The 254,805-nt window shown below is 47.7% G+C and overlaps 4 protein-coding genes and 1 pseudogene across 8 annotated transcripts; 4 read left to right on the top strand and 1 right to left on the bottom strand.

Annotated features, from left to right (window-relative positions):
• Window positions 1–7,190: 7,190 nt before the first annotated feature.
• Window positions 7,191–10,842, top strand: LOC115319119 (THAP domain-containing protein 1). 3 transcript variants are annotated; one of them, XM_040208338.3, is made up of 8 exons: window positions 7,191–7,339; window positions 8,076–8,259; window positions 9,892–9,942; window positions 10,025–10,072; window positions 10,130–10,186; window positions 10,256–10,303; window positions 10,361–10,421; window positions 10,703–10,842. In XM_040208338.3, exons 1-8 carry the CDS (start codon window positions 7,272–7,274, stop codon window positions 10,759–10,761), a joined length of 576 nt encoding a protein of 191 aa, XP_040064272.1. In that variant the 5' UTR covers window positions 7,191–7,271; the 3' UTR covers window positions 10,762–10,842. The 3 variants fall into 3 exon arrangements, with proteins under 3 accessions (XP_040064272.1, XP_040064273.1, XP_040064274.1); XM_040208339.3 differs by lacking the exon at window positions 10,361–10,421 and having other exon boundaries at window positions 7,198–7,339; window positions 10,705–10,842; XM_040208340.3 differs by lacking the exon at window positions 10,361–10,421 and having other exon boundaries at window positions 7,204–7,339; window positions 10,256–10,360; window positions 10,705–10,842.
• A 7,418-nt stretch (window positions 10,843–18,260) lies between these two features.
• Window positions 18,261–22,623, bottom strand: LOC8036798 (heterogeneous nuclear ribonucleoprotein A1, A2/B1 homolog). The gene is made up of 6 exons (XM_029978911.4): window positions 22,516–22,623; window positions 20,511–20,729; window positions 19,904–20,159; window positions 19,186–19,590; window positions 18,675–18,734; window positions 18,261–18,611 (listed from the first exon to the last, which is right to left on the bottom strand). Exons 1-5 carry the CDS (start codon window positions 22,528–22,530, stop codon window positions 18,700–18,702), a joined length of 930 nt encoding a protein of 309 aa, XP_029834771.1. The 5' UTR covers window positions 22,531–22,623; the 3' UTR covers window positions 18,261–18,611; window positions 18,675–18,699.
• On the top strand, window positions 22,548–54,748 carry LOC115319117 (chromobox protein homolog 1). Of its 2 annotated transcripts, none has more exons than XM_040208334.3 (5): window positions 22,548–22,823; window positions 34,821–34,957; window positions 39,794–39,968; window positions 50,316–50,413; window positions 53,856–54,748. In XM_040208334.3, exons 2-5 carry the CDS (start codon window positions 34,824–34,826, stop codon window positions 54,010–54,012), a joined length of 564 nt encoding a protein of 187 aa, XP_040064268.1. In that variant the 5' UTR covers window positions 22,548–22,823; window positions 34,821–34,823; the 3' UTR covers window positions 54,013–54,748. The 2 variants fall into 2 exon arrangements, with proteins under 2 accessions (XP_040064268.1, XP_040064269.1); XM_040208335.2 differs by having other exon boundaries at window positions 22,801–22,907.
• Window positions 54,749–58,877: 4,129 nt separating this feature from the next.
• On the top strand, window positions 58,878–60,762 carry LOC121046242 (annotated as a pseudogene).
• A 14,096-nt stretch (window positions 60,763–74,858) lies between these two features.
• LOC8028621 lies at window positions 74,859–190,640 on the top strand. 2 transcript variants are annotated; one of them, XM_040208336.2, is made up of 11 exons: window positions 74,859–75,230; window positions 139,165–139,317; window positions 149,345–149,427; window positions 158,223–158,334; window positions 161,089–161,208; window positions 166,626–166,737; window positions 168,011–168,126; window positions 173,942–174,085; window positions 178,677–178,802; window positions 184,335–184,629; window positions 185,674–190,640. In XM_040208336.2, exons 1-11 carry the CDS (start codon window positions 75,209–75,211, stop codon window positions 186,197–186,199), a joined length of 1,809 nt encoding a protein of 602 aa, XP_040064270.1. In that variant the 5' UTR covers window positions 74,859–75,208; the 3' UTR covers window positions 186,200–190,640. The 2 variants fall into 2 exon arrangements, with proteins under 2 accessions (XP_040064270.1, XP_040064271.1); XM_040208337.3 differs by lacking the exons at window positions 74,859–75,230; window positions 139,165–139,317; window positions 149,345–149,427; window positions 158,223–158,334; window positions 161,089–161,208 and adding an exon at window positions 162,125–162,528.
• The last annotated feature ends 64,165 nt before the right edge of the window (window positions 190,641–254,805 follow it).

Below are 254,805 nucleotides of genomic sequence, written 5' to 3'. Positions count from 1 at the left end.
TCTGATCTTGCTTTTAGGCCCGAGACTGCTGCGGGCTGTCTTGGCCGCACACCATGGGGCGCTTTCACGCGACGTACTTCCGGTTTAAAATCTTGCCAGACTCCACGTTGATGAACTTTTACCCCACGTTATTCAACGTGCGGAGAGTGTGTTTTCCAGCCCGCTAGAGTTCTTTTGCTTCGTGGTCAACTGCACCATAAATTGGGGCGAGGAAGAAAAATAACTATAAAATAATATACCTCTGTAGGTACTGCCCGAAAAGGCACAACAGATTTAAAGCTGATTATAAAGAAAAGAATTGGGTGGCAAGTTAACCAAATTTTATTTTTGAGAAATAAAAACTAATTCAAGGGGAGAAGAAAACTAGATGGTTAAAGCAGTACCCTGGCTAAGGGAGGGGGCCTGATCAGCAACCTTTATTCATGTTTGTGCTTTTTCTTTTTAAAACATAGAGGGTAATTTTTTTTTTGTTAATGTATTTTTTTTTTTAGTGCTATTACCTGGAGTTGTCGAACAGGAGAGTTTCAAGATGAGAACAGGATGTTAAGCCTTGTTCTTGACTTTGTTTCTGTAAAATTTAAATGTTTTCCTTCATTTTTTTCATTAATTTACCAAATGGGTGTCCTCTCTATATTGAAATCATTTAAGTGACGGATAGCCCTTTCTTTTTTTCAAAGGTGGAAATATCATAGGAATACAATTATAATGGAAATATCATAGCTATATACAATTATACCGGGTTTTGTTTCCCCTTCATCTTATTTTTTTGTTATTTTTTCTTCAGAATGAGAATAAGGTAGAACTATAACAAGAGAAAATCAAAACAAAAATAATTGTACAGGTGTGCACGAATAATACACACCTGTACAACAGTCGGAGGAGTCGGCAGCATAAAAGAGCGTTGGCTGGTATTCTATGTATAGCAGTCTTCATTAGTACTTAATAAGGGAAGCCGGCGATCGAGAGGTCGGTCCTTTGGCCGCCGGAATGATTCGGAAAAGAAAAAAGTGGGTTTACGTGGCCCAAACACAACCCCGGCCGTATCTAACGAATACCGTTGTCAATGGAGCCGCTCGCCACGTTCATACGTTTCACAGACACCAAAAACTGCCCCAGTAACTAAGCATTTCCACACAAAGTAGCAGGGAAAGTGGCAGACGCCATTCATCAGCGTGGCGGAACAAGGCTTGCCGGAAGTGAAAAGGTGTTTCGTTAAACCACCCTGCAATCGCAGACGGCTGCACATTTTCGAGACTGATATTTTTCTTTTTTGGCATTTGTTTTTTCTCTAAAGATATGTAGCTGCGAGTCGATTCATCCAAACACACAGTCTAAAACGTTTGCAAAGCTTATTATTTAAAAAGAAAGAAATATATCAAGTTCCTGAATTTTATGTCTGGTCGAGAAAGACTTTGTAGTACTACTTACGAGTGCCACCTTTTCTAACTTTGCTCACGAGTTTGTATAATCGCCGATGGTAATACGGGACATTGTCAGTCAAAACTAGGGGTGTCGCGAACTTTTGTCGAACCAGATTTTTAGCATAGTTGTAAACCCGAGACTGGGGATATAAACAAGGGACAAAACACAGAACGACACGAACGAAGTCCGTGTAATTCTGTGTTTTGTCCCTTGTCCGTATCCCCAGTCTCGGGTTTACAACTATGCTAAAATTTACACCAGCTAGCCTGCACCCTCACCATTGCTTCAGATTTTTAGGTCGAACCTTCGGGGTTCGACTGGGTCGAACCGGTTTGACGAACCTTCGAAACTTTTCGCGAGATTCGACGGTTCGACTTGACGGACAGTGTGGCCAGACCTTGATACAAGCTTGTCTAGTTTTGGAGAATTTATTTTTATGCCAAGGGTTATTTTATTTTATGAACAGTTGCAATTAAAAGAAACCAATTCTAATCACTGAAGAAGTTAATAACTTAATTTTTTTTGTACCGTATTAACTGAAATAACCAATCAGCGGTGCCCTTAATTCGTCCCTTAGCCATTACCGTCCAATCCGAAGCCAACAAGCCAGCCTGTCGCGCATGCGCACACGAGTCGAACCTCAATACAAGGTTCGTCGAAACTTCCACAAAAAGGTCGAAAATGTCGAACCTGGTTGAACTCGAACCTCGGGCCGGTTCGCGACACCCCTAGTCAAAACGCTGTAAATTTTTGGGGGGCACGCTCTAAATATACAGGGTGTCACAAAAAAAAAAAAAAAAAATTAGTATTTTTTTTTATTCCAAAAATAAACTATGCACTGTTGAACGCTCATTCTCCGCACCAAGGTAGTGCTAAAGGTCCAAACCAGATGCCAAAGTTTCAGCGCAAAACCAAAATTTTACTTGACAGTGATTTTCTAAAAATGTCAATGGGAACATGGCGGCCGACAGAGCTCTCGAATACATGGCGCTCTACGGCGCCAGAAACCGGAAACGAGAAAAAATGGACCCCATTTTCTTATTGAAATTTTCAGAAAATCAATTACAACTTTTGAATAACATGTCGGTTTGTGCGGAAACCTTGGCACCTAGTTAAGACCTCTAGCGCTACCTTTTGGCGGAGACTGAGCGCTCGGTCATGCCTGTTTAAATTTTGCAGTGAAGAAAACCTTGTAAACTTTTTCTTTGGAACACCCTGTAAATGTAAGAAAAGCATTACAATTGATGAGGGGCAATATTTACATCCTGATGTTTGCCCTTGCGCCCATCGGGGGTAGAGCCTGAAAATAACTCATCTATTTGTATATTTTAATGGGAGATGCCATTTGTGCCATTTTATTTTTGTACTACGGCATAACCATTTTCCTATCTGGTTAATTAGTACCTGCGGCATTAGCCCAATAGTGCCAAAGCTTTGCGCTGTCCACTCTTGCTTCGATGACCTCGCAAGTACTGTCCTTACCACCAGCACCGTATTAATTTCTGGTCATCTAGTACCCTTGACACCAGCCCATGTTGCAAAAGCTTTGCGCCATCATCGTCATTGTCTCGACTTGGCAATGCTGTCAAATCTCGCTTGTAATTGCATGTTAGTAGTGTATTTTCTGGGCTATAGTCCGCACGCCGTGTATACCCTGCACCTGGTGCGTAACCGACAAGACAACCTTCTCGTATGGCACACTTTGACAAATGTCCGCTTTCTTAGCTCACAAAGAAGCTCGTATTATACATAAATCACTGTTAACATAGTCTTTCATTCAGGAAATCTGTCATGTTTCGTCATAATGAACAATCATGAAAAACAAAATACCTGTATTTTGTTTTTCACGCACAGCCTAAAATTTTAACTTTTAAACATATATAGCTTGCAGTCGATTTAAAGAGCCTGGCCTCTCCTTGAATCACCCTGTACATAGAATCACTCGAGGTCAATTGCCGTTAAAAGAGAAAGAAGCCCAGAACTTCATTTTGTCGTGGAAACTTGTTGCTGTGGCGGTAACGAGGCCCCGGCAACCTTGACCATGGAGTGTTATCACATGCCTTGCTCCAGTGCCCTTGTCGGGTCGCGGGGGGGGGGCGGGGGGGGGGGGCCGGGCCGGGTTGCAGCCTCCACAGTTTGCCAAGTATTCATGAAACAGTGTATAGAATGAAGCGATACTACCACTAATTGGGCTGATAAACCTGGCGATCTTCCAGAGCCTTCCATACTCTCGAGCTCCTCTCCCCCAGTGTGCACAGGTGGTTGAGCTCCTCCTTGCCTACCCCTCTGGTCTCACGACCCCCCCTGTTAACCAATCGGCATCGAGCCTCGCAGCCATGCTTACCCAGGCACAGGGTTGTAAAGCACCTAGATACAAGTAACTGGAAATAGGTATCTAGGCACTTATGTTGTACCTCAGGTACAAACCTAGGTGTTTTCATTTCTTGGTATCTGTATCTGTATCTTAAGTGCATTTTCCAGTAACTTGTAACTAAGTGAAGTTACTTTTTACAGGTACTTTTCTATCCACTTGGTCAAAATGGTAGAAACTATATATCTTGAAGCATTAACACACTACCATGTGCCGTGATAAACGTTGAGTTGGATACGACCTGGGACGTAGACCTGATCGAACGACGTTTTAGCGAACGATTTTTCATAGAAGGACACTTTAGCGAGCTCAGTGTTCATTTGAGCGGACAGTGGATGAGCGATGCCCTTCTAGCGACGCCAATTTGTCGAATCGCTTCGGAATTCCGTTTAGGGAAACTAGAGATCTGCTTCGTTCATCTCAAACTGAAATCGACTTTATTGCATGTTTGAAGTTCCTCTGACAGCTTTGCAAGTGAAGAGATAACTTGAAAGATGTGCGCAGTGTCTGTTGCCTGTATGTCCTCGTGGTGGCTCTCTTTTGCCATGAGTACAACATAAAATACAATTGAAAATAAAATATAATTACAATCGTAAAGCAATGTAACGTCGCATATATAATGCAATTTCCACTCTATCAATCGGACTCAAATTTTGCAGCTATCAAGACTGAAAACGTTCCGAAGGAAAAAAAAAAAAGAAACTTGCCTCCAACTGACGACAGAAAAAAAAAAAAAAAGAAGTTTGAAGCTTATTGCTTGTCGTCGGGAAGGTTAGGCGCATATGCACTTGACTCATGTGTTTCGTCATGCGGCCGACGTCTTCTGGGCCCGTTGACGTCAGCACCGGTTCTCGAGGAAAGAACGTCAACAAGCGAGTTTCGTCGGTTTCGGGGTGACATGGTAAACAGTGGAAGCTGTGGCCTTGGCGAACCAATTGGAGCGGGTGGATAAGGCACGTGAGGACTGAACTCCGATGTGGACATTGCATTGACACCTATCAAGTTCATTTATCAAACTCGCTTTTGTTTGTATTCTTATATAAAAAGCTTCACTTCCAGTATATTCTGACATATTAGGGGAAAGTAAATAAAGTATCTTTGAAGTAACTGTACCTGTACCTGGGTACATTTTTAAGCGAGTACCTAGGTACCGACTTAGGTACCTTTTCATATGAGAAACTGTAACTGTATCTTAGATACATTTTTGAAGTAACTTTTACAAAAACCCTGCCCAGGCGTCGCGAAATGACAAACAACCAGCCAAAGGACTTTCATAAATGAGTTGAACGTAGTCCCCAACAAGGTGAGGACAACAGAGGGGAGCTTCAGTTTGCCCCAGTGCGAGCGTCCTACCTTCCACGACAGCGTCTCGTGCACCTTGAGCACACGCTCGCAGCCAAGGCGTGGCGGAGGGCGCAGAGTGTGCGCTAAAGGCCGAGTGTTTGAAAGGCACCCCCTGCCCTTCTCGCCCTGTCAGTGACTACCGAGTGCCCACGAATCCGGGGAAAGCATTCACAGTGACCGCCTAAATCAGCGCGTTAACGTATATCGCACTACAATTTATTCGATACTTCAAAGAACAAACTGACCCGAATAAAAAGTAAAGAAGCGATGACTGATATTTCCTGCCTATGGCACCCGTCTGCTATCCACGCACCCTCCGACTGGTGCAAAGATCGACGGGTGGCGGCAGTGGCCCCCTTGTCGTCTTACCGCCCAATCGTGACAAAAGCAAACTGTTCTATAATCATAAACGGCACACGCCTTTTCGCTGCTATAACGGTCAGTGTACAATTTCCTTTTTCATTCCCAATAAAGCGAATTAACTGGACACAAAATAAAAGCGATGGTTCGTCGAGTAATGTCAGCTAACATGTCGTCTGCTTTTGGCGTGATCGGGCGGTATGTGAACGCCGCGGCCGCTGCCGTCATCTGTCTGTTGTCGCACCAGTCGGAGGATATGTGGATAGAAAATGGGTGCAAGGTAGAAAAAATCGGTTGTGCTTTTTTTTTACTTACATTCGTGCAAGCTTGTGCTTTGAAGTTTTGATGAGATTCTTTCACCGCCTTTGGGCACCACTGTGGTAAATCATAGCGCGATACACTACCAAGACAATTTACGCGGTCACTTTAAAGGCATTCCACCAGATTCGTGGGCATGCGGTATAGACACATATGACTTCCATCCCGACAGATTTATTCCAATTTTAAATATTGATTACTATGACCATTATTTCTGGTTGAGTAGCATTTTGTGAAGGCATAAAAAGAATAACTCAAAGTGAAAGACTGTTTGTTTCGGTTTTTCTTCGTCATCAAAATAGAAACGGGGGGACTGAGCTCAATCTGGAAAATCAAGAATCTTCATTCCAAAAAAGAAAGACTTGTTTTGGTGCCTTAGTTATATTTTAGGATATCAATAAAGCACAAATGAACAGACAAGTAAAAATAAATATTCAGAACTTCTAGTCACTTGTAACTAAACTTTGCTATTCGATTCGCTTTGCAACACACTTGTACTGTTTTAAGGTATTGGAGTTCCTTGTATATTAGGTATTTAGGTATATTAGATCTCACTGCTTCGAACCAATGGGTCAGGAGAAGCTGCTGTGCAAAAAGAGCATCTCAGATGGCTCGAAGGTTTTGGAAAGCTTGATCACTATTGTAGCTCAGACTTCTTTGGTTACGGCTGTAGATTGAACACTAAATTTAAAGGACAGAGCTAAAGAAAAGAAACCTCGAGCCATATTCAAATAAATAAGGTAGTCGTTGCTTCGCTTATTGCCATGTTACATTGTGCTTAACCCAACTTATCTTCTTATAGGGCTTTTTCTTGTGAAACGTTTCACTACTAAGAAAACTTTTCAACAAAAATTTTCAGCTGGGATTTATTAAAATATTCATGCAAAAACATTCATATGCGATTCACAATACAAATCTGATATCCCACAGCTCTATGCTTGCAGCCTCTTAAAAAATTATGAAATGTCAGCATGAGGCAGACATGCTGGAAAACAAACATCAACCATGTAGTCTTCATCCACGTTCGTGACTCAAATAATGTTGCGATTACTGGTTGCCAGTATTATATGTACAGGGTGCCCCACAAAAGAAAGAAAGAAATAGAGAGAGAGAGACAGAGACACACACACAAAAAAAAAATGACGTCTCCTGGTTTTATTATGTTGGATTTTTTTTTTTTTTAATGGCGTCAAAAGAACAAAAAAAATATATAAAAAATCTTTTACCACACACACACACACACACCACAGTACAGAGAGCCGCAGTTGTTATGTAGTATGAAGAAAGGGGGGGGGGGGGGGGGGGGGGGGGGGTGGAGGGTGGAGTATGGGGGGGAGGTCTCCGGTGGAGTTTCGGGTATCGTAGCGGGTTCGGCGGGTTGGTGGAGGAGCGCTGCTCCAGCTGAGCTCCGCTGCACGGCCAGCACGGCTGTGAACTTGCTGTTAGAGCGCTTGCTATGCCGAGCTGCTGTGTGACATGCTGTTCTTCACGTTCGTTGTCAACGGAAAAGGTCTCGTACCACAGGTAAGCTGTCATTCTCCTATTTCGCGCTGTAGTGAGCGATAGACCGAACGTGCGGTTTCTGGTTTCCCGCGCGGTAAAGCCAGTAAAGCGCTCACCGTTGTATTTATTTATCGGCAAGGCGCGCGTACCCTCGCCGATAAATGCTGTGTATTGAATTTAAAAGTTTCTAGTTGGTTTTGTCCAATCAAAAACTGCAAATTTCCTCAAGTAGACTATATTCGTCTGAACATAGGCTACATGCAATAATTATTTCCGCTCGGCGATCTTCCGGATACATATACTACAAATATTCCCATGTGTCTGCCAGTTTTTATGGCTGTGAAAACAATTGGGTTCAATATTTATTGTCATAGTGAATAGCATTTCATTTTGGTAACCACATCCACGTGGGATATGATACCCAGATTAATTTGATTTAGAAAGGAGTGAGGTCTGAGCTAGCTCGAAGAATACCAGGCCGTAACTGTGAAAAATGATAATGCCATCGAAGTTATATATTTTTTTCTCTTTTCAAGGTAGTATATATGTGACGTCATTGAGCAGTGCTGGTGGTTATTCCTACTTATTGCCTGGATCGAAGTACCACTTCTACGGTGTAAAACAGGCACAATGAAGGGGAACGTTTGCGGAAGTTAAGCCTCCATCATAGCTGACCTAATGAGCAAAATATTAAGAATGCATAGAGGAAATGAAATCTCACAAAGTTGGTTTAGCATAAGTAATAATCTATTTACAGCTTTCCAAGAGATCCCCGAGTTCGAGCAGAATGGGTCAAGGCTCTAGGGAAAGAGGATGGCTGGGAGCCTTCAAAGGATGGCAGAGTGTGCTCCAAGCATTTCCACCCTGAAAACTTAGAGCAAACCTTGAAAGGACGCACTCATTTATGTAAACACGCAATTCCATCATTTCATTTGCACAAGGTATGTATTCAGTGCGTAAAGGAACCAAAATAATACGCCTCGCAAGTGGGCTCATTTTCGTCTTCTGCGCATGAGAAAGGAAGTAGCGGTGACGTCAGAACGCCGAGCCTTGATTGGCTGATCGCGACCCCCTATCTGAGCGTCGTCTGCTCCTTTGCAACGTCGTCTGCGTCTGTCTTACTTTTTCTGCTACTTTCGAATGTCGAGCGAGCTCGACTTCGCCTTTCAGAGAGGGCAAACGAAATAACTCGAGCGGTACGTTATTTTTGTCTAACAACTAGCAGACGCGCATCAAGGAGGGAAGTCAAAGGACTCACTGGTGAATTGTCCCGAGGCGCCGAGCTTTGTTTGCTAAGACCGAGAGTGAGCGCGTCAGCGTCCGCAAGTTCCCTCCCAAATACTTTTTCCCTCCTTTCATGTGCGGCGAGACTCCTCACTCTTTTACGGCGTCGGCAGGTTGGCGCAGTTAACGTCGTCTGCTTTACGTCTGCTAGTCAAAGCGATGGCTGCTTTACCTTTCCTGCATCTGTCGGAGATTCACCGCTTTTTCGCCGACGAGAGTCACCGTTGCCTCGAAAAACAAGGAGATGACAAGAGGAAGAGATTGACCTCTTAATCTAAAATTGAGGTCAGCGATCAAAGTATAAGATGGGAAGGATTCACAAGGGTCGAGCGGGCATATTCCATTCAGCACACCAGCCGGTCATGGGCAGACGGTCGCCGAGTCGGAGTGCCTGCTAGGCCTATCTGCCGAACTCGCTTGGTCGTTGTCAGTGGAATCGTGGCCGTTGGAGCTTTTCCCGGGTATTTGTGGATCCAGCGTTCTTGTTCGTCGTGATCCGTTTCAAGTACTTTTCACTTTTTTCTTGCTGCTTGAAGTCGGGACGTGTGAGAAGCGCACGTAGAAAAATAAACGTCCGTTGGTCGTCGCGACCGCGACGCTGTCGGCCATGCTGATTTGATTATAAGAAGTGCGTAAGACAGCTTCGGAGCTGTCGTAGGATTTCGTCGTAACCTGCGCAAAAGCAAAACTTACGAAAATTTACTTTCATGAATACAAATTTGTTCTCAAGTTTTGTCTTATGCATATTTTTGGCGTAAGATCGTTTTGTGAACCTGGCGTCTGGCCTCTGCACTTTCGAAAGTCGCAGGAAAGGTAAGGCAGACGCAGACGACGCTCAGATAGGGGTCGCGATCAGCCAAGCAGGGCTCGGCGTTCTGACGTCACCGCTACCCCCTGCGCAAGAAGCAGACGAACTTGCCCTCCGCATAGTCAACTATGGATATTTTACTAAAAAAGTAACTTCGAAAACCGATACATGTGGTGTTTTTATGTAAAAGAGTTTATGCAGACTGCTAGGAATTTTCGTAGTCGCACGAAAGCAAACAAAATAGTTATACATATACACCCAACAACACCCTTAACAGACCTCACAATTGTTGGGTGTAATACTCCTCAGAATTTCCTGTGCAAAGTACACAGAGTTATAAACCCAAACGCCCACCCCCTCCCCGAAATTTTTGATAACCCCAAAAATGAGAATTCCAGATAATCCCCTAAAAGCAATCATTTCAGCACTCGAGTATTGACACAGATGGTTACTTATCATAGGTGCAATTGAATTCTTGCAGGAACCCCCCCAACCCCTGGCCGTGCAGGGCCCAATGGAGCAAGGCTTCAAGGTGACTAGCTTATTTAGTTCAGCCCTCAATGTACAGTTATGTCCCTAAGTCAGGCTGTACACAATATGTATGTTTGTTGTAGGGGAGAACCACAGAAAACCTGGTCACCACTGTGGAGGTGGGACACCAGGTAACTGCTTTGGCATACGCTGAACTAGGGTAGCTCGACTGACAGACAGCCTTATAGGAGACCACCCTCCTGCTGGCTGTGCAGTTGCAGGCCCCAGTGGAGCAAGGCTTCGAGGTGACTAGCTAGCTTCATCCCTCAATGCGCATTTCTGTCTGTAATACACATTATGTATGTTTGTTGTAGGGGAGAACCACACAAAACCTGGTCACCCCTGTGGAGGCGGGACCCCAGGTAACTGCTTTGGCATGCGCTGATCTAGGGCAGCTCGACTGACAGGCAGCCTTACAGGTACCCACCCACCCGCTGGCTGTGCAGTTCCTTCTCCAGGCCACAATGGAGCAAAGCTTTGTGCTATACAAGTGACAAGCAATGTATCCATACAATAGGCTAATATATACAAAGTATTATGATAAAGTAATACAATCTGCTCACTATCCAGATCTGAGCTAGGTCATTAATGTTTCCAAGGTATAGATATACTGTACTGCATTTTTATATTTCAAAGTATAGATATACTATACTGCATTTCTACATACTGAGCAAAATAACAATGTTCTAATCATCTGCATACCATGCTATCAGCATCTGGAGTAATTTGCAATTAACCTTCCATTGCTTCTTTCATATTTTAGGCACCCGAGGTATGCCGTGTCTTTGTGCCTCAACAAGTCAAGGAATCCCAGTGGTAAGCAGCTATTGATGTGCAAAGATGTTCCAGAGGCCAAGACTGAGATGTAAGAAATAAATTACATCGACTTCACCGAACCAAAGTAATAATTTATTCAAACAGTTTATATCCAATGTTTTCACTCATTTCCTTGCTTATGTGCAATGATGAAGCAGCATTGAGAGGCATTATTGCAAGGGGGAATGAGGATACAGTTCCTTAACACTCATTCATGTTCATACATTCACAAAAAAAAAAAGGCAAGTTCACCAGACAAAGGCAAAACAGTCACTTCTGTACGCCCTTTAATGAGCACTTCTGTGTGCCTCATCGAAAATAATAAAAAATATCCACAATAGACTAGGGGTGTCGCGAACCGGCCGCGGTTCGAGTTCGACCAGGTTCGACTTTTTCGAACTTTTAGTGGAAAGTTCGTCGAACCTTGTATTGAGGTTCGACTCGTGTGCGCATGCGCGACAGGCTGGCCAGTTGGCTTCGGATTGGATGGTAATGGCTAAAAGATGAATTAAGTGCAGCGCTGATCGGCTATTTCAGTCAATACAGTACTAAAATTTAAGTCATTAACTTCTTCAGTGAATAGATTTAGTTTCTTTTAATTGCAGCTGTTCACAGAATAAAATAACCCTTTACATAAAAAAAGAAATTCTCCAAACCTAGACGTGCTTGTATCAAGGTCTGGCCACTCTGTCCACAAAGTCGAACCGGACGAATCTGGTGAAAAGTTCGAAGGTTCGTCGAACCGGTTCGACCCAGTCGAACCCCGAAAGTTCGACCAAAAAATCTGGTTCGACAAAAGTTTGCGACACCCTACAATAGACCCCTTGCAGAAAACCCGGCAACAGTGTGTCTCAGCATGGTAACCATGGCAACAGCGAGGCGGTCAGCAGCTGCGTGACACTGTGACTAACGGATGTTGCCATTGCTCCAAAAGGATCAGCAACTCTTTCAAGCGACTGTTTTGCCTGTTACAGGACCTGCTGCAAAATGTCAAATGCCACTCCATCACAAAGTTGGCAACTTTGCACAATTAAAGAAGGGAAAACCAACATTGGGGAAATAGTGAGGCAGAAATTGCCAGGCATAAAGTATGCAGATGACATTGTACACTCTTAACAGGTAATTGGGTCGAGTTGCAGAAATTGATTGGAATCTGTGCGGGAAGAGGACGGATAAGGTTGACAAGCACACACATCTGGGAGTGTGAATCAACAAAGGAAAGAAATACCTAGAAGAATATGAGAAACCAAATTGCTAAAGGTAAAGGGAATTCGGCCATTACGAACAAGGTGCTATGGTGCTTCAAGAGATATAAGGTAGTGCAGGGAGTATGGAGGAATGGTATCAGGATTGACCTTTTGCAAAGCAGTCTTGTGCATGAGGTTTGAAGTTCAGGCGAGACTGGGAGATAGGGCAAAGGAGTCTCTGCAAGATGGCTCTAGGAGCACATGGGAACATTTCCAACGAGGGAGTGCAGGGTAATATGGACTGGCCGTTTGGGAGAAGGGCAAAATTAATTTTGACCAAAGACCAAGACATGAAGGACTTGTGGTGGGTGCATAAAATCTATAAATAGCTGTACACCAGGAGTCTCAACACAAAATGAACCAAATGGATGTGAAAGCTTACGATAAAATTCCTGCAGACGGACATTGGGGGGTAGCAAACATTCAGTGAAAGACAGTTAAGGAGGCAGAGATGGGAGGAGAAAATGCAAGGAAAGTCAGCTTTAGCAATATATAGGTCACAAAACCAAGAAATAAAGAAGGAAGGATCACTCAATAATTCAAAAGCATTCCACGAGAAAAAACCGATTCTTCTATTTGGGGCAGGGACGGGATTAAGAACACAGTAACTTATAGGGCCAAATTTGACGACCCAAATACTATGTGCGCAAAAATTACATGAGTACTCTTACGAGTGCTTATGGTGCAGGAAGGCGAAAGCCAGTCTAGGACGGCTTGCAGGACGATCTTGAGGACGCCTAGAAGAGGACTCGGGAGGCAATGCATCTTTCTTTGAAAGGGAAGCAGTTTGTTATTCTATGGATCTAACAGTACTGCTGCCATAATTGTGTACTTAAGTTTCATGTACACCTCCATGTTTCTACTCTTGTCAGAGCGACCTAATGACTGCAATGATCAAGAGTGCAACTGCTAGATCTCGACGTCCCTCTCAGCTCCCCACTGTTCATGTGAATGCTCGAGTGGGGAGGGAGCCCCGTTCATCAGACATTACGCACATCCCTCCCCAAAAAGCATCCCATGTGAATACACCTTGAAGGGGCCCTGCAATCATACTTAAGCGTCTACCTTTTCTGCGGTTTCCATGTCCCTTGGGGTTTGGGCAAGCCAGCGGGCATGGAGAGAGTAACTAAATATCAGTGCGTCAAAAACAAACAAATTAGTAGTTAGTTGTTTATACAGTCATATTTACCCGGACGACGCAGAAACCTCCTCCACCTACAGGAGCGTCCCACGGTGCCGAAAGCACGCGATTTGCGATGTCTTTTGTCCTGAACTTGCTACTGGTCAGAGCTGCTAAAAGCTTCTTTTTAGTCGAAATACAAAATATTAGTGGCATGAATCATTTCAGTTATTTATAAAAGCAGGTTTTGTTCACCATTTTGGATCAGAAAAAAAAAAACATGCAGTTTAGAAAGTATGGAAACAAGAAATGACCTGCTGACATATCCGCCACCAAGCAGTGGAAAAGGCGTTGCATACTAGAAAGGTGTAGTGGTATCAGGCATAGAGGTATTATAATGTACGCTAGAGGTTCAAGTGGCGCTAGTGTGCTGACGCAAATTGAAGCAGACAGCAACCAGTCGAAAACTGACTTCCGGTAATGCATTTCTATGGGAAAAAGTGAGTGCATTTTCTCCCTGCGCTCGGTGATAAGAGCAAATATCCCAAAGAATTTGTACGTGCTAGGTAGCTTGAAACATTTCTCAGTCAGGCCGACGGAATAATTGGTCAGTTACGGCATTTTTCTTTCGAATTCATCGCATTAAAAACTGCGCTAAAGCGGCTTCGTACGTGTATTTATGTGCACCGTCGGACACTGTTAGCGCGAACACGGCGTCGGCGATTTACAGCATGGGGGATATACATGTCAAACGAACAAAGGACATGTGGAAAATCAAGAGCGGCGGCAAGAACTGCGCAGTAACACTGGATCAGTAACTCGCAGTGCATGTACGATCAAAATAAATTGAAGGCCACGTAATCTACTCCGATTTTAAATAAGTAAGTACCGCTTTATTCTTTCTGCCCTGAGCGAAGCTGCTTGTTCTACGTTCAAAATATCACCCGCGCGCTCGATATCTTTTAGAACAAGTGCGCGATAAAAGCTGCCCGGCAGAGAAAACAATACGAAGAGACACCTTTCATAGCCCACGGACTTTATTATCTACGTTTTGAAGGTTTTTATCCGCTCATGCACGACGGGATCATTTTCATATAGTGACAGGACTGGCATATTATCAATATACAATCGTCACCGGAATGCTGGCGAGCCTTGAACCCACTCTATATTCGTTTCGATTGTAATTTTGCTTTGAATCGTCGCTTGTTTTTACACACCTGCTGCGGAACACACGTTTGGGACTGAAATGTAGCAAAGTTAAACATCGTTCACTGATGAAGAAAAATGCGCTAACTAAAGCAATTACACTTTCAGTGTTAATCAAGGTTCATACAATTCGGTACGACCTAAATAACCAAAGTGGTCCGTGTTATTTTCCGGCGAAGAGGAAAAATGCATGCGCGTTTTCCCATAGGAATGCACAGGAGCACCGCAAAAGTAGACTGGTTGCTGTCTGCTTCAATTTGCGTCACGGAAGTCGCATAGACACTAGCGCCAGTTGAACCTCTAGCGTACATTATAACTCTATGGTATCAGGCACCGACGAGCGGCGAGCACAGAAAGGTCCCAGATGTATGTGGCGGCGCTGCGGTCGTATGGACTGGAGGATCCTCGCGGATCCCAGCGGCCTTCGGCGAGGAGCTTTGGCTTGCGGCTTGGCCTTTTGATGGTATGGCAGTGTGAAGTGGCTCTCGTTCCAAACTATCTATACCCTGTGTCGGCTGTTGTTTGTGGCCAGTAAAGTGTCATGCCGAATTAGTGTTTAATCGCGCAGCAAATGCAAAGCGAGCTGCCCTGACCAACGTTACTGGAGCAAGCTGTTTCGCCACTCCTTATTCTCGTCTGCAGAGGCGAGTAGCTCAGGTGGCAATCATGAGAACTAGCGGCGCTACAGTCGGATCATGCTTTCCTGTCTTGCGCGTTGTCTGCTACCGCTGCCTTGAGAGCTTCCATGTGTATAATAGCAAAAAGCAAAAAAGGTGAAGAATGAAGTGCAATACACCACAGAGGTCAGTCAGTGCATTGCGAGCGTTCTCTCTTCCGAGTGTTTGAAATTTATTTTTGTTAAATCTGTTTCCTTGTGCCGTGAAGTGCTGGTATGAATTGCCAACTCACCAGAGCTCAAGCTTGGCCGGCTAGACAATCCGGAAGCAAGACTCGACCGCAGCGCTGCTAGTTCTCATAACCGCCACCGAGCCCACGTTTGCAGTGAAACTGAGCTTGCTCCAGTAACGTTGGCTCAGACTGCCCGCTTCATACAGCCTTGCCGGAGCATGCTTTAGTGGCGCCCTCTCGAGCCGTGACATAAGTGCAGCAGCTGCGGCCGCTCGCCAAGCTCACTACCCCTCTTCAGTAGTTCACGGCCACTCAGGCAACCAAGGACACCATGAAGGTTATTTTTTTGCTTGTTTTTGCAATTCTAATTTGCCTACAACTTTTCAAATAAAGTGAAATTCGAGAAAAAAAAAGTTTCATTACAATATTACGTTCAGGTTCGGTGCAAATTAAAAATTGGTAAAAAGTGTCCTTGCTGGGCCCCTACTAGCACAGCTGGGGGACATGAGGGACAAGGAGAAATTGGGAGTTTTAACCCCAGCCCCGAATGAATCATTAGGATAGACCAGAGGAAACTTGGCGGCTCCCTCACAGGGGAGAAGAGGTGGGAGCAATGGAATATTGGGTTTAAATATTCACTTCACAGAAGCTTTTCGCTATGAAATTGTGAGCATAAAAGGGGGCCATTTGAGCAGCGTAAACCCAAAACCGGGGATAGGGACAAGGGACGAAAAGAACCGCACGGACAGTGGGGAGCCTCGCCCTTGCAAAGTTTGCCGCCGCAAATTTGTAGGATCAAAACCACCCATCAGACGAGTAGAGTGCACCTCACAGATTGAATGCAAGAACTCGGCGAGCAGTAGACTTGCGCTCTCAACAATAAATGCCTCGGTAGACATTCAGGTAGGGGCACGTGCCCAATGACTGCGCTGATCAAGTGTGTTCTGCATGTTTTCTACTTTGCCAATCTCGGCGCGTGTCTATGATTAACGTTAGCCATGTATTGTCAGACTTGAGGAAATGAACCGTTCATTATTTATCTGCAGACTTCCATTGGGAAGCAATTCTTAGTGGCCCCTTTAAGAGGGTACGGAAACAATTCCAGCCCTCGTTTGCCAACCTAGATGTGGACTATGTTGCAGCATCACCTCATAAACCAATCTTTCATAGGAGGCACAAGAAATCTAAATTTAAAGCTAACGTCTGCCTGTTAATCACCTTCAGGGCACAGCGAAAGTTAAGAAAAATGCACATTCAAAAAATACTCCCCCCCAGACGCGCTGCAACACCTTTCAACCACAGCCACTTCCCAAAACACAGTAGCTCAATGCCAAGCAGGACAAACCACCCACACGTGAGCCAAAAGCCTTTACTGCATGTCAGAACTCTCCAGAGGCTCCTGAATCTGGAGGAGAAGACAACCAAAGAGATGACCAAGGTTCGGATGCCGCACTTGGCAGGGGGTTCCAGCCCCTGCCTGGGCCCGAGGCTGCACAAAGGGCACATATTCAGCAGAGCAAACATCACAGCCCTCACCAGACATTTCCTTCCCCAACAGCAAAGTCCACCTTTGCAGAAGGTGGCATGCTACGCAGAGTTTGTATATTACAAAAACAGGGTTTTTAAAGCAGCTTACGACAGTTCCATAATTTCTCCACGAAAGTTCTTTTTTGCTCATTGTTTCTCTTCAATAAGAGTCTATAGAGCCCAAAATACCGCTGCTTCTTTGAAGCCAGGGACCTGTGCAACCCTGGTACATGCCTTCCCAACTAGTGAACAAGGGATACAAAGATGACCAAAACACTCGAAAGTGGTTGGTAACTCATGACAACTCCATCTTTCCATGGCACAAAATGGCGACTGTACATGAACCTTAGAGCTACTTTTGCTGGATGCAGTGCACGGGCCAGCCTACATACCTAGTGGTGATCTTGGTGGGCACCTCGACAGTCACCACAGAAGTCTAATGCTGGCAGCGGATTCTGCAAAGCCAAAGTAAATGGTGGATCCGAAGTCCCCACACAACTGGGCACTTGCACAACTACAGACACCAAAAGCTTTATTTAGGATGTCTCGTTGGCTAGGGGACGGCAGAGTAGTCTAGTTTACTTAAACTGCTGCAGCCCAAATATGTTCGTGGTCCATGGAGCCAACTTTACAGGGGTTCCTGCAGCATGCAGGTTAATGATGCGTATCAAAATACTCCGAAATTACCACAGTAGCGACAAGTGGACGAGCCCTGGGCCTAGTCCACACTACAACAAACTCCAAAACGGTTAAACGCGAGGATGTCTTTGCTCCGGTATGTATTGGAGGGAGCCATCATCCAACGAAATCTATATTCTGCAAGGTGAGCCATATTGAATACAGGAAGCCACCGAGATTATGCTCGGGCAGACCTCTGCACAATCCCACCTTGTGCAGCAACAATCAATTTGAAGATGGGTCAGACCTTGCAGTAGTGCCACCCCAGCAATGGCTGCAGCAAACTAAAACAGAATTTTATCACTGTGCATGTCGCCCAAGCTGACATGAGGAGCCACCAGTTCTAGGGTACAGCAATGCAACAAAAAAATCGGATACAGGTGGCCAATGAGACTGCAATTGAATATTGCCACAGACCTTGGGAATTCAAATGGGGGAGCACCAGACACAGGGCCACTCCACCGTCCCCCAGCCTCCAAAGGAAACCCAAGAGCCAGGCCCAAAGACGAGCATGCACCCCCCTCATCTCTGCCCACACGAGACAAGAGTAGCTGAGTGACCTGTTGCTTACCTACAGTGGGGCCATCTGCCTGCCCACACGAAGCTACACAAGCCTGCTCTCCTGTGCGGCCCCCATCAGCCTGACACTGCCCTAAGAGAAGGGGGGCCGGCCAGACTGGGGTCCCAACCTGGGGTCCCAGGCACTTGGATCTGCAGACCCGACATTACCTGGCATAGAGATGCGCCTGCCCGAGGCCTTCCTCTGGCCTAGCATACGTCCTCGATACGTCTTGACTGCTGCCGCCGCCGACGCGGGGAGCCCGCAAGGCTGCCCCGGCACTGCCGACAGTAACTGACAACGCCTTTGCCACGGAGGACATCCTGAACGCACTTTATTTACCCAGACGATCACTCGCGGTACATCTAAGAGGTGCCTCGACATAGCGACTGGCCACGAGGAGATGGGGGAGGCGCTTCCATAGTGAGAGGACAAAGGTGTATACATGACAATGAGGCGTTTGTTAAGAAATGCTGTGGCGTATGAGGGGCTGGGGGCAGCCTTCGTGGGAAGCAGCCGGCACGGCTAGTCTGTCCTTCCTTCCTGGCCGATGCGCCCGAGCAGTGCGGGGAAACCAGTGCCTAGCTAGCTCCAACGGCCTAGCCAAGCCTCAGCTGCCTAGCCCTGGCGTCCCTGCCCTGTTCTGCACCTCAACCTGTCTGGCTGCCCTGCAGGCGGAAAAATGGCACTCAACACACTGGCCCAGGCAAGGCCTCCCACCAGGCACTCACCCCCAATGTGCTGCTGCATGGCCGCTTATCTCCGGTAGCCGCCGCCTGAGCTCCCGTTGCCTGCGAGAGAAGTCCATTTCGCTCAGGCACTGCTCCTGCCAGAATGCAAAACTGCTCGTCGCAATATAGTGTGCACAATAGCGGCACTGGCAATCTTTTAATTAATGCACAATCTGGGTTTTAGTTCCAAAAGCTCTAAGCTAACAAACCTAATTAACCCCCCTCCCCCATACCAGTAGCCCTGCCAATGGTGCCAAAGCTACTGGCAGGAAGCCCAAAGGGTATGGCTATCCAAAAACAAACTAAGATTTAATTTTACCTCTCCTCCACTAACAATTGGAACAGTAACCAAGCCAAACGAGGGTATAATTTTACCTCACTTTCACTGCCAATTGGAAGAGTAACCATCCGCATAGCTTGGCAAATATTAAATGAGGCAAGCCGTAAGCAAACCCAGTCCTAGCTCATCTCCAACAGGCAGTGGAGTGGCAACCTTAACCCACAGACTCACCGTAAGGCCCAGAGCCACGCTGGTTGTATCCACCAGGGCCTCCGCGCATGGGTCCGCCCCCGTAGCTGTTTCCATAACCGGAGCCAAAGTCTCCTCCGCCTCCTCCCCAGCCACCTTGGTTAAAACCGGAGCCGTAGCCATCTCCGCCGTAACCACCGCCACCTTGGTTCCAGTTTCCTCCTCCGCCATAGCCCCCTCCCCCGGATCCGTAGCCACCGCCTCCGTAGCCGCCGCCACCGGATCCGTAGCCGCCACCACCGTAGCCTCCTTCCCAGTCTCTGCCGCCTCGGCCTCCGCCACCGCGGAACGACGGCCGCTTGTCTTTCTTCAGGTTCTCCATCTCCTGCTTCGAGAGGGCCTTCTTCACCTCTGTCCGCTTGCCCTTCAGCATGTGATGACGCTTCACTGCAAGTACCACCAGGCAGCCTCGGTAAGGGAACACTCCAGGTCCACACAATGCCCCCCCCAGCAATTAGGTTGTCCTACGCAGAAGACTGGTTCCTTATCACACAGCCCCAAAAGATGATATTTAGAGAAATTGGCCGCAACACGTTAGGAATTAGGCGCAATTCGAAAACTACCTTCGCTCTCAAAATATTAACTAGAAGTTATCCTACACTGCTTCAAAGCAAAAACTCGAGAAAAACACCATTAATTTCCTATAGAGGCCCTTCGTACGAACGAGATACAAAACCATGTTCCACTCCAGGACACTCACGGACAATCTTGTCCACGGGGTCGTAGTCGTCGTACTCAACAAAGGCAAAGCCCCTCTTGCGGCCGGTCTCCTTCTCGGTGACCAGGTTGACCGACAGGATGTTGCCAAATTGGGCGAAGTAGTCGCGCAGGTCCGACTCGTCCACGTCGTCCTTCAGGCCCCCAACAAACACTTTCTTGACCGTGGCCTGAGCCTCCGGACGCCCGGCCTCCTCACGGGGCACTGCCCGCTTGGGCTCCACCTCCCGTCCGTCCACCTGCACACACAGCCCCCATCGGCCCTCTTATTTAAGATCCCCCAATCGAAAACAAAGGTGCTGCTCCAAGCACCAGCAGACGTGACAAGTACTGGTCACGAACCATGTGGCGTCCAAAACACCCCTAGCATCCACCCATACCCTAAGGTTTTTTTGTCAATATGTGGTGGCCATATTAATAGAAGAGGGTATCGAGGTAGAAATGGTGAGAATTGGGTTCATGCAACATTCTTTGTCATTTGTACGGAACGGTCACATAAAGACTGGTGTCAACGAGCCACGGGATGCTCCGATCTCTCAGCCTTCCTGAAACCATCTACACCCTTTCCTGGAAAGAGGTACCCCACTTGCCTTGTGGGGTCTGGCCGCCTGTGCGTCATCCACCATCTGTGCCCGGCGAAATGTGATGAAACCGAAGCCCCGAGACTTCTTGGTGGAGGGGTCCCGCATCACCACGCAGTCGACCACCTCCCCCCACTGCTCAAAGTGGCCCTTGAGGCTATCCTCAGTCGTCTTGTAGTCCAGGCCGCCAATGAACAGCTTGCGGAACTGCTCCGGCTCACTCTCTCCCTGCAGAGACCACACACACCGTCGGAACCCTCACAGGAACCCACCGGCTTGCACGCAGTCTCGACTGGCTGCACCATTTCACTAGCACAGCTCGCATCCAATTACCAATAACCTTTGGCACGGCAATGAGTCTCACTCATACGATCCCTACAACCCTTCTTATAGCTCAAACGACAATAGACTCCTCTACTTGACAACCTGCAACATGCTCTAAATACAGCTAACGTGGCAGGACTGGACGAGAAACTAGGCAGTAACACCTTGAAAACTTGAGACCTATAGCAGTTTTCACATTAAGAAAAAAAGTTTTCCACGTTGTTCATACAAAACTCCAAGTAGACTAGATTCAAGCGGTGCTTCATGCCTGAGAAATGTTTGCGCCTCGACGAAATAACACACATCTAATTTTCGCCAGTTGGCATTGCACAACACTTGACTCTGGCACGTTGACATTCACACTCCGGTCTGGTTGCTCTGCCGCGCAGAACCACCCATCTTGGTAGCTGCGCAGATGGCTATCGGCGACGTGCATGATTAAAAGTCGCTGTGGTCGGCCTTCCACGATTGGCCGAATACTGACTATGACGTCAGCAAAGGTTGTAATTTTGAAGGTGTTGGTTTCAGAGCGCAATGATTTTAAGCTTCCACCATGCTAATTACACACACCATCGAACTTATTGTTTGCAAGGTAAGGACGTCACGAGAGGAAACCATAGGAGGGCGCTACCAAAACATCTTGCCGCTAATATCGCCGTGGCTTAGCCAGAAAGAATTCCCCCCGCCCCCCTCCTGAAATACAGCAGACTATAATATACGCGTACATAAAAAAAAAAAAAAAATCCCCCCCCCCAGGGAAAGACCTGCCACCTCAGCCACCCGTCCCACGAAAAAAATGCATGGTTACCCCTCTAGTGCAATCTTCTATCACGGCATTGCTCAAAGCGAGTTCACTCGGACAAGAGCCGGTCGTAGAGAGCGGTTCGCAGAGTGCGGCAGCACATCACATGGGCACGCGCCGCCGCAACGGATATTCCCATAAAAGGGCAAACATGGACGACGCCACGTCGCTAGACCTTAATGGCTCTTCACCCGGCGAGGTTAGTGCTACAGAGGTAATTCGAATAACGTCCTGGGCCATGAAGCCCAATCTTGGTCAGCCACGTAATGCGTAAACGGCGTGCTTATTCTAGGAAAACGAGAGCAAAAAGTAGTAGGGTAAAAAAAAGTTGTCTTTCTATCATCTAACAAATACGCCGATTGCGCAAGCAACTTTAAGCCTAATGGCGAGGCACAAAAATTGCACATTCTAGGAACCTAAAAAAAAAAAATGTAGAGGCAAAGAATGCTTGTCCTAATTCATACTGTAGAAGCCGGAAAAGCGAACATGTTTGGTAAGAAACTACGCCCTTTTAACAGCATGACGCACATCACACCAAACGATGGCCGGTACACGCGCAAGCGTCTGGCGCCATTTTGACGATTCGAACACTGCGCACTAGGACTAGGGAAGCGAGATGCGCAGTTTGTGCAGATTTTAATTACATTCGGTGCGCGTTAACTCAGTCGTATTCGGCAGCTCTTACGCATTTAGTTACATATTAGGAAAAGACTCCGGCGACTACAATGCCATCGAGACATTGGGGTAAAGCGTGCCGGCCAGGGGACCGGCAAAAATAAACTCTTCTAGCTCGTTGAATCCAAAAAAAAAGGGAGGGCGAGATTTTCTGGGCTTAGCACTACGCACTAATCCCTAAATACCGGAAAGTTTCGCCGACAAACAACTTACATCTTGTGCTCCCATGTTTCCTTGCAGACAAGCGCGTCTACAACCACCGACCGTTCAAGTAACAAAGGGACTGAAGTGAAGCAAGCGGGTGACTGCGAGAAGAATCAAGCGCAGCAGTCGTGATCACGTGACATACCTTTAGCTATTTCAATTAATTAAATTATTAATTTATTAGTAATAATAAATAAATTAAGTTTTTTTTAGCACAACTGTTATTTTTTTGTTTTAGTTAAATATTCATGTTTTTGTAGTTTCTGCGAAGCAGTACTGTATAGCATTTTTCCCGCCGAAGGAAGCACGACTGAATTGTAAGTGGGTTTATCGTTCTGTGTCTCTAATTAAAGCTCTTACTACTCAATTTACTCGTACCCCAGCTTCCAATTTAAGACGTGGTAAGACCCCGGTCAAATCCAGCGCTCCTTCATAACGTAATGCCGAGCTCTCCGATGTTAACTTCCCAACTTTTTGTATTTTGCTTTTTAACCGTCCTGGCGGGTGCTGTTAATCTTATGAAACATGTCGATTACGGCCACCATAAAACCAGTGAAGCGGAGTTCGTGCTTATTTTACTGCTCGACTTCGCTATGTTCGACGCGAACTCTCGAGGTTGCAAGTGAACGCTTGCTGAGCGGCGACCTCTTCCGTAGAAGCGCGTCAAACGCTAGGCCTAATGCAAAAAATTGCGTTAAAACCGATTGAAACTCGAACCTTCTGAAAGCTATATTTTTGGGATCCACTTCCATTATTCATTCAGAAAGAATTTACTGGCCATGAAATCGGGGAGGGCGTTGGTTACTTCCAAGGTCTGGGCTCTGCTACTAACAAAGAAGGGAGGGATTTTATGGATATCTCGAACTTTGCCTCAAAATTATTTTAGGCAGTTTTTCTTCTTTTTTAATTTGCTTACGTTTGATCGGAACTCGTCCCATGGGCTTGGCTGGTACTGCGTGTGGCAGCGTGACAGATGCCATTGCAAGCCCCTTCCAAGAGCCGAAAACAACAACGTGGGGGAACACGGGCAGCCACATCTACGTGCTGGGAATTGAGCTTTATGTGAAATGCGTATCTTGTGTGATTTTTTTTTTGTCGCGCGCCACTGTGCACCATTGTCAACTGTACCAGTGGAGAACTTAATTTTGAGTGCTTAGGAGGTTGCGGCGTGGTTCTCACCACTCAATGACTCGTCGAGCTTTCTAGGCATTCTACAGGGTGCCTCAAAGGGAATGATGTCTTTTTGACGAGCCTGCATAAGTCAATTTCTGGACTTATAGAGCTAAGATTTTTCATAGGGATGACCGGAGAACGTGCATAAAGGGTATAAGAATTTCACTGAACAAACCTGACCAAAAAATTTGAAATGAACTTGAAATCCCTATACATACCGTGCAAGTGACGTCACACTAGGGAAGTACGGGGCCCCGCACTATACTGGTGGTTGACTTCACACCGCGCGGATGCGCTTACCAAGGCGTAGGATGCCGCTAACGGCCCGGGCATGCGCTAACATGCACCATATTTTCAACAAAGGTATCGTGAACTTAGAAAGATGTGCTGAGCTTACAATGATGACGTTTATCCAGTATGTGCGGAAGTTTTCGGCATTGGGGGGGTGCGATTGCGCTACGAGCAGAAAGTTTCGAAATGCCGCCAATGAAGTTTTGACGGGAAGGGCTGCCGTGTCGCCAAAAAAAGAAAAAAGCTTATTTGAGCGCTTCAAAATTTGACGAGCGGCTCTAGGAGTCGCTTATGGAAAAATTGTTACGATTTTGTGAAATACTGGTAAACAACGCAATGTTACCGTCATAATCTTAACCCTGAGACAAGGATAAATCAAATAACAAACGAGGCAACCCTCATTGTCTCAGGTTTTATACTATGATGTTTCCCAACCGGCTCGCCTGCATACTTTCGTCCTTGGAAAGGTTACCGGCTCGCGGACAGCACAGCCCGATGACCCGGCGGCATGGCGAGCTTGCACACGGGGGCTGCCGCCGACCGATCGCCGTCTGGCCGAGCTCGCGGCACGACGCTCACCCAGATGCGGCCGGGAGGCCCGAAGGTGCGCTTGAAGCATGGAAACGGCATTATGTAACGAAGGCCATATACATCACGAACAAGCAAAAGCCAATGTAAAGGTGTGCGCGAACGTAAACAACGGTAGAAAAGTGCCGTCGTTCGCCGCTATGAAATGCGTCCCGCAAACTGGATAATCTGCGGCCGCGTCCCTTTTCTGCCACTCATACTTTCCACTTGACGGCGACTCTGTCTCGCGGGGCATGCCGGCGAAACGATCGGACAATCTTCGGGATACAGGGTAATTGGTACAGCCGAGTGCGGTGCAGTTTACCATTGCTCTCGCTGCGGAGGGCTGTCAAGTCAACCGCCAGCATGCTAGATACCGGTGTTCGACGTCATCATGTGACGTAGGTGCAAGGCATGTATTGACTGCGGCCGTGTGCTAACCAAAGACGTTTGATTGGCGCAACAGCAGATAGATGTCGGCAGGGCTTTCTGCGTCAACAGGTAAGGGTCGGCAGGGAAGGCACCGAATACTGGATTATTTAGCGTCTGCTTCGAAGATGACACCGCTCTTGTCGAAGGCTTGTTCTGGAGGCTCCCCTCCTCGATTAGGCGTGCCTTGCCCGGCTTAGAATTGTAGGGGAGCCTGGAGGTCGCCACCGAATCTCCACTCGAAAACGTTGGCAGATCCCATTCGTTTTTTGGCACTCCCCGTAATGAAGCAAGCTTCACTCGTTGTTAGGAGCTATGTGCATCATGAAAATGACATCCCAAAACAGCACAGGTGAAGGTTGGGAGACAAGAAAAGAGACGCAGTAACAACCACACAGTGCAAAGCAGACGACAGCATGTAGCGTGCATTGACAATTATGCAAAAAGAAAAAAAAAAGTTCTTTGCTTCTGGTTCAGAAATGTCGTTTGCTACTGCCAAGGTCGAAGGAAATCCTTGTCGCGGCTGCCTGCAATCTTTCGTGCCGCCATCTATCAGCCGTTGCAGCAAACAAATTCTTTTCATTAGATGATGCTGTTTAGTGAAATTTTTACACTCTTAAAGGGGTACTCGACCGATTTTTCGAGCTACCTCAACTAACTATATTTTCTGGCTCCCCGGCCTTAGCCTTTCCGGTATGCTATTTAGTATCGCGAAATTCATAATAGGTATTGTGAAATCGGCAAATGAATATGGTGCAAAAACCAACATTCAAATATTTGCGCACTTTTCAGTGCTGTGACGTCACTGGCAGGCAGGCTTGCCAGTCAAGCAAGTAGTCTAAAAATAGAACATGCCAATCATTTGTTCCGTGCTGGAGCGCGGATACGGGAGCGAGCTTCCAAAGCACTCATTTGACACCATGAAACTGCTTCAAATCCGTCGGGAACAACTTCTGTAGTCCAAAAATTTAACCCATGCCTTCCACTGACGTCACTTTGTTGTTGTTGCCAGTAGAGACTTTCAGTTTGAAAAACATGGTGAAGACCAAAACTGTAAATTCAATAACTTCGCGAAAAAAACACTATTTTGACCTAATATTTGGGATACTATTTTAGCAATGTTTGTTGGTTAGTTTAGCAAAATTTCAAGCAAATCGGAGACAATGAAAAAAACCTGTGGAGAACCTCCTGAGAGGACTTTTTTACTGGTTTTTAATTAGCACTGAACCTGAGCGCACTGAACGTAGTAACTTAGTGAAACTTTTCTTTTCTCAAAATTCGCTTTATTTTAAAAGTTATAGGCAAATTAAAATTACAAAATTTACAATTACAAAATAACCTCCCTCATGACGTCCTTGGTTGCTTGAGTGGCCGTAAACTAGAGGAGGGATAGTGAGCTCAGCGAGCGCTCACGGCTGCTGCACTGCTTGTCGACGGTGCGAGAGGGCGCCACTAAAGCATGTTCTGGATAGGCTGTATGCAGCGGGCTGCCAAAGCGTCTCTCCTTGCATTTGTTGCGCGATTAAACACTAATTCGGCATGACACTTCATTGGCCACAAACGACAGCAAACACGGGGTAAAGATCAGTTCAGATTAAGAGCCGCTTCGCGCTGCTATACCGTGAAACTGCCAAACCGCAAGACAAAGCTTCTCGGAGCCGGTCGGATCCTCCTGTCCATACGACCACAGCGCTGCCGCATACATCCGGGACCTTTCCGTGTCGGCGCCTGATCCCACTACTCCTTTCTATAATGCGCCGCCTTTTCCACCGCTTGGTGGCGGGTATGTCGGCGAGTCATTTCTTGTTTCCGCACTTTATAAACTGCATTCGTTTCTTTTCCGATCTAATATACTGAACAAAAACTACTTTTATAAGTAATTGAAACGATTCGCGCCACTTATATTTTGCATTTCGACTACAAAGAGGCTTTTAGCGGCTCTGACCAGTAGTAAGCCCAGGACCAAAGACGTCACATTTTGCGCGCTTTCAGTACCGCGGGTCGCCCTCGTCGGTGGAGGAGGTTTCCGCGTCGTCCTGTTAAAATATGACGCATTGATATTTAGTTACTCTCTCCGTGCCCGCTGGCTTGCCCGAACCCTAAGAGACGTGGAAACCACAGAAAAGGTATACACGAACTCAACTCTCCTACGTCACGCCGCGGTGGTGGCGCGCCGGACGCACTTCCGGTCTGGGGCGGTGGGCAGAAGTCGCCGTGCCAGACATGCGTTCCTGTGTTCTTTTGGAAGAAACGAGACAAAAACCTGCCTTCTCGTCAAAATGCTGCGACGGGGGCTGTACGAAGAGAGTCTGGAAAGGTTTGAAGATCAGTTTTCATGTGTTTTTGCCCCCTCCGTTCGTCCGAGAACGTGAATAGTAGCCGTGAAAAGGGCAAACCGGACGCTGTAAAACCACGATTGCGTGTGCGGGCAACACTTTGTGGTCGCAAGATGTATTTGCTTTGTTCCAACATGAACGAGAGAAAACCGCCAAGTTGTCCGGACCACCCACAGGTTCAGTGCGTCTTCAAATTCACACGGCCGCCTGATCGTTCGAACTTTCGTCTGCTCTTTCATACTTGTCTGTTTTTTGTCGTCTGCTCGTTGAAACAAAAGCGGCCCGTAGACCAAACTTTGTGGCCCTCACCGACTTGTAATGCCCGATTCTACTTGCGGTTTTCAGTATCGACGTTTACCACCTCAGCTACTGTCCACGCTTTTGCATCCCGAGCGACGTCGCGACTGAAAATAGCGAGCAGAATTTCATCGTGGGAGTCAGGCTTTAGCGCCCCTTCTGCGGCGTCCACGTGAAATGAATCGCCGCACGTCACATTATTCACGCAAAGTTTGGCCTCGTTAGTTTTGCTGAAGCCGCTCAAGTAGTCGCACATTGTTAGGAGGACGTAGAATCAACAATTCCAACGCGAAAAAGAGCACGGGGACTCCCGCCGACGCCGACAACAACGCAATTCAATGGTTTGTTTATGGGCGACGGCGGGCTTCTTGCCCACCATCCACCGCGCATGCGCGGCGCCGCCGGTGGCGTCCGCTAGGGGCGCTCCGGTTTGTTTGTAAACATGAGTTGGTGTATACGCTTAAATATGATTGCAGGGCCCCTTTAATGCACATTCTTAGACCACCTCAATTAATAAAAAAACTTAGCTCAATATGTTCGCACATCGATTTATGCAATCCCTTCAAACAGCCATCGATCCATTTGGTTAATGTTGTAAAACATTCTCAGATCACAGGTTATGTAACAAACATTTTCCTTTAAAAACTGACAATTTAAAGGCAGAAGGAAATCTTTATATTCAGGATATAGCACTCCAATCCTGGGGTGCTCTGGTGAAGTGGCAACGAATCACGGGTGAGGTTTTAGCGGGTGCATTTCTCGCTGCTGCATTTCTGAAGTGAAAATTGCAGTCGGTTCAAGCTTGATTTGATTATAAATGTCGGGCCATTTTTTTTTTTATAACATTTTGAATTGTTACAGGGTTCGCACGGGTCCTTGTAAACCCTTGATTTTGAAAACGGCATTTTCCAGACCTTGAAAAGTCATGGAATTTTTAGCAGTGCTTGAAAGCTCTTGAATTTCTGAATGACAGTCAGTTTTTTGTTTTGTTTTGTTTTTTGCAAGAATTAAGTTTTTTATAATAGTAAAATATAATTTTTCTTTTTACATGTATGTTAAAATAAATTTAGAAATTTCGTTAGGGAAGTTTTTTTATGTTGCAAATTTAGGCACATTTAGCGGATGCATGTTAAGCGCCTGGGCACAATGGTTGCAGTCACAGTGGTTCTGCAAGCGGTCTCGCTCTTGCAATCTTGCCCTTCGTTCGCCTTGTTCTCTCTATACTGTTTGCTTGTTCGTCTGTTTTGCGCTACACATATTGCATACCTGCCAACTCTCCGGAATTTTCCGGGAGCCTCCCGAATTTCGATCACATCTCCCGATTGTTCGGACGCGACCTCAGATCTCCCGAAAAATGTCCGCCATATTTCTTTTTTATGACGCCTTATTGCTGTAATCATCACGCGTATGTCATTGCAAGTTACTCGAGAGTAGGTTTAGGTTACTCCGGCGGGTTACCAAGTGACAACTCGGAGCAGTAGCGTAAAACGAGGGTAGATTTTCAAACGCCAAGGTATGAAACCTCTACTCCTGAAGTTAGAGCGCATTTTGGAACACGGTTTATATGACCATGGGTGCGCTATGCTTCAGTTGGCTTTGTCAGGTCGTCGAGTGAGGTGCTGAACGCCGAACTACTCTTCGTGTTTCCCCGAGTTTAGTTGGAACCACTGATCTGTTGGAATGATCGATGGCACTTTCAAAAGCCAAGAAGTACTTGCAAGTATTGCTAAGACCATACGCGACTGAGTTTCCGTGCTTTGTCGCTTCATGGAAAGCTGACAAGTATGAATTCTGTACCATGTGCGCCTGTGATGTGTGATCGCTTCGCACGGCGGCAAGCTTGACATCTAGATACACATGCTTCACGAAAGCATCAGAACCATGCTCGTGCCGTAGAAGGGCAGGGCACCACTGGCAGTTTATTTCAAAACAACTGCGAAGGCAGTGTGATTCGCGCAGAGTGCCTCTTCACAGGGTTTCTTGTCAAACTAAAAAAAAAATTTTTCAACCCCCTTCTTGTTTCCCCCCCCCCCCCCCCCCCCCCCCGCGTGGCGGTCTCCCGAATTTTTATGTTGCTAGGTTGGCAGGTATGATGGTGGACGTAGTTGCGCGCGATGCTGTTTTAGTGCAGCTTTTAGCGGTCGTGGCCGAGTTACAGACACTGAGTTGCGCTGGACTCAGCAAGCTTGGATCAGACAATATGCAGACCTTGAGGGAAGACATTTGACATCTCGTCAGTGGGCAAGTTCGTACTAAAAAGCAAAATTAAGAGTGCAGAGCAGGTGGGAACATAAAGACGGCAGCAGCAGCTAGGTCCATGAGGAACTACATGACGCCGTGCTTGAGTGGCCGATCACTCCCCGCGGTCCCAACACAATTGTCGGACTGACGGATGCAGACATTTTGTGGATGTTGAAGGGGATTATGTCTCACTACTCATACAACTCGCCCTCGGAAACAAACAACCTGTTCAAGAGGATGTTCTTGGAGTGTGAAGTTGTGAAGGCTTTCGGCTGGTGAGAGGCGTATGTGGTGTGCCATGGGCCTTGGGCCATTTTTTTTTTATCATTCATGCAACGGGACATTTAGAACTGCAATTATTACGTCATCCTGTTTGACATGTCCGTAAATGATTACTTGTGTCAGAAGCAAATGGACGTTCATGTCAGACACTGGGACTCATCACAACGGGTGGCCACAAGGTACTACACGTCCGTATACATGGGTCACGCAACAGCAGATGACATCCCAGAGAAACTCCTGAGTGCACTGGAGCAATTACCTTTGGCAAAGATTGTTCCAAGTGTCCATGGACGGACCGAATGTGAACTTGAAGCTCTTCGGGGGCCTGCAGTAGCACAGAACTATCGGGTGCAGTGTCTGGATTGTACACAGTACACGTTGTACACAGTGCTTAGAGGGTGGATGCAAGAGCCAGCGAATCGGAAGTGGACACTCTCTTGTCAATTGTGAAGCACTATTTCAAGATTCCCCAGCAAGGCGAGAAGACTTCTCTGCAGTGACTGGCCAAACAATATTTCCCCTGAAGTTTGTTGCCCATTGCTGGATTGAAAACATCCCCGCAATCGAGCGAGCCCTTCTTCTTTGGACGGATGGGAAAAAGTACATTGATTCAGCAAGGATGAAGCAGGTGAACCTGCCAAAGTGTGCCTCATTTTAGAACTTGTGCAAAACCTCACTTTGTGGTGTAACGAGCCTCAGTAATTTCGCTGAGCCCGCTTAAGTAATCAGACATTGCCATAAGGATGTAGAATCTACAATTCGAACGCGAAAAAGGGCAGGGGGACTTACACCGACGCCGACAACATTGCATTTCAATGGTTTGTTTATGGGCGATGGCGAGCTTCTTGCCCACACTTGCGCTTGCGCGGCAACGGTGGCGTCTGCTAGGGGCGCTCCGGTGGCGTCCGCTAGGGGCGTTCCGGTGGCGTCCGCTAGGGGCGCTCCGGTTTGTTTGTAAACATGAGTTGGTGTATAGAAATATAGAACTCCTAATAAAAAATGCATGCATTTTATGCATGCTGCAGTGCAAACGTCTAAAACTTTTATTGCCTTGCGTTATTATCTTTCAATAAGCAGTATACCAGGGTAATGGACCTATTGCTAAATTAACCAAGCATCGGTGAGAATGCTGGGATTGTGTGTAGGAGTGTGCTTGCCTTTCCCAGATAAAAATTTGGTAAATGAACAAAATAGTGCATTTATGAAAGTGCATGCAAGGTGCCATCTGTTTCAGACTTTTGCTTTAGAACAGTTACTGCTGCGGATGCCAGAACATGCAGTATCTAGACCTACATCCCCAGCATTCTTCTTGATGCTTGGGTAATTTAGCAGTAGTTCTCTTGAAGTATGCAGTTTGTGCAAACATTGTTATTTTATCGTATATGTACCTTAATTACTCGATTGCCAGGAATTTTTTCCTAAAGCCGGACCTACAAGAAGCTTTTCCACAGGGGAGAAAATCCTCCTTGCCACCTTTCCTGTTTCCCCCTCTCCCACTACTATATGGTGGGGGACTCTTCGTTGATGCATCTTGGGCTAAAAAAGCCAGGATCTTATCCAGGTGTATCCACCCCCTAAATGCAGCAACAGAAGTGTCCCCCCTACCCTGTCAAGGTAGCAGTGGGAGAGGGGGAAATGGCAAGGAGGATTTTCCCTTTTGTATGTGGGACTCTAAAACACGCACCTTGCGTAATTTTTTTTTTTTTTTTTCACTTCCCAAACGTGAATTTCGGTTTTAGTATATTCATGTGCACGCACGTCTGGTGTTAGTTGATGCCTTGAACGTGCGTGCCTCCAACCTGGACATTATTTCTTGTATGGCACTACGCAAAGTGCCACCTCGCATGCTGAGGCTGCTCTTTTTAAACATTCTTTTCTTGCAGCAACGACTAGCCATCATTTTGATCCGGAACTCTAATTTGCTTGAGCGTGAACATTTGACTGAGATCAGTCTGGTTGGGCGGAATAATAAAAAAATGGGAGACATCCAACCAAGCCTTACTTTGAAACCCTATGTTTCGATGCCTACTCGGCTCCTTCTTTCGAGGGTGACTGTGGCGATGGCCGTTGAGGCAGTGTTTTAGTTTTCGTTGTCCTTTACAGTCATAAAAAAAGATGAAAACAGAAGCACTGCTCCTCAACTGCCATCGGCAGTTGAGGAGCAGTGCCCAGAAGAGCCCAGTAGGCATCGAAGCATAGTCCCAATTAGGGCTTGGTTGGACGTCTTCCTTTTTTTTTTTTTTTTTCATCTGACCTGCTTGTTTTCATAATCGTTGGAGCATAAATATTTCTTCATCTCTGCCATGAGGTGTGAGGTCACACCGCATAGGTACGCCATTTTGGAATGGAGACAGACAGAGACAGCTGTCACCTCAACAGATATTTCCTATGTCCCGCCAAAGGGTAGTACCATAAAACAAAACGCTGCATTCGTCGCTGGGACCTGCCGAACGAGGTTTGCGCTGACACGTGCCGCATTGCCGCCTTCATTCGTTATTTGCTAATGAGCTGCGGTGGCCACCCTCCCCTGCCTGAGGAACGCCCACAAGTAGGCTTGCTTTGTGTCTGCTTGATTTTGCTTTAACTGCACTAGCTCCACACCTTCGTATCCGATTTATGAGTGCGGCCTGTCTTTGAACACATGCTGGAAGGAGACTGTCCCACACTTTTCTGCATCGGTGTAGGCTGATGCTGGTAAATCGAAAGAGTTAATGGTAGCTGTTGCGGCACAGAGTAAAAAAAATTATGCGAGCCCAAGTTGAGCCGGGAGTGGCAGAGAGAAAACAAAAATCGTGTAACGAGTATACCCTAGCATGGAAGTGGAAAGGTTAAATGTCTGGTGGCATTGCAGAGGCTTATCTCTGCAGGGAGTTTGCTTTTTACATTGGTTAGGCTTTTGCACCTTTTGGCCTAAATGCTCACATGTTGCGTCTTTGTTCCAAAGGGTAACTCAGGCCGACGACCCTAAACCTCTGAACGCTAGGAAGTTATTGCTTTGTCGCCAAAACATCGGGGTTGAGTTTTCAATCTGCTTTATCATTACCATCCTGACTGGGTCAGTTTCGCGTCTAGAAGCCCACGTTTCGATCTCAGAACGGGAGTGCTAGCCCCTCGCCCAGGACCCATTGGAGTCGGATGTCGTCCAATCCGGTTAATGCGCCGTCGCGGTCTAGTTGTCAGTTTCACGAGGTGCCTCGATCCAGTCTCCGTTTGGTGTATTTAGTGTGTCCTCGAACGTGGTCTCTCGATTTCCGCCTCGCGACGTTGAAAAGGTGTAATGCTGTTGCCTGTTACGATCCTGATGGCAATGGTGCAACAGAGGTGGATAAGGCATGCAACTGTCGTGCTGTGGCTCGTGCTCACTCGTGGTTTTCGCCGAAAGTTCTGCAACCAGCCACTATAACGACGTCCGACAACATAACATGCTGGCTCCCGTGACGTCAGCTCTTGCCAATTCGTGACCACTTTCGATGCACAGGCAGTAGGAGGTGGTTTCGCGTTACACGTTCCTGGTTTAAAATTTCGCCGGACACCATGTTGACCAACTTTCACCCTCTCCCCACGCACGGGAATAGTGTTTCCCAGCTCGCTCCAATTCTTCTGCGTCGTGATTGACTGCCCAAGTCAGAGTAGTTAACACAAAAGAGAGTGGCGCCCAGTTTTTAAACTTTTCGCCTTTTATTTGGACTCGAGACGAGCCGGCGGTAGAGAAGTTGACCCCTCAGCGACCAAAATGACCCGGGTGGTCGCAGCCGGTGCGACCCCGAAATGAAAAAAGGCGGAGGATGCATGGGATTGCGTGGCCCAAATACGTCCCCGGTCATACTTACCGAGATCTGTCGTAAATGGAGCGACTCGCCGTGCTTGAGCGTTTCACCAACAATGGAAACGACGCCAAAAGCTAAGCATCTACGTGCAAATTAATGTGGTCGCCGTTCGTCAACGTGGCTGGTTGCGCGCACCGGAAGTGAAAAGGCATTTGGTGCAGTGGTGGGCAGTATTATGACGCAAATGTATCGCTATAATATTTTACAAATACTTCTCGTATTTATATTTATATATACGCGCCCCAGTGATACACGCGAGGAGCAGGGAAGCCTTTTTAAACAGCGTTCATTTTTGATACACAGCTTCTCTAAATTGAAGCTCCGCCTTCTCTAAACCGAGCTTCAATAAAACGTGCTTGATGAAATGGCGTTCGATCAGCCGTAGTAAACCTGTCTTTGCCACATATATAGTATTTGTATTTCCAAGCATACCCTAGAGCAGGGGTCGCCAAGCTTGCGGCTCGGGGCTCCCTGCCCCCCGCACCCCCCCCCCCCCCCCCCCCCCCCCCCATCAAAAAAAGAAAGAGAAATGAAACACAGTTTAAATCGAAAGAATTGTGGTTTGGTAGCCTTGTGGCCACTGGTTCCTTACGTGCATTTGGACTGCTTTTGAATCGGATAGATTGAAAGTAGTTTGAGTTGCGTTCATTGCTCGAAACAAAAGTTTGTCCATCCCCCCCCCCCCCCCTCCCTTCCCCCCTCCCCGCAGCTCTTGGAAGTTTTGGGGTTTTGTTTGCGGCTCTTAGGCCGGGTCAGCTTGGCCACCCCTGCTCTAGAGTATCTCTCTGGTCCAAGACATGCCCGGGCACCATACCATTGCGGTGCTCATTATTGAGCGTGGCACGACGCTCCAACGGCCCCTTTGTTTCAGGACATGTCCGGCAAGTCCAAGTCTCCCGGCGGCGGGGACTCCTCTGGCTCGGAGGAGTACATGGTGGAGAAGATCCTGGACAAGCGGATGCGCCACGGCCGCGTTGAGTACTTCCTCAAGTGGAAGGGCTATCCAGAGTGAGTCCCACCGGAAGCTTCTGGACCTATACATACCTTTGCCGCTTTTTTCTCTTCTTGTTATTATTGGTGAGCGCTGTATTGTACCGCTAAGGTCCCGGGATGGTCTTTTTCCTCCGTGCTAATGGTTCTAATAACAGCCTTTCACATCTACGGAAAGAAAAGTGGCAATTGTTTGTTTGCGCTAATTGTGTTGCGTCCTAGTCGCACAGTGACAGCTTTGTCTGCAAATAAACTTTGCTCTGATGTGTTATTCGTGACTCCAACTGTCTATAGGTGGTGCCAGTCATTTTCCAGAATGGCGGTTTTTTGTGAGGGTCAGAGATGTGTGCCAGTATACCAGTTGCTGAGCCTGTCTACTTGGCTGGCTTCATTGAGCGACACAAATTGTTCCTGCTTATACGAGGAAGCTGGGGTGTTGTGACCGCAGGTCACCTTCTTATTCTGAAAAATAAAACGGTGTTTAGGTTAATGTTTACTCCAGGAGGAACGTCTTAATTCTGGAACGAAACCAAAACTAATTTCTTTATTTAATTTCTCGGTATAGGTGTTAATTTTATCTTCTTTCATAATTCAAGATGTGTCTCGGAGTGTAATTATTCCGCTAAAGAAGCTATTCGTGGAAAATTTGTTTTGTGACATACGTCTCCGATCCAGGCAGTTCAAGATATTTTGGAGAGTGCAGTGTCTCTTAAATACAGAACTTTTTATACCCTTTAGAGGTAACATAGAATATTGCATTTGATGAAAAATCAGTGCTGATATTTGTGTGTTCTTGCTACCTTTTCTTGCTCGGATAATTGTCTTGTAAAATAATGAACTGCATGCCTTTTAATGGGTTTGGAGGTATTTAGATGATTAATTGCTTTAACATTATTCCCAAGCACAAGAATAACAGAATCAATCTGAATTTTCCAAAATATTGCCACGAATCATGAGTTAAGAGTATGTTCACAAAACATATAAATTAAAATACGCTGTTTCCATTGCAAAACCTAAAGCCGGAATTCGAGTCACGGAGAAGTATGTGTGTGTGTTTTTTAAAGCAATGCGTGATGCATAGGAATTTATAGTACATCCAGCTTTGACCGTTTTTTCATCTTGATGACAATTTCAGTTTTTATATGCTATAAAGAAAACAAAATGAGACCCCTCTGGAAAGACTAATATGGTTAAATAGTGAAGGCTCGTTGGTACAGAAACGGCTGTTGGATCCAATGTAGGTGAGCGACTTTCTCTAGTGTTGCGTGGTAGATGCTGCTGGAGCAAGGAGGAGCGTACTGTTTGTTTTCCACAGTTCATTGCACGCTTCACGTGCAGCCCTTCGGGATTTTGGCAGATAGCCCATGGATGCGAGCGCCGTAGTATCCGTGTGTTGACTGATCAAAGTGCATGTGCCACATAGAGTAGTCGAAATTTGTGCATATGTGCCGTTAGTATTTGTGCAATGGGCAATCATTTTAACTTCGTACCTTGAAGAAATAAAAATGTCAATTTTGGGTTGCATTTTTTTACTTTACATAATGCGATGGCAACGTAAAATATGCGGTCGCTTTGCACTTGGCAGTTTCAATTGTTGGGGCAGGGTCTGCGGGACGACCTGACAGACACAGCGGTGACCTTGTCGTCTGCTCTCAATCTAAAACCTAAAGCATGCATGTTCCGTGGCACAATTTTTTTGGCCCATAGTTTCACTCCCTCTAGTTTGTCACAAGTTAAAGGGCAACTCCAGTTCAGGGCTGGGCGGAGATACTCCAAAAAGTTTTTGGGAATACAAATACTGAGATACTTGTATTTTAAGGCCCAAAATACAAATACAGGTTCCCGATATTACCAAAATCTGCTAATCCTAGCGGTGCGTAGCCAACAGCGCAGTCAATACCACCATGTCAGCACAGCCTGCACTACCTCTGTCATGCTTAGGGTGCTCAGCAAGATTTGTTTGTTTGTTTTTACATTTTCAAGCAACCACATTCATTGCAGGGCCATATATATAGAGAGAGAGGTTTGGTCAGTGGGAGGAGCCGGGTTGGAGCGGCAAAGGCAGCGCCGCCGCCAGCGCTGCGTCTTTCCCCAGGATGATCTTGCAAAGTAAAAGTATCTGAGATGACCTTGAAAGAGCCGCATGGTGCGGTGCCAGTTATTTTTTGTTTCTGGATGGGGCTGAAAGTACATGAATGGATAATTGTAATAGGTTGATGGAAATGGGGAGTTTGAACAAGCTAAGTCTGTTTAATGAGCCAGAAAGGGTGGCACTGATGAGAAATGTTTCCTAAAACAAGAGGTGAAACTGCAAACACGGGGTTCATGGTTAGGGCCGAAATTCCGGCAGAGCAGTGTCCACTGTTTTCATTGGCCGCTCGGTCGTGGCTGCGACTGCAATCAAAAGAAGAATGTCGCCGGGACGACAGTGTCACATGCGTTGCCGTTGCAGTTACGTAGAGTCGCAAACTTAAACTCTAGCGTGCTGAAATGAAATAGTTGAAAACATCCTTAGCTACAAATTGTGATTGGAAGATATAAGTTGAGCTCATTACCTCCACTAGGGGAATATTCATGACTAGTGGTTGGTCACAAGAGCTGTCGATTGAAACAATTTCGGCCAATGATATGCCCTTATTTTTGCGAAATCCTTGCCAGTAAATGACCACTCTCTTCACATATAGCTCTGGCTCATCATTGGTCGCATGATTTGCGGAACGCTTGTGTGCTCTAGCGCGAGCATACATCATCGCCGGCAGCGTCCATTGCTTGCGAAAGGAGCCAAATGGCAACGTTGCCCTCAGCATACTTCTAAAAGTCCGTCGCAACATGTCTATGTGTGGTTTACTGAACTTCACTTTCTACTAATGTTTTCAAAACAATGACTGGGGAAAAGTTGTCCCTTTTCACACTAAAACAAGCTGCGGACACGGTAGCACAGGCGGCATTGGGTGTAGCAGTGTACCGATCGTAGCAGACGACACTTGCACCCGGCCGTCTGGTATGTGACGTCACGATTTGTACCACGTGGTTAGAGGACGCAGCTGACGACACAGAAGCAATGTTGTCTTCCACAGGCGAGGTTTCAGTTTGTGGTGAACATTAAATGAAGGTGGCACGAAAAATGCACTTTTTTTTTTATGAAATGGTATAGACCGGTTCATTACTATAGGGTGTTGCAACTCAAAAAGGTTGGGCGAGGGAAAGGAAGGGGGAGGAGGAAGCAGATGGAATGTTGGAGAGGACCCTCCTCCTCTCTTCAGCATTCTGTCTGCTTCCTCCTCCCCAGCCTTCCTTTCCCTCGCCCTACCTTCTTGAGTTGCAACACCCTATACCTCAACACGTATAATCAACCATTAAACCAATTTTTTTGTGTAATTGACCGAAGTCTCCCTTTAAAGGGATAGTGAACCGAAATTTGGATTTCAAAAAAACAATGCTGGAGATGTGGGCGGGACGCTACAATCCCTACAACACTACTCGTAAGGCGACATCTCAAATGGACGGCCGTATTTTTGAAAAAAGAAGTCGAGATTGAACCAGGCCGACGAGGCGCGTGACGTCAAGATACCTAGTTTCCTCCTCTCTTCGCTTTGCTCCCTCAAGGCCGCGAGGTGGAGAAGACGCGAGGCCGTTCCCTCTCTTCCTCGGAGAAACACGACGTCAACATTCCTGCCAAATGCGCCTCTTTTTTTTCTTTTTTTTTAATACGGTCATCTGTTTGAGATATCGCTGTATGAGTGATGTTTTGGTGTTTGTAGCATCCCGTTGCACGCTTTTGCCGCATGTTTTGGGGAATGCAGATTTCGGTTCAGCATCTCTTTTAGAACCTAGGACGTGCTTCGCCGACAGACGTAATGCATCCTTGGCTTTCGAGAAAATTGTGCGTCGCTGCTGCTCGACGTGGCAACATCGGCAACGTTATTTCCAGGCGCAAGGCTCGCTGCTGATTGGGCGGGACGGCATCGTTGCGAGCTGGTGCCATCCTGCTCTAGCTTGTGTCGTCTTGGGTTACAGCAGAACACGATAGTAACTTTCACAGAAGGTGCCTTCGTACGAGACTGTAGTAAGACGAGACAATCGTCGCTTTCCTGATTTACCGAGCAACCGATCGCAACGATAATATTTGGCAAGGGCACCACGTTTTACCGTTGAATTAATACTACTTGAAGACGTCATTTTGAAGCATCCTTTAGTTACTAAAAAGCAGAAGAGAAGCAGGTGGAGTCCGGCGAGGCAGCACGTCGGTGACCGAAGCATTCATGTTAACTCATAAAAACCACTGCAAAAAAAAAAGTTTGTACCGCTGCGGTTTGGCGACCTAACACGAGTCGAGACGAGTAGCAAATTCATGAATAGACGCCATCAGTACCGACAAAGACCATGCTCTTGGTGTTGCTAGGCCCAATGGCGACCTGACCGTCGGACCCTCGCACTGTCACGCACTAACCACCACGGACAAAAGCAGACACGACTATGTCGTAATCCCGAGCAGGTAAAAAGCTCGAACCGCACTTGTTACCAACTTGAAATGGATCCTTTCTCGAGCCGTGGCGTCGCGAAAATGAGAAGCGATTGGCTGGCGGAGTGATACGTATCCCTTTGAGGGGCATTTGCCGTCGGCTTCTTTGCCCTTCACCCGCCCTAGTCTGCTCGAGATCCCGGCAACCAAAACGGAAACTAGTAATGTGGTAATAAACTATTACGTCATGTGTTTCGTGACTGGCGATGCCGGACACATTATCGAGAGTTTGAAGAGGTTGAAAGTTTGACGTCTCTGCCCTTGTACGATTGTTGGAGAGGGGTTGGCTTAGTGAGCGGTGGCCCGGCGAGCTGACCGCCCCTCCCTTCCAGCGCCGAGAACACGTGGGAGCCCCAGGAGAACCTGGACTGCCCTGAGCTGATTGCCGAGTTTGAGGAGAAACGCAAGAAGGAGGGCAAGAAAGAGGACAAGAAGCGGAGCCTCTCCAAAGTGAACGGTGGCGCCGAGGACTCCGCCCCCAAGAAGAAGGCCAAGGCCTCCTCCGAGGTGGGTGCACCCCTTGCCTCGTCGTCCGGCCGTTTTTCCCACGCCTGGACCGAACGAACCTCTGCGCGGGACTAGAGCCACTAAGGAAGCTACGCTGAGAGTGCCAACGCTCCGATTCTTTGTTGTTTTGTGGGCACCGCCATTCTGTTGCCCGATGCCGAGCGGGCACAGTTGGTTACGGTTCAAGGCTATTTCTTGAGCTTTCGATGCGGTGTCAGGAATCTTGGAGGATATTGTTTTGCTCTGTCGATGGGTCTCTGCATTTCTGGAGTGCACAAAGCGTTTACAGTCAAACGCCTTTGTAACGGAATCCGTGGTACCCGCAAAATTCTTCGTAGTACAGGTAACTTAATTGTTGTATTTGAGCTCGAAAAATCTATAACATGCAACCGAATTTGTGCTATTGCATATTCACATACCCGCGTGACATTTGAGGTGTTTTAGGAAACGGTATAGCGCCAAATATACTATATATACTCGTGTATAAGCCACACTTCTTTCTTTTTTAGTTCCACTTGGGTGCAGGTCATACACCGGTCAGACTTAAGAAACAATAATAATAAAAAAAAAAAATTCTTGTTTACTCATCCACTACTGTATCCCATGAAACTCCACAAGCAGTGCATCTGCTTCCAAACCGCACACCAGATAACAAAGACAAAATTATGCTGGCGAGTCGTCGTGAAAAACGGAAGACAGAAGCAGCGGAAGTGTTGTGTCGCACAACGATGGGGACGATAATGTGCGGGGAATGGCAAGAACTAGCGAGCGCCCTCTTGTAGCACTTTGTGGGACTAGGCCCTCGGTGACTTGTGAAGCTTTTATTTTAAGCACCTTCATAATTTTTTTTTCAGACTTGCATTTCAAAGTGGGGTGTGCGGGTTATATACGAGGGCGGCTTACAGTAGTATGGTCGACATGAGAAACGAGGTTTTGTACGTCGACAATTGACTTATCAAAAGGGGGGACGGTGGCTGAGTCCACTGATGCCGCGCAACACTTAGCATGGGGGGCGAAAGCTCGCACTGAAAAATCCAGGCATATCAACTCAATTGCCGCTTATCTGTTTTTTTTCTAAGTGATAATTGTACTTTTGCACATCTGTGTACTCACCACTGCTTGACGCAATTTAAAGTGGTCGTACAGCCAGTAGAGTAAAACCACTAATTTGGATCTCGTGGGACCGGCAAAACTGTCCCAATCATCTGAAAGTCGAAATATCGAAAGGACAAGGAAAACTGCATGAAAACGTTTCCCTGTGACCAGGGTTCTGCCCACCGTGAGCGGCAGTGACTTTGCCGCCCACCGCTTCGACTGAGTGCCCACCGCTCCAACAGACTGCCCACCACTACATCTTTTTTTATGCCGCGGGATGACGATGCCATTTTGCCTGCGCACATGGCTGCAGACCGTCGTAGGCAGTAGGTCCGCGCACCCCCACGTTATCGTTCGCTATTGCATCGCTGACTGCCGCCACTGCCACACTGCTTTAAACAAAGAGTGCGGGCACTCGGCGTGTCAGATGTAACGACGCCACCCCCCTTCCCCCCCCTCCCCTGGGTAACGTCCACCCCTCAGAAATTTCTGGGGAAAACCCTGCCTGTGACATACCTTTATTTTGAGAAGAAATCGGTTATTGCCTTCTGCTTTCTGGACGACAACTTTCCTTAGCGTGGTCAGGTGCTCCACCACGATTCACATTCCAGGCGCTGACGATCCACCGCAGCGAATCCTCTTCTAGTTTCAAGTGCGCTGCTTTCCGCAACCGCTTCCATTTCTCTTTGAACTTCTCGCTCTCGAAAGGCTGTAGGATCTCGGCCTCATTTTTCACGTATGTGGCTAAAGGGCTTATCTTGTCGTCATATCTTTCCATCGCTTGGTTGACGAGAGACACCGTCCTTCAAGGCCCTCAGTACTTCTACTTTCATCGCTAAATTCTTGGCCTGGTACTTCTGCCCTTTCGCGGGCGGCACCGCCATGGAGGTTGCTGCAGTTGCTGCATGTGACGACGACATGCCAGGAGACTAGCGCGCTGACGCACGGCATTCTAGAGCAAAACTGGTGCGAGACACAGAGAACCGGAAGAGCAAAGGATCATGGGAAAAACCGAAAAAACCATGTGTGCACCTTGGATGGATAGCAGTCATGCCCTTTGCAACGGGCGGTAGCTTGCGCCACCTGCCGAATTTGTCCGAATTAACGATAGCGCTCCATACCGCTTTCGAATTAAGGAGCATTTGGTGCCATTGACTAATACACACATTTGGAGGGATTGGGTCGGCAGTTCAAATTATCCGAATTTCCAAATTAGCGGGGGTTGAATTAACGAGGTTTTACTACTGCCACTGGCAAAGATTGTCATCTACAGCCGAAACATCAGGCACTTCTTGCTGCAGATTAATTTCCCACTGTCCGATGTTCCACAAAACAAACTTAACTGACTTATCAAAATATGAATAGCAACAATCACAGGGTGTCTAGTGACCGGGAATTGTCAGGGAAGTCTTAATTAACGGGAAAAATCAGGGAATTGTCAGGGATATTCTCAAAAAGCGAGCCCAGTGAGGGAAAATGAGCCCAAAACGCCATCGAGTGCCCTGAGCAAAGGCTTGAAAACTGGGGGGCAGAAAAATAGGCAACAAATTCTGCTTAGAGCAGAGCGCGAGCTCTGCTCACCCGATGTAGAGTGTGCTACCCAATGCAAAGGGAACAGCCGACAAATCCAGTCCAAGCCTAGGATTGGATTGTATTGAGGATCAACACTAAGCTAAATCCAGTTAGAGCTACTAGATTTAGTAACAAATGTCAAAGTTGCAAACTCCAATCCAATCCAAGTCGAAAGTATCCAAAAGTGTGCATCCGGCGGCCATGTTGCCATGCTGTCATTCGGTTATTGACATGTGTGGTTGAGCGCCATGGTTTCATCATGTTTCCCGGAGTGGCCTCTTCACTGACGATGTCAGCGGCAAGAAAGTGCTCGTTTAATCAGGATTGGAGGAACCCGAATATTTTGGAATGTCTAAGTTGGATTAAGCCCGTGCAAAATGATCCTCTTAATGGTCAGGGAATTTCACCTGAAATTATCAGGGAAAACCTGAAAAAGTCAGGAAATTTCAAAATAATAATTTGCTAGACACCCTGAATCACTAAACCAATGGTTTTCAGCCATTGATGTTTTGCGGACCCCTTGTTGATCAGCGGAGATGATGGAGGACCCCGTTTGTGGTGAGGGGAAGGGGAAGTATAGGTTAATTATGATAGTGATTTAATAAATGGATATAACTAAGGGCTAGTGTGAAGTAAACTTTTCTTGTTGACATATACACGAGGAAATGCTCCCGAAAATTCGAACGTTTCTTCTCAATCTGAGAAAAGACGACTTTTATTTCCAGGCTTTACTGATGAGGCTTGGCTTCGCGGACCCCAAAGGGTCCGTGGACCTTCATTTGAGAACCACTGCATTAAACCATTGACATCGACCCCCGTTCACGCATCAAATGAGAGGCGTTCGCCGACTGTCGACTGTATAAATCTGGCCCCTTCAAAATCGGACGGCAGCTTTTGCCGCCACGTGTCATTCGGAAGAGGCTATCGAAGCGGCTAAGCTGCTTTCGTAAGTGTAGGTGCAGCAGCTGTGTCAGCACTACCGTAGCAGCATGGAAAAATCGGCGGTGCATTCGGCACAGACAGCTGCACCACGTGGTGCAGCGAGGACGGCGAAAGATTCCCCCTCGAGCTGACTGAGCCCTTCACATCTGTCCAGCACAAAGAGGGGTACACGTTTTTCTGTGCGGTTCTACCGATTTCACTTAGATTTTGGCGTTGCGGGTAGAGTCGCAGGTCACGTTTCCGCAGCTGCGTTATTATCGCTCCAAGGCGGAACAATTTGAGTCTCGGATCAAGCAAGATTAGGAACCTTGGATACTGGTGAAAATTGGCACATCGGTCAAATAAATGCCAAGACAGCCTAAAGAAAGTTGTGACTACTCATAAAAATACTTTTCTTTTTTATATACATTGTTTGCACAGGCAACCTTGTGTCTAGATGTCACTGCATACAGGCTTTCTATGCTGCAACACAGTCACATAGCGTCAGCTAGACGCAAGCTTGCACACTAACAAATGTTTTAGACCCAAAGCCGAGAATGTGCATCAGAGGTGGCGCAGCGACGGTTGCAGTATTTCTGTTTTCTACACGCGTCACTTGAGAACGACAATTTACGCCAAATCTATTACAGTCTGAGCTCATTACAACACACCTGGTTACAACATACCGATTTGTGAGGTTCGGTTGGTTTTCCACTATGTGCCATTGACTCAACTTCGTATCGGCATACGACATACTCCTTTTACAACAGACCGACATCTTGGTCAAAATTAAGGCCTGTTATAACGAGCTTAGACTACTTTTCGCATAGAAAATTTGTGATACCGGTCATTTTTGCTTTGTAAGGCCACATAATTGCTTCGTTAAACATAAATGTTTGTTATACGGGAATTCATTAGTAGTCTGAGAAACACATTGAATGCATAGAAAATTAACTGGGACTTTATTTTACTTCGTTAAACGGCCGTTTTCGTGGTAGAGGCATTTGTTATAAAGGCATTTGATTGTAGTGCAAGTTCAGGTAAAGCTTCTGATAACTGGCAATCGGACAAGCGGGCGGCTAAACGTCCTTACTCTTAAGTGTAGCTTCTTCAGCGGCTCGAGGGGGGGGGGGGGGGGGAAGGGGGGAGGAAGGAAGGGCAGATTTGTGTCTCGGCAGCAGCGTGGGACTGCTTGTTCTCCGTCTGCCACAAGACTTCAACTGCACAGTAGGCCCATTGGAGTTTTGACCAATTGTGCCCTAGCGCACGCCCAAGAAATAGTGGGTATGACATTCTGCCTCCTGACTGCTCTCCCTTTGGATTAGGGTGACCACCTTCCTGTTGGCGAAATGTGGGACACCCTGACTGGAAGAAAAGGGGGGGGGGGGGGGGGGGGTGTTTACGACTGAAAAAAAAAAAAAAAAGTATGAAAGGAAATTCATCAACACGCACACCCCGAAATCCTGTGCTGTCCGAAAGCACATTATACACCTGAAAAGAGTGATGCGGCAATCAGGCTAAAATAATTTTCACTCATAGTTATATATTTCGTGCTCAATTATAATGTTAAATATTTTGTTAAAGGTGTCTAAGCTGAAAACATAAAATCGACTGCAGCAGGCCGCAGTGCATCAAAAGGAAATAAGGAGTATGAAATATTTTTCTGGCTTACTGCTTCCTCTGAATATTTACTCTTATACTAACATGCTCCTACAAAAAATTAGGACCTATTTTTTCTGTTTTTTTAGGCCTTCGTGAGTTGCAGGCATTTTGCCTTGTGTGGCTGTTTTCACTAGAAAGAAAAAGCTTTCTACAACAGCCTTTTCGCATGAAACAGCGTGATTTGCAAATACTAATTATAATAGTTTATGTTTCAGGCGATCAATTTTCGCTTGCAATATTTCGCCATCAAGGGGAGAGGCACAACGGCGCATGTGCGTCCGTCTCCTGCAAAAACGACGGTCGCTTCTCGCAGTGCCTGGATAGAAAATAGCATACCATCGAGATTCCCACGCTTACCAGCAAACTCCGTGCTTTCCCGTGCCACGTTGTTCGGAAGCACCATAATTTGCGTAGTGAATGTTACGACAATGTGAAATGCGGGACATTTTGAAGATTTTAGTATTTCTTGCGGGACGCGAGACATGAGCCCTCAATACGGGACAGTCCCGCGAGTCGCGGGACAGGTGGTCACTCTACGTCGGATCGCCTTACCTTGCTGTTGACGTCTTCTCAATCTTGAGTTTTTTAGCTTTAATTGTCTCTTTTTTTTATCTATTCTAGTGTATTTTTATGGTCTGTAAGTGCATTCATTTTATTCTGTGTGCTGTATTTTTTACGTTTAGTGTCTGTGTGTGTTTCATTGTTTTCGACGCGGGTTCGACGGACATCACGCCGCCGCTTACACCGCCGCCGAGGGCGGTACTGCTGTTGACACGACGCTCCGTTTCGAATGTCAGTGCACATGTCATCAGTGTTGGCAAAGCAACGACGTAGCAATCGCGATGAGAGTCCCACGCTCGCTCTGCTGAAATGTCAGCATGGTACTTTTGAGCACCGATGCAAGACGCTGCTTCAGTGATGGAAGTGGCGTTTGCCCTTTTGTAGCAGGTTCTCTAGGGGGCAAAATGTTAATTTGGAGCAGATAACTACATCCTTTAGCGCATCACTTCAAAATGGAAAAGTGATTGCATTCCTAAATGAGCTCATCTATGTTAGTGAACAAGTTCCTCTTTGATGCTGGAGCATATTACTTATTACCTTTTGGATAGAATCGATAAGGTGCTAAAGGAACGCAGAGCCTTCTTTTTAGAAATAGGGCTCTGATCAGAGTAGCTTTATTATACAGTGGGTATTGAATGGTTAAAAAATGAATCGCATCGCAACACCTCAGTTGGGATAAAGTCTCTCATCCCTCTTCATTTTACACTGAGTATTTTGTTTAGCCTGCAATAATAATTTTTGTAAATGATCTAAATAAATGGCTAAATAAACTACTGAGTGTACAGTGAAGAGGGAAGAGAGGCTTTATCCCAACTGAAGTGTTGTGCTGCGATTCATTTTAGAGCGCAGCTCTTAGGCGCACGTTTCCGTGTTTCGCATTGCCGTCGGTGTAACCGCGCTTAGCGGGGAACTTCAGTTTCTGCACTAGATTCAGCAAACAAATTCAGTTTCTCTGGTAGATTTAGCGGGGAAATTGATGTCACGTGACCTCAACACCAATTCAATGCACCGCTAAATTTACCAGGGAAATTCACTTCCTCTGCCAGATTTAGCGGACAAGTTTAGTTTCTCCGCTAGATTTAGCGGGGAGATAGACATCATGTGACCTCAATACCAATTCTATCCCCCGCTAGATTTAGCGGGGAATTGGATGGGTGTTGAGGTTATGTGGCGTCAATTTTTCCGCTAAATCTAGCGGAGAAACTGAATTTGTTCATAGGTGACGTGGCACCACGTCATGTTACATCGTTTTGCCCGCTAAATTTAGCGAAGGAACTGATTTGGTGTTGCGGTTATGTGGCATCAATTTTTCCGCTAAATTTTGCGGGGAAACTGCGAGGAGGGGAGGGTATAGAGGAGGAGGAGGAGGATGGCAAGGTGCGCAGGAGGAGGAGGATAGGGTATAGAGGAGGAGGGGCATACCTTCCCCTCCTCCTCCTCAAGAGCTGCACTCTAATTTTGAGATCAAGAGATTTGTAAACTTTTCTTTTTTTCAACCATTTCTTAATACCCATTGTAAATTAAACCTGCTGTGATCAGAGCCCTATTTTTATAAAGAAGGCTCTGCATTCCTTTTGTGCCCTATCCATTCTTGTCACGAAAGGCAATACGTAATATGCTACAGTATCAAAGAGGGACCTTTGTTCATTATCATAGATGAGCCCATTTAGGGATGCAGTCACTTCTTTTTCATCAGCGATGCACTAACAGGTGTTGGCATCTGCTCCAAAAGCATTAGTGACTGCTCCAAATTAATATTTTGCCCTCTACACAACCTGCTACAAAAGGACAAATGCCGCTTTCATCACTGAAGCAGCGTCTTGCGTCTTCAGCAAGCTAGCTGTGCTTGAGAGTCCCACGCCTACATTTCAGCAGAGCGAGCGTGTTCGGCCAGATCGAGGTGCAATCGTCTCTCGCGTCGCGGTTGCTAGGTCGTTGCTCTGCCTACAGTCATGACATGTGCACTGACATTTGAAACGGCTCTCATGCGGGTCGAATAGACGAGTTTATTGCACGATAGAGCGTCGTGACAACACTAGTACTCCCCTCAGCAGCGTCGAAAACAATGAAATATACACAAAAATTACAAAAAGATCTAATGGTGGATTCTTAGGGAATGCCGTGGAAACGGCGCATACGTACCCCTTTGGGAAACGCTAACGTTCACTTTTCCCTTCACTTTTCTCTTTCGACTCTCACTTTTTCTTCCTCTATTTTTTGCTGCCTCTTTTTGGCCTTTTTACGTTTTCCAAAGGGGGGCCTGTGTGGCGGTTCACATGGTTCATGCTAAAGGATTTTCTAAGAATCCACAAATGGATCTTCCTGTAATTTTTTTCGCCCCCTTTTTTGTACTTTGCCTGTAAGATTATATCAACGCCCTTGGGCACGGTCATCCATATCACTCGTGAAAAGAACCACCTGCACACTTCTCGTGGAGGGAACAACATCCATGTCCCTCAAGGAGTGAACTGCATCCATTGTTTCAACCACACTTGCATCACTGCGCACGCACCGCTACTACCGAAACCCAGAGCAAAGACCAACTAACGACGGCAGAGCGGCACCTGAGCACGCCCGCATTCCACCGCGTCGTGGAGCAACACCTCCTAGATAGCAAAGTCATAGTGCTGAATGAGATGGCATCATCAGAAAAGACCAACGCTTGGTGCAGATTGGGCATGACGATTGCGTCATTGTTCGACAAACTTGACTCAAAGCCGAGCGCTATAGCAGCACTCGTTTCCAATATATGTCCAGCATTGGCCTTCTCTGATGCAGTCGCCGACCGTTTTTTCGGACTCCGATATTCGGACTTGTTTGATATTTCGGACCTAAAGGCGGAACCGTGACTTATCCCATAGAAATAGTGTATATTCACAACCAATGTTTCGGACAGCTTGATGTCCGAAAGTTTGATTATTCGGACAAAATCGTCGCGAGCGATCAGCGGAAAACACCATCGAGAAGCGGCCATTTTGAATTTTATGTTGGCTGCAAATGGATTGGCTTGGTTTGGCAGCGCTACTTGAACACTCCTGAGTCCTACCGCTAGGTGACGCTATGCTAGCCCTTTTTTTTTTTTCCTATTTAGCTGCACGTCATCATCATCATTATCATTTTGCTTTGTTTTTTGTTCTTTCGCGTCGCCAGTCGCCATTTCGCGCTCGTGGATTTTTCGCCTCTGATCTCGTTCGGAAAACGCTGGCTTGGACGTCATGGCCCCATATGTTGTTCTGCCGCCCCGATCTGTAGTTAAGAAGCGCAGAAAGTACTCGACCATAATGCTAGAAAGGAAGGCAGCGATTCTCAAGCTAACAGAAAGTTGCCGAACGGAAACGGAGGCATAACCTAAAACAAGGCACGCAGGCGTAACCTGAAACAAGGCCCTATTTACGGCTTTTTTAAGCCCACTTGGAAGTAATAAAGGCAATTTTTTCAATCTGCTGATTTTTCGGACTGCTCTATTATTCGGACGTTTTTTTCGGTCCCAGTGAAGTCCGAATAACAGGTCGGCGACTGTAACACCATCTCATTCAGCACTACGGCTTTGTTGTCTAGGTGTTGCTCGGCACCTCCTCCCCTCTGGCTCCGCCCGCAGCAGCTGTGCGCGCGACTGACGAAAATGAAATTTATCATTTTGACGAAAACCTTGTGGTGTCTGTCAGTTTGTCAGCGCCGGGGAGAGAGGGAGAGGTTCTTGCGTGTTGACGTCAGCTCTTCGGACCGATGGGAGCGTCGCACGCATCACCCTCTCCCCCTTTTCCGGCACTGACATACGACACCCAGGGGCAAACCTGGGGGAGGCCCCAAGACCCCTGGATTAAAAAGAAGTCTGGGGGGGAGGGGGAGGGGAGAACTTGCTGCACACTTCATTGTGTATTGGATCTTTGTTTAAATGCACATATAAATAGTAAAGAGAGGTCTTTCCTCCTCAGCGACACGAAGCGTCGCAATTTAAGACACGATTGCGATATCTCCCACTTCGAAGCAAGGGATAATGTAATCTTGATTTAACTCTGCCCACTTTGCACGACCTAAGACTATGGTTTAGGCTTTGCGGGACAGCCCGATAAATCACACAACTCTGTTATGTCACGCCAAGGCGTGACATAACAGAGTTGAGTTGGTGTACAGGCTGACTTAGTTTGAAAGTAAGGGTATGTTCGAAAATTATTCCGAGTTATTCTGTATAGCAGATACTTTTCGGTTATGCAATTTTTGTATTTAGACTGACACATCTAGGTAAAACTTACTTTCACTGCTGCATAACTCTTACTTTTGCTGCTTCTGAGCTGCTCCAAAGTGGACCTCTCCTGCTTCCAGACCTGCTCCAAAAGGCTGAAGCTTGCTTCCACCCTTGTATTCTTTTTGTGCATCTTGGCTTTATATCGGAGCAAATAAAGAAACGAGAGACGATCGCGGAACGGTATTGCCGTTATCTGGCGAAGAACGGCCGAGTGCCCGCCCCGCGACCCAAGTTCGGCCTCGGTTGGTGGCCCGACTGCGCAGGCTCACTGCCTTTCGTCCATCTTTCAGGAAGACACAACGCCACGGGGCTTTGATCGGGGCCTGGAGCCCGAGAGGATCATTGGAGCGACAGACTCGAGCGGGGAGCTGATGTTCCTCATCAAGTGGTGAGTCTGGGCCGCCTTCTCTCCTTCGCTTCACAGGGAATGGGAAGAGGCAACCCTCGCAACCACAGTGACCGGCGATCAAGGGGACTGCGCAGCGTAACGGGCAGCGAGCGAAGCGTCTGTGCGACATTGACTTCATTCAAATTTGCGGGCGCATCCCCCGCCCTTTGCCAACACCTAAGTCATTGTGTGGCGCAGGGTGGGGAGGTACGGTAATGGGGATTCATCTACAAGTACATTAAGCCCTCGAGGCACCGCTTCGCTTGGTGCGCATTAGACTGCATGGTCCACACTGCCTGGCCGCCGCTCGCGCATTCCAGCTCGTGTTGTCTTCCACTGTACCATTGTGCATTGCGACCGGCGAAAGGAGTGAACTTTGCCTCTGCTTCGTGCCGCCTTCAGCATCTGACTTTTTGCTTCGACGACAGTACGGTGCCGCCCTCTAAGCGACGCTAAAGCTTGCTCGGCGACTCGTCGTGCACCGAATGTGCGTGCGCCGCACCGCCGAGGCTGCTTGTGGCCTCGGGTGCACCCCGGCAGAACGGTAGACGGACACCAACACTTGCGGCACGACACCTCGATTGTCTGTCCAGCTGTTGCATTTAGTGCCTTTTCCAGCCATGTATCGGAAGTGGTTTCGTGTGGCAACACGTGACGTCACGAAGGCCGGAGCGTCCTGCCTTCGGATTCCTGGCAGTTGGTCGTAGACGTTTGGGCAAAAAGCGTGGGAAAACATTGTCATTGTCGCGGCGTACCAACTCCCAGTTGGCGAAGCTTCTGCAAACTGTCGTGCTGTATAGGGAGCTGCAGCGGAAGAGGTGTCTGCGGTGCCCACCTCCGCTGCTACGCCACTGGCAGGGCAGGCCTAAATGTGACACCTCTACGACGTTGGCCAGACATTGAGGGACCCAATTCAAGGACTCGGTAGACACACACCGGTCAGAGAGGCACTCTGAACACCGTGCGTCCACTCAAATAGTTTGAGTGCACCTCTGAAGGGCCCGTTTTCGACTTGAGCGCCTTTGCCGAGGCACGTGACCTTGCCTCGGCGAGGTCATGTGGCCCCCCAGGGTCACATGACACCCCCCCTTGAGGGCACGTGACCCCTCCCCCAGGGTCACCTGACCCCCCCCCCCCCCCCAAGGTCACGTGACACCCGAGGTCACGTAACTCCCTAGGTCAACTGCGGTCTTTTTCCTGACATCCTGTTTGTCTGACGAGGGATGCGAAAAGACTTTAACCTCTAAATAAAGTCTATGTCACCCTAAATCCCATCAAAACGTCACCACGCCCCTGTCCAACAAGGAAGTACCTGCCAACATTGATCACATGACACGGTGGAATGAACTGGTATTCTTTATTTGTAGGTGTGGCCTTGAATATGAAACGTTTCCACGCTGCTGTATGAAAGTACAATACATACTTTCGTTGTAGGTTACCTCGTTGAAGACCATACAGGTAGTTGCATTTGGAATTTTCGAGAAAAGTGGACCACCTGAAGCATCCTGAAGCACATGTCTTATCTTCTGTTACGGTTGAAAAATCGATACGGTGGCATCCCTGTTGTGACAGTCCTTCCTGCCGACTCTCCGCCTCCGCCTCATGAATGGCAGTCTTCAAGTTTCGCCTAGCATCATTCAAACAGAGAGCTCGTGGTTTGCGACCTGAGATGGCCAGCACAGGTGCGAGCTCTCCGAGAAACAGCACGCTCGAGACGAGTCGCAGGTGTACGAAGTCTGGGTCCGCACAGCGAAGCCACGTCTGGCCTCCTTCCTGGGTATCGGATCACCAGAGCAGCGGGTCACGTTCACGTCGGCTACACCGAAGTCGACGTACCCTTGAGCGGTGCAATATTACAGGCGCAGACGCATTCGGATACGTGTTGAACTTCACTGGTGAAGGGCGCCACCGCCGCCCCCCCCCCCCCCCTCCTCCCCCCTGCTTTGACGCTTGTTTTTTATATTGCATTTGTTTTTGCATATAAGTCTGTTAGGGCCTTACGCAGGTTCGCAGTTTCCCGCTTGTTTTATTTCTGAACAACCGACTCCTGCCAGTGGCTCGGCACAGCTGAACGTAAAACAAAAAAAAAAAAAAGTGTAAAGAATCGGGCCCATTCCATTCCCATTCCATTCCGGGCAAAAGGCATCTAATTCCATTCCCATTCCATTCCCCTCAACGTTGCCACCATTCCCTTCCCATTCCATTCCGGGGTCGCGAAAATGTGGAATGATTCCGGGAATCATTCCAACTCCGGAGTGGCAACTCCGCAACATTGTTAAAAAGTAGAAAAAATACAAAAAGTAATTTCTAAACGTAAAATTCCGAAAGTTTAGATCGTCCGATGTGCAAAAATGCGCGTTTCGGGAGGTAGCACCACCTACGAACAGAGCGAATAATGGCGGTTGCACCGCTGCTGCCCTCTATGCGAGGCATTGAAAACCAGTGCAGACCGAAGACTACCACCAACCACGCCACTCGTAGCGAAGCTGCAAATGGCGACGAAGCGAAAAGCTATCTTTCTGGAGACAGAAGTGAAGCTTTTTAGGGCAGTGGACAGCGGTCGGAAGAAAAAAAAAACATCACTGCAGACTTCGAGCTTGCACCAAGCACGATATCTACCATCCTGAGTGCATGGAAGACGATCAAAGTCTGCTATGCAAACAACACCGTCAAGACTGATTGAAAGTCTTTGGCCTTGCCTCGACCCGTACGTGGAAGAAGCTCTGTTCTCATGGTTTAAGGACGTAACGGTGCGAAATTTGCCGGTGTCTGGTCAGCTTTTTCAAACGAAAGCAATCGGTCTGGTGTGTCTATTAGGCCATGATGATTTCAGCACGAGCAGCGGTTGGCTCCAGCGCAGTGGTTCCAGGTGAAGAGGCACCAGCCCAAGATCACGTCTTCAAAACAATAAATAATAGATCCAGATAACGTCATTTCTCGTGTTGCAAATTGATATCCTAATGCTCCAATCTATTTTTTTTTTTTAATGGTGCTTAGTGACAGGTAAGGACCTCGTGGTCCGCGATTGCATATTTTTATATTTTAGTACTGTTTTATATTTTAGGCTCGATTCCGGGAACGTTTGCGTAAATTTTTGTGTGTACTTTTATAACAGATATTGTATTTAGTGAACAAATTTCCACTCCCGATGCTAGTTCGTTATAACGAGTTTCAACTGTATATTTCTTACATAAATATAAAAAAATATGACCCGGACCGTCAGTGTACGATCTGACATGGAAACGCCCAGATAGTAAAAACATAAATTCATGCTTACAAGCAAAACAGCGCGGACAAGGACACAGGACAGAGAATATGCACACAGACGGACCGCTGTAATAAAAACATGCTTTTTCACTCCCGCGCTTGAATCCCCGCTCGAGCTTGCGGCGCGGAGCCCCGCCCCTTCCGTGGCCAACCTTGGTGCCCGCTCACCTCGCAGGAAGGACAGCGATGAGGCGGACCTGGTGCCCTCCCGGGAGGCCAACGTGAAGTGCCCGCAGGTCGTGATCAAGTTCTACGAGGAGCGCCTGACGTGGCACTCAAGCAGCACTGCCGCAGGGGCCACCTCCGCCGGCGACAGAGATGACGTCTCGTGAAGCGCACCCCTTGCCCCCTCACCCTGCGCCCTCAGCCTCATCTCTGTTTGTTTGCCAGAAGATCGGCCCCTCAAACTCCACCGAGTCTGGTTACACGCGGGGGTCACGCAGTTTGTACATTGCTCGAAACTCCTCTTCTTCCCAACCTTGTTCTGCGCTTGCTTGCACCTTCCCCCTCTTGCCAAGCTGTCCCGATGCTCCCGGAACGAGCCGCAGCATTTGGTGCCCTTTCTTTTATTTTTTTTTTTTTATTTTTTTACGTATGGCTGGAATGTTTAGTGTTGTCTCAGTTTGACATTGGCATACGTCCACAGGGGCTAGCGGTAGAGTAAATGTCTGTTTATATCTCGCATTGTTTTTTGTTTGTTCTTTTTGCTTTTAAGTTGTGGGGAAGCCAGTTCAAACTTGGTGTGGAATAATCGTTCATTACCTTCTGTTTCGGTATGCCGTGTTCTTCTTTTCCAATTGCCCGTGTCTCTTCCTTTGCTCGTGGACTCAAGTGTAATGTGCTGCTTGTGGAGCGTTGTGTCCGGACGGCCGGTGAGAGCACCTGTGTCTGGGCTGTCCACCTTCACCCCGCCTTCCTTTAGACTCGTGCCCTACAAGAGACAAGTGCCACGCGGCCTAGCCGCCATCGCAACCTTCCCGTGGCTGTCCTCATCATACTTTCATTTGAAACCAGTGGGAAAAAATGCACAGGTGATCAATAAAGGCAACACAGTGGTGACAAAGCATATCTTCCCGCAGGTTTCGTTTCTTTGCTCGTGACAGCATCAGTCCAGCTTGCTTCAAGCAGTGATCTTAAAGGGCAACTCCGCTCAATTCCGAAAAATTTAGGCTTACATGTGATTCCATTTCACAGAGCACTACTAAACAGCTCTATGTCCTCGTATTCGCGAAATGTGTAATATTATTTGTCTAATCTTAATTTAAACATCAGCTGATACCGAAACCGAAACTTCGGTTGCGTCGGGCAACATTGGTCTCGTGCCGTCAGTCATGGCGCGTCACGTCGAACCACGTGGTCTTGTGGCGTTCGTGGGGGCGAGGAACAGGACACGCGATGCCGGCAGGTCGCTTCGCATGGCGTGGAGTCCGTGGACAATGATGGCCCGGGGGAGTGGGGGAGGGGGAGCGGAGAAACAGACTGATAAGCGCGCAGGGCAGCGCAAACTAGCGCATCCGCGTTGCGGTGATCACGTGGACGCCGTTCAGCCAACACCGGGAGGAGAAACTCATGACGTCATCGTTCAATTTCGCTCTGAGAAGTAAAAACAAACAAAATGACAGGATGACGTCATGCCTCTGACGTAGTGGCTCAACGTTGGCCGCTCCGACTCCGTCGCATTGACTGCGCTGACGATTGCGCCTCACGCCGCACGCTGGAGTTGGCAGATTTTGGCGACTTGGCTGATTTGAAAGTTTGCTGGCCAGTTTATTAAATATATAGACGGAATTAGATCGTAATATTTGACATGGGGTCTTCCTATATGATACTGAAGAGGGCTACATAGTTTTCTAAATATCAAAAATGAAGCGGAGTTGCCCTTTAAAGGGGCCCTGGAACAACTTTTTGGCTGGTTTTTAATTTGCACCGAACATGAGCGCACTGAACGTAGTAACTTGAATAAACTGTTCTCAAATTACGCTTTATTTTAAAAGTTAGAGGCAAATTAGAATGACAAAAACAAGCTAAACATAACCTCCCTCATGACGTCGTAGGTCCTGGCTTGAGTGGCCGTGAACTAGAGGAGGAGTAGTGAGCTCATCGAGCGCTCACGGCTGCCGCACTCCGTGTCGACGGCTCGAGAGGGCGCCACTAAAGCACGTGTTGGATAGGCTTCATGAAGCGGGCGGCCAGGGCGGCTCGCATTGCATTTGCTGCGCGATTAAGGACTGATTTGGCATTACACTTTGTTGGCCACAAACGACAGCAAACACAGTGTGAAGATCAGAACGGTAGCCACTTCGTGCTGCCATACCGCCAAACCGCCAGCCAAGCCCGCGCCAAAAGCCTTCGGAACGCTCGGAACTTGTCGGATCCTCGAGCCAGTATACGACCGCAGCGCCGCCGCGTTCATCCGGGACCTTTCTACGCTTGCCGTTTGTCGGAGCCTCGTCTCACTAGCCTTTTCTAGTAGGCGCCGTTTTTTCCGCCGCTTGGTGGCGGGTCTGTCGACGAGTCTTTTCTTGTTTCCGTACTTTATAAACTGCATTTGTTCCTTTTCTGATCTAAAATACCATACAAAAACTACTTTCATACATAATTGAAACGGTTCGCGACACTTATATTTTGTATTTCGACTAAAAAAAAAAAAGCTTTTAGCGGCTCTGACCAGTAGTAAGCCCAGGACCAAAGTCGTCACATATTGCGCGCTTTCGGCAACGCGGGTCGCCCTCGTCGGTGGAGGAGGTGTCCGCGCCGTCCGGTTAAAATATGACGCACTGATATTTAGTTACTCTTTTTGTGCCCGCTGGCTTGCCCGAACCCCAAGAGACGTGGAAACCGCAAAAAAGTAGACGCTTAGATATGATTGCAGGGCCCCTTTAAGTGAAGAACAGTTTCTCTGTACCTTATTTAAAGTGATACTGCGCTACCAAAAACACTTCTAATTGCCTGGATAAGACATGAATGAGGAGTGATTGGAAAGCGGTGCCGCTCGGCTATAACCAAAAGTTTGACAGTGATATTTTCATAAATTTTGGTTAGCTCATATCTCTACTTCCTTTCAGCTTAAAGGGAAGCTGAAGAGGTTCTTGAAAAGAAAATTTTTGTCTCGTGCATTCGAATATCACGAGCGCATCTGAACGTATCCACAGACGCTCGAAAACCCGCCTTGCCGTTAGGAATTTGGGCTGATGTAGCAACGGGCTGAGGCTCAAGGGAGGAATACGGTAGTTTTCTTCACCTTAGGCAGACGGCGCCACTAAAAGTAAGTATAGCATAACTTTGTCGAGGATATGAGGTTTTTCATGCCTTTATTCATGTTGAAACGACGATATTGAGCGCATAACGGCACATCTTGCAAACTTGTTAGTACAATTAGCACCCAGGTCCCATGGCCGCCACACCCCGCGGCCCCTAATCCCAAAATATTTCCCTTTGCATTACGCAACGGAAACGCGATATTTCTAAAGGATGAGGCGGTCTCCTCATCTCTTTTAGTAAGATAAGCAATATAAAAAATAAAAATTGCAAAACCTTTCCAAGTTAAAATTGTTGCATCGCCTCTCAAGTGAAACTACGTATAGGAGCAGCGGCCGACATGGCTGAGCGCCTGGGTTATTGCGATAGGCTCGGAGATTATATTCACTACTATTGCAGGTCTATTCTCTTTGGTCTTGGTTGTAGGTTGATCTCTAATTTTTAAAAGCTGCGCCGAGAAAAATCTACAATGTAAGTGTACAGCATGTAAACTAACGCTTCTGGGGCACTTTAGACGTCCCGCAAAAATCTGTTTCTCAACGTATCGCGCTGCAATTTACTACAGTGGTTCAAGCAGGTGGTGGAAGTTTATATTGAAGAAATCAATAAATTTACCTACCTTGTTCAAAAGGGAAAAAAATGAGACATTTACAAATCCCTGTGATGCGAAATCAGCGCAGCTCTCGAGGAGGAGGGGAGGGTATGCCCCTCCTGTACTCTCCTCCTCCTGCGTACCCTCCCTTCCCCCTCCTCTCTCAGTTTCTTCGCTAAATTTAGCGGTTAATATGACGGCACAGAACTTGGTGTCATCATTTTCTTCGCTAAATTTGAAATGTAGAGCGCCATCTAGTAGCGCGCCGAGAACTACTACCGCCATCTTGGTAGCGGCGGGAAAACGAAACCAGTGACTTGACCGGCATCGAGACCTCATGTGAACGAGCGAACGCGTTTCGGGCGAGAAGTAATGCCAACGCGTTGCTGCGTTCCACAGTGGAATAAACCTTCGATTCGCGCTTTACGTGAACGCAAATGTGAACAGGGTCACAATATTTTTCTCTTTTTTTGTTTGTTACTTGAGACTGACAAAAACAATTGGTAAGAACGCGAAGAAACATGTGGACGTTATCGCGCGGCGTGAAGTCATTTACAACTATTGAACTGGGCCCTAATCTTTTCACGAAGTTGTACCAAAATTGTTTCTGAACTTTTTATTATTTTATGTGCGTTGCGGTCTCTGCCTGGGGGCGTTTTTCTTGATTCGTAAGCAGATCAATGTATGTGGACGAGACCGCGAGGCAAAAAGATGACAGTTTTATTCATGTACGCCACCAACAATATTTGAAGATGCGTATGGTCGACAGTAAACACCAAAAGCTGAAGGCACCACTGAACCCTCATTTTAATGTCATATATTTAAAAAAAAAACAATTACTTTGGAACGAAGAAGAGGACGAGCTAGGGATGCCACGGCTGTGGCGAGCTCCCTCTTTTAGAGCGCCGCTCTTAGGGGCCCGTTCCCGGCTTGAGCGGCGTCGGCGTAACCAAGGTCATCCCAAGGTCACGTGACCCCTCCCAAGGTCATCTCAAGGTCACGTGACCCCAAGATGACCCCACGTGACCCTTTGAAGGTCACGTGACCCCTCTGAGGTCACGTGGTCTCCTCCCCAAGGTCACGTGACCCCAATGTGACCCCCAGGTCACGCCTCCCCGAGGTCACGTGACCCCCTCCCCGAAGTCACGTGACCCCCCCCCCCCCCCGAGGTCACGTGACCCCCCCCCCCCCGGAGCAAATTAAAGAATGAGGGGAGGAGAAGGAGGAGGGGTCTACCCTCCCCTCCGTACCCTTCACTCCTCCTCCTTAAGAGCTGCGCTCCAATTCGGCGTTACAGGGATTTGTAAACGGCTTTCACTTTTTTAGATCGAAAACTCCGGCGTGATCGCACCGACGGCACTGATGACGGTGCCGAAGCGGGCGTGCCCCGCATGGGATCCGTGAGCAACCAAGACTCCGGCGCCGTCGCATCGACGCGCCGCAGCTGCCCGATGCCGGTCGCCGAGGAGCCACAAGGCAGCACCCAGGGTGGGTCAACCACCCCACAGATACACCGGGTAAGCTCCTTTCATGGCATGGAAGTAGTTGAAGTAGAGGGGACAGATATTACACCAGAACAAGTAACCAAAGGAGCGGGATGGCTTGACAGCTACCGCAACAGGAATCGTAGAACCCTCGCGGAGCTTGGCCTAACAGCAGAAAAAACAAGCAAAATAGCTGGAGCCGGCGCAGTGCGTACCAGATATTCCACCAAGAAACCACAGCTGCCGCGACAGCCGCAACTGCCAAGGGAAGATATAAAGATCATCGTACGTCCCCGCGACGGGCTAAGTATTTCAAAACTAAGCGACGCGCTAATTCGAGACGGAGTACTGCGCGCCGCAACAGTAACAATCGCTGAGGCGGAAGACGACATATATCGCTCCTGCGTGGGGCAAAATATCATAGTAATCAGCACTCCAAGTATGGCAAACGCTGAGAAATAAAATCGAATCAGAGAACTCCTATTCGGAGACACGCACTACGAAGCCACAGCCTACGCAACCCCACCAGCAGACACCTCTAAAGGCGTAATCCACAATATTCCGGATTACGACACTGCGGAGGACATCACCAAAAGCCTCATCTACAAGAAGAACCCCCCCCATCCTGCAGGTCCGTCGTATGGGAAACACCAACTCAGTCGTCATCATCTTTGAAGGCCCAAAGGTACCATTCTACGTCTACTACAGGGGCGCGGAGTACCGCTGCTACCTCCACAAGAAAAAAACTCGAAGTGTGCGGCGCCTGCGGCCGCATCGGTCATCGCGCGGACGTACGCCCGACCCCTGACAAGACACAATGCATAGAATGTGGCGTTTAAAACCCCACGGACAATCACAACTGCAACCCCAGGTGTGCGCTATGTGGCAAAGACCACCCCACGGGAAACAAGCGCTGCCGGAAACGCTTTCAGACGCATTTCCTCATCAAACAGCGCCAGTGGGAAAAACGGCGACAGCAGCAACACTACACAACCGGAGCGACGGAGACGGAGACCCATTAATATCAAGTCAAGACGGAAAAAAAAAAAAAAAAAAAACAGCGGAGGCCCAACGCTTCTCCCGATCCAAATCAAGGAACACGGCCGACAGCCGCAAGGCATCTCAAACCAGATTTCCATCGGAACATAGACCCCAGGCGAAACAAGAAAGCAAGACCTCAAACAACAACAACAAGATGAGCTGGGCAAGTGCAGTCTCCCAGTCTAAACCCACTATGACAGAAAACCCCACCCTGCCCTCATCTCACAACAGTGAGCTTACTAAAATAAAAAAAAAAAAATGCTCGAAATACTAAAATAAGGCCCTGAAGGCCGAGATCGCTCAACTCAAGGCAACACCGCCTGAAACGGCTGCACCCGCAGACCCAGAGATGCACCCCCGGCAGTTGTAGAACCTACAGCACAAGATGCGGAATCAGGTTCCGATATCGAACACCTACCCGCGAAACGCCAGAGCGGTAGAACAATCCCCTCATTCCCAGGGGACAACCGCCCGCGCCGGCAACTTTAAGCGTAATATCAGAGAAGACATAATCATAGATAAAATCACCAGGGTCATTGATCTCAAATTCGAAGTAATCTATTAAACCTTTCACACCATGATCACAATTTGCCGAGAATTGTAATGCCAGAATTACGGCCCTAGAAAACTCCCAACAGAGGCCCAGCGTAGGGCCCATTAAAGTAACTAAGCCTTACAGCCGCCTGACTAATGATGGCCAGGATTAGCGGTAAAAACACTACGCACATCATATGGCAATGGAACTGCCGCGGATTCCGCCGTAAGAGGGGGAATCTCCAGCAGTTCCTACAAAATAAAAATTCCGAAGTGCCAGACATAATTGCACTCCAAGAGACGGGGGGGAGGGGGGGGGGGGGGGGGGGGGGCAGGCCAAATTATCAGGCTGTACGTCCTTCTGTGCCGATGCATCGGGCACAGGCAACGCGACAATCACTACGTTAACCAAACGAAACGTACCGGCGCTCCTGCACGAGACCGGCATTACGTCGATAGAACACGTCCTAGTGGAAATTATTGTCGCACTAACCAGTTTCGCAACTCGCCATTACAGCTTGCCATTGCAGAATGGAACTCTTTGCCCCACCACGTTGTAGATATCATAGATAAAAATGAATTCAAATCATCATGTGAACGTTTGTTTCACTTTTCCATGGAATGAATCGCGGGATGGAGTCTTTCTTGTTTTTCCTGTGCAAAGATGGTCTTTTCTCTCTCTTTTTGTAGCCTGGTTGGCGCGTTGTTTCCTGTTTGTGTAAGAGTGTATTCAAATACGATATAGCTTCGCCAATACTGGAAACTCCTCCGAAAACCTATGGGAGCGGCGGCGAACGTGACAGTGGCGCCTCTAGCGGACTCGGAGTCTACGGAAGCAGACGAAGCAATGGAAAAGTATAGGCTCCGCGACGTCTTCGAGCTTTGCGAGCCCCGTTTCTTCACCCCAACAGCTGAAACAATTCATTACGGTCAACACGTTTGCAAAGCGAAATCCACTGATTGCAACTGTAACGACAAACAAATAACAACGCGCGCATAAACGAAGATAGAGCAGTTTATTTAGAGGTCTCAAACGCCACTCAGGGGGATTCGACCACGCGTTTGAAGCGCATCTGGGAAGCGGGAAAAGGGCGTTTAGCCACTCGAACTACGTCGTGAGAAGTTGCTGTTTATCCGTTACAAACTGCGTTGTCACAATTTCTTACCTGAATACGTGATTATTAAAACGTGCGCAAACAATATGTTCAAATTACCAGAGCAAGCGCACCAGCCTCTGCAGCATTACAAAAACAAAAAGTAACGAGAAAAATGACCGTGCAAACACTTTCCGAACTTTGCAGAAAAGATGGGGTCCCCACCCCCGACGGAAATAAAAAGAAATGGAGAACAGTCGCGAACAACGGCCGGCGATTGCAACGAAGAAGTTAGCAGACGATACAAAAATACAAATCACCCAGCAAAGACCTCCTTCAACGACGACGATCGCACGGGGCGTCGGTTGAAAATTAGCAGGTGGTGCTCGCCGTAGGTGTTGAGCCTTCCGCAACAAAACGGAAGCAACACGACGATACCGTTAAAAAAAAAAAAAAAAAAAAAAGAGCTTCACTTTTTTTTTCTGCTGCACGTTACACGTTTGTTTATTTGCTTTCGCGGCGTTGGTAGGAACTAAGAACACGAGCTGCAATCTGCTACGTGCTAGAAGTGTGTGACCTTTTTTGCTTTCGCTTTTCTTTTCCCAGTGACTTTGGCAGGTTGTGTGTTTGCTCGCTTGGCGCAGCAGTTCAAAAGTACATTCCAGTACTTGTTGGCGTACATGTCCAGGCAATCCTTGCACACCGCGCCTTTGTTTTGAGTGTCGATCAGCGGCCTCAAGTGCGTTTTCAGCTGAACTTTTGTTCGGTGAAATATTCGTCTGTTGAGGCGTCAGCGGCAATTCTGAAGCCAGACTTGGATAGCTCTTCCCGTTTAATTTGAAGTAACTTAATTACTCACGTTTGTTCGGTCTTCGGGAAGCGGGAGAAGGATTTTCCACCAAATCAGAAAAACTTGTTTTCGCAATGGAGATGGCAGGCACATGGCATGCCTGCCATCTCCAAGTATGCGCTGGTGTATGCCCGAAGGCGGCCGGTTTATCAGCCAACGATTATTCATAGCAGACGTGACCGCGTACTCAAATAAAATCTAAACAGAAATGTATAACGAGCCTACGCTTCTTAATATATTTATTAAGTATCAAAAATTACATATGAAGATTTCAGGTCAGAAACTCAATCGAAGGCGAACATAGGAGGTTATCATAGACGACAGTGGACAAACAACAACAACAACAACAACAACAACAGAGTTGCAGACGGCCCTGCAGATGACTGGGCATGGCGTAGAAGACGAACCGGTAGTAGTAAGCGACGAAGCGAAGGAAAGAAAGTAGAAACTAAGCCAAACAAGGCAAAGCAGAATACGCGATGGTTCGAACGTCAAGTAAGCACAAGAAAGAAAAAAGCAAACAAAAAACATAAACGCAGGAGGAAGAAAGAAAACGGCGGCGTAGCGTCGCCTCAAACATAAAAAGAAAGTAGACTGAAAAATGGAAGGAGGTGCACGACCGTCCATCGGGTGTTCCTTTTTGTAACTCCGCTTTTATTAGTTTCAGTAATAACGTCAGATTTGCATGTGCACAATCGTCTTTTTCCAGAGCATACTGACATCGCAGTAAGGTACGTGGTTCGAAATAGCCCTTTGCTTCTTCATCCGGAGGCGATCGGGATGTAGCCAGCTCGCCTATTCGACGAAACAGTTTTAAGCAATAGAATCATGAGAAATTGAAATTGCAACAACAAAAAGAACTGATCGATATGCACAGTAAAGTTGAAACGTAGCAATGTTCTAAAACATTTTTTACATTGCCCTTTTCAAAGAAACAGGGCGAAGGTACATTCGTGTCTTGCCTGGCAGACATAAGTTCTGAGTCTTCTGACGGAATATTTTCTTCGGGAGAGCCCGAAAATTGCACCCTACAAGCTGTAACATCTTCCCCTCGCGAAGAAAATGTCATTGACTCATGAGGTGGAACTTATTTTTTAACATTCAAAGCAGCGAATAGCCGTGACAATTTTTTTTCATTGCTCACCTCGCACGGAGATAGGCAAAACCAATGCATTGTGGAGAATTCGCCTGCTAGCGGAGACTCCGAGCTCGCCAGGGGCGCTGCGATCACTTTTCGCCCGCGATCCGTGGGAGTTGCCAGTATTGGCTTACATGGTATTTGGTGTATTCCTTTCGAGTGGGTGTATTGCATTGTTTCTTGTTTATTAAGCAAATATGTATGATATGTATCGTTTCAATATTTTTGTCGAAAACCTTGTACTCCCCCCTCATACAATGCCCGAAAGGGCGCTTTGAGGTAAATTAAATAAATAAAAAATGAAATCCGTTTACAATTCCCTGTAACGCCGGTTAGAGCGCAGCTCTTGGGGAGGAAGATGGAAGCGTACTGAGGGATAGGTGACTCCTTGAGGTCACGTGACCTCAAGGGGTCACGTGACCTTTGGGGGTCACGTGACCTGAAGGGGTCACGTGACCTTAGGGGTCACGTGACCTCAAGGGGGTCACGTGACCTGGGGGTGTCACGTGACCTAGGGGTGTCACGTGACCTGGGTAGGTCACCCCCTTAGGTCACTTGACCTCATGGGGGTCACGTGACCCACCTGAGGTCACGTGTTGCATGTTGCATGCAACTCCCGAAGGAACCCGAGGTCCTCCCGAAGGAACCCGAGGTCCTCCCGAGGTCCTACCGAAGAAACCCGAGGACTCCCGAAGGAACCCGAGGTCGTCCCGAAGGAACCCCAGGTCCTTCGGAAGGACCTCGGGGGGTTCACGTGACTCAAGGGATCACGTGACCTCAGTGGGGTCACGTGACCTTAAGAGGTCATGTGACCTCAGGGGTCACGTGACCTTGACAATGACGATTTGATGACGTCATCAGTGACGTCACTGATGACGTCATCAGTGACGATGACGATGCGGACGCCAATGACGTCATCAGTGATGACGATGCGGATGCCAATGACGTCATCAGTGACGTCACTGATGACGTCATCAGTGATGATGACGATGCGGATGGCGATGACGTCATCAGGTTGCATGCAACCTGGATTGCATGCAACAGGTTGCATACAAATCGTTGTATGCCAGTTGCATGCAACAGGTTGCATGCAACCTGTTGCATGCATCTCCCGAAGGAACCCGAGGTCCTCCCGAAGGGACCCGAGGTCCTCCCGAAGGACCTCGCGTTCCTTCGGGACGACCTCGGGTTCCTTCGGGAGTCCTCGGGTCCCTTCGCAAAACTTTACCCATAATGCACCGCGCGGTTACGCCGACGGCGACGGCGACGCCGCTCAAGCCGGAAACGGGCGCCTAAGAGCTGCGCTCTAAAAATAAATAAATAAATAAATTCCTACAGCAAAGCGAAGAACTGGCAGTCTGTTTGTGCTGAACATATACAGCAACCCTAAACAGCAACACCGATTTCTCAGTTTATTCAGGAAAGCAATACAAGTAGCAAACAAACAACCCCTAGTCATAGGCGATTTCAATGCGCACTACTCTGCATGGGGTTATTCCACCGATCACCGCAAGGGCCGCCTATTATGGCTAGACGCACAGCAGGAGCAACTAACGTTGCTCACAGACCCGACACATCCCACTCGCATGGGAAACTGCGTCAGCGTAGACACTACACCAGACTTAACCTTCACAAAAAACGCGTCAGGTGCCACATGGCTCACCACGCAAGAAAACTTGGGAAGTGACCACTTCATAGTGGCCATCAGAATCCAAACGGGTCCCTCCAAACCTAAAGGCAGACGAATCCACCTAACGGACTGGGACGCTTTTAGGCAATCACAAAGAAATAAGAACGAACCTAGCGTTTCCGAGATAATAGACATAAAGGCATGGGTCGACAGCTTACAACAAAATGTTATGCAGGCGACCAAAACCATGCCAGAAGAAGCTAATATCCAGGCGACAGATGCCAAGCTACTTAACATGTGGGAAGCAACAGCTAGCTTACAAAGACGACTAAACCAACACAAACTGAATAGATCCCTGCGCGAACGCCTAACAATCTTAAACAAACAAATTTAATACTATGCGGACCAACTAACACGCCGAAACTGGCATAGTGTGTGTGATGGCATGGAAGCGCAAATAGGCATGGGCAAAACATGGCTCATACTCAGATGCCTGCTCGATCCCGAGAACAGTAAGACTACGCAGTGGCGCAACCTCAGCAAAATAATCCATACTTACCCGGGATCAAACAAAGACCTAATCAATGAAATCAAAAATCGATACCTTGGAAACCATACCAAAATGCCCTTGCCCTCATACACGGGAGACCGAAACCTAATAATGGACGAGCCCATTACGACAGCAGAAGTACGCGAGGCCATGCATGGTCTACGAACGCACTCCGCTACGGGTCTAGACAGAGTAACATACAAAACCATACGAAACCTGGACGATGATTCCATAGAAGTACTAAGTATTTCAACAAATGCTGGGAAACTGGCCATATTCCTCAACAGTGGAAGGAAGCTAAAATTGTAATGATACCAAAGCCAGGCAAGGGGTTGCAGCTAGAGAACCTAAGACCCATCTCGCTCACCTCCTGCCTAGGCAAACTCCTGGAACACGTCATCCTTACTCGCTTAAACAAACACATGGAAGACCACGACCTGTACCCTCACAGGATGATTGGATTCAGGCCCAAGTTGTCCACGCAGGACATTATGCTTCAAATTAAACACCAGATAATAGACAGTGACCACAGCTCAGAACTCGATACCCGAGCCATTCTTGGCCTTGATCTAACCAAAGCCTTTGATAATGTTCACCACGAAACCATCCTAACCCAGCTAATCAAACTAGGAATTGGCTTCAGAGCTTACAATTATATAAAATACTTTTTTACAGACAGGACAGCCACTATTACCGTCGGTGGGATAACCTCGGAGAGCATTTTGCTCGGGAATAAAGGGACGCCTCAGGGGTCGGTCCTATCTCCTTACCTCTTTAATATGGCCATGCTAGGATTGCCAAGCAAGCTAGCCAAAATCCCTAAACTACATCATAGCTTATATGCAGACGACGTGACACTCTGGGTAACCGGAGGAAGTGACGGAGAAATACAGGAAACCTTACAAACCGCGATCGATGTAGTCAACGAATACGTAAAACCTAAAGGACTCTCCTGTTCCCCGCAAAAGTCAGAGTTATTACTGTATAGACCTACGTGCAGAGGTAGAAAAACTTCCTCCATACCCCCTCAAATCACGCTCAGATCTAACGGATTGGACATTCCAATAGTATCGAGCATCAGGATCCTTAGACTTAGAATACAGACCAATGGACACAACAATGAAGCGATAAAGGCACTGGATTCACACGTGCATCAAACGACAAGACTCGTTTCGCGCATCGCCAACAGACATCATGGCATGAAAGAAACTAATCTACTCAGACTGGTACAGGCTTTCGGTATTAGCAGAATAGTCTACGCTACCCCATTCCTGCAACTAAAGAATGATGAACGTTCCAAAATTAACCTCACGATCAAGAGAGCCTATAAGCAGGCTCTGCACCTCCCAATTACCACCGCGAACGAAAAGTTTGAGGCTCTAGGAATACACAATACTCTTGACGAGCCCAAAGAATTGCCCAGCTGGAGAGACTCTCGCAGTCCCCCGACGGGGCAACATATTCTCCAATCACTCGGGATTACATACAGCTCCCAATTCGGACCAAAGCTGGACATTCCTATAGAGCTCAGAAAAGACATACACGTCCCACCATTACCTAAAAACACCCAACCTCTGTACAACCATGGTTGTACAGAGGGTGGGTGTCTGCGCTCTTGCAAGAGCGCAGAAAGGAAAGAGCCAGAGCCTTACAAAAGCGCTTTGCAAATTTTAAAGACGTGGCCTACGTAGACGCGGCCGAGTATCTTGACCGAGACGCCATGGTAGTGGTTGTACTTGATCAGCAATATCAAACCATGGCTGCAAGCTCAGTCATTACAACCTCGCCGGAGGTCGGGGAGGAAGTCGCAATCGCCTTGGCATACGCTTCATCCTCAGCCAAATTCATAGTCAGCGACTCAAAGTCAGCCATACGAAACCTCGCGAAAGGGCGCATTTCGCCCGAAGCCCTCAAAATTTTAGTCCAGGTATCCGAAACCCGGCGCAGATGGACACAACTCGTTTGGGCACCGGCGCACTCCGGTCTCCCGGGAAACGAAGCTGCTCACAGTGCGGCCCGAGAATTGGCCGTCCGCGGCCGCACGACAACCTCTCACGATGAGCAGCTCGAATCCCTTCGTCGTTCAGGTAGGAACCGGATGGTGTCCTATAGGGAAGTCCTGCAATACTACAGACAGGGCAGGGGGCATTACCCCGCCGCTCACAAAAACTTAGATAAAAAGCAATCAGCTACTTGGCGCCTTTTACAAACGCACACTTTCCCAAACCCAGTAACATATAGTCATCTGTATCCAGGGCTATATACAGCAGATTGTAAATTATGCGCAGGTAGGGCCGATCTTCACCACATCATGTGGGCGTGCCCCCTGATAAGCACCCAAAAACGCACCAGCTCATTACCTCCTCTTCCCATTACCACCTTAGAGCAGTGGGAGACTGCACTGCTTAGCTCAGACCCGGATCTCCAACTTCGGGTCGTCCAGATGGCCGAAGACGCCGCCAAAGCCCAAGGCCTGGCCGCCGCCTGAGGAAGAAGAGGACGGGCACTCCCACTCCCCTCCTCTCTAAACCCCATCTTGGACAAAATAAAGTTTACTACTACTACTACTATTGGTAAACGAGGTTTGTAAAGCACCTCTAAAACTAAACAAGAAAGTTTGTTGATATAACATTCTTTCATATTTATGCTGCGTTCATGTAGAATAGAAACTACAACAGATACGGACGACGTGTCTGTTTGCTCAACACTCATATAGCCAGTATTTTCCTGTCTCTTTTGTGGAACGCCACTTCGACCGGCGAAAATTTACGTTGTGGACGTCGAGTGGAGCAACACGAGCGGTGCCAACTCCATTTCACAATCTCCTTTTCTTCTCTTTCTTTCGTTTTTGTCGCAGCCGAGGTAAAAAATATGTTTAGTGCAAAGAAGCTCGGGGGGTAGTTTTGAGAAAGTCGATGAAGTTATTCTGCCAGGGTTGAACCAAATCTTAAAGGGATACTTCAACGAAATTTGAAATATTCCCGTCGTGTTCAAAAATAGGTTGAATATGATCCACAATATCCGTAAATGACAATCGCACGTTTGTATTTTGATCCTGGTGGGCTGTACATTTCGTTATAAACGGCCCACTCTGGCAAGCGCTCGGATAAGGCCCAGCTTAGAGCACGTGACATCCGACGCAATCGTGACGTAGTTCGTCTCGGGACGAGCAAAGCTACGGCGAGGCTGACGTCGAGAGGATGGCCTAGTCGTTCCAGCCACCGAAGCGGCTGCTTTTGTACGATTTTTTGAGTGACGGGTTAATCTTCTATAATCTTGTAGGGGGACAATAGTGACTTCTGGGCCACACAAAAGAGATTCTCGTGAAGAGGGGAGTTCCTCCTTCCCCTCTTCTCACGTCGTGGCCGGAGGCGAGACATTAACCGTCACTACCTGTCAAGGTTCCTAGGCGGGCATTACAAACGAGGCTTTAGCGACATCCACCAGCTGCTCTTTGCTAATCGTATAATTCGTTTTAAAATTACTTTTCGTGTCTTTTTTGTAACAAGATATTGGTGTGCCCGATGTGATACTGCTCCTTTGAACACACACAAACCATAAAATAAGCGCCGAAATTTCGTTGTAGTATCCCTTTAATAGACATTGATATATTACCCAAGTATCAAGGTGAATGCAGGGATTGGTGTTCCACGCGCCGCACGTGCTTGCCTCAGCAGTAGTAGTTTTTCTAAAGCAAAAGCCTCGCACGCGCGTTCGCCAACAACTTATTTTGGTTCTTTACTTCAAATCTTTTATACTGGGAAGGCGGGCGCGTAGAACACCAATCCCTGCATTCTCCTTGATGCTTGGGTACTTTAGCAATAGGTCTATTGCGTCTCATTTTTTTAAACTAATAAGTGTTTTTTTTATTGTAAACTTTTTTTATTTTCCCCTTTTGTAGTAAATTGCAGCGCAATACCTTGAGAAACTGATTTTTGTGGGCTGTCTAAATTGCCTTGGAAGTGTTAGTTTATGTTTTGTATATTTTAATAAATGCGGTAGTCAAGGTTGTTCCCGTGCACTTCTCAATCTAAAAAACAGGAAACTCTGACTTCATTGTGGTTCCAACGGCGCTAAAGAGCAGTGTAACTGTTAAAGCACAAGTGTAGGTTTTTATAATATTTGTGGGTTGTTGTTTTTGCAGTTTTTAAAATGAAGTCTCAAGTTTGGTGGGTTAATAACTTGGGAGATGCATTTTTACTGGCAGGCTTGTTAGCGGATATAGAGGTTTTTACTGGCATTTTACAAAAATATTTACAGGCTAAAAAAACTGCCGGATGTAAACGTGGTAGGCGAGAGGCTGTATCCCAACTGAAGTGTCTCGCTGATTCATTTTTCAACCATACCATTTGTAAATGGAACCTACTCTGACGAGAGCCTTATATCTAAAAAGATGTTCCTTTTGCGCCCTATTTGCTCTTATTACAACAGGTAAGTGATATGCTCCACTATCAAAAAGGAACCCTCAGTCATCATCAAAGAGGCTCATTTAGCAAACCGATCACTTTTTTTTAACTTTCCTGTGATGTGCCAAGGTCCAACGGATGTTGGCGACATTTGGTCGGATGGAAACTAATTTTCAAAGATGTAGGAAGTACCTTCACTACTAGGTATCTCGGGGATTTTCGATGAACCGCGGTCAACTCGTTCATCGCTTGTTTCAAGTTAATGAGTGGTTTGGGTAGCGCCGTCAGTACCGAGAAGAAAGTACTTGCGGCATAAAAGAAATGTGCAACGTTATGTGAAATTTGTAGCACATTTCGCGATATTTTTTTAGATGAATCTGAAAACTTCATTTGAAACTGGAGTTCGATTTCCTTCTGTAAAATTTTAATTCAAACATAATTTAGAAATTTTCTGTACCGTCAATAAATTCAAAATCTTCAAATTGAAAAACATTGAAAAATTGAATACTTCTTTTTTTTTTTAAATTTGATTTGTAAAGGAGTATGAACTCTTCAGATCGAACTTTCCAAAACCTTGACATTTTCAACTTTGAGTCTCAGTGGTGTTAGAAAGTTGCGAACTTTTCAAAATCCAACCTTAACGAGGTTCGCGGTGAGGGGGACTTTGGTCACTTCAGTTTGCGGCATCCCTAGCCATAACTAGGCTCGTTCGATTTCCCTACCCCGGTGCAGAAAGTGTAGGGCGCAGTGTACTTCCGATCGCATACCTCCACTGCCTTACACTTTTCTGCACCGGTGTAGGTGCCTGGAGGTGCAATCGAGCGGGCTTAGTATCGCACAGTGTACTGCAACAGATTTTTTGCAGGATAAATGTGACCAAAGAATTCCATCTCGTTAAGTTGGTGACGTGCAAGGAACTAGTGAGCAAAGTTTCCAGATTTCTTTCACTATATGCGCCTTGACTTCTGAACCGAACCTTGCTGGGATTCTTCACTTCCGAAGAACTCCTTCCACCGACATTGCGCACCTCCATGGTGGACCGTGGGATTCCTTGAACTAAAGTCAGCTAAAGTCGACTATAGTCAGTGACAAGTCAAGAACGAAGTGAAACCTCCTCCCACCTCTTTCCACTTTAGTAGAGCGAACGCTGGAGTGGAGCCGAACCTCCCAAAGTTCGAGGTCAAAACATGTTGAAAATTTGGAACCTCATTAAGGTTCGTTTTTTAAAAGTTCGCAACTTCCGAACCCCTCTGAGGTTCGAATATAAAAATTCAAAAATGTCAAGGTTTTTGAAAGTTATATATGAAAAGTGCAAGCTTCTTTGCAAATCAAAATTAAAAAAAAAATAATAATTAAAAAAAAAAAAATTTGATTGATCTTTTTTTTTTGTTTTTTGCTGGACAAGTTGGAGAAAAGGTTTGAAGTTTGAATGCTTTGAATTTCACAGACGGAAATCGAACTCCACAGTTTCGAATGAAGCTGTGACGAACAAGCGGGTGACAACATGGTAGAGCAACGTGCAGCAAAGCACGCACAGCGAACGAGGCGGGAGCCACGCTCCACGAGCGCCAGACACGCGACAAAAGCTCCGATGGAACGCGCCTATCTGCAAGGCTCGTCTCGCCTACCTCAGACATTCTCTCGGACTGGCCCGTTTGTAAATATCTATTTGTAAGATATGAATATGACAGGTGTGTCGGCAAAAAACGCCTCTCGATATGTTGACTACAAATTGGTGACCCAGACTGCCAGATACATTCGACTACGCGCCTCCGACTCCGAGACCTCGAGGACCACGGAACATTGAACGGCGGTGCAGCAGTCGGCACTGTTACCGCTCCTTCACACGCTGGCGCCATCCACTTGAAGCTGCCCGATTTTCGGACAAATGACGCAGAACTTTGGTTCATGCCGACGCCTTTTTCCGCAGCAACCACATCAATTCTCAGCGAGCAGAATTTGACTACTATGCCGTGACGGCCCTTCCCCAAATGACCACATCAATCATAAGAGATCTCCCCCGGTTCTCCGGAAAATCCTTACGATAACTTTAAGGGATGCATTGATCCAGCGTATACCACTGCCTCTGAGCAGAAACGGCTGCAACAATTGCTGAGTGCCGAAGAACTAGGCGACCGCAAGCCGTCCCAACTTTTCCGCATGCAGCAGCTACTAGGAGACAGCCGACAACCTGGATTATCACTCCTCCGCGAGCTCTTTCTTCAAAGGCTTCCCAATAACGTATGAATGATACAACATCCAACACAACGTCCCTGGAAGCGTTAGTACGCATGGCGGACAAGATCATGGAGACCGGTTCCCCAGCTCTTTACGCCACCCACCAAGTGTTCCCCACGCAGAAAGGCTCCATTTCTCCCCGCCGACGTGGAACTCTGAGATAATCCACCGTCTTTCATCAAAAGTCGACCATCTTTCATCATCGGTCTCGCTCCTTCAGCTTCCACCGAGGCAGTGGATGCAGACGCTCCCCAAGCTCAACAAACCGTATGTGCTGGTATTACCAAAAGTTCGGTGATGCGGCAAACAATTGCTCGCCACCCTGCTCTATGGGAAACATGAGAGGTGATCCCAGAAAAGACCCGTCTTTTCATCATCACTGACAAGGCCACCAAAATTCAATACTTCGACTGCGTTTATTCTTCAACTTCGGAGGACTGCCGACACAGTCAGCCTTTGACATCTCTGGCAGCGGCCAATGGCTAAGATATTAACACCTATGGTGAGAAATCCATCTCTCTCGAAATCAGATTAAGAAGGACTTTCCGCTGGATTTTCATAATCGCGGACGTCAAGTACCCTATCCTTGGAGCGGACTTCTTGCAGTTCTTCAATCTAACCGCAGACATGCGTCAGTACCAGCTTCGCGATGATGGGACGCATCTACACGTCCCAGGGAATAAAGACCCGAGACCAATAGCTTCAACTTCACCAGCCATGTCCACCAGCCTCGACACAATGAGAAGCCTTTCTCCATCACCTTCCCAGGCTAACGCGACCATCGTTCCATGCCGCATCCACGCAGCACACCATTAGCCGCTCCATCGAAACTACCGGACCATTCGTCTTTGCACGCCCTCGGCAACTGGCTCCTGAGAAGCTAACAATCGCAAAGAACAAGTTCGAACATATGATCGAGCTTGGAATTGTCCGGTCTTCATCGAGCAGCTGGCCGTCCCTCTTACACATGGTCCAAAAGAAAACTGGAGATGGGAGGCCTTGCGGTGACCACCGTGCACTTAACAAAGTCACGCGGTACTAGACCGCTATTCAATCCTGCATATTCAGGATTTCTCCGGAGCCATTGCAGGGGCAGCCATCTTCACCAAGCTGGATCTCGCGAAGGCCTACCATCACATCCCAGTTACGTCAGACGACATTCCTAAGACAGCGATTGTAACACCTTTCGGCTTGTTTGAGTATGTGCGGGACGCGTTTCGGCCTCAGAAACGCCACTAAAACATTTCAGCGTTTTATGGAAGTGCTGCGAAACCTCCCATTCTATTTTGCATACCATATCTATGACATTTTTTGGGCTTAGCAAGACATCTGAAGAGCACCAATGTCATCTCCGCACGATCTTCGAACATCTATTTTCTAGACGAATTTGGTGTTACCATCAATGTGCAAAAATGCATATTCGGCGTGTCCGAACTGGATTTCCTCGAACACCACCTCGACAACGACGCCCTTTGTCGTCGAAAGTCCAAGCAATACAGGATTTTCCAGTCCAACAACTCAGAGAATTCTTTGGACTGATCAACTTCTACCGTCGCTTCCTTCCAGGAAGCCTTCGTCAGAATCAAGAGGCAGTTAGCCAAAGTGGTACTCTTGAACTGACGCATCCGAAATCGAACGCTTTTGGGTCACAGGCTTGCACGGTAAACCACTTCAGCATGCTTGTGATTGCCTATCGAGGGTGATTGTAACGCTTAAATAATAATTTAAAAGTTAGTAAACTTGAAAAGTGTTCCCGGGATCTAACTTCTGTAAGCGTCACAACGTGAAGTTTGAAATGAGGCTGCATGCCATTTATGACATAGTAAAAAAAAAGTGTAGTTTTAACGTGGTTCACGCGATATATGACGAGAAAAATGAAGTAACGAATTTATCAATTGATTGGTCTATTAAAGCGCGGCGATCAGTCAGGTTAATTTTTTTTCTTTAATCAACCCCCAGCTCCAATTAGCATTCAATGTTTTATGAAAGCTATGAATTGTGCGAAATAACAAAAATACGTGGGACCAGCGGTTCTATCAACTACACCACTTTATGGAAGTGTCCGATTAATTATTAATCACTTTGCTGAATTTCCAAGCGTGTGAAACGGTACAACACAACCTGGAAACAGCAACAAAAACAACAAGCATTTAATAAGGAGTGTCCAACTCAGCCGGAAACGGGCTTGCGTGGTCGAGATCTATGCCTCCGAATCCCGTAGCAGATGACGCCCAAGTGCGGGCGCCTCAGTGCGCGCGCACCGCACCGTGCGCGTGGTGCGCGCGGGGACCTTACTGGTCACACTTTTCCACCGAGAGATGGCTCCACCATCCTACCACCTTCCTCGACTTCTCTCACGTGGTTGACGTCATTCGATGGCGTTTGTGATGTCTCGGTTTCTCTCCGAACTGCAGGCGGGAGGCAAATCCAGCGACCGGGCGACGGCGCGTCAGTGCATCGATGCGCTAGTGCTAGCGCTCGCCCTTGACCGTGCGTCGGTATCGTTCAAATGCCGCTGTCGTGAAAACCTCGCTGAATCGGCGCCCTCTCTGTCCGTCCCCGACGTCACCCGCACAACGGAAACCGGACCGACTCTTGCAACCGCTTCACCGGCGCGCTGCCGTCCTCCGATCCGACCGACAACGGCTCGAGGATTTTGACCGCAGCAGCCTGTTCGGCCGGGAGGGACTCCTCGCCGGTCCAGTCGAGCGGCATGGGAGACGAAATCGTCGAAGGTGAGTCGGGCCACTCGTCTCCCGGAGGTTGATTGACAGCGCGGGTCCGGCGATTCGCGGTGTGACAGGCCAGTGTACCCGCGCGATCTCTCGTCACGTCCCTGGATTTCGCGCCCGCGGCGTTCGAAAGCGGGGACGGACCGAGCGGCTCGGAGTCGTCCGTGACGGGACGTGCGAAGGCACGCGTGACACTTTGGCAGCTGTTGACGTGCGCTTGCTCGGTGCGGCGAAAGCAGCTGTTCCGACTGCCTGCTGCTTCGATTGTGTGCCGCACCCGTGCTCTACTATGGCTCGCTGCGTTCTTGCAATGTGTGTGCTGCTGCAGAACGGCGTTCGACCGCGAAGCGCACACGGCAAGTTCCGTAGCGGCATGTAGACGACTTTCCGAAAGCGCAGTCCGAGCTTCGACCTTCGCCCAATTCGAGCCGCAACGGCCGACGGCGCCGATAACTAATCATTTCGGACGAATTCGTCATGTCGGGCTCACCCTAGCTGCTTATCGGCGCTTTGCACCAATTTCGTCAGCGTTGGGCAATAAACGATAGACAGCCGCTGCCGCACCGGAGGGCAAGAAAGCGTGACTTTCTAGCGAAACCGAGGGCTTCCGAGACACGCCTTTGCGTTGTTATGTTTTGAGCATTTTTAGTCTCAAAACACCCAATCATATGATTGTTCGAGTTTACGCCCGATGGAGCCACTTACCGAGGTTATTAGCCCAGTAAAAGCTATCCCGTGACTTTAGTAAAACCAAGAGATGATCATTTAGTGCCTTTTTACAAATACCCTCGTTTTCCAGGAGGGTGATATGATGTATCCCGGGGAAGCTATTGCATCATTGAACTACCGTATTTCCGGGACCATACTCCGCGCTCCAATCGGAACGTGAATCTTCTCAGCACACCTTGACAAATGCCTGCGTTCTTAGGTCACAAAGAACTGATGCATAAATCACCGTTGACATATTCACAAAATTCGTCTGGTCATGATGAACGAGCTTGAAAAACAAAATTCCCGCATGTCCGCACCCGTATAGGTAGTCCGCGTAAAATTTAAACTTTCAAACAGTCCGCGGAGTGAAGGTACCTTGAACGTGGACGCGTTTACGTTCGCTTCTGTTCACTACGTGAGTGTGATAATTTGGTATTCCTGGGGTAAACATAAACAAGCAATGGCGGAACTTCCTGGACCCTGGAGTACTTCCGGTGGGCCCGCATTTCGGGGTTGCTTCAATGAGCAGCGTGTCTTTGACGATTTTCCTGGCGGATACTCAGAAAAGGTGTGTCAAGAGAATGACGCACCATGAATTGATGAGTGCACCTAGATCGTATACGAGGCCAAGGATACCTGCTCGTTTAATTTGGCTTCCGTGCTCAAAGTGACTTGATTCTATCTGAGAGCGCGCAGGAAACCGGGCCAGTTACACGGGAGGCATTCGACGAAGTTGAACGCAGATCAGTTGAGGCCTTCGTAATTATTTCGTGAACGTCGTTTCGTTAACTGCGCGTCCTGCCCGTCGTCGCCGTCGGAGTTCTGTTCGCCGTGAGTGTTCCAGCTGGCCAAAGCGAAACGGCCGAACTACGACACGCTTGTCGGACGTGGTTCGAGCAGGGTGCGAAGGTTCGTGCCACTCGTGCTCAAAAGCAAGCTGTGCGTTTTCGACCACGAGTGGAGATATCGCAGTGACGGGATTGCTGCGCCATTTGCGCCCAAGTGCTTAGCCCGCTACGTAGCCCGCTACATTTCCTTTCTTTAATAGTGAAACTCGTAGCTCGGGCCCCGCCATACTGCAGGATGGTTACGGCAGCCTGGTGGAAATTTTCGAAACTTTCGATCATCGCTGAGGATAACGCAGTGTTCTATTTTACTTGAGTGTCGAACACTGACAGCACCCGGGAGTACTTGCAATTGTTGGTGGTCTGTTCGGGCGGGCTAGTGTGGCCTCGTTGAGTGCGCTTCTCACCAGGTGCCAGTGCAGTGCGGAGGAGCGACATCCGAGATGTGGATGTCGCTTTTGCGGGGCCCCTTCGCCACTGCACAGTTGCGTGCAAAAAACAAACAAACAAAACCTGCGCACTTTTTTTTTTCTTAATTCGAGATTTATGGCAACTTGGGTATAGCTACAGGACTTTTAAATAATGCTTATAAGGACAAAAAACCCGGTACCATAGCCTCGATTTCTTATTTTTTTTTGTCAAATCTTGCGTTTAGTTATAACTTCTATTAATGCCTTCAACTTTATGAAGGTGCAGAAGATTAAACCTATAAATAAATTAGCTTTAGCTGTGGATGAATGGAAGGTAATGAGTAATCTTAGCCAGTTGAGCTGGCTTTTATAAAGTGGCATATTTAGCGTCCACTCGCTCATTTCACATTGTCACGAGATACGCGAGAAGTGCCATTGATGTTCGTAACTAAATAAAAATTATTCTTGATCGGATTAAGAACTGTGTTATTGCAACCTCCAGAGCTTGGGCAAAGGGCTGAGTTTCTTTTTTTTTTTACTCGAACTAATTTATTCTAACATTATTTCGGTGTAACGCGATTCGATATGCCTTTGAGTTTGTACGTAAACTTACCACGTACGGACGTTGGTGCTCTGTCCTTCAACAAGTAGCGTCTGTTTCAACAGCGACTTCCGCAGTGGAACGACGAAAGGGATAACTCTCGTCGTAACATCCTTGCTGCCTTGTCTGGGGTTCTTAAGGGCAATCAACAGCTAGTCATTGATCGTTTGATTGAATCTAACTCTCCCGTAGAACACCGAATGCTACCCTAACCAAATAAATCATTGTGGCTGGCCAAGCCGCCACCTGAATTTTAACGTAATATTCGCGGTAACAGGAATCAGAATTAAATGTACGCTCGTGCGCCAAAAGTTATTTGTGCTGTAGAATGTGTACTTTTGGCTGCTCCAAAGGGAGCACAAAATGACTGGGGCCACTCACATCACTGTTATCGTCATTGCGACAGCCGGCAGTGCCAACGATTGTTGCGCCGCTCGTGCCCGGCAAAAAGAAAAAAAAAAAAAAAAAAAAAGGCAAGCGCTGTGCTCTCGACAACGAGTGGAGCACATGGGGATTGTGACAACGTCGGCCTACCGCGGCAGTCGCGTTTATAGTGAGTTTTAGTAGGCCGTGTTTCCCGCTCCGCTAAGCCCCTCCGCTACCCGGAACTGTACAGCCAAGGCCATCGGCGCGCAGGCGCAGGGGCGTTTTTTTCGTAGCGGAGGGCTAGCGGAGCGGGAAACACGGTCTACTAAAACTCCCTAATATATACGCGGTGAGACGTTTCAGGCGCGGACGTGGAAAGGCTGTAAGGTAAAAGCAAAAAGGTAAAAAAAAGAAAGTTTCGTGTTTACCATTTTTGCCGATCATGCGAAGCTCTTGGGACATACTATGCAGACACACGTTGTCCTGCATGACGATGTGGAATAAAAATCGGTAGGGGATTAATGGTTTCATGCTCTTTTATGGCTTGCTTCAAACGTCTCTTAAAAGAAAAAAAAAAAAGAAAAACGCTTTTCTGCATGCTATATATATATATAAAAAATTTACTTTTTAGGTAATTCTAGGCAAAGTTCAGGTTTACTGATGCCCAGGTTCAGTTTCACGTCCAAAAAATCCCAATCCCCAGTCCTCCGCTGGCTCCCAAAATTTATTTTCTATTTTAGTCACTTTGTGGGTTTCTTCGATGGTGTTTGTTCAATGGAAACCGTCACTTAAACCGTCTGCTTACAAACGCACGGGCACCCGAAAATTAATGTGAGCGAAAACATTTTGCTTTAAGAATGATAAATAATACAGGTTCAAAAACGACTGTTTTAGATGTTCTTTCTTCTCACGGGCAATTCAAGAATGGAACGATTTACCACATGATGTCGTCGTCAACACAACTGTTGCTAATTTTGTATCTGCTCTTGAATTTATACTTAATTGAGTTTTCATTTATAAATTTGCATCTTGTTTAGATGTTTGTGCCCACTCCTACCATGGGTCCTTGAGTGGAGCCAGTAGTATTTTTAAATAAATAAATAATTGAACTAATAATAATAATAATATTTTATTCATTTATTAAGTATCCCGTGCAATCCCAAGTTGGTGTTAAGTAAAACTGGGATCTAAAAAAAAAGTATCTTCAGGTATGGCATTAATTGCACCATACCTCAGTCTAAAATGTTAATTTTAACTTATATTTTCGACGTTCTAATTTCCGAAAGTGGCGAATATTAATTATTCTTTCAACCAACCTGTATTTGCTGGTCGCGTAGCTCTCGGAAAAAGAACAATGCGTGCATCCCTCACCAAAAAAAAAAAAAAAAAACAACGATAATATTTATATTTGGGGTAAACTTTCTGTGATAATGGAGCAAAAGCCCCTTCATGTCTTAAAAGTAGCGCAAGGTGCGTCGATGCACGAGGCACGTGCAGCCCTTGGGAAGATCATGGCGGCACAGCGCAGCACTGAGCTAGATTTCAGATGCCATGTTCTTCCCGCGGAAGTAGCGCGCGGCACGTGTCCCGAGCATTTCCACAACATTGAATGGCACCACTTTTCCCAGGATAGAGCGACTTTAGCTAAAGCTACAGAGCCGATGCACGCCGTTCCACTACGCGGCTGAACATAGTTGAACCAAAATTCTTTGCTGGGTCTCAATATATATATACAAAACTTTTCTCTTCAGCTTCTATTTCAAAATGTTACTCTATTATTAGTCGGGATATGCCAAACATCGCATTTTTTTTAGCTCCTTCAGGCTTTCGTGGCAGGTTTTATAGTTCCTGGCAGAACAAGCGTGGCGTCTTTCTCGTGTGCATCGATTCGTCGGTGTGGTGATTCGTGGGTACCTTCCGTGAGCTCGCCCCTTTGTTCGCCCCGTAGGATTTTCGTGAAGGGCGCCAGAGTATTTCGCGTCTCGGGTGTGCGTTTGTTCCTTCTTCTGTAGCAATAGAGTCAAAAAACCATGTTCTCACTCCACGAATTAGGCCATTGGCGTGCGGTCTTGCATCACTACTGCCTGGTGCACGTTAAAGACCCCAGGTTAGAGGATGTACTGCACTGGCTAAATTTGTCACCTACAGCTGGGAGACGAGTCGCCCGTTGAGGTAGATAACTTAAAGCTCTACACACACACGCTCGCGCGCACGCACGCACGCACAAACACACACACACACACACACACTCTCTCTCTCTCTCTCTCTCTCAGACTTTTGTTAGCGCAGTACATCCTTTAGTGGCATGAAGAGATGGCGAAGAGATCCGATGATGCCGAATCAGGCTTATAGGAGGGATGGCGGAGTACAGTCGAACAAATGTTCGCAATTGCCTCCAGAGCTTCGAGACTTTTCCGAAGGCGGGCGTTGTCAAGCTGGGGAGAAACATGACTCTTGAACCCTTGTTATGCCGCGCATGCCGATAACGTCGATAGTTGGCAGTGCACTTCCTTTGCTGACTAAACGGGCTGATTGTCGGTTTGCGATGCTGGGTTAGTGGCGGTGGCAAGGCTGCCATCGATCGCGCACCTCCATCTCCCTAACTTCTGAAGCTTCAATTCTTTTCATCGAACGTCCTACCGTGGTCCTACCAATTGCATAACTTTCGCACAGAGTACACAAACGGTTATTAATTTTTCTTATTTTTTCTCCTTCGCCAGAAACTCAAGTCACTGGTCGTTACGTAGGTCAGACATAGACACCGTGCTCACGGACTATTACAACAGCGTCTTTTAAGCAATGACCGTGAAATTATATACATGTATGCAGGGATGGGCAAAATACATGCAAATATGTATCGAAATACAAATACAAAATACTTCGTCAAAAATGTATTTAATTACAGATATAATTACATTTCCAAAAAAGCATTTAAGTACAAGATACAAATACAACCAATTGTATTTGGTCTCCTCCAAATACTTTTCCAAATACATTCCTCACAATTTGCGTCAGCGACTTCAGGGCACCTGCAACGGGTTTCTGGGTATCTCATTTTAATTTTGCATCGCACACTCGGGAGTTAGTGTGCGAGGCTCTAGTAACGTAATAGAAATATAGTCACAAATAATGTAATCAGCTTGGACGTAATAGGTGAAAAAAGTACAGAGCTTCAAGCAGCTTTTTTTGTCGATTAGACCAACAAAGAACCGAGACGACCAAGACGCGCAGCACTAGCTAAAGAATTTTTTATTGTCGCAACTCGCACCACTTACGAAAATCTGGACGACTCGCGCATTTAGAATGTTCCAGGCAGAAATATGGATGGAAATCAGGCTGGAAAATATCACAAGTTGTCACAGGCACTTATTTAACCCGTATGTCTGTGAACGTCGACTTCGTCAATATTCTTTTCTGGACTAGCACCGTAATCTCAAAGTCACTAAACGCTTGTGCTTGATTGAGATACACTATATTCGGTGCAGAACGTAGTTTTCTTCCTGCTCTGGACAGTGACAATAAATTTGAGGGATGTATTTTCGCCCACAAAATTGTATTTAATTACAATTGTATCTGAAATACCCACGTTTTAGTATTTAAATACGCACGCGAAATACATTACCCAATTTGTAATTAAATACAAATGCAAAATACACAATGTACTTGAAATACGTATTTCAAATACTTGCATTTGAAATACTGCCCATCCCTGCATGTATGCAAGAAACATCAACGTTGCAACCTGTACATTTTCATTTTGCTATCCGTAGTTTTGGATGAAAAAACAAAACAAAAAGTGGGGCATTACATTTTCAGCAACCCTACTAGAATTGTTGATTTAGGTGTCTCTATATCCGAAGCTACGAATCAATTGCGAGGGGTATTTCCTACTCGATTGGATTTGCAGTACGATTTTATTGGATACGAATATTCGAAAATTACGGCGGATGTTTTCAGAATTCACCGATTTCTGGTGTCGAGCTTCACCACTACGCACCGGCGCGCGTGTGTGAAGCTCCACTGCCTTGTACCGGCGGCGGTCCTGTGGGTGAACCTTGTGGGGCACCTTAGACTACTCCCGATTCGATCAGGCCACACACTAGTCGTTCCCAAGGAAGTCACACAACACAGCAAGTGCAGTCAAACGGTTTACTACCTCAAATTAGGGAGTCCCAAGTCCCGTTCTCATCCGGTGGCGGCTGCTGCAGCTGAATGGCTCTCTCCACGAGGACTTCAATCGTGGCCTTCTGCTAAAAGCTACTTATGAATCGAGACTCTCTACTCGAGACCTCCGATGAAGCCTCTCGATAAAGACCCCACGGAGACTGTCGAATCAAGACCGACTCTCTGTGAATACTCCCAAATGAAGACTGTCATGTGAAGACTCGAGACTGTTAATGAAGACTCCCAAATGAAGAGTGTCCTGTGAAAACTGAGGACTCTCAGTGAAGACACCCAAATGGAGACTGTTCTAACAGCAGCCTGCTATCTCTTTTATAACCGGCCCAACTCCTTTGTCTGCCGGCCCCTCTCGCTGCCTCCGAGAACCTCATGCCCATATAAGACCACGGGCGAGCTCCGCGGCGCCTGTCTGGTGAGAAATCCGGGCTCGGTACTGTAGCGCGAACCTCGACGGATGTTCGCCGGTAGACATCCATGCCATCCTCGGCGCTGTTTACGTGGCGGGGTTCAAAGGGTCCCAGGCTGGCGGGGAATGTCGGCTTTGGCACTGGAAACGTTGGAGGAGTCAACAGGTGTTCACACCGGTAGGCTGCCAGGGAATGTGGGCTTCGACACCGGGCACGGGGAGGCAAAACCAAAGGTTCTCCACAACATTCTCTGGTTACGGTTAGCGTGCCTTCATGTGCGCTTTGCTTAGGGTGGAGTCGTCTGGCCATTTTGTCTCGCACTTTTATTTTTATTTTTTCTTCGGAAGCGCGTGAAAGAGAGTGTCGCTGCACGCGTGTGTGGCGCTGACTGTGCTGTGGCGACAGTTTGTTTTCGTCGATTTCTTTGTATTTTCCCCGTGAGCGCGTGCTGTCGGCATCGGGTACTACAAAGGGTGGCATCACCCCAAAGAAAAGGACATTGAGGCACCCTATAGCTACGGTTATAGTTCGATCTAATCTGAAGAACACTGCCGAAAACGACCACCAACCCTATGCGAATAAATGCGAAGTTAGAGCGCGGCTCTTGAGGTATTTTGATTTTGCGATATACCGTGCTAAGCAATTTGAGAAAGAAAGATATATATGTATATATATATATTCTTCCGTGTCCTCCTCCTCCTTTTGCATACCCTCCCCTCCTCCCGGTTTTCCCGCTAAATTTAGCTGGGAAATTGACGCCACGTAACCTGAACACGAATGCCATTTCCCGCTAAATTTAGTGGGAAAACTGAATTGGTGTTGAGGTCATGTGAGCCAGTTTTACCGCTAAATTTATCGGGGGAACTGAATGCGCGGTGTTGCGTTATGGGACGTCACAGACCTATACACGAATTCAGTTTCTTCGCTAAATTTAGTGGGAAATGGAATTGATGTATAGGTCCGTGACGTCCCATAATGTAACGCGCGCGGTTATACCGACGGCGACGCCATACGCGGAAACAAGCGCGCACGAAACAAACAAAAAAAAGTCTGACTGTTTTTTTTTGCTAAGTAACTTTTGGACACGTGCCGTTCGGACTTTGGGACAAAGACGCGAGACAGAAAAAAAAAAAAAAAAAAAAAAAAAAAACGAGGCACCGTCCGCATGCGGCATCCCAGAGTTGCAGTGCTCTCTCTGCTCGCTGGCCCGGGGGGGCGGGCCGGATGGCCGCGGTGGCGTCGGTAGGGGGCGACGTCAATCTGGCCGTGATTGGGGCTTCCTGACTTGTCTCCGCGTTGCCCCTCGACAGGAAGCGCCTTTGCCGGGAGCACTGTCGCCAGAATCGACGTTGTGCCCGACCAGCGAAGGTCGGACGTTCTTTGTTCTTCCAGTCTGCCTGCCCCGCGGCTCGAGTTTAGCACGGGCTTGTCAGAGATAATGAGCAGCGTCTACGAGAGTCTCCCGTCCACAATCAGCTTTTTAGTTGCGTGGGCGAGGAACGAGTGAACGACAGGACCCCTGGGTCCTAAACTCTCAACGACAGATTGCTAAAGAAGAAACACCGCTGCTGCCAGGTGTACACGGTGGGGAGATAACCAGGGCCAGAGCGACAGGCGCTTCTCGTGCGCTTATCTGTGTCCATGTGGCGTATTCACCTTTACCTTTTACGCCAAATTTCCGCCGAAGCGGAGCGTGTGCGGAGTAAAAAAGAAAAAAAAAAATCAACAACACTACTTTCAAAGATAAAGAAAAGGATGAGATAAGGAGTATCTTGCAGTTGGAACCTACCGATCACTTTATCATTCTCTGTTACCATTTCATGGAGATGCTGCGATCTAAGGAAGTGCATCGCAACTTTTAAGCGATTTCGGAGAAGTCATCGCTCGCGTTTTTATAGTTCTTATAGTTGACTCCGAGTGGGGGATATAGTTAGGTACCTTCAGCTATAGCTGTCTTGTGAGGGAGTATAGGGCATAAAATGTAAGCTATTAGTAGTCGTTAATTCCGTACAGGACGGATCTAAGGATGGGTTGTCAGCTTATCTATTTCACGCTCACGATTTTTTTTTAAATTTACATCCACTTTGCACTTAGTGCAGTGTTGTCACCAATAAAAAGAGCGGATGTATTTAGAAAGAAAAATGAGCGTTGAATGAAGCGAAATTGCGCCCACAAACATGAATATAAAAAGGTGCCACGCATCTTGCGTCGGCGACGGAAGGGTGACTGACACGAAGCCGCCCGTTATCGCTACTTTCATACACTCTTAGACCTAGGGGGTGTGAAGGGGTACACCCCTTGTCCCATATGTAACACCTCAAAACTACACTTGGAGGTTCAGTCCACTGACGGCGTAGAAAGGGATGCGCAGCTGGTCCTACGCCGTACCAAGAGGCTTTAAGACCGTTCTTGTCCCTCGGTCCTACTCGGTTGCAAGTGTGTGAACGGCGCTCTATCTTTGCGGCTGTTGTCAGAGCAAAGAAGCAGGAGGAGGAGGAGGCGGCGATGCGTGACAACGAGCTCGAAAAAGGCCTCCCTAAACGGGCTTCTGGTTTCTCCGAGCGCAGCGGGACGAGCGCCGGTAGACGCGTGTGGTCGTTTGCTTTGGGCTTGTTGACCCAGCGCCCTTCTATAAATAACTCCCACTGGCGCGCGCCGAGAAAAAAGCACCGTGTGTGGCAGAACTCGCTGTCCGATCTTTCCTGGCAACCCTGTCCCGTCTTGCTCGACGCCATCTTCCGAGTTGGCCGAAACCGAGGAGCTGGCACAGCGCAGTCTGGCCGAGATCGGGCTTCAAGGTGAATGCCGCACAAAGGTCCTGGACAAGCTAACGCCTTTCACACTCTTGCGACCGAGTAACACCGAGAGAGTCCAAACCGGTTTTTAAGCCTTTTGCGACTTCTTAGGACCGAATGCGCTACAGCGGAGCTGGTCCTAAGAGATCGCAAGAGGCTTAAAAACCGGTCTGGTCTTACTCGGTCGCAAGAGTGTGAACGGGCCTTAACGTTCGTAACAAAAAAAAAAAAAAAAAAAAGTGTGTGTGTGTGTGTGTGTGTGTGTGTGTGTGTGTGTGTGGGGGGGGGGGGGGGGGTGCTTCAGAGCTTCCTCTCTTGCCTCAAGTGACGGACCCGTATGGCCACTATAGCTGTGTTTCCAAAATCTATTGATCTGTTTGCGTCACCTGCCTTCTTGCGGAACATTACTAATTTCTCCGCTAATGTGTTGAATTCAGATATATGTATGCATTTCATGAAGATGTACGTGTTTCAAGTCCTAAAGCATTGTTCTTATCTCTGACAACCAAATCTTGTATGGCGCATGAATATTGCGCAAAACTTTGTTTTTTTATTAACCTGACAATGAGCGGAGCGGGCGCATAACTCAAGCGCCGACCGGGGCGCCCCTAGCGGCAAACAGGTCAGTTTTGTCGGAACTCCGGAAGCAGCCGCCGCATTGAGAATGCGTCGGAGCGATCTAGATAGCTATCGCGAGCTGTACAATGCGTATGCTTAAAACCAAAAAAAAAAAAAAAAAAAATTGTGTTGTTTTGATATTGTGGTACAAATAAAAACTGACCCGGTGCGAAGTTATACGGGTTTGCCGCTCGACTTCGGTGCGACTTATTCATAGTTGCGAGTGGCGTTTGTCACTTTGCAGTTCGCGTTGTGTTCGCAGCGGGACGCATATATAGCTACAATTACTTTTTTCTAGCGTCGATGTAATGACCTGGGCCGGTTTAATCGAAGCAATGGTAAACCCATTTTGGTAAACCACGGTGCCTAGGAAGGAAAAAGTACCTAGGTACTGTAATAAACGGCTGGATATAGAACAACAATAATTATTTTTGATTGGGCAGTAAGATGCACTATCTATCGGTGAAACAAGCCAGTCATTTGGTTTATCCTCTTTTTCCGCTGGTTGTTATCGATCTAGTATGGTATTTTAAGTCAAAATATAGTAATGTTGTACTTGAATACCAATTTATTTGCTTCAGATGGTACGAAGAAATTTTAGCTACTATGCTAGAGTTTGTCGACGAATATTCGAAAATGTAAGAAACATTTCCTTCACTATGTTTCGCCATAAACAACGCATAACTTTCCCGTGTGCCTTCCAGTCTGGCAACGCCGGTGCTGTAGCCTCGTTTTTGTTCCTTGCGACGCACGTTTCTGCGATTCCTGCTGATCTCATCTGTTTGCCTTCTCTTCCGTTTGCCCAACCGATCCACCGGTGACGAGAAGCTAAGCTTCTTGTCACCGTTGAATTGCTGGCCACCCGGGATATGTAGAAACCTCGATGCTGACGGCATACTGTCGGCGCACTGCGAACAAAAAACAGTACAATGTCCCAGCTGTTCACTCGGAACGATAACTTTATTGAGGATAACCCCCTTTCTCCGCAAAGTAATCGCTGCTCACGAGTTGGCGTGCATAGTGTAACAAATTAAACGTGTTAGTATAAATATATACCGACACTCGTTCGCAAAACATTTTTTTTTACTCACCATAAAAACACTTGCAAGGCTTATGTACCGTCATATGTCTTGGACCCCGGACTGCTGAACAGTGATGCGTTCGCGGAATGCTGCCGTCGGTTAGTTTAGTAGCCCTCTGAACTACCGCTTTGCTTGACGCGGTAATAGGTTGATGGTGCGTCATTAATATAACAGCCGGATCGAAATGAATGTTCAGCAGAACCAAGAAGAACTATTAGCCCTCATTAAGCGACGTCGCGGCCATTTTGCTTGTAGGTACTGCTCCTCCCTCGGCGCCCCTGCGTGACCTAGAATTCCCTCTTCTAGGGACAATAGTTAACTTTAACGGGTGTATCTCAAAACGTCCTTTTCGCATTTGAACCTTGCACATTTCGACCCATCCTCATTTGGTCCTTCTCGTTTGAACCTTAAGATCCGAATGGTGTTTTTCGCAACTGGACCCATTCTCATTTCGCCCGTTCGCGCTACGACCGAGTGGCACTAGTTCGGCATGCTTCTAACGTCGTTATGCCTTCGCGGCTCTGTTGATGAGCCTTACCTTGCTTGGGTCCCCGACATACCATCAGATATATGTTATGTGTAGAGGCACGCACTGAGAATCGTACATTGACGCCTGCTTCCCTTCCTCTAAGCAGACAAGAAAAAAAAAAAGCGATGCACATTTAATTTGGAAACTTTGTTTGGAACAGAAATAGCATACATAATAGCAGTGGTTCTCAACCATTGATGTTTCGCGGACCCCTTGTAGAAAGGCGGAGGGCAATAGAAAGTTATAGGTTATCATGATAATGATTTAATAAATGGATATAACTAATTGCTAGTGTGAAGCAGACTTATCTCATTGATAAATAGACGAGAGTACTCTCCCGAAAATTGGAACGTTTCTTCTCAACGTGAAGAAAGACAACTAATATTGCCGCGCCTGACTGATGAGAACCACTGCATCATAGAAGTGGTGGCATTGTCCTAAGTCGAGAGACCTCAAACAACGTGACATTTCGGAATATGATCTGGCTGCGATAAATAGTTGCTCTGTTTTATCGTCAGCTTTTAGCTTTTCAGAACGACTTCGACGCACTGCTAAAATCCTTAGCAGAGAGAGTATGCCTGTAGCTTGGCACACGCACAAATTGTCAATGTATTTATTAATATTACCCTAAAAACGATTTTGGTATAGAAAGAGTCAAGTGCGACGGGTCAAAGCGAGATATTTTAGAGAATGGCTGCTTTGAAAAGGGCCAGATAAAAAGGGCGAAACGAGAACGGGCCCAAATGAGGAGGGTTGGAATGCGAAAGACGAAACGGGAAAGGACCAAATGCGACAGGTCCAAGAGAGAAGATCGTTTGAGAATGGTTGTTTCGAGAAGGGCCAAGTGAGAAGGTACAAACGAGAACGGGCTCAAATGATAACCACCCAACTTTAACCCACGGTTCGCGTTCGAGAAAACGGGCCCTGGACACCCACGTTAAATGCCAAACGCTTCAGAAATCATTGCAATGGGTACCTTCACTAGCGTCCCTATTGACATCCAACGACGCGACATCGGTTACGATCTGAATAGCAAACAATTAAGCGTGGCTGTCGAAGCCAGTTTTTGCTTGCTATGGGCAGCGGTTGATCTTCGATTAAAATAAAACCAACGCCGAACACGATAGCTTTTATTTCACCCTCTGAACTTGTTGGTTATCGAACAGGCAGTTAAACGTAAAAAAAGCTTCGGTTTTCGAAACAATCTAGCCTTTTTGCGGACGAGTGCAAGAACTGCAATAACAATGACCAATGAAGTATGTTATCAACATATGTAGAGCATGAGAAACAGTATATGTACTATACAGCGCGCGACCGAGTTCATACTTGCAGACGATCGCCGGTACTTGCCATATTTCTCATTCAGCTGAAAGGAGCTGCCATCAAAACTGCCGGCATGGTGGGATGCGCTAATCTTGGGCACCGACCTAGCCGATGAAATGGATATTTGTATTCGTTAATGCCTGTCGGAGCAAATTGCGAAAAAGTGCCGATCTGCTCACGCCGATTGTTGGGATTGCACGAAAACGGTCAGGACGACTTTTTACGGCGATACGTCTGTTCTGCTCTTGCCTTCGAACGTCCTGTCAACTTCATTGCACTGGATACGCGAAGTGGGCCGCGATCCGCGATGTAGTTTCCATGTGCAATGACGCGAATGTGAGCGGACATCTCGCATTTATTTTAGGTGGAGATAGCTAAGAGGAGGTTATCTGGCTGGTGGCATTGGTCGAGGGAAAGACGAATATTTTCTTATTCCCATCCGGGCGACCCGCATCGGAAGGTGTGGGCACCCGGTTGCATGAGGCGCCCCCGTCATACAGATCGTATATAGCTTTTAAGAACAAATCTATAAAATCTTTGTTAAAAAAAAAAGAAATACATTGGTTAGGTGGCGCAAACTGCCACCCGATTTAAAGGACCTCATCCATCCATCCATCCATCGGAGGCAACGCCGCCGACTCACTCGCTTCCTATAGTTACCCGACGAGAAAACCTAGGTTAACATTCTTCTATGCCCTTTACCATGACCAAACGATAACCCAGAAGGAAAACTACCTGATGACGCCGCACCATGCAGTTGAAACTGTAGGTCACACTGTTACCCCTATTTGTTTTTTTTTGTTGTTTTTTTTCGTACCGCAGGATATTGGAATTTGTTGCCATCCTCGCTATTTCCTGTGTCATATCCACCATGTTCATTCTTAGACGCTTTATGCGTTGATCTCCATGCGTCCTAAAGGGCACTGCTGGATCAAGTGTGAATATATGAATAAATGATAACTTGGAACAGGATAAAAGCCAGGCTTAACCGTCGTACGTAGCACTTTGCGGGGCGCAAGTTCGTCTGCTTGTTTTGCAGGGTTTGTGGTGACGTCAGAATGTCGAGCTCTGGTTAGATCTGATTGAAGGAGAGTGGGTAGACCTCGAAGCAAGCTGCCTTCAGGTCTACCCACTATTCTTTGATCAGAGCCAATCAGAGCACGGCGTTCTGACGTCACCACAACCCCCGCAAAAAAGGAGCAGGCGAACGGTGAGGGAGCAAAGGGAGGCGAGTGTTGGAACAGCGAAAGGTTCGCCTACTTCGAAGATGGGGCCCTGTTTCACCGTGTACACCATCTGGACAATATAACCTAGAACACTTGATCTGAATCTGAACTGTTGCTACGCCTCCCACGGGATGCATGTCTCGAATTGTCACAAGGATCGAAGGCTGAGGCTTCGCGTTTCAACGCCTGTTTGGACCAGAGCTTCTTTAAAAACTGCCAGGCGCAAGCCGAAGAAAACAATTATGGAGGGCTGTTTCTGGTAATGTTATCCGCGGTTGGTTCTAATCCCGACGCTTGGCGGAAAAGTCGGCGAGGAATCTGGTGGCCGTGATTGGCCAAGTCCGCATGCACTTGACCTTAGCACCGGCCAGTCAGAGCCGCCGAATTTCTCGCCGACGTTTTCGCCAAGTGTCCAGATTAGGGCACCAGGATGAGCATTTAGTCAGCGCCGGCTGATCATCTGTTTCCCTTTGAGCGTGCACGCATGACGCGGTGGTAAGGGATTTTGCACACGCGCTGTACGGCGCTCATTCCTGCAGACTGAAGCCAGCAGGTGCGTGGATGGAGCCCAGGTTGTCAGCGAGACATGTGTGTGGGACGTTTCGATGAAGGCGCTGCTCCGTCTTAAACAGGCGCTTCAAAGAGCAGCTAAGGAACTACGCGTGTTGAAAGTACAATGGACGTCGCGTACGTCGGTCGAAGTGACTTTATTCTGGTCTATTGTAATGTGCAGACCCACGCGGACGTTGGGGACACGCACAACGAACCAACATGGTGGCTCGATGAGGTTCAGCCTTGACGTCGTGCAAGCGGCAAACAAACGGGGAAAGTGGAATAAGCAGACAGAAAGAAGAAGAACGTGAATTACCTTCGGGCATATTTCCTGCGTTTCATCAACCGCCCGAATTATCTGATCCGTTTGCGAGCGTCACGTATTTCCTCCGCCATGCGAGCAGCACGCGGCTTCGCGCAGATCCACGACGTCTTTGTTCTCGGAGAGCGTGCGCGGGAAGCTGCGCGGTCTCGCTCCGGCGAACCTCGCGTCCTCGACCAGGACTCCCGCAAGGACGCCCGCGCTGGCCCACGTCTCGGACATGTCCTGGACAGGCTCCGGTGGCCCAGGTGCCCTCCGGGGAGGGTCCGTTTCGTCCAAACACGCTTCGTGGACATCATTTACACACGTTTCGTCCAAATTCGTGAACGCCCGCTCTTGCGACGTTTCGTGGACAACATATTTTATTTGCTAGGTGGATTGGATTACTGGCTTGATTTTGTTCGCTGGAAGCAGGGCCGACCTTGCACCATCAAGCGTCATGGGCGAACCCTGGCCGTGGCGCCCCCCTCCCCTTTTTAACGCCCATGGCCAAACCTAGTAGGTACGACGTCACGTTGGTAATGAACGTTGCGTTAGGCTTTCAACGACCCTATTGAGGTAGCCCTTGCTCTCAACAAACCGTGCTACGCGCTGTCATCTTTCGCCTTCTTCCACCGCGCCCCGCTCGGGGAAAGTGGACAATAATCTGAGGCTCGAGCTTGAGCCTCGTCGGAACCGCCAAGGAGGGGTTCACCAAAGACGATGTGCGCGAAAAGAGAAACAGCTTTCGTCGAAACGTCGCAAGATGTGTAGGTGAAAGGACGAGACATCGCCGTGTCGACGAAGCGGCCTGTCGATCACCGCTCCGGGGTCTTGCCGTGACAAGCGCGTCTCGGTGGCGGTCGCGGGACCAGGGCCAGACGAGACGCTCGTTGGTGCACGTGCTCATCGCGGCCAGGCACCTCCTGGTTCGGACTCCGCACCGCGGCCACGGGCCGTGCAGACCACCGGAGTCTACAGCCGACCCTGTTCTTTTGATGTGAGGCGTACGGAAGGGCGCACATAGGGTTGCTGCGCACAGTGGGGGTTTATCCAGGAGTGTGAATCTGGGGGTTGTAACACATTTCTGGGAGGGCCCTCGGGGGTCGGGTTGCACACCATAGATTTGTGTATATACAAGATTTTTTTTTTTAAACTTATCAGGTTTGTTAAAAAAAAAAATAAAAAAAAAAGCCCCGAGATCTACGTTAATGCGGTTTGTGCAGGTGAGTTATACAGCCAGGGAGGCACAACAAAGAGGGACAATCGTCGCGGTAGTTTGGTGAATTAACTAAAATATGTTAACTTTTTTACTACTGAAAATAAACATATGGTTCCGATTAGAAAGTTGCAAAGCGTCGTCGAAAGCCGCTATGTGAATAGGTCAGTTTCAGAAAGACTCGAAGTATATGGTGAAGCGCTAAAGTTACCACTCGTCCAACAGGAGCAAGACTATTCGACGTCATTACACCCTATCCCTTAACAAAAAATATATATATATATTGGTACAAGCAACAATCGCTCGGTGCAGTTGCTACATGCACAAAAGCGATTCCTAGCCGGTATGTTATCACTCTTGTCTGCATAGCACCACTCAGGACAAGACGGTTGCTCGCTTTAAAATATTGTATTCCTTGTTTCCTCTACGAGGTGACGAGTATAATAGGCTCAATGACATCGTATTGTCACTGCCAAGGTGAGAACGGCGTTTCTTCGAACCCCCCGGCCTTGAGCAGATGTCCTCCACTGTGTTTCGACATGTGCACGAGACGTTGAAGTGCTTTCGAGGGGGAAGCTTGAGGGGAGACAAGTGAAGCTCCTCCCTGTTCTTCTCACCTTGTCAGGGACCTTTGGGTTATGATAATGCACGCTAGAGGTCCAACTGACGCTAGTGTGCGGCTTGAAATTGAAGCAGACAGCAACCAATCGAAAACTGGCTTTGGGTAATGCATTTCTATGGCAAAAAAACGCATTTTCTCCCTGCACTCGATCATAAGAGCAAATATCACATAATTTGTACGCTTACTAGATAGCTTGGAACATATCTGGGTCGCGTAGCTTTAGCCTCTTTTCTAAAACAAATCTGCGGAGCCTGAAGAAGACAGCCTGTACGTATATTTTGCGTAGGCAAAGGTGGACACACAGGCTGTGTTAGGGGAGTGTTGGGAGGTAGCGGCTTCCACTTGCAGTTTCCGAGCTCCGCCTCAAAAGGGGCTCTATCCAGACACTCCCCACCAGGGGGCGCGTGGGCGGTACAGCGCCGCGTGTATTTAACGCCATGGCCAACTTCCTGAGACAGTGCGTGGAATAACAGGTTTTCGAGGAAATATCAAAACGCTAATAGACCGATCTCACAGCTAGTTTGAGTACGCCACCGCTGCCGACATGCATCGTGGGAGCTGTAGTCTTTCTGCACGCGCGACAACCCTGCTGGAGGTCTGCGCGAGCAGAGCACGAGGCGGCATGAGCTGTCTCGTGAACTGGCGTCTGCCTCCTACGAACTACAATTATGGCGGCGTCACGCATGCGTGGAACGCTTGGTGAGATCGGTCTATTGATTTGCGTTCCATGACACCCGGGCAATTAAGCCGGGGTTCCACTGCTCATCCATCATACAAAAGACAGTCTGCAAACACGAGTCACCGCAATATCCGTGGTTCGAATGCCGCCTGCCGAGTTGAACTCTTCGCCATGCGGCATTCGAAGCTTGGATCTCGCTGTGACTCGTGTTCGAATCTGTATTTCTTTTGTATGTTTGATAAGCGGTCTGACCTTGGCTTTACAGTCCTCGGGAACATTACGATCTTTTGTCGAAATAAGCAGAAAGTTGTAGCTTTGTTAATGGGACCCATTTAGATAAATGCAAAAAAAAAAGTAGTAAAAAATTTATAGGCGTTTAAAAGCTGAATTACTGCATGGATATTCTGACTTTCATCTAAAATATTTCCTGTGACGTCAACGCCGAGGCGTTGATGTCAGTTGGGCCTGACGCGGTTGTGTTACGCTGCCTCTCCGCAACCGAGCTCGAAGCACGGGGCAACCCCGACCGGCCGCGTCGGCCGATGGGGTGCCGGGTCGGATCAGGGCTGGGTCCCACCAATCGGTACAACGGGGTGCCGGCGCTCTTGTGGGCGGCCCGGCGCGTGGGCCCCTTTCGGGCTCGTCTGGATGTCGGCACAGCCTCTTGCCGCCTCTGCGCTCTCTAAATATAGGCCGATATCGTCGCTGATCCGGTCGCAACACGCGCTGGGAGGTATACACACGCGAGGCTACTGGGGAGCGTGGCCCTTCTGCCCACGTGTCTGCGCGTGTACACGTACCGCTCCCGGGACCGTCACGATGCGGGGGGCTTCGAGAGCCGCTCCAGAAACGGGCTTCTGCCATTTTGAGCGTCCCCCGCGTGTGGCGCGTGCTGTGCCCGCGCCAGTGTCGTCCCTTCCGCTGCCCTCCGCCGGCCCCGTGCAGCTCTTTCTCGGCTTCCGTTTTGAAGACTCGTGCAGGGGGACATTTCTCGCGACGTGGTGCCCGCAACCAGTTTTTTAATCGAAATTTCAAGGCACGGCTATGCCCTGCGAGGTTCAAGTTCAACGTCGAAGATTTAGCGAAGTATTTAAAAACTGCTTAGTTAATTAGCTAACTTACCCGGTTCGAATCTTTTATACTGGTCCCGGGCAAAAAAACAACATCAATAACGAAAGCTTTTTTTTTTTTTTCTTCTAAATTACGGATTATCGACAGAAAATAACAATAAGCACCGGAAGTACACAAAAACTCAATAAAAAAAAATACCCGGTAACATTTGATAAAATCGTCATGTGTAATACTTAATAAGTTCTGCAAATCTCGTTCCAGTGGTGTGCCATTCCGACGCTTTCGTGTGTCCTTTCAGTCCTTGAGTTGGCGGCTGAAGGTCGTTGTATGTCTTATACATTGCTTGCGCGTGTATGAGCTCAAACTATGGTGGTGTCTAACAAACGAGAAAACAAACAAACAAGGACAAACGGACACCAGCACAGCTCAAACTGTGCTGGTGTCCGTTTCTTCTTGGCGGGTCTGAGCGCTCCATTGTGGCCAGCGCTCATTCTCGTTTCCTCACTAACTTCGGAAACTGTACTGGGGGCTAAGGCCTCGTGTTCTGGAGGCACTGACTGGAATCGGATTGGGACACGTTTGCGAGTCGCCTGCAGAGTCGCGCCTGACTGCAGGGGCTGTCGCTCGGGGAAGGAGCGCCTTTGTGCTGCGGGGGGACCCCTTTCCAGGAGGGACTCGTCGCCTTTCGACGATCGGTGTGGTGTCCCCCACCGCCGCACGGAGGACATTCCGGAGAGTCCACCTCCCCCGCCGCCATTCGACTCCACAAGGCCCTCTTCCAGGCTCTCTTTATACGGCCGCCCCTACGCACGGGAGACGCGCTTTTTTCTTTTGTCAGCAACGGAGGACAAGGAAAAAATGGAGGGGAGCACACGCAAAGTTCCCGGGGAATTTCGTAGCCGGACAAAAAACGTGGTCCGCGACCCGGGGGGAAATGTAGCTTTGGTGAAGTGCGACAAAGCGGCGCGCGGAACGAAGGAAGTAAATCTCGGGAAATGGAAACATGCCCGCGGGCTGAGGGGCCAGCTGACGTCTGGGACGGTGAGAGCCTGGAGGCCGCGCTATCCAAAACACGAGAGGAGATCCCTCTTCAAAAACCAGACGCTCGCACTTGTGTCCCGCACAATGCTGAAAACGTCTCTCGAGAAGTTGAGATGAACTAACTTTAAACGATCACTCGGCGATCACTACCACGTGATCGCCGTCCCTCAAATCTTTCTCTCTGCTGTCAACTGATCGCCGAGTTTTAAGCCGTTTTATCGTCCCGTGACTCGGAGAAGAGCCACGCAGTCTCTGTGAGGCTCTTCTCCGTTCAGCCCACAGCTGACAGTGTGGTGGAAACGCATGCTCTTAGACGAGTCAGGCGCGGATCTTTTGCCCCGTCATCACGCTCCCGCCCACACCCGGGCGCAGAGAGTCGGGTGATGAAAGGGAGGCGGTTGGTTGGTTCAGCGGTCGCTTCCACAGCACTGTCTGCTTAGGGGCGGCGTTCGGCGTGAGTCCTGGGCCGGCTTGCTAGAACAGCGTCTCAGCTGAAAAAGAAATCACCCCAAAGGCTGAGACGCGAGTCTTGAGACGTGGTTCGAGTGCTCGGCTCGTGCGCTGGCTTTCGCAGTGCTTTCTTTCCTTCAGCGTCAGCTAAGACGCTGTTTCTATATTCCGCGACAACTTTTCTTGGCAATGCAGTGGAAGGTACAGGCCCGCGTCCCCTCTCCCATTTTGAGTGTACGCGGGCTTCACTCCTCTCCCATTTCCGGGGAGAGGGGGAGAGCCCGCGCACACTCACAATGGGAGAGGGGACGCGGGCCTGTACCTTCCACTGCATTGCCAAGAAAAGTTGTCGCGAAGTATTAGCCCCGAGAAGTTCGCCTGGCGCCCTCTTACGGCGAACCGGGGTGACGTCACGGCGAGGAGAGAATTTTTCCCCGACTCGCCCCGCTCGCCCTGTGGAGGCTGTGACGACGCTAGCTGTCGGCGCGCTCGTTTCTATTTAATTTTTTTCGGCGTGTTTTTCGTAGGAAGTGTAAATTTTTATATATGCCTTTATTGAGGTATGGCCTGTAGCTACAGGCGAAACTTCAACGAACATTTTAAGCATGGCTGACAGGCCAGGCAACGCATGAACCACAGCTGGTATGTGAAAATAAAGGAATATGGCCACAATTGCAGGGGCATCACTACAGATATACATCTCGCACAATGAACGCTGCTGATGGTCCGGATGAATTGGCAAATTATGTAGACTATTTTTTTTTGTATCTCTGTCTTTAAACAAGATCGCCGAAGCAGAAAAGCTGCATGCTGCTCGAGCAACGTGCTAAATACAGTCTCGGCCATGGGGAGAGAATCACAAGTAAGACAGCCAAAGTGCAGGGGCAAAAGTAAAAAAAACAAACAAGGAACATTTATTATATACATTGCTCGCACTCGACCTTTGCTGGATTCGGATAGTACTTAAATGGACTACACAGGTGGTATATCTGTGGACTTGTTTACATCAATCCTAAAGTAATATATAACAAACGTAAGTTAAGGTGTCTAGCTCGTTATTAGACCATTAAGCCCTAAAATTGAGATGTTACTTAAATCGAATTGTCCTGAAGCTAAAGTACCAGAAGCTGAGTCTCACGCAGACTGTCGCCCTTCACAGGTTCCACATTTTCTGCTACCAGTGCTGCATCTACCACTGGACAGACGTTCGAATGCTTGCTTTTACTCCTGTATTCCTCTGTTGTCAGAGAGTCCAGTTGCAGGGAGTTTGGAGGCTGAGGAAGCTTTTGGGGACCTGCGGCAGTGACTCTTAAATGGAAATGACAATTCAGACTAAACGGTGTATTTTCCGAATACCAAAGGCTGGAATAAAGAATGTCAGGAAAAAGTATAAGCATTCCAAATTACGGCACTATTGCTGTGCATATTTTGGGCAGTTTGCTACATATCATAGAGGCAACTGGGGGAAATTCGGCCGTTTTTGCTGCTACCATACAAGCTAATTTCCATTAATTGTGAATTCTCTAAGAAATATGCCTGCATACGCGTGTAAACTATATAATTAATTCAGGAAGAAGCTACATTTATGTAAAACAACCCTGTTCCATGAGCACTTCAAAGATCATCAGACGCAGGGCCTTTAAAACATCGGCGAACCAGCGCATGCAGAGCGGCAGCGCAGAGTCGGGGTCGCGAGCTAATTTGCCGACCACCGAAAGGCCCATGATATAAAGGCCGCTTCAGATGCCTTGAAAGCGGGATGTAATATCGTCCTAAATCATGAACTTGTAAGGAACAGAATTCCAGCGTCTGAAACATTTGCGTCACCGCTTCACCGACCCCTCTTAAGATTGCCTTGCGTCGTGTGGACGGACGGGGAGGTTCATCGGCGTAATTGCCTCCGCTAGTTTTCGGGATTTGTAACCCAATTTTAAAGGTAAAAGGGACAAGTAGGCTTCTAAAATGTACGGAAGCACGTTAATATCGGCCTAACTCAACGTCTTGTACACCGGGTAAACAAAGTCCGGCTCCTCGAAGAGCTTGCGGCACACAACGCCAAACTAGGAAACTGGTGCTGGGAAGCGACCCGATGCGAGATCGCGGAGCGGGGTACTCGCCCTGACGTCACGGTACACCTCACCCAATCAGGGCGTGGGGACCGCAGCGACGCTTGTGTTCGCTCTCGGGGCTAATAGAAAGCCGGCCCAGGAGACCCCGAGCTTTCAGCCCCCGAGCGACCCGATCGGTTACGGTGGACTTGAATGGACGCCACGATCGATCGCGTCCAGCTCTGCGAACCTATCATATTCACAGATCTCTCGGCGATCGCTTCCTGAACGTTTTGTAAACAAAACAGGCCGATCGAGCAGCCCTCGTTCGTCCCTTCCTGCTCCGACAGCTCACTTCCCGTACGGGGATATTTCCTTTGGGAAGAAGAGCAGTTGAGGGGGCCTCGCTTCCTCCTCCTCCCTCGGGTAAGGATGGAAGGAATTGACGTGTATTGAAAGTCGAGAGCCCTATACATCCTAACATTCAGGTTGTTGAATTAAAACAACGAGTAGAAAGAGAGCCCTAGACTTAGGCCAGGGGTGCCTTCCTGTGATCTAGATCAGGTTGTCCGCTCGTGTGCCACCGGTAGCTGGGAGCGATCTTCCAAGGATGGTGACTATGGTGAAGCCGACGAGGAAACATGCTGCGCGGCAAGCTGTCGGAGGGGAGGAGGCCTACGAGCGAGGCACCGAGAAATTCACCCGACTAATGAACCTTTTTCGAGTAACGAGCGCCGTCTGGGGATTTATCTCGGAACCACAAATGAAGGGCAGCGTGCCTTCGCGCCTCACAACCGTTGCCATCGTGCCGTTCTTCTATCGGCTTTCGTTGCTGGTCTCAAAAAGGCCAAATATACTCCAAGATAGATGCTGAATAATGGTTGCCGTGCCGAATGGTGCCCTTCCTATATGGAGCAAGAAGCCAGAAGCTTACTGAGGAAGGTCCATTGCCCTAGTTGGCTACTCTGGAGTCTGGGCTCGGGGGCCACCAACTAGGAGACGGAAGCAGTTCCTTGACTGCTCTTTCGCGAAAATCGGCTCAGGCTGTTTGGCTTTATTTCCTGCTCTGCTCGGTCTACGCTTTCTCTCGGTTCCTGTGATTGGTTTGCCGGGTTTCGCTCATTTTTTCGGCTCGGGCACAAACGGAAGCTCGAGATGAACGAGATAAAGGGCAAACCGCGTAAACATATATCTGGAGTATGTGCAAATAAACCCAGACAGCTAGCTCACGGCCAACTGTCGACGGCACCGCCCCTTCCGTCTCCTCTCTGATGCCCACTGTCGGAGAGCATAACTGACGAGCAGAGCTCTCATCTTGGCTTTCCTGCTCCGCTGTCCGATCTGGTCTCCCAGTCTCGACAGTTAATTAGACTGCTGGAACAAATGAGCCGATTACTGCGCGAGTAAAGTTAGCCCGGGCGTGGAGCCCGAAGTGGCGCCGAGCCCTCGCCGCCCCGCCCTTGACGGCCTGCCGGGGCCACGGCCGGGGCGCTGCCTGTGCGTCGCGTGTCGGCCCAAGAGAGCCCCACTTGTCCGTGGCGTGCGGCTCGTCCCGAATTCAAGCGGGTCTCTTTGTGCCACTCGCTGAAGGGCACACGCCACGTCCGCACTCGGCGCAGCTACTCTTCGCGTCTCGCTTCCATTCTTCGTCTGGGACAGTTTCCGGTATTTTTTTTTTTTTTTTTGAAAGCGTGCCTACTTTCGGGAATTGCTCTGCCCGTTCGTTGTTTCTCCGCTAAATTCGTCTAGGAAACTGACGTCTGGTGACGTGTTACGTGCGAGCATGGATGTTCGCAGCTAAGCGCTCGATGGGCGAGCGAGCCGTCTTCTCGATGTTGGACGACCGGTGCACAGCCATCTGTGTGCAGGGGCAGGCACGTAGCCAGGATTTTGTTTCCGGGAGGGGGGGGCGCCCCCCCCCCCCCCCCCCCGAAAGAAAATCCTGGAAATAAAAAGGGGCCCGCCCATGACAAAATGCTGTATGAGGGGGAGAAGGGAGAGGAGGTCCCAGCAAAATTGAAGATTTCGGGGGGGGGGGGGGGGACCGATGGGCGCCCCCCCCCCCCCCCCCCCCCCCGGGCTACGTGCCTGGTGCAGAAAACCATGGCCCCCTGCTTTTCGCCAGACGGGACCCGTCTCAAAGGCAAGCCACGACAGTTACCTTCACTTTGGTCGAAAGCAGCCGCTGTGTTGTTGTGTGGATATAAGCCGCCATTGATAGTTCAAGCTCTCGAGCTGAAGGGGCGCGGCGTGCTGGGAGGCTGTACACTTGGGCCCCTTTTTTATTTCTTTATTTTTTCACGGTTACATTTTTTTTTATTATCTGGCGCGATACATGCGTAGCAAACGCGCTCAGGTTACCCGGGCCAACAACAGCAAAAGAAGGCGAAAATGTTTGTCAGAAGTGTCCCAGTTGTTGCGTTGACCCCGTTCAGGGCACTTTTCTCCGAGTATCTTTCATTTTCTTGTCTTTGCCTGGAGGTAAAGTGGCCGGGTGCTCTCGAGGCCACGGTGGGGGAGCCAGGCACTGCTCACGTAAAACTAGGATCGACGAAGACGGAGGACTTTGGGCCGGGGCTTCCAGAGGGAGTCCGTGCTGACGTCGTCCGTATCTTCGTCGAAGACTGTCCTCAGCGCCAAGGTCCCGCTTCGTCACACGTATCGAAAAGGAGGAACTCTTCCGATTCCTGTTTATGCGAATCCTGGATTATGATCTAGTTAATGCAGCCAACGGTCGGGGGCTTCGTAGCAGCTGCATTTCGACGACTCCCGAAACGAAAGGGGCGCGAAACAGTTATTCGCAACTCCAACGGCGTGCATTTAATCCTCGTTCCTGCGTTGCGCATTTACACCGCCAGGCGGCGTCAGATTTCGCTGCACATTTGGCTCCCCCTCAGCTCTCCTTCGCGTCTTTTATTTTTTTTTTATTTATTTATTCAGATACCTACAGCGCCATGGGGCATTACAGTAGGGGGGGGGGGGGGGAGAGAAAAGTTGGAAATGAAGAACACGAATAGTTATACAAAAGTTAAGAGCAGTATTCACAAGCCACAAATCTTTCAGTATCACAACAAAGTGCAGGCTACATAAAAAATAAAAATGCGGTCTACTAAACACTACGAACGTTACTCAACTACTAACTAGACACTACGAGGTTAGGGTTAAATAAAACATATCGTTAGGAACAATGTTGACCACCGAGGCTGGCAAACCGTTCCAATCCCGTATTGTTTTAGGAAAAAAAGAGTTCATATAGACGTCACTTTTACAGCGGAATTCCTTGACCTTATACACATGATCTTTTCGTTGCGATATGTAATCTGGCGGGTGAAGGTAGGCATTTCTATCTATCCCAGTCCTACAGTGAAATATGTTATTAAAAAATTTCAGTCGAAAGTTCTTCCTTCTAAAGCTTAACTCCTTCCATCCTAGGCTCTGTTTCGCACGAGTCATACTAAGTCGCCTGTCCTAATTGTTTAAAACAAAACGGGCAGCCCGGTTTTGTACTTTTTCAAGTTTGATTATCTGGACAGCAGTGTGAGGATCCCATATAGTGCAGGCATATTCTAAAATTGAGCGGACATGCGAAAAATAAAGTCTTTCTTTCAAGGAACGTGGTACAGGCTTAAAATTACGAGCGAGAAAGCCAAGCATTCTCGAGGCTTTAGAGACAGTATAGTCAATGTGCTTACTCCAACTTAGGGTCGAGGTTAGGAATACACCAAGATATTTGTATTCGTAAGCAACAGTGAGTGGCTCGTCATTAATGGTATAAGATACTGAGGGACGGAACACGCCGTCTCGTAAATGGGATGTGGACAGTTTTCTTAAAATTAATATTCATTTCCCACAGTTTGCACCAATCGGTAATTGCATTTATGTCTGCCTGTAGGATGTCGACGTCATCACTCGCTCGTATTTTTCGATAAACAACACAATCGTCTGCAAAGAGACGCATTGGTGATGACACAACACCCACGATATAATTCAAGTACAGCATAAACAAGAGCGGCCCAAGGACGGACCCTTGCGGGACTCCTGATGTCACGTCAGCAGATTCGGACTGGCAACCATTTAGCACAACATATTGTTTACGGAGAGACAAATATTCGCGTATCCAATATACCACTTTCTTATCAATTTTATAACCGTGAAGTTTCGCAATCAACAAGTCATGGGAGACAACATCAAACGCCTTGCTGAAATCAAGAAAAATGCAGTCAACGCTATCACGGCCATCAAGAGCACCTGCCAATTCATGTACAAACTCTGTTAGCTGTGTCACACACGAGTAGCCTTGACGAAAGCCGTGCTGGGAGGAATGTAGTATTCCCGAGGCATTTACATGATGGATTATGCCTGTATATAAAACGTGCTCAATTACCTTACAAGCGATGCTAGTTAGTGAAATCGGACGGTAATTTGTGACCACGTTCCTTGGGCCACCCTTGTGTATCGGGACCACCCGACCAAGCTTCCAATCTGACGGCAATGATGATGTATCTAAAGATTTTTTCAAAAAGAACATAAAAATACAGGCGGACTACACCAGAGCATGACCTCAGAATACAAGGAGAAATGTTGTCGGGGCCTGTTGCCTTGCTTACATCAAGTTCATTTAAAAGCTTTTTAATCCCTTCCACTTGGAGTGTGATCGGAGGCACAAAGGGCGCATCGAAAGAAACATCCCGCTGTGCAGGCGGGTTTCCGCTGCGTGGAGTGACCTCCTTTGGAGGAGTTTCGAATAGCGCGCAGCCTAGTGAAAAGATAGATCATCATGCGTAGTCTTCGCAAGAGTAGAACTTTCTCGCGTTATTTAAATATTCTAAAATGCTCACGGAGCTGGCCTCGGGTTTGGTTTCATATTTTAGCGGTCGTGTTTTATTTCTGAAAATGGCGCCGAGCGTGGGCAGCTGATCGCTCGTTTCTGGCGGTGCTTTTTCTAGACTCGTTTCCGACCGGACAGGTTCCTCGTGTCGCCCCCGCGCCACGCGTCGGGTTGCGAGGGTCTGCGGCCGCTCTTGTTTGCTCGGCGCTGACGTGGGCGCGTGCTGCGTATACGATGGAGTATGTTTGTCCGCGATAAGTCATCTGACGGGCGCTGTCCGGTCGTGTTTGCGCTAATTGACGATAAGCGCGGTAGGCAGCCTTTCCCTGCCTTTGGTTTCTCAGGAACGTGCCAAGAGCGGTTCGAAAGGCGTCAGTCTCTGCACTGCATGTTACGGTGTTCAGAATCACACGGCGCTGCTCTTGTTTTATGCGAATCCACTGATCCGCCAACTGGGGATTCGCTTGCACAGTGTGCAGAAGACGCTGTCCTTGAATGACGGTTTCATACAGACCCGCCGCAGACACGTTCCAAATATCTGGGAAGGAAACCTCGAAAATGCTGGCGACGCGTCCGGAAATCGTGTTGTCATGGTGGGGAACACCGTGTCTTTTGCATGGCACATGCGGCTGACACTCCTCTGTGTAGCCGCTCGGTCTCGCTGCGACGATTTGCAACTGCGATGGTGTTGGTCGCAGTGTCGAACGAGATCGCAGACTGTGCTTGCAGGCCCGTTGTTCCGGAATCGGCGGTGCACCAATCAGCGCCTCGAAGAAATGTCCCGCGAGGGGCTCCTTTTCGGGGTCCCTCTGCGGCCCCATCGATCGGGGCACCGTGATAAACGAGCCGGCTCGGGGAGGCCACCAGCACGACTGGGGCGCGCTGACCATTTGTCACGGGTTCTCCCGGAGAGCCGCGTCGGGGCCCTGTCCGCCTCGAGATTTGCATCTGCCAGCGAGCGGACCCACGGCTCGTGCGTCGGGCCGCTTGCCTACAACGACCCGATCTGGATCGATCTCGTTTCGTGGGTCCGTGGTAGCGCTATAGTTGCCTTGTCGTCGCAATCGCAGCCTGCGTATGACTTACTAACGAACGAGGCGCGAAAATCCCTTTGGAAAACGTTGCTCCGTATCCTCGTCCCCAATGGCATTGCTTGTTTGCGCGGCGAACTGTTTCGTGTCACAAGTGTACTTGTGAGAGAGAGAGATAAGTTCTTTATTATGGAGATGTTGGTATTCTTTAAATGACACCGGCTACTCCATAGCGAGAAGGAGAGAGAAAATATATATAAATAAGAGGAAGAACATAAAAGGAAAAGAATAAAGATAAAACACATAAAGTATAACCGTAAAAAAAACAAAAAAAAACAATAAAAAAACTTACAAACAAATCTAATTACAATTGCGAATAAGACGAGCGTTTGGGAGTCGTGCACCGATTTGCTAAATTACATACATAGTCATTCCCGTTGAAATTGACGTACGTTCGCACTTAATAATCATACACGATTCTAGTGTCCTTTAGAAAGTCATGAATGATATTCATTGCTCTGTCTTGTTTTTTACGCGTCGGCCAGGGCCCCAACAACTTGGTCAGAGACAGGGGTCTATCATCTAATATTTGAAGGCGAATCTCCATCCGGCTCCTTTCATGTCGAAAGCGTTCACAGTCAATGAGGATATGTTGTACATCTTGATATGGTTCTCCACAGTCACATCTTGGCGAATCTCGGCGTTTAATTCGAAATAAAAAGCTATTAGTAAAGGCCACTTCAAGTCTGAGTCGATGGATTAATGCGTCGTATTTTCTTTTCATCCCGGTGTGTGGCGGAAGCTCAAAATCCGGGTCGATATATGGTAGGAGAGTGTTTGCTGAAGTGTCCTTTAGCCAGCACTGCCGACAATGTAGATGGCGTAAGTGACGAAGGATGAATTTTGCATCTCCAGAGGTAAAGGATGTCGCTTCCATTGCGTCACCATCGTGAGATTGAGCTGCCAGGCGATCAGCCTCTTCATTTCCGGCGATTTGGCAGTGGCTCGGTCGGTATCCATTGTAGCCTGACGTTATGTCCGTGGAGTCGAGCTTGTGCTAACGTGAGTTGCACCCGATATAGAATGGTCGCCTGGGAAGTACGAAGGTGCATGCCCTGTAATAACTCTAGGGATGATTTTGAGTCCGTTAGAATAACCCAGTCTGATGGTGTACCGAATGCTTCAATGAATGATGATGCTGAAAGTATTGCATGTAACTCCGCTGACGTCGAGCATGTATGATGGGACAATCGGAAACATTTAAATGTGTCTAACATCGGGATTGAGTAAGCAGATGTTGACCCCTTGTTAGATGTTGACCCGTCTGTGTAAATATGAATGTCGTCTTTGTAACGTGCCTCTAAATGGGAGAGGGAAATTGTCTTCGCCACCAGGGGGGCCACCGAAGATTTTGATCCAAGACCAGGAATTTCGGTCTGTATCTCCAGTGACGGAATTGTCCACGGAGGGTTGATTAGACTTGGAAGCCAATGCGCATGATGGGGTGCTGCGACGGGTAGTCCTACGAGAAGTCGGTGAAAGCTAGACTCCGTCCGTCGAAGTATCTTTTGGCACAAGGGTCGAGCATGTGAGTGCGAAGCCAGTCGAAGATAATGACGGCATGTTTCTTGTTCCCGGAGAACAGGTACTGGAGGTTCCTTGGCCTCAGCAATGACAAGATCACTAGATGTTGCGCGGGGGAGTCCAAGGCATACGCGCAAACTTCGCGCAGTCATGTATGTCAAGCGTTTCTCCAGTGTTGGTGAGAGGCCATGTAAAACAGGAATGGAGTATGCGATAGTCTGGCGTACTAGAGCTGTATGCAATAGCAGTAGTCCATCAGTCGAGCCTCCCCATCTGGCACCTGCCACATATCTAAGAACGTTAATGACTCTGTTGATTTTTTCCTCAAGCATGTTAATATGTCTTGACCATGTGAGGGAGCAGTCCAGCGTAACTCCAAGAAAACGATGCCACTTCACCTTTTCAATTTGTTGTCCTTGAAGTGTCAATTTAAAATTCTTAAGGTGCTTTCTAGTAAATGGAAGAAATGCAGATTTTTGAACTGAAATGTCCATGCCCCTTTCACGAAGATAACTGTATGTGTCATTAAGGCCATACTGCAGTTGTTCTTGTAGTTTGGTCTCAGAAGACCCAGACACCCATATACAGATATCATCAGCGTAGATGGACACATTCAGTGGTGAAGGAAGTTTACTTGGCAGTTCAGCCATGACTACATTGAATAAAGTGGGGCTTAACACGCTGCCTTGTGGCACACGGTGGTGCAGTTCATGTTGTTTGCTATTTCCCTCACTCGTGCTTACAAATATCTTCCTGTGCATGAGAAAGTTGCGTATACAGCGGATCATACGGCCTCGTATCTTAAGCCGTAGAAGTCCACGGAGAACATGTTCGTGACTCACGGTGTCAAAAGCACGATGCACGTCTAGAAATACAGCGATCGTCATATTTCCGGATGCCCGTTCATGTTCAATAGTTGTTACAAGATCTAAGACTGAGTCTATAGTGCATCGTCGAGGTCGAAATCCGGTTAATTGTTCCGGTAATACATCGGTTGTTTCCATCCACCATTGTAGACGTGATTGAATCATCTTTTCGAAAATTTTTCCTACGCAGCTTGTCAGACTGACTGGGTGAAATGATCCCAGCTCTTTCGGTGTTTTTCCCGACTTCAGTAATGGAATTATCTTCGCTAGTTTCCATGAAGCTGGGAAGGTTTCTCTGTTCCACACATCATTGTAAATATCAAGTAGGCTGCGCAGTGTTCCCGGCCCGAGATTTGTAAGTGCTTCATAACGAATGTGATCATGCCCTGGGGCTGTATGCTTACGAATCGTTCGTAACGCCTCATTAAGTTCATGAATGGTGAAATTATAGTCGAGTTGCCAGTGTTGGGAATGAATTTCTTGAGCAACGTCTTTCAGTGCAGCTTCACGAGAGGCACAATATTCTGGTGATAACATTGCCACACCTGGTTGAGATAGCGAAACACAAAACTCATCAGCCACTATCACTTCGGATGTTCCTCGTGAAAGTGCCAGTGGCCGAAATGGACATTGTTGCGTAACAGGGGACCTAAGCGAACGCAATATGTTCCATACCATCTTAATTTGGGTGAAAGGAGAAAATCTGGCACAAAGCTTTCTCCAATGACGCTTAGCCAGCTTTTGTAGCTGTCGGCGCATTTGAGTATGGAGGTGTTGAGCCTCGCGATAGTCTTCGATTCTCCCAGATCTCCGATACCTTCTTTCAGCTTTGCGTCTTATAGCCCGCAGTCTTTCATATTCGCCATTTACACAACCACGGTCTTTTGGAACGGGCACCCTACGTGTAGCCTTTTCAAAATTTTTGCTAATGATGTTTTCGAAGTCTTCGAGAGACTGAATTTCTTCCACCTCTTTGTTATTTAAAAAGCGGAACATTTTCCAGTTGGTAAAGTGTACCCGGTGCGGAATACGATTAGCAACAATCCCGGGATGGTGTATCAGTATGGGAAAATGATCACTGCCACGCGTGTCCAAGTCTGTGCGCCAGTCAAACTCATGTGAATGATCGGAGGAACACAAGGTCAGGTCTAGGCAGCTTGAATAGTTTACACCCTTCAAGCATGTTGGAGAGCCGTCATTCAGAATGCACATATCATACTGGTCTACCAGGCTTTCGATAAGGTTTCCTCGAGGATCGCAGTGGGATCCGCCCCATAGGGTATGATGGGCGTTAAAATCTCCGCAAACAACGTAGGGACGTTCAAGTCTTGTGAATACTGCCTCGAACTCTGCTCTTGTCACAGTCTTCTGCGGTTCTATATACACGCCTACTGCAGTTAGTGAGGTCGTGCCATAACTGACTTTGCAGACGACATACTCCAATGCACTTGAATCTGAAGTAAATAACAGCATCGAGCCAAATTCTTTACGTACTCCGACTAAGCATCGACTTGGTCCTTTTGGCCTCTTTGATTGGTACGTAACATAGTTAGCAAGTCGAAATTGATTATTTACACGCGCCTCTGATATTACCAGAATGGGGAAAGAATATTGTGCAACAAATTGTCGAAAGTCCCCTGATTTTCCTTGCAAGCTGTTAGCATTCCACTGGAGGATAGATGTGCGCTTATAGACCTCAGCCATGGAGGTATCCACTCACCAATGGGCATGTTGACCTGATGAGTGGTTCCATGGCCAGTATTGCCCTAACTTCCGGAAGGTCGCTAGAACCGGGCAGCGTTTTGATTATTGCTCTAAGCGCAGCAAAAAGCATGGGAACAATAGCTTGTCCAAGGTCGTTTTGTTGTTCCTGAGGTATTCTACCTGGAATTGCAGCAGCTGGTGGGTTGCGTTCATTGTTCTTTCCTCTACGAGGTGCTGCTACCGGCGGCCGTGTCGTAGGATCCGAGGTATTTCTTGACAGAGGAATGTCTTGCTGTAACATTGCTTTTGATCTGCTCCTATCTTCTTTTGGTGCCCCTTGTACGACGTCAGAGTACGTTCTCTTCGTTGATTTCTTTAGATTTGCAGATGGTGGTGGCCTTGAAAAACGTACAATGTCTGGGTTCGGGTTCGGTTTCTTTGCTCGATAATCCCTACCATTCACGAGTTCCTTCTTGTGTATGTTTGCCGCGGACTTCTTGCATGGGCATCCAGCAAACGTTGAGGGATGTGGACCTTCACAGTTGGCACACTTTGGGTCTTGCAAAGATGTACACGCCTTGTGATTGTGCGGCCCAGCGCACACTTTACAACGTTGTGGACCACGGTAGAATTTTGAAATGTGCCCATATCTTTGACAGTGAAAGCATTGGATGGGTGGGCCAAAGTATTCCTCTACAGGGTGAGATGTGAAACCCATTAAAATGCGCTGTGGCATTGGGCGATCCGGACGGAAACGAAGAATGACACTCTCAGTCTTGTGTTCTTCGACTTTGCCGTCATCCTGTCGTCTGTAAGCAATCTGGCGCTGAACATAGAGGACGCCGAAATCTTTTAAATATTCGAGTAGCTCACCGTCCGAGTATTCAAGAGGGACTCCTTTGATTTTCCCGAGGTTCCGTGAGTATGACTCGGGGACACTCGTGGTCACCTCGATGGTACAAAGCGATGCGACAGCAAGAAGCCTGTTTGCCGCTAGGAGCGATTCCACGCTAACAGCAAGACTGCCATCCTTGTTGATGCGGTGCGAGAGTAGTTTCTCTTTGGCGATGCCTATCACTTCGTTGGCAACAACATTGGGATTGATGCGCCAGAAAGATTTTTCTCTGTTGACGGTTTTGAAGACTACTGGTGGTGAGGGCGGTTTTTCTTGTATCGGACTTCAGTGAAAGGGTTCTCGTAATCGTCCAGGTCGACGTCTTGCATGTGATCCTGACTGCATGCCTCCCTCCGATGGGGCGACTGTGCCGTGAACAGTGTAGGTAGAGGTTTGGTCGTCGTCGGATAGTGGATCTTTATCAAAGTCCGGGCATCGTCGCTTGGTTGGGATTTTTACAGTATACTGGTAGCCATGACAACTGGCGACATGGCTACGGCGTTCTGAGTTGGCTGCTGAGCACTTGCATGTGATGGTCCGGGTGTCCCGCCCTCGGAGGTCCCTGGAGCCAGCGATGGAGCTTGTTCAGACATCCTTGAGGTCTTCGGCCCGGGGCTACTGGTGAAGTACCACCCTGGGCCGGGACCGGGAACTTGCTGCTTGGTGCCGGAAATTAAATTTCACGGCGTATCACCTGTAAAATAAAAACAGATGACGTTTTCGAGGGAGCAGATGCAAAAGGCTTCCAATCTCTCTAAACTTCGTCGTCGTTCCTGAAGTGTACTTGTTCTCACCTCCCCTCCTTCGGCCAGAGACACGTTCTTCCGTTTCCCACTTGAATCCACTTTCTCGTACTGCGCGTTTGGAGCACAATTCCTCCTCTCCCCGTGTTTTCCTTCTTGCCCTAGTTGGAAGGCGTTCTCGCTTCGCCGAAGAAAATCCGCCGGGCGCCGACTCTGGATGTTCCCACTTTCGCGAGTCCCGCCAGCCTGCTGCCGGCGCTCCCATTGGGCGGCCGTGGTGGCCGCCGGCCCCTTTCTGGCTGCATCGCATCGTGCACCGCCTCCATGCTACTTCAGAAAACCTTTAAAGAGACAGGGTATTTATGCTCGCCGAGGTTTTTATTTGAACGTGACCTATAAGGGTCTTACTACCCAGAACATAAAAACCCCCCGAAAACAGCCGGTCGAGAATTGGCCGGTTTCCGTTGCGCTCACTTTCTTTTCCATGGTCGCATGACGTTCAGACTATGTGTACCGAATATATTCCAAGTCGTGGTTCGTCTATACTTTCAATATATCAAAAGAACATGAACCCCATGTTTGTTGCCTCTAAAAAACTGGACATACATGATCGAAAAATGAAAAAGTTGCGCAGTTCACAGGAAGTATACGTGTACACGTCATTAGGGCGTTTTAGTAGATCGTTCAGTCACTCCCACTACTACGCTATCCGCAATCCGCTACAAAATCCGCTATATGTAGCGTAGCTTTGCGAATTGTAAAGCTTCTTTTTGTTTTTCTTTTTCGTGGCCGTATTTAGCTTGTTCGCCATAAATCGCTACTTGTTGCAGTCGTAAAACGACTTCGTCGCGGCTACTTGCAGCAGCAAGAACCGCCTCTCAGAACCGCGACTGTAGCGAAGCGGACAGACCGGGCGCGGCTGGAGGCCATCTTGAATTGTGTCACTCGCTTGCTCTCCCTAATCTCGCCAAGACTCATTCTCGCGGTGTACACGGCTTTAGAGCTCCTATTCCGCCACTTTGAACAGCGGGGTGACCGAGAGGTGGCGAATGTAGTGACGTCGGTGGTGTCTGAGGGATGAGGGGGCGACGGGAGCTGGCGACGTACGACCGACACAGACACACACATAACACACAAACACAGAAAGAGAAAGAGAGAGAGAGATACAGACAGACAGAGAGAGAGAGAGACAGACAGACAGACAGGCAGAGAGACAGAGACAGACAGGCCGACAGACAGAGAGACAGACAGAGAGAGAGAGAGAGAGAGGCAGACAGACAGAGAGAGACAAGGAGAGAGAGACAGAGATAGGGAGAGAGAGATAGACAGACAGGCAGACAGAAAGAGAGACAGACAGACAGAGTGACAGAGAGAGAGACAGAGAGAGACAGAAGGAGAGACAGGCAGACAGACAGAGACAGACAGAGAGAGAGAGAGAGGGATAGACAGAGAGAGAGACAGACAGAGAGAGAGAGAGGGATAGAGAGAGACAGGCAGACAGAGAGAGACACAGGGAGACGGACATACAGAAAGATAGAGAGAGAAAGACAGACAGAGAGAGAGACACAGGGAGACAGACATACAGAGAGATAGAGACGGACAGACAGAGAGAAATAGAAAGAGAGAGATAGAGAGTCATCGAGAGAGAGAGAGACAGACAGAGGGAGAGAGACAGACAGAGAGATAGAAAGAGAGGGAGACAGAGAAAGAGAGGCAGAGGGAGACTGGCAGAGAGAGACAGGCAGAGGGAGAGAGAGAGGGATAGAGAGAGACAGACAGACAGAGAGAGACACAGGGAGACAGACATACAGAAAGATAGAGAGAGAAAGACAGACAGAGAGAGACACAGGGAGACAGACATACCGAGAGATAGAGACAGACAGACAGAGAGAAATAGAAAGAAAGAGATAGAGTCATCGAGAGAGAGAGAGAGACAGACAGAGGGAGAGAGACAGACAGAGAGATAGAAAGAGAGGGAGACAGAGAAAGAGAGGCAGAGGGAGACTGGCAGTGGGAGAGAGACAAAGGGAGACAGACAGACAGGCAGAGAGCGATACAGAGAGAGAGACAGAGGGAGACAGACAGAGAGATAGAGAGACAGACAGAAAAACAGAGAGAGATACAGCGGTAGAGAGAGACAGACAGACAGAGAGATAGATAGAAAGAGAGAGACATCGAGAGAGAGAGAGTCAGAGGGAGAGGCAGACAGACAGAGAGAGAGGGAAACAGAGAAAGAGAGGAAGAGTGAGGCAAACAGAGAGAGAGACTGAGGGAGAGAGAAAGAGAGACAGAGGGAGACAGACAGACAGAAAGAGAGACAGAGGGAGACAGACAGAGAGATAGACAGAGAGACAAACAGAGAGAGATACAGTGGGAGAGAGAGAGAAAGAGAGAGGGAGAGAGACGGAAGGAGAGACAGGCAGACAGACAAAGAGAGACAGACAGGGAGGGAGAGAGAGACACACAGACAAAGAGATAGAGACAGACAGACAGACAGAGAGACACAGGGAAACAGAGAGATAGAGAGAGATAGAAAGAGAGAGAGAGAGAGAGTCATCGAGAGAGAGAGAGAGAGAGACAGAGGGAGAGAGACAAACAGAGAGATAGAAAGAGAGAGAGAGAGAGAAAGAGAGGTAGAGGGATACTGTCAGAGAGAGAGACGGACAGAGGGAGAGAGAGAAAAAGACAGATGGAGACAGACAGTCAGGCAGAGAGAGAGAGAGATACAGAGAGAGAGAGAGACAGACAGAGGGAGACAGACAGAGAAATAGAGAGACAGAAAGACAAACAGAGAGAGACACAGTGGGAGAGAGAGAGAAAGAGAGAGGGAGAGAGACAGAAGTAGAGACAGGCAGACAGACAAAGAGAGACAGACAGGGAGGGAGAGAGAGACAGACAGACAAAGAGAGACAGACAGACAAAGAGAGAGACAGACAGACAGAGAGACACAGGGAGACAGAGAGAGATAGAAAGAGAGAGAGAGAGTCATAGAGAGAGAGAGAGACAGAGGGAGAGAGACAGACAGAGAGATAGAAAGAGAGAGAGAAAGAGAGGTAGAGGGATACTGACAGAGAGAGAGAGACGGACAGAGGGAGAGAGAGAAAAAGAGACAGAGGGAGACAGACAGTCAGGCAGAGAGAGAGAGAGAGACAGACAGAGAGATAGTGAGACAGACAAACAGAAAGAGATACAGCGGGAGAGAGAGACAGACAGACAAACAGAGAGAGACAGACGGAGAGATAGAAAGAGGGGGAGAGAGAGAGTCATCGAGAGAGAGAGACAGAGATAGAAAGAGAGAGAGTCATCGAGAGAGAGACAGACAGAGAGAGAGACACAGACAGACAGTGGGAGAGAGAAAAAGAGAGAGACAGAGGGAGACAGACAGACAGGCACAGAGAGAGAGATACAGAGAGAGAGACAGACAGAGAGATAGAGAGACAGACATAACAGAGAGAAATACAGCGGTAGAGAGAGACAGACAGACAGAGAGAGATACAGCGGGAGGGAGAGACAGACAGACAAATAGAGAGAGATACAGCGAGAGAGAGAGAAACAGAGAAAGAGAAAGAGAGAGGGAGACAGACAGAAAGAGAGAGACAGACAGACAGACAGACAGATTGAGACAGAGGGGTAGAGACAGAGAAATAGAAAGAGACAAAAACAGAGGGAGATAGACAAGGAGAAATAGAGAGACAAACACAGAGAGAGAGACAAGGAGAAATAGAGAGACACACACAGAGAGAGAGAGAGAGAGACAAAAAGACAGACAGACATAGACGAGGGAGAGAGAGACATAGAGAGAGACAGACAGACACAGACAGAGACAGAGAGAGGGAGAGAGAGTCTGGGGCTGGGACGATCACCTGCCCTCTTTACCTCCTTATGCCCCTTGCACTTTTTCAACGCCACTGGAGAAAAAAAAATCCCCCTCTCTCCCCCTGCCTTTTTTCCTGTTTGGACGCCCCTGCTTAGAGGCGTAGCAACTGAGCGAAAACGAAGAACATCACAGCGCGCAATTTTCGAAATAATGGTTCTAGAGGTTCTGCAATAGACCGATCTCACCAAGCGTTCGGAGCATGCGCGAGGCAGCCATAGTTTTAGTTCACAGGATGCAATCGGCAGTGCACGAGACTGTTCGTGCCCTGCACGCGCAGAGCTCCAGCGAGGTTCTCGCACGCCCAGAAAGACTAAAGTTCCCTCGATGCATTGCGGCAGCTGAGGCGTAGTCAAACTGGCTGGTGGTGAGATCGGTCTATTAAAAAGGTTCGCGTTTTATAAACTCACGAGCGACCATGACAGACTTTCATGGGAGAGGCTCGTGCCAGGGCTTGTAGTGTGCAGGCGCGATCAGTGACGTACTTTTATAGTCCCTTCCTACTCTTGACGTCAGGTTCAGGTCAGCGTTTGGATTGTTAGTTGTGAACGACAAATTCGATGGTGCGTGTTCGAATCGACGGTGACGAGTTTGATTTTGTACGATGGAAACTTCGGGTCATCTTACCCGAGCATCAAGGAGAATGCAGGGATTGGTGTTCCACGCTCCACACGCGCGCGCCTTCCCCGTATGGAAGATTCGAAGTAAATAACCAAAATAAAGCGTTGACGAACGCGCGTGCAAGATGCCATTTGTTTTAGGTATTTGCTTTAGAAAAGCTACTACTGCTGAGGCCAGCAGGTGCGGCGCGTGGAACACCAACCCCTGCGTTCTACTTGATGCTTGGGTCATATAGCAATGGGTCTATTAATCTCAGTTTGGCTAGTCTCGGAAACAAAGTGATTTTATCCCGCCAACGGGGGGACAACTGCCCGAAGGCTAAATCCGCCCGAAAGCGGACAACGGTACTCGGCTGGTTCTGGCCTTGCCACGTCGGGCTACACTTTCATCACATCGAAACGAAGGAAAATACCGGCAGGGACGTTTCTTGGTGAATTCTGCTTTATCGGCGGAAGTAAGAACGATATCAGACTGTCAACTTCGACGTCGTTGATTTTAGAATGCAATCACCCCGAGCCTCCGCCGTGCTTTTTAGAGATCATCAGACATGTTGGTCGCAGCTGACAATCTCTGTTGTGACGTCACACGTATGAGCCACGGTCGTCTCCGCGCGCTTTCTCCTGCTGCTCTTGTTCGGCGCTATAGGGGTATCCACACGAAGGAGAACTCCGCCACTTTCCTCCGCGGATCGCGCATCACGTGAGACATACGTCATCCCTTTTTGACGCCTCGCGGCGTGTTCTCCTCCGTGGCGGAGGCGCGGAGGCTTTGAGCTGACAGCACGAAAGCTCCGCAAGTGCACGCGGCGGAGCCGGGGACGGAGTTTCCCGTGTCGTTGACGTCACGACATCCGTCCGCGGAGTTCTCCTTCGTGTGGATACCCCTTTAAGGGGTATCCACACGAAGGAGAACTCGTGACGTCAACATCCCGGAAAACTCCGTCCCCGGCTCCGCCGCGTGCACTTGCGGAGCGATCGTGCTGTCAGCACAAAGCCTCCGCGCCTCCGCCACGGAGGAGAACGCGCCGCGAGGCGTCAGAAAGGAATGACGTATGTCTCACGTGATGCGCGATCCGCGGAGGAAAGGGGCGGATTTCTCCTTCGTGTGGATACCCCTTTAGGGGAGTGGTAGGTATTTTTGGCCCCTTCGATGAAAAACGTCCCGAACGAATCTTCGGCTTTGTGAGAAAAAAAATTTTCGCGGCAATCTTCCGGCTCCTCCTCCCACTATGTCATAACACAAAGAATCTGTGTTTGACGGGTTTAGCGACCCAGATGTTACTTCGTTGTAATGTTGTTCGTTGTCACCTTGACGAGACTTGTAAACGTATACGCATTTGAGGGTTTCACGTAAACCCTCGGAACTCTCGACTTCGGGACGCCCCAGACAGCTCATTACAAGAAAATGCGGTGAATGTTATAAAGAGTTCTACTATACTTGGTTTCACCTTATGTTGTACCGCGGTGGACGCTAGAAACGCGAGCCCAGAGCGTTGGCAGCTGCTCTTAAAGCACGAGAACTCGTGGCGCCGAGATGTGCCCTAGAGCAAGGAGCTCGCGCTTGTAGCCTTTCCGGCGGTACGTCATAAGGTGAAACAGAGCATAGAGTCCTCTGGTTTTACCGAACTACGCGCCTCGTACGTAGGGGTGGTTTCTTGACTCCATCAAAAATAAAACGAATAGAGAAAAGTCTGTCCAGCGAGGAACATTGTAACTTTCGTACGTCTGCCGTTGATTAATAGGTTCGAGATTTTAACCGATATTAGTGTATACGCTAATATTTGAGTCACCAGATGGCAGTTCATTGTGAAAGGGTCTATCTTGGTCCTCACCGCGTTTTTCAAAGTTAAAGTCCCTACTGGCAACAATGAAAAAGTGGCGTCAGGGGGAGGCAGGGCTCTTTGGACTGTATCTATTTGAATGTTGTTTTTAGCATGCTTTTCAGTTGCCTATTTCAAATTAACTATTTTGAATTTCGCGATACTGAATAGCATACCGGAGACGACGGTAATTCCGAAACTATAGTTACTTGGTGTAGCTGAAAACAAATCGCCGGAGTGTCCCTTTCAACGTCGTTGTGCTCTTGGCATTGGCGAGCGGATGTTTGTCTTTGGAACGTAAGGAGGCCAGTCATGCAAAGGGCAGCGTAGAGAACGCACCGGAAATGCGCGATGACGAGGCGGGCGTGCGCCGGTTCGGGTCAGCGGGGAGGGCGAAAGCACGCACCTGGGGAGGCGAAACAAGCGCGCGAGGTGGGCACAGAGCAGGCGAACCTTCACGCCCCAACGCTCGTATCGTTCATCGGGCGGCGCTTAAATACACCGGCTGCTTCAGCGAGGACTGGCAAAAACTCCCAAGATTAGTGGATTCGAGGTAAAGGGATAATTTTCGCGGGACTGCATTGCTTGTGGTGGCGGACGTCAGGAAATGCGCGACACTTGCTGATAAGTTGGATAAATAATTAAAAGTGACTCCTTATCTTTTTTTATTTAGTGAAATTAGACATGGTTTCAATTCGAGAACCTGCTGAGCTACATCGAAATCCACTACATGAGACATTTCCATAAGGACTTTCAGCGCTTGAGAAGCGTGGTAGTGCGCTAAAGTTAGCATTCGTGGAGCAGGTAGAAGGGTAGCGGTTGCGATAATGCGCCCGTGCGATTTTTCCGTCTCTTTATTAGAGTCCCACGCCTTGTACCATGCTCTACGAGTGGTAACTTTAGCGCGCTACTACGCTTCTCACGCGCTCACTCTTTGTGAAACTGACTGATTTAGTGGTTTCCGAGATCGCTCTCCAAGTTTCTTATTGGAACCGTATGTCTATTTTCGCTAATTAAAAAAGTTAATTAGTCGTTTTGAATGAAATAGCGACCTAATAATAAGTATTGCGCATTTTCTGACGTCCGCCACGGCGAGTATAATGCGCTCCCCCCCCCCCCCCCCCCCCCCAAAAAAAAAAAAAAAAAGAAAAAAAAATCTTTTTACCTCGAATACACAAATTTTAGGAATTTTTGTGAGTAAGAACATTGAGGTTTGCATCGAGGCACCCCATTCCCAACGCGTAATCTCCACTCGCTCCAAATATTCGGGCTGCCCCTAAACACAAAGAGAAGCAAACCAAAAAATCTTACTTCGGGGATGTTCGGCTAATGGTCCGGCGAAATGGTGTCTGGTAGTTTTCTCGCTTTATTTTCGCATCTGGGCGAAAACGCTGCGCATGCCGTCGACGAGGCGCACCCACTCAATCGGGCTGAGTGGGCGCAGAGACGGCGCTTTGCTGCTTCGCCGATCGACATTGCTCTCTTCGCCCTTGCTTTGTGCGGGAACGAGGAGCTGCTAGCAGAATGGCGAAAGTCTCCTTCTTCCGTAAGTGAAACGTCGGACCGACCTCTGTGGAGGAGTCGGTGCATAGAAGGACTGCGAGCGCAGTTTCTCCCAAAGCCTGCGCACGTTGAACATGGTCGTCGCAGGTTTCCGTTCGATGCGTCTAGTTTGATGGTCGTTGAAACTTGGATCATTCCGTAGACACACGCTCTGCATGCGCGCCCGCACACACGCTTGCTCATGCGGGCGGCATGAGCGGACAGGCGTGTCGTCGTAGCTGGAGGACCGAAGACTCGTTTGAACGCCACGATTTCACGTGGCAAAGCAGCCGCATGTCCCGCTCTTCGCCTCGGCTCGCAATGATTTGTCTCGCTTGGGTCGGCGAAACGTCGGTGGCGAGAGTCCGGTCTTCTCCTCGGTTTCCGCCGCTCGCAGTGCGGTGGAAGCTAGGTGCTCGTTGGACCACGTGTTCATTCCGTCACGTGATCAGGCTCGCGCCCACTGGCAGAGACAGGAGTCAGCTGATGAAAGCACTGTCAGCTGGCGGGAGGCTGAGTCACCGCACTTCTGACTAAGAGGCTTCATGTTGCTCGCACATTGACTTCGAGGAATCGCGTGGCTTCTCTCCATTCATTATCCAATTAACCGCTTGCCTTAAACTCAAAAATAATAAAAATGGCGACGAATCACACATTTTACTTTTACAGATTTTTGGTACGCCATCAGTGACGCAATGTAGAATTTTGTTTAAAACTTGACGCTGTACCGCAACGAGAAAGAAGAATACGGGCGAGCGATTTTAAAACTGAAATATCTACATTACGATTTAAAGCTCGAAAGCACCCTGGATGACAATCATCCGAGGAGTGCTCGAGTGAAATAGAACGGTATTTACCGCCTCCTAAAACGGACATACGCGCACCAAGTACGAAGGCTCTAATAATTATGTTGTGTCATAGTTGTGCGTGTTAATGCGCTGAGAAACCGAAGGAAAGGGGAGACGAGAGGAGGCGCCAAGAAGCCGAGCTCTGGTTAGAAGGATTAGTGGGTGGACCTTTGTCTCCACTGCACTCCTTAGAACGCGCTCGAATGCGAGAGGCACACGCCGGCGTTCCGCGTTCTAGCCCACGAGTCAATCGAAGCAGAGCTCGGCGTTCTCTCCTCCTCTCTCTCAGTTTGTCGGCGCATACCGCCGGAAGTTAGTAATGAGCCCCAATGGGTGTCTGAGCTGTAGATGAGCAAGTAACCAGTGTGGTACAACTGCTAGCCTGGGGTCTTTAACGTGCACCACGCAGTAGTGATACACGACCGCAGGCCTATACGATCGATGCTCATCCAGATATCGAAACAGGCAGGGGCGGGGATTGAGCCCAGGATCCCTGGGTTCTGCAGCGCGAGAATTCGCTCCACGTGCTCCGAGCTGGTGGGCGCTAGACCACTCGGCCACCGATCCCCCCAGTCACCCCGGTACAAAATTGGACATTTTTATTTTCTCTCGGGAATTTCCAACTCAGAGCCCAACCGATTAACTGGCTAAACTACTGATAGCAATTACTGCATTTATTGCGATTTCTAATTTCGGGTACTTAAAGTAAAACAAATATTTTTTTTTGTTGTTTTTTTTCGCCGGGGAGGCGGTTGTAACCGTGCAAGTAGAGCGGCCCCCACGGAGTACTGGCCGCAGTCGTCGGTGCCCGTGTACGGGCGTGTGCGACCCCCGGAGTGGCGCGTGTAGGCCTCGGCGCTATTTGCGTCGGTCGTGCTTGCGCGGGGAGCCCTTGTACGGGGCGGGGTCGCCGACCCTCGGGCGCGCGGGACCGGAAGCTCGCCCCCGGTCCGACCGGGCCCCGAACCACGGCTCGCTGCGACGTTCCCGCGATCGGCCGCTCTGAACACCCGCTGTCCGGGACCCCCTCCGAGGCGGTCCCGTCCACGAACCATCGGAGCCAGTCCAATGGCTCGTGAATGGTAGGCGGCCTTTCCTTACAAAAAAGTTCAACGAGTTTCTATTGAGTTCGTACTATTCTATAAAAACACGTTAGACAGTCAGTAGGAACTCCCTAATAATTTTTGTAAGGGTTCCGAGCACAACGACGTGCGGAGTGACGTGATATGCTCGCAGTGCCGGATTGGCTAGGATCGGCTCCACTCCGTCGTAACTCGGATCAGTGAAGCCGAGAACGCGTACGACTGCTGCGTCAACCGGTGAGGTTCCCGTCGAACGATGACGCCCCACCTGAGTTTAACTGACGCGGACAATTCGCTATGCACTGCGGGTTTGTTGCCTAGGACACTGCCGACGGCCGGAGGCTTTGAGCCGCGGAAGTGTTGAAAACCGGGGCGGTGGGGTCACGGTCAGGCACGTAGCCAGGATTTTTTATTCGGCAGGGGTGCGACGGGGTCCAAATAACCAAAGGGTGCAAATAAAACGGGCACCTGGTCGAAGCCTCGTATATTCGTGCGCTTGTTGGCCAATATGAAGAGAGATTAATAGTAATATAAACCGTCAAATTCACTCTTGCTCGCGGCACCTTTCTGCTGCACGTCTAAATACTTGGGTACTTCGAGCTGAGGTGCCTACAGGATTAATTCACCTTTTACGAAAAGTCGACCGAAAACGGCGTGCCCTAGGACGCAAGTGTGTGTGTGTGAGAGACTACACCTGTGTTGTCCACGTCCCTACTGCGCATGTGCGACGCTGCCCGAACCGTACCGGTTTGTAAACGTGAGCATTCGTTTTTTTTCGTCCGAACGCTCGTCGATGGGCTCGCGAAAGCTCGTGAAAGGGAGCACACGAGGCCGCTCTGCTGCTCTGCCACTCCGCCGATTAGAGCGCCAGTTACGCGACGAGAAGGAAGCAGTGCGCAGGTCCCTCGCCGCCGTCGGCGCCCCCAGCTGATCCCGTTATTGAAGGAGAAAGAAACCCCCACTTTGTCTGGCACAAAGCATCGCTGGCCGACCGGTCGGATGGGACAGCGCCCTGCGAGTTCGGCGAAGCGAGTCGTCTGCGCGGATCGTCCACCCGGACCGTCGTCCTGGTTGACGAGCGCCTCCGGCCGTGCCCGCCTTTGTTCCCGAGACGCCCTCCGGAATCCGGAAGCAGACGTCTTGGCCGCCGCCACGGGTCCGTACCCCCCGCGACAGCCCCGGCGCGTGGCCACCGGTGGGGCTCGCTGTTTGCGCAACAGGATGCATGTTTCTCCGAGTGTGGTGAAGCTCGCGCTGGAGAACCCTCGGTTCAATCCCCGCCTGGCTGGGATCTGGATGAGCATCGTACCGGCGTGCGGTTCACTGTTGCGTGGTGCACGCTGCATGGCACAGACCGGAGACACCGAACTTCCCGCTGTCGAGCTCCATTGATGTTTCTCCGACATTCGCGCCGTGCTCGTATCTCTCCTGCCGTTAACATGCATGATCTTGGACTGCTTTGAACTAACCAAAGTTGGCAACGTCGCCACGGGACGGCGCAACAGCCGCGCTGGCTGTGGAAACTGGCTAGGAAACAGCTTCTGCACGCGCCCACAGAATCGGGCATATGGCGGGCGGGGTGCGGCTGCCCGATTTGGACGTCCTCCGAAGCTTCTGCTTTGGAGACCCGTAAATGCACACACGGGCTGGCGCTCCGTTCTTCGACCCGCCACGCCTGCGAGACACTAACGAAGCCACGTCGCGCAACGACACCGCTAAAGATTTAATCTTGAGTCGCCATGTATACACAACTTTCAGACTGCGGCATATGTGTCGTACTTCACGTTGCACAGGCCGCTCGTGTGCCTGATCTATCCGCCGCTGGATTAAACGCACGTTCGAGTTGATTACTACATACGCACAACGAAATGGCTGTCAACTTCCGCGCGCGCACGTTCTTCATGCACGCGCTAAGTGAATTGATCTGCTTGCACGGGACAAGACGGGTTTTGGGAATGTTCGCCTTTCGGAAAAGTGCTGGGAGGCTGCATTCAACATATATAACCGCTGCGCGAAATCCTCACGCATTTCTTCGGGAATCAGCGTGGAGCCAGGAGCTGTTCTCTTTTCCGTGACTGGAGGGCCTCAGTGGCTGCTTCCCTCTGTCTGGAACGCCCGAGTTCTCTCGGAAGGAGGCTTCGGTTCATCGGGACCTTGGGGCCGCCACTGATGCTGCCTCGACCGCAGGACAAAGCATCGGCTCCACTGGTCTCTATTGTAGTAGACTGAATCACGGACCGCGGCCTCGGCAGCTGGGCTCAAGTGTTGCCACCGGCGGCCATTGATTGACACCACCCAATGCATGGGACTCTATGGGGAAAACGAAAAAAAGTGTGATTTCCCCCGCTTCTAAGCTGCTGTCGGCACTGAAACGTTTTGGCTGCTTTTCGATAAGCCCGCCAAATAGCTTGCGTACAAACATTAAAACTAACAGCCCTCGCAGTTCTTATAAATAAATATATTGAAGTCGAGAGTGACTCCGCTGTAGTGCAGCTCAATGAGGCGAGAGTTACCTAGAGTTACCGCGGCGTCGGTGGCGGTTTCGTTGAGTTGGGTTTAGCAGACGACAAGCTCGAAGGCTTTGCTACGCGGAATTCGCTCACTCCCGGAAAGCCGCTGTCGAGATGGAACTTCTTTGTCATACATCAACTTCTGGGCTTCCCTGAGGACGGCCTCGTTGACGGCAAGTTCCTCTGTTTACTCCACTACGAGAGCAAGCTTCCCAGCTCAGCCGTAGGTGCTCCGGCACGTTTGATTTTTTTAATCGGCGACCGAACATGTGACAAATACCGATTCGATCTCCAAACACCAAACATAAGGATCGCAGCACACCATAAAATACTCGCCTCCGAGCACAGCGTACATACTTCAATATTCTTACTTTTGTGCGTTTCTCCCATAGACTTGCGTGTATTGCCTGGTGTCAAGCAGTGGCCGCCGGTGGCGACACCGACGGGCTCCCGATCCGCGATCCAGCCTACTACGCACAATAGAGATCAATTATCGACTCTAGCTCCGTGAAGCGTGCACTGCATGTGTTGCGGTGAATGCAGGCGTGAGCTACGACCTCCTTTGGTCCTCTGACGTTGAGTGAGGAGAGTGCGCTGTCCTGTCTGCCACTGGCAGAATTATTTAGATCTCCTGTTTTTTTTTTAGAGCGCAGCTCTTAGGGGCCCGTTTCCGGCTTGAGCGGCGTCGGCGTCGGCGTAACCGCGCGGTGCATCATGGGAAATGTCCCATAATGCACCGCGCGAGCCCAACACCGGGGTCACGTGACCTCATGGGGGGCACGTGACCCCCCCGAGGTCACGTGACCCCAGTGCATCATGGGAAATGTCCCATAATGCACCGCGCGAGCCCCCCACCGGGGTCACGTGACCCCGGTGCATCATGGGAAATATCCCATAATGCACTGCGCGAGCCCCCCACCGGGGTCACGTGACCTCGTGGGGGGCACGTGACCCCCCCGAGGTCACGTGACCCCCCGAAGTCACGTGACTCCCCTGAGGTCACGTGACCCCCTCCTCGAGGTCACGTGACCCCCCGAGGTCACGTGGTCCCGCCGATGTCGCGTGACCCCCCGATGACGTCATCGTCACTGATGACGTCACCGGCATCCACATCGTCATCGTCATCATCACTGATGACGTCATCATCACTGATGACGTCACCGGCATCCACATCGTCATAGTCATCATCACTGATGACGTCAATGGCATCCGCATCGTCAACGTCATCATCACTGATGACGTTACCGACATCCGCATCGTCATCATGACGTCATCAGTGACGTCACTGATGCCGTCACCGGCATCCACATCGTCATCGTCATCATCACTGATGACGTCACCGGCATCCGCATCGTCATCATCACTGATGACGTCACCGGCATCCGCATCGTCATCGTCATCATCACTGATGACGTTACCGACATCCGCATCGTCATCGTCATCATCACTGATGACGTCATCAGCGAGGTCACTGATGTCACCGACATTCGCATCGTCATCCTCATCATCACTGATGAAGTCATCAGTTACGTCAGTAATGACGTCATCGGTACCCGCATCGTCATCGATGATGTCGATGCGGGTACCGATGATGTCATCACGTCAGTGATGACATCATCGGCATTGGGGGTCACGTGACCCCAAGGTCACGTGACCCCCCAAGGTCACGTGACCCCCCACTGGTTAGTTTAACCCCCCCCCCCCAGTGCCCTTCCCTCCTCCTCCTCAAGAGCTGCGCTCTAATTCGGCGTTACAGGGAGTTGTAAGCGGCTTTCACTCTTTTTCTTATTTTTTTTAAGAATAATGTTTTTTTTTTGTTTGTTTGTTTAGTTTTGGAAAGAAGGAATATCGAGAACAGTTTCATCGATATTCGGAGTCTTCGTTATTATACTTGAATGAACACACTTTTGACTTGGCTTCGGCCAACTAATCATTAAAAGAACGATTTTTGTCAGGGTCGGGATAAATCAAAGTTGCCCTCTCTCGTGGTGAAAATCAAATACCAGCTTTGCTCTCCGTGCCTCAGTCTTCTCGAGATGTACAAATGAAATAACAATAATAATGACGATAATAAGGACGGACGAGAAAGCAGCGAGTGAATGTTCTCGTTTCTCAAATTCTAATTTCCAGCGCTATTGGCAGGTATATGGGCACCGGGAACTCAGATAGTCTTAGCAGATCGTTTCTTCGCTGGGCATGCATCGTATCGTTATGGGGTGCCGTTATCGGGGCGAAGAAACGATCTCCTAAGACTCTAGCGACTTCGCTAGTTCGCTGCTTCCGAGTGGAGAGAGTTCTCTTCGAGAGAACTTTCTCTGCTTTCTCTTTTTTCAAAGGACGCGCCGCGACAGTAGGCCCCTTCCAAAATCCGTTCCATCCTCCGTGCGCTTCATATGCCCCGTGGCCCCGCGGAGAAGACTGCCTGCCGCCTCTGGGCCCCCCTTGCATCGCGGTCGCTTCGGGCATTGGCGAAGCCGTCTGCTGCAGCCTGCCGCCCAGGTGAACGGTGGCCCTTTGGAAGAAACCCCTCCATCCTCGGAGAGACGTGGCGACCACGACAAAGGGGCACGGGGGAGAGCGGACAAACCTCGTGGAAAGAAAGGCCGCCGCTGGGAGCCTTCCGTCCAACGGGGGGCACGATCTCTCCTTCCTGTATTTTGAGGCGACTTTGCGAGCGGGGTTCCGATGCAGTGTAGTTCCGACTTGTCGTTTTCAGTCGTAATTCGATCGTTCGAGTGTCGAATTGGGCCGTACATTCCAGATGTCTTGGCGTTGGCAAAGGCCGTTCAGATTTGTCTTTCGTAACCCGACGAACCCGGAGTGGTGAGTGAGACCACATCCCATAATGTCGTACTTGAATAGGGGAAGAGAAACAGGCTTAAGAAACCTTGCAGCCGGCTAGTTGGAGTCGCACTTGAAGCACCGATCCTGCTCTGTCCGTCACCTTACGGCAGTCCATGATCCTCGGATCCAATCGATCTGGACGGAGGCTTCTTTTACATGTGCGTGTAAGCAGCAGAGCGCAACGCCTGTCGCAAGTGTCCAGGACCTTGCAACGGGACAGTCGGCTTTCTACCTGTCACGGAGTGGGTGGTTAAATTAATGAAAATAAAGCAATGATCCACTCTGAGGATAAACGAGAAATTACGGAAAAAGAACAAAAGAGCTAAGTTCGACCGGTGACTAGCGCTAGGTCCACGCCAGGTGTAAAATCAGGAAAGAGAGACGATGACACAGGGAGGATAAGCAAACAAAAGATTACAAATTTAATAAAGTGAAATACTACGCCGCGGACGGCAAAAGAGCACTCTACACAAACCTCGCTCCAGTTAAACGCAATGGGGTCCCGCGGGCCAGAAACTAATACTAAAAAAGTCACGACACTCGTAAAACAGGATCGAGCCGACAAAACCACGACGAAATCCCAACACTAACCAAAAACAAGGGCAAACCGAGACGGTACTCGAACGTTACCGCTACCCAAAAGGGACAATCCCCCAAAACAGTCGCGACAGAAAGTAGCGCTACGTATAAAAATGTCCCAAAGTTCAACAGTTCGTACTTCAGAGCCGGAGGATGAAGTAGACAAAACAAACAAAAAAACAGCTTAGCTTTCCGGTAGGTGCTGAGTCCAGAGCAGTCCGTTGTCTGGAGATGTCGGCCGAAGAACGATGTCTCGGAGTCAGGCGGTCCGGTTAGAAGCTTGATGAGGTCGACACCGCGCACCACACAGCCACGCACGCTTCAGCACAACCAACTCAAACACTTGCCCGACAGGCAGGGCAGAAGCCGAAAAATTAAACGTTCAAAAACTCACGTGCAGGGAGTGACTGCGTCGAGCAGCACCCCGGCCAGCTCCGGGCTCGACTACGTCCTTTGTTCCAGAACCCCTTTTTATAGGTTCGTCTACCGACCAACCTCCCGTCTTCTCGCCTTTCGGGTCCGCCAACTTCCCAGAAAAGCAAAGGTATCCGGCGCCGACCCAAATGGGAAAACATACAGGCCATCCATTTCCCCCGTACGAGTCCAAAACATCAATTATCGTCGATACGTAGAACCCGACAACAACGACAGGCGCCAGACTGAAGAAAGTCGCCGCCTTCAAAAGGCGCGCCAGCCAGCTTAGACATCTTTGTATCCCGGCGTCGCCTTCGCGTGTCAAATCGGCACCAGAGTCCGCAAACGCACCCCTCCGTCCGCGAAGGCCAAGACACAAATTAACTTTGCCCCGGGGTGAAGCCTAATCTGAGTCGCCCGTCCACAAATACCTACCCCGAAAACGAGCAAACCCGTTGGGGACGTAGAAAGGATAATACGACGGGACGAACTGGAGATTAAAAACGGCCCGGCACTCCCCGTTCCCGGACCGTACCGACACTTAAAGTGGTCCGAGAAAAAAAAAGAAAAGATAATAAAAATGAAAAACAAAATCAAGAAAAGCCTGAATTTGTGACACTACCCTCGATCACGTCGTCTCGTGAGTCAAAGCACGGCGGAAGGCAAGGACTGGTGAGAATTGACTTCCGCTGTGCTTTGGCCGCAAGCTCACGAGACGTGAAGCGCTGTGGAAGGCTCACGTCCTTCTCATCCTGTCAGAGACTATAATGAACCGCCTGGAGACATGACAAGTTTCGCAGAAAAGAGACTGATGAAGCAGTATTTGGAAAGTAATGTTCGACTGCCCCGTTTCAGGTACTCTTGGACACGCGTTGCGCTCTGCTGACTCACACGCAAAAAGAAGCTTCCATCTGCAGATAGCTTGGATCCGAGGAATTTCTGACGGACTCCTGCAAGGTGTGAGCATGGAAGTAACGCGACACCTCGGACACAGCAGCGTGAACAAACGAGATGCGTTCTGTCGCAACTAAAGTTCCGCGTTGGCCTTAGTTCCCTTTACTTCCGCCCTCAATTTGCAGCTTTATTTTCGCCTATAGCATTCGGGATATCTTCAGTTTCATCGACTCCGAGCTCGACTCTGACCTCTATTTTTCTTCGAAGGCAGTGTTGGGAAGTACTTAAACTTCAAGTAGGTTTACAGAACTTGTACTTTACTTGAAGTACAGTTTCTGAGTCAGTACTTGTACTTGGAAGTATTATATTTATTTATTTATTTATTTTGCTGGTACTTTCCGATGAAAGTACGACTCCCGACTTTAAAGTACATTCCTGAAATGTGGTATCGGTGAAATTAAGCTCTTTCAAGAATTAGGCGCTCCTGTCCTTGGTTTTCCCAGTAAGGTCGAGTCCAACCTTTAAAAAAAGAAAAAAAGAAAAGGGTGGATCGTCGTGGAAAAACACGACAATCCATCTTTCTTTTTTTTTTTGTTTTCGAAACGTTTTTTTTTTAATTTTTTTTTTAGTTAAGTAATGTTTGCTATGATATCGATACAAAGAAGTGCCTTTTAAGTTGATTGTGGTAAATAGTTTGCCATCCGCCAGCGAGTTTAAAACAACTACTCTTGGGCCACTTGACTTTATCCAAAATTCGCCGCAAAAATAAAACACTGTATAGGGAAATGCAAGGGCATCGTGAAAGATTGTGTTAAAAAGTGCCTGTACTTTACGTTGAAAGTACATTATATTTATACTTTAGCTCAACGTACATTTTGCTCGGTGTACTTATTAGTCTTAGCCTCTCATCTTTGTGTTGGAGGCACCCAACTTGAGTGTAGACCGCTTGCGTCTCGGCCATTCAAATGCATCTTCCGTGTCGTTCTCACTGCGCTATAGCATTTCTCTAAATCAGCCCCTGGGAAAATTCTGGTCGTCGCATTGAAACGCATGAGCGGGAGAGTGAAATACGCGTGCCGTCCTCCTCCCCTTACCACGCGCATGCGCCGGACGAGGTGCTCTCTGGATGTGCCACAGTCTTCACAATGCCTCGCAGGAGGAAGGAGCGGACTGGAGGGCATGGTGGCTGAACAGAAGCTGCGACGTGCCGAATGGCGGTCGCGCCTTCTCAGACGAGCAATGTTGTCGCATTTCTACGTCATCTTCAGCGAAGCACCGCAGAAGCACAGCCCCGTTCTTTTATATATTTTCGCTTAATTCATCGGGGCACTGGGACGCTTTCGATGAAGATATCCGCCGCGTCGGGGCGAGTTCATGCATGGAGTACCTCATAACGGGCCCCGGAGATGGTTTCGCGAACTGCCGGCGACCTTTTCCTTGATCGCGGGCTTCCTTCGTCAAGATCCTGCGCCGCCTTCTTTCGCCGACGTGGACTGCTGTCCCAGCCAGTCGCTTGTTCCCCTTCCCGGTATCGACCCGCGGCTTCGCGGGAAATTGCCTTTTCGGATTGGATGGCCAAGTTGTCCGGGGACGCGGCAAGCTGCTGGTGTTTTCGCTAACTGCTCGTGCGTGACTCGGAACGCTACCGGGCACCCGTCCTCGGTCGTGGGGCCCACATGCTATACACGGCGGGTCCAAGCGGGGCAATGTCGTCTGCTGCGATTGGTCAGTGCCACACCGCTGACCAATCGCAGCAGACGGCTCTGCCCCGGTCCTTTGGTCCCGCCGTGCGGCAATAGGGCCACAGGGTTCTGTACTTAGGAACGTCCGGTTTTGCTTCTCTTCCTTTACCTCGCTCCTAACCAGAGACCCCGTTTTGTGTTTCCATTCTTTCTCCGGCGCGTCGTCTACTATGTGGCCTCCTTGCTGCTCCTCAACACACGCGGAAACGGCGCGGAGCCAGGGCAACGCGGGATTCGAGGGCCCGATAGATAAGCCACCAGAAAGACTGCGTCTTCGTCGTGTCGCTCGCGTGGCGTTTAGTAGATAACAGCTAGGAAGACCAGTGGCCGGCCAAGGAACAACTCGCCTCTGGTCCGTTCTCCAGCATGCGTGCTCGTCCATTGAACTTGCTATTGTTATGCTGCCGAACTGCCTGCTCATAATACTGCTCCAGTTTTTGTATTCTGTTAATGGCTCTGTTCAGATAGGATCATGCACGCGAGTCCGGGCGTATTCCTTGTTTTTGGTAATTTTTGTTTTCATGTGTTACTCCTCAACATGTGTAGGGAACGTAATCAAAAAAGAATATATAAAAGAGAGAGAGAGAAAAAAAATATTTAAAAAGAGAAAAAAAGTGAATGCGCCATAACTGCATATTTGCATATTTGATTTCGGAAGTTTTCGTTAATGTCATGTTTGATGACACCTAGCTATTCTACGCAAACTACGAATATCAGAAATCTTAACATATTTTTCACTTATGCGATCTATTGAGTGATATATGTACAGCATTGTGGAGGTCGTAATTTCGCGTCAAAAATGCGCAAACATGGCTCCTTTGATATTTTGTCACTAGATTTCGGATCCGTTATTTACAAAAATTTAATAGCTACAACATTAAAATTTGCGTAATTTATTCTTATTAAAACGTTCTTTCGAAAGATATATAAATCATCGCTCTATCTCGAAGATTGAAATGTTTATGTCGCTCCAAACTTGTTCTAAATTACAAAGTTAAAAAAATTTCAAAGGGAAATTTAAAAAAAAGGTCATCTTCGATTTTTTTTTTAAATTCACTGTGATAGTTTTCCAACGTACTCTTGTGTTTATTTATATATACTGTAAACTACTGAATTTTCGCGGGCTCAGAGTTTCGCGAATCGGGCCAAAGCTGAAAATTTTAAATTATTCGCAGTTTCTAATTTTCGCGAATCCAGTGTAGCTTCCGTAGTGTTCACATATTGCCCGAATTGTTCGCGGGATGTATTTTTCGCGAACTGTAGGCGATTCGCGAAATTCACGAAAATTAGGTCCTCGCGAAAATTTAGTCGTGTACAGTAATATATATAAAAAAAAAATGTTGCACCTTTTTGTTTCCTTTAAAGTTACAGCGCTGCAAAATGTGCCTTCCACACCGGCATTTTGCAAAATGCCACTGAATCGATTATCTTTTATTCCATCACTAGATATATTTTTGTGCTGTATTCGGGCATTGGACCCAAGTTCAAGTATTCTACTAACTAAAGTGATACCCGCGTTGCTCGTCCTTCGTGTTTATTGAACCAATAAGTCTGCGTTGCCTTTAAAGTTACAAATTCCAGGGGCTTTGGTCGTCGTTTTTCCGCTTGTAATCTACTATACTTCGTTTTACAATAACTTGGCGAACTGTGGAGCCTGCGGCCCCCGCGAAACCAGTAAGAGCGTCGGAGCAAGTCACGTGATAATACTCCATAGTCGAGGCCACTGAGGCCTCTTTACCGCCACAGCAACAGCGCCGTCCGCGATAAAAAAGTAGTTATGTTTCTCTTTTTTTTAACGGCAATGGAACTCGCGCCATTTCGTCTCTAGCGAGAATATATAAACACGAGGCATAAATATTGACGATATAAGGCATAAAAGTGACGCCACATGAGCGTCCGCTCCCGATATTTTTCCCCTTGTGGCGCCGTGGCCGATGGCAATCGCAGCCGTGGAATCGACCGCCGCTCAAAATATCGCCCGCCACAGATTTGCGGGTATATATTGCGGGTGTGGTGGTCTCATGAACTGTTCTCGAAGAGCTCGTTACTCTAGCGTATACGGCAATATTTCGGCGGTGGACGTTCATCCGAGGTTGGTTGGTTTCGCAGCAGACGACTGCTGGCCAGCAGACGACAGCCGGTTCCTCGGCGCAGTGACACCAACGCTCCCGTGACGTGTGAGGTCACGCGCCACGCTCCGACGCTCTTATTGGGTTGCAGGGGCCGTAGCCTCCACAGTTTGTCCAGTTATTGGGAAATGAAGTATACCTTTCTTTTTTTTTTTTTTTTTTTTTTACAGAAAATAGTAGAAGAGCAAGAACAGGGGTGCAAACTATATGCAAATATTTTTATCTAGTATGTTCGCGATGAGCTGGGTATGTTTGAGCCACCAATTGCTCGTTAAACTGCTATTCATGACGGTTGTAAGTCCAGCTGACCAAGGTAAAGTGTGACTTCACTGGCTGACTTTCACAAAAACGTTCGTTTAAATAAAAAAAAAAAAAAGAGTAAAGATATTGAGCACTCTAGTTGCCCTCGTCGGCAGGAGGATGTATCGAGAAGTCCGTGTTTTGCCCCTCTTTAAACGAGACTGACGGATTCCTCTAGGCACTCACGAATGTTATTAGATTAGCTCTGTTGAGGAACGGCTCATAAACGCTGCATGCGCAGTACCCTCCCCTCACTCACACACGACTTGCTTCCTGTGGTTCGACGCGCCGGACGGCTGCCATGGTAACTACAATGTATTATATGGGATACGTTCGTTTCGAAGCGCAGCGTCCAGATGGCGTTCCACCGTATTGTATGAAACACACAGTTATGAAACGACAATCTAGATGGCGCTTCGAACGACGGGAGGCGGACTGAAGTGACTGAGGGGGGTACCCCCTTCCGCGGGAGTTCCACAACTGACGTAATCTAGTAACGTTAGTGCTCACATGTATTTTAATAATTCCAACCTGTCCGAAAAAATCGGTCAACTCCGATTGTGGCAAATAGGGAATGCGCGAACCAGTGGCGTCACGAGGGTCAGCGGCCCCCGGGGCGGTATCCCGCCGCCCCCCTTGTGCTGCCACTGGCGCGAACTGATTGGCGCTGTCCCACGGCCGCAGCGTTCCGGCAGGAGAATTCTGAAGCCCTTGTGTAGTGATCAGGCCCGTTCACACACTTTCGCTTGACTCCGACCACCGGCTGCATTGCTGCGCATCCGGTTGTAAGCCGTCCTAAAAGGCTTAAAAAACAGTCTTGTCTCGGTCGTTCCCACATATGTAACCGAGTAAGACCAGCGCATCCGGTCCTAAGTCGTAGCAAGAGGCTTAGAAACCGCTCTGGTCTCTCTCGGTCTTACTCGGTTGCATATGTGGGAACGGCGCTTTAAAACGCAAGTTTAAAGGCCCGTTCACACATGTGCAACCGAGTACGACCGAGAGAGACAAGACCGGTTTTTTAGCCTCTTACGACGTTAAAGGGAAGATGGGGCACTTCTACATTTGAGAAAAAACGCTTGAATTGCGTTCTTTGGCCTTTAGAATAACAGATATCAAAATTATATTTCAATGCGACGCGCCGGAGAGCCACAAGAGCAATTTCAAAATAGGGCTGAAGCCCCGCCCCCTAGCCTTGGGCAGCCAAAAGATCCGTCGATGACGTCACGGACAGCGACTGTTTTTCGCGTTTTCTCGCTCTTAACAATACTTACGCAGCAAATGGTTTGGGTATTCGGGCTCACGGGGTAAAAATACACTAGAATTCACTTCTAACTCATTTTTTCCAAGAAGCTCCGTAGCTTCCCTTTAAAGGGCAACTCCGCTTCATTTTTGGTTTTGAAAAAACAATGCAGTCCTCTTCAGTATCGCCTAGGAAGACCACACGTGAAATCTTACGACGCAGTTCCGTATAAATTTTTCTTAAACGGTCCGGCAAACTTTGCAACTCGCGAAGTTGCCGAAATCGGCTGACTTGAGCGGGCGAATTCAGGCGCAACCAACAGCGCAGTCAAGGCTACGGCATGGGCGGAGCCAACATTGAGCTAAACGCCATCTACATGGCCCCCTTTTGCTTGTTTTCACTTCTCCGGGCGAGCGTAGCGCATGACGTCAGCAACGTTGCCTCTCGGCGCTCAGCAATGTCCACGTGATTGGCGTAACGCGCCTGCGCAGCGCGTGTCTTGGGAGCGGTCCGGCCGCCCGCCATGGTCCCGCTAGTCCCGCCGTTACCGCCGTCTTCCGCGTCACAACCGCCGTCGTCGTCTCACCGATTGTGATTATTGTCTCTCAGAGTTTCGTCCACACTACGGACACCACGTGCGCGCACACTTATGCCGCAGTTGTGCAGATGTCGTCGAATGCCGTAGACACCAAAACGTGGTGAAGAGTGCGGTGCAGACGACACTCGCGCCTGCCACACGCCCGCCCCAATCCCGCCCGTCGTTGGGCCGAGGATCATGTGACATCTCGTACCACGTGATGGCCATGTACTTGGCGACCCGAGGCCAATGTTTCCGGGCGGAGCCGAAGTTTCGGTTTCGATTTCCGCTCGTGTTTAAAATCAGATTTAAAAATATATATCCCATTTTTCGCGAAACAAACGACGTAGTGCGTTTTACTAGGGCTTTTTAATTCGAAACCAATCATTATCCCGAAATCTTCGGAATTGAGCGGAGTTGCCCTTTAACTGTATTAATGAACAAGTCTTCACCAAGAAAGTCGTAAACGCAGAAAAATGTTTGAACAGCAGCAGAGGCTTTATTACACGACGTTTCGGGAAGAGACTTCCCTTCTTCAAGTGTGCCGAAAATTCAGTTGCAAAGCGGTTTTAGAGAGACCAGAGGAGAGAAGGAAGATTGGACCGCGAGGTTTGAAAGGCATCCGTTTTAACCCTGTCTCCATGTGCACGCAGTTTGCAGAGGGACGTGCTATCGCTTTGACTCGCTGGCGGCACCGGTGTTAAGCAACACTTTTGTCAGAACACTATCGTCCCCAGGAGCCAACGCCGGCGTCGAATTCGAAATGCCGCGAGCCCCAAAAGCGGCGTGCGCAATACTAGCGGCACCGACCTCATCAGCGCAAAATCAGAAAGGCGGGGCTCGGAGACAAAGCAGAACCCACAAGTTGGCGGCGGCCCCCCTCGTGAACCTGTGGAGGGGCTCTACTGAAACCAAGGACGGTATGGACCGCAGAGCACACGCCATTATCGCCTGTTTTCTCCTGGAGGAACTGGTTGCCATCTGTTGAGACTTACTCTGTACGCTGCTTCGTAGAAAAGCTAATAACGTGCTATCTTTCCTTCTTTCTCTCTCCTCTCATTCTTTCGGGAGGTCGCGGAGTATCGTGAGTCAAGACAACACGCGCGCTGCGGTCATACACAAACGAAGTGGTGGCCAGTGTTGTGTAGCTGCGTCTTGACCGAACGTTTTCAGCCTACAGCAGCGACAGCGTCCGTAGAGGGTTTTGTACTCATTATCCGAGTAAACGCAAAAGGAAGATAGCAAAGCTGAGGAATTTTCTCAGTGTGCAAGATCTGGATGTCGATTCTCCGAAGAGGATCGGGCAAAAATCCTCCATGCCAATTCTCTATTTGGAGTTGACCGGCTTTCTCGCACCCGTTGGAAGTATTGCAATACATGTGCAGTGCTTCGCGGAATTCGTCAGTCTGCTTTGAAGAGGCACAAGAGACGGACCTCTCAAGACGCCCTCCTGCCAACGCGGGCAACATAGTGCGCTCGATGTATTATTTATTTATATCGTTTTTTGTACTTTTTTTAAATTTCTTGATTTCTTTTATTTTAGTCGAATAAATATGTTACAAATATTTTTCATCTTAACGTACGTCTTGCTGAAAGTTGCAGGTTTACCTTGGTCAGCCGGACGTACAACCGTCCTGAATGGGAGTGTAACAAGCCCGGTGGCTCAAGCCTTCCCACTTCATCGCGAATATATTAATAAATATTCGCATATAATTTCCACCACTGTACTTACTTTTCTACTGCTTTCTGCAAAAAAAGGTCTAGTAGTAGCGATTACAAGTTTTCGTCCCGCTTTTATAAGAAATCTTGCCATCTTGAAGGACAAAACAGGGTTATTGGTCAAATTGATAAAAAGAACGAGCAACGCGGGTATTGATTTAATCAGGAGAATACTTGAACTTGAGCCAAATACCGAGATAGAGCACAAAAGAATGTCTCTAGTGATAGAATACACGGAATCAACAATTTATCTGGTCTGTGCCATTGGGCAAAAATGCCGGCGTGCAAGGTACATTTTGCAGAGCTGTAACTTTGAAGGAAACAAAACGATGCAACGTGTTTTTCATGAATTAACGCGAGAGTATGATGGAGAATCAAAAATGGAAAATGTTTTCTTCTTTTTTTTTTAATTTCCCCTTGAAATCATTGTTAACTTTGTAGTTAGAACAAGTTTGGAGCGGCATAAAAATTTCTTTGAGATAAACCAATAATTTGTATATCATTCGAAAGAACGTTTTAATATGATCGACATACATTTTAATGCAGCTATTCAATTTTTGTACATAACGGATCAGAAATCTAGTGATAAAACGTCAAAGGAGCCATGTTTGCGAATGTTTGACACGAAATGTATGACCTCCACATTGCTACACATACATTATTCAATAGTTCCCATGGTGTATTATAAGTGCGAAATATTTGAGATTTGGTATATTTGTAGTTTGCGTGGTAGGTCTCACCAAACATGACATAAACGACAACTTCAAAAATCAAGTATGCTGTTCTGGCGCAGTCAATTTTTCTTTTCTCTCTAAATATGTTTTTTGTAAAATCCTTTTTTGGTTACGTTTCCTGCACATGTTGAGGAGTAACGTACAAAAAAAATTAACGAATACAAAAAATACGGCCGGACTCGCGTGCATGATGTTATCCCAACAGAGCGTAATACGTTTTAAAAAGCAATAGGTAATTGAAGTAACCCGTTGCCAATATTTAGTAACAGAATTACATTACAAGTTACTGCCGCAGAAAAGTAACGTGGCAATTACAAAATTGCTTTAAAAAGTAACGGATCACAACTAATCCGTTCCTTGTAAAGCCGGGGTCGTACTGCTTATCAGTGACGTGATTGCTGCGCCTTTTGCGCCAAACTGCGTCAAAGTACTACCCTGCTACATCCTGCTACACTTCGAAAAAATGCTATGAATTTGAGTCGACGTTGCGCCAAAACGTAATTTCATTTTGTTAATGCTGAAAATATAACAGCTGAAGACCCGCTGAACGGCCGGATCGTTACGGTAGGCTTGTCCGAATTTTCAAAACTTTGGATTTTTAAGTAACGTACTGCTCGATTATATTTCTATATCAGATACTCTGACCGTACTCGGAGGTCGCTTAACATTCTCTGTTCGTGGTCTGTTCTGATGGGTAACGTAGCTTAGTTGAGTGCGTGCGTGCCTCTCGTCGCCTTCTGGTGCGCTGCCCTGCAGTGAAGCAAAAACCGCGGAGTAGGCATCGGGAGTTTTTCTGTCACGCTTCACCGTGTACAAAGGGAACACTTCTTCAAAATAATGCGTCGAATATTTAAGAACGAAAAAAAAAAAAAGAAGAAACTTTGTAAGCGCTGATGTAACAATTACCTTGCACTAAAATTCTGAATAGAACTGCGACTAGTATATATAATAAACTGCAATATTTTGATTTTTTTTCTTGCTTAAATTCAAGAGTGAGCAAGGATACTTGTGTATCGCGGGAAGATTTATATGGACTTCCTTATCAGCTTATTTTTAATGCCATCTCTCTGGTTTAGCTATTACCTTTATATAGGTTTGATCTGTACCATAGTACGATTGTACAGTCGTCCAATAACGTCAAGCCGCTGAAAAGCGCGAGTATATTCGAATGTTGGTTTTGTTATTATTTTCACTTGCCGATTTCACAATAACTATTCCGAATTTCGCGATATGCCGGAAAGAGTAAAGGCCGAGGGTTCCGAAAATATAGTTAGTTGGGGGGTAGCTCAAGAAATCGCCGGAGTACCCCTTAACCCTTTTATTAGTAAAATTGCCGCTACGCCACGCGCCTCCGATCTCGGCAGGTCGCAGTCCTGGCCATCCTGCTGCGTTCGCTCCCGTGCTTCGTGACACTCGCGTGTGCAGGACGGGACCGTGGGCCGTAGCGGCACTGGTGGTAACGCGCACCCAGAGTAGCTGTCTATGCTCCGCTTGCGTAACAGAGCAGCGCGATGACCTTCCCTTGATCCAAGGTGAACGTTGACGCGGCGGTGCAACAGGCGCCGGCGGTGCCCCGCTCCCTCGGAAGCGCCTGCGTTGCGTGGCCTGCATAATCGTCGTTGTGGCTTGCCTTGGGATCCTTTTCGAGCTCGTGCCTCCTTCTCCGCTAATGAGCAGTTGGCACGGAAAGGAACGCGCCACTTTGGCTCCGCCATCTAGTTGCTCCGTGCTTGTTCAAAGTAACTAATGGCGAAGCCAGAGTACCGCATCGTTTCTCTTTTGGCCAGTGATTTCCCTACACACCCCCTACGGGGAGGTGTAACCCCCTGTTTTCCTGAATTCGCAACGACTTCTCTATTCTCAATGCCCTCCCCCATCCCCGCCCCCCTCCCCCACCCTAAAAATTTAGACACCCCCCCTTGATTTCACTTCCTGGGGAAACCCTTGCTTTTGTCGATAACATTTCATTGGCGCAGAAGAGGTCACATATGCTCGAGGACGCACCGAAGCTCTCTGGAGAAGCAGCCTTGCAGAACGCAATGCTTTAGGTGGGACGTATTCTTCGCTCTGCGTTCGCGAAATTTATACTGGAGTCTGACGGACAGGAAGCTTCTTGAACCTTTGAACATTCGAGGTTCCAGTGAGATCGTTAAAACAACGGGTGCGCCGTTTTAAAGCGGCCGACGACTAGCATTCGACAACCCCGCAGCGCAGGCGCTTCGAATGGAGAGGGGCCCACGGCCCCACTGACGTTCGCCCTGCGAAAGTGGAAAGAGGTGGGAGGAGCTTCCCCTGAACTCTCAATCTGTCACCGACTGTAGGGGCTGAAGTACTTACACGTGCGCTGTGGTCCGGTTTTCGTTGACCACCTCTAACTGGTGCTCTCATTATTAAAAAAAAAAAAAAATCGCATTTGTAGCTTTTATCTATCTGATACACATAACGTGCAAAGGTTCAAGAAGCTTCATGGTAATCAGACTTCACTGTACCGTTTACAATCAACAAACGCAAAGCAAAAAAAAAAAAAATAAAAATAAAAAAAAAAAAACCGGCCAGAATTTGTCTTTTTGCAAGGCTGCTTCTCCGCCACGCTCGAGTGTCTTTTCGAGTACGTGGCCCCTTCTCCGACAAAGAGGAGTTGGCGGACAAAATAAGACGAGGAAGGCGATACTCCGCGCAGCGTGTGCATTCAGTCGTTGCCATGGCCGTGTGTGCGTTCCTGTTCACTAAAATGTCCCTTGATAGCATTTACAACGTTGAAAACGGGACATTTGGTTTGTATCAAACTATACCCTTCCAGGGCACTTTTTTTTTTTTTTGCATGCTTATGCGTTTTTTGTTTGAGCGCTCGTGCTTCCAGCTCGCTTTGTCTGAGGCTATGTTTGGATCAAAGGCGCGTTTGTGAAAAAAAAAAAAAAAAGCAAGCGTGAAGGCGAGCTGGTGAAGGTTAACCTAGGTTAACCCATGATTAATCATACCTGAGACTGAGGTAAGAAAAGGAAAACATCAAACAATTGAAAAAAAAAATAAAGACAGGGCAACATCTAAAACTCAGCTGTCGCATTTATTCAGTCCCTGATACCCATAACGCTATCCACATACCGTAAAAAAAAAAAAAAAAAAAAAAAAAAAAAAAAAAAAAAAAAACGGTTTAAATTTGCATTTGTTAAAGAACTAATTGACTTGATGTGGATGAGGCTATGGGTATCTAAGGGTCGATGCTTTTGTTTTGGCGGGTCTGGGAAGGGTGGTAGGCTGGGCTAGTTGGTACCGTCTGGGACCTTTCCGTCAATTCTCGGTGAGTTGCCGGTGGGAAGTATTGTCGACAGTCGGTGCGCGTATTCGCACACTCAAGCTCAGTTCGACCGAGTGCGACGGTTGCCATGGCAACATCTGCGTCGGTTCCAACAAAACGGGGTCAAAACCGGTTTTCTTGGAACCGACGCAGCCGTTGCCATAGCAGCCCTCGCACTCTGTCTAACTCAACGAAGATGTGTGAATCCCCCTTTACTCTTAACTCTACTCTCTCTCAATATCTCTCGTGTCCGTGGTCTGTTCTGGCGGCTTAGTTTTGTTGAAAGCGTTTCTCGCTGCGCACTGGTGTACTGCAGTGAAGTGAAGCGACAAACACAGAGTACGCATCGCGATTTTCTGTCTTGCTTCGTCGCGATTCAGCTACGGTTCAGCTACTCGCGATGGTATGCGACGCCGACCGACGACTGCGCCTGTCCTTTGTGCAGAGCGCATCGTGATGACGCCCAAGAAGTCTGCCGAGGGCCATACGACCATCAAGATGGAGCGGGTGGCCGTTGAAGAGCTGGACGAGGGCAGCGTCATGCACTTTGCAGGGGGAGACCACCAGGGCATCGTCATCAACAGGCTCACCAGCCACGGTGAGGCACCGAAGCCCTACTTCAGCGGAGTTGCGGAGTTGCCACACCGGAGTTAAAATGAATCCGGAATTATTTCGCCCTTCCACGACCCGTAAATGGAATGTCAATGGAATAGCGGCCGCACTGGGAGGAATGGAATGGGAATGGAATTAGGTGCATTTTGTCCAGAATGGAATGGGAATGGAATTAGGTGCATTTTGTCCAGAATAGAATGGGAGTGGAATGGTGCTTTAAGGGGGGGGGGGGGGGGGGGTTCTTATGGGAGCTCTGTTTGCCTGGTCAAATGGGCTTTTCAAACAGCATCATTGCACTTTAGGTAACTGACGGCTTGCTTATCTGACTCGTATACTTCGGTGAAACGAAAACACAGAGAAGGCATCGCGATTTTGTATCTTGCTTCGTCGCAGTGCACCCTCGTGCTAGGGGAAAGCACTCCTCTAAAGCCGCACGTTAAGCACAATTTCTGAATGGAAGTGCGCAAAGCATATGTTTATATAATAGGCTGCGATATTCCCGCACTATATATATTTTTTTTTAATTCGAGGTTTAGCAAGGGCACTTTGTATACTGTGAAAGGATTTATATGGACTTATTTTTGTGTCAGCTATCTTGTTAAGGTATCACATTTATATAGATTCCATCTGTTCGATGGCACGCTCAAAGAGTGAGTTCAATCTAAATCACTGGAGCAGTGGATGGAAGTTTGGGAATAACCTGGACGAGTTCTGTGGGATTGTTTTTTAAGCAGGCATATCTATCTTTCGCATGCCTGGTTTTTGTTATCGTGAAGTTCACATATACAATATCATTAATCATGATGTTTGAAACCCGAGGCTGTGAGGAGCAAAAAAAAGAAAAAACAGGAAACTTTGAAGTCGAAGAAAAAGGCACAGAAGAAGATGTCTCAAATGCAGCTAAATTGTTTATTTTCTCTTCTTATATACCCCCGATAATCACCAAAACCACCCCTCCCAGACATACACTTCGTTCACAATGCACCGAATGGACTGCTAGACACATATGAATCACCCATCGAATTCTTAATACAATCATCACCAACTTCTCTCCCAGACACATCCTTTGAAACACAATAAGCATTCAGCGCCTTTCACATTGCCCCCCCTTGAAAATAAATAAAAATAGACACATCATTTTTTTACGAACACAAAAAATTCTCTGGTCACACTCCTTGTTCCAAGAAACTTTTTTTTTACTTATTATCAAGATGCATCGAGGCCTGAGAGATAAAATTCCCTCTTGTTTTGACGCTTATTGTTTCTTTAACGATGCCCTTGATATCCCTCCTAGGCTCCTTGTGTAAAACGTCTTTTCTGACCAACTTCCGTACACTTGTTACACATTCTCCAATATGTATCGCTATTTCTGAGTTTGACGGATTTATTTTTACATTTTTTAAATGTTCTAGTCGTATATCATTTACACATCTTGACGTCTGTCCCACATACTTAAAACCACAAGCCAGCAAGACGACTCTTTGTTGACACGGAACTGACCGTTCCCGATTTGCCTTCTGACAGACTTTGACCAGACTGAAACGGAGTCAGACGGTTTAGTTTATATGACCTAAAGACATCATCAATTTTAATCGCTTTGGCGAAGCGCCTTTAAATTGTGAGAGATTTGATGAAAAAACGAATTCACTGCTACCTTTTTCTTTGATCTTTATCTCCTTTACATTCATCTGCAAAATGAAGTTCTTGTTGTCGTTGTATGAAACCTTCATACCCGCACTCTTCAGTCTATTCCATTTTGTCTTGACCGCGCCAGCTTTTACAGATTTTGCGTGACAATTTTTCTTGCTTTAAAGAGGCTTAGCATAAATTAGCCGGGACCGCGGTGACGGCAGTAAAACGACAGGAAGAAGGAAAGAACTCTCAAACACAGCTGAAATTCTATTGCTAAAAAAAAAAAAAATGCAAATGACACATTTTTTAAAGAAACATTGACACCCCCCCCAAAATGTTTTTCTTTTTAATTTTTTTTTTTGCTAGGCGATTTATTATGGTTTTAGAAGACTTCCCAATCAATACTTTGCAACAGCGTCGCGTATATTTTTAATAAAGTAAAAAAAAAAAAAAAAAAAAAAGCATCTGCTCGAAACCGAAACCGAAACTTGAGTGGGAGGAACAAGAAATACAGAAGAGGAGAAAGTTACCGGAATTCACATGGCTGTGCAACATATTTTTTTTTAATCAACGCGTATTCGCAACTTTTAAAAGTCACACCCACAAAAAAAAAAATTTGTTATCGTATTTTTTTTTTTTTTAATATTGAGTGTAGGCCTTCAATGATCCACGGCTTTGATTATCTCTGGTGGTTGTGTCTAAATCATAGTAAAAGGCACGTTACCACGGAGAAGAGAGTGAGCGCGGCTCAAACCGGCCAGTTCTGGATCGGCCGTTTTTGGACGGAATGAAAACGAATTTCGAGCCGCGAATTGTGTTCTGGGTAGTTGGGTTCTATATGTCATGTGTAATTAAAAACCGTGGCGAGCATAAATACCCTATCAGTGTCCCTTTAAGGACAAAACACACGGTACGAACACGAACTGTACCTGTTAGTTTGAAGTCCAAAAGACGGTGAAGCTTTCCAACCTATAGTTGACAGTCCGAACAAGCACATACCAAAAAGGGGACCTCAAAGCCGTGCATTGTAAAGGACATATATGTACACAAAAACGTAATCTTCACAAAATAAAACAAAAAAACAACAATGCAGTCTTTGCTGCAGATACCCCCCCCCCCCCCCCCCCACACACACACACACAGACGCTAGAGGTCAAAAGACCTTTTCCACTCGGCCTTCAAACAGAGGGAGGGCGTATTTACTCCGTTTTTATGGTTTCCAATCTAAATTGACTCTTTTGACAGACGTTTGTGGTCATTCTTTTTCGGTTAATATTAGAGACGTCTTATTCCACAAAAGGACACAATTACTACGATCTTCGACGTGCTTTGAAACCTCCGAATACAGATCCTTATTTTGGACACAACGCCTATGTTCTGTCAAACGGTCATTGATACAAAGCTTGGGTCTGACCAACCATATCCCCTTTGACTGTGGTTTGTGCTATATAGGTCAGACCAGACTTGTACACGTTAGTGAAAAATAGTAAGGAATTACATTTACAATTACTCAAGGCTAAATTGTAATTTATTGCAATTAGAATTACCCCCCCCCCCCCCCCCCCCCCCCCATGAAAGTAACTGACCGTTGCCCCAAAAAGTAATCCGTTACTTTCGCGGCGTTACTTTTAACATTATTGTCCTCAAGTAAGAAACAAAGGGAAGAGGGTTATTAAAGGGACCATGAAATGACTTGTTTACTTTTTCCAGATAACTTTTACATTAAACCGTCAATGTTCACTGAATGCCGAACAGGCATCCGTTTTCGTCTCGGTTTATTAACTTCTACACAAAAAATTAATGAAATATCGACTTTTTCTTGACCGCGAAACAAGCCGTGACGTACGCTATTTCCGGAACCGGAACTTCTCTCGGCAGTAGGAGATGGAAGCATTAGCGGCGACGAGTTGGGGTGCGCCGGTAGGTTTTACTGCGCCGATGTCACCGATGTATTTTCTGAATCGGCGCCTCTCATCGCCGCATCGCAGCTGAGCGAAATTCAACGAGATATGTTGCGCTACAGCGACAGCATGGGACTAGTCCCATACACCGGTATGCCTGTTGGGAAGTGCAGCGAGTCTTCCGGTGAAGAATCCAGAAGTCAACCCAACTGTCATTGTTGGCAAAAGGCGGCCAGTGCCAGTCATTTGCAAAGCGACGTAGATGGAAACAAATTGCCGCGGCGTTTTTCGCGGTCTCGGAGATGCAGGAGCGAGCCGACGTTAAAAAAAAGATACGTTTGAACTACGAGTGTCAGCAAGAGCCACGTAAATACCTGTTAACACTCGGAGCGGACGCGCGCGTTTGATGGAAGTGCTGTATTCGCGCTGTTGGTAAGCGCTTCGGGACCGATCTTTTACGATTGCAACTCGATACTGACGCGACACTCGGCAAAGAAAGGTTGGACCGGCATTGCACGTATACCTCTCACGAACTGTTACAGCTCGACAGTGACGTGCAGTCTGTCAGGATAAAAATGGCATACCAATAACAAAGTGTACATACCGTGTTACGAAGGTAATCCATACAGCGTTTATTTCAGCTCTATATCACACAAAACAAGAAGAGAGAATCGACGAGGGTCCCTTTTCGACGAGTGTTCGTCAACACTGCCTCGGAAAACAAGGGGAAGAGATTGACCTCACCTCTTAACGTAAAATTGAGGTCAGCGATCAAACTATTATACGGGAAGGGTCCACAAGGGTACCCCACAAGGGTAGCGCGGGCATATTCCATTCAGCACGCCAGCCGGTCGCAGGCAGACAGACGGTCTTGCGACGAAGCAACGCTGCGCCGAGTCGGAGTGCCTGCTAGGCCTATATTCTGAGAGCTTCGTCGGAGCGCGATTCGCGGCTGTTGTCGCTCTTCTCGGGTGTTTGTGGATCCAGCGTTCTTGTTCGTCGTGGTCTGTTTTAAGTACATTTTTTTCTTGCTGCTTGAAGTCGGCACGCGCGAGATGAACACTTAGAAAAATAAACGTTCAGTCAGTCAGAGTTTTGAGAGGAAGGAAACCAAAGGAAATAACCGTTCTGAAGTCGGCCCTGCCAGCCCTGCCCTACTGCGCACGCGCAGTAGTTGCTTCGTTTACCACACGATAGATGGCGCTTGGCTCTAGCAGCATTATCAAATTTGGCAATTTTCGCCACACATCTCTAATTATGCTACAAAATGTGGGTCTGAATATTATTTAACAAAACTTTTAGGAAACATTCGCCGGCTGTTTATTGTTAACGATCGCGGTGCTGGTGAGGTAGGCTCTTACCCAATAGGCGACGTGGATTCGGCTGACGTGCTCCATTTCTGCGGATGCATCGTAGTGAAAAGGCAGAGCTTTCGAAGGAAAGAAGTCGCAAAAGAGTCCAGTTTTCTTTTAAAAGTTCTATAGCAAATAATTTGTTTTGGCTCCCTAGTTTTGTGTTTTTGTGTTTCTTTTCACACCTTTTACGACGTGCGGTGGATGAAATTAGATTTTAAAATCATTTCATGGTCCCTATTAAAGTTCTTATTACGGCCACCTCTTCCATTTAATGACGTTGAGTATTTTGAGCAAAAGCTGGCTCTCGAAAGTCTCGTCAGACATTTTGCGTTATTTCTTACTCAATATGTCGACTGCTGCACTGAACACCATTTCAGCTGAGGCACTGGATGGGAGTGCCATATTGTTCCTCACGAATGCTTCATGCTCTGCATTGAGCTTTTTCAGCGAAGCAAGGGAAGTACTATTTACCTCGAATGTAGAGCAAAGCTTTGTCGTTGCAGCCGTTGCCTGCTATTCGAGAGATTTAGTAGATCCTTCAGATACCTCCGATACCCGTGATAACGGTACCTTATAACGATATGATGCATACGCAAAGACGGCGGCGAAGTATCGGATATCGTTATCGGAGTCATCGGGCCGATCTACTAAAATTTTCCATTGTCTAAATCGCGAAGCTGTAGACGTCATCAATAGCAAAACATAGTTGTAACAGTAAGGCGATAATTAAATAATAAATTAGGTTTGGCTCGATATTCTTCTTCCTTTGGTTCTGAACAATTCGAGCCTCGTTTGAGACGTTTGTGAATAAAAAAAAAAAAAGGTTTCCAGTATATAAATATAAGTAATAAAAGAAAAAGAAGGGCACTCATAAAAACAATTAGGTATAACGTCGGGTAAGACAAGGAAATGTAAACGCACGTTTGCTGTGTGTACCTTTCTACGTGCCGTTCAAAAATGCACGGAGCACGAACCGACTGCAGTTTACTTCGGTGTTTTCCAGATAGACGTCCGCTGATGCCACGGGCAGCAAAGGGTAGAGTACTAAGTAAGCCGCGCTATGGCCCCACTCACGAATTTCACTTTCTCCTCAAGCCCAGAATATCAAGTCTACGTCAGCCACCATTAGGTTTCATTTGTAAAAATATCTGCTCGAGATAAGATGCATCCTGCTGGGGCAAAACAGGAAGAAGAAGAAAGGAAGACTATTACCATATTCTAAGTGCTCCCAAAAAGCTGACTCCCAAAAAGGGTAGGGTAGACGGGGCGTTTTCTCGGGTTGTGACATTATGAAAATGGTCGTAGTCACTATAACCGAGAGGGACATTGTTAATTCTTTTGAGTGCACTTGCCGCCTCGAGCTTCTCGAAGTGGCGCACAATCACTGGGTGTCCTCCTCTCTCCGTCTTCGATCGCAAAGAAAAAACAAAGGGACTAAAAAAAAAACGTAAAAATAACTTGCCCCCCCCCCCCTTTTTTTTTGTAGAATTGTTCTTTTTGATTTTTGAACATTGATGTTAGGGTCAAAGGAAAAAAAAAATTAAGGGGCTTGGTGTTGCAAAAGAAGGCTTCGCGGAACTGAAGAGTGCCAAGGCTCCCTTTGCGCTGTTCGATTCGCGGGACAGTGTCACTGCGCTCAACTTTACAAAAAAAAAAAAAAAAATATTATTTATAATTGGGGGTGGTTCTGACACAAAAAATGTAACGGATTACAAGGAATCCGTTACGTGAAAAATGTAAGGGAATTACTTTAAAATTACTCTAGAAAATATGTAATTATTCCGTTACTAAATTACTGATAAATGCAAGGGATTACAAGTAATTTCGTTACTTGTAACGGATTACGTACAAGTCTGGGTCAGACCAAGCGTTGTATCAATGCACGTTTGACCAAACATAGACGCTTAAAAATGAAATCTTTCTAGAGATGTGCCATTAATGCTGGACACTGACTCGCAAAGCAGTGGTTCTCACTACATAGCAGGGGTGACCACGATAGTTACAAGAGAGGAAAACGAACACTGCGATGTTGGCATTCGGGGGAGACGGAGATTTTGACACTCGGGGGAAATGGCAGGGGGCATTTGGGACGGAGGAATTGCCACCGGGGGAATTGTGCTACAACCATTATGAACTTACATTAGCTCACTTGAGCTCTCAGGTTTTGTTCGTTAAGGGTTAGCACTTTCTCTCCTGCATTCCAAACAAAGAACTCCTTCGACTTGCACGTGTAAATCTAGAAACTCTAAGATCCCACCCTCCGGCCGTTTTACGGTGAACCTTAGTTCTAAAGCCGCTGTTCTCACCAATTTTTCCAATGCCTGTGTTTCACTATCCCGAAATGAACGAACACAAATGTCATTTACGCACCGTCTTACTAAGCAACCATTGGAGGCGCTTTTGTCTAGGCTGTCGAATGCGTTAAGATACGTTTCTGCCAGTGTTGCAGCCATGGACGATCCTATACAAACTCCATCCTTTTGTATGCATTTCCGGCCGCTGTATTCTACTACTCTTGCTTGGAGGTATAGGTCTAAAATAGAAAGGAAAGTGTTCACTGCTAAGCCCGTCTGAGATAGAAAGTTAACCAAATCGAACTCTAATGCATGTCTAATTCTTTGCATCAAGCGAATTCCCTTCTCCAACGAGTAGTAAATATATTTTATGTTCATTGACGTAACCGAATGCTGTTTTCCGTGAAAATATCCTATGGATCCTTGATCAGCTCTTCTGAATTTCTGAGCGTTAGACTTTTTCAGATATGCATTACACTTAACCCACGTTGTTGGATCTGAGACACTATGCGCTGCCAGGTTCCCTTTTTGTGAATTACTGTGTGGAGAGGCATCTTCGGCTTCTGATCTTTCAGGAAGAATTTGAGGCCTAACGCCAAACCATTTTGGCTTGCCACCTACTTCGAAAGGGAACTCACGTCCTTTTCCTTAAGAATTGTTACAATTCCTCTTTTTATTTTACCAACGTTACCCTCCAATTTAACAAATAGGGAGTCTAGAGTTTCTACCGTCTTTCTCTAAATAAATCACTGCCGGAAGGATTGCAAACTTTGCCGATTTGTCCTTTGTTCCCCTTGCTCCCCTTCTCCAAAGATTTTTTATCGTCATTCTCGTCCAGCTCCTTGCACCTTTGCATTAATTGCATTATCCCTCTAATAATTCAAGCGTATTCTCTTGCAATTCTTTTTTGACTCCATTTACAACGCGAAAATCGATTCGCTCTGTTCTATATGTACTATTCGTTCATTTCTCCATTCTGTCTACTGCAAAATCCGCAAAAGCATCCCCTCTATCAAGATCTACTACTTCGGAAATGGCTTGAAATTAAGAAAAAACGTCAAACCTTGAGGGTTTCATATTCAAACAGAACTTGAGCCCCTTGTTGAATGTCTCTTTTGTCTTACTCGAGATTACAACTTTGCAAGGGTTCAGAAGCGAATTTAAAGCCACATTCCAAGAGCTTGCTTGGTCCGAAAGTTTCCTACTGCCGCGTTCCCTACCAACAACCTTCTTAATGCTATCTAATACACATCGTCGCTTCACATACCACGGACGGTCAAAAAGCATCCTATTTCCAGCGTCCCAACGTTGAAAGTCCTTCATGATGCTTGTATTGTCTGCTCTGCAGAGGATAGTCCAAAGTCCGCCACAAGCCTTGCATAGTTCCTCGCGCAAGCTTTGCGTAGTTTCTCAATCCTCCTGCTTGCGCCTTGTCTGTAAGACCTGATTAACTTCTTCTGGCACTCTATTCTGCCAGAAAAACTACTACTAGTGTAGTGGAGAGTCCTTATTCAGGGCCATAATAACCTAGACGGTACCGTTTGGCGCCCGTAAAATGCAGAAAAGCACTGTTGTTATATTTGTGCTAACATTGTCGCAGAGTGTACATGTGGCGTTTTGACCACTGGCTAGTAACAAATATAGTTAATGTTCTAATCAAATGAAAAAGAAAATTAATCTAGATTAAGACTTGCATTTGTATTACAGCTTTTTAGAACTTGAACGAAACATTGATTTGGTACTCGAAATGATTCCATTTTAACATTATTTCAGTGGAATATACTGTTTGGTTTACTTTTGATTTGTTATCTAGAACAATCATTCACGGCACTTTATACTGTCCTTCATCACCCAGCATCAATTGTTATTGTGTATGATGCCTCTACGCTCGGATAAACAGGTAGTTATTTGCTTGAGGGAATGAAACGCGCCAGGCCGTTGATGCTATCAAAATGTTGTACAGAAGTGTCAAGTCGAAGTAGCATTATCTTTTAGCTGGACACATGAATCTTAGCATAATGTTTGCAGTGGTATGAATGAAAATGAAGGGTTTGCTTATGCTTTAAATGTTCTGCTCCAAAGTGGACTTTCGGCTGCTCCATAAGCTGCTTCAAAATGACTCGGACCAATCACATCGCTCAGATCCCTGCGAAACAAAAATTCTCACAAACCGAGTTGCGTAAGTGTTAATACAATGACACCTCCTCCTGCACGCATACACGATTGTGCCACGTTGTATGTGCGTGCATATACTCTGTTTCACCTTGTGTTGCACCGCTGGAAAGGCTACAAGCGCGAGTCCTTGCTCTATGGCACACCTCGGCGGCACATGCTGTCGTGTACCAAGGGCAGCTGCCAACGCTATGAGCTCGCGCTTCTAGCCTTCGCTGCGGTACAACATAAGGTGAAACGGAGTGTAGTACACAGCGGAACAATTTTAGCGCAAACAGGCGATCTCCAATTTTTTGTTGTACTACTTTTAAAATTAAACATCTGCCAGAAAAAATTACTACTAGGGTAGTGAAGAGACCTTATTCGGGGCCATAACCTAGGTGGTACCGTTTGGCGCCCGTGAAATGCAGAAAAGCCCCGATGTTCTGTTTGTGCCAACAATGTCACACAGTGTGCATGCGGGGTTTGACCACTGGCTAGTAGCCACTGCAGCCGCATTGTTTTAATTCAATCGGCGCTTTTCGTCAGAAGATCGGGGTTCTAACTATGTAGATCAAGCACAATGTTTCAAAGAGCAAACTGCCGCACACGATCGCACTACTCGCATCTCTTATTTTTGACCGCGCTTTCTTCTCGGCAACCCTCATTCACCGTTGCAGACGACAAGGAAGACTGCCTCCCGCAGCTGTCCTTGGAGTTCCGGGTGTTTCTCACCAACGTGGTGACCGACACTCACACGCGGGTAAGTGCACGTCTTGTTTTTTGCGTCACATTCACCAGCTCGAGAACGCACAGAATAAACCTTGCCCGCTACATTAGTTTTTCTTTTAACTTGCCCCCGGTGGAGAACTGTTTCAAGCCCTGGCCCGTACTCGACTCAATTTTATGGATTATGTTTGTGATCCAGACAAGTTGAAATTAACAATTGACGTGGCCACTTCTAAAAGGTCTCAGAAAATCCCGGTTGGCATATTTTGGCAACACGTTCGTTCAGCCTGCCAGTGAGCCTAGGACAAGCACTAAGAGCATTAGGAAGGAATAATGTTTTCATTACCGACGCCGAGAGCAGCGTCGGAAGGTGTAGCCGACCAGCGAAAGCAGACGACACGCAGACGAAATCCGTCGGCATCAAAAGCGCGGTCCTTATGCAACCGCGTTTTTTTTTTTACTTCCAAGTTTTGCTTTTATTGTCTGCATTTATTTTTAAGCCAAAGGTACATTACAAAAATAGTATGTTTAATTTAATAGACCACGGTCGTCGCGAGTAGTCTCGATAGGGACGTAGCGCCATCTATCGATATTTGCGCCAAACGCGCCCCGCCACTGGACTCGGTGTCTGCGTCGCCGTCCGCCGTTGACCATGCCAAGTTTTTTTGTCCCCTTTCTTTTACAGATAGAGTGCTACGCTTTGTATTTTTACAAGAAAAAAACGACCCGTGAAATACACCTTTGACGAAAAATTTAGACTGCTACGTGAAGGGGCCGATTTTACAATCCATTTTAGATCGAGCCTGGTTATTTCAAATACCCTTCATATATATAAATGAAAACAAAGAGAGAGTGGTCAGATCAATGCGAAATAATCAAGATAAAGTGAAATTTAATTGAGCAAATTGCAGCTCCATGACAGGAAAAATAATGACTAGGTATAAATGGGTGTCGTACCTCCACTTTTAAGTGCAGTATATACTTTTCTCGCTTTCTTCCTGAAATGTCAGAAACATTGCCCTTGTTATTGAAAGCCTTTCTAATAACTCCCGTGCTGCTGCTGCCGCTGCTGCCTTTGCCCTTTTCCTGTATATTGCGTTCACGTCACGATGAGTGAAGAAGATGACGATGTTTGTCCAAAGTGCCATGAAGTGTTATCAGATGACAAACCTAATATAACGTGTCCAGAATGTCAATTCACATATCACTTTGGAACTTGCTGTGGCATCGCGGAATCAACCTTTAAAGCGAGAAATGCGAAGTCTCAGAAAGCCTGGCGGTGCGAGACCTGTAGTGTCGCGAAAAGAAGTCAAACCGGGAAGGCTAAGAAAGATGCCGAAATCGATGTGAACAGCTTGCTTACAAGCATGAACCTGAAACTGAACAGTTTGTTGAGTATGAAGGAAACCGTATCCGCCATTGAAACTTCTGTTCAAAACATGTCAGACCAGTATGATGAATTACTGAAGAGTGTTGGCCAGCATGACAAAGACATAAAAAGTTTAACAAAACGTGTGGGAAAAATCGAGAACGCCGGGACGGAAGGACAACTTACAGAGTTGAAACGGGAACTGAATCGACTGGAATGGCACAATAGAAAACAAAACCTAGAAATCCACGGGGTCCCACAAACCGCAAATGAAAACTTGCTGTCCCTGGTTAATGAGGTAGCTGCTAAGTTAGATGTTCCGACTCTCGTCCCATGCGAAATTGTTTCAATGCACAGGCTCCCTTCTAAACCGGAAAAGATCCCTGGTATAATTCTGCACTTCACGCAACAACAGACTCGCGATCGCTGGCTGGACAAAAGACGCAACCTTAAACGCCCCAATGATAACGAGTATGTTCTGGAAAATATGACTCGTCAAGATAAGGCGCCCTTGTGGTCTACGAAACAATGGGCAAGAGAGCACAATTTTCAGTATGTTTGGCACCGAAATGGTAACATCTTTGTCAGGAGGAAAACCGGTGACCCTGCCAAAACAGTAAAGAGTGAATACGATTTGCCAAACATGAGCTAAGCAACTGGTGTGTGCACCCTTTCTCTGCATTTTTTTCCTGTTTATACTTTCTTTTGAAATGGCAGTCTCAGAATATGTATTGCCTTCTGAGTTTGAAGCTTTTATCGGAGAAGAGTTTTCCTTATCAACTCACTGTTTACATATTAATATTCGATCAGCGAAAAATAAACGTGTTGATTTTGAGTGTTTTTTTGGCTGAGCTTTCCGATTTCGAGATTATTATGCTTTCTGAAACGTGGTACACGGAACATACCGATGTTTTCAGATTGCCTTTGTATCAATGTTTTTTTATCAATCGCAGCGAAACCCGAGGGGGCGGCGTGTCAATTTTGATTAAAGAAAGCGTTGATTGCGAGTTAGTGCCTTCGTTTACCGTTATCACTAAAGATTACGAAGCTTTATCATTGCGAACAAAAAACGACCTTGTTTCGGTCATTTACCGCCCCCCTGGATCCCCTTTGTCCCCTTTCTTGAATTTTCTGAGCTCCCTTTTTGATTTCGCAAATGAAAACAAGCTGAACATTATATGCGGCGGCGATTTCAATGTGAATATGTTAAGTAATACTGTTTCAAAGAGGGAATTGGAAAATTTAATACTTATAAATGGTTGTCGTACTGTAATAAACTCTCCGACCAGTGTTAATGTTACCTCAAAAACCTTGATTGATTTATTTATAACAAATTACGAGGAAAGTCGTATAAGACCTGGCATAATTACTTATGACCACAGTGATCATCTTCCTATTTTTTTGTGTGTCAAAATGAATAACGCAAAAAAGAAAGATTCAACACCTTCTGCGCAAGTCCAGTGTGTTACGCCGGATGGTTTGGAGAGGTTCGCGGAATGTGTGGCAAATGCAAATTGGGATGATATCTTTTCAAAGAACGATCCCGATGAGGCGTACAATTTTTTTCTTGAGCGTTTTAAAAGTCTTATCAGAGCAATTTTCCCTACAAACTAATTAAAGTGAAGAAACGCATTCGGAAACCATGGATAACTGTAGATCTACTTGAAAACATAAAGGTTAAAAATGTGCTATACAGAAAGTTCACAAAAACTAGAGATCCCAATGACCTTCGGACTTTTAAATCGTACCGTAATCAACTGACAAACGCCCTGAGAAAAGCAAGGGAGCGCTATCACCATGATTCCTTTAGAAACTCTGTAGGCCGTTCTGACCTTATGTGGAAGAACTTAAATTCAGTTATAGAAGGCAAAACGTCCCATTCTGTAGAATGCATTATTTCTGCAGGGAAGAAATTAACTGGCGCGTCGTTGGCAAACACATTTAATGACAGGTTTGTTGATTTGCCTCAAATTAACTGTAGAGATGCTGCATGTGATAATATAACCTTTAAAACTAGGGATTCTATTTTTCTATTGCCAGTTACTGATACAGAGGTGTCTACTGTCTTTATGGAATTAAAAAATAGCCATAGCTGTGATGCCGATGGTATGCAGATTCGGCCGGTAAAATATGTCTTACCACTGATCACTCCCTTCCTTACTTACATTTTTAATTTATGTTTTTCAACTGGGGTGTTTCCACAGCTTATGCAAAAAGCTAGAGTGTCTGTGCTTTATAAAAAGGGAGACAAGAACGACATAAATAATTATAGACCTATCTCTATCTTACCGGTTTTTTCTAAGGGCTTAGAAAAACTTATTCACATTCGTCTGTCAAATTTTTTTAATAAGTATCGCGTAATTACTAATGATCAATTTGGGTTCATGAAGCATCGTTCGACAGATCTAGCATTACTAGAACAAAAAGAATTTATTTTAGAGAGTTTTGAGGCAAACCAGATAGCTTTAGCCGTATTTATTGATTTTACAAAAGCATTTGATTATCTAAACCATAATTTATTGCTAAAAAAACTTTATCTTTATGGAATTCGGGGCCAAGCACTTACGTTGCTTCAGTCATATTTGAGTAATCGTAAGCAGTTTGTCTATTTAAATGGGTTTTCATCTAATACAAAGTCTGTTTGTTCCGGTGTACCACAGGGGAGTATCTTGGGACCTTTGCTATTTAACATTTATATTAATGATATTGTTAACATACATTCTCTTGCTAAATTTGTTATATATGCAGACGATACAACCCTTTTATTTTCGGCTAAGACTAGTGATGAACTTATCGACTGCGCAAATGATACTTTAACAGGTTTGCAAAATTGGACATCCGACAACGGGCTTGAAATTAATAGTAGTAAAACCAAAGCAATTTTATTTCGAACCAAAAATAAAAGCGTTTTTATAACGAAACGTCTCGTAATAAATTCAAAGGTTATAGAGATAGTGGAAAATTTCAAAAGTCTTGGCGTTATTTTTAACCAGTATTTGTCTTGGGACGACCATGTAAGCTATATACTTCCTCGATTGTCCAGGGTCATCGGATTAGTCTCACGAAACCGTTTTATTTTACCAAACAACGTTAAACTACTTATTTATCAAACTCTATTTGCATCCCACTTAAACTACTGCCACCTGGTATGGGGTACAACCACCAGTTCAAATCTACAAAAAATACATCTATTACAAAAAAAAAAAAAATTTGTTCGCCTCATTGCTAATGTTTCTTATATTTCAAGCTCCAAGGGCTTGTTTGAAAAATATAATTTGTTGCGTGTTTTCGATATGTATACATATAAACTTATGGTCCGTTTTAAAATAGAAAAAAAAAAAAGAAACGTGGATATTTTGGCCGAACTTTCTAAACTAAGGGAACATGTTACCTCCTATCCAACTCGTTCGGCGGCACGTTGGGCTGTGCCTCTTTGCCATAACAACTATTCCATGCAGTCTCTAAAGTATATGCTACCTACTTTACTAAATTTCCTCTTAAACAAAAACGTTGATATAATTTCTGTCACAATGCAAGATTTATTTTCTTATTTGAATTGAATATATTACTTTTCTGCGATAGGTTATAATCTATTTTGTATACAATGTTGATATTTTTGCTGTTGCTTTGTATTTCTAATCTGTCATGTGGAACTCTAAGGGAGCAGGGGGCTTCGTCAAGCTGTTAAACAGCTTTTTCCCTCTGTTTCCTCCATTCCTGTATCGAATGGGAAATAAACTTTATTATTATTATTATTATTATTATTATTATTATTATTATTATCGCCCACAACCTGCCTGAGAAGGGTGCTTCTCCCCATGAACCGCCCTGCACTGCGAAGAAGCCGCTGGCCAGGGCCTCCATACGCTGACGTATTGGATCGCGTATTTTTGCGATCGTATGCAGTTTGCTTTTGGCAGGGATGAACTTCTACAGAAACAGAGTACATTATTTTATAGAGCAGGGAATTTGTTTTGGCTGTTAACCACCTCATCGGGTCGGGTTTTTTCGTGTCTGTCGACATAACAGTAGTCGACAGGAAACCGACGCGCGCGCTTTATCACCATTCGCGCGCGCCTTATGTCTTATGATGTGGTTTTGACACTTGTTTCAATAAAAACCACAAAACAAGTATCAAAACCACGTGATAGATCAGGGGTGGCCAAACCGCGGCTCTTTGCTGTTCCAAGTGCGGCTCGCGGATCCCTCGTAAGGGGACCCCCCCCCCCCCCCCCTTTTCGCCCCTTTCCGCGTTTCCCCAGGAAAAAAAAAAGGACTTCAGAAGAAAGCATACTGCAGCTTGCAGTTTGACAGCCTTGTACTCCCATACGTAGTACATTCGTACAGCCTCGTGCCCCTATACGTACCGTCAGACTCTGAACAAAAGTAAGCCCCCCCCCCCCCCCCCCCCCCCCCCCCGCGGCTCTTAGAAGTTCCGTGGTTTTGTTTGAGGCTCTTAGGCCAGGCCAGCATGGCCACCCCTGTGATAGATTATAAGCACGTAGCGCTCCCCGCATGCGTTTCTCGGTAAAGATTGGGGTTGCATAATCTGCCGCGGCAACGGCCGCTTACGAGGTCTTTCACATATAAAAAAAAAAGGTTTTGGTACAGTGCATTTACTTTTCTTTCGTCAATCATTTGGTACAGACCCTTTTGCTGTTCACAAACATGAACTGCCGCTTGCGTCCCAAGCGACTTCTGGTCACACCGTCTTTGCAAGCCTGTCGAGCTTGCTTATGTCACCAGTGCTAGAAAGCATAAATTCTACGCGGGCAACAATGTGGAAGATTTAACGAGGGCCTTCGGCTTTACAATACTACATCTCGGAGGAGGCAAGTTAGTTTAATTACGAGAATACTCGAAATATTTTAACAGATCTCGCACTCCTTCGCTCTTTTGGCGTTCACCTGGTGAATTGGAGGTTAAACGTTTCGTCTACATTTCAAGCAGCGCTGTTAAAAGAGGACTTTGTTCGTTCTTTTTATAAACCGGAAGTTGGGACGTCAAAGACTGGAGCACCACCCGGTGGCGTTTGCCATAAAAAGGGTCTGTAGTAGAGTAGGCAATCGTCGCGGGTGATACCGCAGCTTCGCTGACCAACCACCTTCACAACGTGGATTGGAGCCTCAACCTTTTTCTCTTGTCCCTAATTTTAGTTGAACAAATTAATTGGCTGTATCCTTTCTGCCTTAGATGTAATTTGAGGAATTCTTGTCAGTGAGGAAGGACGTGTGCACCTGGGCCTGCCACCTTAATACTGTTTTAAGTTAAAAGAGTCGTTTTAAACGAATATCCTACAGTTTAATGAAATAATAAAGCGCATCAGTGATTGTTAATCCAGTAACAAAATAAGCCTTATTTGCAGCGTTGACACAGTTTGTTTTTGCTATATCCATGGCAGCTTTCCATCATTGTGACTAAAAATACAATAAAGTTATGCAGGTAGGAAGGAAAAATAATAAAATGTCTCGTTTATTTCCGATTCCTTGACTTACTCTGCCAGGAAGGTGATCTATATATGCGTGTAAACATTTGCAGTCGGCTAATATGTGCAATCAGTTGTGTGTGTTAATATCATGGATAACATGTCACAGTACACACAAAAAGAAGTCACGTAACCTAAATATTGCACACAGAAAATACGTACCGTACAATTCCGTAAAAAGGCCCACCCAAAATGAAGAGATAAAAGTGAAAAACATGGCTTGGGCTAACTGTGGGAACTCCTCAGCAAAACTTTATATAAAAAAAAAAATGATACTACAAACCACGTGACGCAGGAACTGATACCGCAGATTCGCCATGCGATAAACACGCGGGAATTCGCTACGAACTCCTGCGCCACGAGAAGAAAGGATACCGCGGGTTGCGGATGCGGCAGATTGGCGTTTCACGTTGCGAAGGACCCGCGGAAACCCGCCGAGTACTCGCATCTCAAGGGACCGCATACCGCAGATCGCTGACGCAGCAGATTCAAGTTTTATGCTGCAATAAACACGCGGGAACTCGCTACAAACTCGCATGTCATGGCAGCAAATACCGCAGATGGCGGGCGCAGCTGCATCGCATTTCACGATCGCGCGCCCAGATCGCGGACAAAAACGCGAGAATTCGCTGAACTCGCTTGTCAGATGTACCGCGGTACCGCAGATCGCGCGGTTGATGCTATTTCCGTCGGACATTGCGAGCCGTCCGACGGGAAGGGGGGGAGGAGGAGGGGGGGGGGGAGGAGGAGGAGGAGGAGGAGGGGAGGGTGGGTGGGAGGCAGGCGTTCCGGAATTTTTGCTTTGAAGATATTTAGCCAGAAAAACGGGATGGGCGATCTCTCCGGGGAAGGGCGTCCTTACGGAATTTTACGATACATATACATATATATATATATATATTTTTTTTTTGGGGGGGGGGGGGGGTATTTCTTTTGTGAGATAACGGTTCTATTTAGCCCCTTTAGAAAAGTTTTTGTTTAGTTCAATGTCATGTTTTTGTTTTTCATAAGCTATACAGAAACTTCACTTAAAATCGGCAATTCGCAAGAAATTTAAAGGTAACAATCACTTGACCTCCAGACGTTGTTTGTTGCTCTCGCTATTAAATCCTGCCATTTGATGTGTCTGTTCAGTGGTTCTTCACTGTCTTTTAGAAATGTTGAGAAAGGTGGAGAGCAACAGTGGTGTAAACTTTCCGTTTTCCCCTGGGGGGGGGGGGGGGGGGGGGGGGGGTGGCAGGCTGAGAACCTCTCCGGGGGGAAGGAGGGGGGTGCTTTTCCGCTTGCGCGGAAAACACCCCCTCCCCCCTAGAAGCACGCTGGGATTCCATTTTTCATGTATTTTGTCAATAAAGGCAACATGGGCAATATTTTGTTTACATGCCAGTACTAGAAACTCGTTACATGGCACGTAAACAGCGTCTTGGTAAGGATCATGGCGCAGGCCCAAGGGGGACTCCCCCCCCCCCCCCCCGGATCTCACCAGGAGGGGCATGAGCCCTGATGCTCCCCCGTAGTCTATGCCTATGGATAGCAACATACAACTTTTGAAAGTCAAGAATTTTTTTTCTTTTATTATGTAAGTTTTTGACTTTATATTAGTTTTTGAGTCATGAGAGAGATGGTACGACTCATTACCGGAAATGGTGGAGAACTAATTCCTTTCAAATAAGTGTATTTGTGCTTCTTTGTCAGATAAAGGGGACCTTTGCATTTAGACCAGATCACCTTTTCCCACGCTTGCAGACGTCAAATCCTTTTTTGTGGGTGTCTTTTGCCTGAAACGGGGCCCTGTCTTGGTGAAAATTCGAAACAAACAACAAACACGAGCCAGACTCGCGGTCGGGCTTTCTGGTCTTCTGGTCCGTAGTGGATAAAACTTGTGATTAGTAAAAAGCAAGAAGTCTTAATTAATTTTTACCGGTTTTAACAAACATGTGCACTTCCAATAATAATGTGCGTGCTCTTGCTTCAGGAAAGCCGAGAACTCAAGTTCTGGTTCAAGCCCCATGTGGCTGAGAATGACCGGCGTCACGCTGCCCAGGACTTCTTCAAGGACCTGGTCAGCCCCGGCGACTTTCCCCGAGGTGCATCCACTTTCCCTCTTTCGTTGATTCATGCTGCCTTGCCGGTTTCTTCCAGGCGCACAAGAAGAGGCTCCGTGTGGCGTATCTTCCACTTTTAGAGCGCAGCTCTTAGGCGCCCGTATCCGGCTTGAGCGGCATCGGCGTAACCATGCATTGCATGCAACTCAGATTGCACGCAACCCGCCGGCGTCAGCGTAATTACGCATTGATTGCAACCCATGTTGCATTTAGACCAAGTTGCATGCAACCCCCTAGGTCATGTAACCCCCCCCCCCTTCCCCCCCCCCCCCCCCCCCCCCCCCCCCCGAGGTCACATGACCCCCCTCAGTACCCTCCCCTCCTCCTCCTCCTCAAGAGCTGCGCTCTAATTCGGCGTTACAGGGAGTTGTAAATGGCTTTTATTTTATATTTATTCATTCACTTGTTTCTTTACACGGTCATGAATAGCCAATGTCTTAATATTAATGCACAACAGGTAGATTAGAGATTAGTCAAGAACAGCTTAAATTCTACAAAGTTATTAAAGGGGGCACGAACCCACTTTCTGCGATAGTCCATTTATGGTCATAACTCAATCTACAGGTTCTAAACATCCTAAAAAACCAAACATTACATTCATCTGTGACCAATTTTTTCATTAAAATCGGTATTGAAGATTGATTACTTCGGAACTATAGCAGGCACCATAAAGCACCATCGGATGAGGAGAAGCCCTTCTCCTCGTTTGACGGCGCTCTTTTAATGTCTCTAAGTTTGGACGATCCGATTTACAGAGGAGGCCAAAGCAAATCACAAAATCTTTATGAAATCACTTCAATGGGACGAGCGAGCTCACTAATGCCACTATTGCACGAATGGCAATCCTTTTGATTGGCAGGAGAATATTTTAAAGGTTGTGGTTGTTTTATGCTATAGTGCAGTCTTATAATAATTGAAACAATAATGATAGCACAATGATCTGTTTTCTTAGTATGAAAAATAATATCAAATTATTACAACGGTTCTCATTACTACGAATATTCAAAGTACCAAACATTTGTTCCAGGGCCCATATTATCAATGGGAAGATTGAATTACTGCAAATTTTGATGAATATTTTATATTATTAAATCAATTAAATGCATAAGACATTTGCTTAGTGCTGCATTCCAGCCCTAGAGCTCTTACTTACCACAGTATGCAATGCGCCGTAGCAGTGCTGGGTTTCCGGCACTCTGCCAGCCGTGACAAGGGCTGCCCGACGTGGTAACATGGAATTGTTGGAGAAATGGAAGCTGCAAGCAACAGTGATGATAAAACTGACATGCGTGCAGTGCACATCAACTTGATCATTGTTATTGGGATTCTTGTCACCACGTCTCCCTTCCCATGCTTTTCTCAAAAATTAATTACAATTTTGACGTAGTAGGAGGAATTTTGAAGCTCGCAAAATACAGAATGTTTAGACACATTGGCCACACATTGCGCAAGCATCACCTCTCCTGGAACTGTTTCGCGGGCTGCGCAAACTGTATTCGGCCGTCCCCTACGGAAGAGTAATAGAAGGGCTACTCAACATGTCTGCCTTCGTGTGACTTTTCTTATTGCACATAAAACAGTAAAATGAATGCCATGTAGTAGCACACAGCAGAAGAGACAATAATTGGAACTACATCTCTCTTCTAAGAAAGAGAGGAAAGAGTCCTGGGCTTGTGCCACTCAAATGTGGCATTCTGCAATGGTCCATGGTTGCGCAATGTTACGGTCTCGCTCACCTGTTGTCTTAGAAATTTCTTTCTAGGCTCAGCTTCTCTTTTAATGTCTCTGCCGACGCCAGGCACTTGCAAACTTCATTGGGACTAAACGCAAGTACTGATGCAGTTGACGACTTCCAAAGGAAAGCTGTTTAGAAATGTGGACATACCATTAAAATATTCTGCATACGGCCTGGTTGCAATGAATGCCCACCTGCTACTTTTAAAATGTTTGAAAACTATCAAAGGACGTATCGAATGCCCATCCCAGGCTGCTGAGTCTAACTGATGTGCTCATCCTTGTTGGCTGCCTCTCCAAGCTCCCCAGTGTAAAGCTGTGAAGCCCACCACATTAGTGCCCTTTCTACGTTTTTGCTCTTGGACCTAACAAGTGTTTCAAAGATTATCTCCCAAGTTTGGCTGGGCACTTGCTTGGTATTTCACTTTAATGCTTTCTTTAAGAAAGTGCATTGCGACAAACTTCCAAATTACCGAACAAAACGTTGTGACCTGCTTTAGTTCCTTGTAACATTTTGTTTAGCCTATACTTTTTATTTTGAGAGAACTTGCATGGTGAAAACTATACGGTAAATATAGGCTCGAGCTCTTAGACTCTAGACAAGTGTCAGGACGAAATTCCCGCCTTTGCTGATGCTTTTTAGTTTACTTCTACACAAAGTATTGAAAGTACAAGGCATGCACACCTATGGTAGGAAACATACATATTTAGAACCGAGCCTCAAGTGCAGAGTTGTTCAACTTTCCTTCCGAATGTTTCAGCACAGACCTTCCTTGCGAGCCCCTCTTATAAGACAGCCTTACTTTAGACTGTCAAAATGGAATCTGTAATTTTATTCTCTGGAAATTGGAAGTAATGCATCTTCAGTAGTGGTGTCCTTATGAACAATGATTGGTTTTTGAAGGTCATATAATCACCCGTTTTGCATGCATGACATGATTATCTAAGTGCTGGATGTGGGTAATCTTATATCTCTGTTTTTGCATTTGACTTACCCAACAGATTATGTGGGCTTCATCAAGAAGATAATGAAGCTGATGCAGGTGAAGTACCCCAACATGCGCAAGGTGGAGATTGACATGAAGCAGCTGGAGAACATCTCAGAGCCGCCCACTCGTCCCAGTGAGTGCGCCGTGAACCCCACTCTTGTTCCAGGTTTTTTGGTTGGCTCGGACAAGCATGGGAAGAGTGCACGAGGGCATTGCGGGATGGTCAAATGAAACCGGTTTCTTAATGCATAACACTACAATTTGCTGCGGAGGTTCCCATAGATGATGCATTTTGTGTCGAAATTTCAAAGAATGAGCTAACTGGAGCAGAGGTAAGAAAATAAGCAAGCATTTTTCTCATATTCGTCTGTCTAGCATCCGTCTGAAAACAAGGCTTGTCTAATAGGCTCAACTGCCGACACATGGCTGCAGCAATCCCCTCTCAAAGGCCCTGGCTCAGCGAAACAATCCTTTTTATTAAAGAAAAACAGTACACACTTTCTCAATGTGCGTTGTCAGTGCGTAAGTTTGCCATTTTTACTTATAAAACATTGAATGAACACAAAACCAACAAATGAGGTGCTCATACTTAAAAAACCCCGAAACAGAGGAGAAGGAAGGGACAAACACAAGGAAGTCTCCTTTTGAGACTTTGTTGTGTTTGTCCCTTCATTCTCCCGTCTCTAGGTTTTTTAAGTATGAATGTTCACCAGCTAGTTTGCGCCACTGCTCTTATTTCAGTAAAACAAGGTGGTTTTCCATGTTATTCCAGGCACGCAGATGGCGGCAGCAGTCCTTTGTGGACTGCTGCCGCCATTTGTCGGCTGTTGCTCCAACCAGACATGTGTCGTTAGCAGTTGGACGAGCCTTTTTCTTTTTTTACTTATTATTACTACTTGGGTAAGTTCATTCTTTGAAATCTCGATAATTAAAGTGCCTATGGCATTTCCATACCAAGTCGTAGTATGGTGCGTTGAGAAACCCATTGATGCGGTCCCTTCGAAATGCCGCCCTTGGGCGCACGCCATAGACACACCGACTGCACGTCTGCCCGTCGGGTGATTTCTCTGGTTTCCTTTTTTTCTCTCGCCTTTCGGTGTAGGGGTTAGTCCCTAGTTTGATTGATGGCATGGGTGCATCGATTTAATCTGCACAGTTCTTGCAGGTGAAGAACTCGATGAGCGCTTAGGTCGGGAGTCCGTTCCGGCAATGCCGAAAAAGTGCAGCCCGCCTCCGCCCGATGCCTTCCCCAGAAATTTGACAGTGGAGCCCACTGCAGAACCCGAGAGCACCTGCGTACCTCGTGTAGTTGCCCAACAGGGCATACCTCGGAGGAATAAAAACAAGAAAAAGAAGCACGACTCCAGTCGGCCCAAGTGCATTCAGAGAGGCTATGAAAGCATTCATGGAGAGCTTGTGTACTGGGAACTGTTGGAAGTCATTCCTGGCAAAGGCAAGACAGTAATCATTCTGCAAATGTTAAAAAAAAAAAAAAATCTGTGAACTTATATTTGATCTGTAGCAACAGCCTTAGGGCTAAATGCAGCTGTTGTGGTTAGAATATGACTGACTTCAGGAGTTCTCCCGAATGTACCAGACAAGGTTTTAACTGGTTTAGTGGCTGACCACTTAAAAACTTGCCTGAATGAAGAAAGCATTTAACTGACAGTCATTTTATGCTGCACAGCTGTCAAAGCCTCTATTTCCTCACTTGAGCGACAGGCAGCAACGACTGACAACGACCATCTTCGAGCATGCGCAGCATGCATGCAAAGGTGCCGTCTTGCAAATCTGTTACACTTGTGTGGTGAGCACCAGGGATTCCTGCCAAATTGATACCTTTGTGTGCTTGCCGAATGTGCTTGGGGTTGGTTGGTGGTGGGTGTTGCTGTCTGATGCTCAAATGTGGCTAGTTCTCTATAGAAAACCCTGCTTCGAGTAAGATGTCCATTAAATCATACATTTATCTTACAAGAAAAGTGTCTTCTCATGAAAATCGCCTAGTCCAAGGTTGCTGGGAACCAGGTGAAACTATTTTCAAGGGTCGAATTCACTTTGTGTTTTGCTAGGCTACAATGGGAAAGTGTGATGGCTGCGAGAGAGAGAGCAGTTTTACGATTCAGCCTACCCTGCATAGTGGAGTATTATGTGCAAGTATACGGCGGCACCAACCTGCACTCTCGTGGTGCAGACAAGTGTGCTGTCGAAAATGATGGGGCAAGTTCAGATCGCAATTGCCTAGTGCAGTTACAGCGCTGCTGCCAGCTTCTAGAGGGTGCTCTGTAGGCCCAATTACTCTAATTCGTTTTGACAAAGTGAGCTATTACCAGCCCTCCCCCTTTTAGCTTGCTGCACCTGGGGGTTGCGAACCCGTGGCTGAGAGCACCAATGTTTTTGTTGTGTCTTACCGACTCGTTGCTGAAGATTGCTCAAACATTTGTTGCTGAAAAGGACCATTTTCGGGCACTTTTTCTGGTGGTGTCAGAACAAGCGGTGTGGTTTGCAGCCGACTGTCTGTCTCTGACTCTGGGAAAGCGGCGCGCTCTTCCCCCTGGCTTCGCTCCTGCGCTCAAAGGAACTGGCGTCTTCCGGGCAGACCCAGCGCTCGTGTTTGACGACACAGGTCTCCTCTCGGCATCCCTCGAATGGCCCGTCTGCTCTAGAGTGGCACTAACCCCCTGGGAAGCAAGGTGTCTGCTAGGCAGAGTAGCTGGGAATAGGTGGAGGTGGATGTTATATCCTACTGTTAATAATAAAAACTCTGGCTAGGTGGTGCAAGTTTTGTCACCCGATTTAAAGGGTTGAGCCCAATGCATCCATCCATCCACCTTTTTGGATGCGCAGCAGCGTTAGGGAAGAGCCCGGATAGGTAGGGGAGCCGACGAGGAATTTAAGCAGTCACTCGGACTTGTAAAAATATCCCACTTCATTGCTCTTTCTCCTTGACACTTATTGGCGGCACTAGTTGTTGGAACTACTAGAGGCTGGCTCACACAGTGGTATTTGAGTGCGGTCGAGTGCACCGTGCTAGCTTGCGACAGCTTACGACGATAGAGCATATAAATAGACTGAAGGCTTTGCTGTGGAGTGGAACCTTGTTAATTCAAACCCTCTTAATTCAAACTAACATGCAGGTCCCGTCCTATGAGTTTCTAGTAAGAAAACTCCAGGTGATTCAAACTTTGCATTATTCAAGCAACGTTCCGGTCCCCTTTAGGTTCAAATTAACGAGATTCCACTGTATTTGCGAGATCAAATCTTTGAGAAGTGGTGCATTTGTAATATTGTCAGAATTATTTCAAGTCCATGGTGCAGAGTTTATTTATTTATTTATTTATTTATAATATCCTCAGGGCCACAAGTGGCGTTAGTTCAAGTTCACCTGCATGTACGACAAATCATCATTGTCACTTGTGGTGGCTCTAGGTATTGCTCTCCTTGCACCAGATTACCTAAATGGGGAAAATTGCTGAAATGATTAGAAAACTGAGCCAAGTTGGGGAAAGATGTACTTGGGGCAGACACCTGGGAGGGAGGCTGATCTGAAATACCGTAAAATACCGCGGAAGCACCCACTTTGGTCAAGCGCCTACTATTAACATTTCCCAAACTTGAGAATTCTGCAAATCGTACGTTAAGCGCCTGATTTAACCGGACAAGCGCCCATGTCTAGGTTATCCCAGTTTTCAGTGAAAGTTGGGTGGGTGCTCCTGCGATATTTTACGGTAGTCCAAAGCTACATTGGCATGCCTCCAAGCTTGGCTGCTTTAAATGATACTCCGAAACAAGAGTGCCAAAACACTTGCCCAATGTGCGAAGTGTTTCGGGGGACAGTTGACTGGGGTTTTCGCATCGCAGAAAGCTGAAACTTTATTCGAAGTGATATGACAGAATAGGGTAATTACAGACCTTAGCACTACCTGATCCCAACATTTGAAGTAATTTCAAGAATGTTCCTGTTAAAGGAGATCCATTTTTCACTCGCAGCAAATTTTGTTCCCATTGAAAATTCACTGGAAATTACCTCCAAATTTGCTTTAGGCAGTGTCATCATTTGCAAAGTTTACCCTCAGGGAAAGTTCAACCTTCTGTGCTGCAAGCATCACTTATTCTTTTTTCTGCTTCAAACATTGGGCAAGCAAGTACAGATTAATGTTGCAGTGTGATCTCTTTGACTGGAATGTTTGGTGAGATAGTTTATTTGTTCCTAACACTTGACTGGGGTCATTCCTTCAAGTGGCTGTGCTATGCTCATGCTTTGTATTTGGAATGTGGAAGCTAATTCTGAAGCCTCATTGTGCAGAATGTTCATTGATGGGTGGGGAAAAACTGTGTACCACTGAACTTCTTGAGCCGACGACTCTTTGTCATGATAGAACCATATATGCATGTGCTGCGGAGGGGCCAAGCATGCTATTATGCCCCCTCCCCCGCCCCGATGACTCCGGAGGGGCGAAAATTCGGTAAGGTTCTATTTTTGTTGTGTTGCACAACAAAAATACAACCATACTGAACCCTCTGAAGTCATCGGGGGTCCATAGCATGCTTGGCCCCCTCGATGTGCACGCCTATGGATATAACTTCAAGTCGGTGTTCGTTTCACTCTGGAACTAGACCAACGTGCACCCTAGCAAAGTAAACTCGCTGCTTTGTCACCTGATCTTTTAAAAAGTGGACTAAGAACAGAATATCATTATGTGACATATCATGCTAGTTAAAGTGCAATTCCGTGTCTCTGAATTATGGAGCATAAATTTTTCCCAGTGTTGCGTATACGCAATATTCTAGATATTTGCTCTCACGCTTTGGTTTATATACTTAGGGCAAAACGAAAGTTTTGGACTTCGGAACAGCAGTAACATTATTAATTAGCTCTGGTGACTCTCGTTCTAGTGTGCAAACAATTGTCCTTATTGCATGAGCCACAGCAATTGCTCCTTTTTTTTTTGCACGCAAAATTGAGGGATTGTGCTTGATTGCTTTCAAGAAGCAGTGCCAGTCGTGAGTTTGGAAAGCAGCAGAAAATACTGGACGCACAGAGATGACAAAAATTGCCCCGCTTCGTTTCAGCAACAGCCTATGCACTGGTAACCTGCTCAGGAGATGACGGCATTTCTAATTCCGGCTTCAGAGAGATACCGGCATCATCTTGACATAATATTTTGGCTATGGTCATGTTATATCCTACTACGGCGTTAGTGATTTGGTTCAGTTCATACTTCGAGCAGAGTTGCCCTTTAAATGCCATATTTATAGGAAACATTTGCTAGTTTGTCAGTGCAGAACTTTGACTTTGCTTGTGTTGCACGGTTACAAAAATTACAGCCGAGCTTCGTCAGGCAAATGCCTCGCAGTCTCGCCGGGCACGACTCGTATTGGGAATGTCGACTGCAGGCCGCACATGAGCATGAACTAGTGTGTTCTACCCCGTGATTTGAACACTAACAGTTTGGTCTTGGCACTTGATGTGATTCGCGATTGAAGCTCTGCAAGTCAGTGCATCTCCCTTTGCTGGGCGCCTGGTCCCCTGACGTTTACCGTGCCTTGCAGTGTCCATGGACGACTCAATGGTGGGCTCCAAGACGGAGCTAAGTCAGGAGAAGGTGCTGGAGGTGATCGAGTCAGCCTACCCGAACCCGGTCTCTCTTGGTCAGCTGGCCAAGTGAGTGCGCTCTCCCTTCCGTGTGGCTTGAGTTTGCCCCTCCCATTCTCAAGTTTAGGGTTTCATTCTGCCACCATGCTTTATTGCACCCTATGCGGAGCGCAAGTTTGTCTGCTCTTTGCACAGGGGTTGCGATGATGTCAGTATGCCGAGCTCTTTTTGGCCGATTGAAAAAATAGTGGGTAGACCTAAAGGCATCTTTAGGTCTACACATAGCATTGAGGTCTACCCATTATATTTTAAATCGAAGCCAATCAGAGCTCCATGTCGTTCTGACGTCACCGCAACTCCTGTGCAAGAAGTGGACGACTTGCTCTCCGCATTGTGTTCTAGCTCTATTTGCAAGCCCGTTCAGTTCAATCTTCAAACTTTGGTAACAGAAGGTCTTAAGGTCACCAACACTCTTGTTTACTTCCTCTGGGACACCCATTTAAATCGAGAGTAACATCATATCTTTTTTATGTGCGGTTTTATGTCTTGTGTTGAGTAAGGGCCTTAATAACCCTGAACTCCTTTTCTTTTTCTTATTGTCTTAAATGCATCGGTGCCACATAACCCCAAAAAATTTAATGGGCAAAACATGTTAGACACACCTTTCGAAACACCCATCACCAAGCACCTTCTTTCTTCTGCCTTATTGATAGCATATACAGTAAAACCTCGTTAAACGGGATATAACAAACTAATGGATATAACAAAGCAATCATAATTCCCCTTGCTTGCTAATAGTGGGAAGAAATGGACATTGGCTATAACAAACTAATGGTTATAACGAAATAATTACGACCGCTCCTTCAACTTTGTTATAACGAGGTTTTACTGTATGATGAAAAACTTTAGACGGTTCTGATTTAAACGCATCATATTTTCCCAACTATATGTAGTCAGTATTTGACTAGAAGGGGCAAATGTTCACTGAAAAAAAATTTTTTTCTTCAGATAATATGCACTAGGCACTGACTTTATCCATGTTTTGCTTCTAAAAATGTTAAGTGTGCTTAGCCAGCTGCAGGATTAGAACACCGGGACAAGCCCCTCCCACAAAGCTCTCTGCTCGCCTGATTGGTGGTTTCCTCCTTTCCGCTCACCTCCTTTCCACCTCTCACTCTGCTAAAGTGGAAAGAGGGGAGGGCTTTGTCGGTGGAGCTTGTCCCAATATTCTAAATTCAACAGAATGGATGACTGGGCAAGTTGGTACGTATTCACATTGGAACAGCGCAACTGGACATGGACGTGTACGAGGCACTTGCCCGGGTGGCGTCCTTCCCCGCAGGTCTACCCTGTCGGCGGAGGAGGAGGTGCACTTGCACCTGCGGGAGCTGCTGGCCAAGAACCTCATCAAGGAGATGGATTCAGGGAGCTACACGCGAGTCGTCCAGAACGACACCGGTCAGTTGATACCACTGGGTTCAGGAAGCATCACATGTTAGCACGGGGAGCGGCCGTCTGTGAACTAGTTTGCCAAAAAGCCGTTATTCACCGGGTTTGGCGGGAGTCGATTGCGTGAGGGTGCAACAATGGGCTCGTTTGCTTTACATGCACTAGCTCACATCGGTGCAAAAAAGTGTGGGGCAGTCTACATCCAGTATCTGTCTTAACGTGGGCTGCCTAGTATAGACTCGTTGCTCTGAAACAGGGGACGACGCGACCATATTATTCTGGATCCACCATCTACATGGCGCTGTAACGTTCGATTCTGCATGTGCCATGCTCGATTACAAGCATATCTCAGCATCTGTAGATACGCGATAACAAAACGTATAATAAAAAAAAAAAAAGAAAAAAAGTGCAGCTTGTGGTTACAGCGTCCCATTAAACATTCCTTTAGATTTAATGTTTGTATTGCTTTCTTTCTTAGCTTCCGCGAGCACATGTGTTTCACTTAACGAGGTAGACGTTTTACTTCACGTGATAGCGAAGCTGAAGCTTGCAAAAGCACATTCTCCTGGACAATGCTCGCACGGCATGAGGGCACGCGCTAGACTGACACACTGAAGGCTTGGAGCTCGCTCTTGTAGCCTCTACTACGCTGGCACATATAATGGAACAGAGTACGAAAAAACTGTAGTGGGGAAGCGTAATGACAAACGGTCGAAATGCAAGCCAAAAATATTCCATTTCCTCGCCTGGGAGCGCTGCTCAAAACTTAAGAGCTACGGGCCTATTTCGTGCCCCAGCAGGTTGCCAGTTGCGTGTTTATTTGCTATTCCGCAATGTGCGGCACTTGGGAAAGACAGCATTTCTCCGTTCAACTAATATTTGCTACATATTTGTGGGAGCCCACGTGTGCCTCTAGCATTACATTTTGTGAAAGAATGCAAGAAATAAAAAAAAAAAAACTGAAGAACAGTGGAAATGCGCGGGGGCTTGCCACTAGTGGACTGTAGCAGGCTTGTTTGCAGGCACGCACCGGTCAATATGTAGGTGTAAAGCAGAGAGATCAATGGCTGTTTGAAGGGACCGCATATGTCAATTTTCGAATGTATCGGGCTTAGGTTTTGTAGAGAGGTGGCCGAAGAATGAGCGTTAAAGTTATAAAAGTTTTACTGAAATAACTTACCTGGGTAAAAAAGTTAGAATTGAAAGACTTGAAATCCCTACCTATGGCATCAGTTCGCTGACGAATGGCATCTAACTGGAGCAACAGCCGACAGGTGGAGGCAGCGCTCTCTGCGCTGCGAGGCGGAGGTCAGCGACGAAGGCACAAAGTATTTCATTTTTCAGCATCAGCTTGGCTGATGACACCGCAGTTTTCTTTGGAGGTTGCCCTCGTCATTGAGGCACGTCACCCGCATACAATTGTAGAAGAGCTCAGAGGTCATTGCCGAATCTCTGCCCGAGAACAAACATGGGCGGATCTCTTTCGTCCTCTGCAGTGGCATAACCAGGGGGGAGGCTTATGGGGCTTCAGCCCCCCAGAAATCCACCCGACCCTATAATACACATGCATTTTGACCCCCCCCCCCCCTCCCCCCCCACCTACCTCCACGCCGCATGGACATCGCAGCCACCTCAGCGCCCCCCCGCCCCCTCCTTCGAAAATAAATCCTGGATACGCCACTGGTCCACTGCCACCCTGCGTATGAAGGAGCTAAAGAGCAACCTTGACTACCTCATTGGGAGCTAAGTGCACCATGAACATGACTAACACCCAAAAACAGCACATGTTAAAGTTTCAGACAAAGAAAGAGATGCGGTAACAACCAGATGGTCCAAAACGGACAATGACATGCAGCCGAACATAAATTGTTGAAAAACGAGACAACATATCTGTTTTGTTTTTCTATTTTTATCTTCATTTTTTTTTTATGAATAATTTGTACAATAGAGTAGTTACCGTAAAGTACTGGGTAAGCGGACACTCAAAATTTAAAGATAATCGCAAAAAAATGGGGAATGGGCGCTTCTCCGGTCATAAATTTTGCATATCAATGTACTGTGCATATTTTCTCAGACCTTACAAATCTGGGAATGGGCGGACACGTGGTATTCTACGGTATGCACAGAAGAAAAGCGCATCGCTTCTGGCTCTGAAACGTGATCTGCTGTTGCCGAGGTTAAGGGATCCACCCGTCATGGCCGTTGCAATATTCCATGCTGCCATCTGTCGGCTGTTGTGCCAATCAGATGCCTTTTTTTTTAGCAGACAGACGCCATAGGTAAGGAGGATTTAGAGTTTTTGGTGTCTAACTTGTAACTTTCTAACTTCGGTTACCTCTGTAAAACATTTTAGCCTAATAGGATCACAAACCGATTTATGTGGTTCCTTCAAACAGCCATCGATCCCTTTGCTTCACGCTGTATATAATTAAACTTCAACATTGTACTTTTTATGTTTCTACTTGGCACGTAGTGTCGGAAAGGCGATACATTCTTTTGTACACTATTTGGAAGGGTGTCTACAGAAAACTCGACCATGGAGGGTGTGAGGCCAATGTCGAATTTAATTATCATAATGGGGTTCAATGGTGCAAAAGTTACAGAGGTCGGTTAATTTTATATTAAGGTTAAAGCTCAGTCTAACGAAGCTGAGGGGAGCTGTGAATTACTTGGTTAAATTAAAAACTTTGTTAAATCGAAAATGGCATTGTTGGGGCCTTAGGGTTGATAAATCTAGTTATAATATAACGGCATCCAGAGACCGCGATAATGCATTCCTGAAGTGCTCACATGCTGAAAATTTGATGTGCCATGACTCTCCAGAGCCAATGAGGATTATTATTATTGATTTATGCGCATATGAATTTAGTCTGCAAAGACAACCATTAGTGTGTGAAGAAACCTTGGAACTCTCCAGGGGATGAATGAAGGCTTTTTTTTGGAGACCACAATTTCTGCCCCTTTATGAGCAAATTGAGAGAGCCAGCCGGGGGGGGGGGGGCTTGTTTGCATACCCCATCAAAGACGCGAAAAGAGTGCACTTTCGATCTGAACACGAACGATTTCCGAGTTTTCTTCTAGGGCGAGCTTTTTTTATTCTTCAAGGCTTCATTTCATGGCGACACAGTGGTCGCTGATAGAACAAGCGCATGGTGTCTCTTCCTGATGCCTAGCATCCAGCATGCCCTCGTATTTCTTTGTGCGTTCATTGTGCATGCACACTCGAAGATCGCAAGACACGAAAGTAGAAAGCTTGCGCTGGAGGTGCAATGACTAAAAGACCTCTCTGTCATTCTTAATTCTTCTCTTGGCAAGGTCCTGCCATTCAAACCCACTGTCGTTTGGCTTAAAGGGGTTATGACACGCCAAAAATAAAATATTACATAGCTATACTGCTAGGACCCATTGTATGTTCCTATAATCCTACTAAATTTGTTTTGAAAAAGGCGCGATAGTTTCGTGGATAAATCGATTTATATGCGGGCCCCTCGGAGGGGCAGATCCGGGCGGACCTGGAGGCTGATGACGTAGGCAGCCTCCAGCGTGGTGTCTAATTGCACGCACTCACAGACTTGGCTCTCTTGGCGTATCGAGCCTCAGCTTCCTCGTTTACCTTCCACGTTTCCAGTATCCGGTCTGTGACGATTACGTCTACGGCATCGATCGCCTTGTCGAAGTGTTCGACATTGATCGCAGCAGCGATGAGAATGATTGCTATCAAGAGATGTTGGAAGCTGTTCATTTTGACTGCGACCCGCTGGCGACGAGCTCCAGCGACGAGGAGTTCGCCGCAGTCACCGTCGTCCGGGAATGTCTCGCAGGCGCATGCAGGCTGGAAGGTCAACCGGCCGGGGGGCGAGAGCGAGAATAGCTTTCAGTTTACCGAGCTGTTTGAGCGGTTTTGTTCGTACCGCGACGAGAAGAGCTTGGGCGATCACGGGGGCGCCTAGAATGAGAGAGTGTTCATGGTCACGTGGTTTATGGACACCATGGTGTGACTAACTCGAGCAGTGTTGCCTGGTCGCCAGATGAAAATTATAAAAATTCGTAAATTGAATATTGCAATTATCAGAGCTCTAAAAATTGCGTAACTTGGTGTATATACTAAGTAGCCTATGAGCATTACATTTCAAGAATAATCTATCCGTTTAATTTTCGTGTCATAACCCCTTTAAAGGGAGGGCGATCTACTGGATGTCCCAAGGAGCGGCCAGGCTCTTTAAATCAACCGCAAAATTCGGTTTCTAAACCTATTGCGCTAAGGCTTTGTGCAGTGTTGTCCACAGATGGTGCATTTTTTTTTGTAAAATTTGCAAAGAGCAAATTTTACTGAGGAAAAAGTAAAGAAAGAAAAAGTCTTAGCTGCTATGGAAATGCAGCGAAGCCACTGGTCTTCAAACAATACGGCGCCTTTTCGCACGGGAGACAAGATGGCGCAAGCGGTCGCGACGCCGACTGCCGGCAACGAACGAGCATACAGCGACAAGAGCTGGCGTCTTTAGCAGGCAATCTTTTCAACTCCATGGACAAAGCATGCATAAAGTCGTACAGCCAAACCCGTTTATAACAAACAGCAGGAAACGCTTCGATCAGTTCGATATAGCAAGTAGTTCGATATAGCAAAAAACATTTACTATGAACTTCCACGATGCGTTCGTTGTAAGGCAAGAGTTTCTTTTTCTCTGTTATCTCTTCGCTTCCACCTTGTAAAAAGCCCTAAAATAATTTTTTTTCTTTCTTTTTTTGCATGCTTGCAGAGTTTGTTCTTTTAGCTTATCTCCCCTTCTGCATCACTTCTCTTAGTAGGCGACCGCTTTGAGATGAAGTTATTTTTTTTTTGCGTGCGTGCAGTGATTTTTTTTTTTTTTTTTAGCTTTCTGCTTTACTGAATCTCTGCTCTTTGTTAACTTTGTTCGCGGCTTAAGCGTTTAGAATTTTTTTCTTAAGGGTTTTTTTTGGGGGGAAGAAACAGGCTAGAAGACGATTGTTTGCACGTTTTGTAAGCCTTCCCGGCGGAAAGAAGTTCGATATAGCCAATATGTTGTTTGTTATAAAAAGTACTTTTTACATCCATTTTTATTTAAATTTTTTGTGAGTTCGATATCAACAATAATTTGCTGTACGTGGGTTCGTTCTAAACGGGTTTCACTGTAGCGCAATAGGTTAAGAAACCGAATTTTGTGGTCGATGTAAAGAGCCTGGCTGCTCCTTGAGACACCCTGTACTACCGAACGTAACCGTACCGAAACCGATTGACCAGCAAACCCCATCAGTGCCATCTGTCACATGCGACGTGATTGAAACGTCCCGAAACAGCTAGCAACATCTGGTATAATCGACTGGATGTCCAGAGTGCCGAGTTTGTTTTTCCATAAAAAAGAAACGAGGGTCATGCAATCTTAATGCTGGAAGGAACGGCAGCAACAAACTTCGAGGCATTCTAAGCAAAATGAATTTGAAATTACCCCTTTCTCGCGCTTCCTTTTTTCGGGAATGCTCGGTTAAATTGGGTACATTTATTTAGTTATTTTTGGTTCATAAAAGCATGGAGCTTTACGAGAATCTGTGGGGAATTTAGAATTTGTTAAATCGAGAATTTCGTTAAGTCAGGTTTTGTAAAATTGTGTTTCAACTGTATATACCTATTTCCTCACATACCCATCATTTGCTTATGCATGCACATTGCTGGCAAATCGCGGGACTGTATGTAGAGTTCTTAGAGTGTTAAAAAAGGAAAGAAGATCTGCTGCCCCCAGGTTTCTCGGCTCGTCTTTTATTCGTAACGGCTACCGAAAAACCGTTTCCTTTTGACGCCTCCTTGCAGAGGTGAAGCTGGTGCGGCAGATGCCCACGGTGCACGGCTCCCAGCAGCCGACCATAGCCATCATCACGGCCCAGTACTGCGAGAAGCTGGCCGTCGACGTCATGATCGAGAACAAAAACACCTTTGTCCGCTACAAGACGGAAGGTGAGCCCCGGCGTACCTTGCCGCAAGCGGCACGGCGCTCGGCCGTGTCGCCAGACGCAAGCCGCTGGTTGATGCAACGTCTGTCGTCGAACGGTTGAGGCTACCTACCGGCTGAAGCCTGGGGTTGGGCTGCCTTCTGGCCTCCTTGTTTGTGCCAGTCAGTGCTTGTCTTGTGGACGTCCTTCTTCAGGCTGCCCAAAGAGGCTCGCTGTTGAAAGTGACATGCAAGTGCCCTTCTCTTCCGGTTTTTGGAGGCTGCTGCCAACAGTTACCACATTTGTTTGCCATCAAGTGACAAATGGGCTCCTGTCAAGATTTAATACTGTGCAGGGAGCTGTCTTATACCCTGGTTACACCTTAATTGCAGTAAGTGCGACCGAGGCCAGATTAAACTGCAGTTAGGGCTGCCTGTGTGGGTATTAGATCCCCGATGTGTTGTAAAAGAAGAGTTCGCCCCAAATGGAATTGTTTTTGTCAGACTTCTATGAAGTACATTCAAAGTTATGCAGTTGCCTGTAGCTCCTTACTTTATTGCTTACAAAGTAATTATCGTTCTTTTCTTGCGAGCGAGAAAAGTAACATATTTTTGTTACTCTTTCAGTAAGCAACAAGTAATGGTACGTAAAACGCAAAAAAAAAAAAGGATGGAAAACAGACGTATACAAATCTTTCTTGCATAGACTGTTCCAATAATTAGCTTCTGGCTGGTACCATTTTCAGTGTTTTTGTGTATGCCATGTGATTTGCTTACTTTTTGAAGCAACAAACACGCACGTGCTGGGCTGTGGTTTTGTAAACACTATTTATTTTATTTATTCATATTACCCCTAAAGGCCCTTGTGAGAGGGTATTACATAGGGGGGGTACATAAATCGTTCCAATAGGAACTAGTGCACATTGAACAACATATGAGAATACTAGAAAACAATCAATACACTTAATAATAAAAAGAAAATAAAGGATACACTCAAAAACGAATAAGAAAACATACACTCACTCATCACACTGCAATAAAGCTGAGTCAAGGTAAAAACAAAATAGTACACATTTGCTCTGCACGTTCCGGAAAAGATGAAACAACAATATAAAACAGCAAAAGTTAGATGGCATCAGTATTTTGAATTTGTTCTTGAAACTTCGTGGTGTCTTTTTCTGAGGCAATGTGCGATGGTAGATTATTCCAATCGATTGTGGTACGTGGAATGAATGACCGGGAAAAGGCAGATGTTTTACAGGTTATGCGTTTAACTTGGAAGGGGTGATCGCGGCGTGGAAAAATAACGGCAGGTGGCTCGAAGAAATCACCGTGAAGTGACGCGTGGTGGTAAAGTTTATGGAAAAGAGATAGGCGTGAAAGTTTGCGACAATGGAGTAGTTTGGGTAGCTCTGCTCGGCGTTTTAGTGCTGTGACGCTGGAATGACGTGAATAATCTGAAAATATGAAGCGAGCGGCACGATTTTGCAGTGATTCAATGTCGTTTATGATGTAAGCATGTTCGGGATCCCAAATGGCTGATGCATATTCTAATTTTGGACGTATTAGTGTGGAAAAGGCAAGTTTGCGTATGTTAGGAGGAGCCTGTTTAAGGTTACGCTTGAGAAATCCGAAAGAGCGGTTAGCACCCGCCAGGGTGAGCTTTATATGGTAGTGCCATGACAGATCAGGTTGCAAATGAATTCCAAGATATTTATAAGTGGAGACGAGGTCAACAGTATTATTATTTAACACATAGGAGGTAGGAATCCGGGGTACGTGATTAGTAAAAGACATAAACTTTGTTTTAGAGCAATTTAGGGTCATTAGCCAGGAAGAGCACTATGCATTAATAGCATTTAGATCAGTTTGCAAAGCTTTCTGGTCATTGACAGAGGAAATTATTCGGTAAATTACACAATCGTCAGCAAAAATTCTAATGCTGGATGAGACACAGGATGGCAAGTCATTGATGTAGACTAGAAACAGTAGTGGACCTAGTACGCTACCCTGTGGGACTCCCGAGGTTACTGGTTTGAAGGAAGAGTTACAATTGTTAGCGGACGTGAACTGTTTTCTAGACGAAAGGAAATCTTTTACCCATGCCAAAATGTTAGGGTGAATGTTATGCCTGGACAGTTTGGTTAGAAGCCGGTGATGAGGGACACGGTCAAAAGCTTTAGAAAAGTCGAGGAAAACAGCATCAACCTGGGATCCACCGTCAAGAGCTGAATGTATGTCATGAATGAAGCCAGCGAGCTGCGTGTCACATGAGCATCCTCGGCGAAAACCATGCTGATATTTATGTATGATGTTATGATCTTCCAGGTAGTTAATTACTTGTGTGTGTATTACACCACTAGAATGGTGTATAGTAGTTAGTGAGGTCGATCACAATTTGGTGGCACTACCCAGTCTGAAAAACAAGCAGAAAACAGGAAAGAAAAAGAGTACTAAAAGAATGAGGAGGAAGGCAGAGCACAAGGGGAGTAAAAAAAAATAAAAGAAAAAAAATTAGAAAAACTAATTTTAGACAAATGTGAGGAAGGTCAGTGTATATTTCAGTCCCTTTCTTGGGAAAAAAGATACTGTTCTCAGAACCAGCCACCTTGTGCCCTTTTTTATTTTTCAGATCAGGTAGCTAGGGCTGTTTAACTGTGGCGGACGTCATTAAAGGTGTACTCCGCCGATTTCTTCATGGTCCCCGATTTGCTTTAAATTTTGCTAAACTCGCCAAACAACATCGCCAAAATAGTATCCCAAATATTAGGTCAAAATAATTTTTTTTCACGAAGTTATTGAATTTACAATTTTGGTCCTCACCGTGTTTTTCAAACTGAAAGTCTCTACTGGCAACAATGAAAATGTGACGTCATTGGAAGTGCAGGGGCTCACTCTTTGGACTGTAGAATTTGTTCCGAACTGATTTGAAGCAGTTTTATGGTGTCAAATGAATGCCTTGGAAGCTCGCTCCAGTCCCCGTGCTCCAGCACGGAACAAATAATTGGCATATTCTATTTTTTAGACTACTCGCCCGACTGGCAAGCTGAACTTCCACTGACGTCACGGCCCTGAAAAGGGCGGGTATATTTGAATGTCTGTTTTTGCATCATTTTCATTTGCCGATTTCGCAATAACTATTATGAATTTCACGATATTAAATAGCATTCCAGAAAGGGTAAAGGCCTGGGAGTCAGAAAATATAGTTAGTTGAGGTAGCTCAAAAATCGGCGGAGTACACCTTTAAGCGTTGTTGCTCCGCTCATTTTCACAACGAAAACTGTAGTAAGAGGAATTCATATGCGGTGGGTGGATTACTGTAAAATACTGGGTAAGCACCCACTCAGAATTGAGAGATAATCGCAGACAAATGGGGGATGGGCGCTTGTTCGGTCATCAATTTTACGTATAAATGTACTGTGCATATTTTCTCAGATCTTGCAAATTTGGGAATATGCGCTTAGTGTGGTAAATCGGCAATTTGTAATTTCACCAGAATGTGCACATTTCAATGCTGGAAAGAACGGAGTTGTCTACGATAACTAAAATTTGTAGGAACTGCCTACTTCGTGCAATGTAAAAACTATGTGCGAAAAACAAAAATTACTTGGGTAAAGTTGACGTTTGGGCTAGTTGGTAGTCTAACATATTGAGGTATTTAGCGCACAAGGTAGAGAGAAGAAGGACAGAAAAGGGAGCGCTACTCACAACTACCTTTACTGACAAAAAAGGAAGAGAGTGAAAAAACCCAAATAATCCGCCGCAGACTACATCCTATGGGAGGACAGGAACTGTATTAGTGTAGAATCTTTGGCGCTGTCTAACAAGGAGAAAGAATTCCTTCCACAGACAATGAAAGGCACACACAAGCTTGGATGACCGAGCCACTGTCATTCTCGTGGCTGGAGGTAGATGCATGAGTCCGCGGCAGATCATTTGGTTTTTTCTCTCTCTTTCTTTTCTTGTCAGTAAACATAGCTGTGAGTGGTGCTCTTTTCTGTCCTGTTCTTCTCTCTACTTTGTGCGCTAAATACCTGAATATATTTTTTCTTGTGGGAAATATTTTGGGTTGTGCAAGTGCGTTTTTTCCATTTTTACAACATACTCCTCTTTAATTTTGAGTAAAGGCCCGTTCACCCACTTGCGCTTGACTCTGACCGACTGAGACAAGACCGGTTCTTAAGTCTTTTGTGATGGCTTATGATCGGCTGCATCACTGCGCATCCAGTCGTAATCCATCCTAACTGGCTTCGGTCTTGTCTCGGGTGGTCAGAGTCAAGCGCAAGTGTGTGAACGGGCCTTGACACTACTCACAATTACTCTTTCCGAAGAACATCTGTAACCCTTCTTTTCCATTCTTATATTCGCAAGTGTCTGATAAACAAATGGTTGATTCCACTCCTCAGTTTCCATTGATTGCCTCTTGCAAGCATCTAAACCCAGAAAATTGTGCTCTGTACAATGTATGCACATACAACAATTTGAGTGGTTAATGAGTAATGGCCAGTGTTTAGTAGCTTCGTAACGGCACACCCACGTCTGGTTTCCGCTGTGACTGTGCAGATTGTTTAAATTTCTGCTTCGTGGCGTTTATCCTGAGGCATTCTCTCATTGCAGGCGAGTCCAACGTGTACACGCTGGGCAACATTGGTGCCCACCGAGTGGTTTCGACCAAGCTGCCTGCCGTGGGACACTCACGGGGTGCCATCATCGCCGCCGGCAACACCACCACCCGCCTGCTCGGTAGGTGGCTGGCGTGGAGTGCACAGCCGGTCCTTCGCACCCCACTTGGGCCAAGTTGTGCGATGGGCATCCGTACCGGGCTCTGCTGCTTGTTTCAGGGGTCAGCCGCCAAAGACCAAACTACAGAACGATTGCTGGGTAGACCGGCCGTCTGCCGAAAGGCTTTGGAAAGACCGCTACCGGTTTTCAGAACCACATTGATCGTTGCAAACTGTATTAAACAGTCCCTTGATCATTATAATGAAATCGCTTTATTAGCATTATTGCTTTCATGAAGGTTAGCACGGTCCTGACCGAAATGCACACCTTTTTAACCGTCTATCGGCGGCCGATTATGCTTATTACTAGGCCGAAGTGCCAAAAGCACGCGAGTCTACACGGAGGCACACGGGAGATCCTTGCGTTCCCCCGCCTCCTCTTTTGAGGCACAGCGAGCGAACGGAGAACGGGTGACGGAGGGCTGAGCACCAATTGCGATGCCGATGCGGTTAGCGAGCAGCAACCACCTTCCGGCGCTACGCACGGCGCCCACGACCAGAGTCCCGTTGAAACCGGGCCGAGGAAGCAGAGGAGCTCGTGAAGATTGTCTCTTTGGGAGCCCCCGACACTCCCGCCTGCGGCGTGTACGTTTGTCGGATGGGAGTGCTTACCGAAATTCACTTCCATCTCCGAAGTTGGAAAAATTGGCCGGCCCAAGTCCAAATTGTAAACATAGAAATAAAACAGCGCAAACGAACACAAGGACAAGTAGAAGAAGGGACACAGACACAGCGCTGACTCACGACTTACTTTCTTTCTCATCTTTTTAAAACATATCAACATAAGAAAACAAGAAATTAAAAAGAAAAGAAAAAGAATCCAGCATGTAGGACATCCTCTCTGTCATATGCCATCTGAGGAATTTAAAAGTAAACATTTGACAGAGATCTGTCTGGTTGGGAGTAATTAATATTAAAAAATTCGAACACCAACCAAGCCCTTCTGTAGGGACCCAACGTTTCAAGGCCAATTCGGCCTCTTCTTCAGGGGCGACTACGGCTATGGCCGTTGAGGAGCAGTGTCCTTTTCTTTTTCTTCTACGGCGTGTGTCTGGTCTTCTTCTTCTACGGCTCTGCCTTTTTCAATAATGTGACGAAGCCCATTCACATAGGCGGATGGTAAAGCCCCTAGAGATCTGTTGATGTTCTGTGGCGTTGTTTGAATGTGCCATGATTCTAGGAACAGTCTTTTTCGAGGATTTGTCTCAACGTCAACGATGCATGCGTTGTCGACGCACACTGGACGCTACCTCCAGTTCCAATCCAACCACCCAGCCAATCATAAGGCGTCGGTGGTCAGGACACTTTTAACCAGGGCAAAGACCATCTGCTCATCAGAAGAGGACAAAAGAAAGGAGGAACGAACCGTCATTGCTGACCTTAAGAAAAACGGCTACACGAGCAGCTTCATCCATCGCGTTGCCCGCCGTGTAGGCCGAAACCAACGACACGTGCAGCAACAGTTAAGTGTGAATTTCCGCCCAACCTCCCGCATCAGCGTTCCCTACATCAACGGAACAAGCGAGGCACTGGCACGTGTGCTTGCGAAAGAGGGTATCCAACTAGCGCACAAACCTGTGTCTACCCTTGGACGACTCATGCCACGCCCAAAAGATCGCCCTGGTAAAGAAAGGGCCCAAGGCGTTGTATATAAGATTCCGTGCGGGGTTTGCGCGGCCTCATACATCGGCGAAACGAAGAACTTTAGGGAGAGAATCCGTCAACATAAAAACAACGTGCGCAAGTTCGATCACGAGCGTAGCGCGGTTGCTGAGCACTGCGACGTCAAAGACCATCGCATTGACTTCGACAACGCATGCATCGTTGACGTTGAGACAAATCCTCGAAAAAGACTGTTCCTAGAATCATGGCACATTCAAACAACGCCACAGAACATCAACAGATCTCTAGGGGCTTTACCATCCGCCTATGTGAATGGGCTTCGTCACATTATTGAAAAAGGCAGAGCCGTAGAAGAAGACCAGACACACGCCGTAGAAGAAAAAGAAAAGGACACTGCTCCTCAACGGCCATAGCCGTAGTCGCCCCTGAAGAAGAGGCCGAATTGGCCTTGAAACGTTGGGTCCCTACAGAAGGGCTTGGTTGGTGTTCGAATTTTTTAATATCATCTGAGGAATTGTTTACAGAAACTATACATTATATACCATTACAAAAAAACCAAATTAAAAAAAGAAGGAAGTAAATAGTAGGAAAAGATATAACTATACATCATTCCACCTCAGGTCTGAGCAAAGCCAAAAACCACAGCGCGAGCCCTAATGCTCTGTGCGTACCTGTCTTGCACGCGGCCTCTTGGTGTGTCGGCACCCTTTTCTGGCTGCATGTAGGCACGTGCCTGTGGTTATAGGATCACTCCCATGAAAGCAGAAAGAAAGTATTAAACAAACGTGCCCAAACTCCGAAGAAACTCAAACTCTTCGCTGTATAACGTCACTGACCCTGAACCGACGCATAGATCGGGACCGTGTTGTCGAATGTAAAACGCTTCATGAATTGCCCTTGCCGTTTTTTGTGAATGTTTAGCCAAAATTTCAATATCACTTAACCGAGGGGAACAACCACATTTATCACAATGAATGGCTAGGTGACCCGAAGGGGAAGACCTCAAAGACAGATAATGCTCCCGAGCTCGAACTTTAATACATCTGCCCGTCTGCCCAATATACACTTTACCACATGAAAAGGGTATTTTATAAACGACCCCCACAGCACAAGCTACATATTTGATGCGATGGTTTATTCCACACCCTACACGCTGAAGTCCTGCTCTCTTAATGGACGCACACAAACGAGATAACTTGGAAGGTGCTGAAAAGACTATGGGAACTTCGTATTTAACAGCCTTTTTTTTTGATCCTGTGGGAAAAACTGTGCAAATATCGTATTACCAGCGGTCGAGAGGCAGGCTTTTGTCTAACATTGTCAAGTATGTTAAGGGGATTCCTGAATAATTTTAAAAGTGACTCCGCTACCCCCACTATGACAAGTTTCGGGAAACCTGCTTTTGTTAACATATCGACTTGAGCCAGAAAGCTGTTGAAACTTCTGTGAACACAGGATTTCAATAAAGAAGCTCTCAAACATGATTTTGCAATAGCTCTTTTTATAACTTTTGAGTGCGTAGATTCATAGCTAAGGAGGGACTTTTTTGTTCTAGGCTCATAAGCCCATGGGAGTGATCCATGCTTCCATGGGAGTGATCCTATAATCACAGGCGCGTGCCTACATGCAGCCAGAAAAGGGTGCCGACATACGAAGAGGCCGCGTGCAAGACAGGTACGCACAGAGCATTAGGGCTCGCGCTGTGGGTTTTGGCTTTGCTCAGACCTGAGCTGGAATGATGTGTAGTTATATCTTTTCCTACTATTTACTTCCTTCTTTTTTTAGTTTGGTTTTTTTGTAATGGTATATAATGTATAGTTTCTGTAAAAATTCCTCAGATGGCATATGACAGAGAGGATGTCCTACATGCTGGATTCTTCTTCTTTTATTTTTAATTTCTTGTTTTCTTATGTTGATATGTTTTAAAAAGATGAGAAAGAAAGTAAGTCGTGAGTCAGCGCTGTGTCTGTGTCCCTTCTTCTACTTGTCCTTGTGTTCGTTTGCGCTGTTTTATTTCTATGTTTACAATGCATCACCGACTAGCCCACCTCCAAACATTACCCAAGTCCAAAATTGCCGAGGAATACGACATTCCGGCATCGATCATTTACCACTGTCGACCATCTTGCAGGACGAGCCTGACGTACCGGACGGATTTGAGAAGAGCCTCTCGCGCCAGGAAAAATGTGCCTGTGATTTGAAGATAAAATATCGAGAACTGCTTTGTGCACGTCAGACATTTTTGTGCACGCACGCTTGCCGAGTTGGCGCACGATTCTTAGAGATGCAACAATCTCTACCGGTATGTACAAACATGTTAATGAAGCCACCCGAGGATAACTTCGATTCGTTCACGCTCGTCGATGTGGACATTGCCATTGTTGCTCCTGCCACATATGCTGCGATCATAGACTTTGTTTGTGGCCAAGGGAAAGACGGAGACGTCGGAGAGGCACTTTGAGAAATACCGGCGGTGACAATGCTTTTGCAATGCCTGCAGCAACTCGAATGGAACTCCGCTTAATTATTCTTTTTACTCCTCAGTAAAGGCGCCACAAGTCAATCGTTACTTAGATTTGTTTGATTAATATATATCTGTGTTCCACAGTTTTCCCATCCACCTTTGAGGCTGCTGTCACTGTTTTTCTGGGTCTCTCGCTTTTATCAAATTACCGCTTATATGGCATTTGTTTGCTGTCCTGTTGACTTTAATTGTTATAACGAGAAACAGCTGTATTTCGTGTAATGACGTGTACGCCTCTTTGGTTCGAGTGGTTTGTAAATGTTATTTTTCGGACAAATGTTTAATGTCAGTGAAACGATTAGATCAACAAGTCGGTTACAAGATACGCGACGAGTTTGGGCACAAAGAGAACAAAGATGGATAGTCATGCGCACAGGGTTCCTACTTCCGTACCATACTCCTCTAGTGCCCAGTGTGGTTAGTTCCGATACAGACCCAACAGTAAATGCGACCACCTAGGATTGCAACTGGGCAGATTCATCTTCGCCGCATATCACATGTCACAAAGCTGGTTACACCTCTACAGATTCATCTTCGCCATCTTGGTACATGGTAAACAGCCCGCTCGCTCCTCTTTCTGGGGTGTGACCTTGGCAATGTCACCGCTGAGCATGGGTTGTTGTGGATCGCTGGCTGGATAGATGCAGGCTGTTTTTGTCGGTTTCGGTCCAGAATTTTTCTTAAAAGGGAACTTGTGTTAAGGTAATTTTAGTCCTGGGACCAAGAGCGTGGCCACGGCGGCCACTAAAAAAGAGGCATACAAAGGTTTTTATTAACTTTTAAAACTTTTATTTCTGAGGTCATATATGCTTGTATAAGTCACACTTGACTCCAATACAGTCTAGCTCTGAAGTGAACTTTCACCCTTGAAATGACTTCAAAACAAAACTAAGCCCCTAAAAACAAAAATAAAAAAAAGTAAATAAAAACCCTTTAGGTAATTAGCTAGCTAATTAACCACTTCTGCCTCAATTCCAGGGTCCACCATGGCCATGCATGGTGGTGGAGTGTCGGGCTCATAATCGTGGGTTCGATTCCCATTAAGGCGAATTTAGAATTTTGTTTCTTCTTATCATTTAATTAGTATTTCTTCTCAATTTTGTGTTCTTATGTACAGATTGTGCTTCGAAGTGCGGGTTTCGCATTACGTAACCTTTTCCGTAGCGTTCATCACGCTTTCCTCTGGGATACCAGCTCTCGGACATCTTTTGCATTGAAAGGAGGTTCCATGACGAGACCATTTCTTGGAAAAACTATGGGAAAACAAGTGAACCCTTATCGGTGCCCCATTCGTCGTCTACCCCGCCCCAGGAACCGACTCGAAACGCCGTCGTTTCTCGGTCGCAGGGACATTCCAGAAGGTGGACTATGTGTTTTTGGTCGGCGTGGGCGGCGGGGTGCCTCACTACACGGACCACTCTCGCCACGTGCGCTTGGGAGACGTGGTGGTGTCCGCGCCAACGCCGTGCGGAGCAGCCGCCACCAATGGCTCAACGACTGGCGCCGCGAAGGGGCGCCACGTGTACCTGTTTGCGGAGCCCCAGCGGCGGTCGCCGGACCGCCGGCCTGGCAGCAGGGACCCTTCGCCCACAGACGCAGCACTTGCCTACACGGTCAAGACCTGGTGCCCTCCGGAGCTCAGGTGGGCACGCCGCCCCTGTCGGGGCCGAGCTGCTAGGCGAAGGTAGCCGCAAGTACCGATTGTCGACCATGTGATCGCATTCGTATGCACACGCAGAGGGCAGGAGGAGTCGAGATGGTTGATTGGTCCGGCGGTCCGTCCCTGTCGGCTTAGGAGGGACAAAGTATGGCAATGCACTCGGACTGTCGCGAGAAGAATTTGTCGGGTTTTTTGCCAAGGCCCTAAGGAAAGGCAAAGAGGCTCGCCGAGTGCGGACATTTTAGGAGAGCACCCCAAAGCGCTCGTTCTTTTTAGGTGAGAGACATGTGTTTGCATTAAAACTTGGGTTTGGGCTAGTTAGTTCCTACTGACTAAAAGGTTTAAAAAGCGCAGATAAAACTAGGACAAAGAAGAAACAAAGACAACGAGGAAAAGGGTTGCGATGGGGGTCGGGCAGAGGAGTGTGTGTATATGTGATGATGACTTTAATGAAATCAGTTGAGACAGTGCCTTTCCCATTGTCTTTGTGTCTCCTTTGTAGTCTTTTTGTTCACACTTTTTAAACCTTTTAATTGGTAATATCCGCACCGTCCGCGGGGCTGTCCCTGCTTGGGAAAGTGACTGTTGCCCTAGCTTGCTCGGTTTTCTCGGCGTAAATATAGAACTTTGGGGGCAAAGACCTTGAGGATCTGTCGTTGCAGTTCGGTCCCCTTGCCAATGTGTAGAGGCTGAAGTTAGTTATTATCGGACCAAACCTCGACTGTATCGGTACTTCGATACGTTTGGTTTAAGTCCCGTACCATCCTACAACTTCAGATAGCATTGAGTTCGAGGAGACACTCTAAAACATCCTGGAGGAAAGGGGGCTGGAAGGACCAGCATTCAGCAGACGCCGAACGAGCATCGTCGATGGCAAAGACCGTTGCAAAGTTACCTTTGGAACAATCTTTAATTTTGTCACGATCGTCAACGGTGCAACCAGATGCGAAAAGCGCGTCGACAAAATGTCTTCCGCGGCCGAGGGTTTCTAGCGTCGTCCGGGTGACACTGGTCATTCGCCCGCAGGCTGCAGGAGGTGGCGGAGCAGCTGTGGCAGCAGGGTGCCCTCGACCCCAGCCTGCGTCCCTGGGAGGACTACATCCGGGAGGGTGCGGCCGCCCTGGCGGACCAGGAGTCGGACTTCTCGCGCCCGCCGGCTTCCTCGGACCACCTGTACATGTCCATCGGGGGCAAGGACCTCATTGAGGTGGGCCACCCAACTGCGCCCCGAGATACGCCGGACCCCCGGCTGCCCGGCCGCCCCGTCGTGCACCTGGGCCCCGTGGGGTCCGGCCGCGGCAGCGCGGTGCGCGAGGACGCCCAGCGGCACGCGCTGGCCGAGGAGCACGGGGTGCGCGCCTTCGACACGGGCTTCGACTCGGTCGTGGAGTCGGTGTTTGGCAACCGCAAGGACAACTACGCCTTCGTGCGCGGCATCGCCGACTACAAGGACGGTAGCAAGGGCCGCGAGTGGCAGCCCTACGCCGCCCTCGCCGCCGCCGCCTTCATGAAGGCTGTGGTGTGCGCCCTCGCACCCCTTGACGAGGAGTGAGGGCGGCGCTCTCGAGCCCCGGCTGACGTCTCGTGGGAGGGCCCCATGGTCACCTGGGACCCGCCTGGGGCCCCCCCGCGAGCCGGACTTGTGATCTCGATGGTATCCAAAGTCTCGTGGGGGCCTGCGTTGCGTTTGGACGAAGCGTTGGCTCCAACAGGAGATATATGGTCGCTCGCTACATTGCTGGATCTTTGCGGCAGTGACTGTGACGACGAACTGTGTCTGTCGTTTGATCTCTGTCCGACCGGTCTGCTCCGAGAAATGTCCCACTTGCACGCAGGCTGGTGCGAGGCCTGCGTGGAAGCACTGGAGTCTCGAGTCTATCCGGTGCTCACATTAATTTAAGTTGTCCGAGGATGATGAGCATTGATGTGGGCTACAGGTAGACTCCCTAAGACGTTTCTTTCTACGATCGTTTGTAAGCTCAAGCTTTATTCCCTTTGCAATCGTTGGAAGCCCACACTCCCAGGGACAGGTTAGCACACGCTTGTCTGTCTGGAGATTTGTAGGCAGAATGTACATAAAGAAACCAAAGGGTCGTATAGCGATGACTGTCAAGTGAGGGACGGCAATGATTTTGAACAGTCTTTGTGCTTGATGCGTGTGAGCACTTCCCATAAGTACGAAGAGTGGCCTGGTCATGTGTGGCACTAAAGGCAGTAAAACAATGCTGGCTGCATTTGCTTTTTGTTGCTTAAGTGTTTGTGTAAATATTTTTGAGAGCCTTCTTTTAGGCAGAGTATTATGGAAAATGAGCACTATTTTTTTGTGCGCTGCTTAGAGAATAGTAAATATGACTGTGCTTTAGTCTCTGCCAAACCCTGAATCGTTAATAAGTTTTATAGACGGGTTTCTGAAATTGCCCATGGGGGAGTATTTTGAAGACCTCTTTTCTCTCGCTGCACTCAAACTTTTCTTTGTCTACTGGTTTGAGAGGAAGGGGCAATTCTCTTGATGAGCGTGTGATCAAGGAAACGAGACTTGGCAGGCCATTGTAAAGTGTTGAATGGTGCTATGATGCAGGTTCATATTTGTTTTATTTTCCTCCGTCTTAAAGGTGCACTAAAGACGTTTCTGAGATTGTCTGTTCTTGGTGATAACTCATTCTACAAGATCTTAGCATCCCAGAAATCGAAAAATTGTGCTCGTGCAACATCTATTTTCCTATTAAAAATGTGATAGAAGTTTGTGCCATGCCTCTTTCTGAGCGGAAAAATCTCGAGCACATAATCCAGCGGAGGCGCCGGTGGCGTGACGACGGGCATGCGCGCGTCAGCCAGTCGCAAGTTGCTTCTCTCGGAAAGGTGGCTTGCGACTGGCTGACGCGCGCCCGTCATCACGCTGCCGGCACCTCCGCTCAATTCTGTGTTCCAGATTTTTCCGCTCAGAAAGGGTCGTGGCACAAACTTATATCATTTTTAGTAGGGAAATAGACGTCGCACGAGCATTATTTTTCGGTTTCTGGGATGCTACAGTTCTGTAGTTTGAGTTATCACCAAGAACAGACAATCTCAGAAACGTCTTTAGTGCACCTTTAAGGGAAAATATTCAGTACACTATATTGTGGGTGCATGCTTCTCCATAGCTTGTTGCCATATGTGTATTCCATTTTTGAATGACACCACCCGTTTCTCTTCCACTTGGAATGCTCAGTTTGCAATGACCCCTAGTGGGAGCAGCAGCAGATAACTTTCAGAGTACTCCAGTACTTGGGAGGCCCAGTTGCAAGTAAACTTGAATAGATATCATTGCATTAGATTACACCCTTTTGGACTGTGCCAAGTTTAGCTCCTTCTGTAAAACGCTGGGTGCAGTGCAAGACAGCGTGCATGCACTCTTTCTGGCGGATCGACTGTCTGCATTTGAGGAAGGACCCTAGAGTACAATTGGGTGACGAAGGAATGCCGCATTTGTTCCGGCAACGATTTTGAGGATTATTCCCGGGACCTGCTGCTCCTTTTGGGCGTGAGCCACTTCCAGCCACCTTGCCTAACTTTTTCCGAGCTTAATTTTTTGTCGTATTATTTCGAAGCTACTCGAACAAACTACTTGCAGTATGCTTGTCTGTTGTTTAGCACTATGTTTTGAGATGGCACAACCGTGCAATTGCTCTGCTCTGACCATGAAGTTGGAGCGTGCATTTTGATGGCATCTGAGAGCCATAGGTGCACAGTTCCTCCGTGCACAATTTCCGATTCGAGCTAACGAGCGTACAAATGTCGGGTCAGCAGAAAAAAGTGAATGAGCTAGTCTATTTTCGATGTGTGGGTGTGCCCATCCTCTGCTTCGTAGGTACTATACATATTATGGCACACTTTGCGTCTTGTCTAATCGGACGTGCTGCGAATGTCGGCGAGTTGTTGGAGCCTGGGCTCGTCTAGTTCTCTGCTTGTTCGTCACCTGCTATACTTTTTGTATGCAGGCTAAACTTGCAACTTATGTCTTGGGGACAAGGGCAAAAATGGCACAAATCAGAACGGACGAAGCAATTGCACCTCCAACCGGGGGTGGCAAACTGGAGCTCGCGTGCAGATGTGCTGTTGATGCAGGCTTCTATATAACCTTCAAGGAGGTCTATGCAAGCTGGTCACGGCTCCAGCAAAACTTTTCCTGGCTTTGCTACTTCATGGTTTAGCCACTAGGTGCCGTATATTTTTGACTCGACGGCGAGTAAAGAGCTGCACCTATTTCGATGACGGCTGCTTGCTTTTCTTGCTCGGTGCTGTCGCAGTTTCGTGCCATAATGCAACTATTTGAGAGCAGATCGGACAAAAGCTTTGCCAATACTACGCAAGAGGCAGTGCCAGCTGAATCGTACATCGTACCTTCTGCTCTGTTGCACTGGGAATTCATATTAAAAATAGCGCAAAAGGGGTGTCTAGCAGGTCGAGATATGGAGGGGAAAAAAATACTTCCGTTAAAGTTTGCACCTGCATTTGAGTAATCATTCCTTTACTTGAGGCTGATGAGTGTCAAAATGTGGACATTTCTCGTGCTATCCATACTATCGCAACAAACTTTCTCCCACACTCCTAGAATAAATTTATGAATGTATAGAGTCGAGACTATTTACGAGTAAGCCTCACCAGTTTTTATTTGACAATCGAGCACCATTTGCCTGATTGTCAATGTAGTAGCTTAAATAAGTAACCTAAATAGTAACTTGCCACTTGAATTTAAGAGAAAACTGCGTTCCGGAAGAGATTAATTTGTTCTTCGTCTTAGTATTCTGAAAACCTTGGCACTTAAAAGCTTTGCACACAGCCAGTTTCTATACTTCCATGTGGTGCAGTTGCGGCTCCAACCATGCGTTGTCTAGGTGTTTGCATCTCGATATGGTTGCAGTTGCGCTGAGCCGTCCAGTCTGGAAAAGTGCAAGGGCTTCTCTCGGCTGCTTTTCGTAATGGGTGTTATTCATCTAAGCAAGCAGAATTTGGTGAAACAAAACCCTGCTCACAATTTTCGCTCAAGCAGTGTTTCAGCGAATAGCAGTGTTCATTTTAGCGAGCAAATTTTATGTGTGCATGGTAACCAAGATGGCTTTAGAAAGGAGCCAGCATGATGGGATGGGTATTTTGTACGAAAACAGCAGTCGCATTGCTTTTTCAGTTTTATTCGCGATTATGTTTTATACTTTTGGATTGGTCTTAGTGAAATGCGGGCAAGGCGACGAGAATCGTCCGCTGGTTACCCTTGGGAGGTGCGGGCCTGCAAGGAGTATATTATTGAAGAGAGGAGAGAGCATCCCTCCTGTCTACAAGTATGGGTAGTTGTTTCAGCTTATCCAGGACGTTTCCGTAATGTGTGGGCAAAAACAGGACCGTTTGCTAAAATGTCGGTCGATGAAGTGACCGTTCAGTAAAGCAACTGCTATGCACTAAAATCAATCATTATAGATGAATATGAACCCCTTAGTCATTTGTTTTCTTTGATAATCACAAGCGGTTGAGCTTGAACCGTGTAGTTCATCGGTTTTACCTGTGGGTTGTTTTTGCATTGGATCGTTTATTTGTGATGCTAGGAGATACCTTACGTTTCATTTTTTTTTTCTCAAAAGTCAGCAAGTCCACGTCAAGTTTTATTTAGGGTTGAAGAAAGCTGGAGAGGATGTTGAGGCCATTGTTTGATTCTATTTTTCTAAGCGCCTGTTACCCGTTGCAGCTGCGTTGTTGCACCTGTCTGACGCACACCGCCGTTTCAACGTCGCGACACACCAAGTGGTTGTCGAGACCCCCCCGTCATTTGCCGCTGTAGTGTGAACAGGACTGCAGCCCAGTTGAAGAATTGTAAACTCGAGAGAGGATGTTATATCTGTAAAATAGCATTTTATTGCCTGTAATCACCATCTCCATTAGATTTTTATAGGCATGTACCAATTGCTTTGTGTGAAATAATAAAGGAAGATGTTAATATATTCGCTCAGATGAGCGAGAACAAACCTGCTGTGTTCTTGTCTGGGCAGAAAGAGAATTGCAGTGTAATTCATGCTTGCTCTCATGGAATGACACTGGAGATGGTACATTGGCTAAATGAATGTGACTTACAGTGAAAGTTGTAGGCTCACTCATATGCCCGTGAATGGAAGGACGTGAGAGGTCGCCAACCGTTCCCGAAAACCGCAACTGTACCAAAACTGAACTGAATGCGGAGGTCTTTCCTCCAGTCTGTTTTGGCACGAGGGTCTGGGACGTGCAACCAGAGGGGGGGGGGGGAAGGTACTATTTAGTTTGGCTGCACCCTACCTACCAAACCCGTCGCAGGCCGCCCTATTCGCGACTCCAACTAACTATAGGTGGCGCCACTCATTTTCCAAGATGGCGGGTTTAGTGAGGGTCGGAGATGCGTGCCGCTGTTGAGCCTGTCTAGTTTGCTGGCTTCACTGAGCGACATAAATTATTTCTGGTAATAAGAGGAAGCTAATGCTTTATGAGCGCAGGTCACCTCTTTAACCTGAAAACAAGAACGGTGTTTAGCGTATTAATTATGGAAGGATTCACGTTCTAATTCTGAAGCGAAACCGAAACTTACCTCTATTTTGGATTTAATTTCTCGATATACGTGTTAATTTCGGATTCTTTCATGACTCAAGATGTGTCTCACATCGTAATTATTTACTTACAAAAATTTGTTTTCGGGAACTTTATTTTGTGACATACTGTTCGATCCAGGCTTATATTTGTAGTTGTTGAAAAAATTAGTGCTGATATCTGTGTGTTCTCGCTGTCTTTTTCTCGCTCAGATAATTGCCATGGGAAATAATGACAATTATCCCAGCACAAGAATAAGAGAATAATGCCAATTTTTACAATAGGTCCACGAAACGAATAAACACTGCTGTCACTGCAACAACCCAAAGACGGAATCCGAGTCAGACAGCTGAAGTGTGTGTGTTTTTATGGCACCGCGTGACGCGTAGGACTTCATATGACATCCAGTGTTTGACTGCTTGTCTATCTTGATAACTATGTCAGAGTTTTTTCATATGCTAAACAGAAAACAGAATTATACCTTTCTGGAAAGACTATTATGGTTAAATAGAGTATTCTCGTGATCTTGGAGTTAACTGGAGGCATACATTGCCGCGACTTGTATTAATAATAATAATATTAAAATTCGCATATTTGATTAAAAAATTCTTCAAGTTCTAATATAATCTGTTGCTTATAATCTAATTTTAAACGCGCGAAGAAATATGACAATGAAAACTGTGATAATTATCATCACTGGTTCCAATTGCTGCATTTTAATTACCAATAAAATAAAAATAGTCTAAAATCAATGAAAACATTCTAGCTAATGTCAGAAATCCATGTAAAATTACATTAATATTGGGTAAAGTATATTGTGCTATCAAAGTCGCGACTTTTGACAATCGGCGAAACGCCCAATGTCGCCGCAATATACTTCCAGACCTAATGCCCAAAAATAAAAAAATAAAAAAAACTTTTTTGTTAATTACTAGATTTTTTATAACATTTATTTACTTTTGTATTTGCTCGCCGTCGTTTTGCCAATCTCAGCCTTTCCAGTTCGAAGGAACGCCTACCTGCTTGCACGTCTGCTCACAGCAGCACGTTTCGTTGGCGTTGGAAGCCGGTGAAACAGTAGTGAGTTTTGGTATTGCGTATACGAGCGAACTCAGGCCCTGTGTGTTTGCGTTAGCTTTGCGTGTTCCACACTGCGCGTGCGCGGAGCCCGAAATTGCGGTCTTGGATGGCGCATGGCGATGAGGCGCACGCACAACGTGGGACACGCAACTCTAACGCAATCGCACAGCGCTTGCGTTTACTTCTATGCGCAATACTAAAACTCTGCAGTAAGGTACAATCTCGTACCGGCTGCAGCACTACGTTGGGACAGTGAAGAGTGTTGTTTGCATTCGGAAACGACATTTCGCGAGCCATGATCGTGAGCAGTTCCGCCATGCCCGCTGAGCAGGAGAATCGGGGGACCCTCACTAGAGCGCTTCCCGTTTCACCCGCGGGAGGGCGAGCGTCGAGCTGGAGACGCGAATAGCTTCGGTGGGCCGTCATCTTTATTTCAGTGCTGCTACCAAACCTCATGTGCGCTGCGGACACCCATTTCCTGTCCTATGGGCTGTATGGAAGGTGCACTCCTCTGACTACACAGTCTGCAGACTGCCAAAACCTGGCCCTGCTGTTGATAAAGAATGAATCCCGGCTTGCAGTGGCACTTTTGAGTGGATCCACTCACTTATGTCGCTGTTAGAGGACATCTGATAGTTTCAGAAATACTCTTGCGTCTCAGTCACTTCACAGAAACAGTTTTAGCACGTCTTCGACAGATGTGCATGCAAGCGAAAAGCATCGCACGTCCGCGCAGCTAAACCAATAACAGGAAATTTAAAATAAAAAAAAAATAAAGAAAAAGAACTTTTATCCTTTCCACTTTGGTGAAGAAGGATGACCAACGAAGCTGTACGCTAGTCCTGTATGTTTCTTCTTCGTCTGTTAATTGTGCGCTGTTTCCTACGATGAATTCCCAACCACTCACCCAACTATCCATTCTACGATATTACTGGAGAGGTTGCCGCCATCTATGAGCGACGGCGGCAACCAGACTGGTTGTCTGGTTGCTGCCATTGCTCATAGATGGCGGTAGCTGTCCAGGGTTTTGTGCAGTTTAGTGTCGACATTTGTTTGGTACCAGACACGAAACTGGGGAAGCTAACGGAAAAAACAAACATTGAGGGACTTTAGGGGAAACTAGCCCTTAAAGGGGCCCTGCAATCATATTTAAGCGTCTACCTTTTTTTGCGGTTTCCACGTCTCTTGGGGTTCGGGCAAGCCAGCAGGCACGGAGAGAGTAAATATCAGTGCGTCATATTTTAACCGGACGACGCGGAAACCTCCTCCACCGACGAGGGCGACCCGCGGTACCGAAAGCGCGCAAAATGTGACGTCTTTGGTCCTTGGCTTGCCACTGGTCAAAGCCGCTAAAAGCTTTTTTTTAGTCGAGATACAAAATAAAAGTGTCGCGAACCGTTTCAATTATGTATGAAAGTGGTTTTTGTTCACTATTTTAGATCAGGAAAGAAGCAAAGGCAGTTTAGAAAGTACGGAAACAAGAAATGACCCGTCGGCGTACCCGCCACCAAGCGGCGGAAAAAACGGCGCATACTAGAAAGAACTAGTGGGATGAGGCTACGACGAACGAGGAGCGTAGAAAGGTCCCGGATGTACACGGCGGCGCTGCGGTCGAGAATCCGACCGGCTCCGAGCGTTCCGAAGGCCTTCAGCGCGGGCCCTGCTGGCGATTTGGACATTTGTCGGTGCGTCAGCGCGAAGTGGCTCCCGTTCTGAACTGATCTTTACCCCGTGTTTGCTGTCGTTTGTGGCCAATGAAGTGTTACGCCGGATTAGTGTTTAGTCGTGCAGCAAATGCAATGCGAGTTGCCCTGGCCGCCCGCTTCATACAGGCTATCCAACACGTGCTTTAGTGGCGCCCTCTCGAGCCGTCGACACGGAGTGCGGCAGCCGTGAGCGCTCGATGAGCTCACTACTCCTCTTCTATACTCCGTTCCACCTTCAGTCCGAGCGCAGTGAACGCCACAGGCCATCCCAGCCGATCCAGCGCCGGGAGAAAATCGCGTGACCTGCCGGTCGGGCAGAGGGACACAGGGAGCTCAAGGTCACATGACACTCTCCCCACGCTGGATTGGCTGGGATTACTCCTAGCGTCCGCTGCGCTCGGACCGAAGGTGAAACGGAGTATAGTTCACGGCCACTCAAGCCAGGACCTACGACGTCATGGAGGAGGTTATTTTTTGCTTGTTTTTGTAATTCTAATTTGCCTATAACTTTTAAAATAAAGCGAAATTTGAGAAAAAGATTTGATTAAGTTACTGCGTTCAGTACGCTCAGGTTCAGTGCAAATTAAAAACCAGTCAAAAAGTCATTGCAGGGCCCCTTTAAAGGGCAACTCCGCTTCATTTCTGGTTTTGAAAAAAAAATGCAGTCCTCTTCAGTATTGCCTACGAGGACTACACGTCGAATATTACGACCTGGTTCTGTCTAAATGTTTCTTAAAGGGCAACTCTGCTCAATTCCGAAGATTTCGGGATAATGATTGATTTCGAATTAAAAAGCCCTAGTAAAACACACTACGTCGTTTGCTTTGCGAAAAATGGGATATATATTTTTAAATATAATTTTAAACACGAGCGGAAATCGAAACCAAAACTTCGGCTCCGCCCGGCAACATTGGCCTCGGGTCGCCAAGTACGTGTCCATCACTTGGTACGAGATGTCACGTGATCCTCGGCCCAACGACGGGCGGGATTTGGGCGGGCGTGTGGCAGGCACGAGTGTCGTCTGCACCGCACTCTTCGCCACGTTTTGGTGTCCGTAGTGGTGTCCGTAGTGTGGACGCAACTCCGAGAGACAATAATCACAATCGGTGAGACGACGGCGGTTGTGACGCGGTAACGTCGGGACCACGGCGGGCGGCCGGACGGCTCCCAAGAAACGCGCTGCGCAGGCGCGTTTCTTGCCGAAATCGGCTGACTCGAGCGGGCCAAAACCAACACCGCTGTAAAAAAAAAAAAAAAAAAAAAAAAAAAAAAAAAAATGTCGCAGTGCAGCAGGCGGCAGCGGGTGCCATTAAAAAATTGCGGTGGCTTAGCTCGGCTATGCCAGGATTTACGTAGCGTGAGCTTATGTGCACAAAATGAGAGGCGCTATCAAGCGGCTCCGGTGCAACGTCAGACTTGGCTACAGCGCAACGGAGGCGCACAGCTGGGCACGCGGTGGCGCCAGTGCATCTGCCGCGGCTATGACGTCGCTCCTCTGGAATGCGCAAACCCGCGAGGCGGGCACGGCGGCGGCGGCGGTGGCTCCGGCGCGCCAGCTGTGCGCCGTGTGATGTCACTTCTCGCACATGCGCAGCATGGAGCACGGCTCATTATGCGAGCCACGCGAAACCCCTCAACCTCGGCCAGTCTCAATCTATACCACACAACTTTTGTAGCATGAGTAGCTCATGCTACAAAAGTTGCACGTGTGGTATAGATTTATCTGTCGACTCTAACTTGAGCCCTTCTCGGGACAGCGCTCGTCCTGTCCAGTTCCTTCCTCTGTCCTTGCAAAAATTCGCGCTGTTCCATTATGAATCCATACCAACTCGCCCAGTTATCCTGTTTACTAAGGCTAATATAACCCCGAGAAGTTCGCGTGGTGGCCCCTTACGGCGAACCGGGTGACGTCACAGCGAGGACAGACTTTTTCCGCGACTCGCCCCGCTCGCCCTGTGGAAAATGTGTCGACGTTAGCTGTCGGCGCGCTCGTTTCTATTTAATATTTTGTGCGCGTTTTTTGTAGGAGGTGTAAATTTTAATATGTGGCTTTATTGAAGTATGGCTTGTAGTTGCAGGCGAAACTTCAACCAACATTTCAGGCTTGGTTGACTGGGCAGGCAACGCATAAATCGTAGCTGGTATATGAAAATTAAGAAATACGGCCACATTTGCAGGAGCATCACTATAGATTTACATCTCACACAATAAATGCTGCAGATGGTCTGAATGAATTGCCAGGTTATGTATACTATTTCGTTTTTGTTTTTTTGTGCCTGTTTTTAAACAAGATCGCCGAAGCAGGAAAGCTGCATGCTGCTCGAGCAACATGTCAAATACAGTCTGGACCATGGAGAGAGAATCACAAGGAGACAGCCCAAGTACAGGGGCAAAGTGAAGAAAGAAGGAACATTTATTTATATACATCGCTTGCATTTGACCTTTGCTGGATTCGGATAGTATTTCCATGGACTCCACTGGTGGTATCTGTCGACTTGTTTATATTATACCCCAAGTAATGTACAACAAACGTAAGCGAAGGTGTCTAGCCCGTTATTAGTCCCTTAGGCTCTAAGATATAGATTTAGCTAAATCAAATTGTCCTGAAGCTAAAATGCCAGAAGCTTTTCGCACACAAATTGTCACCCTTTACAGGTCCCACATTTTCTTCTGCTAGTGCAGCGTCTACCACTGGACAGCCGTTCGAATGCTTGCTGTTCCTCCTGTTTTCCTCTGTTGTCAGAGAGCCCAGCTGTAGGGAGTTTGGAGGCTGAGGAAGCCTTTTGGGACCTGCAGCAGTGTCTCTTTTAATTGGAAATGACAATTCAAACTACATCGTGTATTTTTCGAGTACCCAAGGCTGGATTAAAGAGAGAATGTCAGGAAAAAGCATAAACATTCGAAATTACAGTACTATTGCTGCGCATATTTTGGGCAGTTCAATAATCTCATACGGGCACCGGGGGACAATTCGGCAATTTTTCCTGCTACCCTACAAAGTAATTTTCATTAATTGTGCATCTTCTAAAAAATGAAACAAGCCTGCATACGCATGCATGCCTGCATAGCACTTCAAGGGCCTTCTTTCGGAGAGACCTCTGCGACCCTCCTTTTACAGACGATACATTGACATTTTTTTTTTAATATGGGAACACACGGAGGACCAGATTTTGGAGTTTATCAGGGATTTTAATTCGGCACACCCAGATATTAAATTTACGCATACGTACTCCCGAACTGAGGTTAACTTTCTTGACGTCACGGTCGTGGTGGTGGGAGAGAGCTTAAAAACAAAACTCTACATTAAACCTACAAACAGCTAGCTTGAAATATTTGCATTACAGCAGCTGCCACCCCCCCACTGTAAAACTAGTATTCCGTATGGTCAATAACCTGGAGTGCTTCGGTGACTTTGTAGGAACGGGTTATTTCACGATCTTGAACCAATAAAAAATATCCCCAACTCGTTGTTTGTCTCCCCGGAGTGCAAGTTCATCTGCTTCTGGCACAGGGGTTGCAATGATGTCAGAACGCCTAACTCTTCTTGGCTGATTGAAAAATAGTGGGACCTCAAGGCATCTATCGTTGAGATCTATATCCTTTCATATCAAAGCCAATCAGAGCTCGGCGTCGTTCTGACGTCACCGCAACTCCTACGCAAGAAGCAGACGACTTGCGCATAGCTATGCGGAGAGAAAGTCGTCTGAGCAGGATTTCCTACCTTGAAATTTCTGAAATGTCTGGTTGACTACAAAACTTTCTGAAATGTATAGATGTTTGGCGCCAGTGAAAGGGTCTCATCGCTTTAAATTTCAGATGACAAAATAAGCGTATACTGTATATGAGAACGAACTCAAGGTGGTTCATTGTTATATATCATTTAGAAGCTGGCTGCTTTTTCCATTTTACAGGTCTGTTGGAGACCGCTTTGGACTCTCCAAGTCTACGGTGTGCAGGGTAGTGCACCGAGTTGGTCTAGCTGTTTTGACCCACAGCCCAAACTTCGTGTCGTGGCCGACGGAAAAAAGGGCACTGCATATTATATCCGGCTTCGAGGCGAAAGCAGGCTTCCCTGGACTCCTGAGAACAATCGACGGAAGTCATATCGTTGCAAGGGGCTTCAGGGCAAGGATGCCCAGTCGTACATCAACCGACATGGGTTGCCATCGGTGCTCCTTCAAGCTATCTGCGACCACGAGGCAAAGTTCCTTCACTGCAGCGCAGGAGATCCCGGCTCCGTGCACGACGCACGCATGTACAGGCGGTCCGAGCTACCGACCATTTTGGCTGCGGACAAGTTCCCCTTCGACAGCCACCCGCTCGGAGATGGCGCGTACCCGCTGCGGCAAAGCCTCCTTGTCCCCTACAGGAACAGCAAATTCAAATTTGGGGGTTTTACGTGCCAAACCAACGACGGGCATCTGGCACGCCCCAGCGGAGGACTGAGGATTAATTTGGACCACCTGGGGATCTTTTGACGTGCAACCGAAAGCTCGGTTACACGGCGCCTCCTCCGCAATAAGCCTCCGTCAGGTTGCGGGCACCTCGGCCGGGATTCGACCCCGCCACATGGGGATCCGTAGGCCAGCGCTCTCGCCTCGGAGCCATCGAGGCGGCTTCTACAGGAACAACGGCCGACTGACTGAGCAGCACAGGAAGTATAACACAAAGCACGTAACAACGCGAGAGCGGGCCTTTGGAATTCTCAAGGGACGGTTCTGACGTCTCAAGTACATTGAAGCCCGCCGCCCAGAACGCATCGTCACGACGATTGTGGCAGCCTGCGTCATGCACAACGCGCGCATGGAGTGGCGGGACATCTACGACGGTCTTCGACACACCGAGGACGACGGACCCGCAGGTGACGGAACGGACAGCGACTCCAGCGAGTCCGGTGGGTCCATCTCGGACGAAGACGACGCACCCACGGCGAGTCGCGACAAGGCCAGGGACAAGGCAAAGAGAGACTTTTAGCATCCTCGATCATCCGCACCGGTGCGCACCGGGGCACTGAGGTGCGCCCCTTCATCTTCGATCAAGTGCACCGGTGCGCACCGGACGTCCTCGATCAACGAAGCGCACCCTCCCGGTGCGGCTTTTCGTTAACGCGCACCAAGAAAATCGGCGGTGCGCCGGGGGGCAGTCCCATCAGGCATTGCGGCCAGGAGCGGGAATCGAGAAAATGGCGGGAGTAGCAGACGCGCAGACTATCGAGATGGCGATCCTGCAAAAACGAACACGCCTCGCAGCTGCACTAGATGATTTCCTCGGGTCTTCTGACGGTGAGACGACGAGCTTCTCGCCATCGCCGCGATTACTGGCGATTGCTGCGATGGCAAGGAGCGTCCGGAAAGCATGAACTTCGTGGAAAGCGGCGCGAGGCGTTTCGATGACAGCGAGGTACGGCTATTATCCGGTGTTTCGTTTACTTGAACCAATAATGATGGCCAACATATACATGTGGAATTGTCACCCACTTCGTGACCCCATCGACAATCACGTCCACGATGTTTATTTCTGTGGGACCGTCAAATCCGCGAGTAAAAGAATAGAAGAAATTATCAGCAGACGGGCACCGTGCGCTGATCTGCGCAAGAAAAAACGAACAGGACGTGAAGTGACGCAAGGTGGAGCTCGCCGCGGTGCACCGGCGCGGCGCAGTTTGTCCTCGATGTTGCACCGACATCGCGCTGCACGACCGAGGAGCGCTGTGCACTGAGCTGGTTCAGGGCGATTCTGGTGCGAGTTGATCGAAGATGCTATTTATCACGCACAGCCTGTGAAGCCCCGGTATATGTACAGTGCTAAATCGAGCGGCTTTCTCCGCGGAGCGCGACTGGTGGCATTCGCGGAAACTAAGCTAGTCACGTGGCGCAACATGGAACGGCCCACTTGAGGGGTTTCGTCCAGCCCACTCTATCAGCTGGCGGCGAACGCGGAAGGCTGCTCGCACGCTTTTTACAAACATCATTGCTCGAACAATAAACACACTAATGGCGCATTCACACTGGAAGCGGATTCGCGTTCGCGAAGCGGTCGCGGATGCGGTTCGCGAGCGACCCCGTTCAGACACACCGAGAGGCGGTTGGCGGTTTCTCGGCGATCACGCGTGATCTTTTGAGACTTGCGTTTGGCAACCCTGTTTTACAATCCAAAATTCACTTTAATTCAAGATCCAAAGCCAAACTTTTGCTATTTTGGCACTCGGAATATTTTTCTCCGGGATGTTCGCGCGCATCACGAGTTCAGGCAGCGAAAAAAGAAGCACAGACCATAGAGTTATTATAATGTACGCTAGAGGTTCAACTGGCGCTAGTGTGGTGCTGCAAATTGAAGCAGACAGCAACCAGTCTGAAATTGACTTCCGGTAGTGCATTTCTATGGGAAAAAGGCGAGTGTATTTTCTCTCTGCGGTCGATTATAAGAGCAAATATTACGAATAATTTGTACGTACTAGGCACATTGGAACATTTCTCAGTCACGCAGACGAAATAATTGGTCAGTTACGGCGTTTTTATTTTAAATTCGTGGCATGAAAAACTGTGCTAAAACTGCTTCGTACATGTATTTATGTGCACTGTCAGACACTGTCAGCGCGAACACGGCGTCGGCGCTTTCTAGCGTGGGGGATATACGTGCCAAACAAACGAAGGACATGTGGAAGACTAAGAGAGACCGGAAGAACTACGCTGGAACACTGCATAACTAACTCCTTGTTCATGCAGATAATCAAAATAAATTGAAAGCCGCGTAATATAGTCCGATTTCCAATAAATAAGTACTGCTTTATTCTTTCTGCTCGTGAATATGTGCGAACATGCTTGTTCTGGGTTCAAATCATCACTCGCACGCTCCAAATCTTTTGGAAATAGGGAGAAGCCAGAAAACAGGTGCCCGATAAAAACTGCCCGACATAGGAAATAATAAAAAGGCACACCTTTTGTAGCCCACGTACTTCATTTTTTACGTCCACATTTTTTTTTTAACCGATCGTAAAGATGACCACGACGGGGTTAATTTCATATGACAGGCTTATATATTAGCAATATATAAGCGCCGCCGGAATGCTAGCTAACCTTGAACAGACTCTACATTCCTTTCTATCGTTATTTTGCTTAGAATCGTTGCTCGTTTTTACATACCTGCCATGGTACAGAGATTTGGGCCTGAAATACAGCAACGTTTAACATCGTTCAGTGGTAAAGAAAAATGCTGGAACTAAAGTAGTCACGCTTTCCCGATATTAATAAAGGTATATACTATCCGGTACAACCGAAATAACAAAAGATATCTATGTTATTTTCCGGCGAAGAGACAAATTGCACGCGCGTTTTCCCATAGGGATGCACAGGAGCACCAGGAGCACTGCAAAAGTAGACTGGTTGCTGTCTGCTTCAATTTGCCTCCCGGAAGTCGCGTAGACACTAGCGCCAGTTGAACCTCTAGCGTGCATCATTATAACTCTATGGCACAGACCCGCCAAACTCGCCTGTGATTCCCTCGACTTCGCTCACAAGCAAAGCCCAGCTAGGCGCGCCTTGCTGACTCAGAACAGGATGCCCCCGACCTTTTCTTCGAAGTGGACCCTTCCCGCGTGAATAGCTGACCTTGTTTTCGGGATAGAGGCCCAGTTTTCCACCCTCGTTGTTGTTCGCTCTTATCATTTTCGACGTTTTGAGCGGTGGGGTGAACCGTGGTGCGCACTGGGGAGCGGGGTTGGACAGAAATACTCAAAAATGTATTTGGAAATACAAATACTGGGATACATTAAAATAGTAGCCAAAATACTGATACTAAGATAGATCTGTAGAAATGTATCGCGATACGTATCGGAAATACATCTTAAAAAGAGGAAAAAAGTATTTGGAAATGCAAATACAGGAATATATTTTAGGGAGGGCAGAAATACAAATACAGAAATACTGATAGCGGAATACATTTTCCAAATTTTTTTAAACGCCAACTGAGATGAAGCTTGAAGTTTGAAGTGGATGTTTTCGATCCCGTAATTACTTTCCTGTAGGCTTGGCACTTTGCCTTGAAGGTAGTGGTTTCGGACGACAAGGAGTCTTCAATGGGCCCAAAAAAGCGCCCCATCAAGGGCTAACCGCGGTCCCTTCCATGACATCCTGTCTGTCTGACGAGAGAATCCTGTCAACATTGATCACATGATGTTGCGGTGGAATTAAGTAATATTCTTTATCTGTAGGTGTGGCCTTGAACATTAATACGCTGCTGTATGAAAGGACAGTACGTACTTTCGTTGTAGGTTACCTAGCTAAAGGTCGTGCATACAGTGTCATTTGGAATTTTTGAGTATAGTGGACCACCTGAAGCATCTTGGAATACATGTCTTATCTTCTGTTACGGTTGAAAAAACGATACGGTAGCATCCCTGTTCTGATGGTCCTTACTACCGACCCTCCGCCACTGACGCACGGATTGCTGTCCTAAAGTTTTTCCTAGCATTATCCAAACAGAGACCTCGTGGATTGCGAGCTGATATTGCCGGCACATGCGCGAGCTGTGCTAGAAACAGCGGTCTCGAACCGAGTCGCGGGAGTACGTAGTTTGGGATCCCGTACGAAAATGTCAGATGGGAGCGGTCCCAGTTCGGGTCCGCGGGGTTCTAAACTTCTGGACAGTTCCGATCAGCGCGATTCAGGGTGTAACCAGTCGAATCCAGTGAGACGCAACGCACTGGAATCGCACGGTGATCGGTGAATCTGATCCGCTCCCCTTGTTCCAGTAGGGTGGTAGGGTCTGCTCCCAGCCAGCCGCTCCCAGCAACACCACCTCCCAGCCAGCGGGCGCGCAAACTGTGGGCGCGCATATGCAGCATATGCGTGACTGGAGGAGGGGAGGGAGGGGGGGGGGGATGGCGGAGAACTTTCGCGGTCTCTCGCGTGTCACGTGTTAGGGACAGGCGCCTCCGCTGCATCCCCTGCGCGGGCGCTGCGAGCGGCCGTTCTCCGCGCGCGCGCCTGGCTTTGTTGGCTTTGTTGGCTTTGTCTCCGAGTCAGTTTAGTTTTGTTCTTCGCGCTCGTCGCGCGGTCGGTTGGCGCTCGACCGGCTTCGACGTTCGCGCTGCGGGTGCACGGATATTGACGCGCCCATCGTTGCCCTGGATGGATACCCCCTGACCTCGGCTTTGCATCTTTATTTAATGTGAAGCTGCCGACCCATTGCACTTTGGCTCGGCATCTGGATGCGCTTGGCGCTGGTGTGCTTGGTGACAATACTTGGACAACTCGGATACCGCTTGCCCGCCGGAACTTCCCGATGCACTCCAACACTGGATACTGTGCTTGTGCGTGCTGTGTGTGTGTTCCGTGCACCGTGTTTGGCGAGGACGCGCGCCTTGCATTTATTGTCTGTTGCAGTCAGCGGCAGCGCTTCGACAGTTTCGGTTCTTCTCCGCTCCCGTCGGACTGCCGGCCGGCGGCGACGTTCGCGCTGCGGGCGCACGGATACTGACGCGCCCATCGTTGCCCTGGATGGATACCCACTGATTTCGGCTTTGAATCTTTATATATAGTGTGAAGCTGCCGACCAGTTGCACTTTGGCTCGGCATCTGGATGCGCTGTTGTGCTTGGTGACAATACTTGGGCAACTGGGATACCGCTTGCCCGCCGGAACTTCCCGACGCACTCAACACTGGATACTGTGCTTGTGCGTGCTGTGTGTGTGTTCCGTGCAGTGTTTAATGACGATGCGACGACGCCTGGACGACCGTGTGCGCCGCCATAATTACCGCTGCGCTCACCACTGGACTCTACAGAAGTCTTTCGTGCAATGCCTTTAGCCGTTACAAGCGAGAGATCGTCGCGATTTCAGACCCAGTCCGCCTGGGTCTGAAATCGCGACGATCTCTCGGTTGTAACGGCTAAGGGCATAACACGAAATTCTTTTGTAGAGTCCAGTGGTGAGCGCAGCGGGAATTCCGGCGGTGCAACGGTCCTGGGTTTAAAATTGGGGCTGGAACTGCGCGGTTCCAGGCTGGATACAAACTGGTGCCCCAATTTTGGGTCTAGGCGGAACCGGCATTTTTCATTCCGGCCTGAATCTGACATTTTCGTACGGGATGGCACAGCGAGGCCACTTCTGGCCTCCTTCTGGGTTTCGTATCACCAGAGCAGCGAGTCACGTTCACGTTCGCTGATGACGTACCCTTCAACCGTGCAATGTTACGGGCGCAGCCGCAGATGAATTCGAATATGTGTTGAACTTCACAGCGTGAGCCTTCCTACTATTTCAAGTCAACCACCGCCAGGCTCGTGCTGTAACGGAATGTGACTCAGCTTTGCCGGCTGGGTGTACTCTGTACGCTAAGGCGAGAGAGACGGGGAGCAGCGGGCATTGGATGCCAGCAAACAATGACTCAAGAAATCCCTACCTAAGGACATGCGGCAGAAGATGCTCTGACTCCACTCCTGGCACGCCACCTGGTTCGAGTCCCCGACTACGCAACACTTTTCAGAAGAGAGAAGAGGGCGCATAGAAAAATAGTCTGCAGAATCAAAAGGAACCTTGGTCAGCATAGTAACAATGCCCCCGCATCTCCTTGACTCTAATGCCCTCAGAAGTAAAAAAAAAGAAACGTTCGGACTTACTTTTTTTTTTTTTTTTCGGGGGGGGGGGGGGGGGGGGGATATTTCTCAAGAAATGTAACGAAATACATTTCATCCTGGTTGTATCGCGATGCAAAGAAACATTCCAAATGTATTTCGATACAGGAATACAGATACTGGTGAAGCAAATGTATCGCGATACAGAAATACAGATACGAAATGTATTTCTGATATACTATCGCGATACTGCCCAACCCTGGTGCGGAGGAATCTGTTCGGTGCTAAGCCGGTCGTGGCTTCGTTGATGGCGGACTCTCCTCTCGTCACTCGCTCGTCGATCGAGTCTACTGTTTGTTTGACTTTAAGCTCAAATAAACGCCGTATGGATTACCTATGCACTGTCTGGTACGTACACTTTATTCCTTGAGTAGGTTTCCTTTATTTATTTTATTATTAGAAACGTTACAGGTCGAGCTAGCGCAGGTACCCTGCCCCCTCCGCGGTAGTGCGTTGGCTACGCAATCAAGCTCACGACGTCTCTATCGGCCTTCGTGGTGGTCATGCACGGTGTTGAAAGCTTTCAATAATTCACGCGACTATCCTAGTGGGTAGTAAAGCTGACATTTCGGTCGTTCAGGGGCGGGTTCCGACGTTCTACAGGCAGAGATTAACAAGGCAGCGAGCTTGGGCTGTGCAGTGTTGTACGGAACGGCGTTCCTGGAACGCGTTCCTTTTAGGAGGAACGAAGGAACGCCGCCGTTCCATTTTACATCGGTGGAACTGGAACGGAAACTCGTCACATTTTTACTGGAACGGAAAGAGTAACGGCGTTCCCTTCTTTCGTTCAGTGGGGTAATTTTTTATTTCATTAAATTTTAAAAGTATAAGAACTATATCTTTACGAAAATAATGTTTTTAACTTGTTAACTTTTTGGCTTCTTATCTTAGGGTTTATTTTGTGTGGTCTTCGCCTGGTAACAGTCGGGTGCAGGAGAGCTGGTGGACATTGATTCTTTTTTGAGTGCCCGAGACTGAGGTACAAAAAGCAAAACTTATAGTCGCAGGAAAAGACACAGAAAGAGGGATGTTTCTAACTCGGCTCCTTTCCTATGCCCCCCCCCCCCCTCCCCTTTCCACTAATTCTCATACTCCCAGAAATCTAAGGCCGACTAAAGCCATTTGTGAACTTCCATAAAGAGACCTACAGTTATAACAAAATCACAGACTACCAGACATCGAACGCACCCTTGCATCCCGATCATTGGTCACTTAAAAGATACATAAAAATTAACCTTTATTCCTTCTCCCCTTGCCCCCCCCCCCCCCCCCCCCCCCCCCCCTTCAAACTGAACAACGAATCCAACCATCACAAAGACGTACTTGTAATTTTCAAGACTAACCTTCCAAAAGCCCTATCCTCTCCTTCACTTGTTTGTCTCGCGGACAGCCACATCGACGAGCAACAGTTGTTAAACTTGTTAAGTTCGAAAAAGGGACTTTGTTAGATTGAAACGTGTGAGGTTGTTGTGAAACGCTCGTGCAATCTGGGTTAGCAGTACATTTGGCTCGTCTGACTCGTTCACCGCAAACATAAACATGGTTAAAAGCTGAGATTTTTAAACTTGATTATATATCAACAAATAAAACCTTGATTCCGCTTGTTTTCTTTTCTTGGTGCCCTTCCATCACGACATATACGTTTGTATGTTCCCATTTGATGAGATCGATAAAAAAATTTGATTAATCTAATTAAATATCGTAATCAGCAAAATACAAATGTAACGTATATGTAACCATACGTTCATTTCTTTAACTGTAACGGGAACGAGTTCCTTTTTCACATATGGAACTTGTAACGGGAACGCGTTCCAAAAATCAGAAGGAACGAGGAACGACTTTTCGTTCCTTTTTTTTTTTTTGAGGAACGTGTACAACACTGGGGCTGTGGCACCCCGAATAATCAACAAACTCTTATCCGAACCAAATCAGTGTTGCGAAGCCCGTTAAAGGGGTAGTGAAACGAAATTTTAGCGCCGATCTTGTTGCATAAATATGGGCTAGGGACAGGCACCACCTCGGAAATATAAATATTGCGCTGTAAAACACAGGAGAACTAATTTTAAACATAATTAAACGATTTCAAATTCTCATCTGGTGGGTGGGGGGAAGTTCTCGTGACATCACTTGTGCCAAAATAGCAGCGCCGTTCTGCGGCAATACGGCGTGCCGGCAGAATTCGCCTAGGCCTGAACGCATTTGCAAAGCCTTGGCGGAGAAAGCCAAAGCGTATTTGGCCACAGTGAGCTCGTTCTCGTTGCGGCTCTTTGCACGACACGGCCCGAGCATGCTTCTGGCACGGCCGGTATTAGTTGCTGCGAGTCGCGAGCTGCAAGCCGACGTTAAAAAGGATATGTTTGAACTACGAGGGTGTCAGCAAGAGCCACGCAAATGCCAAATACCTGTTCACACTTGGAGCGGACACGCGCGTTTGATCGAAGTGCTGGATTCGCTCTGTTAGACCGCGTTTCGGTAAGCGCTTCTGGACCGATCTTTTACGATTGCAACTCGATACTGACATGACACTCGGCAAAGAAAGGTTAGACCGACATCGCGTAGCTCCCACGAACTGCTATAGCTCGACACTGACGTAGCGTCGAGTCAGAATAAAAATGGCATACTAATAACAGAGTGTACATACCGAATTGCCAAGGTAATCCGTATGGCGTTTATTTGAGCTCTATATCACACAAAACAAGGAGATAGAATCAATGAGAGTCCCTTTTCGACGACAGCGTTCGTCACCGCTGTCTCGGAAAACAAGGAGATCCAGATGACAAGGGGAAAATATTGACCTCTGAAATTTAGTTCAGGGATCAAACTACTCATCCGGTAAGGGTCCACAAGGGTCGCGCGGGCATATTCCATTCAGCAGGCCAGCCGGTCATGGACAGACGGTCTTGGCCAAGGACCGCCGGAGCAACGGTGCGCCGAGTCGATGTTGCTGCTAGGCCTACTATATTCTGCCGAGCTCGCTCGGTCGGCAGAATCGTGGCTGTTGTAGCTCTTCTCGTGTGTTTGTGGATCCTGCGTTCTTGATCGTCGTGGTCTGTTTTAAGTACTCCTTCCTTTTTTCTTGCTGGTTGAAGTCGGGACGCACGAGAAGAGCACGAAGAAAAATAAATGTCCGTTGGTGGCCGATACCAAGTAACTGAGCGACGCTGTCGGCCTTGTTGATTTGATCGTAAAAAGTGCGTAAGACAGCTTCGGAGCTGTCGTAGGATTCTGTCGTAACCTGCGCAAAGGTTACGACAATTTCGTTTCGAGAGCACGGGTTTTCTCTCAAATTTGTCGTACGCACTTTTTTCGTCGTGAATTCGCTTTGAGAATCCGGCCCACGGTGTGATCCGGCCTCAGAGCTGGTTTTGTCAGTGCTGCCGTGGTTGCCGACTTGCCGTGGTCCCGTGGTGCAGCGTGCGTGCAGCCCTTGCACATCTCAAACGGCCACGTTGTCACAGGTCGTAAATCGTCGACGCGCCACCAAGTGGCAACGCTCGTAACCACAACATTCACGCCGTAGCCTTTCCTGGCCGGCACAAGTGACGTCACGAATGCGCCCAATATCCCAAGACGCATCGCGCTCTCCGATGGCCGATTTTTGAGCGCGCGCCCAATCGGGCCCATCAGGGTGAAAAATATAGCCATCCGTTCAAAATACAAACGCGCGATTATGATTTATGAATATCATTGATCATATTGAACCTATTTCTGACCATAATAGGTGTATTTCAAGTTTCGCTTCAGTATCCCTTTAAAATTACCGAGTCAATTCTTTTCGCAGCGGATTCAAGTGACGGACGGGTACATCAAGTTTCTCCGTTGATTTGTCGAAAGCTAAGACTACAGCGCTAGGACTACAGCGCCTTGGACGCCTCGCCAGCGACAGGTGCCATCTTGTTTCGAAAGTCACTGACGTCACGTCAGCGTCACGTTGTGATTGGTTGCCGCTTTGCGGTTCGTGAAAGCGGTTGGGAGAAATCGGTCCCGAAGCGGTTGGCAAAAACGCGCTCCAACCGCTCGACCCTAGCCGCTTTGCGGTTGAGAACGCGCGGATCCGCTTCGCGAACGCGGATCCGCTTCCAGTGTGAACGCGCCATAAAGCATGAACGCGTATCAACGATGTCGTCATCAAAAAACAAAAATATATCATAAAGCGCTTTAATTTTATCGCTTATCAATCTGATAGAGTGGGCAGGACACCCCTCGAGCGGGCCGTTCCACGTTGAGCCACGAGCTTAGTTTCCGCGAATGCCACCAGTCTAGCGCTCCCCGGAGAAAGCCGCTCGCTCGCGCGTTAGAGACAAGTGTGATTAGCACTGTACATAGTTCATGTTTATTCACGTGAATAGGAGACCAACATATTTTTGTATTCTTTGCGTATTCATCAAATTGCTGTTAATAATAGACGATTTGCAATTTTCCCAAGCGCCCCGGCCCGCGCGCGAGGAATGGTGGGAGAGATTGTCCCTCGTTTGGCCGCTCTGCCTTGAGACCGCATTGCCTTGTCGCTTGTCTCCTCTTGATCCTCTGTTTTTCGATTTCAATGCCTATTTTATCTATTCCAGTGTATGTTTTATTGCTTCTAAGTGTTCCCATTCTCTTCTTCGCGCGATATTTCTTGTATATATATATATATATATATATATAGTATTTGTGTCTTTATTTCGCCTTTTTCAACGGGAGTGCCGACGGACAATACTCCGCTTCGCGCGTCGTACCCCGGGTCAGTATACCTTTGCTACCGATTCCTATCGCGCTGTTAGCTGTTTATTTTGGTTCATTTGAACCGCGTGCAGTCAAGAGGAGCCGTTTATAAACACCCGCGCACGTGTCATAGGGGTAGGCAGAGCTCTGAATCAACAATCGCGACGCAAGAGCCGAGTGCGCTGTGATTTGGCCGCCCGCGCTCGCTCCGTTGACTCGCAGTGTAGCGTATGCCTCCGAGTGCCGCTTATCTTGACCAAGATGCAGCATGCCGCTTTGCCGTCTCGAATCACTTGCCCGAATGCCTGCGAAACCGTAACACCGTTCGGCATATCCAACGCTGCGGCGCGAGCCCTTAGCAAGCGCCAGCGGTTCAACGTCGCGGCTTGTATGCCCCTTTGGCATGCATTCATGATCAGTCTAATCGGCGGTTGTCAGTTGCTGACATCTTGACTCGAGAAATAAAATTATCGAAGGAACTACGAGTTTCAAAGTGACTGCCTGGGTGACAGCACATCTCTGCACTTGAAAAAGGGTGTTTGCAACTGACAACCGCTTAGCAGATGCAATCATATTAAAGCGTCTACCTTTTTTTGCGGTTTCCACGTCTCTTGTGGTTCGGGCAAGCCAGCGGGCACGGAGAGAGTAACTAAATATCGGTGCATCATAATTTAACCGGATGACGCGGAAACCTCCTCCACCGACGGGGGCGACCCGCGGTACCGAAAGCGCGCAATATGTGACGTCTTTGGTCATGGGCTTACTACTGGTCAGAGCCGCTAAAAGTTTCTTTTTAGTCGAAATACAAAACACAAGTGGCGCGAACCATCTAAATTATTTATAAATGTAGTTTTTGTTCAGTATTTTAGATCAGAAAATAAACAAATGCAGTTTAATAAACTACGGAAACAAGAAATGACCCGTCGACATACCCGTCACCAAGCGGTGGAAAAGGCGGCGCATACTAGAAAAGAGTAGTGGGATGAGCCGCCGACACGGAAAGATCCCGGATGTACGCGGCGGCGCTGCGGTCGCTTACGGACTGGAGGATCCGACCGGCTCCGAGCGTTCCGAAGGGCATCAGAGAGTAGCTTCGTCTTGCGTTTTGGCTATTTCGCGGTACGGCAGCGCGAAGTGGCTCCCATTCTGAACTGATCTTTGCACCGTGTTTGCTGTCGTTTGTGGCCAATGAAGTGTCATGCCGAATTAGTGTTTAGTCGCGCAGCAAATGCAATGAGAGCCGCTCTGGCTGCCCGCTGTATACAACCTATCCAGAACACGCTTTAGTGGCGCCCTCTCGCGCCGTCGAAACGCAGTGCGGCAGCCGTGAGCGCTCGCTTAGCTCACTATCCCTCCTCTAGTTCACGGTCACTCAAGCAACCAAAGACGTCATGAGGGAGGTTATTTTTTGATTGTTTTTGTAATTTTAATTTGCCTATAACTTTTAAAATAAAGCGAAATTTGAGAAAAGAAAATTTACATTAAGTTACTACGGTCAGTGCGCTCAGGTTCGGTGCAAAATAAAAATTAGTAAAAAAGTAATTGCAGGGCCCCTATACCACGAGCGCATACAAGCCGCGACGTTGGGCCACCGGCGCTTGCGAAGGGCTCGCGCCGCTGCGTGCAGTTTGTCAGGCACCGCACGTTGGATATGACGAACGGTGTTACGGCCTCGCAGGCATTCGGACAAATGATTTGCGGAAACATCTCTGCACTTGAAAGAGGGCGTTGGCAACTGACAACAGCTTAGCAAATAGATTACGAAGGCATGCCATAGGCGCATTCAAGCCGCGACATCGAGCCGTCGGCGTTTGCGAAGGGATCGCGCCGCAGCGCGCAGTTGACACACTCTAAAAAAAAATAAAAAAAATAAAAAGGGTATCCTCTTACACCCTTTTGTCCCATCTAATACACCCCAAAACTTCAGTTCGACGTACTGAGCCCTATAGTCGAACAGACGGCCCCAAATTTTACGAGGGGCTTGATAACGGTGGCGATATAACTTATTAAATAGCTAAAGAACGTATTAAAGACCACAAAAAGAAAACACCGAGTTTTTGCGATAGGGCCAAGAAAACCACGATTATTTGTTTTTTAGTCAGTAACACGTAGATGAGCTATTTCAATAAGTTGTACCACACGGCTATCAAGCCCCTCGTAAAATTTGGGGCCGTCTGTTCGACTGTAGGGCGCTGTACGGTCGAATTGAAATTTTGGGGTGTATGATATGGGACAAAGGGTGTAATAAAACAACCTTTTTTTCTGAGAGTGCAGGCGCCGCAGCGTTGCATATGCCTCAGCTTCGCAAACATTCGGACAAATGGTTCGCGGCGACAAAGCGGCGTGCTGTATCTTGGTTAAGTAGGCGGAACTCGAAGGCATACGCTACAGTGCGAGTCAACGGAGCGAGCGCGGGCGGCCAAATCGCAGCGCACTTGGCTATCGCGTCGCGGTTGTTGATTCAGAGCTCTGCCCACCCCTATGACACGTGCGCGGGTGTTCACAAACGGCTCCTCTCGACTGCACGCGGGTCAAGTGAATCAAAATGAACAGCTAACAGCGCGATAAAAATCGGTAGCAACGGTAGTACTCACCCGGGGAACGACGCGCGAAGCGGCGTGTTGTCCGTCGGCACTCCCGTCGAGAAAGGCGAAATAAAGACACAAATACTACATATATTTATATATAAGAAATATCGCGCGAAGAAGAGAATAGGAACACTTCGAAGCAATAAAAATACACTGGAATAGATAAAAATAGGTAATGGAATCGAAAAACAAAGGATTAAGGGCTCATTCACACTGGAAGCGGATCCGCGTTCGCAAAGCGGTTGCGAACGCGGTTGTATAAGGATTCAGTACAATTGCACGCGCATTTGATGACATCAAATGCGCGTGCAATTGCACTGGATCTTTATACAACCACGTTCGCAACCGCTTCGCGAACGCGGATCCGCTTCCAGTGTGAATGGGGGGTAAGAGGAGGCAAGCGACAAGGCAATGCGATCTCAAGGCAGAGCGGCCAGGCGAGGGACAGTCTCTCCCACAATTCCTTGCGCGCGGGCCGGGGCGCTTGGGGGATTTCGCAAAAGGTGTATTAAAAACTAGTTGGAACTTTCACATTTCTTTGTGATCCCGTGGTAATGCGAACATGTTAATCGTTCTGACTTATATCTTCACACACTCACACAAAAGAAATAACATTGTAGGTGAACTCATCTTTGCAGCTTTTTGCTTGCGTCAGTTAAATTCAAGATTACGAAGTATCAAACATCATGGCTCTTCTTCCGCTTTGGCTTTCTCTGCTTTCTTGAGCTCTAAAACATCTTTAAAAAAAAACAATTAAAATCCTCGAGGATTCTAAGGCCATATTTTTGGACAGCAATTCTTCTGCTTCTGAGAGTTTGGACTTTCTCTTGCTTCCTCGGCTGCACTCCGCCTTCTGCTCCTCTCTGGTTTCTCTGACGCTCAGACCAGCTGAAGTGCTGGCAACAGCCAGAGGGACCACCTCGGGCCTTTGCCCGAAGATTTCATCCATTTCCTCGAGGAATGGTCAATCCTTCCTGCGAGATTAATACAGTGCTGAAAGATTTCATCAAAATCTCTCTCAAGAAATATAAAAAGGAGACTTGAAATGCGTGCCTGTCCTTGCCCCTCTTGGCGTTGTGGCCCTTAACACCTTCATACGCTTTTTTCAAATTTTTTCATATATTGCAACACTGGTCCTCAGTGACTGGGTACCCCATTTCAGTGAGGGCGTCGGCCGGCCTGAAATAAATCACCACACATATTTTGGTGTATTTAGTTTCTTGTGACCGGATTGTCGAAATGAACGCTCCCTGAAATAGTAGTCAAAATTGATATTCTGCCTCTTTACATTAAAAGCAAGCCCACCAAACCGGCGAGTTCCCTTCCCTATGAGTGGCAAACATTTTGACTTTTGTAAACATCTCTCATCTTCGGACATGCTCGTGTGAAACGTTACGCGCTGTAGGTGTCTAGTCCGAGGTAAGCAAAGACATATTTTCCTTATCTTCGTTAAAAAACATAAATAAAATAAAAATGCGCGCTACAAAAAAAAAAAAAAAAAAAAAAAAAAAAAAAAAGAGAGAGGAAGAAGAGGAAATTGCCACTACGCAGTTGTGGCACGAGCATGCATTTCCTTCATTTCACAGCGATAATACAAAATACCTGAAAATGTTTTTACCTTTTCCAGAACGTCCTGGAGACAGGATTACTTTTTTTTCCCCCATCTTGGCACAGTGTTCGGTTAAGGCCAGTACCGCTGGTCGTGTCAAATACCCATACGCCTCCTTGCTTGGCGTCAATGTTTTTGGAGGTAACTCCACCGGCTCCACTTGGTCAGCTTCCTTTTGAACTGCATAAGAGATCAAAACTCATTTCAGTTAGACATCAAACATGTGTTTTTATTAGTTAGCGCGATTGCTGTTATTATACTCCAGGTGCCTTATACATGTGCGTTCCCCGCATCAGAATTTGCATCGATTACGATTTGCGGAAATTTAAAATCATCTTCCACACAGTGTAGCAATACTCAGTGAAATATGTAACTTAATTACATTAGTTTTGACGGTGAAAAAAAATATATCACAGAGAGAACTTTAAAACTGAACGGCATTTTTTTATGGTGGGAAAAAAAAAGCGGGGGGGGGGGGGGGGGGGGTAGGGCATGTTGACTGATCATTTACATAAAATTTTCCAAGCCTTCATTGGTTACAAGCGCAAATATGCATACTCTGCATGGGAAAAAAATACTTTCATCTCTATAGTAAAGTAGTAAGCTGGGCGAGTTGGTAAACGTTGAACATGGATAGAAATCGCGCACAAAGAGACTAGGACAAACGAGGAAAGAACAGAGAACACAGACGCGCCTGTCTGTGTTCCACTCCTCGTTCGTTCTTGTCTTTTTCTGCGCGAATTTTAAACATGTTTATCATCTACTTCATCATCATTTCATCATCATCATCTACTGTGTTCGACCCTTTTTTAGCCTTAAGATAAGAAAAACAGGTATACACCATTCCAATATTTACAAGTCCTCAGCCCAATAAACATAACCTCCTTCTCAGCTGACTGTTTCGGAGGTGACCCGTCTTGCTCAGCTTTCACATGGGCAGTGTATAGATTTAATACAAAATTAGATCTCCTAATTCAGCTCTTCGTCAGAGTTCTGTACCATTACGCAATCATTGTCTGTAACTACACCAAAAATTCCGTGCCTCGTAAAACTTTAAATACACCTCGGGCGAAAGGTGCGTTGATTCCGGTGCTCGATTCCACCCGGAGAAAACTGACAGTGCAACTTTCTCAGTCTAGAAAATAAGAATGTATGTCCACGGCGTTGTCTGTTGCCGCGCGACCAGCCTTGTCAGCGATATATTTTTTTTTTTCCTTTTCTAGCCAAGTCACCGAGAAAGCGTACACCTGGTCATCGACATTGAACCTAATCCCCGGCAGAGACTTTCTTAGAATCCTGGCATATTCAAAGCACGCCAGGAAACATCAATAGATCTCTCGGTGCTTTACCATCCGCATACGTAAACGGGCTTCGTCCCATCACCGATGCAAAAAGAAAAACGAGATGATCCAGAGCAAGCAGCTCCTAAGCTTCCTGCAGTCACCCCTGAAAAAGAGCCCGAGTAGGCCTCGAAACGTCGGGTCCCTGTATTTTAGGGCTTGGTTGGACGTCCCTTTTTAATAACTAAATAATCTGGTCAGTTTCGAACGCTTTGAACCTTGAAAGCATAAACAGCGAGTTCACTCCAACGCTGAGAGCGAGGATGCAGAGAAGTCCGAGTGACGCTTAATGTTAATTGCTACTGAGAAATATGTGCATACCTCTTCGCGCAAGATGTACGCTGTGAATGTGTTGCACAGCTAATTAATGAGTTACAAAACACATGTCGCAATAATCGCACAAAAACCATCGAGTTCTCAGCCATTCTTGCAATCTGTCACCGAACGGATTAACGCAAACGAGCTTTGACGGTTGTTAGCGCAGAAAGCAGACGACGATCAGATCACGTGACGTATCTACTCGATTTGATCCGACGTTACCCCCCGATCGAGGAGGGTAGCGTGACTAATTACTCCGGAGTAAACAACCCGCTTCTGGGACGCGAGTTCTGACGTCATCGAGTAAGCTCGAGTAAGTTTTGAAACTCCACGGTATGAAACCTTTACTCGAGAGTCGGATCGAGTAAATTTTGGAACACAGCCCAAGTTGGTTTCCATCTTTACCTGCGTGGCTACAGCCGAACGCGGAATGTTAAGCTTCGGCGTATAGTGAGCGACGACATTGTCCATGACTCGTCCCGTGCGCTCTTTGCACCAACGTCGTCGAAGGGCGGCTGGAGGAAGTATCGCCTATATTTACGGAACTCGTTGATATTTCAAACGGCGCTGCAAGGGACTTCAGAAACAAGCACCATGTGTACGAATTAAAAAAAAAAAAAAAAGGAATGTCGTTGCCAAGTGGATATTCTCCGCATCAGGGCACGGGAAAAGCTCATGTGATCGAGTGGGCGGCGTACTCAAGCACCAGGCATCCATGTATGACTTGACAACTACAGAATTGTACTCCACAACGAACGCGCAAAGCTTCGTTGAGGCACTCAGACCGAAAGCCAAAGGGATCGTTCTACTCTCAATCGCCAAAGGGAAGCTCACGCGTTTCCGGGAGCTCAAGAAAAAATAGTGGGAGAAGGTAAACCCACCAAGGGGCATCCGATCCTCACACGTGTGGAGGTAGACACTGGAGGAAGGCCCCTTGAATGTTGCCCTAGAAAATATTTGCAAAAGCACAGAGTAACTGCACACAGGTGTCAAGGCATGCACGTACCGCTTTGTGTCCCGAAATTTAGAAAATCATCAGTGAGTGCGTGCCGGCATGTTTTAAACTGCAACTGTGGACTGCGTGGCTCTTCCACAGTGTAAAAACTGATTCACAGTTACGTCGAACTAGTAAAAAAATGTGCTGACCTCGGAAAATGTGCCATCGATTTTTTTTCTGTTTTTTACTGGTTCTGCGCGCGCGTTTCTACATTACTGAGGTGCACGAAGTGTGCAGTCCACCATCGGCGATCAGCAAGATGGGAGGACAACAAAAGCCAGCGCATGTTTCCCGAAGCTTCATGTAGAAGATTTATATGGTGTGAGAGTGCATCATTCAATCGTAATAGGCTGGCTAATGAGTGGCCCCCCTCGTTTACTTGGAACCGTTCTACACAGAAACATTTTTTTTATATATGTTAGGTTGCCTTTTGATTGGTATATAGTTGTTACTCATTGTTTTGTAGTGTGCTTATATGGTTTATTTCTTATTTAAAGTTTTCGATTTACAATGAATATCACAAGTTTGCCTACTTTACGTTTCTTGTTTGAAGAAGTAAACGAAAAAAAACAACAACAACAACAACATAATTTTGAAATTGTAGACGCGCACAATGCCGGCAAGGTTGCTGTATTTTAGTCGAATGAGCACACATTTCACGAGATTGCGGCTCAAACAGAGGACATACAACCAAAATATTGCATTTCTAGATCTATTTTTTTGTAGTCGACTATTATATCTAAAAATATTTAAAAAATAAAAATTTACAAAAATGACGGCTTTTGAGAAAATCGATTTCAAACTATCAACATTCGTTATTTTTTACAACGCTTACGTGAGGGTAGCGAAGCGGCTAATCAACAAATCATAATCATATTTCTATATCTATAATGGGCTTGCTTTGGTCTTTCTAGAGTGCTAAAGAAAGAAAATTTACCTTAAGTACAGACAAAGTAATGACCTATCAAAGTCGATCAAAAATCGACCTGGGTGACGAGTTTAATTTTTTTTTTTAGGAAACAATAAAATTCCTAGAAAAACATTGGAATACGTCAAGGTATCTTTAGAGTATGTGTTAAATGAGGGGAAACAGTTAAAAGGGCGGAGGAAAAAAAACTAGCGACAGCAGAGGGTGTCAAACACGCAACCTGCGAGGGCAGGCAAAAACACTAATTTCTGCCACTGCGGCTTCTACTCATCTAACTCGACAACAAAAAAATTTAGTGAACATGCGGTTTGCGCTCTCCTTCATTTCAGGAGGTGATTAGCGTCACGCAAGGTGCGAAACCCCTTCCTAGAAATATGGACCCGGAGCGACACCGCAGGAAAAGGTACGCCGAACAGCACAAGAAGGAGGTCAAGGAGCTGTTGGCAAGCCAGCACAACACAGTGGTGTACGTTGATGGAGCAACAAAAGGGAAGGAGTATGCCGCAGGAGCAGTCTTCTACAGAGGCGGGGGGCAACTCCCTTTGAAATTGCCACTAGCTGCGGACGAGGCACGGAGGTCACATCGGACATGGTGGAAGAAGCGGCTCTTCTGTTCACGTTGGGAGTATGCGGGCACCTCCCCGGTAAGATGAGAAACCTCGTCATCTATACGGACTCCCAGGAGGCGGTACGAAACATGTACAAGCTCAAGGCAACTGCAAGCCCGACGGTACACGCCTTCTTCGACACGGCGCTCAGCCTATACCGGGAGCACGGCACAAGAATCAGTGTACGATGGGTCCCGGGACACCAGGAGATCTCAGGAAACGACATGCAGAAGCCATTCCCAGGCTCGACCATCTCCTTTGGGAATGCCAAGCTCTAGCCTTGTGCAGAGTGGAAGCCATCGAGACGCTACCCGAGGAAGAAAGACCCAAGAGACTCGTGGATTGGACGCACCCGCAGGGCGAAGCCCAACGCCGGACGAGGATCCTCCAGTCGCTTCTGGACTTCGTAGCCAAGGCAGATCTGGGGGACTATGCATATGAAAACACCCCTCATGACCCATCGCACAGTCATCCCTCGTCACCCATAATCACGCAAGAACGAGGCTGCCAGATCCGAGGATCACCGCGGCGCGGATAATCTTTTTATTCGTAGTTCTTGGTTTTCAATAAACGTTTTCTACCTACCTACCTTCATTTCGTAAATGCCGCCAAAACATTTTTTGCAGGTCGGGAAATATTCCAAGTTTTGCCTCGCTATTACGCGGCGGAACCGCAACATTTCGATGAAAGGAGGTGTGTTTTCTGCCATTTGTGACACAGTGAACAACATCAAAAGCAGAAAATGCCAATTCTTTCAACGTTAAAATCGTGGCACAGCTCCTTTAAGGATCTTATAACCTAGACGCTTCATTAGTACAAAAAAAGCATAGAGAGTGTTCCCAAAACGTTATATGGATGTAGCGTAAAAAGCAGGGAAAAGGGATGGAGTGAAATATGGCACCACCGATAAGCTGGAAAAATGCCAGTTTCCTCCTTGGCCGCTTCAACGGTCCATAACTGGGAACAAAAAGTCCGACGAACTCGCCGTCTGCGCCTTCTTTTATTATAGGAATTTCCTGAGAACACGTATCTTTCTGACAAGAATTAAAGATTCGAGGCAAAATTCGTGCCTGAGTTAAAGCCGCCGATTTTTCGGCCGACTTCGATTTGACTGGAAATTTGCAGACCGCATCAATAACCCTGTCTCAACTGATAAGCGAAATATATATATATATTTTTTTTATAAAAATAAAACTTCTCCGTGAAGTTATTGAATTTTCAAGTAACGCCGGCCGGAAAGGTTCCAGGAGGCGATTCTTTACTGGCAACAATGAAAAATCCCTGCTTTTCCCTGCCCGCTGACGTCACGGGTGTGCAGGCGGACAAGCGACTCAGGCAGCCGCCAAGTGGCTTTCCGGGTGACAGCGATCGAGATAATTTTTTCGCAGCTTCAAGGTTGAAAGTTCCTTTGCAGTGGGTGGCAATCTGTGCTCCGCGGTAGATTGTAGAAACAATGCCGGGAAAAACCTTCTTTTTTTACCCTTGTTTTCGTAAAAGGAAAAAAAACTTTTTTTGGCAGCAATGGAAGTCAGCCCCTTCAAGGTGCTTTTGCACAAGCTGTGTGCCGAGAGAACTAGTGTCACTTGAAACACACTCACTTATGCTCGGAATATTTTATAGCCGCGTGCTGCGAGTTGAGTATCCTTGAGCAGCTGAAACAGCTTCAAGAGCGACTAGCGCAAACTCAAGCCGGCTGTGACCGCTACCACATCCGTCCAAAGAAGGGCGGTAATAATATGAAGAAGAATAGTACACAATCTAGCACTATAGTCGACATTTTGCACATTCACATTGGTTATTCAAAATTGGTTCCGTGATTTTTTTTTTATATATAAACACGATTTTTGTTTTGGACGTCGAATCTAGCTCGGGCTACTCTCGGAGTTCCACTCACGCGGCCGATATCTTGAAGACGAGAAGTGAAACGTCTAAACAAAGTTCAAGACTGAATTTAGACATGACTTTCGACATATTGCTATTCCTGTCTGCTGTTACAGAGGTTTATGGAGCAGGTGTTGAGCTCCATTAAAATACGATAGATCCTTTGCCTGGCTTGTCAAATAGTTGGCGCGCAATATTCTCTGCAGAAGAAGAGATGAAAACGTGTTTGATTTATTCTATTGCGGATAAATTTTATATAGGGCTGAAAAGTTATTTTTTTAAACCATAAAAATGTTAATGTCATTGAGGGAAGGCGTGCAAATTTACAGCTGATGGAAACTGTGCTAAACCAAAAGCTCTTCCCATGTGCTCTCGTGGATGGGTGTTTGAACCCGTCGCATTCTACTGCAAAAAAAAAAAAAAAAAAAAAAATGAATAATAATAACAAAAAAATACGGGCACAGATTTTTTTAGTAACTTTTGTTAACTTATTTTGAATTGAAAGTTTTATTATGTCTTTCTGTACCTTACGCATTATTGTATCTTCGAGCAAATATTATTTATTTGAAGATGAACAGTGCATTTGTGTATTTTATACGCATTCCATTGCACCTTGATATTTGGCTCGGTGGTTGCAGAGTTCTTTTAATTGTCATTTTAACACGATATTCACGACCAGTAACCTGCCATCTGATCTACACGAATGAAGTTCATTCCATTCGATACCTTTCACTGTTTACGAGACTCACAGTCTACACGTGTTAGGTCACAGCCCAGCACGCACTTGTTCGTCGCTTTGGAAGGCGAGCAATATACGCGCTGAACGCTGAAAATGGCATCGACCAGAAGCGCTTTTCAGAATGGTCTATAGATCTTTCGCTAAATTACTTAGGCACCAAGGAGCATATTCATGCCACAAGAGTAGTGACACGTGCTGGCGCCTGCAACGGTAACTTTTCTCAAGAAAATCTTAAACAAATGGCAGGTTCCTTCAGGTTATACGAGCGTGTGGGGCATCTGTACCCACATTCCGAGCAGCTCTCGAAACGTGGGGGTTCCGCCTTTAAACGAGGATTTGATTGGTGTATATTTTATTTATTATCATTTTCCGTGGTGCTTTGGCAATTTGTTAAAAAATGTATGGCGTGACTCTTCGACCTTTCTTCGCCAGTCATCGTCTGATAAAAAGAGAACGGGTTTACTAGCGATATCACGAAACTAGCGAGACGCGGCTTGAGCGTACCGAGTTGTACAAACGGTTTTACCAGAATTCCAATTGCTCCTTTTTTTTCTTTTTTTTTTTTTACTTTCTCATAGTTTAGCACGTAGGCGAATGTCATACTTTGTGCAAATATAGATAATTATCAACTTCGAATAAGCACGAACGCCCAGGTTTTCTCGCTGTTAGACGCGAAAAAGGCGGGCGCGAGCATACACCCGATTGCCGGCCGCGCGCCTCGCTGCACACCCGTGACGCCACGCTTGGGTGGCGGGGAAAACTGGGGAAAAACTAAGGAGAACGATGTTTCGGTTTCGGCAGCAAACAAAATATTACTTTTATTTTAATTAACTAGAGTGAATCTGGGAGAACGAGATAGCATTTTGGAATCAGGAAGCCATCCGCATTCGGATTATGCCTTTGGATTAGGTAGCCTCAAAAATCGGCGGAGTTCCCTTTTAAGGGGAAATCGGGAATGAAAGGGGGTCACGAATGACTGTATTAAAAAGTACCTGTAAGAGCGCGACACTGTTAGTGCGAACAAGCGATCGCCGGTTTTTCCAGTTTTTTTCTTTGAAACCAAGGGATGTCATCCAAGCAGGGTGACCACCTTCCTGCCGGTGGAATGCGGGACACCCTGACCGGGGCCGTGTTCCAAAATTTGCTCGATCTTACTCCAGGGTAAGGGTTTTGTACCCTTGGCGTTCTAAAACCTACCCGTGCCCAGCGTTTTTTAATCTGTGCTGTCACGTGATACGATCCGCCAGAGTAACGCGGATCCATTTGGGTAAGATTTGGAACACGGCTCGGGGGGCGAGAGGAGTAAAAGGAGAACCGCATTTTCACTACTCAAGAAATAAACATTAAGGAAAATTCACCAACGCGCACACCCCGAAATCTTGTGCTGTCCGAAAGCGTATTATACACCTGAAAATTGTACGCGGCAATTAAACTAAGATAAGTTTCACTCACAGTGATATATTTTTGTTTATTTTTAATGGTAAATATTTTATTAAAAGTATCTCAGTTGAAAACATAAAGATCGACTGCACCAGACCCCAATGCATCAAAAGGAAATAAAAAAACTGTAAATATTTTTCGGCTTATTGTTTCCTTTCGATACTTACTCTTATATTAACATGCTCCTACACAAAAATAAAACCCTATGTTGTTTTTTGACCATTGTGAGTTGCAGGGTTTTTGCCTTGTGTGGCCGTCTTCACTAAAAAAAAAAAAAAAAAGAAGCTATCCACAACAACCCTTTCGCATGATACAATATGATTTCAGCCTCGGGCAATCAATTTTTGCTCGCAATATTTTGCCATCAAAGGGAGAGGCACAACGGCGCATGCGCGTCAGTCTCCTGCAAGAACGACAGTTGCTTCCCGCAGTGCTTGGCAAGAAAATGACATACAATCGAGATTCACACATTTATCAGCGACCTCCGCGGTTCCCCGTTGCCCGTTGTTCGGAAGCGCCACAATTTGCGAGTGAATCTTAAGACAATGTGAAATGCGGGAGATTTTGAAGATTTTTGAATTTCCTGCGGGACGCGGGACAGGAGCCCTCAGTGCGGGACAGTCCCGCGAGTCGCGGGACGGGTGGTCACCCTACATCCAAGTTATTATTGCTACGGAAAGAGCTCATTTAGTTCTATAGTGTAAGCGATAAACTTTGGTGGTCGCTAATACTATTTAGAAGTAAAATGCCAAAAAGCGCCGATGTCGTGTTCGCGCTAACAGTGTCGCTATGTGTACCTCACTTAGTAGTAAGGACTAAGCTACTTTAAGTAAATAACCTGCCCTTTACTATGCCTTTTTACTTCAAGTCAGGCACGTAGCCGATCACCCCCGAATCAAAATCCCGGCTACGTACGTGCCTGCGTCAAGTACTTTTTCGATGTATTGACCCCCCAACCTCGAGCGAAAAGACGTGCCGTTGCTGCTGCTTCGAAGGCGACCTCATCGACTCGAGTGAATGGTTGCTTGCTCCACTGTCCAACAGCTGGCGCCACCCTATGGGTCGCCGGTTTCCAATTGCACGTCGTCCCTCTCGCCTAAAGAGCCTTTCCTTTTTCCTGCTCTCATCTTCCCCGGTACGCAGCCCGTTTTCTCGCAGAAAAAAAAAAGTAAATCGACGTGGCTCGCTTACAACGCTTGTGTGCGGCGTGTGCCCGTCTGCATCCGCCGGCTTCCCCGGCGCTCCGCCGCTCGAGCAGCGGCCGCTGTTTACACCCCGGCGAATCGGGGACGAGGCAAGGTCGCGCTCGTACGCCCTTTTGGCTGGCGCTGCGCCGTTCCTTGGCCGCCCGTTCAAAATCGGGTCCACGTCCGATTGATAGCGGGGCTGCCCGTTCTTCCTCCGCCAAGACCGATTAACCAATATTTAAAAAAACAACCAGCCGGGCGCGACGCCAGCAACGTCCGTCCGACGTCCGGCCCGGCAAGTCCAGGATGGGAAACTCGGCACTGCTCGGCACTGCGGCTTCACGGCGGCCCGGAAATGGAGCCCGTGGCTTAGGGCAAACCCGCGGCGATGGACCGACGGGCCCGACCTAGACGTCGCGGGTTCAACCGAGCTTGTGTTCGCGCGAGGGCATCCCGAGATCGTCGCTCCGCAGCAGGAGAACGGCCAAGCAAGAAGCGAGAACACTGCGCTCCCACTGATAATAGATCGTGGAAACAATGTATACACAAGAGCGGTCTGCGGACATGTAAAGGCCGGTTCTCACATGCAGCGAAGCGCTGATGTAGCGCTCCTCACGTGCCGTCAGCTACTTATCGTCTGCCATGAGCAACAGGTTTGACGGTGCGATACAAAGCTGGTGAACGCTGCCGTCAGCACGCGCTTAGCGCGAGGTTAGCGCTATGCTTGAAGCGCTCCGCTGCATGTGTGAACAGGCCTTTAGAAGCATGCATGAAGTCTGTTCGCAGGTAATTCGGTCACCTTTCTTACGAGTCACGACGCATGACTACTCGGACTGCGGCCATTCCAAGCCCTTTTTTTTTTAAACCGAAAATTCTGGTAGATTTTTTACCTTAAAATTATTACTTCGTGCCTGCCTTCCGAGGGACAGTTTCATTGGCCCTTAAAGTCTTTTGATCGATTCGAATAAATATTTCTTCCCAAATACGCGCGTTACACGCACAATCGTAACTCTCGCTTCGAATAAACGAGTAAAATATGGCTTGGTAGTAATGTAGCTGCATGCGCACATTGTGCAATGACCCAGGATCTTTGCGTTCATAAGTCAGAATCGTGTTATAAGAAACAACAAAGCAAAACTGCTGCTACCTTGGGTGACTCATTCATGGTTTTCAATTATTCTTGTTTATTGCACAGCTTAATGGGCAAGGAACGAGGATACGAAGTTTAATTAAAAATATGTTGTTGAAATTAATGTTCCGAGTGGTCCCCTAACGGGAAACATCTGAAAAACAAGTTTTGAAAAACAAAACAAAAAACACTACATTCGCCACAGGTGTTTGCATAAAAAAAAAAAAAAGAAACAGCTAAATTTTCAACGAAACAAAGTCTGACCATGCTTAAACATCAAAAATAAAAATTCAATTTTTTTTTTTTTTTTGCGAAAAACATTGTTTTTAAAGGTGCCGCTCAGCGCATAGAGTTATTATAATAAACGCTAGAGGCTCAGCTGGCGCTAGTGTCCACGGGACTTCCGATTGCAAATTTAAGCAGACAACATACAGTCTACTTTTCCAATCTTCCTGTGTAATCCTATGGGAAAACGCGAGTGAATTTTGTCTCGTCGCCGGAAAATAACATTAATAACTTTTGTTATTTCGGTTGTACCAGATAGTATGTACCTTTATTAATATTGCGAAAGTGTAATTGTTTTAGATACAGCATTTTTTCCTTTACCACTGAACGATGTTAAACTTCGCTATATTTCAGGCCCAAACCTCTGTTTCATGGCAGGTATGTAGAAACGAGCGACGATTCCAAGCAAAATAACAATCGAAAGGAATGTAGAGTGTCTTCAAAGTTCGCCAGCATTCCTAGGGTGCTTATATATTGCTAATATGCCTGTCCTCTCACTATATGAATATGACCCCGTCGTGCATCTTTACGAGTGGTTAAAAAAACGTTCGAAATGTAAGGAATAAATAACATGGGCTACGGAAGGTGCATTTTCTTATTATTTCCTATGTTGGGCAGTTTTTATCGCGCACTTGTTCTCTGGCTTCCCCCTATTTGCAAAGATTTGGAGCGCGCGGGTGATGATTTGAACACAGAAGAAGCATCTTCGCATGTATTCATGAGCAGAAAGAATAAAGCAGTACTTATTTATGGCAAATCGGACTATATTACGTGACTTTCAATTAATTTTGATCGTCTGCAAGCACAAGGAGTTACTTATCCAGTGTAACTGCGTAGTTCTTGCCGTCTCTCTTGGTTTTCCACATGTCCTTCGTTCGTTTGGCACGTATACCCCCTGGAAAGCGCCGGCGCCGAGTTTGCGCTAACAGTGTCTGACAGCGCACATAAATACATGCACGAAGCGGTTTTAGCACCGTTTTTCACGCTACGATTTTAAAATAAAAACGCCGTAACTGACCAATTATTTCATCTGCGTGTAAGGGAAATGTTCCAATGTGCCTAGTGGGTACGAATTATTCGTGATATTTGCTCTTATAATCGAGCGCAGGGAGGAAATGCACTCGCTTTTTTCCGTAGAAATGCATTACCGGAAGTCAATTTCGGACTGCTTGCTGTCTGCTTCAATTTGCAACAGCACACTAGCGCCAGTTGAACCTCTAGCGTACATTATAATAATTCTATGGCTCAGCGTACTAGCCCTGTACGGCTGGCCAGAGGGCGCGGACGGGTCCGGTTGCAATGGCGACGAACACGTTAAAGTTCGACTGCGGCCACGTTGCAATATTATTGCGGCTTTCTGTATGTTGAAAAACGGTGATTCTTTTTTAGGGAGGCGAACCTGCGCAAAGAAAGGTTGCCTGTGTGGCAGGTCTCCGAGCTGGAGGAGATACTCCAGGCATAAAAACATTTGCCGACAGCCAAGCGCGTCTCGCCATTGCAACACAGCGTCGCCCATGACATCCGCCTCAAGACAAATGCGGTTTTTCTTTAGAAATCAGAGCTATTCAGAAAAAGTTGAGGGTACTATATTGTTCAAATTGTCTCTTCGCGCACAGCTGCGCTGTCGCACACACTGCTTGAACTCGAGCAAGTGCTCTTGGGAGGTCGGAGTTAGCTAGTGCTCGAAGCACGCCGCGGCTGTTTTACTTGCTGCGAACGAAGTAAATGACGAGGATGCATGCACTGGCAGACCACTACGTAAAGCTGTAAAAAAAAAAATAATAATAACCGCAGAGGGACGCGAATACGGCCAGAGCTCATCCGTTCCCAGGCATCTTGAGCACGTCGAACAACAAAATTAGAAACGTTTTGCTAGACGCCGCGACACCTTGCTGTGTTTGCGCTCATGTACCGTTGCCGTCAAAGCGGTAAAATCGTAAGTAACGCGCGTGCGTGACGAACTGTCTTATAATTTGCATCTCCTCGGGTTACGTTTGCGCCAGTACTGTTGTGTTCATTTCTTTTTAACTTCTTTTTCTGTGACACCAGAATGATGATTCTGAACAGAGTTGCGGTTGACCACAAATGAGTTTTTTTGCGTGATTTTCTTTTTTGCTTTTTTTACTGTTTAGACGCAGTTAACTTTACTTATCGAGAGCCCGTCCGCCAGAAAAAGTATCGTCAACATCACTTCTTTCTCTCTGCAAAAACAAACAAACATAATTAATCTGAAATTTTAGCCATACATTTTCAGTTATTTGCGAGGCGTCCTGTCCTGGTCTTTATTTTGCTTTCCTTTTCTACGTGTAACTTTGCCAACACGCTCTAATTGGTCGACCCGGGAATGTTCTAGAGATTATTTTTTTAGAGTTCATTGGAAACTAGTTTTACCTGTTGTGGGCTAACTGCATAATTTTATTAATGTATAAAAAAAAAAAAAAAAACTAGAGCACGGCCGTCAATTTCTTTTTCAATTATGCGTCGAAGTCAGTACGCATTAGGAGCTACGATTATCTGCCTCACTTTACCTCACATCTTTTGCCGCTTTGTAAGCACCGGGGAACAAAGTGAGCTTGGTTTTAAATTTTAAAGTTGTCTAAAAATGGTAACCGCACATCCGGGTTTCCTTTTGTCGACAGCTACGGGGAACCATCGTAGCTACTGCATCAAGCACTTGTCGTAGAACCTCAGGTGCGGATTGCGGGCCCTACGGGCGCGAGCTCAGTCCGCCCTCAAAGCGACGGCTCCTTCGAGCAACGCAAAACTCTCGTTGCGTGTGATCCATGGACGGTCATTACCAGTAAACATAGCTGCAGTACCGAATCATGCGACAAGATAAATAAAGTATAATTAGCCGTGTGCTCCGCACAGCTAGCGATTTATATTCCTTGCGGTCTTTAAGTTTCAAGTTTTTTTTATTCCTCTTCATACAAGAAGAGAGGGAGGGGGAAAAAGCAGTACAAAACTGCTTGACAATGCCCTCTGCTCCCGCAACAGCAACAGCAGAAGGGGCACTCAAAACAAAACCGCTCTCAAGAGTGCACAATGAGAGTTCCGACAAAACTAGTAAAGATAGTATGGGTTTGTTGAACAGTTTTCAATTGTAATATTCTACGATAAGAAATAGTTTAAGATTTTGAGTAGCTGGTATCTCACCATCTGATTTCCGTAGTTTGTTCTCGAGCGCGGGACCGTCCAGGCGTCGGCATGGTGGCACACGAGGTGTTTTGTGAGTGAAGAGGAGAAAGTGAAAGACGACTGTTTCCCGGGTGGTTTATCGCTGCTTTATATGCCAGGGCAAGTTTATACTCATAATAATTCGTCATTGGAACAATTCCTAATTTATTAAATAACGGCGCCATGTGGCTGGCATGTGCTTCATTACACAAAATACGAATTACTTTTTTCTGAAGTATATGAATACGATGAATATTTGCAGAAGTTGTATTTCCCCATACCAAGAAACAGTAATTAAAACAAGAGTACAATAAAGAGTTATAAAGAAGTCGACGTACAGACTGGGGGGTAAGGTTTTTCTATGCATATAAATTATACCTACCACCTTCGATAATTTTTTCACTATCATCTGAACTGTTTCATCCCACCGCATGTATTCATTAAACATAAGACCAAGAACTTTGACATTCTGCACAATTTCTATACCACGTGAGTCTAAGGAGAGAAGCTGATTTCCGCTAATTTTTACCCCCTTTTACCTGAAAACAACAGCTTTCATTTTATTACTATTTATCACTAAAGAATTCCAGACTGTCCACGTATAAAGCTTTTCTAGAATTGTATTACCGGTCTTCATAATGTCCGAAATATCGGACCCTGCAAAAAATATACTAGATCATCTGCATAAATTATCATGTTTGCTTCATCGTCAATGTTAGCTATGTTGTTAATATACAGTTTAAATAAAAGAGGCCCTAAAATACTGTCTTGTGGGACGCCTGCATTAAGTTTTCTAGACTCAGAACGTTGGCAATTTATTACAACACCTTGAAAGCGAAACTGTAAGTAACTTTCGAGTATTTTCAGGGCTATTCCCCGAATACCAGAAAGTTCTAGTTTTCGAGGGAGAGTTTTACGATTAATACGATCGAAGGCTTTTAAAATCGATAAAGATTATATATATATATATATATATATATATATATATATATATATATTATTTAATATTTAATATTGTTTAGAATTATCTCTTTTTGGTTAAGCAACGCTAACTCTGTCGAGTGCCCTTCCCGAAACCCGTACTGCCGGGGACTAGGAATTGAGTGTTTCTCAAAAAGAGTGTAAAGTCTTTTAAGTATGTTTTTTTCCAATCCTTTCGAAAATGTTGGTAAAGGGGAGACTGGCCTGTAATTATTAAGGTCATTCCTATCCCCTGCTTTACACATGCCAGAAACCTTTGCCATCTGCATTTTGCGCGGAGAAACACCAGTTTCGAGACATATACATTAGATATATGAGTTGAAATAAAAGCAATAGACTCTGTAACATATTTAATGAGCTTTACTTGAATGTCCTGAGAATCGGAACTTCTGATTTTTAGACTCATAAAAATTGAAATAACTTCTTCCTCGCTAGTTGGAGAGAAATATATGCTGTCAAAACGATATTTTACATATTTTGAAGCTTCAACAGAGTAAACGCTGTTAACTAAGTCTACAAAAGCTCATTGAACGCGTCTGCAAGAGCTTTGCCTTTTTTAATATCCCCCTCAATCTTAAGTTCAGTTTTTTCTCCAAACTGACGTCCTTCATGTCATATCGAATTTAACTTCTAGAAAACATCCGTTCTCTTTCCATCCCGAAAAAACAAAAAAATAGTAGGACCGTTTGGCCCCCCGTAGCTCCCTTGTTATCTTATTCTATCACCTCCCTGGAACCGCATAAATCTTTTTCGGGAGACAAATATTTACCTTTCTGTTTAATACGATGCTGTGGCCTTTTACTATGCAACATTAACTGGTGCCCTGCTCTTTAGCATTCGGTACATCGCTTCACCAAGCGCGAGGCCAGCACGACAAGCGCACCAGCCTCCCGCGTCGTCTGCTCCTCGTACAGCTAACAAGTATGGGCGCGCCTCACCAGGGGGAGGAGTGGCGCTGCGTATCCCCTTCGGGGGAGCATATTGTCACGGGTGGTGACCAAAAAAAAAACAGGAAATAAACAGAAAGAAATAAACGTTTAATGTGGCGAACTTGTGCCAAAAATAAACGAGTACAAAAGATAACAATAGAGCGTCGCGGGCGTCGAAGTCGGCGTAGCAGCAGAGTCGAACGCTGGTGCGAAACTGACTCGACAAGGTCGCGGGCGGCCTCTTATCTAGAGTGCGTCGTTATCTCGAAGATTCGGCGAAAGCGGTTCGAGCGTCGCGTGATCGGGGCGAGAATGAACACGCACCTTCTAGAAAACATAAGCAGGGATAAATGATAGAAGTTACGTGCGGTACATGAATAAACGGGAACTTTCTGGAGGACCGTGACCGAGCTTTCTCAGCCTTGCGTGCGGCATTACTCCCCCCTTTAAAAGTGCATCGCCCCGATGCAGTGTAAAACAAATCAAATTAAAAAAAGAACGATAAACTAAAGAGTCTTTTGAAGCACACAAGGTCCACAGTCCTATCGAGCGTAGTACGGCTTCAGGCGCACGACGTGGACGACCTCAGGTCGTGGTGGGCGGCGTGACGATGTTCTTGTTCCGTCGGGCATCACCTCGTAGTTCAGCTCGCCGAGGCGACGAAGCAGTGTTGTACGGAACGGCGTTCCAAGGCGTTCCTTTCCGCGTTCCTGGAACGCGTTCCTTTTAGGAGGAACGAAGGAACGCCGCCGTTCCATTTCGCATCGCTGGAACTGGAACGGGAACGCGTTACATTTTTGCTGAAACGGAAAGAGTAACGGCGTTCCTTTTTTTCGTCCAGTGGGGTGATTTTTATTTTATTTCTAACAGGGAAAGTATGAAAGTACAAACACAATATCTTTACGAAGTGCAGGATCTCGTTAACTTTTTGGCTACTAATCTTATGGATTATTTTGTGTGGTCCTCGCTTGCTAACAGTTTCGGGTGCAGGAGGGCTGGTGGGAGTCGATATATTTTTGAGTGCCGAAACTGCGGCACAAAAAGCAAAACTTTTAGTCGTAGGAAAAGACAAAGAAAGAGGGTTGTTTCAAACTCAGCTACTTTCTTTGGTTCCACGAATCCTCATACACCCAGAAATTTTATTGCGACTACAGCCATTTTTGAACTTCAATAACGAGACCTACAATTACAACAAGATCACAGATTGCGAGATATCGGACTCACCCTTGTATCCCGAACATTATTCACTTAAAAGATAAACAAAAAATAGCCTTTATTCCTTCTCTTGTCCCCCAGCTTCAAACTGAACAACAAATTTAAGCTTCCCAACCAAGTATTTGTAGCTTTCAATACTGACTTTCCAGAAGCTTTACCCTCTCCTTCACTTGCTTGTCTTGCGGACAGCAACAATGAGAAGCAACTGTTGTCAAGTTCTAACACGGGACTCTGTTAAATTGAAGCGTGTGAGGTTGTTGTAAAATGCTAGTGCAACCTTGGGTAAAAGTACATTAAATTTGGCTCGTCTGAATTGTCCACTACAAGCATGGACATGGTTAATAGCTGGGATTTTTAACATGCATATATCAACAAATAAAACCCTACTTCCGCGTGTTTTGTACTCCTGGTGCCCTTCCATCCCGACATGCAAACTCGTATGTTGACTATTAATGGGATAGATAAAAAACTCTGATTGATTTAACTAAATATGGTAATTAGCAAAAATACAAATGTAACGTATATGTAACGATACGTTCCATTTTTGAAACTGTAACGGGAACGAGTTCCTTTTTCACATATGGAACTTGTAACGGGAACGCGTTCCAAAAATCAGAAGGAACGAGGAACGAGCTTTCGTTCCTTTTTTTGAGGAACGTGTACAACACTGCGACGAAGTACCTTGTATGGTCCAAAGTACCGTTTCAGCAATTTCTCGCTGAGGCCGCGGCGACGGATGGGCGTCCATACCCACACCCTATCTCCGGGCTGGAAGTGGACGTCCCTGCGACGAAGGTTGTAGCGGCCGGCGTCGACGCGTTGCTGGTCTTGAATCAGGAGTCGGGCGAGCTGGCGAACTTCTTCGGCGCGTTGAGCAACCGCCTGGGCGTCGTCGTTCTCGTTGTCAGATGGCTCATGGGGCAGCATGGCGTCCAGCATGGTCGTTACCTTCCGACCATGTACCAGCTGGAAAGGGGTGAATCCAGTGGTCTCTTGAACCGCCGTATTGTAGGCGAACGTGACGTAGGGCAGCACCTCGTCCCACGTCTTGTGCTCTACGTCGACGTACATAGAGATCATATCGGCGATTGTCTTGTTGAGTCGCTCCGTCAGCCCGTTGGTCTGCGGGTGGTACGCAGTTGTACGACGATGGCTGGTATGACTGAGTCGGAGGATTTCTTGGGTCAGTTGTGCCATGAACGATGATCCGCGATCTGTAATCAGAACTTCTGGAGCGCCGTGCCGGAGGACGATGGACTCAATGAAAAACTTGGCAACTTCCACAGCAGTCCCCGAAGGAAGAGCTTTCGTTTCGGCGTACCGCGTGAGATAATCTGTGGCGACGATGATCCAGCGGTTCCCCGACGTCGAAGGCGGAAAAGGACCAAGTAGATCCATTCCGATCTGCTGGAAGGGTGCAGTTGGAGGAGAAATAGGCTGCAGGAGTCCGGCCGGCCTCGTCGGAGGTTTCTTGCGTCGCTGGCACTCGTGGCATGATCGTGTGTACAGGTGGACGCGGTCTTGGGGAGCTTGGGCCAGTAATACTTTTCACGAATACGGGCCAGTGTCCGGCTGTATCCAAGGTGTCCGGACGTCGGGTCGTCGTGACATGCTTGAAAGATCTCCCCTCGAAGGTCGGTTGGGATTACCAGCAGCCACGGCGAGTTGTTGTCCCCGAAGTTCTCTTTGTAGAGTACACCTTGTCGAATGGCGAAGGTCGGCACGGCTCGTGAGAAAACACGGGGTACGGTACTGCCGCGCCCTTCCAGGTGCTCGATTAAGGCTCGCAGCTCCGGATCGTCTCGTTGACGTCGTGCCATGTCATCGGTGTTCACTGCCCCTAGAAAGCACTCGTCATCATCGTCGTCGTTGCTGCCGGAAGGTGTTTCGACAGGGGCCCTGGACAGGCAGTCAGCGTCGCTGTGCTTGCGTCCTGACTTGTAAACCACAGTCATGTTGAACTCTTGTAGCCGGAGGCTCCATCGAGCGAGGCGTCCTGACGGGTCCTTGAGGTTCGCAAGCCAGCAGAGCGAGTGGTGGTCCGTGACTACGCGGAACGGGCTTCCGTACAAGTACGGACGAAATTTCGTGATTGCCCAGAAGACCGCAAGGCATTCTTTCTCAGTCGTGGAGTAATTTCTCTCTGCCTTGGACAGTGTCCGACTTGCGTAGGCGATGACTCGTTCGGTGCCTTCTTGTACTTGAACTAGTACCGCGCCTAGTCCTGCGTTACTTGCGTCAGTGTGAATCTCGGTGTCCGCATCCTGATCGAAATGTCCAAGAACCGGAGGCGTCTGGAGTCGTCGCTTCAGCTCGTCGAATGCCTGCTGCTGTTCCTCGGCCCATTCGAACCTCTCGGCGTCCTTCGTGAGGTTTGTGAGCGGTGCGGAAATCCGTGCGAAATCCCGAACGAAGCGACGATAGTAGGCGCAAAGTCAAAGGAATCTTCGCACGGCCTTTTTGTCTGTCGGCGCTGGAAATGACGCGACGGCGCGAGTCTTCTCAGGGTCTGGGCGCACGCCTTCGTTGCTAACCACGTGACCTAGAAACTTCAGTTCGTCATAGGCGAACCGACACTTTGACGGCTTGAGGGTGAGTCCAGCGGTCCGTATGGCTTGAAGAACAGCTCGGAGTCGTCACAAGTGCTCGTCGAAGTCGCTGGAAAATACCACGACGTCATCGAGGTAGACCAGACAGCTCTGCCACTTCAGTCCTGCCAGTACGGTGTCCATAACACGCTGGAAAGTTGCTGGCGCCGTACATAGACCGAAGGGCATTACCTTGAACTCGTACAGCCCATCCGGCGTGACGAAAGCTGTCTTCTCTCGGTCCCGTTCGTCGACTTCGATCTGCCAGTAGCCGCTCTTCAGGTCCATCGATGAGAAGTATCGAGAGTGGCGCAGCCGGTCTAACGTGTCGTCGATTCGGGGGAGTGGGTAGACGTCTTTCTTCGTCACCGCGTTCAGCTGCCGGTAGTCCACGCAGAACCGAAACGTTCCGTCCTTCTTCTTAACCAGTACGACTGGAGAGGCCCACGGACTGCTTGATGGCTGGATTATGTCGTCGTTCAGCGTCTCTTGAACTTGCTCCTGGATCACCTCCCTTTCTTTAACGGAGACTCTGTACGGTGATCGATGCACAGGGCGCGCGTCGTCCTCGGTAATGATGCGGTGCTTCGCAACGGCTGTTTGGCGTACCTTCGACGACGTCGCAAAGCAGTCACGGTATTCGGCGAGGAGGTTAATCAGCTGCCGTCGTTTCGGGTCCGGAAGCTTAGGGTCGATGTCGAGTTGCGCTGGCGACGTACCGTCTTGCTGAGGTGGCGAGGATTCATCAGTAATGGCAGCGATGTCGGCGGAGTTTCGGAGATCCTCGACGTGGCCAACGGCTGCACCTTATGTGAGGTGTTGCGTTTCATTCCGGAAGTTCGTCACGAGGACCACAGTGCGGCCATCCTAAAGTTCAGCTACTCCTCGTGCGACGCCTATTCCTCTTCCCAGGAGCAACTGGAGGTTACCTTCCAGAAGAACTTCGCTACGGGTAGCTGCATCGGTCACGACGGGTACGACAACACTTGATCGCGGCGGTAGATTCACGTGGTCGGCGGCGACTCGGACGGCGGCTGACGCAGTTTGGAGTTTCTCTGAAGGCGGAACAGGTGTCCGCAGCGTCAATATGTTTTCTCCAAGGTCGATGACGGCGCCGTGTTCACACAAAAAGTCCATGCCGAGAATGACGTCTCTGGAGCAGTCTTGTAGAATGACGAATTTCACAGGACACGTCTCGCCGTGAATTTCGACGCGAGCGGTGCACCTTCCGACAGGCGTGATGAGGTGTCCTCCGGCGGTTCGTATCTGCGGTCCATCCCACGGCGTCGTGACTTTTCGAAGGTGGTGAGAGAGCCTCCCACTCAATACTGAGTAGTCTGCCCCGGTGTCAACGAGTGCCGATGCGTTTTGGCCATCAATAACAACGTTTAGGTTGTTGGACACCGTTGCAGGCGCGTCGGTGCAATGCGGGGCGTCGAGAGAGTGGGAGCGCTCCGGCGTTCTTGGAGGCTGTTTGCTTCCGTCATTTTCGGCAACGTCACCTCCAGGCGTTGCCGCACTCAGTTTTCCCGACGACGCAGGGGAGACAGGCTCTCTCGGCGGGATGCTGAACGTCGTGGCGATGGGGAGCGGGCTTCACGGCGGAGAGACGACACTGGGGAGGGCGAACGTCGGAGGTACTCCTCGATGTCGCGAGGGCGTTCGCCGTTCCTCGGGCGTGGGTCGTTCGGGTGGAACCCACGCAGGCCCATTTGCCGGTAGGGACAACGACGGTAGATATGGTCGGCCTCCCCGCAGTGGTAGCAGATGGGTCGTCGTCCTCCACACGTCGGTTTTCCTTGGCGCCTGCTGTTCTCGGCGGTCGTACTGACGTACTTCGTCGTTGCGTCGGGGGTACGCCTGCGTTGATGGGTCTCGTCGTGGCGCCACCGGGTAGTGTTGAGCAGTTGGCGACGGTCCTCGGGCCACTGCGGCGTAGGTCAGCGCCGGCTCATCGGCTGCGGCCACGCTGGCAGGAGTCTCCGGTTGAATTGCGCGCTGAACTTCTTCGCGCACCACTTCGGCTATCGACAGCGAAGCCGGCTGGTTGGCAGCAGGCAGCAGCTTCCTGAGTTCTTCCCGGACGACGTCCCGGATGAGGTCGCGGATGTCCGGGATGCTGCAGCTGGACGGCGAGAGGGCAGCGAAGCCGGGAAGTCTCTGGTAGTGTGAGGCCCGTGCGTGAAGGGCACGTTCGATGTTGGTGGCCTCAGTAATGAAACCCTGGACAGTCGTAGGCGGGCTCCGCACGAGGCCCCCGAAGATGTTTTCTTTGACGCCGCGCATTAGGACCCGCTACGTTTTCTCTTCGGGAGCGTTTGGGTCGGCGCGGTTCATGAGGCGGCGAACGTCTTCGACGAAGCTTGTGACGCTCTCGTTTGGCCCTTGGTGTCTTGCTTGGAGGAGTTCTTCGGCACGCTGTCGTCGCTGCTGGTTGGCAAAGGTGCGTCGCAGCTCGGCCTGGAACTCTTCCCACGTAGAAATCGACGCTTCGTGGTTCTCGAACCAGGTGCGCGCCGTGCCTTCCAGAGCGAAGTAGACGTTCTGAAGGCACTGCTCTGGTGTCCACTGGTTATGGCGGGCCACTCGTTCGTAATGCTGTAGCCAATCCTCCACATCCTCATGGGCCTCACCATGGAACGGCGTCGGGTTGCGTGGGGCGACGGGCAGGTATACGACGCTGGCGGTGGACGGGTTCTGGGACGACTGGCTGTCCATCGTTGGCCTCGTTGGCTGCTTAGTCTTGGGCGGTAGAGGTCCGAATTCCGGGTGTAGACCTTGGGTGCGACGACTGAACCGGATCTCGGAAGTGCTTTCGTCGGTTCTTCGTAGGCTAGGCGTCGGACTTGCACTGCGGGCCCTCGGAGGAGTACGCGGCAGGGGCATGCGGTACCCCGCACCTCCACCAAAATGTCACGGGTGGTGACCAAAAAAACAGGAAATAAACAGAAAGAAATAAACGTTTAATGTGGCGAACTTGTGCCAAAAATAAACGAGTACAAAAGATAACAATAGAGCGTCGCGGGCGTCGAAGTCGGCGTAGCAGCAGAGTCGAACGCTGGTGCGAAACTGACTCGACAAGGTCGCGGGCGGCCTCTTATCTAGAGTGCGTCGTTATCTCGAAGATTCGGCGAAAGCGGTTCGAGCGTCGCGTGATCGGGGCGAGAATGAACACGCACTTTCTAGAAAACATAAGCAGGGATAAATGATAGAAGTTACGTGCGGTACATGAATAAACGGGAACTTTCTGGAGGACCGTGACCGAGCTTTCTCAGCCTTGCGTGCGGCAATATCGAGGAACTCTAGTAGCGACCGTAGGTAGCTATATACAGGAATTCTGGTGGCGATGCTTCAGCCGCACAGCCCTGATGCCAAAACGCCGGCGCATACTGCCGCACCCAGAACACGGCGTCTAAGATAATTAAAGCATCATTTAATTTTGTGCAATGCCCTTTTTGATCAGTAAAATTAAACTGATGCTTCTTCCAACGATAAAGTTGCTGAACGAAGTCGAAGATTGCTAAATGCGTAAATTTTAGAAAGACTCGGAGCACCTGGGAAGCGTGTTGTTGCGCAAATTTGTGTGCTACCGACGGACAGGCGCGAGGCTAGCGTAGTCAAATCGCCAATGAGAAGAAACGGAAAATAGCGAGGACGCGTATATACAGGAATTCAAACAAAAATACGGAAGAGATAGAAGTCGTATTTTTCGCCCACAATCTGCGAAGAAACGAAAGCGATAGCTGCAGCACGGTCGCGCATTGCGGGTGGATCGGTGTCGTCGCGTAACTGAGGACGGAGGTGGGACGTGGTGAATTCTCATAGGTATCGTTGTTGGCGTCATGGATGCCACGGACGACGGTCACCAGTGATCCGTCAAGTAAGTGGGTAAGCGCAATGGAAGTTTTTTTTAAACCATCTAACATTACGCTTAACAACTGGATACTGCCAAAGTGGGATTTCGGATAGCACGATCAATGTTTGAAAACACGTTTTCAAGCAGACGACACGGAAGACTCTCCTTTCAAAGCGCCGTTACTGGCGGAATGCCGGGGCGGCCGACGGAAAAACCTAGGGTGCCTGTTGCCGACAAACCAGTGTTGCTTACCTCGTTACCATGGCAACCTCCGCTGTTTTCGTCGACCATTTTGTCACACTCGCCGGTCCTGCTGTCGGACTACGCCGCTAATCCTCGTTAGGGCTAGGGAGCGCTCACCGCACTCTTTCCGACTGCGAACTTTCGGCGTTCAATGGCGGTCTGTGGCGTTCCATTTTGTCGCGGGAACTCGCGTTTCGCTAAAAGCAACGCACACTTCCTGCTCGCAACTTCAAAATATGAAACACCCGAATAAAGAGAGCGACAGCCTTCGACTCCTCTTATGAAAGGAAACGGAAGTGGCCTCACAGTGTTGCAAGTGTGTCGAGACTATGGAAACTCAACGTTGTGTACGTTTAGCGAACTAAGACGTGGGAAAAAATGGCGGGGGGAGAGGATCTGGGAAAGGGTAACGAGATGTTGGCGCCACCCTAAAGCGGAGCGGAAACATGTAGGCACCCTAGGAAAACCCCCTCCCCTGGCCTCGCGCCAAAAGCGGAGAAAAGAGATTTTTCCGTAGCGGCGACGACTGGAGACAAGCTCGATAGCTCTGGATAGTGTCACCCGTAAAACTATTGATAAAAAAAATGAACACAGGATGTTCTATATGGCTGGCACCTAACCATATCCGGTTAAGTGCCAGCAACGGAAGTGGACGGCCCGACTGCCTGCCAAACGCCGACGGAATGCTCGTCTCATCACTGACTGGACGTTCCAGCCGAACATCTTCCCTTCTGCTCCCGGCGGGGATGAGGGATCCAGCGACGCTCTGCGCCGTGAAACGAGCGTGCTCCAGGATTGAAAGAGGGCAGGAGAACAACAAAAAATAGAAGGAAAAAAAAGAACGCTTCATTAAGAGTGCTTTAAAAAAAATTGGGTTGTGTGTGTGTTTATACAGCCTAGAACTTGGTCTGCCTCACAGGGGCGACGAGTCTCCCAGCTGTAGATGAGAAATTTAGCCAGTGCGGTACAGCCGCTAGCCTGGGGTCTTTAACGTGTACCACGCAGTAGTGATACACGACCGCACGCCGGTACGATGCTCATCCAGATCGAAACGGGCAGGGGTGGGGCTCGAACCCAGGATCCCTGGGTTCTGCAGCGCGAGCTTTCGCTCCACGTGCTCCGAGCTGGTGTGCGCTAGACCACTCGGACACCGATCCCCCTAAAGGTGTATCCACACGACGGACCGGGCCGCGGACCGATAGATCACGTGATGCGCGGCCCGCGGGCCGCCCGGCTGCAATGAGCATCCACACGGCGGACCAAAAGAGCAGACGACAGAGTGAACGGGCCGGTCTAACCCTCGACCTCACAGCTCCGCCAAACGCGTGCAACGAGCTGCTTTGAGGCTATTTGTAAGGAGCCAAGATGGAGGTTGAACGAAAGAGACTTTTGGCCGCGGTGGCTTTGGCGTTGACTATTGAAGACGAGGAGGACTTAAGTGAACCGGAAAGGGCATGCATCTATTGTCCCACAGAGCGGGAAATCGCTCCACGAGCGCAATGAAGTAAAAAGTTGCATCGTTGCACCATGCCGCCATCGTCGCACAACAAAAGGTTTGTCGTCTTCGTCTTCAACAGTTGGCGCCAAAAGAACACGACTTTGGATTTGGATTCCAATCCAAACAAAAGTCAGCTTGTTGCCAGACTTAGCACTTCAATTATACTAAAAACGCCGCGGTCCGCCGCCAAGGTCCGGGCGAGAAAACTGGCTTGGCATTTCTCACAAGCGCGGGCCGCGGACCGCCGGCGGACCTCGAAAAGCGGTGACGTAAGATCACGTGATGCGCGGCCCGCGGACCAAAACAGCAATTTGGTCCGTCGTGTGGATACACCTTAAGCGTGTTTTATTTGCGCTCTACTCGGTGTTGCAGAGTGCTTGGATTTAAGAGAGAGAGCATTGATCGCAAATACGCGTGCATTTTGTCACGATTCTTCGGGATCGTGGACGAAGGGGGCCTAAGCACCCGCCGAGAAGAGACGATTCGCAGCCTGGTTGTGAGGGTGGACGATGACTGACCGGTGCGGCGTGCGCTCCACGGTGTTTATTGGCGCGGTGGCCAATGTTGCCCGCCGAGCCTGCCGGCCACAGGCGGGTGGGCTGGAGGGAACGCTACATACTAATCACATCCCTCCCCGCACCCAGTTTGTTTTTTCTAAACACCAAAATAAAAGAATAACCAATGCACACGGCCGACACCGACTCGGCGTCTGGTCGTGCCAAGCCCTAGCGGTCTACGACGAAGGTTACCCTGGCGAGTAACGGTCAGGTGGCCTTCGCTGCCGCGTACTTCGCCTGGGCACTGGTGTCGACGGGCCGGGTGTGGCAACGCCGGGCGCTGCCTGAACCGGTCGCGCTCCATCCGGTGGAGCAGCAGGGACCGGATTTGAGAGTGGCACCGGTCCAACTGGTGCCACAGGACTGGCGACGCTTGTCGCCTCCATGGTGGGTGGCGCTCCATTGGCCGAGACGAGTGCTGTCGTTGGTCCGCCTGCGTGCTGGTCTTCCGAAGCGACGGCCGAGGGTGCAAGCCAGGTCCCGGAGCGAGGCCTGACGTGGTCGGCGTGCTGGTGCCAGGTGGTCCCGTCGGGCATGCGGACGAGTAGCGACGAGGCACTCGCTGGAGGAACCACATGTCCGGCAGACCAGGATGGGCCTGGACGGAAGTTCCTGGCGTAGACCGACGCTCCCGCAAAGGCCCGGGACGGCACCCTCGGTCAGCAGCCAGCTTCTGCTTCAGGAGCGCCGTGGACCGGAGGTCTGGATGCAAGACGTCCAAGGCGGTCCTGTCCATCCGGCCCAACAGAAGCTCACAGGGGGCACGGCCATTGATCTCATGGGGTATGGTCCGGTACTGGAACAGAGCCCGGGCCACCTGCGTCCAGAAATCCCCGGTCTGGCTCTTCTTGAGCTTGTTCTTGATAGTCTGTACCACCCACTGGGCTTCACCATTGGAAGCGGGGTGGTACGGCGGAACCAGCATCCGGCGGATTTAATTCTTCTGCAGCCAGTCCAGGTACTCGGCGCTGGCGAAAACGGGACCATTGTCGGACACAAAAATGTCCGGCAATCCTTGCGCCGCGAAGACTTGCCGCAGCGCCGCAATGGTCGCGCTTGCTGATGGAGTGGTCACTGGCAGTGCCTCCACCCACTTTGAGAAGGCGTCCACTACCACCAGGAAGTAGTGGCCCTTGAAGGGTCCCGCAAAATCCACGTGCAAGCGGGACCAGGGCCTCTGTGGGAACGGCCAGGGGGTGATCCCCACGTGCCGCGAGGCTCGCTGATTTTCCTGGCAGACCTGGCAGCCTTGCACCTGGTGCGCGATATCCTTGTCCAGGCCAGGCCACCAAACGTGCGACCGTGCCACCATCTTGGTCTTTTCCACGCCAGGATGCCCCGCATGCAGCAATTGCAGGACCTTGGCCCGGAGACTTTGTGGAATCACCACCCTGGAACCCCACAGCAGGCAGTCCTGCTCCAAGCTCAGCGCGGCGGCCGTGTGGCTGTAGGTCTGGTGACGCAGCTCCTCCCCTCGGGACACCGCCTTGACCACCTGAGACAGGACCGGGTCCCGGCCAGAGCCGTCCCGGCTGGTCGCCTGCGCCAGCGCAGTCCTGGTTGGTGAGTATCCCCCGGGTGGGCCTGCTCCAGCAGGAAAGCTTCATCTGGCTCTGGAACGGCAGCAGGCACCTCCGGCAGGGCAGGCGGCTCAGGGCGTCGGCAGGTCCCAGGTCCTTCCCATGGCGGTAGACCAGCTTATAGCTGTAGGCCGCCAGCGTCAAGGCCCAGCGTACCACACGAGGCGAGGCTTGCACTGGAACTGCCTTGTCAGGCCCCAGCAGCCTCAGCAGTGGCTTGTGGTCCGTGACTGCCTCGAATTTCCGGCCCCACAGGTACTGGTGGAAGCGCTCGATCCCGAACATGAGCGCCAGGCCTCCCTTGTCAAGCTGGCTGTAGCGTTGCTCTGCCGCAAGAAGCCGACGAGAAGCAAACGCCACAGGGCGTTCCTAACCATCCTGACCCCGGTGCGACAAGACGGCTCCTACCCCGTACGGTGACGCATCCACGGTGAGGACTACAGGCTTGGCCGGATCGAAGTGTACCAGCACTGGAGCCTTGATCACCAACTCCTTGCTGTGCTGGAAGGCCAAGTCCTGCTCCTTCTTCCAGGCCAACTGCTGACCATCACGAAGCAGACGATGCAGCGGCTCCAGATGCGTCGACAGGTTGGGCAGGAACCTCCTGTAGAAGGTGATAAGGCCGAGGTAGCTCTGAAGCTCCTTGTTCTTGGGCTTCGGTGCCCTGAGCACGGCCTCAATCTTGCGGGGTGTTGGGGCCAGGCCGGCCTGGGAGATGATGTGTCCCAGGTACTCCACACTGAGGGTCAGGAAGACGCACTTGTCCAGCCTCAGCTTGAGACCGGCGTCTTGCAATCGTGTCAGGACTTTGTGCAGGTTCTGCAGGTGGTCCCCGTCGTCGGTATCGGTAACCAGGATGCCGTCCAAGTACACCGCCACGTGCCTCATGCCCCTGAAGAGGTTGTCCATCTCTCTCTGGAAGATGGCTGGGGCTGAGGCCACACCAAACGGTAGGCGCGTGTACTGGTAGTCGAAATATTGACATACTTCCGGGCGACCTCCTGGAGCACCAGCTGCTGGTAGGCATCTCGAAGGTCAAGCTTGGTGAACTTCTGTCTTCCGGACAAAGCCGACCAGAGGCAGCGGGTACTTCCCGGCGGTAGCGACGGTGTTGATGGTGACCTTGAAGTCCCCGCAGATCCTGATACTGCCGTCTCGCTTGAGGACTGGGACAATTAGTGCGGCCCACTCCGAGGTCTTGAAGGGCACCAGGATCCCCTCCCGCTGAAGCCGTTGCAGCTCCTGGGTGACCCCGTCCTTTAGGGCGAACGGCAGCGGACGCGGCTTGAAGAAACGAGGCCGGGCTTCTTTGGGTACGTGGATGCCGACCGTCGTACCGGCGAAGGTGCCCACCCCCGGCTGGAACAGGGACTGGAAGTCGGCCAGGAAACTCGGGACGTCTTTCACCTCGTGCAGGGCAGCTTCCTGGTACTCCGGCAGCCGAACACCCTGCGCGTGGATCCAGTTCCGGCCCAGCAGCGTCGGCGAGGACCCCTTGGTTAGATAAAGGGGAAGGATTACCTCCCTGTTGCCAAGGAGAACGCTGACCTGGGCCCGACCGTGGACCTGGGAAAGCTGCCCGGAGTAGCTGCGCAGCATGACGTCCGACGCCTGGATAGACACGCCAGGGAAGGTTCGCTTGAACAGCTTCCCGGCCATGACCGACACGCTGGCCCCTGTGTCCAGCTCTATGGTGATGGGGTGCCCGCAGACTTCGACTGACACCAAGTAAGGTGGCACGGACGATGAAAGTTTATTCGTATGCCACACGTCGAAAGTCTGCGGCTCCTCGGCCACGACGTGGATCCTGGCTGAAGAGGGACCCGGGCCTGGTGCCGCTCGTCCCCGCCGCGTTCTCTTGCGACGGCCACTCTTGCCGCGGGCATGGCTGGAACCCGGGCTTGAACCGGAGGTCTGGATTGAAGACGTCCAAGGGGGTCTTGACCATCCGGCCCAACAGAAGCTCGCAGGGGGCACGGCCAGTGACCTCATGGGGTGTGGTCCGGTACTGGAACAGTACCCGGGCCACCTGCGTCCGGAAATCCCCGGGCTGGCTTTTCTTGAGCTTGTTCTTGATAGTCTGTACCACCCGCTCGGCTGCACCATCGGAAGCGGGGTGGTACGTCGGAACCAGCATCCGGCGGATCCCATCCTCGTCGCAAGTGTCACGATTCTTCGGGATTGTGGACGAAGGGGGTCGAAGCACCCGCCGAGAAGAGACGACTCGCAGCCTGGTTGTGAGGGTGCACGATGACTGACCGGGGCGGTGTGTGCTCTACCGGGTTTATTGGCGCGGTGACCAATGTTGCCCGTCGAGGCTGGCGGCCACAGACGGGCGGACTGGGGGGCGCTACATACTGGTCACACATTTCATTATCGTGCGCCAAGGATAAAAGCGGTCGGAGTTTCAGACACGTTTGCAAGTGATCAACGCTTTGGTCATCTCCTCGCACGTAGTATTGCTAACGCGGACCATAAACCCCGATTGAGCAGTTGGAAGCGCGAGTTGTAGACCGTTTTCACCTTAAACGGTTGCCATGGGCGACAAAAACTATATAGCGGCATAACTACAATAAGAAAAGTATCGCCAAGAGAAAAGTACAACTATTAGCACCACTCATCTCTATTGTAAAAGCTAGATCGCGGATCGGGAGCCCGTCGGTGTCGCCACCGGCGCCCATTGCCTGACACCAGCTAGGCTATACATGCAATTTTATGGGAGAAATCAATAAAAGTTCGTGTATGAAAGCTTGTGCTAAGTGTCTGACAACGAAACTTTTATAAGGGTTCGTATAGGAACGTTAAGACACATTTTTCAGTCGGGCGTAACTGCTCAGAAAGTAAGTCATTAGTAATTACACAGATTGCTTATCTCTGTCGTCTGCTACAGTGAACGGAAGTCGTCCGCTTAACGATTCCACTTCGTTGCCTTCACGCTTCGTGGATTAGCGGCCCTGGTGAGGTCTTGCCCTCACCAGATGATGGCAAGTTTTTGCAACCAGGTCGACAAGCTCACACAGGGTGGGTACCCTAGGGAAGTCCTTGTCAGTGTGGCGGAGAGCCTGGTAAAAAGTCTCCGACGCCCCAAGTCCCAGCCTAGGAAGAAACCCAACGTGAGACCGGTGGTTCTTCCTTATATACATAAGGTTATGCACAGACTCAAAAGGGTAGCACAGCGGCATGGAGTCTCTGTGGTGTTCTCTGCCCCTTCAAAACTGGGGTGTCTATGTGCTAAGGTTGAGAGGGGTCGTCAGAAAAAACTCGGCTGTGGTAAGAAGCACAAGAAGGCGTTTGTGCCGTGCGCGGTCGGTGTGGTATACAAAATTGAGTTGTCCTGTGTGAGAGTGTACTTTGGCAAATCAGGGAGGTGTATCAATGATAGGCTCAGAGAACAGGCACTTTCGATAAGATCTTCACTTTCGGGTAATTTGGCCATTCATTGGTATAGATATGGGTGCTCCCCTATTTTGGATAGGACGACGATTGTTGCTCGGCACAGTCAGCAGGTGACTCGTGAAATATTCATTTCGAAGTATAAGGATGAGTGCGTCAGTGCTCCCTCGATTGCGCTCTTTGATAAGGAAATTATGTTTTTGGCGAGTTGTGACACGTGCTCTTAGGCGATGGTGCGATGTATGTTTGTCTGTGTTTTTATGCCGGTAGGTCGTTTCCAGAAATAAACCAGTCGTCAGTCAGCGCTCGGTTTGTGTGTTCCTCGTTCTTTGTTCTTCGCACGTTTGGCGCTGATTCCCTCCTCGTAACTTTGTCTTAAGCATATTACATCCAAGGCAAAATTATCAGAGCTTTTTTAATAGGCCGAGGAAGTGCCAAGAATATTATGATACGAAGTAAATTGATATTATTTCTCTATTAATAGCTTTATTGCTCAAGCACACTGTTTTCTTTAAATTTATTAAAATCTCAAGTGGTTCACCCTAAGTAACAAGGCCTGGACATATTGCACGTGCATTCACATTTGCTTTTAGTCCCGCTATAACCAACCTTTCTGTGGTTTGCCAAGTTGCCGAACAGAGTTGGCGTTGCGTCGGTTCTGAGCAGACTTGGGAAGTAGTCCGTTACAAGTAACGGATTACTTGTAATCCGTTACTTTTTTAAAGGGATACTACAACGAAATTTCGGCGCTCATTTTCTGGTCTATATGTGTTCAAAGGAGCAGCATCACATCGAACATACCAATATTTTGTTAAAAAAGTCTCGAAAAGGAATTTTAAAACGAATTAAATGATTAGCAAAGAGCACCTGGTGGATGTCGCTAACGCCTCGTTTGTAATGCTCGTCTAGGAACCTTGACAGCTAGTGACGGAGGTTGTCTCGTCTCCGGCCACGACGGGAGAAGGGTGGAAGGAGGAACTCCCCTCTTCCCGAGAATGCCTTTTGTGTGTCGCAGAAATCGCTATTGTCCCTCTGCAAGATTATAGAAGATTAACCCGTCACTCAAAATTCGTACAAAAGCAGCCTTTTCGGTGGCCGGAACGACTAGGCCATCCTCTCGACGTGAGCCTCGCCGTAGGTTTGCTCGTCTTGAGACGACCTACGTCACGATTGCGTGGGATGTCACGTGGTCTCCGCTGGGCCTTCTCCGAGCGCTTGCCAGAGTGGGCCGTTTATAACGAAAAATACAGCCACCAGACTCAAAATACAAACGTGCGATTGTCATTTACGGATATTGTGGATCATATTCAACCTATTTTTAAACGCGACGGGAATATTTCAAATAATGTTGGAGTATCCCTTTAAGTAATTTTGTAATTGGCACGTTACTGCTTTTTAAGTAATTTGTAATGTAATTTCGTTACAAAATATTGGTTACAGATTACTTTAATTACTCGTTACTTTTTAAAAATATCAGCATAATACAGTAACTGGAGCAATGCCAGCAGAACATTCAGCGAGCCTTCAGAAGAGAGTTACATCAATGGAGGCAGTTCTGGAGGAGCTTAAAAAAAAACAAAAAAACAGCCTGTGTCTAAGGATGTAGCAGTGGTGCTTAGAAACACGATGTCTGGTGTACCACTGGAGCTGAACCTGAGAGCAATCAAGAACAACTCAGGTAAGCTAACGAATTAAGGAGAAGTATCCGCCCTGCCTACGGATGTTCGCATTGACTCTCCAGTTCTACTCGACAAAGGCATGCGAGTATGTAAGAGAGACGTTTGCTTTGGCACTTCCACACCAGTCTACCCTGCGAACTTGGTATTCAGCCATCAACGGTGAGCCCGACCTCAGACAGGAAGCATTCGAAACACTGAAAAGTAAAGTGGAGGAAGCAAGAACGAGTCATAAACAAATAGTGTGCAGCTTAATCATCGACGAAATGGCGATCAGGAAGCACTTAGAGTGGGATGGGGAGCGCTACAGGGGCTTTGTAGACATGAGCACCGGTGTAGACGACGACAGCCAGCCAGTTGCAACTGAAGCTCTTGTGTTCCTCGTGGTTGCCCTCGACGCGAGCTGGAAGGTGTCATGCGCATACTTCTTGATCAACAGCTAAACTGTCCCCGAGCGAGCAAACATGGTGAAAGTCTGCCTGCAGAAACTGCACGACATAGGAGTCTTGATACCAGCCCTCGTCTGCGACGCTCTTCGTGCTAACATCAGCATGTTTGAGGCACCTGGCGCTCACATCAGGCCACCGATAGTTTCCTGTTCTGGGCATCGCTCCGAGTTAGACTTGAAAGTTCACATTATCCTTGATGCATGTCATATGCTGAAACTTCTTCGAAACACGCTGGAAACGCTGAAGGTCCTCGAGGATGGTGATGGTTGAGAAATCAAGTGGGCTTATCTGACCGCATTGCACGATTTGCAAGAAAGAGAGGCCCTTCGAGCGGGAAATAAGCTAAGGACTGCTCATGTCAAGTGGGAAAGCCAGAAAATGAAAGTGTCGATTGCAGCGCAAACAATCAGCGCTAGTGTTGCAGACGCCCTCACGTTCTGCATCGAAGACCTGAGGCTGCTCCAGTTTACTGGCGTAGCACCCACTGTTAGCTTCATCAAGAAGTTCGACAGGCTTTCTGACACCCTGAATTCAAGGAACCCCCGTACGAGTAACCTCAAGGCACCTTCAGGCACAGTACAAAGTACAGCTGGCAAGCTTTTTTTGGCGAGGTGTGGGCCTACATCACAAGCCTAACAGACATTGATGGCAAACCCTGCTGATGACCAACAAGGAGACAGCCTTCTTGGGTTTCCTGATTGCTATGGAGAGGGTGGAGAGCCTGTACGAGTGCCTCCTTGGTGGACCAGCTTCACTCAGGAGGTACCTACTTACGTACAAGCTCTCTCATTACCACCTGGAGCTGCTGTTCTGTGCCATCCGCAGCAAAGAGGTGTGGAACAACAACCTCACCGCAGGGCAGTTCAAGGCGGCCTACAAACGGATGCTTGTTTCTCACGAGATTGAGGCTGGCACAGCGGGCAAATGCAAGAGCCAAGATAACACCGTCCTCATGACAGTGACAGCGAGCAGGCAGCTGACAGCAAATATGGATGAGCTGGTCTTGCTGGAGGCTAGGAGACTCAATCTGGTTTACCAGCCACTTTCACAAGCCGACGACGACCATGACTATGACAGCATACCAAGCATCGAGTCACTCTCTTTGTATGTCGAAAGCGCAGTGTACTAGATCTGGGGCTATGTTGTTAGGACGGTACGAAAGAAAGCCAACTGCCCTGACTGCGTTGAAGCACTGGAAGACACACAAGCGGACCAGGGTGCCAAGATGTCAACACTCCTCAGACAAAAAAAAAAACCGTGAAGGTTTAGTCCTACCCTCAAACAGTGTCATTACCATGTGCTCGCAAACAGAGAAGTGCTTCAGAAGGATGCTTGCTGCAACCAGAGGCCAACTGCCCAAGGGCCACAAGTTGTCACTGACCATGACGAATGCTGTCCTATACGACATTACAACGGGCAACATGAACTTGTTCCCATCACTACAGTAACAACGGGCAACATGAACTTGTTCCCATCACTGCAGGAGCATCAGCTCGACTCATCGATCTTAACTGATCACGTCAGAAAGCTGATCAAATGGATCGCTGAATGGTATACTCAAAAATCAGATTCCACCACCGTGCAAACAAGGCAACAAGAAAAGCCAAAGGAGGAATCATCGCCAAGACGTTGTCATATTAGAAGATTAGAGTTCTTCACCAGTAGCTTAGCGAAAGAGAACGATGCGCTTCACAAGTAAAATTGCAGAACAGGACACTGGTTGACGGGGAAAACCGAGCGAACGCGACACCATGACTGAGCAAACCTTTAGCCGCTCCGACTGGCTTCTCCAACTGACACTGATACTGCGACTGAGGTTAGAAAAATATTTTATCCTAAAGTTTCACACCTTTGGAACTTTTAACCACGCGTCACAAGATATTGCTCGCGATTAATAGAAAACACCATTAAGGTTTTATCGTCGAAAACCTTCTACGAATTAAATAAAGTCCACTTTCCCAGTATTTCCCCATAGAGTCCCGTGCATTTGGTGGTGTCAATCAATGGCCGCCGGTGGTGACACTCGGCCCCAGCTGCCGGTGCCGCGGTCCACGATCCAGCCTACTTCAATGGAGATCAGTGATACCGACCTCACCAAGCGTTCGGCGCATGCGTGAAGCCGCCATAACTTTAGTTCACGGGAAGCAGGCGACAGTGCTGGAGACGTGTCCTGCTCGGCACGCGCACAGCTACGTGCAAAAGGACTCCTCTCGGGGCATCGCAGCTGCGGTGGCCTACCCAAACTGGCCGGTGAAATCGGTCTAGAGGGGTAATAAAGAGTATTCACAGGCGGCCATAGTTGTGTGCGCGAATTATGAGCGCGTGCTGATGTTGAGCTTCCACAGTTCTTTTGCAACGCGCATTACAAACCGTCGAGGTTGCCGCTCTTATTAACCTATTATTACGAGCTGCTTCTGAGCATGCGCTCCAAACAGCACCCTCAAGTGCGGCGTCCAGTGAATACTAGTGATGGACCGAATCTGCAACGATTTGGCAAAAATTCGGCAAACCTCTGCGCACGCGCGGGAACGCGACGGGGCAATAGATGGTAAATGGACGCCGTGCGATCGTGCGGTTACCATCGTACAGTGTAGTACAAGCAGCGGTTACGGCAAGGTGCAGACCTGCAGAGTAGGCGACATGGTAACTGTGTGTTTATCAGCCTTTGCAAGTGTGGTTCTCTTCAATATTTTCTGCCTCAAGAAAAGAAGATCGACTAGAAATGGACGCAAAAATGACGCAGTCCACTGCGCAAGTGACAAATTACGCGGTACATTCTGAATAACGTGATTTTCATTTGATCTTTCTAGTGATGCAACGAGGTGTTGCAACTTTGACGGTCAAGTACTTTAAAGCACTCCTCTCCATTATGGGAGTCTTGTTTTCGCCTCACAGGTAATTTGTTCGAAAACAAAATAATTGTTTATTTAATAATTCCGTTTATTATCGGAACACGGTGAGCAACGCCAACATGGCGACAAACGCACTGCTCGAATAACGTCTTCACTTCGTCGTCTTTTGTCCTCTGCATGTTCCCAACTGTTATTGGGCTGGCTCCTTGGACATAACACCAGTCCCCTCTCAGACGCGGTACCTGGGGGCGGCCGTCTCATCCGGTTAGATCTGCGCGGAGCCGTTCTGTCTAGCTGCCTCTCTGGTGCCGTAGTTTCTGGTTCTTCATAGTCCTGGCCCATGCCCCATGTGAGCGTCGCTGATGCCCCATTATTTGCATCTTCTTCAAGGCGACGTTTGCGAATCTGGTTCAAGTGTCGGCAAGTGATGTCAGTTGCACACTTAACAAGCCACGAACGTCGACCCATTGGTCTAATTAGGGTGCCAGGAATCCAGTTGGGCTTCTTCAGAAACTGCCGAACCATTACTCCTTCTCCGGGTTACAGTTGCCTGTTTTGCGGTAACTTCTCTGTTACTGTTGGTGACTCTGCTGTCGGTACGAGGTGATCGAGGAGAGTTGGTAGCTCCCGACCAAACATGGCCTCAGCTGGAGTAACACCTGTTGTTTGATGAACCGTACTATGCTGACGGAACAAGAACCGTGAAAGTATTAGGTCCACCGATGCAAACGGTTCTCGGGAAAGCGCTGTCTTCAACTCGCCAACGTATCGCTCTGCCTGCCCGTTGGTAGCGGGATGGTATAAAGCTGACGTTACGTACCGAACTCCACTGTCCCTGTAAAAGTTCTGTATTTCGACAGACACGAACGCTGTTCCGTTGTCTGACACCACCTTGTGTGGTATCCCAAATGTCGCAAACAGTGACCGCAGTACATCAATGACCGATGCCAATGTGGGAGAGCTACTTGTCTCACCTCTACCCACTTAGTATAGGCATCCACAACTACCAAAAAGGTACGTCCCTCCAAGAGACCAGCAAAATCTACATAAAGCGTATGCCATGGTGCCGATGGTTTCGTCCACGAAGGAATCGGAGCTTTTGCCGGATTAGTCTGCGTGAGCTGGCATAGCTCGCATGCTCTAACTGTTGTTTCAATGTCGTCATCCAAACCTGGCCCCATTAATAACTGCGCGCATAGGTTTTCATGGCCACGACTCCTCGATGGCCTGCGTGGACCAGTGCCATTGCTTGCTTGCGGGCTGCTGTTGGCATGACGACTCTTGTGCCCCAGGTGATGCATCCGCGATGAATTGCCAACTCTGTGGCTCTTCTGCGATAAGCGGTGAAGTCGTCTCCCTTCAGTTGCTGTAGCGTGCCCTCTTGAATCACTCTGTAAAGTTTGGACAGGATGGCATCTTCCAGCGTTAATCTTGCAACCACCTCGGCTGTAAGGGCAGACTTGGAAGGGCTTCACACATGAGGATGTCACCAGGAGCGTGAGGTTCCTCGATGCAATCTGGTAACGGCAACCTATAGCGCGTCTGCGTTCTGATGCAACTTGCCGGCTTGGTATTTCAGGTCGCAGTCGTAGGCTGCAAGCTTTAGACACCAGCGTGTCAGGCGGGATGAAAGTATCTGGGAGACCGGTTTCTGCGGTCCGAGAATTCCCAGTAGTTGCTGGTGGTCGGTCACGAAGGTTACCGGTCGTCCCGCAATATATTTGTGGAGCTGGTTGGCTGCGAACACCACAGTAAGGCCTTCCCGATCAAGCTGAGCGCAGTTGCCCTCAGCAGCACCTAACGTCGAGGACGCGAAGGCTATCGGTGCTTCCCTGCCTTGACTGTCCTGCTAGGGTAGCACCGAACCTACACCATACGGTGAGGCATCACATGAGATCAGTAGTGGCTTTGTCTCATTGTAGTGTGCCAGGACTGTCTTCTTCAGGATCAGTTTCTTGAGCTCTTCACAAGCTCTCTGATGTCTTTCTTCCCATTGCCACGGAGCGTCTTTCTGTAGCAGCTCATACAGTAAGGATGCTACTGTGGCTCTTTGTTCTAAAAAACGGTCGTAGAAGGCCAACATGCCCAGAAATGACTGCAGAGTCTGCTTACTAGTCGGAGCGGGTGCTTCCACTATCGCTTGTACCTTTTCATCTGTGTTGTGTGTGCCCTTAGCATCAATCTAAATTGTGGCCCAGAAATTGTACTACCAGTACATTGAAGCGGTTCTTAGCCTTGTTGAGCCGCAAGTTTGCCTTTGCCAGTCGCTGTAGCACGGCTGACAATCGTTCCTTCTGGTCTTGTTCCGTGGCACCACTGACAATGATGTCGTCGAGGTACACACAGACACCGGTTAGCCCACTCAAGGTGGTCTCCATGAACTTTTGAAATATTGCTGGCGCTGCTGCCACACCGAAGGGAAGCCTCTTCACCTTGTACAGTCCTTTTAATGTGTTTACGGTGAGCAGCTCAGCCGTAGCTGGAGTCACGTGGAGTTGTTGGTAGGCTTGCGCTAGATCAAGGGTGCTGAATGTAGTTCCTCCCTGCAGACTGCTCAACACTTCCTGCGTTGTTGGCAAAGGATAAGACGCTCTTTTCGTGGCCTCGTTCACGGTGCTGCGATAGTCACCATAGAGACGAATGCTTCCATCTTTCTTTCTCACCAACACCAACGGCATGGCCCAGTCAGAATGTTGTGTAGGCTCTAAGATGCTTTGCTGTTCCAGTCGGTCAATCTCCGTCTCAACGGCTGAACGGAGCGCAAAGGGGACGGGCCGCGCTTTCAGAAACTTGGGTCGCACTTCATCTCTTTATTCCAGGTGTACTGGTGCTCCTACTCCTACATGACCACTGATGGTCTCGGAAAAAACTGAGTGAAATTTTTTGTGAAAGCTGTCTTTTGTTGCCATCGTGTGTGGTTTGGTGAATGCCACTGACCTCAATGCCCAGTGGTCCAAACCAGTTACGTCCCAGCAAGTTGCATCCAGCGCCTTGTACCACAAGTAATGGAAGCTGGCAAGTCTTGCTTGAGTGGCTGACATCCACTGTTGCTGTTCCGAGGACTTCAATTTTTTGGCCCGCCCAGGTGCGCAGACGAATGTCATCTGGTCGTAAAACAAGTGGGTTTGTAGGCTACAGCTCGGGAAGTATCACTGCTATCCAAGATGCAAGCGGCACCTGAGTAAACCTCAAATGTCACTGGTTGGCTCTGTTCACTGACTGTCACTGTGATTTTGGGGGTAGTGGACTCATTTGCTACTGAATAAAGGTCATGTAATGTTGACATTTGTTGTTCAGCAGGTTGAGGGTCTCTTGATGTGCCCAAGTGGTTGTTACGTTGCGGCCCTTTCTTTGTAGCTTTTTTTTTAAATGCTGGCTTTTTCGGTATGGCCTCGCTTCCGACAGTAGTGGCACGTTGCTGTCGCGAACTTGGATGAGTTGGGGCTGTGTACGTTCAACGTTGTCACAGCGCCAACAGCGTTGTCCTTGCCCAGCCTGCGTCTTGTGCGAACTCCTCAATCCTGCGCTGGTCGTGGCTTTGTTCACTTCCGAGTGGTCGGATTTCAACTTTTGTTGTTGCTGAACAGCGCTCTCCGCGCGGACCGCGAGATCCTAGGCCTTGGAAAAAGTGAGATCCTTCTCCGTGAAGAGTCGCTGCTCGAGGTCGCGTAGACCATACACGAGCTGGTAGTGTAACATCACCTCCAATGGCAGCAACGTCGGGTTAGCAACCCTAGCTGCAGTTCCTGTCTGCAGCGTCGTCGTTGCTCCAACGTTCGCTGTTCCAGTTGCAGGTGGCATCGTTGTTGCGATCGCCGATGGCAGCGTTCCAAAATTACAGTGCGTGGCTAACTTGCGCAGCGCTGCCACGTAGTCGTTGATTCTCCTGCCAGCTGGTTGCGTCGCTGAAACATAGTCCGCCTGTACACCTCAGGCGGGCGAGGGTCGAAGTGCGCTTGTAACGCACTAACAATGTCGGTGTAGCTCACCTGGTCCGGCGTGCTGGGCTGTAGCAGCGCACACACAATGTCGTAGGTGTTTGCTCCGCATAGCGTGAGCAATTGTGCCCTTTGCTTGATTGGGTCAGTCACGTCTTTCGCTTGAAAATAAAACTGGAGACGACCGTACCACGATGTCCACGAAGTGCCGTTCGAGCCGCTAAACTCTTCCATGCGGCCGGCAAAGTCAGGTGTGCGGGCTGACATACTTGCGTCCGCTTGCGTTGTGGGGTTATCCAGGGAGGTCGGACCTTAGTCGTCGCCAGTGTTTACTTAGGAATTCTGTTCATTATCGGAACACGGTGAGCAACGCCAACATGGCGACAAACGCACTGCTCGAACAACGTCTTCACTTCATGGCCTTTTGTCCTCTGCTCCCAACTGCCATTGGGCTGGCTCCTTGGACATAACAATAATATTGCTCCTTAATTAGCGTTATTTCGCGGTTTTCAGTTATCCGCATAACATTAAACAGAACTATCATGCTCCATGTTGCACATCCGACATTCTCAAATCCTTCCATCTTCCTAAACACCCCGTGCGTCCTAACATCAGAAACCGGCATTTTAAAAGTTAAAAATGAGACGTTGCGAATATGGGATGTACACTTTCATGCAAAGCTGAAGTGACTCTAATCGAAAAACATGCCTATTTACAATATTATTGTTTTCTCTTCTGGTGAAGGCTCAGCAGCCCTTGCATTTATTTTAGCGCACGAAAGGGTGACTAGCAGAGAAAGTCAGAACACAGTATTACCGCCTGTATTTGAACACTACACAGTTGCAGGCTTGCGCTGATTAGGCTTCAAAACCGAAACTCACGTATTGTGATTGCGGCCGCTACTACCTAGACTACTACCCAACCCCATTGTCACACCACTTCCGCAAAATGTCACTTTAAAATTACAAGCAAACATGCAAAACTGACACCGATACAGTTATGTTGTAGAATATCACCTTATTTACTAATAACTGTGTCAATCTGCATTACAAAGAGGCTAAAAACCCTTTTGGCACGAAAAAACGATATATAAACTTTTCGGTCTGGCAACAATGTATTTTGGCCGAATCTCAAGATTCGGCAAACGTTCGGCCAATCACAAGTGAATTCCTCTTATAGGCAAACAAAAGGAATTTCTCTTTCCCTAACTCAGCTGCGTCAAAATTGAACACAGCAACCGTAACACGCGCACGCACACGCAACACACACACACACACACACACACACACACACACACACACACACACACACACACACACACACACACACACACACACACACACACACACACGCACACACAAAAAAAAAGAAATAAAAGGTCTATATGCATTTTGCGTTCCCACTGTTTTGCAGTAATAGCGGTTACGGGCTCTTCCCATCACTGGAAATGACGTCCGTTGTTGGTGTTGTATATAG

The sequence above is a fragment of the Ixodes scapularis genome, unplaced genomic scaffold (assembly GCF_016920785.2).
Source record: "Ixodes scapularis isolate PalLabHiFi unplaced genomic scaffold, ASM1692078v2 PGA_scaffold0__279_contigs__length_252992795, whole genome shotgun sequence".
Classification (NCBI taxonomy): Eukaryota; Metazoa; Arthropoda; class Arachnida; order Ixodida; family Ixodidae; genus Ixodes; species Ixodes scapularis.
The sequence above is the reverse complement of the archived record's forward strand: the minus strand, read 5'-3'. Positions and strand labels throughout refer to the sequence as shown.

Bases quoted from the DNA above. Each gene is read 5' to 3' on its own strand.
- LOC115319119 (XM_040208338.3), top strand. From the start codon at position 7,272: ATGCCGAGCTGCTGTGTGACATGCTGTTCTTCACGTTCGTTGTCAACG. The intron at 9,943-10,024 runs GTGACTAGCTTA...TGTTTGTTGTAG, and splicing joins CAATGGAGCAAGGCTTCAAG to GGGAGAACCACAGAAAACCT. The intron at 10,304-10,360 runs GTAACTGCTTTG...GCAGCCTTACAG, and splicing joins CTGTGGAGGCGGGACCCCAG to GTACCCACCCACCCGCTGGC.
- LOC8036798 (XM_029978911.4), bottom strand. The intron at 20,160-20,510 runs GCAAGTGGGGTA...CTGTGTGTGCAG, and splicing joins AGGCGGCCAGACCCCACAAG to GTGGACGGACGGGAGGTGGA. The intron at 19,591-19,903 runs GTGAGTGTCCTG...TGGTACTTGCAG, and splicing joins CCCCGTGGACAAGATTGTCC to TGAAGCGTCATCACATGCTG.
- LOC115319117 (XM_040208334.3), top strand. From the start codon at position 34,824: ATGTCCGGCAAGTCCAAGTCTCCCGGCGGCGGGGACTCCTCTGGCTCG. The intron at 39,969-50,315 runs GTGGGTGCACCC...TCCATCTTTCAG, and splicing joins AGGCCAAGGCCTCCTCCGAG to GAAGACACAACGCCACGGGG. The intron at 50,414-53,855 runs GTGAGTCTGGGC...CTCACCTCGCAG, and splicing joins CTGATGTTCCTCATCAAGTG to GAAGGACAGCGATGAGGCGG.
- LOC8028621 (XM_040208336.2), top strand. From the start codon at position 75,209: ATGGGAGACGAAATCGTCGAAG. The intron at 75,231-139,164 runs GTGAGTCGGGCC...TCCTTTGTGCAG, and splicing joins GGGAGACGAAATCGTCGAAG to AGCGCATCGTGATGACGCCC. The intron at 184,630-185,673 runs GTGGGCACGCCG...ATTCGCCCGCAG, and splicing joins TGGTGCCCTCCGGAGCTCAG to GCTGCAGGAGGTGGCGGAGC.